This window comes from Cyrtonyx montezumae, unplaced genomic scaffold, assembly GCF_038088225.1.
Source record: "Cyrtonyx montezumae isolate F1298 unplaced genomic scaffold, pur_monq_1.0 scaffold_7, whole genome shotgun sequence".
In the NCBI taxonomy this organism is placed as follows: Eukaryota; Metazoa; Chordata; class Aves; order Galliformes; family Odontophoridae; genus Cyrtonyx; species Cyrtonyx montezumae.
This window is the reverse complement of record NW_027072078.1, coordinates 22,655,471-22,900,787: the sequence shown is the minus strand read 5'-3', so window position 1 is coordinate 22,900,787 and position 245,317 is coordinate 22,655,471. Positions and strand designations below refer to the sequence as shown.

The 245,317-nt window shown below is 42.1% G+C and overlaps 5 protein-coding genes across 13 annotated transcripts; 2 read left to right on the top strand and 3 right to left on the bottom strand.

The window, feature by feature from the left end:
* Positions 1-2,653: 2,653 nt before the first annotated feature.
* MAP3K2 (mitogen-activated protein kinase kinase kinase 2) lies at positions 2,654-43,169 on the bottom strand. 2 transcript variants are annotated; one of them, XM_065750509.1, is made up of 17 exons: positions 42,469-43,169; positions 22,890-22,959; positions 19,940-20,058; positions 17,717-17,757; positions 15,336-15,435; positions 14,613-14,726; positions 13,914-14,013; positions 13,003-13,133; positions 10,332-10,411; positions 9,719-9,786; positions 8,629-8,724; positions 7,169-7,375; positions 6,434-6,582; positions 6,035-6,166; positions 5,106-5,235; positions 4,012-4,189; positions 2,654-3,489 (listed from the first exon to the last, which is right to left on the bottom strand). In XM_065750509.1, exons 2-17 carry the CDS (start codon positions 22,891-22,893, stop codon positions 3,264-3,266), a joined length of 1,875 nt encoding a protein of 624 aa, XP_065606581.1. In that variant the 5' UTR covers positions 22,894-22,959; positions 42,469-43,169; the 3' UTR covers positions 2,654-3,263. The 2 variants fall into 2 exon arrangements, with proteins under 2 accessions (XP_065606581.1, XP_065606580.1); XM_065750508.1 differs by lacking the exon at positions 42,469-43,169 and adding an exon at positions 37,818-38,104.
* Positions 43,170-43,443: 274 nt separating this feature from the next.
* Positions 43,444-54,336, bottom strand: PECR (peroxisomal trans-2-enoyl-CoA reductase). The gene is made up of 8 exons (XM_065750379.1): positions 54,218-54,336; positions 52,429-52,562; positions 49,460-49,625; positions 48,708-48,789; positions 47,210-47,306; positions 44,954-45,064; positions 44,374-44,485; positions 43,444-44,257 (listed from the first exon to the last, which is right to left on the bottom strand). The coding sequence occupies exons 1-8, from the start codon at positions 54,330-54,332 to the stop codon at positions 44,169-44,171; spliced, it is 906 nt and encodes a 301-aa protein (XP_065606451.1). The 5' UTR covers positions 54,333-54,336; the 3' UTR covers positions 43,444-44,168.
* An 84-nt stretch (positions 54,337-54,420) lies between these two features.
* On the top strand, positions 54,421-68,737 carry TMEM169 (transmembrane protein 169). Of its 5 annotated transcripts, none has more exons than XM_065750633.1 (3): positions 54,421-54,493; positions 64,828-65,253; positions 67,307-68,737. In XM_065750633.1, exons 2-3 carry the CDS (start codon positions 64,950-64,952, stop codon positions 67,924-67,926), a joined length of 924 nt encoding a protein of 307 aa, XP_065606705.1. In that variant the 5' UTR covers positions 54,421-54,493; positions 64,828-64,949; the 3' UTR covers positions 67,927-68,737. The 5 variants fall into 5 exon arrangements, with proteins under 5 accessions (XP_065606705.1, XP_065606703.1, XP_065606708.1 ...); XM_065750631.1 differs by lacking the exon at positions 54,421-54,493 and adding an exon at positions 54,538-54,634; XM_065750636.1 differs by lacking the exon at positions 54,421-54,493 and adding an exon at positions 54,629-54,715.
* Positions 68,738-79,505: 10,768 nt separating this feature from the next.
* On the top strand, positions 79,506-154,941 carry XRCC5 (X-ray repair cross complementing 5). Of its 4 annotated transcripts, none has more exons than XR_010623058.1 (22): positions 79,506-79,545; positions 79,930-80,043; positions 80,546-80,729; positions 81,854-81,902; positions 82,584-82,706; positions 83,978-84,166; positions 86,738-86,852; positions 88,517-88,655; positions 89,788-89,900; positions 93,075-93,137; positions 94,368-94,505; positions 95,840-95,930; positions 97,160-97,293; positions 99,405-99,601; positions 103,301-103,391; positions 104,848-104,917; positions 111,801-111,910; positions 112,461-112,557; positions 114,508-114,575; positions 119,016-119,087; positions 119,880-119,990; positions 154,854-154,941. XR_010623058.1 is itself a non-coding variant. In XM_065750474.1 (21 exons), the coding sequence occupies exons 1-21, from the start codon at positions 79,528-79,530 to the stop codon at positions 119,892-119,894; spliced, it is 2,190 nt and encodes a 729-aa protein (XP_065606546.1). In that variant the 5' UTR covers positions 79,513-79,527; the 3' UTR covers positions 119,895-120,186. The 4 variants fall into 4 exon arrangements, 2 of the variants coding, with proteins under 2 accessions (XP_065606545.1, XP_065606546.1); XR_010623059.1 differs by lacking the exon at positions 154,854-154,941 and adding an exon at positions 124,617-124,752; XM_065750474.1 differs by lacking the exon at positions 154,854-154,941 and having other exon boundaries at positions 79,513-79,545; positions 119,880-120,186.
* On the bottom strand, positions 150,688-231,667 carry MARCHF4 (membrane associated ring-CH-type finger 4). Its single transcript, XM_065750475.1, has 4 exons — positions 229,685-231,667; positions 177,182-177,337; positions 170,145-170,337; positions 150,688-151,395 (listed from the first exon to the last, which is right to left on the bottom strand). Exons 1-4 carry the CDS (start codon positions 230,144-230,146, stop codon positions 151,034-151,036), a joined length of 1,173 nt encoding a protein of 390 aa, XP_065606547.1. The 5' UTR covers positions 230,147-231,667; the 3' UTR covers positions 150,688-151,033.
* Between the last annotated feature and the right edge of the window lie 13,650 nt (positions 231,668-245,317).

Sequence of the window (245,317 nt, the reverse complement as noted above, 5' to 3'; positions counted from 1 at the left end):
ATCCTCCTATCACCATCTCTACCCAACTACTAAATTAAGTCCTTCATCACAGCACTTACAGAAAAGCAAAACGTAACCCTGCAGCGGTTATTATTTTCATTGGCATTTTCTGGTAATTGGATTTGATAACTAAGAACAATTGAAGATTCTAAAATGCTGCAATCTTCACTAGTAAGACACCAAAAGAGGTGAGAAGGGGCTGCGTCTCTGCAAAGCTCCATTAACAGAGCACTGAGCATCCCATCCCACACATCCTCTGGAATGCAGAACTAAGTTTGCTCATGGTCACACCAGCAGTCAATGAAGAGTTTTACAGACACTGTATACAGATGCACTGCATTATTTAATGCACACTGGCTTACTACGTTACCCCAGCACAACAGCATTGAAGTATAACATGCAAGGGTATGAGTATGAGCTAACCTTCTGGTCAGAGTCTGCTTATCTTAGCTCAGAACATGTATGGTAGCCATCCCCTCAATTTATTGCACGTTACTTAGGTCAGTAGAGAAATTCTCCTTAGGGTAAATAAAACAGTTCAGGCCTAACCCTAGAGAAGTTATTAACATTTAGGTAGGATTGCTGGAACGGCCACAAGTCTTCAGTTAAGAAGTGCTGTCTCTACGTCAGCACCTTTCCAACATTTCAAAGAAATGGAGGGGAACACATTCTGCAAATTCTTTTTAGGTTCCAAAACGCTTACCATTGTCATGACTGAATGCCATTTATAGAGAAGGCACAAAAGCAGCAACTTTGATTATTCAGTATTAAAATCACAATGAGAAACTGACATTGCAATGTATGAGCCAGCACTGTCTCACAAAAAGGACTCAGTGTTATAGAAAACAGGATTCTGAAAATATTCAAGCTTCAGATTCAGAGAGTGCAGTTTCCTTTCAGAAGAGTACCTTTAAACATTAAGAATGCTACAGATAAAGCTGGTTACGCTTTCCCTTTAATGTCCTTTTTCAGTAATACAAAGCTTCCTTGCCTTTGCAGACATCACTGTCCACAACTGATTTCTCTCTACGTATTTTCAACTCTGTTTTGGTACACTCTCGATGGTTTGAAAGCAATCAATTATCTGATCTTTAAATTAGCTACATAAGCTAGGCTGTATGTTAAATTCCCCTCCCTTGCTTTCACTAAATGTTGCTTATAAAGCAACGGTCCTTTACAGCAGAGTATGCACAAGTTCTTCCCACATTCTGCTCTCATAGGGTTTACCCAGTGACAGAGAAACCCTAAGTCAGTCAGCGTAAGCAGACCTTCCTTCCAGCCTTCTAAATCTTCCCTGATTAGGATTGTCCTTTCCACACTCAGCAAACCTGGCACAGTTGCGTCCCCTGACTGAGAAAAGTTTCAGTTGGAGAAAGCACAAACAAACAGAAGAGGGCACCACTCGGCCCCAGGAGAGATGGCCAAGAACGCATTCAACCACAGGTAAAGCAGCTCGGATAGATCCACACTCCTGTTTATGCTCTGGCCCCAAATTTGGCAGTTAGCAGAACTGCAGAACTGCCAGGAGTTTACCAGCACAAGAATGGGTAAATTTACTACTCTGCCTCCACGTACTTCATAATTCTTCCAGTCCCCTAAAGGTGTCAAACAGAGCAGTGCCTGGGACAGTAACACAGTGTTGTCGGAGTGGACAAGCTTCACAGTATCAGCCTGTCTGTTCTTATAAAAGAAAAGCAAACAATGAATCATCCAAGCAGTATAACATTAACTCAGTTCTGTAGTCCAACCGTTTATTTCCAAATTCCCTTTTAAGTTAATGTGTTCCACAGAAATATGAGTTTGACTTTTCTGTTATGAAATTCAGTTACTAACTACCTCTGATTGGCACCGTGACATCTCGACTGAGAAGCTCCAATTCAGAGTTTCTCCTTTGTCCTTTTATTCTTTTCTTTGAGAAAAAGAAAAAAGTCAATTAATATCCAATTTATGGCAGTGGGAAACCTGAAGAACACTGCTAGCAGGGTTACGAGGCTGGGGTAAGTACCTGATTGCTGGGGCTCTGTGCTTGGGGCCTCTCCTCACAGCTTTGTGCTGTGCCTCCTTGATCATCGTTACTTTAAGGAAAATAAAGCGGAGTCTTTCTTTACTCAGTGACTTATTCCCAGTGCTAAAAGTTCAACTTTATTTTAGGATTTTTTAACACATCCTAGATGACTGAACTGTGTTACTGAAGCAACGCTTACAGTGCATAAGGGGAAGGATTTGATATTCTTTAGGCACTTGATGTTGACATACATTCCATGCTAGCGCCTCCAAGCTTTGAAGAATTATTTCTTACGCATCGTTCTGAGTCGTGTAACTCATACACCACAGAAGGATCAGTCACTCCCATTCCCCCAAACATTCATGGCGTTGTGGAGAACTGTCTCTCGACATCTCTAATTTTTCTTATCTAAGATGATAGTCTCCCTGCAAGTGTATGCAACAGAGGATTTTCTTTGGCAGATACAGCAGGAGACCTTCTCCTAAATATTTACATCCAACAGCTGACTCTTTCCTACTGTGGAAACATTCCCCTTGCAGTACAGTAGTTCCTAGGATCCATCATCTGTTTACCTGTAATTCTTTTCCTGTTAAAAATATACAATAGAGATTTTGGAGTAGAACTCTCTTGTCAGTGTCAAGTTCACTGTTTTGCTGCTGTTATTCTCTTTCGGTCACACAGGAGTACCAGTCAAGACACACTTTTGTACAAAGAATTCCAAGTTCCTCCAGCTTTATGATTAACTCTCAGAAACATATGATCCAGCTTAAATTACACAATGCAGAAACTCATTAAATTGCTAAAATATAAGAACTTACAACTCTCTGCTGCAAGTACCTGTAACTTAATGAACAATCTCAGAGGAGCACCTTCTTGCCCTCTGGCTGCATGTCTGTTTTTCCCTGCACCCTGAGTCAGTCAGCGGTGTCAGAAAAAGTCACAGTTCCTGACTGTCCAATCATTTGTATTATTTTTCCCTCTTTAAATAAGGAACAAATATGTACTAAAGTGCTTTATCTACGTGAACCACATCAGTACATTATAGAAACAAGAAGTTCTAGTCCTGGTGGGAGCAGGGAAGGGAAGATTCTCAATTTAGATACAAAATTTAGATTGTTTACAATCTAAGTGAAACAAAGATTCAAGAGAACACGTTCTCTCTCTTGTCTTTTTTCTCCTTTTTGTAAAAAATAAAAAACAAAAGTGCAGTCAAATAGAAAATAAATGCAGCAGATGCAAGCCGAGTTGAGGCAGGCTGTTAGTGATAGTGTGCAAACGTGTGTCTTAGCAGTTCATCTGCAAACGGTCGCAGCTTGGCCTCGATAAAAATCCTTTTCAGGAAATCCCGAGCATGGTCTGAGACATGAGGTGGTAACTGGGGATTGGTTGGCTGAGTGGCAATCTTAAAGATGGCAGCCATTGCTTCAAATTCTGCCCACGGGGGCTTCTCAGTGAGCATTTCTACCACTGTACAACCTACGCTCCTGAAACAGAGGCAAAAGTGAGACAGCAGGTTACAACAGAGTTGTGCTCTTCCAGGAACACAAGAAACATCAAATAGCTTCTGCAGTACCACAGGGAAGCAGCGTCCACTTATCTCTACGATGCAGCTGTGATGGAAAACAGCTATCCTGTCACAGTGTTCAATCAGTGCCTGTGCACCTCCAACACAGCACCTCAGTGAGGAATGCACCTGGACACCACTGCTTGTGTGACAGCACGGCTGCTATCCTGAGCGTGCCCTGCAGGCTGACACAGCCTTCGTGCAACACTGCCTCAAAGGATCCTCTTGTGATCACTAAATCAAGGGCCCGTATACTGCCAGAGCAACAATTCCAAGATCTCATGTCACACTCTCCAAACGAGCCAGTGCTCTCACGGGCTATCTTCTTCAGCTTAGACCCCAGAATAAAACATTCCAACTTCTGATGACAAACACCTTTGTTCTGCTGAGAAACCACCTGTTCTGAAATCATGAGTTTCATTAGAGAAGTTGTGTAACATACCAGATATCTGCTTTTCTGCCGTACCCCTCTCCACTGATAACTTCTGGACTCATCCAGTACGGAGTTCCCGTGACAGACTTCATTCCTGTACCAGACAGACAGATGGTCTGGAGTCGTTTGCTGGCACCGAAGTCACCCAGCTTCACATTGCCTGCTGAATCTCGCAGAATATTTGCTCCTGGAAGGAAGAGAACACAGCTTTGGTGTGAAAAACAGTGATCAAAAAGCTTTGTTTCAGTAATACAGTTCAAGATGGGTCTGGGGCTTTCAGAGAATTTCTCTGCTTATTCCTATTGCTCTATTTGGGGTTCAGTAAAATCAACTGACAGTGCATCTTTTGCATCCCAGGCCTTTCCCAGGAAGTCTTGGTCATTGTAAAACCCTGCTGATGTAAAAAGACAGGTGCCATGTGAGGGTAATAACCTGAAATAGAAAATTCTCTTTTCACACAACCATAAATGCCTCAATATGGTACTAACACAGAATCTCAAGCTACGTCACAGACTTGCCCAAAATATCTATCTGCGTGACAAAAACATCACAGATATTCCACCATGTTGGGGAGGAAACATGACTGATATAAAGCAAAAGGAAAACCACAGGAGTTTTAGAGGTTGCTCAACACACGTATTTTGCACCTCACCACCATCCTCCCACACATCTGTATCTTGCTTTGGCAGCTCTTGCAAGTCCCCTGTACCCATCAGCATAAATAAGTACACCAGTTTCGGGGCAGGAAAGTGCAACAAGTATGAGTCACCCCTGCCAGCCACTTCTAACAGGGAAAAGCTGGGAAGCTTCTGCACAGCTGATAGAAACAAAACTAACAACAAACAGCCTCATGTCATGATGCTTTCCTCTGTAACATTCCAACTGTTTGTAATCGTCTTTTGGTGCATTCAAAGCAACTTAAGTTCAGAAGCAAGATTCATCATGGATGTTTTGCAGACCGACAGTAGAAAACTTTCAGACGTCTGCTACAACACACTCAGTCTGCAATGGTGACAAGAATACAAGAATTGATTGTTTCCCATCAAAGTCAGTATTTTAGTATCTCACTTTATTTTAGTATCTCACACTATCCTCCTCCTTACCTTTAATGTCTCGATGGACAATCATATTTGTGTGCAAATAGAGAACTCCCTCTAGGATCTGCCACGTGTATTTGCGGGTCACCTTCTCTGTGAGTGCTCCATACAATTTTAATTGGTCTTTGATGGAACCCTATGGCAAAGAAGTGAAAAACACTGTAACCTTCCTGGGGCCACAAGTGGTCTCCTACTAATGCTGAACTTAGTGGAGATCACATGCCCAAAATACAGACATTTTAAGCTGCAGGGAATTCTGAGCTTTCATGTCTCAGAAGAATTGAAGGATCCTCCCAAAACGAAGCCCAGAACTCACCTAAAAATGCACTTTTCTTCTGTGGGGTACAGTGCTGTAACTATTCAGAAATACAGGTCATGTTTTTGTCAGAGCACGTGCTATTTAGCTCTGCTGAACTCACTTGTTGAGAAAACAAACATCTACAGTTTTCAGAGCTGGGTTTATTTCTTATCAGAACAGCAACAGTACAGCAGTTCTGCACGTATCCAAGAGCCACACATTAAAAGAAAAGTTCCGGTATGCACTTATTCCCACACCTATGCCAGCTGCCTCCTGTCTTAAAACAGTTGAGCAGTCGACACAGACCAGCCAGCAGCACAAAGCAGAGCATTACAAAAAGAAATTAAAATTCAAGGACACCCAAGAGCTTCTGAATGCTGCAGTCTTCTCAAAGACCGCCAGCGCTTCTTATACCAAAATCAAGCTCAAAGCAAGCGTGCACAAACCATGACAATTCTGAAAGTGCAACAACGGAGAAGATACGGACAGACTGCTACAAATACCTGCTGGGACCCAGCTACTGTTGTATTTATTTAACTCGGACATTTCTTTGATACCCGTGTGCCCTGCTGGCTACTTGGGTGCTCATCCCAACATGCAGAAACGACAGCTGAAGCGCACAGGTTCTCTTGCTTACCCCTGGCATGTATTCTGTGAATATGGAGAGTGTTCTTTCAGGCGGGTCCCGCAGGAAGCCGTAATACTGAACAATCCGCTCATGCAGCAGGTTCTTCAGCAGCTGGATCTCACATTCAAGAGCGTTTACTTCCTGGAAGAAAAACAAACAACAACACCAAATGCATTCACGGAATGAGGATTTATCCAAGCATTTTAAAAGGTGGTGTGACACTCAAGGCAGGTCATCAGATTAATTCTTTACCGTTATTAACAAAACAGAATTCCTAATGAAGGCACAGAAACACGTATTGAAACAGCAGGGACACTTTATATATAGTTATATACATATATTGCACGCATATAGTTACATACATATTACACACAGTTTATATGAGCAGCTCTGCACTGTGCCTCATACCTTGCTAGTTTCTGGACTATCAGGATCAAACTGCACTTGTTTAACAGCCAGTTCTCTTCCGGTATCGGCATCGTAGCAGAGATACACTCTGCCAAAGGCGCCCTGCCCCAGCAGTTTACCCAGCCTCCAATTAGTAGGAGCTCGTGGTGCTGAAAGCAAACAAGATTTCTGTTTTAATGTAAGCTTGTCATTCAGCTGATAAAAAAACAACACAAAATAACTATTTCAAGGACAACATTTTTCAACAGAAGATGGAAAATATATTACAAAATAATCAATTACTGGTATAGATACATACACTTAAGCAGTTAGTAACAGACAAAGCACGCTAAGCAAACTTAGTAACATTTCTTCTTTTTTAAATGGAGGCCTACTCAAGAACTACTGCAGTCATCACAAATATCTGCTCCACCACGGATATAAAACAATGCCAACAATGGCCAACAAGCTATTCCAACTGACATAAACCTTCTCGTGTCTACCAAAGTTCAATACATCAGAAACATTCTTATAGCGATTTGTTACCACAGATGTATATGCCAGACAAAAAATCTAAATGAAGGTCTGCACAGCAAGCAATGAAAAAAATACAGAGCGTAAGATCTTGACCTGTGCCTATTATGGAGAGAACAGCACATTCAATCACATTTACTTTGATGACACGCTTAGTTTTGACGTGACATACTTGAATGGGAAGAGTTTTACAGTGGAGGTCAACGAAGCTCCTCAACTTACAGCGGCTGGGTGGGCTGATGTCCATGACCGTCAAGGTAGGATTGTCAATGTCACTTCCCCTTCTCCTCATCCTGTTATCTTCGTATTCTGGTGTGAAGACACTGCTCCCACTGCTGGTGCTCAGCGAGCGGTCAGTGGGACTGAAACTAACCGGTGACCGGAAGCTGTTCCCCTGCGTCCTCCTGGCTCTCGGGAAAGTCTTACGACCTTCAGTGTGACACAGAGAATACCAGAGTTACACTACAAAAAAACCCCAGCGTGTCACTTCTGTATGCAAATACTTGATGAATTCCACACAACACGGTTCAAATCCTCCGCACCGTATCACATGATGCAATGATTAGGAGATTTTCCACAAGGTTTCCAACTAGAAGAAAAATTCATCACAGGTATAAAATACATAAAGATTGGTCTGAATGGTTCACATTCAAGTGTCCTAAACCACAAGTAGCAAAATGAGGGCAATTTCTGCATCAGTTAACTGACATGCTTCAAAAACACAGGGGGCTGTGAGGGCAGGAAGGGAAACGCCCCACCTCCATTTGTATCGCTCTAGCAAGGTGTGAAGAATATATTTCTGATAAAAAAAAGAGATATTTACACCTCAGTGATGCCCAGGCTGACATATGCACTCTACAAAGAAAATAAGAATCAAAAGTAGAGAACAATTTACCCTTGGAAAGAACAGGAAAACCACAAAACAAACACCAAACACTGCACGATTCAGCGAGGCAGTCTGCGTTGGAATAAAAAAAGGACATGGACATTTGGAAAGGCAAATGACATCCAGATGCTGAGCATAACACTCACATATTTAGATAAACATTTTTAGGTCAGCGTGACTTGACAAACTTTCATCGTAGGGAGTTCACTAATTACAGAAAAAATATCTGATTTGTCATGTATTACACCAGAAATGGAGTTTCCAGGGGACTGATGGAGGCAAGTGAGACACCTTGAAAAAGCGGGCTCACGTTCAGCCACTAGTCAGGGTAATTCCAATGCTGTGATAAATACACAAACAAATTACTGAGCAGTTTTATAAACCACTGAGAAGATAACGTGATAAAACAGCCAGAATTGATCAGTCACGAGTAGCTAATGTGCTGTATCCAATTCATGAGAACATTTTCTCAAGCCAACTCAGGAAGCTTTGGCCACCACAGGACTGAAGAAGAGAACAAAATAATAAAGGCCTCGCACAAATGCTTGAGAAAATCTTTGAAGAAATGTGCTAAGGTTTGGCAGAAAAAAAGTGAAGGAGAAACAAATAACAAAAGACATCTGTGAGACTTCATTTCCATATGGGCAGTGACTGCTGCTCCACCTGTTAGAATGCAGTCACTAGTTACTCGTTTCGCATGCACCATTAAGATTTCACGACACAGGTTTCCTTCTCTAGTTTTTAAGAAAAGAAAAGCAAGTTAACCCTGTAGAACTCCCACAGAACTCATGCTTACCATCATTGTAATCTTGTTGATGATATGAAATATGGTATCTTCGGGGATAAGTTCCCCCCTTTCCAAACTTCTCAAATATTGGGATATCATACTCCACTAGAAAATAAAGATACATTTCCAAGTTAAAAACACAACCGAGGAACCCACATTCATCGTTCCCATTTGATAAACTTCACCGTGGGGAAGAACATGGGATGCGCTGCAAGCTGAAGCCTCGGGGAAAAGGATACTACAGAACAAAATCCACAAAACCTACAAATCCAGCTCAAAGTTCCAAAGGATTTCAAGAATATAAGCCAAGTTGTTTGCAATCTCTTGCTTAAAGCGGTATCAGAGGACTGCAACAAGCCTACTTACTCCGTGTTTTTAAATAGTTCCTAGAGACATTTTGGAAAATAGCAGCTCAACAGGAGATGTGACAGAACCTCAGTTACAACTAAAAAATGAACAAAAAATGCTGGTAGATGAGTCAGCACATCATGAACTGATGAAACATAGCCAATGAGTCCTCTTTTATAATGTATTCATATTTAAGGGAAAACTCCTTTATGGATAAATAATCGGTTACCCATTGCACTTGGTGTCCTGAACTGTGCACAACAATTTGAGTCCAAGCCACTCTGTGGTACGAAAGCAACGCCAGTGGTGATGAGACATTAATTCATACACATGGCACACAGCCCTCCATCGTGCCTGCGCTTCGGAACGCTCTCAGCTACAGCAGTTATGAGCAAGGAAAAATAATTCTCTTCTTACATAGCATGAAATGAAGGCTGAAACATTAAGTTAATTAATGAAGGATTATGCACCAATTTAAAGATGGTCAATGCAGTCCAATTTAACCAACCTGTGTGCCATTTGGCACTGCATTATTTGATTTTCTTTTTCTTCCCCAGAGGTAGAGGTATGTTCTACTAAACACAACAGCACTGCTGTTACACACAATGAGAAGAAAACATTTGTTGCTATGTCTTCTGCTACTGTAACACCCTTGGGTGAGGTAACACATAATATGAGCTCCCCTTTCAAGTTCTAGTACTTGCAAGAGGAAGTACAAGGAAAGCCACCATGGCCAGCCCATTCTGCCTACCTGAGAATTCCTGATGATTATCTGGATAGCTCTGTGCCCTCGGCATCCGAGATTTGGGATAGTTGTCTCTAGAAACATGAAAGCAAAGTACTTTAAAATTGCAGCTATAGTAACTAATCAATCCCACTGTGCTACAACGCCTTAGGGCTGGCAAAGCTTTTCACTATACACACTGCCGCTTGCAGATGTGGAACTCCATCTCAAGCAACATCAAATCTAATTAGGCACCAATAATCATTCAGGATCAGTAACAGTGGAAAACCTTGCTCTTCAGCTTCAGTGCAGTAAGAAAGCAACAGACTGTGCCATCAGCACCAGCAAAGCCACAAAGGAACACTGAAGTTTAACACCGTGACAGCCGAACACACAAGCTTTGTGGACACAAGATCTCTTGCGCAGCCAACAAAAATCCCTCACCAAATTTAACCCAACAAAGGCAGAAATTTGTAACGTCTCCAGACATTTTCTCTTCTCTCCAAAAAAGCCACAGGATTAAGTTAGTAATTTTAATGTGTTAAAGAATGATGTAGAATTTCTTGGTTATTATGTGTTACACTGATTAACACGTTAAGTCATCTAAAAAAGATGACTAATGAATGCAAGCAGTCCTTACCCATCTAAAGGGCTGTCAAGCGAGGGGCAGCTTCCTGAGCCAGAATTTTCAGGGCTGCTCAATGACAGCGGATCCAGCATCTAATCAAAACATGCAGATAAAGATCAACACAAGTTGTTTGGCTTATTTTATTTTAAGGCCTGAAGGTTCACACTTTTCAACTCTAATTAAAAAAAAAAAAACATCACCAAAACCAACCAAACAAGAATTAGTAGAGAAAAGGATGACCACCATAGTGAAACCCACATTAAGTATTTCTCCTGAAAGGATCCCATCATTCTCCCATTGAGTAGAATTCAGCTGATGTATTTCATACTCAGCAATGCTCCTCATGCACTGAGCTGCGCTGCTACACTCTTCCTGCAGGCACCATTGCCTCCTATTAGCACTGCACTGTCTGCACAAAAATGGCATAACAGAACAGTGAGGCCTCCAAAGAGACAGAAAGCTGAAACTGCTTGAAGGAAAAAAAAAGATGTGAATTTTGTTGCCGTCAAAGAAAAAAGCCTCAAACATGGCACAGATTGTGATGAATGCAGTTCACATAATCCCTTTAAGTTTGGCCAACCAGAACTCACAAAAATAGTAGAAATAAAACACCACAAAAAAGCTTTTAATCATCTATCTCTAGTTGTGAGCACAAGGAACGCAGGTATGCATGGTTTAAACAGAGCTGAACAGTAAAGAAAAGGAGATAAGAACACAAAATTGATCAACACTTTTCACCCAAATCAAAATCGTGTTCCACACAGAAAGCAGGACTTCATAAAACACAGTATTTTTTTGTCCCCAGATGGTTTCATCTCCCAGTAAGCAGCACTCGTAAGTTACATGAAACCTTCCACGCATCAATGGGAACAAATCCTAAAATGGAGTGCCTCAGCCAGATCCACTACATAATGAAAATAAATATCAACACTTTCTCATTGCTCAAATCTAATCCAAAGCAAACCAAAAACAGCACTCCCACAACCAGCCATTTGCCCCGGACAATATTCATTTTGTTTCTCACAATATCAGCCTTACACCCCAATCCGATACTGGCAAACATCACCTCCTTCTCTCCTGCAGTACAGCAATCTGAAATGGTCACCTATTCATCTTCCCAAGAGATGTGGGAGCAGTATCTAAACCATGAATACGGCACAGACGCCCATTTTAACTGCCTACCTCTCACAACAGCTCATCTGATGTTTTAAACGAGCTTCTTCCTAAAACAGTTTGTTTTGCTGTTGCATACAACATCTGCTGTTTCCTATGAATTATACAACAGCATTGCTGTAAATTAAGCAGTTGTCCCTTCAATTTGTATGGTCTGTGCCACAACTTAAAGGCCGTGGATACACATCTTACCTAAGTACCCACTGAGGACTTACTACACAAACAGTGCTCCTAAAGCGAGCTGGTAACTTTATAAATTCAGACACTAAAAATGAACTCTCTATTGGGAAGGATTAAATTCACCATAGGTTCAGGGATTGTATTCTTTTATTGGGCTCAGCAACGAGTCCTGAAAGGGAAATAAAACCCTCTCAGCTGCCAGATTAATTACAACTATAACTTAATGCTGTACAGTCCAACTGGCAGACCGTGGTCCGCTTCCATCGGCTCACCATCATCCCTGTAAGCAAAGTGCAGGGTCTGCTGTCAGAGCAGCAAACAGCCGTGCTGGGACAGAGCAATATGAGAGCAGAACAGTACCCTCCCGAAGTCCCCTCCTGCACTTCCACAGCAGCACTTCCAAGAGAGATGTGTAGGGCTGAAGAAGGGAACAGAGAGAGGACGAGGATCCAACATACAAACCTAGCCCTGGAGGCTGTCCAGTATGAATTAACCTGGCCTCCTATGAAATTCCTTTACTTAAAATCCTGCTGACAGCTCACTCAGAAAGACTTCCACGTTCCTTCAGTGCTCAGGAGTGAAAGGAGACCCTGATCCTCAGAGCTCATCCGTTTGGCCGCTCAGAGATCAACAATGATTTGTCCAGGCCAAAAGAAAATCACTTCACTAAACAAATCCAGAGCTCAGGCTGGAGGTGAGCATGTGGTAATAATAATGAATAGCATCCTGGACTCGAATAAGAAGATTCAGCCCCTACTCCTAGTTCAGCCACGAAGATTGTGTAACAAGTTGCACAACTTCTCTGCCTCTATTTTTATTATTCTATCATCTGTCTCTCATTTACTCAGCTCATATAAACCACCACCTCCTGCCATTTGTCAATACCATGCCAATGTCAACAAGAAGATTATTTCGATATGAAGCATTATTTTCTCTCTTTAAAATAGCTTATTGTCAATTCTGAGAAACACTACATTCCCTCTTCTTTTCCTAATGTTTTTAAGTGGAATTCTGATATTCAGAGCAGGATTTTCATATGCTAATTGTGCTAATAAACCCACACCAACAAGGTGTCTCCTGCTGTAACTTTTATTTTAGTAACTCACCCATCTGTCTTGACAATAAAGAATGCAATCTTTTTGTAGCAACAACTTTAAATTATTTAAGAGACTGACAGAGAAAAACAGGTTTCTACTGGCGTAAATAACTGTAATTACTGTAAACTCCTACACTGATTGTGTTTTCTAGGGCTGTCAATCCCACACCCTTCCTGAATAGCAGAACTTCATAAACCAATCTCACTCCAGAAATCTTTAATTTCAGTCAGTACCTGATCCATGCTTTCTGGAATGAATTCACCCTCGCTGTTGATACTGGTGAACGACCCATTTCGGGCCACCTGATGCAGCTCATCTGGAATGTACCCTGGGGGAGGTGAACTCCTGTCGTGATTATTAGAACCTAAGGAAAGAAAAGGGCTGGTCAGTGTCCTCTCATTAACACAAAATCTGGAGGCTTTATTCAAATGGCCCCGGGTTCAGATTCAATGATCCAGTCTGCCTGGGTAATGTGCTGCTTTAGAAGCTTTCCAGATGCCTGTTCTGTAATCTGCAAACCAGGAATTATGAAACACACAGGGCAAGGATGCCTCAATTACATTTAACTTCTTTTTGTTCCCATTAATACAGGAACAGAAGTATAATTTGTCCACAGGTACATTTCCTCTTTGGTAGGAAGCAACAATCCAAGCCTCTTCACCACTACTTTCCCACATCAACTAATCCTTTCTACCTCTTGAGAATCTCAGTTTCCCTTTGTAGAACATTGTTCCTTCAACAACACGAATACCTGTATTCCTAACAAATGCATAACAAATTGGCTGGAAAAATGGTCTCTAGTTTCAAAGGGAGCTATCACCACACCAACTTAAAACATGGATAGGCAAAAGTGTTATTATCAATGCCAGAAAAAGCATCTTGGACAAACGTTCATATATATAAAGGTTTAAAAATATGGGAGTCTAATCTCAAGTGAGAAAATGTACTGCCAGACCTCCCAGAGTACAGACTCTATAGCACAAAGATTTGCTGCTGAGTTTAAGAGAATTAATTAATAATTAATATATATTTAATTAATATAATTATAAGAGAAATATAAACTATCTGTGCTGAGAACAGTATCTTCAAGAAGAGAATATCACACAGGCTGTTCTAATGACAGCTATTAAAACGTGCAGCTCACCTAATACCGAAAGCCGCCTTTTTCTTTCTGTCACACCAAACACTGTGTTATCTAAATCTTCCAGCGAGGGCAGGGGCTCCACATTAGTGACACTGGGTGACTGAAAAAGAGTATATATTACAGACTGCAATTATTAATTACTTTGTACTCCTAATGATCAAAAAACTTCACTAACTTTTAAAGCCTTTGCACAAAGCACTCTTTTTCCAATAAGGCAAAATCAAGCTTATAAACTTATGCAAACAGTCATCTACTTTAACAGCTCATTCTTAACCCCTGAAATAGCTTTCAATATATACCACTACACAGAATCCTATCGATATCACAGCTGTGGTCAGCTAGACAGTAACAAACTAACTCAGTATTTAGCACTGCTGCTACATGGCACAGAAAAACGCATCACTAAAGGATGGTTTCAAATAATCACAACAGCATTAAAACTGTGCACTTCTCATTTCTGTATCATATCATCATCCTAAGGAGCATTTCTCAGGCACTGTAAAGAAGGCACACAAAAAAGGAGGAATTAGTACCTGGGAAAAGTTAAGACTGACTCAGTACAGAACACCAATACACGCTTCTTAATTGAACTAGAGAAGTAACACCTCATGCCTTCAACTGGGAAAATCTCATCTTTAAGATGAATTATACTCCAATCTGAAAACTGAAGGAAACGGCATTTGAAATGTCAACTCATACCTGTGTGTTCCCATGTATTACAAGCAATATCTTGAGACTCTTCATGTGAACACTACGGTCAAGCAGTTCAACAGCTTTGTCCAGGTCATCCTGCGTGGTTAGTGGAATTACAAGCTACAGAAAGGAAAAAAATCATGAACAGACAGATGTCAAACAGGACAAAAGAAAGAAATTCACAAGTCAGATATAGGGGAACAAGTGAACAGGCACATTTCACTCCAAGCAACCTGACAATAGGGTTCACTAACAACCCCTTGAGATACCATCAGGATGCACAGAGAACAGAAGCGTCAAGCTCAACCTGAACTCCTCTTTTAGGGCCCTGAGCAGCCACAGCCTGTCAGAACAAGTCTTCACAGAGCAGGAACAAACACTTCACATATGTACATCTTTCAGAGAAACATGTGCGACAGCACCAATGTATTTTCCACCTCAACTGAAATAATGCAAGTCTGTAGGAAGAACAAGTCCTATTTCCTGGCTATAAAGTATGTTTTTCTATGGCACATCACAGCTGCATTTGCTTGAGACACAGTTCATTGAGATATGCCCCATACTGTTACACAGCTCACACATCTCACCCCTATTGTAATTCAGACAACAGATTTGAGAACACACATTAGAAATGTGGCCTTTTGTCACAGGAGCGGCTGCCACTGCTAACAAGGACAGATTTCTGCCTTGAAACAATTCACAGAGGATTTAGAAAATACAAGCTACTACCTCATTATTGCAGTAAAGTAAATCCATGGTCTGTCCAAATGCGACTTTAGCTTTAGCTCCAAGATCTTCAAGTTTGACAGGCCTGGGTAGCTGGAGTATCCTGAAACACAATTTCAGTCACAGACAAATTTATCCATTACTTAACAAAAATCTGCCGTCTCATTATTTAAGAACACTCTTACATTGCTAAAACAATCACAAGTGATATTTTATATCATTAAAAAAAATGAAAAACAGTGAAAAAACTATCATGGAGCCCCAATTAATGCTAAGTGCTTAACTTGCTTACATACAGCTTCCTTCTTAACGCTTTGCCTCCACTGCAAAGGTAAGTTCTTAGAAGCTTCTACAACTCCCTACTTCAGGAAACCAAGCAAACCAGCAGGCTACGACAGAGGCCGACAAGCTAAGCGTCAGTCCTTATTTTCTGAAGATTAAAAAGAATTCCTCATCTGAGGAAGATAACTAAAGGCTGCCATTTTTACAATAATGAATTACACATTCAAACGATGAGTTCATCAGTACCTGTGCCAACGTTCTCCCAGAAGAATGATTCAGTTGTAGTCAAAATTTCCAATTTTCATTTAATCGGATGTCCCTCCAAACCAAAAAGCCCCGCATGCCTTCACCTGACCTTTTACAATGGAGAAGTGCTGTATAATTTGGAACAGAGCACTATCAAACAAGTGACTAAGCTAGTGAGGGACGCTCGCATAGAAAGTACTTCCATTTCGTTCGGCAGAAAACACAGCAAATGTGAGTGCCTCTTTTATCAGTGTTTTAACATGCACGTTGCTTAGCTAACTATTCCTTACGGAAACGAGCCTACAAGTCAGGCCATTTGCAACTAGAAATTATCATTACAAAAACACAATATAATGATATAAAAACCACATCGATTGCCACCGCAGTGAACCATTTGCTTAGCAGGTCTGCAACTCAGCCCATCGCAGCGTGTGCTCCTTGGTGCAGAGTGCCACGTTCACCACACAAAGGAACTCTGGAATCACTTCCCTTTCCTACTTCCCGTTTCAAGAACTAGTGAGAAAGCCATTGCATAAAATCATGAAATGATGCAAGGAAAATAAGTTATCTTTAGATCTACATAATCGAGTAACAGAAGCACTGCTACTCAAGCAATGAGCCTCATCTGCCCAATACTCTTGGACAAGCAGGCTCAAGCTGCTTTGAACAACCCCAAACACAGTCAGACTCGTCACCACAAAGGCTTGGGGAAAGCACTGGTCCAGGTACTCCATGCTTCCATTCATAAGGAATTGTTTAACGCTGTCAAAGTGAATTAAGGTGGAATACTGTGGCTGTGCAGACCGGCAGTGAGGAGGCAGTACTGCTTTACATTCACGCTTCTGCTTATTTCACAAGTGATCCCCAGGTAGAAAAGTCCGAAGTTTTAAAAGCATCTTCAAGCCTTATTTCCTCTCAAGTACATGTAACACTCAACCATTACCAAGTCTGTTACCTGTGATGTTCAAAGAAGTGACAGAAAGATGCTAAAGAATGTTAATACCAAGGGAACGTACTGTTCTTTTCCTATCGTGCCTAACAAGGAATCACATACTGCAAGCAGCATGGACACACTCTGCTATTGCACACTACTAAGGGCTGCCAAGGAGCAGCAGAGGGTTCACTGCAGTGCAACCTTTGCTTAAGGGGAATACCATTGCTACTGACAAACAGCACGGTCACAGCGTTATTTCCCTTTTCATTAAGAATTTTCCAGGACTTTATTTGATAGCTACTTTTGCACAGGTGCAATCCTTTCAGAAAGGGACAGCTGCAGTTTCTGCAAACCACTTCTGCACAGAATTGGCGACAGACTTCTGTGGAAACATCTGAGCGCTCATCAGAGCAGAGTTCAGTGCACACATCATTCACCTCACACACACACAAAGAAAATAGATATAAAGTGGTCATAAAGTTTTAAAATAATTACATTTGAATTATAAATTCAAGTATGTTTTCCTGTTACACTTCTCAGACTGCTCCCTCTGCAGCACAGCTCACCACTGACATTAAAGATCGAGGCTCCTTACTCCAGGTATCAGAGTAACAACACATTACCATGCTGCATGATGCAGCAGAACTAATTATTTGCTGTTCTACTCACATTTCAGATGCTAGGCTACAAGTAGCCACCTGAAGGGTACAATTATAGAGGATATTACCTATAACCCAACATATTAAACAGATCAGTTTTCCTGAAATTGTGTTTACATCTGAACTAAATTTAAGATCAATCCAAATATATTCAGGTACTTGAAACACGTAACACAGTTTATCTGCAAGTTTGTGGTAGGAACTCAACAGAAGTCTATAAAGCACAATAAAAACCAGGATTGTTTCCTATGCTCCCAGCTTACCTTTTCTCACCCCGATGTTCAAATTTGACTCTAACATCGTTCTGTAACAGAAAGGATACAGAAACAGCACTGTTAGTTTGCTACCACCTCCTGCAGGGAAAGCCATGAAATTTCATTCAATAATGGTAGGTTGTAAGTAAGACCTTGATGCAGCCTGTATTACCTTCTGTTCTTTCTGATTTACCAAGCATTGTAACAAGCTGCTTCTGCTTAAATATCAAGAGAGGCTTAAAGCATGTAAAAAGTACACAGACAGTAGTGAAGTACAATTAATGCCTCTGTAAGTTAACACGTTATTTTAAAATCAATATTTTTTAATATTAACAGATGAAAAGATTAAAGTTCAGCACGAAACTGAGCAGCAAAGAATTATTTGTTGTGAACACACTCTGCTATGGCTGCAATGAGAAGCAACAGGAAATTAAAATTAACATTGGTAAATGATCCCATCACTGTCATTCTTCTACACTCAGTGACATGTGGGCATAAGCACAACATCTCACTGCAAAGGGACAGAAGACAACTGCTCTTTCAAGCTTAGGTTGTGCAGCTGGTGAACGAGTATTCCGAACTATTTACCTGCCTGTTTTAGTTTGAAGCTGAACAACACAGCTGCCTTCCTCATATCCAAAGAAGCTTTCCCCTCTGTTTTTAAAATCACCATCACCACTTACTTTTACAAAACGAACTGCAAAGACACTTGACAATTCTGAGCTACAAGGAAGGATACCTTCCCAAGCAGCACCCTGTGCCTCTGCACCCAACAGCCTGATGCACAGCACCACCATAAGGAACCCTGATAAAGCCAGGACAACAACAGTAGCTTCCTACAGCTTCCAAGCCTTCCAGCAACAAGAGATCTGGTTCTAGCTGCTGAATGATTTTCGCTTGCCTTGTTCCCTGTTTTGCATGACAGCAACAACAAATGAATGATAATGCACAAACAAATGAGGACACAGTTTAGGATTATTCATACGTCATGAAATATATCAACTATTTCCTTCCAGAAGGTAACATTATTTCGAAGTGAAAAACGAAGACAAAAACTCCTTTTCCATCTATGACATCCTATCATTGGTTGCTTGCCTATTGCTTTCTTGAAAGAAAATAGCTGATGCCTTTGCTACCAGGACGGGTTCTAATGTTGCTGACTGTTGTCTGTTGTGCTTAAGAAACATACCTTGTTTCCTGAACATCACTGTTTAAACACACGTAAAGCTAGCATCCATGCATCCCATTTCCTTTAACCAACATATCTGTAAGCATCTGCAGCCACAAGGTTATAAAATCGTCATACAAAACGTTTCAACTCAAATGGCTCAACTATATTTTCCTGACTTTATTTTACTTTCAAATAATTATGACTCACATCTGTATATGACGTCAATATCCAAAGTCACAGCTGAGAAGTAACTCACAATACTAGCAGTTGTGTTGCTACATACTGAACTTCAGTAGCAAGAATCAAATGTGCCTCTCTTGATAGTGTAACAACCAAAAATATTCAAATACTTTCATCTTGAGTAGGTTAAGCAGACCAGTGCAAACTAACAGTACATGTAACAGTGGTTTGGAAACAAAGGCTCCAATCACATAAGCATACAATTAATTGGATACTTACCCACACTTGTCACAGCCCTACCTTCACCTCTCTGAGCCCCTCTACAAAGTAGCTCAAACCTACCCATAATTTTGTTTTTCCAGCTGTGTTGAATGTTTTTCCAGCTATGTTGGAAAACACTAAAGCTGAGATCTCACATCTCTAGCATAAGAACAAACTAACAAAATATTCAGACCATAGATGGAGTAAAAAAGTGTAAGAATGTTTCAGCTGCAGTGCTGACATACATTACTAAAGCCCAGCTGACATCTGCACAGCCTAATATACTTGCAAAGCCCATCCTACACAAGTATTTTCAATAGAATTCAATAGAAGGTGCTACCACAGCTTCACATTTTAAAATACTCGAAAAATAGTTTAGATCTCCATGCACTGTCAGAGTACCTCTGTAACCTGAGATCCAGTTTACCAGGATCAGAGTCAGTTAAGCATATGCTGCAATCAGCTCTGAAACCCTACAGCTTCATTTTGCTAATTTTAGAACATGAACAAAGGAAACGGCAGCGGAGAGACCAACAGCTCATTGTAGCACCAAGAATAATGACAGAAGTCACAGCAGGGCAGTTAGATTTCACTGGGTTAGTCAACATACTAAAGATTACCTGTTTTTTAGGTGAAGATGACTTTGGTTTTCCTGTTTCTTGCTGAGGCAGTACAGGACGACTGGCCTTGTGAAGCACAGCCAAGTCCTGCATGATTGAATTCAAAGCCTGCTGCTCATCTGCTCAGAAGAAAAAGAGAAACGTAAATGACTGTTAAATCTCAAGTATGGCACTGTCGTATGTCCCATTTAGGCAGCATGGTTCTAAGATCTAAACCCCATCCTATATTGCAATATGTAACTGCCAAATTTTAAACACTACCACCACACTGCAATACATACAGTCAATTGTTAGCAGTGCTTAAGGAAGCAGTCGTTCCTTCCTTTCCAGGTCAGTCCTCCTTCACTTCTCACCTCCAGCTACACAGTGACACAACAGAGCTTCTGGATTTTTTCCTACTCCTTCCTAAGAAACACTAAAACATAGGTAGCAGATGAGTAATGCTGCAGTGTGGGGAAGTGCTCCGGAGTACACAAGTTGTTTCTCACTTTCTTCTCTTCCCCCTCCCACCCCCCACTTCTCCATTTTTGCGGGCATTTTTTCCACCACTGGCAACATTAATTCAACCCTGTGATGTATAAATGTTACAGTGTCACTGCTCTTGGAAGTCTACCCATGGAAGGCGTGAGTAAGATTATTTCTAGCTGTTCATTCTGAATGATCCCATCAACTGCTCAATAACAGCAGCATCAGAGTCTCTTCTGCAACGGACAGCATTGGATGCAGTATCACGCCTACATCAGACCTACCACAGTTTAACAAACGTACATATTCAAATGGCTGCAGCAGTTCTGTGCAAGTGTGCAAAGCTTCAAGGAAGAAAAGGTTACCTATGACAAAACATCTTATGAATAACAATTTCACCAGAACTTCAGCTTTAAGGCAATGTCAGTACTAAGGAATGGTGATCTGGGTCTACAATCTCAAAACATCACTGTTTACTTATTGTATTACTAAACTGCACACCTACCTCATTTAGGTAGAGAACCTAATTCTGGTGAAAAAAACAACAAACATAAATATATGAATGTATTCTCTTAAAGGAGAAAGATGCCTTGTTCAGCAGGAAATCCCAATCTTGCACCTCATCCCACTTCACACTGAGGGAATGACTGACTTGCTACTACCTCAGTCTAAGAACAAACAGATCAAGGCTGAACAAACTCGAGTTCCACCTAAAAAACATCCATTAAAAGAGACCCAACTTAATTTACCAACTGTGAACTTACTCTTAAACTGTTAATTTACACTGTTTTTCAAATGTCCAGTCCCATGTACTCCTGCTGCATGTAGGGTGAGTCCAATCTAAAGCAAGACAGTCACAAGGAGAAACAGAAGCACTGAACCAAGGGACAATTTAGGAGCAGGAACGCTATGCAGGTCAGACTGCACGTTTGCACACAATCCTAAAATCCTGAGGACCTTGTGCTGCCAACGTGGTGGCCTGAGGCCACATATTAGGGTCTATGCTACACAAAGTTAGCATCAGAACTGAGACAGTTCTTTGCACAGGAATGCACTTTGGAGCTCAAAAGCCCCTACATCCATCCCTAACAGGAACTTATTTGGTGCTGATGTATTCTGTCATTCCTTGCCACAACACTACTACACTCAGCATACATCTAGAACACTGGATAACATCATTTGTCTACAAAAGCCACCATGCTACCTGAAAATCACTGGTTTGCTGAGGAATTAATAGCTAGATGCAGCAATTTATACAGAACTGCTCTTCCCAAGAATGGGCCTGAGAACTCAGCACGAGAGCTAGCAGATATGTGCTCCAGCTCTTCAGCTACAATGAGGTCATTTCTTCATGCTCTATTCAAATACCACCAGCTATACTTACCAAACCAGAAAATACATCTGTCAAATGGGGAAACTGGGATTTTAGTGATTTAATAAATTACTAACAAATCAGAAAGTTGGTCTGAAATTCAGTAGCTTTGGGCACTGGTCACATTGCCATTACTCATAACTCTACTAGGATACATAAATCTTATTATAAAAGCAGGTTTTAGTAGAAAAGTTCAGTGCCAGAACTGGTAGCATTCTTGCAGCTAACACCTGTTCCTTCTTCAAACTAATACACACTTCATAACTTGCCACAAATCAGTGACTTGATGGTGTTCAAGCCCATTCTAGCCCTCAGTGTGGTAAAGAAAAAATGTTTTTAGTTGTTAGATACCATAGATATAACTGTTAACATTCACTAGGTAGCAAGTTTCATACAAAGGGAAGGAAAGCTGACTACATACCCAGTGTGATTCGATAGCCATCTCACAAAAAACATTGAAGAACATCACAAATCTAATTACTGCTTTGTTACTAGGCACCAGGTGGGCTTCACTCACATAACAATAGAAGGCAGACAGAAGCTTCTGCTTTCCCCCACTTTTTGTTTCCCCTTTGAGAGCAAACATAACGAAGTGATGACAAGACTGACACAGTCAACTCCTTGAAAAAGCCAGCATGACTTTAGAAACTGACATCAAATTTAAGATGATCCAAATGCTCTACAGATTTGGAAAGCACGGTTACAGCACAGAGCCCTGGCTCTGCGTTACTGTGCCACAAGGCAGTAGGACACCACGCCTCACCACACGCCCGCTGCCACCACGCCCCAGTCTCTCCCAGCCATCACTGTTCAGAGCACAGTAAGCATTGCTCATTTTCTAATAGCACAAATCTCTATTTCCCATACTTGGATTTTTAGTCTATCGCACAGTGAGAAGAAAATGCCTGACACCAATGGAAAAATAACAAAACAACAGTTCTATTTTGAATGGTAGTAAAGCAGCTGAGGACTGCCTGTCACATAGACGTTGCATTAGTTAATGCAAACACTTCCTGAGAACGTATAAAAAAAGGCATTATGTGAATGTTCTGCCCTTCAAGAGAAATGAGAAGTACTAACTGAATTTTTATATAAGCTATGCACAGAACTTACCCATGCTGGCAGCGAGCCTGACAACCTGAACTTCAGGGATGCGGGTGCCTCGTTAGCATTATTTCATTTCCTAAAATGAAAACCCAAAGCACACCATTACTGAAGTGGAAAAGCAATGTAATGCAGTCAGCTTTCCAGTTTTCACAGGCTTCTCTTTCCCCTAATATTCCACATATCAAATATGCATATAATCTACATATATGATCACATACGCAGATATGACATGGAAAAGAAAGGTATCAGCCCCAAAGCTTCTCTGATCTCAGAGCAAGACACATATAGACCTTCAGTAGATACAAAGATCTAAATACTCTCCCAAACTCAGGCTGATTTTAGCCTCTATCTACATCTCCAAATGACAGTTAGTGGCTTAATTAGTCACATTACTCTGCTACATGAGATATCCGTTACTCTAGATTACAATGCATCAAAGGAGGCTCCTTTCTTGGAAGAATTTCAGAGTTGCCTGGCTGTGTGCTGAGCGCCCTGCTCATCCCAGCCCTGCTAAAACAAAAAGAAAACAAACAGCCCCAGAGCTCCCTCTGCCAACTTCAGCCATTCTGAGATTCTATTTCTACGCAGTTATGTTACGACAGAATCATAGAATAGCCTGGATTGAAAAGGACCTCCAAGATCATCTATTTTCACCCCCCTGCCATGGGCAGGGATACCAACCACTAGAGCAGGCTGCCCAGAGCCACATCCAGCCTTGCCTTGAATGCCTCTCCAGGGATGGGGCATCCACAACCTCTCCGAGCAACCTGCTCCAGTTCATCACCACCCTCAGTAAAAACCTCCTCCTAATCTCTAACCTAAATCTCCCCTTGGTTTAAAATCAATCCCCCTTGTCCTATCACTATCAATCATGTATACAGTCATTCCTCCTCCTTTTTCTACACTTCCCTTGAAGTATTGGAAGGCCACAATGAGATCCCCCCGGAACCTTCTCCAAGCTAAACAAGCCCCATTCCCTCAACCTTTCCTCACAGGAGAGGTTCTCCAGCCCTCTGATCATTTTAGTGTCCCTCCTCTGGACCCAATCCAAGAGTTCTGCATCTTTCATGTGTTGGGGCCCCAGGCCTGAACACTGTACTCCATATGTGGCCTCATAAGACAGCCAATCACCTCCTTCTCCCTGCTGGCCATCCCTTTTATAATGCAGCCCAGGATATAATTGTCCCTCTGGGCTGTAAGCATGCACTGCTGACTCATGTCCAGCTTCTCATCCACCACTATCCAAGTCCTTATCCACAGGGCTGCTCTCTAGTTCTTCCCCTATTGGTATAAACACCTGGGATTGCCCCGACCAATTGCAGCACCTTGCACTTGGCCTTGTTGAACCTCGTTAGGTTCACACAGACCCATTTCTCCAGCCCATCCAGTGAAGACTGTGGCAAAGCATTTATTGAACACTTAAGCTTTTCCCACTTCTCCAGCCTCATTAATCACTACTGCTGTTCAAACTTATCTGCACATGAAACTCCAGAAGCAGAGGACAAATCACGAGGCAACAATACTCCTGTTTATGAACTACAACACTGATCAGAACTAGGAGTCTGAGAGCAGTCCATGCCCTCAGACTCAAGACAACAAACCCAGTTTCACTGGTAACCTCAACTCCATTTTTCCTCACACATCCACCAGTAGGAAACAAAAGCCTTAAACAAAAAATCCGTCATTTCATAACAGAATGAGAAAAACATGAAGATACAAAAGAAGCAGACTCAGACCTGCAAAGAGAAAAGCAGAGGATGGGATTCATTTACTGGCAAAAATGACAGCAGCCATATACCTCGACATAAAGATAGAATCTTTGAGCCTTGCTCTTGGAAGATGTCAGCATATCAGCTTTGCCCGCTTCATTGGATCTACCTACATAGCCTGAAATAACCTGATTAGTTTTCCCCCCACATCTGATTCTTTGTGTCTTCCACATCCCTAAGAGTCAAAAAAGCAAAAGAAAACCTGTATTCTATTATTTCCTACAACACAGCTTTTGTACCGTTAGCTCTCCTCAGGGATTTCCCAAAGAATTATTCACTTGTCATTGGAGTGCTCATAAAACATTTTTAATTACGTATTTGTTCCAACTATCTTAAAATGAGAACTAGTTTTCATAAATGCTTGATTTTATTAGCTGTCTATTACATTAAACTTTAAACTGTGGTTCATGACTTTGGATGCAGCATTTTAATGCTTCCCTGTAAGCAATTCAGAGAAAAACAGAAGTTCTGAGCCATTCTGAATGTTAAACAAGAATAGGCTCCATCTCCAAACAAAAATACCTCCTCAACGTAGCTGAAATAACTGAACTCGGAGGCTCAAGATATTTGAGTTATAGGGCTCATACAGAGCAAGCAAACTGTAAATGAAACATTTTATGAAAAATACACAAGTTCTTCCAGTTACAAGAATTCTTTCCTTAGTACTACTCCATGGCCTGGCTCATTAGAGACAAAGTCCACTAAATAAGCAACCATTACTTTCCCTTTCTGACTTCTCAGCCCTCAGAAGATAAAAATAAATATAACACAATTTAATTTTATCTGAATAATTTATTAAATTCTCCTACTATCACTTACAAGTGAAATCCTGTTCCAACACACAGCACAGTGACAACCCAGATCAAAAAGAAGTGTAAGTAGTGGAAACTGGAACTTGGAAAAAGATTCCAGAGAGGCAAAAGCAGCAAAATACAACAGCAGATACTAAGGCAAAATAAGATCACGCCAAGGTCGTGCAGAAAAACACAGCCAGCTTGAATTTGAATGCAATTAAAGAAAGGATGACAGAGTGAATTTCACAAAGGTGATGAAGGGATAAGGAAGGCAAATGAAGAATATCCGAGCAACAGCATTTGGGATATCAGGGCAGAGAGAAGCCGGTCCACGGTCCTGAGTCTCTTCCCATCAACTGCCCTCCAGAGCCTGAGGGCAAGTGATGTTGGCTACAACTACTGTAAGAGCTGCAAGCTCTTCAGGACAGAACACCAATGGCAGTATATAAGCCGTCAAGAACTTAAAAACTTTCAGTGCCTTGTGTGTTAAAAATGAAGAGAAGCAGAGAAGAAACCAATGGATACAATAACACTTCAGCTGTTCAGAAAGCTGTTTCACACCTCTGGAGCGCACTACCCCATCCCAACCTCTGGTCACAGTACTAAAGGACAGTAATGCCCTACAAATTTTCACTAAAATTAGCAAGGCTGATATAAATTAGTCAGAAGATACAAACTCACAGTTACTGCTGTTGCACCAAAGTAAAACAATGTAGTGTGAACTCCAAAGAAGACGCACTGTAATTACTCTAATCACAGGTTAAGATTAAATTGGAGATTATACTACGTTAGGCATAAGCCAGTTAAACCAACAGAACAAGAAATCAAACCTTGTTGGCACTGCTTCTCAGAGGCATATACACAAAAATACACACTGGGAAGAACCAGGTAAACATGAAGAACAGTGTTCATGGGTAACTGCACTGCACTGCAGATAATCAGAATGGTAAGGCTGACACAATTCAGCATGTAGGAGGAGGAATGAGGTGACAGAATGGTTTTACCCACAAGTATTGCTTTTAAACAGTCCCATGTTCAGTCTCACACCGACTCCTAAGAGCCAAAGAAAGCAAGGCTGATGAAGCACCTCAAGGGTCACTCATCAAATACGTATACTTAACCTTCAGCCAAAATAACATGCAGCACTTCTTATCAGATTCTTGTTTTAATTTAAAATCAAATAGAGTGCATTTTTTACACTCTTTTATTGCCTCCTTATTTTTTCACTCCATTTTTATTTCCTTATCTACTTGTACAGAAATGCACACGAGGGATGTGGGGAGGGTCTATTTCCCCCTTCTGTGAAGCTGCATAGCCACGTGCTGATCCTATCGGACACCCATGGACAAGTCATTGAGAACTTGGCAGAGGGACAGACTCTTCCAAAGCTACTCCCTATGAACTGTTCTGATGCATTCAACAGAAATACACATAGTACAATTACAATAAACATAGAAATTGCATAGTTACAAGGAACCAGCAGTTCAAGATCACCTAAAGCCACCCACAGAACTGACAGATGAAAACTCAGAACTGTTGGAATTTTTAAAGATACTCCAAAAAAGACAACTCCACAGAAAGGGAGGGACAGGAGAACACTTGATGCAAATGTTAACACAAACATCAGACAAAAACCCGCCGTATTCTTTTCAAAGGAGCAGCAACACAAAATCATAAAGGGCAGGAAAAACAAAGAAGCAAAGAGAAGGGACAAGAAAAATACCGAGCTGGTGACACAGAGGTCTGTTAATAGCTGGAGCCCAACAATTACATAGCAAATGTTAACTCAGTTTTAGAAAAAGTCCGATCTTGAAAACAAGAAATTAAGCTTAAACTGGGAATAAAATATTCCCTCTCACACAGCTTTATGAGATCTTTTGAAATGAAAAGATTCTGAGAACAAACAGATGAAAGACTTACTAAAACTGAAGAGCTGTTAAAAACAGTAATACCACCCCCCTAGGACTTCTGTTGTGTGTCCCCTTATATTCCTGAGGTACATACCCCACGCCTTTATCTTACCCCATTGGAGAGATCAAGCGCACTGGTCAGGAGAGACTGAGAGGATGCACCACACTGTGCTGCACCAGGGAGGGCTGGCACGCAGCAGAACCCAGCCCAGCTGCCAGGGGATGCCCAGAGCAAGGAAAAGAGGGACAATGTGGAGCAGCACGTCCCACAGCCAACAGGGCAGCCATTCAGGACTGACAAGCTGTCCTCCATTCAGAACATAACACAGAAACTGGATTCTCTGCTTTGGTTTTTTTCCTCCCCTCTTACTATCGGTATTTTCAGAAACATCCTCATCCAACCATCATATCCTGAGCAGTTCACCTAAACCTTCCTGCCATCAGAATATCTGACAGAACAAGAAACAAAATACATCAAGTACTCTTCTGCAGAAAGAGAAATTAAGATATTTATTTCCTGCAAAACTACTTTGATTTTGCCTTTCCAAATATTTCACGTCTTGTTCTGATTCTCTGTAGCTTAGTCAGCACTATACACTTTGCCCTCAATTTCTCACTCCCTCATAGTTTAACAAGCTTATTCAGAACCCTAAGCTATTTTAACCTATTGTACACATACAAAGTAGTTTTAAACATATATAATACCCTGAGCCAACTTCAGGTATAGCACAACTGGCTTCAGAAATCAGGAGCTCCCAACTCATGCAAAACAAACATTTTCCAAAATAAAATCATATTAGACAGACAACAAAAACTCAGATACATGTTTTGCTGAATGGAGCTACTCAGACTGCAAGTAGGGTTCCTAAATAGGAAGAAATGGTCAGCGTCCATTTTCACTCTGCTTGTGAAAAAACAACCAACAAAAACCAAGAGGATGTATCCAAAGCACAGCACCGAAATAAGGGAATAGAAACATCACCACCTGCAACACTAAAGAGATACGATGCACTACTGGTTATGCACATCAGAAGAAACATTATAAATTAAAGACCCAGACACTCAGAGGAGTCCAGCAAAGACTCCTCACCAAATAAGCACAGCAGCATCTAGATCATTCCTATAATATTTGGATATACCTAGAAAATTGCAAATGTTATATAAAGAACTGAAAAGGGTAAAAGGCCAGGAGTTGTTGATATTTAGCCCCACATTAGTTGAGAGGAAAATAACAATTATTAGTTCGGCATCTACCATTGAACTCAAAAGCAAAAATCCAGGAAATGCACTGGTTTCAAAGACTTCTATTACTGCTGAGCAAAATGCAGCTTCTTGAAATGATTACCGAGTAGTTAACAGGGCTAACTACAGCAGTTATCCTACTTGGTTCTTTCCCAATATATCTGGCTAAATCTCACATGGTATTTTAATTATTTGCTTAAAAATCTGAACTAAGTAACAGAAAACTCAGCTGACAGATTAAAAAAATATTTTGAGATCACTACTCCTATTTAGCAGAAAATCCCAATAAACACGACTCCTGGTACAGCTCCTCACAGACAGGGAATGATCAGGCAACAACCATATACAAGCTGTGGCTTATAAAAAGTGATGCTGTCTGTTTTAGCACCATAAAGGAAGGTAATCTCTCAGAAGAGTAGAAGACCCAGCACGGCCAGCAACACGCATCAAACTTCCACCTGCTGGTTCCTGGTGTGATCTGACACCTTCATATACCATCCATCAGCTTCAAGAACAACGACAGCAATGTGAATGAGTTTTAAGAGTCCTGGAAGACATGAGAAGCAAGGGCAGTTTTTAAACGACACTTCTAAGAGTGCAAAGCAATAGGTAATTTAGATCTAGAGGAGTTTAGAGAAAAAGGATACTTTCAAGATAAACATCTCAGCACTTACAGCAGTATTAGAGTAACTGTAGTCTAGGAATGCTAACCTCTCCACACTTCCTTTACAGTTGATAGGTGGAGATAATATTTAGAGAGTTCCAAGGCACTCAAACACAGATCTCCTGCTTAATGAACACCTTCTTTCCAGACAGCACCAAGGGCCCCTGTGGGCTGCAGCTTTCATAAACCCACCGCACTTCAAGTACACAAAAAAGATAAGGCAGTAATTGGCCTCAAACAGAAAACATCGACTTTCCTCAGCAAGATCTCTTTCTTCACCTAATTCAACTTTACAGAACTTCATTTCCTGTACCTGTTGTTATTGCTTCAGCAGCAGCCAAAGTACTCTAACATCTATTTTCTCAACCTAGCTGAACAAGGACTTTACTTTCACTTCAAGCAAGTCTGCCTGGGAAGTCACAACACTTTCTCAAGAGCTGCTCACAGTTCCAAGAGAAAAAAAACAGCATTACAAAAACAAATTAAACTCATTTTAATTTAAAGAAGGGTCACAAGAGATAAAACTCCTGGACACACGCTGGACACAGTGACACCTTGCAAAGCACTCTAGCACTGCTAATTTTAGAACAGAACATACAAGCTAGAATTGACTGTGTTGCTGGTCCTATTCAATGCCAGGCTCTACTTCTATCCCAGAGCACATTTTCTCACAAAACGTGATAAAAAGGCAGTAGATGTGGTTATTTGTAGCCCCAGAGTTCTGTATCACTGCTTCCAAATCACTCTAGTGCCTCTGAAATCTATTATCACCACAGTGATGGAAAAATCCCACAGCATCACAACCTTAAGGAGAATAATTCCTCAGCATTAATAAAGATGGATGTTACACAAATGGATTAATGCTACTAACATGGTAGAGAAGTTTATGTTGTTACCAAGTGTAATAACACACACACGACCACACACACACACAATAAAATACTTCTGGGGTGTGGGTAAGGTTTTCATCGCTTACTGCTGAAATGAATCACACACTCCCGTAAGAGGCGTCGTGGCAAGCATTCTAAAGACTGTTACAAGGAATTTAAACACTTGTTTCTTCTTTTAAAAGGCTCAGGGGTGCACCCAGCACCTGCTGCTCTCACTGGGACACCTCCGCTGCACCTCTCAGGAGGGGCACCAAGGTTACTTTTACTTCAATTTGTAACTGAGAAGTCAAAATAGTTACGAACAGGGGCAAAAGATGTTACAATTATAAACATTACCAACCACAATTGCAATTGAATAACTGAATAACTGAATAACCAAGACCCAACAGCAGACAAAGCCTTATTTCTTCCTCCCCTGGTATCACATGAACTCACAGCACACACCTTAAAAGAACCTGCTGCTTCTCACTTCCTTATGACTGTGTTCAAGACCAGCAGTTAAGCCAAAGTTCACAGTAACACCATACACTGTGTAAGTTTGCTTACTGCCTTACATTTCCCAGCACGACTGACAATAGCGATTCCTGCCATCTTCACAGTTCTAAGAATAGAACATTTTGCCACAACCAGTGAATAAGTGAATGAATGTGAAGAGTGTATATGAACTGGAGGAGTAAACCTACTGCAAACCACACATAACCCATGAACAACCTTAAAAATAAAGCTGAGAGAAAAAACGGCCTTCCAGCGGAAACCGAGTGCTGCTTGCAACCGGAGCGTGCCAGCTAACACAAGAGCAGTTAGATACAGCTGTTGGATTTCACTTCTGATAGCATACAGAAAAAAGCACATCCCTAAATGCCAATAACTCACTCCATCCTCCTCTGCTCATCCTTCAGTTCTGTGACCAGGATGGGCTGAAAGACACCTGCCTGGGGGAAATGAACAGAGAAATAAAAACTAGTAGGAATTGGTTGTGACTTTTGAGTCTCTCTTCAGGTGACTCAACTGAGAAGTTTTCTTTTTCCTCACTGTAATCATCACATTTGACAGCACCTTTGAAGCAAAACAACACTCACTGATTTCAGTTGCAGCTGTGAGTTTTAATCACAGTTGCGATCACAGCATTACCATTTCAAATCAAGTACCAAGAGAGCTGAACACAGTGCTACGTACCAGCTACCCAGCCTCACATGGCCTGCCTGCTTCCTCACTGTGCCACCAGCATGGACAGCATCTAATTCCTGCAACATCTTTGCGTCTTTACTGTGAAAATACCTGCCTCATTTTTCATTTAAATTTTGCAATGAATCAAGAAGGAATCCTCAAGTGAGCAGCCTCCACTACATACCACGTGAGTTGTTCCTTGGAACACAGCTCTTCCTACACACTACACAAAGCAGGAAATACTACAAGGGAAAATAAAACCAAAACATCAGTCTCCCCAGACCAATACCCCACGTGTGCTTTTCCCATCACAGCTCAAATCAGCTCTGCACACTCCCTCAGCCATTTCATCCCTTACTGCTATCACTAACACAAACATATGAAAGGAAAAAATCCTCATGAAGACAGTCAGTGAGGAAACATACAGACTCAAAAGTTGAGAGATTGTACCAGGAAAAGGTTTACTCATCTCATCATTGTTTAAGGCTGCATTTCCACTAAGTCTGCACTTCTACCAAAGGAGCAGCTCTGCTGCCAGCTGTAACTGCTGCTTCCCAGCTGAGACCCAGTACCAAGCAGAGATCCAAAGCAAAGTGGTGATCCAGGAGATTGATTTTACATGCTGTAAGTGCCAAACCACCTGATCTCACACAGCCACCACCACCGACACAAAGACAGGAGCAGGAATTCCTGCTGGAACTGCCCACTGTGCAGCTCTGAGTCAAAAGATTTTTTTTAAAGATGGTATGTGTGATGTGGAGATCCTGGGGTACTACAAATACTTTGGTCTAACCTGCACCCAATGAACTAAAACAAATGGACACAGCATAATTCCAACAGGGTAGAAAAGAGTAGATATGGCTGTGGCACAAAGCAACCCTCACTTTCTAATCTCTTGGCTCACAAAACGTGCATTAAAGAAAGCTGAAAACTGTCACCGAGACAGTACTGGAAAAAAATCTGATCATAGGCTCTTTTAAGCCATGGCAGAGCAAAGACCCTGCATGGAAACCTTGGTTAAAATATAGAAAAAATAGGACAAGAAAAATTTGTGCTCTGCAATGGAACAAAGGTGCTAGAGGGGTTCCACAAGAGTCTGAGCTGTTCAACATATTCTGAATTACCCAAGAAACGGGAGCAAGGTAAAAAGTTTGCTAACACTGTGCCTGCCATTGATACTAGGTCAAGTGGTGGAGGCAGTTTTCACCAGACTGAGCAGATGAGAGCCAGCACAGGTGAGTGAAAGTGATGGTGTGGGGAGAACCAGTCATAAATTTAGGCAGAACAAAACAACTAATGGACTTGGCATTGAAGTCTACCTCCACTCAGAAGGAAAAATTAATGTTAGAAAGAACTATGAGTGAAATGAGTACAAAATAGGTGGGTGTCTGCCCATCTTGACTATGGCTATCAGTTCCAGGGGCTTCAGCTTCAGAAAAAGACATTAAAATAGATCAGCGTCAGGTAAGATCAGGAAGTATGATCAAAGGTATAAGAATGGGTTCTACAGTAAAGTACAAATAGGCAAGTTAGGACTCTTAAATTTCAGAAATATCCAGGAGAAGGAAGAAGATAACCAAGGTCTACAAAATCATGGGAGGATCAGAGATGGATCATCATATTAGAGATGAACTGCTTGCTCCCTTCCACAACAAACATGGTATCAATGGAAAACAGCACAAACCAAATTCTGAACAAAAAAGGTAAATTTTAACTTAAGTAGCAGTGTGCCCACAGAATTTCTTACCAAAGAATAGTTGGTTAGCTGCATGCAAAAAAGGGACTGAATTTCATGAAAGAAGCAGCAAAAAAAAAAAAAAAAATCACTCAAATTTAGACCAGCTCTTCAATGAACACAGCTACAGAATGAACAAATACTCAAGCTAGTTCTTATACATATGCTTTCCTTGTTCTTATCCTTCCCTAAGCATCTGTCATGCTTGTTATTGGAAGAAGAATGCTGGAGTATGTTTTTTCTGATTTCATTATGGATTAAGGCTTTACCTAAGACCTGTCAGTCAAAACACCAGCAACATGTAAATTCTCCTTTGAAAGTCTCACTTGGTATTCATGATAGCACTAATACCACAGGCACAGAGACTTAATAAATATTCTCTAAAGAGAATGCTTTATCACTGGGCTGTGATAGTGCAATGACAAAGAAGCAGACAACCTGTTCAGGTATGGTTACACCAACAGAAATTACCTCACCAAAAGAGCCTACTTCAAAGATGTAAAATGTTTAAGATTGACTGGTTGAGACATTTTTGCCAACAGAAGCCACACTGAACTCCAGAAGAACTTATATTCAGTCAGGTCTCTCATACAGAAGACACACACTCCAAAGCAAGCTGCACATGCTGGGAAACATGTGGATGAGCAGAAAAGGCCTCTTCTCCTGAGAATTAACTTAGTGAACCCTGGTCCTGTAGAGCCTAGAAGTACTTAATATAAGAAAGCTAATCTGAAGATTAAATTCACCATATAAAGACCCATCCTTTGGCAAGCTAACTCAAATGCATTTATGCAAGAAGAGATAGCTGATTCAACAGATGCTAATACAGACTCCCATGTTAACGAATGGCAGAGTCAAGAACCTGATGTTGCTGAAAACCAGCCAAACCAAAAAACAAACCCAAACATCCAATAAAAAAACCCACACAAACAAAAATCAAACTAGAACAACAAAACCAACATGCGTGCACATACCCAAAGTGACATTTTAATAGGGCTGGCACATTAACTTACTCCATAAGTTACATCAGAAGTAATTTTTTTCTCCTTCACTAAGTCTTGGACTGGGGAACTCTGCAGAGAGATGCAGACAAATCAGAGTCCAGCAGGAGCTGATGACAACATGAGAAAACATGATCTGTGAAGAAAAGGCCTATCTGTAGAGTTTAGTGAAGGGAAGTCTAAAATAAGAGACAGAGGAACAGTCCTCACATCTACAAATGGTACAAACAGCACAGAAATCATTACCCTGCATGAGTAATAGAAGGAAGACTGGGACTAACTGGATTAACTAGAACCAAGACAGAGACATAAGTTAAATATTAAGAAAAACCTCCTAACCATAACGACAGCTATGTACCAGCTATAAATAGACCAGTAAAGAGGTGTGGTATTCCCCGCTTTGGAGGTTTTTAAGACTGGATCAGACTAATGTTTGTCAGATATAATTTCAGAATGTTTGTTTACATCTCAGAGTGACCTCACAAAAATCCTTTCTTACACATCTGACATTCCTACTTTTATCAAAATAAAATTCATTTGTCAGTGTTATCATTCCTGAGCTTCAGAATTAGTCTTTGCAACTTCAGTAACTGAAACATTGGAATTCTATTACTGAAAGCACTACTGCTGTCCAACTGTTGCCGTACGTAGCAGAAAATATTTCAGGAACACTGAAGCAGCATATTTTACTATGGCAGACAACTCACAGACGTGGACATGTACATGACTGAATGGGCACACAGAAAGTGAGTGAGAAAAGGCCAGGAAGTGAGGAAAATGAGGAAACAGAGGTTGAGAACAAAGCTACAACAAAGGAAAAAAATCAGACTGAAGAAAACTGTTTTACTCACACATGGAAAACTAAGTCACATTTGGCAGGACCATTTTAAAAGCATGCTGAAGACACCGCTGCTTTGGCCTGGCTCATGTAAGGCCAATTTCAAGCAGCCTCACAAAGCTGGGCTGCAAGGTGTGCTGCACACACACACCTGTGGGGAAAGCATCTCCAGAACAGAGAACCAAATGCGACATCCCAACAGAGATCCCACCTTCCCTCCATTCACTGTTACCAAAACCTCTGCAGCTTCTCAGGAAATACTGTTAAGGTGAGTGTATGTGTGCTAAATCTAACATTCACACTAATGAGCATCCAAAAGCTCCCTGTGTCTGTATTAATTAACACAGCACTAAATCAAGGTCTCACACCGAGGTGCAGAAGTGAGAAGCACAACTTGCACACTGTTCTGCCTGATGCTCCCAGTGCTCAGTTATACATTCACAATGCTACGCTACAACATGTGCGTAATTAGAGCACGTGTGACCTATTTCTTAACACTACAAGTATCAGAATACTAAAACAGCAAACGCAATATTTATGGTTTTAAAAAATGAAATGATCTTCACTCCTACAGAGAAGTAGGTGTGGTTAATAAAATTTCACTGAGATTCTTGCTTAAATGCAATACCACATCAGCTACTTTGCTGAATTTCCAAAGCTTTAATTTCTAAACTTTCAGGACAGCAAACTTAATGTTTGGTAATTAAGTAAACTAACATAAATATATACATTGACTAGGGACCCCACCTAGGTTTGTCATACACATGAAACTAAGTTCCCCAAATGTAACAAAGTGAGTTAATTACACTGATTGTCTACTACATCTATTGGTCTATACAGAGGTTATTCACAACAGCAAAGACCTAAAAATAAATTTTCCAAATAAACTGTCATTTACTCCGCACTAAAAACAGACAGAAGGGCAGAACACCTCTGACTGTGTTTGGATGGAGAGGGGGAAATCAATAGAGGAAATCGCTCCTATTGTTCTCCTGTATTAGCTTATAAGAATGCATCACTTTCAGATCAGAAAATGCTCAGGAGGCACTCAATGTAGCAAAAATAAACTGCGTGTTATTCACTGCTTTTGACTTAGCTTACCAATGTGAGAAGTCAGTCCACAGTGAAGATAACTCGGATGAAAGACAAAAACTGATAGCTATATTGCTAATATGCAAAGCTTTGTTTTTTGCAAGAAGTACTCTATAAACATTCATTATTAATAACTTAAAAAAAACAAAGCAGATTTGTATCTAAATATTAACACCGGACTTCAGAAAACTGTAAGAAAAGAAAACACAAAGTCAAAACTACAACCGTGTATTAAATACACAGCATGCCTACTTTTCTTGCTTTCTCCAGGATAAAACTGTACCTACAATAAACCAAAGGCCTTCCACATCAAACTGTGGCCATCTTTCAATTCTATGTGTTTGCGCACTGAGCAGCCTTCCTGCAAACCACAGCACAGAGCCACTATGGGCTCTGTGGCCACATGTGAAAAGGTTACTTTTACTGTAGAGTATTTAAGAGTCTTGTCAATGCAAAGAAAATAAGTAAAAATCGGGTAGGACCTTCCTTACCATAGCTTTCAACCTTGTAGAACAGAACTCTTTACACTACGCTAAAAGAAAATCTACTTGTCCCAGGCAACTGTTTATTTACACATCTCAGGTGAGCTCTTGGGGTTCCCAAACACCACAGCTCTCTTAGAGAAAGTTTCCTCTGACAGCATAGGAGCCGAGGCAAGCAATTTGGAAACATCTGTTTTCTTCCCCACAGTCTTCCACTAGCATCAGGTAAACCACTGACAGCTCATGGAGATTGACTGTTCACTGACTGGCTGCTCAACAAGACAGACTGCACACACATTCCTCTCCAGGAATGAGGCAATGTGACCGATATTACTTTGCCATTCTACTTTATCAAAATGCAATGAAACCTTGAAAAAGAAAAAAAAAGCCAAATGCAAATCAATGACATACAGCCTCATTATGTGAATCAATAACCACGTTCAATACATTTTGGTGGCAATCATGACAGAACAAAACGTGTAAAGAAAACCAGAATTATAGTTAAGCTTTCATATTTGAAATTATTGAGGAAAGCAGATATAAACACTGTAAGGTCAAAAGGAAAATTTGTCATGCAGCATTTTTGTTATTTCCAAATGACAATGAAGGGTAAGGGAAAAAAATTCAAGAAAATTCCTCTGAGGTGTTGCAGTGCCACATAAATCCCAGCTCATCACTGCTCAACCCCAGAAAATGATCCATAAAGGAATTCTGTAGGACAGAACACGTCCTCAGGTTTTCTGCTAATAAGTGCTACGCAACGGGGGAGGCTGAGACATTGTGCAAGATGAGCATGCAGCCGTTCATCCTGCAGACGCAGCCTCTGCCATATGCACGGGAACACGTTTCTGAAGGCCTCCTGCACCGTGCTGCATTGTTTAAGGGAGAAAAACATCTGAGAATTGAGAAACGCTCGCTGCCCGGACCAAAGGGCCCTTCTCTCAGCAGCCCCTGTCACCTTCCACCATCACCTCAGAGAGGGCTCAGTGATACAAAGCAGCTCAGAAGCACCCCGCTTATTAAACGCTTCCATCTTCATCAATTCCACAGCCACGAACCAAAGCCGTATTTATGAAGCGAGAGAGGAAATCAAAGGAAAAAAAAAAAAAAAGAACAACCCTCGTGGGTTTCAGAGCACACCTCAAAAACAAGATGGGGGAAAAAATCATTACCATGCATTCACTTTTCTTTTTTTCCTTAACCCCTCGATGGAAACACTCCGCAGATTCCGACCCACACCTACAGCTCCGCCACTCCGTCTCACCCGCACGGCTCAAACCCGGACCCCGCCGCTCGCCCCCCCGCGGCCTACCCCGGCGCGCCCCAGCCTCCCCCGCCCCCGGGCCCGACCTGTATGACGGCGGAGGCCGGGACGCGGCGACGGCACCCCCGCGCTGCCCCACGGCGGCGGGCACAGGCCCGGCGGAGCAGGCGGCGCTGAGGGAGCGGCCAGGTTTCCGGAGAGGAGCCCACCCCGCCCCGGTCCGCGCGGCGGGGAGGGGGACGGCGGGCGCGGAGCGGCGGGCCCGAAAGGGGGGAACGGGGCGCCGCCGGGCTGAGGCGGGGGTCCCGTCAAGCGCGAGGCGCCGGCGACGGCCGCCGCTGCCAAGCGAAAGCCCCGCCTCCTGCTCCGCCGAAACTCGTGACGCCGCCGCGAGGAGGAGGAAGGAGAGGAAGAAGGAGGAGGGCAACGTGAGACGTCACCGCGCCGCGTCGGGAAGGCGGCCGCCCGATGGTGCGCATGCGCAAGAGGAGGTGCAATGGGGGAAGCCCGGAGCGGAGGGCGCATGCGCACGGCGGCACGTAGCCCTGCGCGGTGGAATGAAAGGCGGGGGCTGTGCGGATGCGTGCTGCTGCCCCGCTGTAACGCTGCCAGGCCCAGGAGAGGGCAGAAAAGCAGAAGCCCGAGTGCCGCTCTCAGATGAGGAACCAGAATGAGTGCTTCTCCAGGTGCTGTGCTCCCAGCACAAGGTGCTGCATCTCATCCCTGCTGCTGTGCTCAAAAGCGCACATAGATGTCTCTAAGTATTACTATGGAAATGCACTACCAGCCAAAGAGATTTCAAACTACGATTACAGCCACTGTGCTGCACGCAACACCCACGTGTGATCTGTGCAGGTGTAGCAAACCTGCTGCTGGGTCTTGACCAGAGAGCAGTGCCAAGGACGGTTACACTGGTAAACCTCCAAGCAGAAAAGTCTTCAGTGGGACAGGACCTCACAAAGTAAACTGAGTGGGAAACACCAAAATACAAAGCAGAACAATAAAGACAAGTATCACCATCTTAAAAAAAAAAAAAAGAAAGAAAGACTGTGCTGAAGTCAGTAAATAAATGAATGTATCCAATAAATGAAGTGTATCCAAGAAAGGCATGAGGCTCTGACTCACACTGATTAGTAAGAACTGGGGCACCAACACAAAGGAGATGCAGTCATCCCTCAAACTTACAACACTTTGTCTTACAGTTGGCAAAACTGGCAGCAGTGTTTATGAAATGTCTGTAGTGACCCAAAGCCTTCAGCTAGAAGGTTAAAAAGGTGACCTTTTGTGCTAGATGATAGGGAAAGACATAAGAAATGCTGACTGCATGTGATACACTTGGACCACCAAGCAAGATCAATGATCCACAGCAGCTTACACAGCACTGAAAACATACCCAGTGTTTCCCTTGCTATAATGTTCCAGTTCATGGCAATTTGTCAGTTCTAGCACCTTCCAAATGGATTTCATTGACAGAGGGCTAGGGAAAAGTAGTTTTTGAGGACTGAGCTCCTTTGCTACACAGGAAGCTAGCAAGGGTTGTGGAAAAGTCACCCTTGCCCTTTTCTTCTGTGCACATGGTCCTCTGTACTTCTGCACAAAGCTCTGATAGCACAGAGCACTCTTGCTGCATCACCAGTGCCACCCAGGGGTGTTCTACTTCATCCCCACAGCTATCCACATCACTGTGGCATAATACCTAGAACGCAGCAATTTCAGCACTGGGAGTGGGATAAACAGCCAAATACTGACTTTGGGGATATCACAATAATGTGTGTTTGTATATTTATATTTGTGTATATGTAAATAATATACATTATAAACTTGTATACATGAATATATGCACATGTATATAATGTATACATATATATTGATATTATATATAATAAAGAAAATCAACACTGAGGACCAACATTTACAATATTGAGTCACACTGAATTCAGTCCAAACCCAGGGGCATAGTTCTGAGCTAATATGCAATAACACTGGAGCAAAACAGTGCTTATCAAAACAGTATAATTGCTGATACAGAAAAGAAGAGGATAAAAATAGATGACAGAAGTTGCAATAAAGCATATTAGTTATTTATGCATTCAGTACAAGCCCTACACAAGCAATGGATGTTGGGAGGAGTACAGGTGGAAATTACAGGGTAAGCACATCTTAGGATAGCCTACTCAAGTAATTGACTGCAATCTGGCAGCATGGCTCTATCTTGATTCCAGAATCAATACCTCATTGCACTAAGAGGTTCTCACCTTCTAGACATGCTGCTTGAGACAAGTGGCTGTATTAGTTAACACTCAAGTCATAGCTTTTAAGCACTTTAAATAGGCATAAACCAGCTCCTTCTTGTGGCTACACTGCTGTCCTTCATTCCCTCTCCTTCCAAGTCTGCCTCCCTGCCTCTCCTTTCTATAGCTGGCACTACATTACCATGTTGCTACCATCCTTTGTACTACAACCAGAAATTAACATAGTTACAATATATGAAATTGACTGCTTATTTAATCAGAAGCTGTAATATAATACTGGCAGAGGAACATGCTTTTGGAAACTCAGGAGAAGCTGTCTTAACTGCCCACTAGGAATTGCAATAGTGTAAAGTTCATGATGCCAGAATGTCTTGCACAATGAAGAGTCCCCTCCTCACAGCCAGAAGAGCTAACATTCTGTTTATAAATTTACATCCAGCCCACAGGAATTCAGCAAACCACAGTAGTTCAGACCTTTGTTGATCCCACCTGGTTGCTACACAGCCCTGCCTTTCCAAGACAAGAGAAGGATCTCTGTAATTCCAGTTACTCCCAATAGAAATGCACCATCATTGTCAAGTTGATGCTAAAAGACATTGTAAATAGCTTGGAAAGGACAGTGTTAAACCACCACTGCAAGATTTATCACACCTTTCCACTTCAAAGCCAATACTTAGAACTGAAGTGAAAAACGGATTCTTCAGACTGCATAAAGCTATGGTTAGCACTTACAGCAGCTAATTCCTTTATCACCCAAACAAAGGAGAATTTATTCAACATGAGGATAGCAAAGACAACAGATTTAAGAGGTGGCACCTAGGGATGCTAGTATCCACAACCACTTTAAGAGACTTAAGATGAAACAAAAGGGAGTGATACAGAAAAATCAACATTCCTATTTGTAATCCTGACTGCTCTCAACTCTCTAGTAAACTTCCCCCTCCCACAATGCATTTCTTGCCAAGACTGACATCTCCCATCATTTTTTTTCATTTCAGGTTGCATTCCTACTAAACAAAACACATAAGCTTAGCTCCAAAATAATAAATAAAAAGCAGACAGCTATTCATAATATTTGAAACAGAACGAAGTATACCTCAATGACTGCTGTGTTTTTCTCATAGTTTCTTCTCTAAAAAAAAAAAAAAGAAAAAACCACTACAATGAAATTGGACAGCAGTACTGAGAGATTTGTCTGCTCCAACCCCATCACTGAAGTTCATGAAGTAACTCATTTGCCATCAGTACTCCAGAACACTCTACCAATAAGATTGTTCCCCTTTGGTCTACATTACTCAGCCACTTAATACAAGTCATCTTTTCAAGATGACAAGAAACACAGGAGATGCTAACTAGATGTGTATGAAATTACCAAATAGCATGCTTTCTTAAAGATTGTAGAGGATATTCTATACAACTGTTCTAAAGACTAAACAGATACAAAAGCTTGTAAGAGGCAACTGTTGCCTCATATTTGTTCATTTACTTACTTTAAGGCAGAGATTGAAGAGTAAAACTGCACAGACTACCTGAATAATTAATATTCTGCTTATAAAGCACAAGGCTTGTAAAAAATTCCCTTTGAGGAACTACACAGTTTTTATAAATGTAAAGCTCTACAATGCATACTCAGATTAACACTAGACCACACAGGAAGGTAGCAGTTGATAAGCCCCCATTATCAGTCAAATGAATACATGATAAAGGGTTGGCAAAGTAAGAGAAGGTTTAGCCAGAGGTAAATGTTAAAGCAACTTATGAGATTTTTAACAGACTGCAACATTCTACTCCTTGCCCATCTGGACTGGGCAGTAAATTCCAGTGTTTGATCCAGCAGCCTCCTCAATTCCTCCTGAGAACCCTCAGTCTTTTTTCCCACATTCACCTCCCTTGTAAAATAAGAACTGAACAATCTTCTCCAAACTTAAGACACACAAATCTTATGCAGGTCAGAGATGATTTGGTTATCACGCCCTTTTTTTCCTTTAAAGAAAAAAAAACCCACAACTCTGAGTCCCCTTAGATCAAGAGCTGTTGACACAGTAGCATAGGAAGAGCTTTGCTTCAGCTGATATTATCTGCAGTACGCACAACAGAAATCTGAAACATTTGTGCTGCCAGCTGAAAAAACACCAGGTTTCTACAAGGTACTGTAAAACTTTAAAAAATAATTTTCATCTGCATAAAAAGAGACCGAAGAGCCAAGGAGCAAAATAAATATCCATTCTGAGAATTAAGTATTTCATCTTCTTACTGATGTAAAAAGCAGCGAGGTGAGGGGAATGCTATGACCACTGCAAAACTATTACAGTAAGGCAGTCACTACTGTGATACCTAATATAATGTTTTGATGTTTTTCACAGCAAACCTCAACACACAGGGAGCTTAAAAAAATAGAAAAAACATATTGCAGAAAACACTGAAGCACTCTGTTTCCCCTTCACCTTTTAAGAGTGCATTTTCTGTATTCATGTGCTGTACTCACCCCTAGAGTGTTCTGAGTATGTCTCCTATTGCATTCAGCTGCAGTGCATTATGGCTCCACAAACGCTGGCTGTTTCAGCTTCTTGTCAGGGAAGAAAAGCACATGCAGGAATAAGGCTCTTCTAAAGAACTGGCTTAGATCTAAAGACATCTATTGCTCTGCCTAGAGGTTGAAGAAAACAAGGTCAAACGAGTTCCTTTTACTTAGTGCAGCCCAAAATGTTTGTTATAGTTCTTACCTGTGAAGGAGTTTACTCCTTGCAAGCTGAACATGTCTCCCACACCAAAGAACACTACCCTTTCTAATGTTGCATTTCACAGACATAAATGATGTATTTCATCATCAATAAACTTCCCTTTTCAAGAATATTCACACTCCAAAGTTAAAGAAGATATTTGCAAATTAAAAATAAATATTTCTAGCTTTGTGCTCAAATCCTGTGAAGAACATGTCTTGGATGTAACAGAAGTAATTGCCTTATCAAATCACTTCCATTTCATATTATATCCACACTTTGTGTGTCATAGAAGCTCACAGTCATATATGAAATTTAGTTTAAGTCTTAACCCTGTTTAGCTATGTTTAAGACATTAAGAATGTAGAAAATCACTCAAACTAATTTGACTTAAATGTAATGGGCAAGGCTGCAGTTAGCTATCCCAAAGGTGCATTTTATTCCAGAAACTGTGTACTCTGAACTAACATTTATAACTGAAACAAAAATCACACAAAGGTTTGAAAAAAGCTGATTTCGTAATGGTTTTGTGCTCAAGCCCCACCTCCCCCCTCAAAACCAGCACTAAAATCTTCAGGAACAAACTGTCAACTTGTACCTATGTACACTCGAATATTTTCATTAAAGACAATAAGTCAAGCACCTTTGGAGAGGACAGACAGCTGCTGGACATTCCCACATTCAATCCAAAGTGAAGTACTCACAGTTACTTCTGTAGCAGCAACAGATTCCACAAACTTCAGTTGTTACATCAGACATTTATTTTTAATATTTTGATTAAAGTTATCAGACATGAAAACATTCGCCTTAAACAGTTACAACAAACATAGCTGTTTCAAGTAACACATTCTAAGAGCTCTGCTGTTTTTTTTTTAAATGGAAACTGTCCATTGAGCACAAACTCACAGCTGCTTCAGGAATGCTGATGAAAAATACAGCTATTTAACCAACCACTGCTTTCTTTTAATTCCTCTCATCTCAGGTAAGTACTTTAATGAATCTTTAAAATCATTGTGAGCATTCAGATTGTGGTTGAACAGAAACAGTATACTCCTACCTGCCACTTCAAGGGTGACTGATGCAGGTAACAAAGACTTAAGTCTCCTCCCCCAAAATCATTCAGAGTAAAATGATTCTGTAACATTCTCTTTCTGTCCCTTCAGTTCAGTGCAGGTTTTTTTTAACCACTGCTGACTGAGACTCTTCCTTACTCAGTGGCAGTGTGAATGAAGATCTAATTTTACACCATCCCTTCCCAAGGGGCAGCAAGCGTTTGTTAGAGAAGATGTTGTACTATGTACAGCTTCTCAAGTTAAAACATGAGAACCAGACAGTGAAAAATCAAGGCACTCTATGTAGTTATATGAGAGGAAATAAAGATCAGTTACTGATAATTAAAATACTAAGTTACAAAGTGTGGTTATCAGCAACCATGCAATTAGGAATAAGATGAAGTCTCATTCTACTACAGTTTTGGCTTGAATTCACCAGAAATAAGCTTTTTAAGCAATTCAGTATTCCTTCCTTCTGGTGGTGAGGGCCATCTGTTGTGATCTGAGGAAAACAGAACAATGGACTTAGCTGATTCAGAAAGGAGACATTTTGTTTTTCGTGCTCCCACTGCCTAACTTCAATCACATTAGGGGCATTATTTTTAGCCCATTTCTTACCTGGTATTTCTAAGCTACTGCTATATAAACTCTTGCCACCATCTATAACCATGGTTATCCCGGTTATGTAAGAAGCAGCTGGAGATAGCAGGAAACACACTGCAGGAGAAATCTAACAAAAGAATGACAACTTTAATCCCCAAACTTCTGGCAATTGGTTATGTCCAAGATGTTTGCAAAAATGGACACAGACAAGACACAGCTACGTTTTCTACTCAACAATGAAAACCACAAGAATCTTAAAACCACATTTCCAGCTACGAACACCACGAAGATAAAAGCTGAACAACAGTAAGCTTCCAAGAACTTTTAAGATATGTTTTTGTCACATTATTCTTCATTCTTTCAGGCCTCCCTGCTGGAAGTCAACTTCTCCAGAAATCCAGGCCAACTATGAAACATTTTAGCTGTAAGAGCTAAACTGAAGTCTCCCAGTTGACACTACTACACATTACTATGAGCTTTTTCCTCTCTTTAGATTCCACCAGCTCAAAATTAAGTCCTTAATGTTCTCCAAACAATAAAGTGGTTTTCAAACAGAGACAAGTAGGAACATCACAAATGTTCAGAAATACATTACCTCCTCAGGAACTGCTGATCTCTTGGCAGGAATGTTCGGTATGCTCTTTAACCACATAATGACACCCTGCTCTCCATAGTTGGCAACAGCAGTTTCTGAAAATACTATGCCCTATATTAAAAAAAAATAATTCATTTAAGTTGTGATCATTGTTAAAACTTAAGCTTATTGGGATTTTCTATGAGACTAACAACCCAAAGAGGACTTGAATGCAAGGTTTAAATATAATGAAATAGAATAATTTATAAAAGAAGGTAACTGGACTGACAGTCACATCTATTTTCAAATACGCTAATTCACATTGTTCTAATTCTTCACTGTCACAACAACTCTTAAGTGCGGGGTGTAAAGAAGAAATTCAACAGCTGTTTCAAAATAACAAGCATTCAAATTAACTTGCAACAGAAAAACACAAGAACCCCAAGAACAAGTTCTTAGTGTTTTTGTTTGTTTATAGTCTGCAAGAATACTCAATTGATTTCATTATGAATTACACAGGCAGACATTTTGCAACCAGATTTCAAACACTCCCTTCTGAGCTGTTATAGAAGTCCTTGTCCTGATTATAAAACCCAGCTTAAAGTCAATAGGAAATATGAAGGCTATAGTATGAGAAACATAGGGCTCCACAGATGAGTTCTGACAGAATATTTTGGACTCAAGTTTAAGTAAGACAACAAAGTTTTAATTTGCTCATTAAGAACATTTCAATATTTCTCTTCTAAGATATGAACAACTTATGTGTTTTAACAGCTAGGGAAGCACCTAATTTGTAAAACTATTTTATTTTTTCAGAATGCACATTTCCCTCCTATGTACACTTTCCCTGCATGGTTCTATGCTCATGTGAGGCATTTTTGCGTGGATAATACAAAGTAGGTTCACAAAGGTATCCAGCATCACCCTAACTAGAACACAGATTTTTGTCACTAGCATAGCTAAAAAAACGAGTATAAAAAGCCACTTAAGTGTTTGCCTGCCAAAAACCTCGTTGGACATAAGCTATGAAGTATAATTAGTACAATTCATTAGGTAATTAGCAAGCATTAAAAATAAGCACACATACTAATGCTGTCCTAATTACTTATTTCCCAAAGTCTTGATAAATCAGAAAGCAAACAAGGAAAACAAGCTAGTAGATCTTAATATTTAAGAAGTCTCAAGAGTAGCCACACAGAGCTACTTCCTGAGTCAGCATTATGCACTTCCTAATAAGCATTTTGTGGTAGCCCAAAAGAAAGCAAATTAGGTGTTTTAGTGCAGGATGACTGTATGGCCTGCTATACCTCCTACACTGAGGCTAGAGAGATCATCCTAGAAAGATACTAATAAATTGAGATTTACTAAACCATGAGATGAGAAACTCTGAAAATGGAAGTAGCTAGGTAAAGGTTTTTTTTTTTCCTAAAGAAAAACTAAAGCTTTCAAGAGAGCAAATGTGAAAAAGAAATGGTCATTTAAGAATGAAAATTACTTTAACCAGAGTTCAAAGCTAGGGCCTGTATATAGCCTCTGTAAATGCTGCATCACATGCAACAAAAATACAACTGGAATTAACACAAAGTTACTTAAAACCACAATGTGCCATCTACTTATTCAAAAACATGGCAGGCATTTTAGCTGGCCTTCATAGTGGTGCCCTATCTGTGTGTAAATCATAAGAAAAAAGTAAATAACAGAAAACAAATTTTTACATGTAATTTCTTTGAGAGAAGATTCACTCCTAACTTTGTCTTTCCACATTTAAAACTAATCTAACTTGACAAGAAGATATAAATGTTAAAGGACACATTGAGATCCTCAGAATAACTGCGAACACAAGTCACAAGCACGCACGAACCATATACTCAAATTTTGTAACCTGAAGTTAATCACTCCTGAAACATAAAGCATTTAGTAATTTTATGTCAGGATTTTGTAGAAGAGGTCCACCAACTCTTCCCAGGTATCTTTTAATTACACTAGAAAAGCGAACAGAAGTGCCAATTCAAAGCTCAAAGCAGAAGGCATTTTCTGCCTTGATGACATCTGCCTTGTCATCCAAGCAGTACAAAATGCTTCCAAGGGCCCTTGGAAAAGAAGGGCATGCATGGAAAGGAAAGCATTCAGGGAAACTGTATGAGGAAACTGGAATTCATAACTAAAAATCCACAAACACTCGGAAGCTCTAAGTTTTAAAATCCCCTTCAGTGTAACAGTGTTAGCTACCACACATGTTTATAGTTGAGTTTAATCATATCACTTGCCATTACTTACAGGAGCAACGCTGTTGACTCGCACCCCACTGTGGGCCCATTCTAAAGCTAAAGTCTTGGTTAGGTTATCCACTGCAGCTCTTGCAGCTCCCGAGTGCCTATTGAGAAAAGAAAGCAAAAGCAGCATCTTTTCCCTCAGCAAACAGTGCTCAGTATTAATATCCCTGCAGCCTCACTGGGGAAGTGTTACATGGCTGAACCAGCCAAGGATGCACAGGGATTTTCTAGTTCTTAAACTGTAAAACTGGGGGTCAAATTTAAACAGACTTCTTATGCTATAATTTCCTTAAACAATTGTCAATTACATAAGAATTTAGTTAGAAAATAGTCTTACCTATACATCCACATCCATACACAAGTTATCTGGTGAACTTTTTCCCCAGCTATTTACAATCTTTTTTTAATTGTTATCCCCTTTGTTCAACTCTCCCATATTCTATTCATAGTGACAATTCAAACAGATGTATCTTGAACAGAGAAAGTCAAATGGCTGTAGCTTCAGCACCACCGTGTGGATCTCCACATTTATTTTGTACTGCTAAGAATAAGCCAGTGAGAAATTCAGACTTTCAAAACTTTTAACCCCAAACGAGGCTTAAGGAAGTTAACAGCACCTGTTCAAATGCTATTGAAGAAAATACAAACAAAAACTCAGAGTTAAATTTTAAAAGGTAGTTTCAAAGAAGAAACTCAAAACTCAGAATTCTTGTGCTCTGGAAATTGCTAGAGCATAGTACTCTGACTACTTCGAATTTTCATTTAAAACAATGCTGAAAAATATTTGTTTTACACAAGTTAAAACTCTTTCGTTGGAGGAAGATTCAATCAGAAGGCTCACATCCAGTTTGAAGATAAAAAATACAATGTGAACAAATACAGTCAACATATGCCTATGGAAAGGATGCTTCATTTTCATGCAGATAACTATGATTTTTTTTTTGTCAGCAATGAAGAACTATAAACATTACTTTTTTGTACTATTCTTCTAGTCAAGGAAGTAACAGAGGAAATAACTGATTTCCTGCATCAGAAACCTTCTCCAAGAAAGAGAACAAAGAGGAAACATGGTTAAACACCAGGTACATTCCTCATACTCTCCATCCACCTCCTGTAGCTGATTATGCTATCAAGGTTTGCACACTGACAGCAGAAGAAAAAACAAAAACAACAGATGCTAAGTTCTTGCAACGCCATCAGAACAAGTAAAGGTTTCATTTCAGGGCAACCAGTCCCACTAGCATCTCATTTCCAGTGAAAGCTGTGTTAACGAGTCTTGCTTCAAAGTTTCTTACAAAGTAGCTGAAAGGACCAGAGGTGTCCTTTACTCCTGCAGCCTCCACTGAATTAGTAAAAAGACCACCACACATACAGACAAGCATTGGTCTATTTCTATTACTCAGCTCCTGCCCATCGTACGCCTTTCTAAAATACAGCATTTGGCAGTATTTAAAAGTTCTAAGGGGGAAATATGAGAAAATCTAAAAAAAAAAGTGAATTACGACATTCCAGGAAACCCATTTCTCACGGCAGCAGTAATGTTGACAATGACTCCTCCATGCTCTTGCATCCATGCATTGTACACTGTGTGAAGGAGGAAGATAACCTATAAATATCTGAAGAAGTGCACACAAATGAACTTTCCAACTGAACACGAAATGTGGAATCCAACTACAATTATGCCACAGCCTTCCAGTGCAGATTAAGATAAACAACCTGCTCTTTGTACCACAGCCTCACCACTAGATTGGTGAGATAGCAGGCACAGCCTAGGTAAGACTCAGTGTTTGTTAGGAAACCTTCTTGTTGAAATCAAGACCTTGTGCCTGCCTTTCATGTACATTATTTTCATTTCCCCTTTCCTAATGCTGAGAATCACATCCTTAACTTGAGATCTATATCTGTGATGGGAGCAAAAACTTCTCCTGTGTTGCTCACGAAATACTGACCACTGAAGTTAAGTGTTATTTTCCACAGACCTGTATCTAAACCAACTGATTCCCCTAAACCTGGCCTTTAAACTAGGGATGATTCCTCCCCTAAGCATGTACATGTCCAACCACGTATTTGTTTATATGAACAAATATGATATATAGCTTAATGTAAAGATTCATATAATGTTCATGAAAACAAATAACTGCTGTCAGATAAGTACGTGAAAAGAAAAAGATAGGGAAACTACATCTTTTTTGCCTTCACTTGTAAAAAAACAAAAACAACAAAAATCCCATTATGCATACTGTTCAGTCCCCACCTGCTTTGCAGGAATAGAAAGTGCCTGTCAGATTTGTGTCTATCACAGCATTCCAGCCTTTGGCACGGATGGCTTCAGAAGGGCTCGTGAACTGCCCTCCTCCATTATTCACCAGGAAGTCAATCTTCCCATGCAGACTCAGTGTAGCCTTCACCAAAGCTTCCACCTAAAACAAAATATTTAAGTATGGCAAAGTGCTGATTAAGCCACATACCCGATTTCATTCTCAGACATTTTCTCTAAAATCAACTTCTACACATAAAGAGACAATAGTAACTTCCAGAGAAGGTGGAAGCTCGTTAGGACAAGTTTAGTCAGCCAAAAAAGATTGGGCTGTACTTACAACTACTTAGAAAAACTTCCATGCATAATGCAGATGCTATATAAAATAGCAGCACTGAAAGAAGAGGCTCTGTGCTGCTGAAAGTGGTTTTATATCTTGTGATAGATCTGTTCTGATAACTAAGGAAGCTTAAACTCCTAGTCCTCTTCCTTTGTTGAGACCTGTATAAAGTCCTTTCCCTTCATTCTGGTTTAAGAACTGGGAAAGATACAACGACTCATCAGAAATACCAGACTGTTTTCTCTACCTAACCACATGCTTCAGTGAATTTTTGAGGTAACAGACTTAAGTCAAAATAAGCTGAATGCAGATAGCAAGTTTTAAAGCTGAAGAAACATACCAATCCTATGTGGTTGTACAAGTCCTGTTTCATAAAGAGGCACAACATGATGGAAAGCACAACAATTATAGCAGAGCAACAAAGTCCAAAGACGTAGCAAGTGAGAACTTGCTCAAAAGCAAATGTAATAGAGAGAGAAACAAAGGAAAGAAGCTACTCGCCTTCAGAGAGTCTCAGTTACGTAGGAACCTCCAAAAAAAAAAAAACAACAAACAAACAAAAAAAAAAAAACAAACCAAAAAAAAAACCCAAAAAAACCCAACACCCTACCTCCATTGCCAACCCTTAAATAAAGTTGAGCACCAGGTGAGGTGTGGCTAACCCAGGATGCTCAGGTACAAGCAATGTACCTGAGTGACGGAAGGGGGTGGACCCTTAGTGGATCCTCACCCTCATTTAAGGGTTAGCAGCAGCTCTATTCAGACATTGTGTTCTTGAGATATTACTGGTCTTTAGAAAGGGTAAGCTACCTTATGCTATAGTGCTTTCTAAACTAAATTGTAATAGCTATCTTTATAAACCAGTTCCTATCCTAGTATAAAGTGTTACTGTTGTTCTCTGTTACTCTCTAATCAATGGTATCTGCTCTTGGATATGGGTACCTAGAATGGTTAAGTGATCAAATACATTCTTATGTTAAACTCAATAGAACAGAAGTTATGTATCTCATTCAAAGCATCTGTAAAAAGCTTACCAAGTTTCTGTAGCTCTTTTTAGATAAAAAAAATTTGCTTCGAGAGAAAGAAGCAAGAATTATTACTTAACTGTAGGAAGTTGAATTAAGAGATTGACTCAATGAATGAAAGATTCAAGTCTGAATTCTAACCTACCTTATTCATCTGATTTTTCTCTTTAGTATGTATACATCTGACATGACAGCAGTTTAGAAGAATTCCCACCAACATAAGACATCTATTAAAAGGTTCTTTAATACAGTGTGAAAATGCTCTATGCAAGTTCTAGTGTAACTGTAATTGATAAGAGCTTAAATACAAATGGAAGATAACAGCTCTGTGTTAGAACTCCAGGAAAACATGACAGGAAACAAGTTTATCTAGGTGTGAGCATAGCTACCTTTAGCATTTCCCAAAGCACGACAATACAAGGCTTTAAGAACATATTCAAAAAATGGTTTGGGGATTCTCTAAAGCTACTGCAGCTGTTTTAACAAATATATATATTTTTAAATATAAATAAAGAACAGCATTTGTTTGATACAGATATCTCACTTTACCATCCAAGCCCTCTATTTTATGTAACACAGTAGTTGCTATTAACTCATTTTTAAGTTAATGCAGAAATTATTCACCTGCAGGTTATTAAGCACGCCAGACTACTCTCTGCAAGAACACTTTCAGGAAAGAACCTCTTTCATGTTGCTTTAATCATGCAAGTTACTCTCTGACATATGTCATAACCTATTATATCACATGACTGATGCTGGTAAATACAAATTTAAAATTCACTGGTAGGTGAAGTGACACACTGCACAGCCTGAGGGTTCTTCTCCCTCAGGAAAAAAAGCCTAAGAATATCATTGTAAATATTTTATGGCTTGAGTTGTTCCATGAGGAAAGAATTTTTATTTGTTTTCTGGTTGTATATTTCCAGAGTCTACATAGCTTTTAAAGGTTATTAATATTCCTTTAAGTTTTGGTGGACTTAAATAGAGGCTTTAAAACATTAAGAGAGTAGTAGCAATTGATTGATACTAACTGGAACATTTTGTGGCAGTTTTAAGTTAAAAGTCTGGCATGAAGTTGGACTTCTGAATGTTTAATTATATTGATAAAAATTGAAAGATGAACGCAAACTTCTGAAAAGCCTGGATTAAGTACTTCTGCTCTTAATCTTCCAATTTTTGAAGTAGAAGGAAGAAAAACAAATCAGTTGTGACAGTAGGAGAGCTCTTATGAAGTACTGATAGCAAAAGTTCTGTACACCTCAAATTGTGACCAAAATGTGAAACATGGATAGGAAAGTGGTATTTTTTTCCCTTTAATATGAGCAAAAGAGAAAATATGGGTACATCTCATTATGACTTGTATCAAGCAATAGGAACTGAAATACGATGCCTTTGTGCTTGAAGAAACAACTCTAAAGATCTCCACCTTCACAAGTAACTGCCCTCTCATTGGTGTCACAGAAATATGACACAAAACCCCATCAAGTAGGTGCCGGGTCAGCTCTAAGAATAAGGACAAAATAACATTGGAGGTCTGAGGCTTTATATAAACAATGTACTTTTGACATGTTGAGCCCCAGAACAAGATCATTAGTTGTTACCTCCTCTTCTTTACGGATATTGCACTGTATAGGAGTCACTTTGGCAGGGCTCACTGAAGAAAATGTATTATTCAGTTCTTCCGCAGCAGCTTTTAATCGGTCAAATTTACGAGAAGCAATAACAACACTGCAACCTGTAGAGATAGAATGAAAAAGCTTTCAGTTTACAGTCAAAATTGCAGTTATCCTATGCTAATAGCATCGTGGAGATATTTTGTAGGATATGCATTTATTAGTCACTGACTAGAAGATACAATGAAGAAATTCTTGCAAGTGAGAAAGGAATGACTGATGTGAGATGCTTCTTAGCAACAAGATCCCAGAGTGCCATACAAAGAACAACCAAGATAAAAATGGCAATGTTCACTCTGTGCACAGAAAGGGAGATAGCCTGCTTGTTGAAGTCAAAGTAGCTTTCAGACATGACTTTTGCAGCTATTTTTCAAGCCTGTCACATTTATCAACTATGATTTAAAGATGTTTCAGCTGGTCTTGATTACAAAAAACTTGCTTCTGAAACTACAAGAATAATCTTACTGCAAACCTACCTGCAATTTTGACCAGCAGTGAGCAAATGTAAAGCTCTGCTTTATAACCCTACAGCTGCAAGATTAACTTTTATCTGCAGACTACAGATAGCAGGAACAGAAGCTTCCCCAGGGCACTTCCACATGCTGCATAATCCCAGATCAGAAAGGAGAGAAAAAAATGCTTACTTGGGTGTTCAGACAATTGTTACGTATAAATGTAATCTGGGTACAAAATTACCACTAAGCATTCACATCACAAACAGGTTAGTTTATTGTCATCAGAGGACTATGAATAGATTCAAATCTTTAGTGATTGTCACTACATGCTAAAACAGACTCCACCAAATTAATCTCAAGTACAAATCCACTAGATGTGCCAGTTTGGAAAGGGGGGATGCCTCATTCCCACCTCCCTGACATAGCTTCTGTTGAGGTACTAAGACTATCCTTTCCTCACAGCAGCTCTGGTGCTCTTCTGTTTAAACATAAATGAATTCAAGATGCTAGATCAGCCAAAAAAAAAAAAGTTAACATTTTGCTAGGTGCTTTTTTTTCTTTTGTTGCTATTTTGTAGAGTGGAATTTGGCCTCTCGTGATCAAACAAACACCAGCACTAACTCAAAATAACTTGTGGGAGTAAAGAACAGCAAGCTGTTCGTTTGGCTCAGGCTCTTCTCAGAGACTATACCTAAAACTTATGTTAAAAAAAAGAAGAGCCAAACTTCTTACAGAAAGATGTGTTGTAACTCTGTACCTGTGGGAAAAGGGGCCTTTGATCACCAGCCATCTTGAAATAACACATGTGAGGGTGTCAGACTGAGGTCTGCTGGCTTTTAGGTGAGGGCTTTTAGGTGACTCAGTCACCTGCACAACCTGAGTTCACGAAGTGGCACAAGCCATCAGCAATCAACACAAAGAATGACCAGACCATTTCCTGCGATGGCCGAGGTGGGCAGGGACAGATATATTTGCAGGAAAATGGCTTAAAAACAATGTGAATCGCGACCAGCGGCATCTGCCGCTGCTCACAGGCATTCACCGTCTAACCGGCCTTTCTTCCAAAACTTCACAGCCTCAAATGCAAGGTACACATGGAGATAGCCCCCAGCAGGAGTAACCTACACCCAGCAAACTCAGCGCAAACCGTTCACCGATCGCTGCGGCTCCCGAACGCTGTACACCCTCCGACCCGAGTCCCCGCGTTCCTCGAGGCCCGTACCTCCGCACCACCCCTCCCCTTTCGCTTCACTCCCGCCCACCTAACGCCAGCAAGTCGGCGGCGATGGCTTTGCCGATGCCGGTGCCGCCGCCGGTGACGATGGCCACCCGCCCGCTGAACAGCCCCGCCGCCAGCAGCCCGCGCCTCGCCGCCATCTTCCCCCCCTCGCACGCAGCGGGGCCGCCACCGCCCCGCCACGTGACCCTCCGCCCCGCCCGCGCCGGAGCCGGCAGCGGCGGTGGAACGCGGGGCCCCGGCGGCTCGGGCGGGAGCGTGCCGTGGAGCGGCTCCGGGGCCCCGCGGGAGGAGCGGGCAGGTAAGCGGCTGCGGGTATCCGCGGGGCGGGCTGCGGCACCTCCTCGCCCCCAGGGCGGCCCCCGGTCGCGTCTGGTGGTAGGACTTTGTGCTGCGGGAGGAAGCGGTGCCGGCGCGTCGGCGAGCTGAGCGGAGCATCCCGGTGACTCCTGGGCCCGTCCTTGTGCTTCCCTGCAGCAGAGCCCTCCGCCTGGCTCCATCCGTTGCGCGCTGTCTTTAAAGGGTGCGTTTTATTGTGCTGTAGTCTATTGCACTGTGCTTTATTTCTTTTTATTTGCTGATGTACTTTCGCCAGCCCCGCGTGTTGGCTCAGGTCCCCCGGAGCAGAGCACAGCCCGCAGCGTTCCCAACATAGCCATTTTGTGCTGGGATGTCTCAGTGGTGTTTTCTTGTTTAAAATCCTCAGTGAGCTGAGCTGGCACAGAGGGCAATCAGCATCAGTCTCGCTCCTGTCCTACGATGAGGTGACAGAGCATCTTTATGCTTTGCACGTCTCTTAACCAGCACTGACGTGGCCAGGGTGTGATGTGATCTTTCCACACTTCTCCTCTGTCCTTTTCAATAGATGATCCAAAGTATATCTTTCAATTGACTTTTTCCCCTTAAGAGAGGTGGAGAGTAAGAATAGAAACATGAATAGATGAAGTGGGAGATTGACTGTCTCTCTTCTGCTTTTCTCATTTGTTGTCTCATTTGTTTTTCCTAGAGCATACTTTAAATCAAAGAAAACTGCAAGATAATGCCTTTATCCCGAAGTTTATTTTCAAAGGAAGGTGAATTCCCTCCTTTTCAGCATGTAGAGAGGCATGGAGAATCCGCGTGGTGACTTAGCCTGGTGAGGCACCAAAGCTGCCCTCCAGACACATTAACGTGTGCAGAGTACTTTGATGTTCTAAAGGTGTTATTTACCAGGGGCAAGACATAAAGCATAGTGAATGACACTGTGATTTTTTCCCCCCTCTTTCAATCGTCTTCTACAATCTGGAGGCTTCACAGATCCTCATTAATTGTCTTCAGATGCCCTACATGTTTAAGTCAGGCTGTAGCTGAGAGATCTTTAATTAATCCCAGGGAGAAGCACTTGCTTGTGCTAGTGAACTAGATCTCCAAGCCACAGGCCAGCAGGGAAAATGTAGCTGGGTACTGTCTGTAGTACTTGCTTGTAAGGTGCCGTGAGTGATGGGCAGGAGGATAAAGGGTAAAGGAATAAAGACAGGAGAGTAAGGGGGCAAGAAAAGGAGACATCCATTCCTTAGCATTTAGCCCCAACCAGTAGAAGATCTATCCACAAACAACTGAGCTGAAATAACCAATTTTCACAGATATTTTCTGCAAGTCAGTGGTTTCTAGCAGCATTGTGTAGGTTGTCTTTGAAACAAGGATTCAGGTTGTATCTTTGTGTGAATCAGTTGTACTCCTGTGTTTTAAATTCAGAATGATTTAAGCTGAAAAAAAAATCTTATTAACTGAAGTCAGTTGTAATCTTCTCTTACACTCGTGCTTTCTTATTCACAAAGGAATGTTCATTTCCTTTTGCTGGTTGCATTAAAACATGTTGGTATGTCATTATGCAGCCAAAGCAGTAAAGCCAGTAAGCAGAAAGCTGTTCCTTTATATTATTCTACAACTCTAGGGTTTGGATTCTTAATTTTTTGTTTATTAGGAAATAGTGTCTGATTAGACAGATTCATTTTTTGTTTTTTTTGCTTTTTTTTTTTAACTTGAAGTATGTCAGGTTGCATCTGGGAGAAAAATCTGCATTTGAAGGCTCAAAGCATTCATTTTCTTTTTTCTTTCTACACTAAAACATTTTTCTTTTTTTCCTTGAAGTATCTGTCGCCTAAACATTAACCATTTAAAAATCAAAATGACACACTTAGGAAAAGGAATTCATCCACAGTTTGGTTTTTTTTTTGCATTTGTCAGCTCTTCAGAGTTGTGCAATTAGCACATCATTCTTCAGCATCTACTCTTGTATTTATAGATTGACAGGAAAACTAGCTCTCCTATTTTTTCAGCTCCCACATTGTCTCAGCTTTGAATGAACTAGTTCAATTTGTTGAGATGAATAGGAAACTCTGCATTTTCAGAAAAGGCTGCTTTTGTCAAAAGCCAATTTTGTGCCTTGCCAGCCTATGGCTCAGCTATTCAGCTGATGACATCTGCCAGTCCACCTCTCTGCCACACTATAAAAATCCCAGCAGAGCATTTAGTGCTTTAATATTCCTTCTGGCCTGCAGTCCTTCATGCGGTTTTGTGCAGTCACTCTGTGGCCTCCAATAGTTCATAATCTATGTTGGCAAAGGAGAAGGTCTCAGAGTTGTTAAATACTAACCTGATGTGAGCAACAGATGGCTCTAAAACTGGACAGAAACCTCAGTGGGATCCACAGAGAGGTAAAAGCAGAGGAGATTTAACAAAAAGCATCCTAGTGCTAGAAATAAAACCTTACAGTCAAAGATTATTTATGATATAGAGTTTCTGGTAGTTAGCCTGCAAAAAAAAAAAAAAAATCAGGCTTCAGCTCTGGCTGCTGCTGCTTTTGCAGACCCTACTCCCATGGATGCTCCACGTTTATTCTTTTTGTCTCTTGGGATACCAAATTACGCAAAGTATAACAGCAAGCATTTCTACCCTGCTATGCTTATTACAAGAAATATCTGGACTGAGCCAAAACTGAATGAAAAACAGTATGAGTTTCTGTTCCCTTACCTCTCTGGACTCTTCTATGGGAATCTCACAAAAGGCCCCTTCAGAAGTCCCTGCTGCTCTCACCTCCTGTCTGCACATTCTCTGCTCTGCTTGTTGTTTCTTTTCATCATGTCCTGCTGGCACATCAGAGCCTTTCGTGACTTCTGGCTTCCTGGGTGGTCCCATATGACAGTCAGGTTCTCTGGCCAATCCATCACTCCAGGGGCTTTCCCACTGAGAAGGGACTTTGCTCTCCAGGATATCTCAGGGGATGGCAGTCTAATTAGGAGATAGTTAGGATTTTTCAGATTACAGAATCACAGAACTGAAGAGGTTGGAACGGACCTCTAGAGATCATCTAGTCCAACCCCCCCTCCCAAAGCAGCTCCCTAGACCAGGTTGCACAGGTAGGCATCCAGGCAGGTCTGGAACATCTCCAGAGGAGGAGAGAAGGAGACTCCACCACCTCTCTGGACTCTTTCAAGGAGGTCCTTATCTTTTTCACATCCTCTTTCAACAGCACCCATAGGAATTTCACTCCAGTGATTAAAAAAAAAGGAGACACCACACTCAAAGTAGAGTTTGTAATCACACAAGATGTAGAGTACCAGTATCAAATAGCTTGAAATTTGTTTGTAGCTATGTTCTAAATAATGACATGCCCCACTGACACCATAGAATACCAAAGCATTCATTTGTCTGCAATTGAAAGTGCTGCATTTTTAATACCCTCGCATCATGGATCTGTATCTGCACTTGTATCCAATTGAGAATCCCCTGAGCCAACTAATTCCTGCTGCTGGAGATACCGTCTAAGTATTGTAGATTATATTTACTGTGCAATGCATTAAACAAACCTGAGTCATTCCCAGGGGACCTTCCAGATCTCTCTATCTCAGTCTGCCTCTTCAGCATCTCCTGGGATGCAGCTGGGTGTTGCTTAGATAAAGCTGTGATCTGAAGCCCTCTGAATATCTTGACCAAGTAAGAACTCAGATGTAGTTTTGTGCAAGTATTTTGCAGATAATCCTTGCTCTGCTATTACTCTTTTATTGGCATCTGCTTGGATGCTCAGAGGAGGCACAACACCAGTTTAGTATGTGGAGGAAGCTCTTAGAGCATCTTCTAATCCAGCTTAATATAAAGCCTTCCAATTGAGAATATATCACAGAAACAGATGCTGTGACAATCCCAGCGTGAGGCATTGCTATGGAGGCAGGATGCTGCTGTAACTGACTTGTTTCTACTAATCCTATGATACCGTGTATTTCAACAAGGCCCAGGTAGATGAACCTGGAATTACAACAGGCATCTGCTGTTTCAGGGTGCAGGATGACCCACTTAGGGCAAGTGCTGAAGTGAGGGGTAGCACAGGGGAAGAGAGAGTGAACACATCTTTGCTTTTTTATGAGATTTTGGCACATCTTTTAAATTTATTCAGGATGTAGATCTAAACCACTTTGAGGATTTCAGACCATCCTCCATTTCCAAGTCATGGTCCTTTTAAGTTTCCTTTAAAGACTCATATGCATTTGTCATGCATTGAATTTTTTCACAAAGTATAATTAACGTAAGAAAACAGATCTCATCCCTGGAAGCAATGGGAAGCTTTGGCTACTTAATTTCTCATTCTTTTAGCTATCTGGACAAAGAACGAGGAGACGAGGAAGAAACAGCACTTCAGGCTTTTGCACTTAATAGAGGATTTGTAATAATTTAGTGTAGTGGAAATACTAAGTCACAGCCTGAACCAGTGATGAACATCTGGCAGGAAGGCAGGGCCAACCCAAGGGAGCTCAGGTGCATGCAGTGCATCTGAGTGACTGGAAGGGATGGAGCCCGTGTGTTAACAAGCAGAGCTATTTGCCTGTGGTAAATCAGGATGCCTGTGCAGACACCACATGTGGGGTAAATAACTCCCAATGATGGTACTCTGCAAAGAGATAGTATAGGGCATGGTATATTTTAAGTAATTCTATATAAACAATATACAAATAATACAAAAGAGAAGATGGCTCACCTTTAGAATGACAAGGGTCACAGGGGACTCTATGTGGGAGGGATCTCCAAGAAGAGATCCTTCCCTGGTGGTGGTCAGCCCTTAAATGGAGTTTGGGAGAGGTGGAACCAGGCTCCACCCCTTCCACTCACACAGGTATATCACCTTCACCTGTGGCCCCATGGTTGACTTGGTGCTCACCTCAGGTGACCAATCAGTGGTTCAGGCTGTGATTCAGCAGTTCCCATACACCATGTCACTTGCCTGCTCCTCTTTTTGCTCTTAGCGCTTCTAGATCCTGAGGGATTGTCAAGGAAGTCCATTAGCAAACACTCGTAAAGTTTTTGGTGGTAGAGGTCATCTTATTGCATTATCCTCTTTCATGCTGAGTGGTTTTGACAGTCCAGCTTGAATTCTGCTCCTGCTTTGATGCATACTCAGGGGTATGGTCTTTTTTCTTTCTCTCTCCCTTTCCACAGGAAATAAAAATGCTTTGAAGCTTGTGGATTAAACAAGGAGAGAAGGACAGGTGTGGTCTCTGACCTTTGCTGCTTGCTTTGTCCTATCCTGCTGGGAAGCCAAAGGCAGGTGTTTCTCTTCGTGCCTCCTGCTATTCTATACAGACATTTAATGCAGCTATGGGCCACTGCTATAAGGTGTTGTATGGGTGCTGAATCATGGCCTGAACCACTGATTGGTCACCTGAGGCGAGTGCTGAGTCAGCTACAGGAGCACAGGTGAAGGCAGTTCACCTGTGTGACTGGAAGGGGTGGAGTCTGGCTCCACCTCTCCCAGACCCCATTTAAGGGCTGACCAGGCCTAGGGAAGGGTCTCTTGTTGGAGATCTCTCCTGTGTGGAGTTCTAGGTGAGCCTTGACCTTCATTGACAGGTGAGACTTTCCTAATTTACTGGTTGTCTTTATACTATCTGGGTAAGCCATACAAAAATATATTGCACACCTTCATTATATTGTGTAGGTACTGTTCTTTCAGGGTATTCACCCTACAGTTGTAATTTTCCTCTGCTTTTTTCTTTTATAAGTGGCTGCATGGTAAACCTGGTGAGGAAATTTGTTTAGCTGAAAATAATGTTTTATTGTTTTAAAATCAAAAGGGCTTCTTTTCCGAAGATAAATCTCCCAGATGAGTTCACTGCAAGCTGCATAGATATGATTACTGGTAGAGAGGAGCTCTTTGCCTTCCCACAGATCATTTATCACTGCCTTGCTGCTTGCTAGATTGAAGTAACAGTGATCTAGTTTGTGCTGTTCCACCTTCAAATAGAAATAAGTATTATTCTTGGTTTCAGAGGGGGTATAGTGAGGATGCATATGTGAAAGATCATTTAGGGGTGCCCTACTGCTTGGCTGTCTCCTGACATAAGGTCTGAGTTGAATGTGCTTTCTCATATAGATCTTGCCATATATTTTTGTAGGGTTTGAGGATGCGTGTCCTGTATTGGACCAGTGCTTTTTGTCATACCATAATTGGTGACAGATCTGTCGCAAACAGATACCACCTGTTTTTTGTGAGTACAGTTTGCCAGTGGGTAAACCCTTTACAAATACTATGTATTGAAGCTTATCTTTTAGCTAACGTACAATTAGGAAACACATCTATAAAATTAGAAGCGAGATTAGGGATGGGGAGGTTATGGAGTGAAGGGAACAAGTGAAGGACAGCTTGTGGTTGGAGAGCTCTCTGAAGATGGATGTTTAGTGTAAAATTTCCTTGATCTCTTCCATATCCAGGGTAACCCGCAGTCCTAAGTCACTGGTTGTTGTTTTTGTTCTGCAGATAACGCCTGTGGGATGTGCGTGAAGATACAGTGCCAGTTCTTCTTGCATGTTATGCATGTTATGTGATTATAAAAATAAAAATTCATGCACCTCACTACTTACAGTCTTTTTTTTTCCTGTTATGTCTCCTCTGAGCAGTCATAAAAAGGTTTCTTGTGCAGAGGCAGGGATTTAAAATAAAGGATTTTATTTGCTTTCAGGATGATGCTTCCTTCCTGTCTGCATTCAAATCAGATAATTTCTCTTCCGTTAGCAGCAGCATCAGTCCCTGGAAGCCAATGAAAAAGCTTCCTTTGACCTTAGTGGTGGAAGACCAAGCTTTTAAGCTCCTGTTCTGTGTGTCAAAGGCTACTACTGTCATGGGAATCATAAGCAGCAGGAGCTTTCCTGCATAGTAACAGAAGACTGTGTTTCTAAAAATTCTTCTACAGAGTGTTTTTGTGGAGCCACCTCCCCAGGGTTTTCCATCTGTTTTCATGCAGAGATAAATAACAAATTGTTTGGCTAATAAACTGTTTAAAATTTCACCTTTTTTTTTTTCCCCTTCTCTCATGCGCTTATTAGGTTCCTGTTTCCCTCTGTGCTTCCACGTGGGAGATGGTCATCACTTGTATTAGCTGCAAAGCAGTTGCCATGCTTCAACCCCACAGCCAGGCTTTGAGAGCTGGTGATCTCAGTGTGTGTGGCTGAAAGATTTGGTGGTATGGATGGCTGTGTAGTGCTGAGGGCTTGCCTTGTTCTCAGGGGATGTAAAGAGCAGCAAAAAGACTATATTTAATGTCTACTGTGATACACTAGAGGAGGTCATTTCTTGTTTGTTAACTGTGGAGAAAGTATTCGACTATAAACCTGTTTGATTTAGCAGCAGCTCTAAGGGATGTGGGGTTGGTGGTGATGTTTTCAGGAGGTCAAAACTGGGCAGCAGAGGGTATCCTTCCTGCTGTGTTGAAACAGCTGAGAAAAGAAAGAACATCTACTGTGGAAACAAGCTTAAGATCAGGAAGGATCCTTGTGTTCTTTTAATCTGATAATTCCCTAATACAAGTCAAAGAGCTTCCCTACAATAATACTTCTTCTGGTCAAGTATCAGTGACCAAACTGCTGCCGATATAGCCGGTCTAGGTTTGGAAGTGTCCACTGATGGTTCAATTCTTCAGAGCTCTCAGGGATATATTTGTTAAAACATCTACCAACATCTGCTCTGTATTTTTATCTGTCAGCTTTTTGTCTTGCTGTATCTCAAAAGAGGGATCTTTTTCACCATGTTCTTGTTCTGAGGTAGGGAACATTCACATCTGCTCAGTAATTATCCTCACCAGTCAGACAGGATGCTAAGAACTGGACACAGATTTCCAGAAGCAGTCATATCTCTGCTGAATTGAAAAGTAACATCATGTTGTACCTCCTTGCATGGTCAAAGTTGATGCAGTCCTTTAGGCTTTGGCATTATGCTGAGAAATGATGTTAGCTCATTGTCTCTGTGAGTTAACGAAGATCACAGCTGAATAAACTTTTTTCTTTTTTTAAGAAAGAAAAACCTAACCATGGGTCTTTGCCTTTACCTTTGGGTTACTTTTAAATATTACTGACAGGTTGTCACCTATTCAAGGCAGTAGGGGCTGAGTATGGAAGCTGCAGTCGGGATATTTGGTTATCTAATCCCAAATTAACTTTCATGTGCCCAGCATTTTAATAGGTCAGTCAAGCAGCAATGTTTTCCGTTTCAGTCTTTTCTGTTTCATGATGACTCTGGGCCTGGTTTCATTTCTCAGTTTCTGCAGAGGAATATCACTGTGTTCTCTGGCTCATTAGGCTCAATCGGGTGACTTTATAATTTCATTGAGACAAACTAATGTTTTATTGCTGAACCCCAGGGAAAAATGTTAGAACCTATTTGTACCTCTTGGACAAATTTACTATAAGGAATTTATTTATTCCATAGAATAAAATAATTCAATTTTTCTTATAAAGGTATTCTTAGAATACATTAAATGAAAACTTACATGAATTCCAATGGATGTGTGGAAACGTGGAGTCCTGCTGTTGATTATTTAAGAGTCGTCAGAGCTTGCTTTCTTTGAAGTCAATGGCTTGTTGGCTTTGGAGCTAAAAGAGGATAAATTGGAAGTAAAATGTTAAATTTCACTGTGAAGTTTCTTGTGTATGCCATTGCTCTTTCATGTAATGGCATGTGAAAAATTGCTATCTGTATACTGCTTCAAAGCAAATGTAAAGACCTCAAATGTAAAGACCTCATTTCTCAGGAAGATGAGGTATACGGCTGTAGTGAAGAATTGCTGCTTCTTAGTTTCTTTGTGGTTTTAGGGCTGTTTCTTCTGGTGAGATGTTATTTTTCACAGACATTCAAAAGGGGCAAAATTCCCTTACAGATTTTGCTCCATTCTCTGTTGGGGTTGGAGTTGGGGATGTTTTCTGCAAACTGAGGCATGTGATTTTTGGGTGGCAGGTGTGATCTTGGATGGCGATCTAAACAGTCTGTTACCAGTCATATTGCAGAGCTGGCCAAGGTATTCCTGTGCCCAGCAATTTAGAAGCAGTATGACTTCTAGGATATGCAGACTGACTTTTGGATTCCATTTTATGTGTCTTCTGATCACTACGGGAGATTTATTTTCTGCAATGCAGAAAATAATCTGAACTTCTGAGTTTCTTAAAGCCACAAAGAGCCATACAGAGTCAGTTGATCATAGTCTTTATCATTAACATGATACAATTAAAAGTTGTATGTATCTGTGTGAGTGGGGGTGTGCAAGACGTGAATAGGCTGTTCAGCAGCTCTTCAGGGCAGTGGCTACAGGACCAAGCTGTGGAGTTCAAGAAGCATTTGGACAACACATTCTTTTACATATGTAATTGTTCAACAGTTCTTCAGAGTTGTTAAAATGTTATTCCTTGTACTCAGATTCGTACCTAAATACTTCATGAATATTTGGGACAGTCAACTTTTTAAATGTAAGGAAATCTGAGAAGCATTAATCCTGTGTCTGGTAGGTTCATGGAGCAGGACTTGACTGTCTTGATACATGTTTAATCGTGTGAGTTCTACTTATACAGCATTCCCATAGATAAATGTCACTTTGTATTACTGCTTGTTTTGCTTGAGTGAGAAATAATTTATATTTTTTATAAATATTTATGAAACTTTGTTATTTTTTTCCCTGAATAGTCAGAAGACTTTGCTGTCGTTCTGAACTCCCTTCCCAGTGAAGTCATCTTAGTAGTAATTTACTCAAAATATAGCATATACAAGAGATGTAAAGGTTGGACAGCACTTCATGATGCTAAGTTAATAAAGTTTGAAATGTCATTCATTTTGACATCATTTGATTACTTTTTGTAATATCCTTACAATGGGCAGTAAATCAGAAGATGAGCAAAATTAGAAAAGCTGGCACCAATACAGCTATTATAAAGTGGATGTGTCTTCTGCTGTTGTCTCTAAGCAGGGCCAGTCCTGTAAATCAGTCAACTTGATTTTTCTCTGTGGTTTCAGTATTTCATTCTCATGCATTTGGGCCAAAACCATTGTCTTCTGATTGCTTCTAGCATTGCAAAGGAATATTAAAAAAAAATGTAATAGGCTATACTTGTTTAATCTTATAAATGTTATAAACTTTTTCCCCTTCCAATTTCTCTTTTTTATGCCTAATACTTAAAATGGAATCTAAGAATCAAGATTAGATAATTTTATGTAACATGTATCCAAGAAAGTAATGAATCAGCAAGTGACATTTAAATCCGTTGGAAGTAGCCCTTTATACAAAAGTTCAAATTTTTCTGCTTGGTGTGAAATAGACACTTTTTCTGCCTTCTCTCTTATTCTAGGCTGAGAATGGAGTGCACAATTTGGATAGCAACAGTAAGACATCTTACTAAAGCATCTGTGGGACTGTTGTCTAATGAATGACTTCTAAGTGCAGGAGCTGTTAGGCTGGAAGTGCTGCAAGATGCCAGGTGAGGTGCTTGAGAGCGGCAGTGGGCTGGAGGACACAGTGCAAAAAGAGGGCAAATCTGAAAGCCACAGCCCACACCATGGATCTGTGAGGAGGGCTGTGACAACCGCTGTCACCTTCGATGGAGAAGCCACTATGGACCGGAGGAAAAAGAAGAAGAAAGAGTCCCGTCCTGAGTCAGTAATAGTGTATAGGTCAGAGAATGAGAATAAAGTGGAAGAGGAGCAAGCAGATGAAGAAGGAGGGGAAAGGAGCTCTGAAGAAGGCTCCAAGTTCCTGGGTCAGTCTGTGACTGATGGTATGTATCCCTGGGAACAGTCACATTCCATAAACCATGGTGTCACTGGCAGCAAGACAGCTAGGTTTATGAAAAGAGGTTGGAGTTCTTATTGCCGTTTTAAGATCAGAAAGAATGAAGGTTAGAAATGCCTGCATTTAGAGAAATTAATACTTTTTAAGCCTCTTCTTGGATTCACAAGAATTCCTGGAGTTGATACAGAGGCTGATGGTGAGAGTCACAGGGACAGAAATACAGGGTCTTCTTCCTCACTCTGTGGGTGCCTTGCAGTGTGGACTTTGAGCAGGAGTGTAGAGCCAGGTGCTGCTAGACAAATCCTGGCTCAAATAAAACTCCTTAAGACCCTTGTGTTATTAAGAAGCAGGCATTCCTTAATATGGCATTGGATGTAGGAGGGAATTATTCCTCTTAATAGTGCACCCCAATGGAGTGAAGGCACAGCACTTATCTGTGTTTGGGTACGCTATGCCTGGATGGTTGGGAGACACCTGCAGTGGTCATGAGGTCTCTTCCCCACCTCTCTTGTTCACACATTTGGTTAATTAGCAATGGGGCTAATCTCCCTTTTAGCAAGCTTGACAGAAATGCCAATTTTCAAGGTCCTCCTAAAAGATAAAGGTTAGTCACGCCAACCACATGGGGAGAGGAGAAGTATGGCAGTGCCACCCTTCTTGACACTAGTGTGCGCTCAGCTTGTATGGAAGTAACTGTGGGACCGGTCATCCCTGAGACTACAGGCACGAGTTTGAGTTCATACATGAAAGCACTATGAAACAAAAATCACTACAGGCTGATTTGGGTATCTTCTGCAGTTCTCTGCAGATGCTAGTTGTTGTCCAGCTTAGTTTTAAATGTATGCAGTAGTTAGGGATGATCTAGAAAAATGCTGAGCATACTTTATATGTATGATGCTGTGGTCAAATACTCCTCTGTGCCCAAAACAACTGCCCTTTAATTGAAAGGATGGAAACAAATGTAGTGTCTCTACCTGCAATAAGAAGCTCTATTCATTATCTTGGATTTGCTGTTGCCTTCTGTTTGTGTAGTCTCAGTACAGCTTTCTCCTTAAGACTGATTAATTTGCAAGGTCATCGTAGGACATCTCAGCCACTTTCACTTCTGATGTCTGTCACAGCTACCCTTGTGGGGAAGTATTGTGGGAGGCAGGTCCCTCAGCTAATCCTCTTGTGAGTCAGCACTGTGGACTGAGGAGGATTTAAATGTTGATGCAGTCTCCTTCAGCCACACCAGGTTCCCCATGATCCTAACTCTGACCTTCGTGCTTCTCTGCTGTCTTTCTGTTTTTGTGTGCCACTGCTCAGCCTCCCTTTAAGAACCTCTGATAACTTCTTTCCAAGCAAGTCAGATTTAAGTCCAGGAGGAAGCATATTTTTAGCCCTACAGAAGTTTATGCCCAGTGCTGCTGCAGGGACTATCTAAAACAAATGTCACTTGGAAGCTAAGGTGTTTGTTATTTGAACACACATCCCAATACTGTTCAATTTGGTGCCTTTCTTGATCCCTTAAAATGAAAATGTGATTATATGAGACTGTGATTTTCTAAACTTTGAAAATTAATTTAGATAGCTATTATTCCATGTTACATTTGCACTATTCAAGTATAATCCCATGTGTGCATGTGTTTATTCCCAAGTCTTGTTCTTATTTAGCTAGTGACCATGTTGTTGCGGAATAAATCTGAGTGTAGCAAAGAAAATAGGCTTACCATTTCTCATTTATTTACTCTGTCTCATCTCTTCCCCATATGCTCCCACAGCATTTTTCTTTTGTATATTGTTCCAGATGCATATGCTGGAGTCTTTTCCCTTGTGATTTCTGTTATCTAGAATTCCTGTCAGTTTCCTTATTGTCTACTCTTATTTTTCTGTGATAATCTTTGTTATAATGCATTGCTTCTTGTGTTCCATCTTTTTATTTAACTGTAACTCCATCTGTGCTGTCTAATTGTGTTCAGGATCTTTGGGAAGTTATAAAAAATAAGCCACACAGGAAAAAAAAAATCAAATGTGGATGAGTTTATCTTTGTTTGTAGGTGTCTGGAGCATGCCTTCAGACAGCCGGTATGTCACCTTGACTGGAACAATCACCAGAGGAAAGAAGAAGGGTCAAATGGTGGACATCCATGTCACGCTAACAGACAAAGAGCTGCAGGAACTGGCTAAGTCAAAGGAACCTCCTAAAGAAAGTGCACCTGAGAAGAAAAAATGTGATGTTGGGTTGGACAGAGGACCCCACATTGTCCTCTGGACCATCGTCTGCCTCCCTGTCGTTTTTGTAGTATCCTTCGTGGTTTCATTCTACTATGGAACCATTACATGGTACAATATCTTCTTGGTGTACAATGAAGAGAGGACCTTCTGGCACAAAATCACCTTTTGCCCCTTTTTGATCATTTTCTACCCAATTATAATCATGGTTGTGTCTTTTTCCCTAGGCCTGTACTCAGCTGTGACCCAGGTTTCATGGTCCTTTGGGGACTGGTGGCATGCTGTCAGGGATATGGAGAAAGGCTTCTGTGGCTGGCTCTGCAGCAAGCTGGGTTTGGAAGATTGTTCTCCGTACAGCATTGTTGAGCTGCTAGATTCCGATAATATCTCAGGTAGTCTCTCTGGCAAGAGCTCTGCACAGGGGGTTGATACTTCAGCAGTCTGAGCCTTTGTCCTGGCTGACTATTTTTGTCGTATATGAGTGGCTTTCATCTAGAAAATGACACTGTTTTATATATATATTTAAAAGTGAACTTAAATAAAATACTGGGCTGGGAGTGCTCTTTAAGTGTCACAGAATGCAAGTGTGCTAGCTTCATGTGGTCTGGGTGGGGAGGTGCATGGTTCTCCAGTGATTTGTCATCTATTTTAGCTAATAACAGCTCTGGGGAATAATGAGAAAACTCAGGTCTGTGGGGCTTGGGCTGTTTTGGGGTGGAAGATATGAGCTGAAAAGTCTATTCCGGTCAAGTTAGACATTGCTTTTAGGGAAAAGAGCATAACACGGACCTCCTGACCCAGTAAAGTTTCTACCTGGGGAATGAATTTCAGGATAGGAACTCATCCATAGGTGAAGGCTAAATTGTAAAATATGTGATATTCCTGCAGATTTCCTAGAAATAGGCCTTTTTCAGTCCTTTAAAAAAATACAACAAACCTTTCAGGTAGGCTAACTTCTGAGACAGCATCAGTTTGAAAAAACAGTACAGCAGCAGTTGTGCCCAATCCTTCAGTAGGAGAGCATAGCACAGCCTTTGACAAAGGCAGGAGATCTTTGCTGACTTGCAACCATGTGCAGTGGAGGGCTCGCTCAGTAATACATTGTGTAGGGGATGGTGAAGCATATCACCAAGCATCCTTGGGTGACCTTGGTATGCATGTGTGTCCTTAGGACACACCTTACTTTGTTAGGTGCACATCTAAAAGAGAACAAGCTACAAGAGTCTTATACAAGGGAACAGCTGGATATGCTGTGAAACCAGGGGAAAAAATCCCTGCTCTGAGGAATGTGATCAGTTTGGGTATCACTGCAGTGTATGTGTTGCCTGGTAGAACCCGCTTTTTTGTGGAGGTGAAGTTGAAAGTTAGTGAGACTTTCCCTATCTCAAGCAAAAGAGTCATTCTTGTTTTCAAGTTGCCTTTATGGAGGAAATGCTGAACCATTCAATTCAGAAGGGGAATGACCCTGAACCTGCAGAATGTCCCTGTTAGTGCCAGTGCAAATTCCATTAGTGCCTCAGCTCTGGAAATCTGCTTAACTACACCCCACTTACTTGTTACATACATGTAAGAGGGATGGATTGTACATCCTCCTCCCCTCGTGTTTCACAATTGATTTCCCTTCTTTTGGGACCTTGCTTAGCATCTTAGTGGTCTCCCATGCCAGGCTGTGGTCACCATAAGCTGCAGAAATTTTAATAGTCTGTTTAAAAAAAATCAAAAGCAGAAAAGTTCTTTGTTTGGATTGCACTTGACTGTTGAAATTTTGGCCTAAGGAGTGCACAAGGAAAGTTAAGGAGAAGGTTAGTGGACTATAATGGAAATTGAGTTACATATATGAAACATCACAAACTTCCTGAGTACTCTAGTTCATCTGGTGCTGTTAGAAAGTCTGGCACAGCCCCAGCCCAGAAAGGCCCACATTCTGCATGTGTGTAGGTAGGTAATTTATTAGCATCCATGTAGGCTGTACAGTCACTCATATCTGTATCAATTTCACTGCTGCAGTCTCTCTGCCAGAGGCAGAGCTGCTCTAGTTGTTAGGTGTCTAAGAGATAACATTTAGAAATGAGATGTCACAGGTGTAAATGCTCTATGTTGCACTCAAAGGATGATCCCACAGCAACACTTGACTGACTGTTCTATCTAGGACATTAGAGAATATGATGGATAAACAAGTCCCTCTAATGCTCTAGGCCTGATATCGAGGAGTAAGTAAAGTTGCTGCTGCATCCTTTGTCTGGGAGGTCCAGCCAAAGCAACCTCTTTAGCACTGGTTTGAGAATTACCAGCGTGATCAGTGTTAAGTCATATCAAGAGTGGGTTTGAACCTATGCTCTTCTGACAAAGCAGAGGTATTCCTGTGCTGAAGTACAGCCAGGCTGTTTGCTACTTTCTGATGCACAACTCTCAGTTTTTACTGGCTGAGTCTCGAGCAGCGAAGTACCTTTCACAGGACTGTTTCAGTTAGGGCATTTGATGTGCCTCTGAATTAACAGAGAAACTAAGAATAAGCAGTGCCAGTGCCAGCAGTGTCTAGTCATCCAGCACAGCCACTCTGCTTAATACTCTTCCCTATGGAAATAGCATGCTTTCACATAGCTGGAGAGTGGGAAGAGTGATTCTTAGCAAGCATTAATGAGGAGGAAGGCCCATTGGCAAGTGTTCTGTTTTTTGACTGGAGGGACACTGATGTGAAAGAAGTGGATTGTGTTCGTGGCCCCAACATGTGGCAGAAAAGTGGAGAAAGGATGCCTGGCAAGCATGCATTACTGCAGAGGGAGAAAACCCAATTCAGCTGTCACTGCCAAATAGCAGCTGTTCAAGGCTACATGAAAGGCTGGGGTCAGTAGCACAAAGAGCGTTCGGCTTACAGGGGGCTTGAATGATAAGCACTAGCTAGTTAGAGAATAGAACTATGTGAAATGTCTGCTGAGCTGCAGGATTTGCTTTCAGGCTTGCAAACAGCCTGAGAGAGTGGAGACAAAACCAAATCTGCCTCTTACTGCTACGTAAACACAAAAGAGCATCAGAAGTTTTACTGTCCTCCCTCTGCCACGGTAGCTGTGCTTCTGGGTACAGTGAAACCATTTGGGGGCCATGTTTTTGAAGATATTCTTGAATAATTAACCATGTATTTTCTACTTTATTACATTTAACCAAGCTTGACTCTGTTCCTGCTGAAATCAGGCTGTTCTGCCACTGATTTTAATGGAAGCTAGTTTAAGCTCGGAGTTAGTTCTGGTGCTATTTTTTAAAGTTTTATTCAAACTTTTCTCTAAACAACTCTGGATAGCTTTCTCTTTTGCTTGTTATCCCCAGAGCTGTTTGCCTGCTGCAAAATATATAATCATAATCACTTGATGTAATAGAATAAAGCACAAGTTTTTGTCTTGTTTTACCTTTGCTTTCAGAAACTCAAAAATAATTTCTGCTTATGTGCCACTGCCAAACTGCAGGGATTTCCAGTGATGCTAATTGTTGAGTGTGTTTCTGGCTGCTCTAGTTTGAAATTTTAAGTAAAGATAGTGTGTGTTTGCTGACTGTTATTTTTAATTGCATTCCCTCTTTCCACCCTTGCTGGCCTGGGTGGAGAATAAAAACGTATATGGCTTAGAAGAGTGTTGCTTTTATGCCTCTTCTTGATTTGTGTTCAAAACAGTGCTATGGGGTGGACACTGTCATTCTATGCTGATAATTGATTAGAAGTCATTATCTTTGGAGACCCAATTTAATGTGTGTTTTAAATAGTTCTGTTAACCTCTTGGTAACCTGTGCCTACCCAAAACTATCTGACTTTTGGGCTCTGGATTCTCTTTTTAATTCAGAGCAAACAAATGACCAGTTTCTTATTTTTCACTCACTGTATATCTGTTTGGCTTTAGCCTCAAGGATCTGTAGAAAAGGACATGCTTCCATGCCAAAAAAGGAAGTAGATTTAACTCTACAACTACGATCTGTGTGACTGTGACTTGGAATTGCTATTTGCAGCTTTGTTGGGAAGATGTCTTACAGTCCCTCATTACTCCAGATATGTCTGTAATGGTAAGTCAAAAGGAGAATTCACCAGTAAAGTTCTTTCTTTTAGGTGTCTATAAATATCTAATGACACCCACAGTTTTCTCCCAGGATTACTACAGTCCTACCCACCTCCTAGCATAGCGCAAAATGTAGTTGATGTTGTCTTTCTTCTAAAAAGCAGATATGGATCTCTGGAAAACCCAAAAGAAATCACTAGCTTAGAGTAATCGTAGCCTCAGTGTAACTTAGCTCTTTAAGCCAAAAGGTGACCTGCTTGCTTTAAAACTGATGTAGGGTCCATCAAACTGGCTGTGTCACAACCAACTCAACAGCTGGAAATACCAGCAAGGTGCTCTTGGTGTGATGCCTACTGCAGACATTGCCAGGGAAATGTGACTCTGTGCATAACAGATGTATGTTGGGGGAATTCCCACCTCTAGTTAAGATGCTGGTGAAGGACACTTATCTTCCTAGTGTGGTGGGGTGAGATAGAGGTAGAAAGCCCAGACAATTAAGTTATTAACCTTTGTATTTCTCACCTTTGAGGTAAATGGTAACAATTTTATAGTATAGTGGTCACCAGCAGGAGAGACTTTCACCAAAGACCCTTGCACCAATCAAAAGGCATCTGTGTGACTGAATTTATTTTCCCTGGGGGGAGAAGGTACCAATTCTGCCTATTTCTCATCCCATTTCTTTGAGACGACTGAAAGTCACATTGTGAACTATGCTTTTAACCACAATATGTCTCTTTTAACCTCCTAATTCACCCTTTAAAGCTCCCAAGCTTGGGCTTTGAATCCTGGGGTCCTGCAATTCCTCACTCAGAAACTATAATCAGGGGCTGCTGCATGGACCCTATGTGGCCACCTCTGTGGACTTCCTTTTAAAGCTGCAACCAGTAGTTAAGAAAAGCCATTCCAGACTGCTTGTGAATACTGATGCATATAAAGAACTGCTGAAGAGAGAAAGTGAGGATGTACAGCATGCTGTGATAGACAAAAATTTGCTCAGAACTTATGCAGGCCCTTTTTGTCCCAGGCAGTGGATTATCTGAGGGACCAATGCACTTCCTGCTTCTTTCCAAAGATGTGTTGTTGGTTAAATTAATTCAGATTCATTTCTGAAGTGGACTGGTCCATCCAAATTCTCTGTATGGGAAATGTAAACTCACAAAAACGTGTGAGAGGCTGGAATAAATTCAGACCTTTGATAAATGCCTATATGCAAATAAAGGGATCTAATTCACTTAGAAAAGCAACCCTTCGGTTAATTTGGTGAATTAGAAGGGATATTACATAGATGAAGGCTTGCTTGTCTTTTGCAGTAAAGGATGCTCTCCTTCAGCAGGAAGTCATTTAATGATGAGGGAGGGCTTTTTGCTGTGTGTTTGATAACAGGGTAATTTGCCATGGAGTTCAAAACGCCCCCCAAGCATCCTTTTACATAAACGGGTGAAGTGTGAGTGCACTTGAACAGGCTGCCCAGAGAAAGACTTGAAGGTCTCATGAATCCCCCTTGGTCACTCAGTTCCATTAACTTTTGGTCTCCTTAATTTCTTGTCATTAAATGGTAGCTGAAGTCTGTCAGAATGCATTAAAATAAAGAGAGCATCCAAGTCAGACCAACAGACTGTTTCTTCCTGTGCTAAAGAACGCCCTTGCTTTTAGTGAGCTATGACGAAACCTTTCCCCTCAAAACAGGAGCTAAAATCTGTTCTGGTTTGCATCCACTGGCATAAGTATGCCAAGGGTGAATTCGACCTAGAGCCCTCTAAGATAAAATGTTTCTGCCTATATGTGATCTGTGTCTTAGGGATTGTTCTTCCAACCATTTCCTTCAGCCAGAAATTTAACTTCACAAGAGAAAAAAGGACAAGTACTAAATTTCATCATGTTCTCTTTGGCGATAGGAAACATCCCCCTCCTCTGCACTTTGTTCCCTCAGGGCTTGGTTTGTTACAAGTTTCTCTGTCAGTAATGTATATTAAAATTGATATATTTCAAGGTCATATTCATCATCTTCATACACATATCAAAACTTTAATGCTATTACAGTGATAAGGTGAGTCAATTATTTCTGCAACAAAATAACAGCAAATTCATAAAATTCTTAGAGTTGGAAGGGACCTATAAAGGTCATCTAGTCCAACTCCTGGCAATGAACAGGGACATGCACAAGCAGATCAGGTTGCCCAGGGCCTGATCCAGTCTCACCTTTAAAGTCTGCAGGGATGGGGCATCAACCACATCTCTAGGCAACCTGTTCCAGTGCCTCACCACCCTCACTGTAAAAGATTTTTTATTTATATTTAACCTAAATCTACCCTCCCTGAGCTTGAAGCCATTTCCCCTTGTTCTGTCACCACAGACCCTTCTTTCCTGTAGTTCCCCTTTAGATATTGATAGGCTGCTATCAGGTCACCTTGGAGCCTTGTCTTCCCCACTTAGTTCACTGTGATAGAACACAAACAGAGTTTAATATGTTCCAGTCTTGTTATCTGAATCAGATGCAGTTGAGATTCCAAGAAACCCAGATACTGTGAGTAAACTGAATAATCTTTACAGTATCTGTGCTGGGCATGACTCCAACAGCTCCTGGAGTAGTTATCATAGGGAGAATATGGCATCTATTCAGTATGTCTTTCTAAACTACAAGACCTGTCTACAGAAGTGTCAGCTTCTAATGTCTTTCTCTAGAATGTATTTAAATGTATTTGTAGTGAGCTGCCCTTAACGTTGCGATTACTACAATATCCTTCCGTTGTAATTGAGATTTTCCTTAATATTTTAATCATGGAAGAGTTGCACACCTTTAATAAACACAAATAATTTTAACCTTCATTTCCTTTTCCATGAGCATTAAGAAATCTTTAGAAATAATTATTAGTATCTCCATTTATTGTTAAAAAAGGGGGAAATAGTGAATATAGTGAGCGGTATCCTCACAGGGTACATGCAGAGCTGTTGCTAAATTACATTTCAGCTCTGAATAATGTGTCAGTACAGCTACTGTTAGAGACTGAAAACAAATAGTAATGCTGACTCCTCTGCAGTGCAATTACACACCACTTAAGCAGTGAATTTTAATATTAGAACAATTTCTAAGGCAAGAACTTCACTTGTTAGTTGTGACTGTACCTATCCTAGTGATTAAGCAGGACTGCTCTGAGGATCTTTAAACTCAGGCCCCTTCTGATGGCTAAACTGGTCATTTATTTCAAGAGGATGTTATTACAAAATTAACATCTGCTTTGTCTATTTAAAAATAAACAAAAACGTATTTCTTCAAAGCTTCTAACTTCTTTCAGTCTGATTTCAGTCTGCCTACAGCTGCATGCAAGCAAATGGCGATTTAAAATGGGATCCTCTCTTCCTAGCTTGGAAAGCTCATGAGCTGATCACTATCCTTGTTCCCTCACCTGGGCCAGTTGAATGGATAAGGAACAAACCCCTGTGCTATGAGGATTAAATTGGACCATTAATTAGCCAGAGTATGTGTATGTGCATACGTGTGTGTTCCTGGAGGAGGAGTGGAGGTGAAACAAAGAGAATGCTTAAGGCTTATGCTTCTGTATCCACAAAGCAAATCCTTCACACAGTTATCCCAGCTATTTTGTCCAGTACAGTCTCCCTGCATGAAAGCACTTTCCAGTAATGCAGAAAACACAGCTGGACAGCTACTAGCAACAAACAGAAACTTACAGCATAAAAGAGGTGTGAAAGAGAGGGAAACCAAGAGCATGTGGAGAACAAGATGAAATTTTGCCTGTGAGATAACGCAGTAGGAGCTAATACAAGATTCCTGGGCAAATGGGCAAAATATTGTTCTGCTATATTCTATATAGCAACATATGTTTTCCCCTGTGTTCTAAGTTGCCATTTCATTTTACTGACACTCACTCTGTAGTTAGTACCTGTTCATAAAACACTGCCTTTATTTTCTTTCAAACATTCCGTGTTATAATCTCTTGCAGGGTTTTTGCTTTCCCCAGCACAAGAGTATTTGACATGAGCTCTCAGCTTCTCTTGAAAATCCAGGTGCTTTGAAATAGTTCTATCTAGCCAAACTATTTCTAATAACTACACTCTGCTGATACTCTTCTAATATATAATAAAGCAATCATATGTTGTGATGGATTTAACAACTAATCCAGAAAAGTCTGCTGGAGTTATTTCAGGAGTAGAAACACGTGTCAGGTTTTTGGTTACTTAGTGGGAAATATTTCACCTCCTGTGATACCAGGCTGAGTGGGACTCACGTAGTCTGCTTTAGAAATACTTTGGTTAATCCACGGATTTAGAACTCACAAAAACATCATCCTCAACAGAAACTCAGCTTAATAGCTTTAGATGTAGGAAGAAATTTTTAAATCAGCTTTCCAAAAGAAGCACAACATAAAAAAAAAACAAAAACAATTTGGGTTCTTCTGTTTTGCTATTATCTGATTTTTACTATACCTTTACGCAGGAATTCCTCTGCTGAGTTCTCTGTTGCTTGCTCGGTGCGCTACCCTATTTCCCAGGCTTAGTGCTTCGCCTGTGTGAGTGGGGTCATACCGCCCTCCAGTGGCTGATGTGAAAAACAGAAGAAAAAAATACATTATTTTTTCTGCCTTATAAATACATCCAAAAGTTGCTTGATTTTTGTGAAAGTGCGGTTACAAATACTAAGAAGTTACATCACAAAAAATGTAAAGAGAACCACATAAAATTAACCCCTCTTTTCCTCCACATTCATTATGGATACGTGCTCTGAAGCAATCTTCACTCATGGGAATTTGTGCTTTGCTTCCTCTGATTTGCCAGCCTTTTATTGTGGAGCCTGTGAAAGCATACAGTGAGTCTCCAAACCAGCATTTAGTTTACACCTTACATTTCTAAGAGTGGCCAAAACTTATTTGAGCAAAGCAGTCTCTCAATAATACATGCCTCTGTAATGTCCCAGTACCTCACATAAATATTGATACTTTTTTTGGCAATAGCATGCTACATAAATCCTGATGAAGGTTTACATGGCAACAAGGGCGCAAGGGTTTTAAAAGCTATGCATTTCTTTGAAGTCTCAGCACCCCTTTGAGATGACATGCAGCTGATTTTTTTTTTCTTCAGAATTTTAGCACAGTAAGGCATTTTCTGCACTGAAACTAAAGGTCCTTTTGTGAACACCTGTGAGTGCTCAGCATGTGCACAGATCTAAATGGTACCTCAAAATGAGCCATAAGAAAATTGACTCACATCACCAGTGCCTACTGGCAAGAAACAGGGGTTTAAGCAATCTGTAAATCAGAACCATGCCATCTGCTGAAAAACATTGGAGAACTGTATTTATTAAATGTCCTGACTTGAGTATAAGATTTCCTCCCCCCCCTCTCACCCCCCATGTCTTCTAATTTCTCTAACAAATGAGGCAAGAGTCTTAAGACTACTTCAGTGCACAGCCCTGATTCAACCCCAGAGCACAGACTTTGTAATGCATTAAATGAAATTACAGCATTATAAGACAATGAAGTACCTGCTCCTATAGTTAAACTTGTACCACTGTATTCAAATACAAAGAATTAGGTTGAAGTTGCAAGATACACTTATGAAATCTGACAATGATACTGAAGAGGGATGGCAAGCACAGTGGCAGAGATTATGACTAAAAAACTGTCTCCACAGTTTTAATAAATGCTCTGAAAGAAAAATGGGACAACTTTTTAGACAAATGGTGCTGCCCGTTGGGAGCAACTAACGTCAGGTAGAAGAACTACTGGATGGGCAGCAGTCTTGCAGAATGGTACATGTGTGTTACAGAAGACTGTAATTCACACTAACATAGACTGATATTGAGAGAAGCAAATACTGCATGAGGAAAAAGGGTTGTAAACAGGGCTGGCTTGTTATTTCACACTTTTCCTCTCTGTGAAACCTAATAAAGCCTCTTCTTCCAGTGTATTACGTTCAGTGGAAGTTTTAGTCTGCGTGAGAAATGTTCATTAAGTGAACAGTCAAGAGAAGAGAAAGGAACTGACTAAAGAGAAAGAGGAGACTGTAAATACATCAGGCACAGTCTCAGAGTCCCTGAGCTGGAAAGTGCTTGGCAGGACACATCAAATCAACACATTTTCATTGCTTATTGCCTCCCCTTATTATGTTTTTCTTCTGTCTGTTCAGGTGAGATTGGATGATCCTGGATGAGCCTTCCTATTTAGCTTTCTAACTCTCCTAGCACAATAATTTCACCATGTTTCCTAGTAGACTCATTCCCTTTCATAGCATGAACTGAAAATGAAAATGGACTGAGAAGGTTGACCAACAGATGGGAGCTGTTAAATCCTCAGAAATATATATATATATATATGTTTATTAGATACATAATTTTGCAATGTTCTAAGTATTTGTGAGTCATAGCCAGAAAGAGAACAAACCCTGTGGACCTGCAGCAGGGTTACAGCTGATCGTCACTGTGAAAGACTAGTTTTGATTAAGAGAATGAAAGCAGCGCTTGAGGTTGCTTCTCTGCAAGCGCTTCCCACAGAAGCAACTAAGCAAACGGAGCATGTTACACATACATCTCTTGGGGCAACCATCAGTAATTACCAAACAGACATCATAAGTAGCGTAGGTCTGCAGCATAGTTTTGGCTTATACTCGCAAGCAGGTGTTTCTCCAAAAGGGAGAAAGGCAGTCATCTTACTTTTACACTGAACCCATTCACATTTGCTCAGAGCTGTCACAAAGCAGCTGGGGCCCAGCTGCATCTCTCTGGATTATACAGTGCTTCTTGTAAGAAAACAGGGAAGCCATTTTTTTTGCAGTCTTGTAAAGGCATCCAGTGAAGTGAAACAAGACAGCCCCCTTGTTATTGCTTCCTGAGAGTATTCATTTTTACCCAGACTTCATTAGTTTGGTGGAAAGAAAAATAACCAAAAAAGAATGAGCAGTGAAATGAGTGAGAACCTCGATGAAACTGAGGTCTGACTCACTTTGTTAAAAATGAGATTACAGCTGATCACCCTGCATGCAGAGTCCTTGGAGACTTCACCTATTTATTATTTATGCCCGGAGACTGGCATTCTGTAAAATGGAAATAGCCAATTAATCACAAGTATATCTTGGCAAGCGCTTACCAGCAGTGATCTTCAAGTCTTAATCCAGGCTAACAAAGCCCCAGCATCCCCAGATGGAGTTCATTAATCAAATCTGATGATTACCTACAAGGGGACACTGTGGAACTCCAAAGGAAATGGGAATTAAAGTTTGCTTCAGAAATGATTAGTCTGAGATATCTCTGAGGAAATCTGGCAGTATAAAGGGGGAAGGTGGCCTTTTTTTTTTTCTTTTTTTTTTCTTGTTTTCTGTCTTACTGAGAGGGTTATAAGATCCCACTTATGACAGATTGGGTGCTGGTGCACTGGATGATCACAGGCTGAGTTTCTTTTGTTTTCCTGAGATGCTGTAAGGGAACGAGGTGCTGTATGGCGGCCAGGGACTTCAGCATCCTACAAAGGATTTGCAAAACAAACAAACAAAAAACGTTTATTTGGATAACGTCTGCAGTGACTGTGACATAGTTAGCCATGAGTGCTTGCACCAAAGCCTGGCTCTCAGCTTCCGTGTCAAAGCTAAGATGCAGAGAAGACTATGGGACGTTTGTCAATATTGTGTCATCAGTCAGGGCCTTCACTTCCCAACCCTGGCATGAAAATTAAATTTTCACTGACTGTGATGCCTTGAAAATAAGCTTTTCTGCCCGTTCGTGAAAAGACTTTGCTAATTAAGTTAATCAATTCTCATCTCTCTGTTCTTCCCATACACGTAAATAGCAAAAGAAGGAGGCAGACGTGATTTCCTTGGTTGATGGATCTGTAACCCCAGACACATACAGGAGGACCTGAACGTCCCACTCAGGGTAGCCCGCAGCCATCATGGCTCCCTCAGCCCCGCCTCTCCCCTCAGCCCCGCTCGCGCTCTTCCTGCCGCGGGGTGGCGCTGCGCTGTCTCCAGGCCGCAGCCGGAGCGCTGAGCGCGGCGCAGGCAAGATGGCGCGCGGCGGCAAGGTGAGGGCAGCGGGGGAAGAGTGGGGGGGCACGCGTTTTTTCTCAGTCCCTTCGTGGTCATGACCACCCCGTCACTCTCTCGGCGGGGCCGCGGAGTGATTTTGCTGTAGTACGAATGCGGCTTGTGCATTAGGTGCTGTGGGGGAGTTGTGTTCTTTGCTGTAGCGCAGCAGCTGCTGGCACCACGGGGCGGCTGCACTGGCTGAGCTTAGAGGGCTTCTCCAGCCTTAATGGTTCTGTGGCTGTCCCGCGTTACCAGTTGTCACCAGGTGGAATAGTTTGGTTATCTTTAGGTTTTCTACATTCGAGGATCTGAGCTAACCCCTCTGACTGTGCTCACGCTGACCTTTTTGCTAACTTATTTTTGCTGTCCTTCTTTTCCAGTCAGCTATAGTGCTGTGCCTGGATGTAGGCGTCACCATGAGCAGTTCTGCTCCCGGGGAGGAGTCCTCACTGGAACAAGCCAAGAAGGTTGCGACCAAGTTTCTGCAGCGACAGGTATTTGTGACTCTGAATGTGGTAAAAAGCTGCTCAAAAGGGAAACAGTGATACCTGTGAGCTGTGGAGTACTTCTTCATTTACTAATCGTTGAAATAATTGAGAAGTGTGCAGGAATTAGTTTTTAAACAGAGCAGTCCTCTGTGTTTCCACTGTGCTTTTATGGCTATGGATTGCTCACTCTTTTTTTAGTCCCAGGAGGGAGAAAATTGCACTTTCTCTAAAATCCCTCAACATTTCTAAAGTGGACCATAGTGATGACTCATCTCAAGAAATGAATCAGCCAGTTTTACCTGTTTTATCCCAGATATCCTCGTGTCAGTCTGCTATTTTAATTATATCTAAATCAGTGAACTCCCTGTAGGATTACCTTTTTGTAGGGTAGCAAAGAAAAGTAAATTCTTAATGTTATTTCAAAATCACTGCAGCTTGCTGTCTGCCTAACATGGTGTGTTTGGACCTACCTACGTTACTATGTGTACTTTGTGTTTTCTATTTCCAGGTTTTTGCTGAGAGTAAAGATGAAGTTGCTGTAGTGCTGTTTGGCTCAAATGGTACAAAGAATGACCTCGCCAGTGGGGATCAATACCAAAACATTACTGTACATAGGTCTCTAATGCTGCCAGATTTTGATCTGTTAGAAGACATTCAAAATATGATTAAGCTAGGCACTCAACAAGCAGACTGTATCCTTTTGTTGTAGAGTGCTTGAACTGATTCAGCTAAGGAGAAGAGTGAAGTCAGCATTGTGAAGTGAGCTCAGGTTTGTTTCTGAAGTTGTAAGGGCTGTTAGAAGTTCAGCTAATTTGTGATTATAAGTTTGTTCAGAAGCAGATTAAGCTTTTCTACATTCTTTTAACCTCAGAAAGGGAGCTTTGGCCATAGGGAATTGTTGGTTTTATAAAGTGTTCTATTAATTAAAGAGAACAAAGATAATAATGTAGTTTTAGGCTTTAAATAAGGTACGCATTTTTAACTGTAGCATTGCAGAACCTGATTTATGCTTTTACATCAAATGTAATATTACTAACTTCTATCTCTTATCAGAAATACCAGAAGCAGACAAAGTAGGGATTTATCAGATTTGTTTTTGTATAAAGTGTTGCTAATATTGCCTTAGTATTATGAGTTGTTTGTTCTATTAGCTGTATCAGGTGAAGTTTAGAAGAAGGCAGTTTGAAGAGTGTTCCATTAAGTTTCACTTAAATTCTTCTTTGACTGTCATTCCTTTTCCTGACCACATGAAGATTGTTATGAATTCTCTTCATGCTGCAGAATCTGTTTCAGCTAGCTGCAGTCTGGCCAGTTGGATGCACGTTAGCAGTAGAGTTGTGTTCCATATTCAGTGGGTGAGCAGCAATAAAAATACGTTCCCACTGAAAGTTATGGTGAAGTGGAACCTATTGAGGGATTGTTAGGTGCAGATGCTTTAAGATAAACTAGCGTGAGGAAAATGATCAGGTATTTTGAAAGTACAAGTGAATTTTGTTTGTGGATACCAAGTAGCATGCATTAGATTGCTCTTTCATTGCACTTGATCCTCCTTGTTGACAGTTAAGATTGAGCTCTGAATCAGTACTGCTGTTCTTCGGGATGAGTGGGAAGGAGGCAAGATTGCAAACTACACAGGGTATCCAGAAGCCTCTTGCACAGTAGATATTTGAAGCGTACTGAGCTCGGAACATTTGTTGCCTAAAGCATCTTTGACAATGCCTGGGGAGAGGGGTGAAGGCAGAAGATAGTTTAGTAAACAGAATACTTCTGTGATGTGTTTAATGTTCTGAATGAGGTTTTCCTTAATTTTGTTTAGTTCTGGATGCAATTATAGTGTGTATGGACTTGCTTCAAAAGGAAACATTGTAAGTATGTATCCTAAAGCTTCTTATAGAATTCTAAACTTGCGCTCTGGAGCTGACCTGATTTCTGATTGTATAATTATAGAAAATGTTTTGTTTTAAAGTAACCAAACAAACATCACGATACAGAATTCTGTCCCTGAAGAATCCCTAGGAGACATCTAGCTTCTCTGGGTGATCTACAAGCTTTGATTCAACTGGGAACTGCATGGTAGATTAATGAGGCTACTAATGCCATCGTGAGCCTAAGTGCCTTACTTAAGTAAAGTTACTTCTATTGTAATCTGTTTTCAAAAAACAGTGATTCTGTTAAAAAGATGTCAACAAATTTTGTGAGACTGGAATTGTGACTCTTTCTAGCAGCATGTTAATGGGTCTTCCAATAGGAGTGCAACCTTATCATAATTAATATTGTACCTCCATTGTTGAAATCCAGTCCCGCTTGTGTAGAAGCAGTTAGTGATTAGCCCTGTGACTGTGTAAGAGTCCTGAACTTTGGGGAATTGAAGTGCTTTGAGGAATCAGGTAAAGGCTGAAATTTACCCAAAATATGAGCAATGAGAGAGAGAACAGCTCCTATCATTTTTTGTGTGTGTGTATGTGTTACAAGTACAGAATTAGAAAAATGCCATATAGATAATATTTCTAACATATGTAAATATATGTATTTTTTCATATTTTAAGAGGAAAGAAATTTGAAAAGAGGCACATTGAACTGTTTACTGACCTTAGTAGTCCTGTCAGTGAGGATCAGCTGGAAATTATCATTGCTAACCTGAAGAAAACGGGAATTTCACTTCAATTTTTGTAAGTATGGATGTGACTGTTATACACTATGCCATTTTAAAAAGAATAACTGTTCTTTCTTAATAATGATCATGAAGGTCCTGGTGATCATTTGATACTTTGTTTCTGTAGAGGTGTGGCAATATGTGGTAAGCAGTTACATGAAATACCTGTGCTCTCAGTTACAGTGAATGAAGTCCTGTTGATCAGATGACTTGCAAATGTATGTTAAAGTGATGTTTACCTGCAGAAGAAACTTTCTAGCTAGAGCAGAAGTCTAAAATGGGAGACTGAAGGTCTTTGTAAGAGTGAAGAGGGAAAAGCAGTGTGACAGAAATAGACTAGAAGTGGTTGTTGTGTCACAGCAACAGCCTAGATCCCTTTTAGGTAAGGGAGATACTGGGAAAAATAGTGGGGGTAGTGTTTTAGGTGTGTAAGCCTGGTTGTGATGTCAATAGGAAAACAAGACTGAAGAGAGGGAGTGGGCTTGGAGAATTGTTCTCAATGGTGTGATTGGAAAATGGAAGCAATGTCCCCTCCCTGGAAGCATTCAAGACCAGTCTGGATGGGGCTCTGAGCAACCTGGTCTAGAGGGAGATATCCCTGCCTATAGCATAGGGGCTGTAACTAGATGATCATAAGATCCCTTCCAACTCAGACCATTCTGTGACTATGTCTTCAGTGTGAAAACAAGAATTCCTTGGTTGTTTTGGTACTGATGTGGACATTGGTGTGAGGAGTCAGTGGTAGTGCTGTATTTGCTGTTGCACATGGTGGTAAAAGAGCACAATATAGGCCTTCTGATAGGAGATTTTTTTTTAAAAGCAAAACTTTGTGTGTATGTTAACAATAGCTGCTGGTAACAAATAATTTTATGGAACAAATTTAAATCACAGTTTTATTTCTAACAATTTTTAATATTTTCACCTGTATTGAACATTCATTCAGGAGCAATATTGTGAACTTAATAAATTCATTGAAACCATTTGTGGATCCAAAGCAAAGATTACATCAAAACTAAACAGGAAAGAGTGAAGGAAAATAATGATCTTTTTTTTTTTTAAACCTGCATTGTCTTTACTCCCTACCACAGGCAGTCTGAAGTACGATGCCCAGAATACCTGCAGCACTCTATTCAAGCCATGACCAATGCCAGTTAGGCCTGAAGTATATTCATGTGTTTTGCAATCCATGCAGCCTTCTGTGCATAGAAAATGTGAACCTTGATACAGTTTCTGTTGTGGTTGATTATTGTAATTCAGAAGAAAGCTATCTCTTGCTTGTGTTCTTAGTTTGCCATTTCCAGTGGATAGTGCTGATGGACGTGGAGATACAAGTGCTGGCAAACACTTGCAGTTGCACCAAGACTCATTCCCAAGAAAGGGGTTAACTGCACAGCAGAAGAAAGGCGTTGATGTGGTGAAGAAGTTGATGCATACTTTGGATGAGGAAGGAGGACTGGAAGAAATTTACACTTTCAGGTAAACTTGATTAATCCTCGGTGCTTTTAATTTACTTTGACTTCTTCCCCCAAAAGATTAAATGAATTAGACAGTCACTTAACTGTTTCACCAAAGACAGTAGTTTTTATAATTTTGTAGCTTCCATCCCTTTCAAACCTTAGTATTTTTAATATAGGTAGAAAAGCTTGTGGATTTTGGTGGAGAAATATTTGTTTGTTTCTAATAAATCTGAATTTAAAGAAAAAAATGTTTTCTGCCATTCTCATTGTTGGAGCATTTTTGAGGGAATATTCCTCTAAATGAGATCTTTAAAGGATGTTTCTGGAAGAGCTGGAATCGTGATGTGCTACAGATAGAACATTTTGCTTTTAATGATAACCTTTGTTTATTGGTTTGAGACCTCTTGTAACTCACTAGTTTGTCAAACTAAACCTTTTGATTAATGTTGTTTCTTATTTATTGTTTTACTTGTGAAGTTTCCTTCCCTCATTCTGTCCTACTGATCTGGTTTGAGTAACAGCAGCCAGTTAAACTGTAATTTGTGTGGTAGTATGAATTAGTGCTGAAATGTGTATTCATACACATATCTCTATAATCCATAGTACTCTGTAGAGCTGCCTCAGCCTACAGGGTGGAAAAAAAACCAAAGAAAACAAACAGGCCTTTTTTTTTTTTTTTTTTTTTTTTTGCATCAAAAGACTGCACAGAATAGCAGTATCTTTTTGGGGGCCATTTATCTTCCAGAATAATCCATATGCATGAAGCTACTGTGCTGGCTTGGCCCCTTCTTTATGTGTATGTTTTATCACAGGCTGTATTTGTGCTGTGCTTTGAAGGGTAATCCAAAATCTTTGAGTAATAGGCATTTGGCTAATGGATTTAAGCTTTAGTTGTTAAAGAATATGTGAGGTTTTAGATGCAGTTAAGTTGCTTATCAAGCTTTATGAAGTCAGCTGTGCAAGTCTGTTAGGATAATTTACCAGTTCAGACACATTCTTTGTTTTCCAATGTTCATTATCTCTGCTGGTAAAAAAAAATTACTTCTAAATTAGTAATGCAAGGAAAGTAAGTGAGGTAATTTTCTTCTGCTGTTATAGGGTTTGATATTCAGGTTATCAGCCAAGAGGTCCTTCTGCTTCTGTTTTTTTGGGTAGTAATGACTGAAGAGCAGAGGAGACAAAACAGTTTTAAAACAGTGTGCATTTACTAGTGTTTTAGTGACTGAATAACCCTTGATAATAGGGATAATATTCTGTAAATATGAGAAATTGAAAGAATTAATTCAAATTGAGTTTAAATTACATGTTTAGGTATTTGGTGCTTCCAGGTATTTGGTTTTCACATTCCTCTTTGAATGTTTGTTGAGTAGTTTTAATGATGTAGTCATAAATTCTTTTTAAAAATCTTACATTGACGTCCTTTTTGCTAGAAAAGGTATTTTGCTTCCCTCCCTTCTTTTCTCCAGGGAAAAGGGAATCTAATGTTTATCTCATTATGGAAGTTCAGTGTATTTTCTCCTTTTATCATACTTCTGTTAGAGTTTAAAAAAAGTAAACAGCTGCAACAAAACACAAAACAAACACAATGAACAAACAAAAAACAAGCTGCTGCTCCTAAGAAAGTTGAGAAGCAGAATAACAAGTGAAATCCTGTATTAGCGTTTTTAAGAGTTGACATTAATTTCTGCTAGACAAACTCTTTTAATCAACAGAGGTACGTCCTGAGTTTCATTATGATGTGAAAAAGGGGAGGTTGTGTAACTATGCAATAAAAGCAACATTTTCTGAGCACTTGGGCACTGGAATTTTATAGCAACATAGCTAATAGAGTTTGCATTAGCTGGAAACCATTCCAAAGTGCAATAGTTAAGCCTTCTTGATTTCATGATAATGTATTATAGACCGCTTTATTTCCAGCTTTTAAATTTTGGACTCCATTGCTTGAATTTGTGCATTTGAATAAACACTTTTTGGGATAAGATCATTAAAATTCCCTTTCTTGTCTTTTATGAACTTGCACATATGCTGTTTAGGCTAGAAATATTTGAAGTAACTTGTTTCATTCTAACTGAATGCTCTGAAAAGAATGAGTTCATTAGCACTGTATTAAAAAAAAAAAAAGTCAAAAGTTAATTACCACACAAACAAAGTCACGTTAATTGAAGCTGGATTATTTATTTCTTTGCTTCCACTGCAGAAAACATTTCACCACTTGGAGAAGCCTTTTCTAATTTAGGTTGTTCAGCTAACTACATGCCTTAATTGACTGAGCATAGAGAAATGTAAAGTGCTTAATAAGCAATTGTGTAGTTTCCTCGTAAGACCTATAGTAGTGTCTTTATGCCCTAATGTCACACTATAATGAAGACTCAAGATGGGAATAATCTACTTTACCACCTCTTTTGTTCCTTCCCTTTACTGACAATGGTTAATGACAAGATTATTCATAGAGTTTATTTTCTAATGCTTCATGCCATTTAAGCTGAAACAATTGGGCTTCTGCATCTCCCTGAAGAAAGTGTGTTCTCTGTAATATTTTATTACAGTTCACCAAAGAGTTCATTATTGTCTTCTTCATTTCTTTGTTTAGAGAAAGCCTGGAACGTCTTGCTATGTTCAAGAAAATAGAAAGAAGACCTGTAGCTTGGCCCTGCCAGTTAACTATTGGCTCCAATTTGTCTATAAGGATTGTGGCCTACAAATGTGTAAGTCCATAAAATTGTATGTTTTATTGTGTGTTGGCAACCAGTTGGTTGCAGGTACAAATTGTTATCCTTAAAGGTTAAAAAAAAAAAAACCCACCACAAACCACCAAAACCAGTAAGAACAAGAACACCACAAGAAATATAATAAAATTAAAAAAACTGAAAAAGCATCCAAAAAATAATGGCAGAGATTTTGTGTATGAGTCAGTACATCTGAAGGTGTGGTTCCCACAGCAGCTCTCAATTTTATCATGTTATACACATTAACAAAAATTCTTGATACACAGAAATAAAAATAATTACCATCTATGCTGTGATACAGTGGTATTGAAGTTTATGAACTTGAGTAAGAATGCTGCACTTATGTGAAGCTTTCCATTTGATTATCAGTGAAACGTCAGTGGAACACTGGTTATTATTTCAAGTTGCATCTATTATTATTTCACGTTTCAAAAAGATGTGTTTTCAACTTGTTTGCTTTATACTGTTGGACAGAGCTTATATGCAGACTGTATCCATTGTATTTTCTTTTGGTCCTTTACATGTTGTCAAGAAGAAGTATATTTAAACACAAAAAATGTGCAAAATTTCAATAACTGAAGAATTAAGTTACTATATAGCATGGTGGTATTGATGAATCTAGTGAGAGTTCAATCAGAATCAACCAGTCTAGTTGGTTGATTGGTTATTAGAACCCAAGAATGAGAGACTGACCAATATTCTAAGGTGTCAATGCATATTAAGAAGTTGAAATATATCTGATTTTTGAAAGGTGCCTGTGGACTTAAAAGAGCTCTCTGCTGCCTATTTTTTTTTAATACTTATAAATATTTTTTGATGGGGATATTCTTCCATAGCCTGTATGAACCCACAGTAAGAATCTCTTCCCAAAGATATTTACATACATAATAAATTAACCTTGTGAGTGTACAACATGAACCAAGTGGCTAGCCTGAGGTCGTATAGCAGCTGGAGCGGAGCTAGAAATGTGTTCTATCTACTGACATAGTGCATTCTTTTTTTTTTTTTCTGTTTTCCACCTAGTTATACATTTTTCTTTTCATTTATTAAGTTTACCATTGGTTTCAAAGAAGTAGAGAAGAAAAGAAAGCATATTTCTTTCCCTGTAGCCAGGATATGTTTGTTGATTGCATTTATATACTTTTTCCTTCTTTCTCTTCCCAGTCCTGTGGTGCAGCTTGTATCTTCTGCTTTTTGGGGAAGCTATAGTAACATATAGCAACATTAAATAAATAAATAAAAAGCCCTGTAGTAATGTGATGTCTAACTTGGGCAGACAAGCTTGAATGAATGTTGTCTTTTATCTTTAAAATATACCTTAATGCTTTGTCAAGCATGCATGAATAGGTAGAGGAAGTAAAATGAATAGCAAGCTGCATCTCTTCCACAAATAACCTAGCCTATATTTTTAACAAATTACCACAGCAAGTATGCAGTCTGTGTGATTAAGTTGAATGACAGCTCTCATAAGGATGAAATGACGTGCTGAAAGCAGTGAGGTAGCTGTCAGGGTTGTATGTTTTGGCTCTCTTTTACTGGAGAAATAACCTAGAACTTGGTGTAAGAATTCTGTTCATGTTATGGTAAACATTCTGGATCCAGTTGAAACATTGTGCTCCTTTTCTTTAAATTTGGGTATAAAGCTTACAGAAGAGAGGGTGAAAAAAATTTGGACAGTTGTGGATGCTAAAACCCTCAAAAAAGAAGATGTGCAAAGAGAAACCGTTTACTGTTTGAATGATGATGATGAGACAGAGGTTCAGAAAGATGATACTATTCAAGGTATGACTTCTTTGTGTACATTCCAGAGCCAGACCAGAGATAATGCCTGTATTCTTATACAACTAAAAATTGCTTAGTTGATTTAGTTGGAAGTTTAAATGTGATTTTAAAATGCAAACTCTGTAAGCCATCTGTGTTTGCATATTCTAAAAATTCTTCCTAGTAGTAGGAAGAATAGTAATAATATCACTAGGTGGAAATTGAAGGGGACTACAGCTTCCTAAACAATTCAGTTTTGTAGTTTGTAGTGGTATTACCTTGCCATTTTTCAAATCTCCAGTGGTACTGATATAATGAATATTTTCATAGCATTCTTTTTTTTATTTCCTAGATAAAAACTGTTCTACATATTCTGCAGGATGAAATATAAAACAATTCTATAGCTTAACTTCAAATTCCACAAGAGGTGTGATATAGTGAGCAGTGGCATATAGAGTGTTTCTTTCAAAGTGCGTTAAATCCCTGAGAGCACTAAGGGTCCCCGAGGCAGGATGAAATAATCTACTTTTAAAAAAAATGAAATTAAGCTGCTAAACACTGATATTTTTGTGATTCTAGATTTAGTTACTGAATAAATCTTTCTTTCTAGATTGCGATTTGAGTGACACATAAGTGGGACAAGTGTATTAACTAAAAAGGGCAGAGCTATTCAGCTATGTAGAATTTGCTGTTAAGTGAATAAAATAACTTAAAAATGTGGACATGTTGTGCTTTTTTAAAAATTTTATCTCTTTGAATTGTAGTATCCCTTGTGATGTCATTTCCTTCTTATGATTTATGGTATGCTTAGTTTTCTTCATTACATTTGTAGGGAGTGTTGTGTATTTGTTAAATCTATTCTCTGAGCACAACTGTGTTAGGCAAGACGTTAAGTTTCTTTATTTTCTTTTCTGCTCTCTACAAGGGCAGTTATGTTATGTAAAATGATCTACAAGGAGTGCAGCTGCTGTTCATGAAGTACAAAATGATTCTGTAGGGTGTGTGCTTTTTTGTTAACAGAGAAAGTAATTTGATGAGCGTGTGGAGTGTAGCTGTGGGGTATGCATGCGTTGTTAAAATATTCAGAGAGCTAATTTCAGTGATAGAATTGTAGGCCCATATGCTTACCAGATGCTTCTCTCTTGTTTTCCAGGGTTTCGCTATGGGAGTGATATAGTTCCTTTTTCCAAAGAAGATGAAGAGCAAATGAAATACAAAACTGAAGGAAAATGTTTTTCTGTTTTGGGATTCAGCAGATCCTCTCAGGTACAGTACTCAGCTTATTCAACCTGCTGGATTATTACAGACAGTTGATTTCAGTTCGAATTTGTTGAAGTTGTGGTACTGTACTCAGTCCCAGAACTGGGAATGGGGCACCTGCAGTCAACTGTAGAGGAGCATACTGCTCACATCTACTAAGAGTCTGTACATAGTCTTGTGAAGGAGAGACTTCAACAAATACGACCATTCTTTCTTCTAGTAAAGCAAGAGCTGCTGATCTCAAGTTTCCACAAGGTGATTACAGGTTATCTGTAGTTTTAGTTTCATCTTACTGATTTATATAGAGATCCCTGATCTACAAGAGAAGATTAATTTATCTTCTGTTCAGATAAATCAGAAGCTTTCCTGGGCTTTGTCTAGCGGGGAGTGAGTTTCTGTAATGTTTAAACACAGGAAGCCTCTCCCTTAATGTTACAGAAATGTTGAAGAAAGACTGAGAGCTGTGTTCTCATTTTCATGAGAATTAGATTATGAATTGTGTCTTTCTTCTGGTTTCTGTAATAAAATTTAAGTGTAGCAGAGTTCACAGAATTAAGATGAAAGCAGCATCATTCAAAAGCTTTCCATACCCTGGCGAGATCCTGAATGTTTGTGAATATATGCAGTTATTTGACAATATTAATGCTACAGGTACACCCGTTTTATCTGGAAAAACTTAGGTAAAGGCTTACCGAACCCTTTTTGAAATGCAGTACATGACAAGAATGCACAAGAGTGCGAGTGCCAGTAATTCCCAGAAGTTCTAAGCAGCCTTTGCTTTCTTTTCCAGGATATTGCACAGGGCAATTGAAACTTTACTCTGTTTAAGAGTTCACAGCACACAGTCTTTTTCACACTCAGTGCTGTAAGGTAGCTCTGCCTTCTGTTCTGGAAGTTTTTAGCCCCCTTACTCCTTTTTGAAAAGTCTCACTGCCTGTACAGAATGAAACCTTGATAAAAGACTGAGCGATCATTAGCTTTCTCAAGAAGGAAAGGTGCCAGTGAAATACAGGAAGTACCTGTAGAAACTGTCTCCCAGTTTTAAGAGAACCCTGTGTACTACAAGAGATATTGTTAGAGTGTTGCAGCGTATGATCCGAAGCGTATTAACTGAGAAACCCGGGAAGTTACACTGATAAATTGAAATGAGAATCCATCTAAATGAGACCTGTAACCTGGCTGTTCCTTAAGGACGTTCAGAATTTAAAATAGCGTTAAAAAAAACCCAACACAGTAATTAATGCACTGAATGTGATTTGTTAAGGAAAAACTTCATGCTTGTACATCCTAAATTGGCTGGGGCAGTGAGATACTGGGAGCTGCTAAATGCAGTACCAGAAACTGGATCTGATATTGAAACCCTGAGTTTAGACAAGTTTCCCGAGTGAGATTTTTTGCATCTTTCTCACATCTTAGTAGTTTACAGCTGAGTCTTAACTATCTTCATTTTAAGATGTATTGTACCGTGTGGTGTTTTCTTAGCTGGAAACTGGCCTTCTGTTTCACCTTGTGATCTCTCTTTTATTGAAAAGAGAAACTGACTTGGCAGCAGATGATAAGTGTCATGCTCCTTTAAGTGAGTGGTCCTTTTGTTTGTTTTTTTTCTCCTGTTGGTCAGATAGTGTGGTAATACTGCATCCATTTAATTCGTTGCAGGAGTATTTTTTGGGTCACATGAACCTGCCCTAAGAAATTAATAAGTTTTAATATTTTTCAATGCACAAAACATGTATTGCTTTTGAATTTTTTTCATAACAAACAGGAATGGAATTGCATCTTAAATAATATATGCTCTGATCCTGTAACTAGAACTGTCAGTATTTAAGTTGAATGTACCTCTGCAGAATGGAATTATTTAGGAGGGTTACAGGATTAAAATTACATTGTGCAGATGATATCAGGAGGTTTTCAATTACAAGTGGAATTTTCAAGACATTTGATTTTCTTATGTTTTCTCTCCTGAACATTATTGTTTGGAGTCGTGTTACTAATGCTATTCAAATGTATGTTTTATTTTAATTTCATTTCATTTAAAACAAAACAAAAAAGAAAATGTTTGGAAAAAAAGATAATGTAACTAGAGAAACTGGAGCAACTCTGAATTCATAATTAAAGAAGGAATAGAACCACCTCATATTATTTTCTTAGTTATTCACATCCCTCAGGAAAAAAAGATCAGAGGCCGCTTAAACTTTGATTTTTAATTTATAAGCAATAGTGTGTAAATCAAGAAATAATAGTTGAAAATATTACAAAGGACCCATTTCTTTATCAAACAAAAAAGATACAATGATGCAGGCTTCAGATATTTATATGGAACATGCAAGTGCCTGAGCCTTTTAAGACAGAAGGGCAGAGAATAATTGAAGGCAGAGTAATTTGAGTTCAAGAATTGTGCTGTAATACGTTAAACAGATCTGCTGTGGTCTAAGTTGTCACCAACTTCAACAGTATTATGCTAATTTGCTAAATAATGAAACTCCATGTAGGTTGGAGGTTTAAAATAATTTGGTGAGATTTTCTTTAACAAGGAGAGGTTGTTTTCACTAGTGTAATACGCAGTCTTTGACGGCTGTTCCGTTATTGCAGTGTTTCTCTGGGTGTGTCTCAGCCTCTGCAGTTCCAGTTATTGGAGCAGTGCCCAGTGATGACACTTCTTTTTTTCAGCCAACCCTGTTCACGAACAGCATAAACTCTGCTAACGGAATTGCTGCTTTGTCTGTACAGTTGTAAATACTACAGGATGCTCTTAAACTAGCTTTATTAGTTAAGGGTGTGACTTTCTTCAGTTTCTTTTTCATTTATTTTTGCTAGTAAAATTTTAATAGCATAGATGTAGCGGTGTGCCAGTGAAGTTCAGGTGTTTTTTTAACTACTGTGGCTTTCCACACTGACTATTGAATGATTGCATGTTATCCAGACTCACAATAACTGCAGGTACCATGGCCTTTTATTCCTGCCTGTCGATAGGTAGGATATGGGAGTGTCTTCTGGAATATAACTGGATATCTACAGTGATTGACAAATGGAAACTTACACAAAGCCTTAACTTTTATGCACAGTGATTAGGTTCTTTGGCTTCTCACTTGAGTAATGTTTTGGTTGTTCAATAATTTAATTGGTCTAGGTATGTTAACAACTGTTGTTTTCCATCGTGCTAACCTCTGTTTCGATCTGTAGATCCAGAGGCACTGTTTCATGGGAAACCAGGTTCTCAAGGTCTTTGCAGCAAAAGATGACGAGGTGAGGTGAACTCAAGTTTAATATTGAAGGCGATTCCATAAAATCAATAATGTTGGAAAAAAACCTCTTAAGATAATCTTGTCCAACCATCTACCTACTACTAATGATATTGACGGACATGCTTTATTGGACAACATGTCTGCATGTTTCTGGAACTCTTCCAGGAGTGGTGAATCACCCATCTCCCTGGTCAGCCTGTTCCTGTGCCTGACTACTCTTTTGGAGAAGCTGTTTTTCCTAATATCCACCTTGAACCTCTCCTGGTGCAACTTGAAACCAATCCCTCCTGTCCTATCACTAGTTAATTGGGAGAAGAGGCTGACCCTTGTCTCACAATAGTCTCCTTTCAGGTAGTTGAATAGGGCAGTGGGGTCTCCACTGAGCCTTCTTTTCTATAGACTGAACAGTCCGAGTTCCCCCAGCCACTCCACATAAGACTTTTGCTCCAATCCCCTCACCAGTTTTGTCTCCCTTCTTTGGACGCACTCCAGAATCTCAGTGTCTTTCCTATGGTGAGGGGCCCAAAATTGGATGCAGTACTCAAGATGCAGCCTCACCACACACCTCCCTGTTCCTACTGACTACGCTGTTTCTGATACAAGCCAGGATGCCATTGGCTGCCTTGGCCTATTTGCCATGGAGTAGAAAAGAAAGCACTGGTGCTTGAAATTGTTCTTTCTTTCTGTGTTGATAAAACAGAAGCATTCTTAATGCAGCTTTTAGTCTCGTATCATTGTCCATTGAAATGAAGAGTAGTTTGATTAGACCTCAAATGAATACTGTCTCATGAATAATGAGAAGCTGGCAAATATTATGTTTGTGCAAGGCCATGGGGAACTTGGAGTTGGTGACTAGTTCATTTTCACACAGACCACTCTACTGTTTAGAACAGACCTCCAGATTATTTTAAATATGAGAAGTAAAAGCATCAGCATAGATCTTTTTATGTATTCCTTCAAGGGTCTGACTTTTCTCCATTTGACTCATAACGTTTCTGAGAGCTTTTCATGCATAGTGTAAAAGGTGGTACATGCTGAATCTAAAGCTTATGCTCAGGTTTGAATGAACCCACTCATGATGGATTTGAACTTTGTTTCTTTTTATTTTTTAATGTGAAAATTTTGAAAGTTTTGTGAATGTGGAGTTGTAGTTGAAAGTGCTGTTGAATTCTCCATGGAAGGTATATTTCAGCAGGCTAATCAGAACTTGTATGATTTATTTTCTTTCTAGAATGCAGCAGTTGCTTTTTCTGCCCTTGTTCAAGCATTGGATGAGTTGAATGTAGTAGCTATAGTGCGTTATGCTTATGATAGAAGATGTAACCCACAAATTGGTGTCGCTTTTCCATACATTAAGGATGCATATGAGGTAACTTTCATCTTAACCTTTTTTTAGAGAGATTATTTATAGTTGCTTTAAAAATACTGATTAATAAATGATTATAATTGAACCATGTAAATTTGCAGGGTTATATAATAGCAGGGAAACCAGTAGTGTTTTTATGAAATAATACTAAGACTTGAGACACAGAGGTAACAAATAGTTTTAAGTAAGTGTCTTAGTCGTATTTCTCTGTTTAATACTTTTCTACATGTTTCTGTTTGTATTCTGTGTATTAGAGATTTGAATAAAATTGATCTGTGTTTTAATAACATAGTAATTTCATTTTGTTATTCTTGAAATATCAGTCTGTTGATAACTAGAAGAGATGTGTTCAGATATTTAGACAACTTACCACTGTTTTCTTGCTGTGTTTTTAACTACCTCTCAGAGTACCATTCAAAGTTGCATTAGATTCCTTCCTCTAACTGCACGTTTATCTCCAGGTTGCTTAGTAATGCAAATTTTTGATGTGTAGTTGACATTTCCGGGTACTCAGGTGTCATTAGGATTCCAAGTCATGGGATTGAGGGGAGGAGCTAACAGCACTAAAACTGCTGCTTAAATTCAGGTGGAGTTATACAAGGAAGACAATAATTTATCTACTTAAAAAGACTATGAAAAGATAGAAGTTCTAGTCATTTTCTTTAATTAAAAAAAGTACATACACATCAAATTTAATTTTTTTTCTAAGTTTTGAAAGATCCAAAACAACATACCTTGTTAGAATTTTTGCTATGTATGTTTCCACTGATCTTTCTTGAGAGACGACTGAGAGCTAAATATATATAGCATGGCTAAGCAATGACTAAGGTGGGGGCGGACATAAGTCTTCAGGCTTATGAAGGCTATAAACATAAAGGATGGAAAGGAGTTATTTAGGGTAGTATACACTGGAGGAGGTATTTGAATAATGGGAAAATTAGCATGAGAATGTTAGGGGAAAAAAAAACAACTTTTTACTTTGAAACACAGTGAGCTTTGATAAAACCTCCCAAAGCTCCAGTGTATGAAGTATTTAAAGCTTGACTGGGTGGAACTCTGCATGAAAAGGATATTGGATGACCTCGGGGGTCTTTATTCAGCCTGTAGAAAGATAAGAGTAGCCATCATTGCATTCTGAAATAATCCTGTGTTTTATACTTTAAATAATGTTGCTCTATATGTATTCGACTGGTTTATTTTTACATACATCATAGATTTTTAAAATTTTACTTACATGTTTTTATTGCCCTAATGGATCACTTTGGGATACTTTATATTTTTCTAATTTCATGCTCAGTTCTTTCTTTTTGGATTTTTCCTCTTTCTTTTTTTCTCAGTGTCTCTTCTATGTGCAGCTACCATACATGGAAGATGTAAGACAGTACATGTTTTCATCCTTGAAAAACAATAGAAAGTGCACTCCTTCAGGTAAGATAATCCTTTCTTGGGCAGTTGTGTGGACACGTACTCTAGTGCTCTTTTTTTAAGACACTCTGAAATAGCTGGAATAGTTGTCTTTCTGATGAAAGTATATGCTTTTCTCTCTACAGCAGCCCTTTTGAAGTAAGTTTGTGTTGTCACCCTGAAGCGTGAAATGGGTGTCTAAACTACAGCAGTTCAGTTGCAGGCTGAGGAGACCTGAGGGGTTTGTGGACAGTCCTTCAAAGCTGTCTTGTTGAATGAATTCTGGCTCAGATTTTATGATTATTAGCCTCACAGGATTTCTGTGGCAGACATTTGAGAGTTAGTCCTCCATAACCCTAGATCTTTGAGCATTTGTTTGTGAGACTAAATGATCAAATTGTGTGGGATCTGCAATATGTGATGAGTTAGCTTGGATTAGAGTAGAGGAATCACTCTAAACAAGCTGGTCCTGCAGTCGCTATCTGAACTATATTTTCTGTACAGTTATATTTTTTTAAGTATGCCCTTGTGTCCAGGTTCAAACGAGGAGCATCTTTGAAGAACTATACAACGTGCAACCATGCAAAGCTTGTCTCAGTGTTCTGTGAATTCCACAGCAATGAGTAAAGAGGGATGCAGTTTGAAATCCACTCTGACTTCAATTTGTTGCGTGATCCATTGAGTGGGCACCTACACATCAGGGTTTTATAGCATGACTGGGTTGTTTCTGAAGCAGTTTCTATTTACTTGCCTGTAACCAGCAGTTTTGAGAACAAATCTCAAACCTGTCTTAGCAAAGCAATGGTTGATTATTGTGAACTGAGTTAATTTGCAATCCTAACTTTTAAAATTTTTATTACTTAGTTTAGTTTTTCAGAGGAACTTTTCATTTTCTAAGTGTCCTATAAACCTTCTGTTGCAAATGAAAACAACTTTAAAAAGAAAAACGGAAGCAGAAAGGCAAGCAGTAATTGAGGTTTCCCAAAGAAAGAAGGAACACAAAAACCAACCAAACAAAACCCTATAAGCTTTATGACTTCGCATTGTAGTCCTTAAACAAAGCAGTTTTTATTACTGTCTACTGCTCATATTCATTTTGGGAATTTCTTATGCATGCAGTGTATTCTGTAGCATTTAATGACTTGGTCAAAGTTTCACATTCTGAAGAGACTCTTCATTTGTAAATTGTTTCAAGAAATGCATCCATCTGCAAGTGCATTTATTCCTTCTTTGTTACTTAACTGCTGCCTTAGCGGATCAGTTATCTGCCGTTGACTCCTTGATTGATTCTATGAACTTGGTTTATGAAGATGATGATGGAGAAACTTTTGAGGACCTGTTTAAGCCCAGCAAAATCCCAAACCCTCATTTTCAAAGGTTATATCAGGTGAGGTCATAAATTCTCTGCCATCTTAAAATACATTCTTTTCTTCAAACTTTTTGTTTTTCTGTCTCATTCAAACTGGAAAGATCTGCATGGTTAAGAGTCCAATATAAATGCTTTTGTATTTAAGTATAGAGTAGCTGGTGATTTCTGTATTGTCATTGATATAACTTTTATTCCTAAAATTTCTGGTGTCTAGGAAAAAAGGGGAATTACACCTGTGCTGAAAATTCTGCAACAGCATCACTGAAACTCAGAGGTACCCAGATGAATCAAGTGAAAACTTGCTTGGGAGTCTCAGTGCTGTATTAGGATGATGATCATGCAGACAAAAACTCAGTCTTAAGCTTTTGGACAATGTACTGAAAACCTAGAGGGCTTTAGTTCACCATTAGCTAATCAAATCTTGAGCAGAGTTGTTTCATCTAGCAGGGATTCCAGAACAGATCAGTCTGAGGTAAGCTTGATCAGTAGTAAATGACTAACATGGTTGATATTTAAAATACTACATTGGGTTGTGTGAGTTAATACATTTTATGGGCAAGGAGAACAGTTCACACTTCTTGAACTTATTGTTTCAAGCTGTCTACGTTCTGATTTGCATTCCTTTCATATCATGAACATTTTCTTTGCATCTTTGAGGATGAGAATCTTAATTATGCCTTGGAATTCAAGTTTTCAAAGAAAAAAGGTTTCAGCTTAAATTGATTCTACTTCATCTTGGTTTTACACCTTGGTTCTGAGGGTGTCTGCTATGTCAGGTTTCAGAAGGCATATTCTACTCTGAAAAACAGGAATAAGTGATAGCTGTGGCTAAAGGCTGCTTAGCTCTTGCAGCTACACTGATAGAGATTTCAGATGCAAAAGCCTGAAAAGATGCTAACAATTTTTTGGTTTTTGGGTTTTATTTTTGTTTTGTGAGTGTATTTCAGTTGACTAATACTGTTTTAATATTGTCAGATCATCTGTGGGTTTTCTTGTTTTGTTGTTTATGTTGTTATTGTCTCATAGGAGCCATTATTGCATTTTCCAGCAACATTTTTAATCTTTCAAAATGATTATGCTTTAAATCACTGCAAGCGTTTCCAAATCAGTAGCCTTGTACCACTGCCTCTTTTTGAAAGTATGCTCTAATATGGATTGGAATCTTAATGGCAACATGAAAGCACATCAGTATTGATGTGCAGCATATGCTCTGGATGCTTTTTAATGGCAGCTTTTTGGCATAAATAGAAGTTTGTTTTGTTTTTTAAATTAAGGTTGTGTCTGACTGTAAAGAAGGGAACAGATCTCTCCTGTTGTCCTAGTTTACTGGTTATTTACCTCTACACTTGCATCTAATTCACCCAGTGCAGTGCACTTGGGAAAAAGATTCTCCCGTGTATTTCTATGCATGCGTTAGCATGTATTGGTATCTGTGTGTATAGCTAGATACACAGGGATGCCCAAGAGCCCTCTCTGTGGCTCCTGCCATCTGTTCCAACTTTTATGCTCTTCTGTAAGGCCTCTGTATTCCATTACTCTTTCACAGCTGATACTTGTGTTCAGTGCCTCACCTGTGCATTTTCAACTTTTCTCTTGCTCTGTGTTCTCAAACAAGTTAAAGTTTCTTGTTACACATGCAAAAGTTTTTTTTGACCAAGAAGAAATATTTCCTTTGAGAGACAAGAAACTGTGAAAATAACTTGAATGCAAGACTGAGTTGTATGCCTTGCTCTCTAGTTTAGACTCTTCTCTCATGTGACTTTTTTTTCTTTAAAAAGAAATAACATTTTAAAGGTAAGTTGAATTTAGGAAGTTGAATACATGCTGATGACAGTTTTATTCCTGGGATTTTCATAACATTTTTCATAGCACTTATAACATCATCAGTATTCTCATTTAGTTTCATTATTTTATTATTTTTTATTTTATTTTTATTTAGTTTCATTATCTGATCACATGACATTCAGTCCACTTGTGACCTAGAATATTTCTCATCGGTATGCAGGTACTTTCTTCAATATGGAAGATAATGTGTATTCATCATTTGATGTTAGGTATATGCTGTATGAGCATATTACATTAAAAATACATAGCCTGAAGGGTTTCTTTCCTTAAATTGTTTCTTGCAGTGTTTGCAGCATAAGGCTTTTCACCCCAATGATCCATTGCCACCAATTGAACAACACCTTTTGGAAATGCTGGAGGTGCCCTGTGTGGTGAAAGAAAGGTGCAAGGCTCCACTTGAAAAAGTAAAGGCACTTTTCCCTCTAAAGGATGCTGGCAAGAAAAAAGAGGAGAAGACTGCTCAAGATATCTTTAAAGATGAGTAAGTTGGAAGATTTTGTTAAAAAGTTCTTTGCACTTTAAATTTCTCATGCTGAATGTAGCGGGCTCAGTCATTTTGTGTAAGGAGTTTTAAACTGAAAAAATACTGATGCATGTAGAACATTGTGGTAACTCAGCATGTCTGGGGGGTTCTGAGAGTAGTGCTCTTCTTACTGCTGTTGGACAAGACATACTGGGATTCAGTCTGCAGATCTATACTTGTCACAAAATCATAGAATCCATCAGGTTGGAAGGGCTCTCAGGAGATCTCTGGTTCTACCTGCTGCTCAAGGCAGGGTATTCTCTGGGATCTAAACAGGTAACACAGGACGCCATCCAATCCTGTCTTGAAAATCCAAGGATGGAGACTGCAGAAACTCTTGGGGCAGCCCTTTCAAGTGCTCGATTGCATAGTGATCAAGGAGTTTGTCCTATTGACATTTATAAGGTAGTTTGAATGGGAGTATCAGAGGGTTTGGTTCAGAGCTTTAAACTACTTGTAAGGATAAATATTCCTACCAGCATGCTCTATTCAGCTGTCTTCCAGCTTCATTTTGAATATCAAATCAAAAGAAATAAAGCTTAATTATTATCTGTGGTGGGGTAAATGTGGATGTCTTAAAATGTTGTGGACTCTTTCTGGAGCATCTCAGCATTTTTTAAGCTAAAATTCTCGTCTCTTGTTAGTTCATATACTGCGTTGATGTTCTTTATGCTTTAAGTATGAAAAATTGAATTGGTACTGCATTGGTAGTATTTTTCCAGCCAAGTCCATTTTGCTCAAAATCAAATGTATTGAATGCCTATAATATAACTGGCTGGTCCTCTGGGATGTTGGAGAGTTCTCAGCTTTTTCCCATCCTTTTGCCTTTTTTAGCTGAGTTCTCTCAGCTCAAGAAACAGTGTTTCTGAGCTACTCAAAGACTCTGCTGAGTTGATGCGTGTCCTTTGCTTTTGGCTGTGTAGAGCCTCCTCAGCTTGTTACCTTTGGGAAGATATGACATTGGTCTTCTCAGACTGCTCTGGGGTAGTGACCACACTTTTGTATACAGACTAGGAAGGAATTGCTTTTGCTTTAGTTCACTACTGTGTGTGCCTTTCTCATCTTGTCTGTGAATTTGTGCTCATTATGTTACCTTTGCTCTCTGCACTTATGTGTTCTGTTCACGTTTATAAATATACATATATTTATGTCTTTTAAAAGTAGAGGAAACTATAAAAACAGTTTTAAGACAATGAAAAAGCCCATAAAACTTAGTCTCAAATAAGCTAGGAAGAAATTTGAAGAAAAAGCTGTGACGTTACTGGTAGTTGCTGAAAAATGCATTGCCCCAAAGGCTTCAATTTGACAAGCAGGAAGGAAAGCTGTATTAGTTAAAAACTGATTTGATTTAGAAGGAAGATGAAAGCAACTATAAAAAGAATTGAGTTAGAAATTGGTATGGGACATTTAAAATGATTTAGGAAAAAGAGAATGATCTATAAGGTAAGCAGAAGGATAGGTACTCAACTGTGTAACTGTATCTTTGTGTCTGGGAAAAGCTGAGTTACACAATTAAATCACTCAATGAGAAAAATGTTCTCTACAGTGGAGGATAAGGAAAATGTTAAACAACAGAAACATTCAACTTCCTAAAGCTATCGGGTGTAGACAATTTGCAATGAAGATATTTGAAAAAGTTGGGTAGAAGCCCTCTTGACAGTTACTTTCTTTTCTAAAAGAGTGTTGTGCTAATCAAGCACTTGCATTTGATATCACCTATCGTGATACTGACCCAATGAATCTCTGCTGAATTTTTAAGGTGTGAGCAGAACTACAGCAGCATAAATTTAGCCATGGTATCTTAATATAAATATTGTAAATCAGCTTCAGTCTGTTTTACTTTTGCTTCTTAAATTCTATGTAGTTAAAAATAAATAAATAAATAAATTCAGTAAAATGTATTTTTCTTCATAGATTGACTTTGGAGATACATAATGCAAAACGGGGTCAGAAAAAAGTGATAGGTATCTCTCTAAATATAGAACCAGATATTTTAAACTAATTGTGTACTTTAAATAATTATTCTTAAGAGTTGTTGTGTTCCTCATACTGCTAATCAGTGCATTATCAGTAACAGGTTTTAAATAGTAGATCCTTGGCTAGTATAAATGGGTTTGGATTCATTAGTTTCTGTTGTACTGTTCTACTTAATGATGGCTGTAGATTAGGACTTAGACACTTACATATTGTCATTTATATTCTCCTCCTCTATCCAACCTGAAAGCATTTTGAATCAGTAAAAATATTGCAGGAGAAGAAGGATTTCAAGACACTGCAATGGATTGCAAAGCAGTTTTTGAGGTCAAACAATCTCAAGACGTGCAAGAGCTTGTGTTCACGTGGAGGTTTTGAACTCTCTAGTGTTAGATAAGGAGCAATTTCTCTATTTTACAGAGGGGATATTGGCTGTCCGAAACGATAAAGCAACTTGTTCAAGGTCAGCCAGAAAGAGCAGAGCTGGGAACAAAACAGGGTGTCCTGCTGTCCTTGTGCCAGGGCATATCCAAAGCCATCACTTCACCTGGAGTGATAAGTAAGGTTATGATGGATGACAGGAGTTGCTGAGGAGATGGATTTTCATTTCAGTAGTGACAAAATTAAGTAAAAGAATGGAGAAGGCTGAAGAAACAAAGTGGGATGGACACTGATTGCAAAGCTGGCAGGACTGCTACAGAAAGGAAGAAAGAAGTCAGTATGAGTTCTGTCTAATATCTGTGTACTTCAGCAGCACGCAGTGCAGCTTTTAAAATCAGTTGTAACCTTGAAGGATGCAAAGCAGGGCCCAGTCCTTCATCTCTGTTTTTGTCCCACATTTTTAAACAGTTCCTTTTTTTCATTGCCATGTTGGAATTTTTCGGAATAACTTTGTTTCATTTTTGAGATTCTTTGAAGGCAAATACTGCTGTTTAGATCATTGAGTAGCTTTCAGTCATTCTTACACTGAAATTGATTCTTCTGTATCAGTAGCCTGTTACGTTAAACAGCACAATACATGGTGTCTGATTTATTTTCTCTTTTATGATTATCTGGATTCAGTCTGTTGCCAAGACACAATCTAAACTCTTGTGAGTTTGGCACCTCAGTTCCTGCTTTGAATGTGCAACTTGGTGTGCTACTTGTGAGGGCAAAGGTAGAAAGTTAATAGCCCGAGACCACAAATAATGCTTTAAAAATAACAGATAATCTTTTGAAAGGATTTTTAGATATATCTTAAGGTTGTCCTAGGAGAATTCTTACTTAGCTGGGGTTTGTCCAGCATGTTTTAACTGTTCAGAGTGCAATTTTGTAAAGCCCTTGTGTACTGATGGAGAATGGAGGAACTTTTTAAAAGGGTAGGTAGCAACAGGACAAGGGGGAAATGGTTTTAAACTGGAAGAGGGCAGGTTTACACTAATTATTGGGAAGAAATTCTTTACTGTGAGTGCGTGGTGAGACACTGGAAATGGGTTGCTCAGTGATGTTCTAGATTTCTGTTTCCGCTGTCTTGCTTTGTGAAAATGATGAAAAATGAAGTGTTGTTTACTGTTAATTTGGGAACAGTTGTATAACGAAGGTTTTGTCCAGTCTGCAGTGTAATTTTTGTGAATTTACTAACTCCCTGCTTAGGGAGGTTAACTATGGTTTAGTGTTTAAGTTTTGTTCTCTTCATTGTTGCAGTGAAGATGGACCCAGTGCTAAGAGACAAAAAATTGAAGATGAGGAAGATAGTTTTAGCATCATGAGACTTGCTGAAGGCAGTGTCACCTCTGTAAGTAGAATTTTAAAACTCTTCTTATCAAAAGGGAAGATCAGTTTTTCTAAATGTTTTGTAGCCGATATAGAGAATCCCTGATAAAGCGTGGGATTCTAGCTGAAATAGCCATGACTGAAATTTTTCTTCCTGTAGATATGATGCTGCTAAATATTGTAAAGCAAACTTTCTCTGCCTTTAGTTCAGTGTTAGAATGAGTTTCCATCAACCTTGAACGTTTAAAGGCAAAATTCTCCCCCAAAACTTAGAACTATACAAGGCAAGCCTGTGGATCTGAAGAAAGCAGAATCACAGAGCTGTGGTTCAGCAGTTGAGTTTTATTCTTCTTTCATATATTCTGCCACATAAAAGTTACTTCTGTGTATTTAAGCAGAGGTCTTTCTGTGATTTTTGAAACTGCCTTCTGTTCTGCATTGGTTGGGATACTAAAATAATAAATGTATCTTCGTCTTACTGTTAAGCTAGGTATCTACCTTAATTTCAAGTGTCATGTAAATGGGTAGGTAAAGCCTGTATCATAACTTTATTAGATTTTTTCATCTCACAGGATAAGTGAATTTAATATTAATGAAGATAACTTCACTTGTTTTCAAATGTGCTGCCCTTTAAAGTACACTTTTGTAAGAAATGATTGAGTTTTAATAAAGGTGTGGAGCTGTGCACAATATTCTGTACTTTTAATAATGAGTTTCTGCTATTAGCTGAAAAATGGCACTTTGATTTAAAAGAAACACTAGGAGACCAAGTAAGATTACTGAAAGATCTAAGAATTATGTTGACAGCTAAACATAAACATTTCAAATAAAATTAGAGGAGTTTTGGTTTCCGAAAGGAAATAGTAAATACTGTAATTTTTCATACTAAAGTTTATCCACTTTTTAGATACACATTAAAGTGTATCCACTTTTCAGTTACCTTTGGTATTTGACCTGGTTTTAGTTCCTTTGTAAGGTTTCTGCACTTGTATGCAAATGCAGAGCTTCAGCTTTAAGGCTGGTCCAGAAGGAGTAGATGAACTGAGTATGAGCTTTTAATTTTGAGCTTCCTATTGGGTTGGGAAGTCAGTGATTCTGTACCCCCATGCCTGGGAGCTCCCATTCCTCATTAAGTGTCTGTCAAGATTCGTGAGAGGTCTGTGCTGCAGAAGGTCTCAAAGCTGAACTAACTGATAGCTTGAACTACTATGCTTCTGACCTGTAAACCCCAGAGAATATAGTTGGCTTATAAGAATGCAGTGTAGAATAAGTGTAAATTCATCTTGCACATGCCATGACTTACCTTTGCTAGGGCTATTGCACATTAGTGCTGTAAAATTCAGGCTTTTTGCATCTTCATGTGAAGAAGTGAACAACTTCTATATTAAAATAAATAGAAATGTAAAGCTTTATGTTGCCCCCACGAGGAAAGAGGTGTATGTTGGCAGACAATTCTGTCATTTTTATACCTTTTGTAGGTTGGCAGTGTTAACCCAGCAGAAGACTTCCGAATTCTGGTTAGGCAGAAAAATGCTGACTTTAAAGATGGTAAGTGACTTCTATCTATCTTAATTATATTTGCCAGCATCTTCAGGGCACAGTAACTGTGATCTATTTTCTGGTGTGTTGTGAGATGCTTTGTAGTAGTATACTGCCTAGTTTCAATGTCTTAAAATAAAGATGAATGTGGCTTGTTTTAGATACCATTGTTTGTGTAAGATGGCACTGGATAGTGACACTGAGGCATCTGAGTAACAAATTCTGTTTTCTAACAGATCTCTTGGCACTGTCTACCTTACTCAAGCTGTTTATCACCTTCTCATCCAGCTTTATATGATCTTTCTAGCTTGAAGTGGAGGCTTGTTGAATGGGTACTACATGATAAACCCGTCTTCTGTTATGTAATTACTTTGCTTTATGAAGAAGTAAGAATTGAGTGCCTGAAATCTAAATATTTATAAGCAAATATAATTTTCTTACTGTTTGTAGTGATAAAAAGAAAGCACGGGTAAATTTAGTAAAGTGGTATTATAATAACCAGCAAGCACCTCAAATGTTGTGAGCAGGCTCTGTATATACTGAATTGATCACAGCACAAAAAAAAACAGGGTTGTGATGCAGAGGGGAGGAAGAAAATACAAAGCACAGGTCAGCTACTGTCTCATTGGTCTGGTATGTTCTAAGTCTGAAAATGCCAGGTAATTATCAAGTATGTAGTGCAAAGGCATCTTAAAAAGGTTGCACAAGATGAATGGGGTCCTTCGTCCTCTTGAATGGTGACTTGAAGGTTGTGTCAAGATTAAGTTTGCCTACCTGGTCACCACTAATGTACTGGAGCTTTTTTTGTCTTTTTTTTTTTCTCTGAAGGAATATTTTCACATGTTTTGAAGAGAAATACTGGCTATTTCAAGTAAGCTCTAGCTTTTGGGCATGATTTGAAGAGTGTGTTAAGTAGTATATTGATTTCTGATAGTCTTTTAAAGCCTACATGGCTATTTCTCTTGAGAATTTCCAGAACTATTGGACAGCTATCCAACTACTTATGTGGATTTTGTATTAGATATAGAAGTTCTGTTTATTGGAAAAAATGTTGAGAATTGTGTTCTGAAGTCTCAAATATATTGAGGTGCAGTAAAAAGCATTGTACAAGATACAAGAATGCTGAAACTGAAACAATTGATTACTTTGTTACGGTAATTAGTTTTATTGTATAGGAAGGCTTTAAAGCAGAACTAAGTATAGTGTTTACCCTTGAAGATCATTTAAGTGAAGACTGCTAATATATGCCCAATTGGTAGCTGTTCTGGAGATAACTGCAGTACACGAGGGGATGACTTCTGAAACTCTGAACAATCTGCTTTTATGTGTGATCTGCTCTGTAATTGTAAGGTAAAGCTAGACAGAATGTAGCGCAGTCACCCATGTAAAAGGAATGAGAGAAGCCACTCTAAATCAAAACAAGCTCTGCATATTATTTTTCTCTTTTGCATAGTCATTTTTTTCTGCTTTAGAGCCTTTGAGGTAGCTGAATGTGTAAAATATTGCAGGCACGTTTATAATGGCTTGCTGTATTGCATTCTCATTGTGTAAGTAGTAAATTCTGTATTAAAACCATTCAGTGACTGTGAGGGTTTTCCTTAAAAATAGCTTTATATCATATTTAATGAGGAAAATTGTTCTTTTGCTCTCTTAGAACATGTAAAATGTCTTTGCAGGAAAGGATAACCTATGGTGTTCTAGTAGTTTATTGATAAAAATTAATAACATTTTGTGTCAGAATGCAGATGAGAGAACTACTAGGTTGCACCCTGTCTTTCTCCTTTCTGATATAAAAAGATCCAGTACAGAATTCCAGACTGAGTAGAGCCTACATGTTTACTTCAGCTGTTCGCTTGGAAGTGGGTTAGGGTGATTGTAGCAATAGGAAGAGCTATTAAAAAATGGCAGTTTATAATTAAGCTATGAGTTACTGACACACATCCTTTCCATTCCACAGCAAGTGTCTTAGCAAAATAAAAAAGATATCAAAATGAAAGTATGGCAGAGGGATAAAATAAATAATAGTAATGAACTCTAGCAAGTGGTGGTATATTAATCAATGAAGATGACTATTGATGCATCTAGCAGTGGCCTTATTGGGATTTGGTGACTGGGATTTTTCCTATTCACAGAAGCCTTATGTGCAGCTTAGGATCACAAAATCATATAATAGCTTGGGTAGGAAGACACCTCAAAAATCAGCCAGTTCCAACCCCCCGCCATAGGCAGGGTTGCTGCCTACCTGATAGGGTTTCCCAGTGCCCCATCCAGACTGGCCTTGAGCACCTGCAGTGCCTGTCTGCATGCTGAGTTCCACAGCAGACCAGAGCAAGAGAAGTGACGTATTTGTTCCTGGGAAGAGGTGACCTGCTAATATGTAAATACATTCTTTTAAAAAAAATCTAAGTTTCAGATTGTCTTGGGTGTTAGGGATAGGTTTTCTGATAATGGCAGCTCGAGTCCTGAAATAATAATTGACTTATTTTTTTGTTGACATCTGTGTAGTTTATTACAGTGGGTATGTACCTATGGTTCACATGATCAGTAGTGTGTGAAGGTGCCAACTTGTAGACTAATGTTGAACGTTCTTATAACTAATATGTTTCCTCTCCAGATACATTTACTTTCTTGTTTGCATTCATTGCTGCAGAAACATCACTTTATGCAAGTCTTGTTTTGAGCAGGTTACAAGTGCACAGTCATCACAAAGAGCAGCCTTCTCATAACAGCTTCTGACATTTTTGTCAATGAATGCAAATAAAATAGATTAGTTACCCTAAGTAAAATCTAATCTTTATTCCCAAGGCTGTACAATGAGCTTCTTCAGTGCTCTGGCTGCAGAGAAGACTCAAATACAGTGACTGCTTGCCATCTTCTTATGCCAGAGGAGTAGCCACAAGACAACCATTACATCATTTGCAACTGTTAATGGATTTCCATTCATGTCTACATTTCTAGGGAGCTGATAGTGTCTGATTTAGGGTATAGTACTTGCATGCAATCCTGTCTAAGATAGGGTAGCTTAATGGGAGGGTGTGAAAAGAGAAAATGTGTGTACTTGCATTCTGTTTTGTTTATAAGTTTTCTGTGGAAGTTGTATGCCAGATTTCATTGCTTCCTGCAGGACTCTTGTCTGAGAACACGATGTCTGAAGCACTGCAGTTGAAATAAGCTTTTGTAAATTCTTGCTGATTGGCTGTGAAGAGATAAGTCTGCAGTGATAACCATACAGTTTGTGGGCAATAGAAAAAAATTTCAAAGACAGGCTGCCTTCAACTCCCAGTTTTTATACTTATAGTAAGTTTGTCTGTGTCTTTATTCCTAGGCATTTCTGGAAGAATAAGGTTAAGCGAGTCAATAATTGCATATGTAGATTTTGGTGTATTTTCTGTCTAGTGCAAGGAATATGCACTAGTTGGAACAAAATGGGTATTTTATTGACAGTTTTTCTGTAGAAATGTGTAGGTATCTAGGAAGAGATGTAATTTTTAAAAACTAGTATTTATTTTTGCTTTTTATTGGCATATGTCTTTGCTGCTTGTCTGTGTTTTTACCTTATTGGATATCTTTGTGAATATTGCAGAGTATTGCTTCTCTTTCTTCGTAGGCCAAATGCAATGACTGGTTTGGTAAAAATTATTCAATCATTAGAATAATATTTGCAAACCAGATACTTGAATATAAAAAAATCACTTTGAAGTTTTCTGTGTCTCTACTTTACAGAGAAGATGAAACCAGGTTCTTTTGAAGAGCACAGTGATTGGGTCAGACACAACAAACAGAATTTGAGTTAGATATTATGAGGGAAAGAAATTACAGTGATGGTAGCCAAACATAGAAAGAGTGGCCCAGAGAACTTCGAGACTCTGTCTTTTGAGCTTCTTGAAAGTAAAATGCTTAGTGCACTAAACCACCTGTTTCACCATGATCTTGATTTGAATGGGATTTGAATCAGATGTCCTCCAGACTTAGATCATTCTGAGCCATACTCACTGTTAATGGCCATTTGGAGAAGGCGTTTCAAAACTGCAGCACCTCGTAGCACACCAGTGTAGTTTAGTAATTCTTGATAAAATTCTTATTTCTTGACTTGATAAAGGATGTCCTTAAAAATAGGGCTGAGTTTAGATTCTGTTCCTTCTTATCAGTTACAAAAAGATCATTCTCACAGAACAGCAATTTAAAATCCATTGTCAGTAGTTGAACTGATTTGGCTGTGACTCTTGCTTTAAGTGCTGTCCGTTAATATAACTCACTATCACTGCCACTGGAAAAGTCAAAAGATTGCTAATAATAGGAGTCATTTGTTTATAGAAGATGCTGCATTTTTAATATTTTTTCAGGGTAAAAAATTATCTACAAGGAATTGAACTTGGCCTGTGAGACAATCTCAACTATTATTAAACTGTCATCTGTTTGGCATAGTACTCAAGACAAGGACTGAACTGAACAAACAGGAAAATATAACTACACTTTTGGACTGTAACTATTCAGAGATAACAAGTGAATATAATTGCTCATGACACATTTTACAAGAAGTAGCAGCACTGATGAATGTATTTTAGAGTAGGAAATGCACCTCAATGCCAGTGGGGATGGGATCTTCTATTGGAACATTTTTACTTGTAGTTCTCCAGTCTGTAATTGCTCTATTTGTCGCATAACCAATCAGATACGGTAGAAGGAGGAAACAGGAGATCAGCATTTCTTGAGATGATCTGTAGAATGAGATGTTGATTAGGAGTGTTGGAATTCTCAGCATAGGCAAAATACAGAAATTCGTCAGTTCGTTTCCATAGATGTGAAAGGGGGGGGGTGTAGAGGGCTGTGGGAGGAGAAAAAAGGTGACATGGTAGTGTTCTGAACAGACTATCAGTTCATCTCAGTAGGACCTTTTCTTCAAAACTTCAGATTTGACTGGAGCTACTTGTACGTAAATGAGCCGGATCTTCTTGCAGAGCTTGTGTTTTTGCAAACACAGACAGGTCTTCTTTTTGCAGCATTCAAAACCAAATACTCCCGTTCCTGGCAAGGCAGATGATGGGTAGCAGAGAAAAGGAGGAAACAAAATTATCAGACCTTCGAAGTGTATGGAGTCCACTTTCTGTGGATTATACTTCCAGTTATAATCCTTTTTTGCTGTTTCTGGTATTGTCTGCATTCTGATTAGACTGTCAAATTACTTCAGGGGACGGAAGACACTTTATCTATTTTAAATTCATCACTCATTGATCTGTCATTTAATGGAGACCCAGTGGACATACTCAATTTTAGCCAAGATATTTCAAGACATGAAAAGAATCTTGACTTCATATATTGTTGCATGTAACTTGTTTTCTGCCTAATTATGATACTTTCTTGCCTATTAACACAGGGAAGGGCTTTATTTATTTCAGATTTGGAAACAGATTTCAAGGAGAGTGAATTTACAGTCATTAGCAAGAGAAAATGTTGTTCTGATGCTTGCTAGGGCAATCAAATGGGGAAAAAAGAAGTAAAATAAATATAGTATGTGATAATTCCGAGCAGTGTGCTAGAATCATTCTGACAATGAAGACTTTTATTGCACCTTTGTACTGCCTGGGGTTTTAATTTAACACATCAGTGAAAAGGCAGTGTTTAAAAAAACAACAACAAAACCAAAACACCACCACCACTGAAAATACCAGCAGGACTTGCTTTTATTAATTCAGTTGGTAAGAAATTAGAACATTTAATGAGAAAATTGTTAACCATGAAAAGAATGGACTGACTTAACTTGAGAAGGCTTAAGTAGTGAGACTTCAGTTTAGCTTGTCAGCTACCAGTAATATAAATAGTGAGCTGAATAACCTCTGGAGCAGTGGCACTAGCATACATTCTTGTGTGCTAGCTGCTGTTGGACGGGACCACCTCCTTTTCTTGAAACTCAATGAAGCCAAAAGCTGGTGGGGGAGTATCAAGCGCTTCCTGTTTCACTCTTCTTTCAGCTTTAGTTCAGTTAAGCATGTTAAAGACCATAGAAATAACAACTAGTACTTATGCTGATTGTAAGCAGAATGGAAGCCGTGCTTATATGATGTCTTCTCAGTGTGTGTGCTTATCCTTGTCTTTTCCTGTCATTTCCCATCATCGTAGCAGATGATTTTCATTGATGTTTCATCAGCTGAAATAGCTGCAAGGACATGTTTTCCCAGGCTTAAGTGTCTGCCAGAAAGCAAAATTAAGCAGTTCCTTACCTGTAATTAAACACAAAATGAAGGATTAAAATCCGAGAGAGTTTATTTGCGTTTGCAGAGTCCCATTTTGCCTCTGCCTTTTTCTTTTAGGCATTACCAGTTCATAGTATTTGTCTCCATGATCACGAGCAGCACTGACATGTAGAAAAATCATCAAGCTGAGGCAATATCCACTCTAATGTCAATAACAAGGTGGTCTTTCAACTGTGATCACCCTACAGCTATTGTTTCGACATTATTACATCTTCACTATAAATTTAACTCTTTCGTTGAAGGAAGCATGTATTTCAAAGGGTGTTAGTAGGTTGTTCTTTTTAGAGTTGTAGAATACCTCAGCTTTAAATCTCAAACATTCTAGCCATATTTTCTAAAAAAAAAAAAAAAAAAAAAAAGTTACTCCTGTGCTTTTTTTCTTGGCTTTCAGGTTTAGACTTTTGCCTTAGCCACGCTTGAATATCTTCCTAGTATACCTTGCTCTTTCAGAGAGATTGTAAGTTACCAACAATTATTTTATACTCAATTATCAAATTGAGTGATTTGAGGCAGTGATGTATGATTAACTCTTTTGATGCATGTCAAGGTGGAACAGAGAAACAGATCTATAGGTTTTTTTTTTTTTCCCCTTGAAAATATGGATATTTTGGTTTGCTTATTTATTTCTCCTTGTTTTTCAGTGAGTCAGCAGCTGATAAACCGCATTGATCAGTTTCTGGAAAACAGAAGTTCACAGTACTACATCAAAGGGATCAATTGTATTAGAGTATTCAGAGAGGAGGCTGTGAAGGTAATTGTAATATGTGAAAACTTCTAAACTGAAGACATGATGGGCCTGTTCCCTATATTGATAACATAGCATTTTGTTGCTACAGGAAAATTAGATGTAATAGATTTGAATCTCATACAGTTGGAAAGGTTTAGAAATACCTTTCCGTTTTGTGTTTTGTTACTCTTAGTTGAAAAAGTAGATTCTTTGGGGGTTAGAACTAGATGGTCTTTTAATATGCTTTCAAACTCAAGCTATTCTATGATTCTGTGGTGTTACTATTGTTGGTTTTATTCTTTTAAACATAAAAGCACAAAGCCTGTGACTTGATATTCATAAGAGAAAAATAAGCTATTCTGCAGATTTCTTCTTGAAGATAGTTCCAAGAAAGTCTCTGTAATTTTTTTTCTAAATTTTGTTTTTGTACCTCACCTTTTCTTAGAACTCTTGGTTTTAATACTGTCAAAATATGTAATTACTTTTCTTTTCACCATTTTAGATGACTTTATGAAGAATTAAGCTTGCAGCTAATTTAATATTTCCCTGTAATCATTGCTCTTATTTCTTTCAGCTATCCAAGGTACGGTGCTTTAATGATTTTCTGCAGGCCTTGAAGTCAAAGGTGGAAGATAAAACCTTAGCTGATTTCTGGGATACTGTAGTACAAGGTATGATTCCATTTAACTTTTTATCCATTATGTAAGATAAAACCTAACGTTAGCAATGGGACACCGAGCAGCATTTTGATGCACATAATTCCTGCAACCTATGTAAAAGATTAAGGAAAAAAAACCTCAAAAAACAATGAAGAAAACATACTACCACCACCAAAAAAATCCTTTTCTTTCACATCGTGTAACTTTCTTTTTTTGCCTTGATAGTTTCAAACCAGTAATATTTAATAATGCCTTGCTAGGTCTTGATGAAAAGCTAAATGAATTGTGTAAGAGAAGAGACAAATTAAATGTTACAGGGTAAGGAGAAGAAGGTACAATTTCACATGAATTATGAAATAAACGAAAAAACTCATGCAGCTTACAAAGATATTTCCAAATTAAGCCTCAAAAAGGCATGTCTAGCATTGAAATATGTCAGTGATGATTTTGTATTTAAGTAACCTGAAGAACAGAATATGTGGTACTATGATATCTGCCTGAGATTAAACAGGGAGGTGAAGGAAGTGCAATGCCAGAAGAGCTCCAGATTTACACAGGTGATAGAGGAACGTTTTCACAAGTCTGAAACATAGTTGCTTATAAAAAACATATTTTACATCATACTCTTCTTTTTTAATTGGAACCAGAGGGAGGGAAATCTGTTAAATACCCAGCTGTGTAAGGTGGCTGCTATAGAAGGCAATTATATGCTTTTATATAGCACTTTCAAAATGGAGGATTCCAAACTAAACAGTGTAATGCCTGCTTTACCCAAACTTTTAAAAATATAGGATGGGAATGTGTTTAGTAATCCAAAGCAGAAACACAGGCAACTCTCAAGGATTATTATATAGTAGTAACGTAGGGGGGGTTCTCAGAAGATTTATTAAAAAAAAAAAAAACAACCAAAAGAACTCTTTGGAAGTAGGAAACTTAGATCTTCTGTAGCCATGCTAGAGTGCTGTTTTTATATTTTTAGTTGATTCAAACCATGGTTTTCAACAAACTGGACTGTGTTTCTGAAAAGAATCATTTATAAATGCAAACAGTAAATTTTGTATTAAAATATCATCTTTATCTTCTGAGAAGATGATAAAATCATGGTGCTTATGCACATTCTGACTAGATCAACCTGCTGGGTAGCTGGAACAGCTTTTCAGTTGTTGCTACCAAACACAGAAGTCCTGTTTTCCCTGCTTCTTTTGTCATGACCTATGCCCCCTGTTCTACCAGATGTAGCATTGGGCCTTGTCATGAGCAGTCATCAAAAGAGGAGGAATGCAAGTTAATGTATCAGTGATTTTTAGGAGATATTAAGGTACCATTAAAATTGTGTTGCTGCTGGAACCTTCCTGAGCCTGCACCTCCCTTCCTCGCATACCCACAAATTATTTAGGCACAAGCTTTCACATAGCCAAGTGATGAGCAGGCAGGGAAAAGTAATTGAGAGGTAGTGGTTGGATTTTTTGTATAATTTTCTTGGGGCTAGGAGTGGGGAGGAGTAGTGTCACTACATAAGATGGTTATGCAGATGCAAAGATATAGTGAATCCTGTAAATGCAGAATCAACACTGATAATCATTCCGTAGAACTACAGCATCCATATTTGTATGGTAAGAGTAATATTTCTAAGGCTATTAAGGACTGAAGTGCATGCTGAGAATGATTAAAAGGGTAATTTCTGATAGGTTTTCAGCATTTCATCTGTGATTTCAGTGTCTCATTAGTTTGATTGTCATAATATTAACAGTTCCCTAAATGAATGCTTCCAAAAGCTTATGAATATTCTCATTAGTTTATTTTTAAATTGTATTTGACTCATTTATTTGAGTCATATTTTCCATTGAGCATTTTTTTTATTTTTGGTGATGATGATGACACATGCCAGAGTTGGAATTTGGTGTGTTTTTGGGAAGCCTTCTTGTGATATTTTTATCTTTTTATCTTTTTTTTTTTTTTTAGACAGAATTTCTTTGATCACTAAAGATGAAGCAGAGGGAAGTTCTGTGACTAGTGAAGAAGCTGAAAAGGTATCATGGTTTTAATGAGCATTTATTTGTATAGATTCCTTGCTGTGGAGCAGAAGATTACTTATATGTAAATCTTTATGTAAATGAAATAATATATATAAGGAATGATTGTGATCTTTTGCCTTAGAGTTAATATTGCCTGAGTCCCCAGCAATAGTAATGCCCTAGTTTGTACTACACCAGTATGTCTTAATTAGTCTTTAGAAAGTACCATATATTGACATAATTATCTGAAGATATTCTCTAAAAAGAACAGGAAATTCAGGAACTCAGTTTAGCAATAAATTGTATGTTCAAGATTGCTATTTGAACCTCATAAAAAGAACTGTGATCTCATTGTTAACATGCCAGTTCAAAAATCAGCATGTTTTTTTTTCACTGAAGGCTTTACTAACTAGCAGTATAAAGTTATCACTGCATATATAGTGGAAATTAGCTAAATCAGTAATTTCTACTTCATGCCAGTCTTGTGAAGTGATGGACATCATAGATTATGCTGATGTTATTGTCAGTGATTATATCACCTATTTTCAGAGAAAAAAAAAAAAGTATTTGCAGGTATTCTTTCTACATAAATAAAGCACTGTAATAACTGTTTGCTGGGATGAATGAAGGATGATACAGTTACAAAAGGAGTTAATTATAAAAGGCAGAATGATGCCTTCTGTTTGAAAGAAGGCAGAATTCAGATTTGCTGTCAAAAGTTGTATTTGTGCATAGAGAAAAAGAAGATAAGGGTAGCCTTGTGTCAGGCTGAGCACCATAACTTTAAATAGTTTAGAAGAAAGAAGGTCTTTGTATTACAGATCCCTCAAGGTAAACCTGTACCTAGAATCACTAAGTACTTTTCAGCAAAGCTGCTTCTCTGCAAGATGCCACATTGATTTTTTTTAACTTCCAGACCTTACATGAACAATAACCAGAAGGAGATTGAAGTGTGTTCTCTGTAGATTAATTAATTTGTAGGTAAAAGTTTATATTTTAGGAACTGCTTTTTTTAATCTGTAACAATTAATCTCAAGGTAAGAAGGCACAGAAGTGTTATGAAAATGAAAATATAAGCAAGCTCCCAAGAGCCCAAAAAAGCTAAGCCCATGTACAAAGTACAAGTGCTGTATTGTGAGCATGAAGGGACCTACTGGTTGTTTCTCATCACCCATAAATGTATAGAGCAATCTTTTTTTCCCTAACTGTGGTTTTAATGAATATAAAATGTTATAAATTCCAAATGCTATGAATTTATTTGGAAGCTTCATAGGACAATTTGTTTCTTGACAACTTCACTTTTTAGTCCAGAACTTGCATTCGCATTCAAAATGTGATAAAGCTGCATAAATGAGTCTCTGTTCCTTAGGGAAATTTCTAGTAGCCATTAAGATCTTAAAGTTCACCGTTCTCTTAACTATGAGCTTTTGGCAGTGAAGGAACATTGTGCAGGGATGAAGCAGAAATTATGAAAGGTAGCAAGGAGGAGATTTATAGAATAAGATGGAGCTACAAAACGTTTGTAGACTGACTTAAGAGTGACTTTTCTTTTTACCATCATCTTGCAGTCAGCCAGGTTTTGCAATAAAGGAAGAAGTTCTTTTGTGATTGATTGAAGGTCTTGTGACAGCTGTAACGAGGGGAATAACAAAGACTGTGTGGAATCAGCTCTGGGCTGCTGAGAGCACAAGAGTTCACTCATGTGACAGTTAACCTTGCATTTCAGGATAAATGAGTTGCATCTCTCTGGTAACTATGCTGCTGGCAGTCCCAGTTGCACACTAGATAACCTCACCACTCTCCACATCCAAAACCAGAACCCTGATTTGTGGAGTTGCCACTGTCAAGTTTGCATGACTTTTTACAGAAGAAACTGAGCGACTGTATTGTTGGAGTAGGATCTGCAGAGGCTAAAATTTTGTCCTGAGCTTATGGGGCTGATACAAAATCTAGTCTTTATTGGTACAGTTGAGCTGTGCTGCATCTTTCCTTTGGTGTGCTAGACCAGCATTTTCCTCAATTTATAATACATTGCAAAAAAATCAATTTGTTTTCTATAATGAAAGTGATGCCCTTCACTGATGGGTTATGCTGGGTCTTTTAAAATAGCAAGCAGTGCAATACAGGTTTTCTTCACCTCCATAATAGGTCATGTGGTCATAATTGCAAGTTCATAGGTCAAAGGATTGGCTGGTCTTGTGGTTCTGTGTGGCACAGAAGCCTTTTCTCTTATGTGCAGTTCACTCATTATTTGCATTTTCAGGACTGTCTTGGTTATAAGATTCCAAGTTTATAGAATTGCTCTGTGAAGGGGAAAGGAAGATTTGTATCTCAGTTTGTTAGAGAGGTAACATGTACAAGCTTCTTTTTCTTTTTGTCTGAGCTAGGTTATCCATGCATACTTTTTTTCTTCCTATCACTGAGGAAAGAATGGTTTCATGTAGGTGTCTTTGCTTTGGTGCTGTTTTTTTTTTCTCCTGTATTAGAGATGCTTGAGTATAAGAATGGTAGTCTAAAAGAACAGGAATGCCGAGTACTTGTACTGCTTGCTTTGGGGAAGATAATGGATTTCAGCACAACTATTATATGTAATTTGCTTTTTCATAAATGCAAACAGGTTTAGGAAAAAATAATTGAGTGTTTGGAATTTGATGGAAACTTCAGGTTGCAGTTCACTGCAGAAGTCCATCCTACATTTCTTTAGTTTTCAGCATTTTCTAACTAATTCAGTGCTGGAAAGCTAATTTTGAAAGCTTAAAAAAATGTGCTAGTGTTGTAAAATATTCAACTCTTACCTGCATAAAAGAAAATTTGATCTGGCACAAAAAAGCCTTTCAGAACTGATAGTATCATTAGCTTTTAGTTTTATATTATGTGCTTTGTGTTACTACTGGATCGAGAGCTTTTTCAGCAAAAAGGATAGACAAGTGTGCAACATCTTGAAATTCTGATTTGTTCTGCTGTCACCTTAGTTTTTTGCATCTACAACATTTCGAAGTCAAAGTTGATCTTAACATGGTAAAACACAAATGCTGTCTGTGGAGTGGGTTTTCTACATTGCTCTTCAATGTTGCTCTTCAGAATGTAAAAAATGTTTGACCTTTGGCTGTTGAGACAGCTAGGCAGAGGCTGCCTGCATCCTTTCTCAGTGATGTTAACCAATCACAGTATATTTGCTTTTCATCATGTTGGATATTTGGTACTTTCCTACAAAATCAGCTTACTGATGTTCTACCTAGTACAGAAAATAGGAGTGCCATTTTCAGTGATTTAAAGTTGTAACCTCAGACATTCATAGGTTCATAGGTTCATTCATTAATCCATAAGATCACTTCTTGATATGGTAGGAGAATACAGCATGAAACTTCTTGGTGTTTACCCATTGTTTGAAGATGCCACTGTTGTTCTAGAGAAGGATCAGAATATCTTAAGTAAAATAATGTTTAGGCTTCCTGCAGTGCAGGTTATTATCTTGGAGATAGGTAGCACTCCGATAGCGATTGCATGGCCTTTTACATGACCTGCATGGTTGTGTAAGTTGAGAGCCTCAGAAAAGCATTAGTTTGCTATCAGAAGTCAACTGTAAGCAGAAAAAAGGTCACCTAAACTCCTAACAGATATTTATTGCCTGTTAAATAATATTTTCTCTCCAGAAGTTTAGTAGTTTCCATATTGTTAGAATTTGGAACTAAAACTCATATGTTTTCATTTTTTCTATTATTATCAATGAAATACTTCTTTTTCCCGCTATATTAGGTTGAGAAAATAATTTGTAGGTGGTTATACTCCTGACATTGTCTCTGTTTGATTTCAGTAGTTATAAAGCTAACTTATTCAGATACTATCTTCTGTTTAAGGACGCCATGCTTTATGTGGAGGGCATATGGCGAGTTGGTATGAGCAGCTATTGCAGTAGAATTTTACATAATGAATGTTCTATTTTTGAAGGCCAGCTTTCTAACCATCTTGCATGTTTGAGTGTGTTTTTTTCAAATTCCTGTCTTTGTTCATTTGTTAAATGTTCATTGAATTAAATGGGAAACTTCTACCAAATTCCACGCAGAACTACTATGTCATGCTGAAGATTTTTACTAAACAAGATTTTGGTCAACATACATATGTATTGATATGGAGGATTTTTTTTTTGGTCCGGTGGCAGTTTGTAACCACCTATCACATTACTTTTACAGTTACATTTTTAGAAGAACAGTATTGGCTGTACTCACATGGACAGCATTTCAGTCTAGCCCAGGGTCCCCTGGATGACAGTGGCCAAAAACAGATGAAAAGGGAAAAGTGGTTGCCGTCAGAAGATGGAAACCAGAATGAATTTGATTCATGATTTTTAATTACAAGTGAATCAGTTTTAATGTGCTAGTATTAATATTCTGTTCATTTAATGTTAAGGATCTGAGTTTTGTCAGTAGCATAAGTATTGTACTGTTGTATTTTCAGTTCTTGACTCCAGAAGAGAAGAAAAATGAAAGTTTGCCTGCCACAGATGAAGGTGGTGATGTTGATGATTTGGTGAGTACTGTAAAGACAGGATGTGGCTTTAGAACTCAATTTTATCTGAAAACTGAAATTAGAGAGCTTCTTAAAGCAGTAGATATAGTGCATGGCTTAGAAAACACCTGAGGAACTGAGTCTAGGATGAGCCATGTGAAATTACTTAGCTTCTGTTGTAAGCACAACCAGATGTGAAATGTCATGAAGGCAAATAGCCTGTTGTGTACTAACGTGTGTTTATGTAAATTAGACTTATTCTCTTGTGTATTTTTCAAAAAAGTCACTGTAGGAGACTCTTGTGACAAATTTACTACAGTAGGATTTAACAAAGCTTGTAGATCTAGAATAGGTACCTATGTTGAAAATTAGAAGTCATTTAAAAGACATTTTAATTTTCTCAATCAACTTTCTCTTATACAGGGTTGCTTCAAGGATTTCAAGAGATTTTTAATAAATATTTTAGGATTTCTTTTTCTTTTTTACAAGTTGATTCATTACAAATCTGTCTCCAAGACTTAAACTGATTGTGTAGATGGTTCTAGTAAAGTTTTAACAGCAGGCAGATTTCTACTTTTGGTCTATATTTTTTTAATCTATGAATTGCGCATATCTGAAAAATGGGATTTAATATTTGTTTTTATACTTTACAACAGCTTAGTATTAAATTCTAATAATACATTAGAACTCAGGTATGAGGTCTACTTATGTTATACAAGGATTTCTGAATTTGCTTTATTTTTTAAGCACTAAAGACAGATAAGAAATAACTTTAATTCAGTGCTTCTTCTAAATCTCTTGTTTCTGTTTCAGCTGGACATGATGTGATCAAGTGATGTATGGTTGACTGTGCCTACCGAGATTTGGAAGAGATATTCCTGTGTGGTGACTGTGCCTACCAAGTTTTGGAAGAGATCTTCCTGTGTAAGATGAGATACAAATGGGGATGCTAGTGAGAAGACAGTATATCATCTTTATTTTCTTGAATGAGAGCAGAAGTCCTAGAGCTATTTCCAGTTGGTATAAATGTAATTTGACTTTTCAAAACTAGAGCAGAAGATTGAAAGTATTTGTGAAGTAATTATATCTTTAAGGGATCTCTTTTTTTTATTTTTTCCTTGATCCTACTCTCAACTGAAAGCCACTAAAGTTAATGACAGCCTATATTGACACCTGAAATTCTTCTTGGATTTCCTGAGAAAGAAGTTAGGAATGTCACAGTGAGGTTGCCAGCTAATGTAGAATTTTTAATAGTTGTAGCTCTATAGCATTATGGACGTTACAGAAGAAAAAAGGATGTATTTTCATGCTTTTCCCTGGAGGGGGGGAAAAAATAGAAAAAATCCCCAAAAACTATCATTATAGGCCAGGGAGTCACATAGCAATCGATTGAAATAAACAATAGAATCTACAGCACTCAGCAAAACCAAGTGTGCTGATTTTGCTGCACTGTACCGAAATCAGCAGTGATAGTCATCTTCCTGTGCTGCAGGTTCTCCTTTCTGTCACCTCAACAGCAGAGTTCATTTCCTGAAAATTTCTCTCTCTTATAAGTTGTCCTCTTTCGTGTGCTGGGACTTCTATTGTGTTTGTTTTAATACTTCTAACTAGTATGGTTACTGTAGTTATTTCTGCTGCTGCTGAATGGATGCCTTTATATCCCTGTTACACTGCTAATGCAGAGTGAAGGAATCCATGGGAGCTGTACACTGATACCTATGACAAATAACTGATGATCGTTAACATTGATAACAAAAATGGACTACTGTCTATGCAAAGGAGTCTAAAGTAGTCAGATACTGCTCAGAAAGGTGCTTAATTTCATTTACAGATCTGATGAGGCACTGATGACTCCTTCACTGATCCTTATTTGTTACAGCCAGATTCATTTAACAAGAGCTGTTCTTTTGTTATTGTGTTTAAACACACTGTGCAAAATGGTAATAATATCATAAAAAAGAATAAAAGAAGAATATCTTCAGCTGTGCTGAAGAATAACTGGGGAATATCTATGCTGTACAGCTCCTGTGTGGGAAGCAGCAGTTGCTTTTTCCCACACCTCTCTACACAGAAACCTGCTTTTTCCTCTTTTGTCCTGTCTTGACTGATGCAGCCTTTGAAGAGGTTTCCAGAGTGCAGGTGGCTGGGAATAGGTAAAATTTGTAGGCCTTTAGAGCATTTACGTTACATGAAGGTATTCTTCTGAATTGTAAATTGACCAATTTATTGAGTGTAACACTGGCTTTTTTTTAATAACATTTTCTTAATTGTTTTGATTAATAAAAGATTTAATGGGTAGCTTTTGTTTTCTTTGGAACTATGCTTGCTAAAGTTAGATGATTCACAACCTATGTAGTACTTAGGAGGGACTATCAAAAAGCCCTTCCCTGAGCATACAATGCAAACACACCTTCATGAACTCTCAGTGAAATAATATTTATGGTTTTGCAGAGATGGTAAGTTTTAATCAAGACCAAACAGGATATATAATTACTTTGCAAATCAAAATAAGAATTGGGGCTTTCCATTTGTTTTGAACCAGTTGGCCACAGTTTTAGTGTGTATTGCTTCTGTCAAGCAATAAACATTTAGGATTGCACACAGTATTTCCTATGTCTCAATACCTCTATAAAGCACACTCACACTCAGTATAGAGTTGATAGGACTGAAGAGGACAATAGGTATTTATGACTCATAGATATCTTAAAGTGAATTCTCGGAGGGCAAGCTAAATGTCTGTCTTTCTGCCCAGCCTTCTGGCCATTAGTCATCAGAAGCTTAAGATATATCTTAGATTTTACTAGATAGCACCCTCATTTTATACCTTTTCTTTGCTGGAGAATCAATTTTCAGATTCTTATCAAATGACTGGAAAAGCTATTTCATTTAGTTTGTGCTCACCTTTTCAGTTATGAAATCTGATGTAGTTACTATTTATACTGAAGATGTTCACTCTGAATTGCAGTACTGACCAGACTTGGAAGACAATAAAGCAGTTAGCTGTCTACTTCAAAAGTAAAACATGTATAATACATCATGCAATTTTCTTTTCTTGCCAACGGTGTAACATTCCCTGTTGAAGGGATTATCAAGGTGTTTTTTAAACAAAAAAGCACCTACAAGAAAGACTAATGGTTGTGATTTTGTTTTATGTCACGGATTTTTATTTTTTTTCCTTGAAAGGGTGCTTTTGTGGAAAGCTCTTCTGGTGCTAGCAACGTGGGACAACAACCTTGATTAACCTTTTCTTGCCAAGCAGTCAAAGCTTGCTAATGTGTTGTCTGTGTCTTTCTATTAATCTACTTCTATAATATTTTTTTGACTCATTGGACATTTATCTTTGGAGAAGCAGTGATTTCAGCATTGTGTACTAGAAGGTTTTTATGAAAGTTGCTATTGTGAAGAAATGAAAGGGAGAGGCTCTATTCCCTGTTTTCTGGTCTTGAAGCTGAAATGATCAGTCAGCAGGCTAATCATCATGTTGCATCAGCAAATATCATATGTTGCCTGGCTGGCAGCTGCTGTTGTCCTTTTCTCTGGTTTGATGAAGAACTTGGACTGGAAAAGATGGGTGGATTTCGGATGGTAGAAAGCATCCAGAGATATACCAGGAAGTGATATATGGGAATGTACCTCTTATGGGATAGAACTGGGGGTGCAGTGTGGACCTGTAAGTGCTTTACAGAATGACCAAGATAGTGTTTTGGGGAGTGACAGTGCACTGGAGTAGGATGTTAATCTGTACGCAACCAGGCTAAATTACTTTTGCTGCAGTTTACTCTGTAATTGAGATATTGGGTCTGCAGATTTGATAATGCAGTTTTCAAGTCTTACTCCTTTCAATCAGTGCTCAGAAATCCATTTTGTACAGAAGACAGTTGTGAAAATGTCACAGGAGCAATGGAAGGTAATTTCTAAACTGTTCCACGTTTGCAGACTTATTCCTCTAAGACTGTATTGGCTTGAAATGCATTGTCAGGCCAACAGTATAGTATCAGCCTGCCTAGAGAGGTAGAGAAGTAAGGCTTTATCTGTCCGTACAGTGTGGCATAAAAGTATGACACGTGCTATTGAAGCACTTATGATGTGAAGAGATCTCATTCTACTGTGCCAGGGTAGATTTTCCTCTTGATAACTTCTGTGATGCTTTGGTTTTGGCAGAATCTGTTTGATGTTGGACAGGTTTTTTGGAATTAGATTATTAGGAAGGAAATTCACAGTTGCCTGTGGAAGACTGGAGAAGTGCTGGACTGTATTTTGTTAACAAATATACCAGTGGATGTTCCCGTTGTGCTTAGAGGCAATGTTTTTGTTTGTTTGTTTTGTTTGTTTGTTTTTCTATGAGAGGTAGTAAACAGTTAATTTTATTTGTTTCTTTATGAGAGAGGAAGACTTACTTCCACCAGGCTTTCAGCTTTGATTCCTTTGCCCTGGTGTCTTCATTCAAGAGGCTGCTTGTCTTTTCAGCTGTGGAGTTTACATATGTAGCATTTCTGTGCGCTATTTGGAAGACAGTTATCCCTTGTGTGAGCTAAACTTACTGCCAAGCTGCTCTGAGAGAAGCTCTATGCCAGTGTATGCAGGCTCCGGAAACTTAGGAAACTTTGGAGTATATCTTATGTTAAAGCTCAGCTATACTTTTCTAAGTAGCAAATTCTGAAGTTGAAAATATAGTTATTCTCCCTGCCCTTATCCCTGTGTTTTACAGCTTTGGAAAAAAACTTAAATTTGTGAAAATAAGAGCTCTAAAGAAGAGTTAGAAAACCTGTCCCTTTCTCTTGTTTTTATAGAAATGCATAAATTTAGTGCATCTCTGAGCTAAAATGCCTTAAAATAGTTGCTTCATTCATCTTGCTACTTTTTTTCAGCATTTATTTTAAATCAGTGATTTAAGTTGGGCAGAAGTTAATCTGCTGCTGCTTCCCAATAACTTTGTGAAGCCAACATAAATAAGACAGTGAAACATTCTATTTCTGCTGGTGTGTCACTGTACAATTCTCAGCTACTGACTCTCAAAAACTTCTCTACCAGCATCCTAAAGTACTCCCAGAAGAGCAGTCAGAAAGAGTCTCTGTTTTTAATAGAGAGTCTTTCCTGTGATATGTTGCTCAATGTAGAGATGGGCTGGGCTTTGTGCTCAGAGTCACGCTGACAAACAGGTAGCTTGAGAAAATGAAAGGAATAGCTCCAGTCCTGGTAACCTAAGGACATCTGTTCTATAGCAGATAAAATAATGACTTTTTGCTGTTAGGAAATGAGTAATTGGAATAACACTTAAATTTGGTCATGTGTACATTTTCTTTTGTACTAATTTTTGTGACCCATCTGTGAACACCACATCAGCTATATAGACTCATATGGTGGACAGTTGTAGAAGTCTGTGGTAGAATTGGTAGGGTGATCATAGAAATACATACGGTGTTGTTTTTGATTTATCAAACCAATGGACTTTTCTTGTTTCTATTTACTAAATCCTCCTGTCTTAACACTTTCTTCCTAATTTGATGGACAGTAACAACTAACAACTGTCATTTTCTTTTCCTTCAAAAGGAAATGAATATTACAGGTTTCAAGATGCAACAGAAAGCAGAAATATCTCCAGGATGCAGTATAGCTAGAAAAGTTTTCTACATAAGCCCCTGAGGAGACCAACTGTGATGCAGGTATTTTTGCCTGAAGTGTGTGGATGAGAAATAATGCTAGGTAAATTTAAAGTAAAGTAGCTGAAAGAACTTGCTTGTTGGAGTTGTATATGATTTGGGTGTGTGAGAATCCCTTCTCAAGCCTACTAGCGCAAGTAGTCAAATATTTTCTCTCCATGGTGTGAGGTACTTGTACAACGTGAAGAAGCAGCATATAGCCCTCTGCATTGTGTTGGCTTTTCCCATGAATTAGCACAGCTATATCAGGATGCTTAGGGGCATTTTATGTACTGTAGTGAAGGGAAGAAAGTTTTTTACTTGGTATCAAGCAGGTCATTATGGAAAGCCCGATTAGGGTTAGGGTCTCAACATGTAGGAGCTGGCCAAAAGCTTTTCCCTGTTGTGCCTTAACACACCACATGTGAATCCTACATAATTACCATCTTCAACATTCAGATCATCCTCTGGAATCTAGGCTTGCTTCTTCACGTTATTTTCTTGTTTGGAAATTTATCAACTATAACAGCCAGCAGACATATTCTTCTATCTGAGGAGGAATAAAGGTGGCAAAGATTTTTGGGAAGGAAAGATTTTTTTGGTGATGTGGAAATTGCATGATTCATGAATTGCTGGCTTGTGTTCTACCATTTGAAATACCAGAAGTATAAGTGTTCTATAGATTATTAAGCCATTGTTACTCCATGTTCTTGTCTGATGGTAACATTACCTTTAGAGACAAGCATGAACAGAGCTGGGAAGGTTTCAGTCTTCAGTATTTTCTAGCAAACAAGAAAACTTGATGAGGTTTACTCTTGCAAGGACCATACGTATCACTGAGTTGCTTGGGTTTTTTAAAACTTTGATTCTGAGGAGCCTGTGCATCTATTAAATTATAGATCAAAAGGGATGATTTGAAACAGAATGAGTTCTAGTGGTTGGGCTGTTTGGGGCACAAAGGAGTTTACTGCACACAATGTATGTGACAGATGGAATCTTTGAAGAATAAGGAAACACATTTTCTGTCCGTTAGTTTCAGTAAAAAAAATTTCATCGATTTCATAAGGAGGTAAGGGGGAGAATCTTCTGGCTCACTTGTTGAGGACAGCAGCATCAGGATTTTAATCCTAGCTCTCCCCCAGACCCATTTGGGGCCACTTATTCACCCTCTTGATTATCTTCCATTTGCAAATGAGGAGGTTTGTTTGTTAATGCTGTCTCCTAGAGAATGTAGTTCAAAGAGTTTTGAGAGACTTGGGCTGAGAGAAGTCTTCGTATTGAGAGGATATTTAAGTGCAAAAGGTTAATGGAGAAAGAGGTGTGTGTGTGTGGGAGAATAAATGAAGACCAACAAACAAATAACTAGATACTGTGATGCTTCCTGAGAGCATGGAAGGAGAACGTGATCATTAGTCTAGAGAAGTGGAGCAGAGGGAATTCCAGTAAGTGTCTTACAAGCAGAAGGAACATATGAGAGGCAGGCATTAAAGAGACAAGACCGAGGTATTATTGAGAAATAACGATCGATTATTACACTTAGTAACTTTGGAAAGCAAGGATGGGAAACAAATGAGGTTTCAAGGCTTATTATCTGAAAGAATATACTTTTTATATCTCTTTCACAATCCAGAAAGAATGAGCTGTTCTACGCAATGAACATCCACTTACTCTTCTCCCGGACGCACACTGACCTACTTAAAAATGCAAATTGTTACAAAGTTCCCTTCAGGCAGTGACAAAATCATTGTAGAAGGAATAGGGTTAGCCCAGAAAGACAATATAGTGTAATTGGGTTGTAGCTTGTCCGGGAGAGCTTTCTCTGCAGTCCTCTGGAGATGGGAGCAATAGGGGCTTTAGCATTTGAGTGACTTGCCCCTCAAGGTTTACAAGTGAGATTGTGTTAATCCCCATTAGCACAATGCTGATGATGACACAGATATCAGAACTGCAGTGGGATGGAGAGCATGAGAAAAAGCCAGTCCTAAGAGAAAAACTTGTAGCATTTCCTACAGTCTGTGACTTGTTACGTATCAGTCCTGCCATGTTCAAGGGGACCACTGGAAATTAAGAGAACTCGATCATTGCGTATGTATAACAGCGTGAGGGTGTGCTGGAAAGCAGGACCAACTTGACCCTCTGAACAGCTGTCAATTCTTTGTGGAAAGGTTACTTTGCAGAATCTAGTTCTGTATGGAAGAACAGTACCCAGTTCCTGAGATGCTCTGTGTGGTAAAGACAATGTCACAGCTACGTGAAGAAGCATATGTTGAGTTCTCAAAGGAAGTTGTCTTTGTCTTCAGTTTAACTGCTGAAAATGTGAAGAGATGATGTCATAATGCTTACTATAGTATGTGAGCAAATTGTACAAGCAAGTATATTCCCTTAGGGTTCATTTAAATGAATGCACTCCAATGGAGGCCCTAAGGAGCACAGTACTGTAGGTGAAAAAAAATACATTATTTCCTGGCCTTTGCATGGCTGTCTGGATTTAGCTGTGTGTCACTGACTTAAAATACTGCTTAATAACAGAGAGTTGTAGCTACTATGCATGGAGCATGTCAATACTTGTAATGTATAAACAAATTAATGTGCATTAGCCATTTGTAGATTACATCCGTGTGTCCTAGAGCTGCAGTCCCTTAATGGGATGCTTTTGATAATGATTACTCAGCCTGGATTGCTTATGGAGGGCATTTTGCAGAGAAGTGACAACACAGAGCTACACAGTTTCTGTACTACATCCACCTTTTCATGAGCAGTTGTGCTGGACCAGACAGGTCAGTTCTCTTGTATTTTCACTTGGCTAATTCAAAGCAAGTTCATCACTTCTGCCTGCATTACTGTAGAAGCTTTGAAAGGTGTAGCTGGCCAGTGTGTATGCAAGTGTGGGGATCTGGGGTTGGGGGCCAATATTGAGGAAAGCCAAAGTGTTTTGTCATGATGCTAATGTCATGCTGTCCCCCATGTGGTTGTCCTTGCTTGTACGGCCTTCACAAGACAAAAATACAGCAGGTGCTTTATCAGAATGCTGATGTTCTTTCTTAGTTCATCAGGATGGAAACTTACTGACAACCCAGGGTCTGATTCCTTTTAATTTCCTTTGGAAAGGTTGCCTCTGTGATGATGGTGATCATGTAGAGGCAGGTGCACAGCTCAGGTGTTCCTATAGAAGCACACAGTTCAGTAGCAGCACAGAACGAAAAACTAGCATCTCAAAAATCGATTTCTAAAATGCTGAGCAGATGAGTTATACCCCATCATTCTCTTTGCATGCTGCTATAATTTAAAGATAAGAAACAGTGAGTTATTTTTGAGGTGCCATACTGTTAATGTATGATTTTATTTCTCATTTGTGCCCTCAGGCCCTTAATGGGCTCACTGCTGACCAACTGACTGTTAGTACCCAGGCAGCAAATGCATATTTTATATTTACTAACAGAGCTCAGGAGAGGCAGGCTCACTTGTCTCAAGTTCAGCAGACCTTTGGGCACAAAATGTGCTCACAGATTTAGCCTCTTACACAGGGAACAAGCAACAAAGCTACCCCTTCAGCTGGAGGATATTTGAAGGGAAAGACAATGTGTTGAGTGAGTGCCTTCGCTGGTTGGTGTTTGGACAGCTCCAGGCTTTAATGTGAAAAGACAGGAAAGTACCATCACTCCATACTGTCAGAGGTGGACTGGGAGTCTCTAATGTATTCTCTTTCTTCCCTTACCGTTGCCATGTGCCTGCTACGTGTCTGTTACGATCAGCACATGAGGCCAGTAGCCGTCGTGCTCTTTCTGCACGTGTGTGTTTGAGAATGCAGAGCTCCTCCAACCCTCGCTCTTTGGGGATAGGTAGCATTAGCCCTCTAGTAAAGTTGCTGAAAGAGATCAGGTGGAATGAATGGCAGAGCAAGTGCTTGGTGGAATATGCCCATATAAAAATCAAAGCGGTGGCAAGTCCTGTATGGTAAGAGAGATCTTTTTGTTTGGTGTTTGTACTGTTCTTCCTCACGTAGGATAGGACCTGGCTGAGGTTTGCTGAGGTGATTTGGGGTAAGAAGCAGTGAGTGGTCTATGAAAGTGTGGATACTCATGGTTTAAACATCACTGCCTTGCTATCAGCAGGAAGCAAAAGTGTGGTGGTTTTGGGGGAGGTGACCTCACAAGAAGCAATGTGCTGCTCTCCCTCCATCAAGCTTTGCTCTCTTTTACTTTCCAGTGCTGTATGGTCAAGATCTTGATATTTTTATTGTCTTTAGTACCACTATGCTCCATTATAGCTTTTCATCTCGTTCCTGTTGTGCAACTACTCTACATTGTAAACCTTCTATCAGTCCATTGAACTTCAGTTAGCTCTCCCAGGATTTTCTCAAGATCTCTCGCTCCTGAATGCCATGCTGGCTGATCAAGTGAGAATACCTTGCTATGTAAGTACTTCTGGTATCAAGTGTGCACATCTAATTTATTTTCAGAAATTTCTATGAGTGATGAACCAAGGTTCTGGGTTTTCCTGTGCTGCTTCATTTCTAACATGTTCAGGTGCAAGAATTGGTTTAAAACATTTCAGAGTTTTCTCTATATTTATTAATAAACTTAATGGTACAGAAAGCACTGTAATGGCTTGCTTTCATCCTGAGGTTTTCAAAAGAAGGTTAAGTTGTTCTCCCTATGTTTCATCTGGATGAATTGTAACACAGAGAGGTAATAGCCACATAAATAGGTCAGTATTGTTAAAAATATAGTGTTGACAGGGCAAGATGGTTTCTCTGGAGTATTCTGTAGATGTCCCTTTCAGACTGGGACACAGTAGCAAAGGCTGTGTGCTGTGCCTGTGTGCATACTTTGCCATCCACGTCCCAAGGGTGCATTGCTTTCTTTGCAGAATTCACAAAGAAAGTGTTCTTTGCTCACAGGCCTGAGGGATGGATGTCCTCAGATGATGTCTGCAAAAGTATAGTAGATCTGAAAACAAACTAATGAAGACAGGCTGGTTGTGCTACTCCTTTATCCCTGTAATGCCTCCCCTAGCCAAGAGGTTAAAGCCTTTTCTGACTATGCTGGAGTCTCCAGTTCAAATCCTTCCTCTGCTTAATTCCTTTTGGCTGTTATTGTGGACTCTCAGTCTTTACTGCTGAAGATGTCCTCTTTTATGTAAGCGTAACAGCCCCTGGGTGACAAGTTGGGAGCCACGTTTTTCAGGTGACTTTAAGTACAGACCTGGAGCTGCATTTACTGGAGCATTCTTAGCCTCCTTTGCAGACAGCATCCTCTCCGAGCCACCAGCTATTTAGAAAAGAGCCCCTTTTGCTCTGAGGACAGTGTCTGACTGTGCATTTCACACAATCATTTCAGAAAGGATATGTGTTGGGAAGTATTAAGGTTGAAAAAGACTACAAAGATCACCTAGTCCAACTGCCATCCTGTCACCACCATGACTGCTAAACCATGTCCTGGTGTCTTCAGCTAGTGCTTAAGCATTGCCAATGCAGTGGTGAGCTGAAGGCTTACAAGAAGGCATACAGGGGCTTGGAGTGCAGTGTCTGTGGCTCCATCCCAGTCGTGGTGGGAGTGTTGTGTTTACTGAGTGACAGCTCCTCTTCCAGCTGCTCATGGGAGCTGAGTTCTGCTCTTCAGGCTAGCTGCAGTCATCCAGCTCTTTGCTTTCTGTGTACGGTTTTGTACAACAAAGGAGTGGGGTTTTTTTATAGCTCAAATAAGATCAAGCATAGATGATCTTGTAATGAAGTGATCTTTGTGCCTGATTGTATTAACATCACAGAGACAAATGCACTTGAGTTGTGAAAAGCCCCCTGCAGCCATAATTAGATCAATAAAGAGGTTCATATTGATCTGTAGATCAGCAGGAAGAAGGAAAGGGTGTCACCCAAGTCAGCTTTTGAGACCAAAAGCTTTAGAGAGAAACTGGAACCCTTTCTTCATGGTAATGGTGCTTGGTAGCAGGCTTTGCCCTCCTGGCAAATTCTTTTCAGTACTGGTTTGTCACTAGGAAGCTGCAGGAGGAGGTAACTGGAAAGTCTTGTGCTGTTACAGATTCAAACAGTACAAAAACCCAAACTTTACACTGCAAGTTTGGAGGAAAGGTAGAGAAAGTGTAGGAGGGTGAAGAAGAAGGGTGACAAGACATGCTACAAGGCAGATCCCGAGTGACTCCAAAAATACCCTTTCTGTTCCTGGTAGCAGAATGTGTGTCTGTGAGTTCAAAATGTGCCTGCATTGAGACTAGCATTCTCCTGTTATCTGTCACATTCCAACCCATAATAGCTCTCTAATCTAATGATACTGAGCCTAATATAAGCCCACTTTTCTACCATCTCATCTTCTTGTGGGGATGGCATAGCATATTCTTTAACAAAATGCACATCAAAAGTAGGCATCTCTTGCTGCCTCTCTGGTTAAATAAAGGGTGCAACCATGAGAGACAGTTGATGTTGCTAGAGAAGTGTTGATTCCAGGCACACATGTTTGTAGTAACACCTTTCATATTTGATCCCCTTTGCAGGCAGTGTTCGATTTCTACACAACCTGTTTTCAAATGGAAATATTTCTTTGGTGGTCTCGCTGCGCTTTTTGGCGGTCTGGTAGGAGCCCTTGGGCTCTCAATTTGAGATTTGTAATGTGCAGTTAAGTGCTTTGCTCTAGGATGCATAATTTCAAGAATCAAAGGCAGCAGAACTGGAGGGAGTAGATTCTGGGCTCTGACAGTTCAGATCAAAATACTGAGGAGATGGACGGATTTTTAGACATCCTGAAGCCTTCAGATCAGTGCTATGGATGGTTTTATGGGAAGTGCATTATTAGCCAAAGGAGCTAAGGGGCCTGGGAGAAGTCAGAACATACAATCCAACTGTTAGTTCTCATGCTACCGACCTGCAGCTCTGCACACACTTTTCCTTGCATATTTGAACATGGAAGAAGGCAACTCTCAGGTGCTTCAGGTATGTTGACTAAGATAAAGCAATGGTGTGGACTGGTAGCAGCTAATGCAATCTCTTGAAAGGGCAGCTTTTCCTCTTAGCAATCAACGGAGAAAGAGAAAGCATCTAATTTTTGTTCAAGGTAGGTTCTCTTATTAGTTGTAAAGCATTGACTCTGATCCTTAATGTTCCTTCTTTTCAGTGCTTTCTTGTTTGAGTGCAGCCTGCTGATTGGAGTCCTTTGGTATCTTTGGCATTTCTTTACACACTTTCTTGGGCAGCTATACCTCTCCGTTCTGTGCTTCAGTGAATTTCAGAAGGGATATAGTGGCTCAGAAGCCACCTCTGAATGAGCTACAGAAATGTGGTATGTTATCTTACCTACATAGGTTGGACAGGTGTGGGAAAGGAATATTAATTCCTTTTGGAAAGGCAAGTATTAAAAGATGCGCTGTATAGAGTGGTAGGGGGAAAGTCTGTTCAAGTCAGAGTTGACTGTAAAAATGCAAGATCTAATTTCCTCAAACCTGATAGTGTTTTTGTCTGAGTTGTTATCAACTGAACTGAATGTTCATTTTGAGACAAGTAAAACTACTTTTAGACTTCATCTGTGAATGCAGATCTCAGACCAAGATTTAGACGTTAGGAGACATAAGCGTTGTTTTGATTTTATTTTTGCTACTTTGCCTATCAATACAGTTTCATTGATTTGAGCTAAGAGATGCTTAGTTTGTGTATTCTGCTGGTTAAAAATCCGTTCATCTAAACATCCAGATGCATGCATTAGACTCTGACAAAAATAAGACACTGCAGTAGCTGGTTAGCCAACTCAGACTGCGCAATGTCAGGGAACAGCTGTTTTTCTCTTTTCCCCCAAAGATAGGTCTTTCCTCCTTTCACAGCTTATAAAGATACAAATGAGAGACTCTCCTGACATTGAGAACTAAGATTGTAATTAATGATTGTCTAATGTGCTAGTCTAATTAGTGATTTTCTTTACAATCCATGACAATAATACTATGGAAGGTGTTCAGTGACCTATAAAATAAGAGTTAGAAAGCAATATGTGGTTTTGGTTACACTTCTACTACGTGTCTGTTTGTGAAAGAGCAGGACAGAAGTGTAGTAGAGAATTGTTAATTCAATGTGACACTTGTTCTGCAGTATGTCACATTATGCCAGGAACTTCTGTAGCACATGATCTATGCAGTGGAGAGAAAAATAACATTGGTGCATATTTTCAGATGATTCTATGATTCAGTCGAGTTGGACCTTCCAACTCAAACGATCATATGATTCTGTGGTCCTGAATTGATAGTGATAAGAAAAAAAATCTTATAACTTATCAAGTTAACTATTAAGTTATATCCACATCCCCTTGTTTCCTTGTAACGACCAAAAATGGCAGGAAGTTTGGATCAATAGTTTGTCTTCCAGCATCATGGAAGAATTTAATGCTGTTTTCTTGATTTGTACTTCTAATTTTTTTTCTTTTTTGAGAGAGGGAGCTATGTATTTAACATTAAAAGTCTTTGTGGAAAATGGACGTAAACTTGAAACTCAACAAAAATATCCTGCCCTTGAAGAATAGTTTCTCAAGTCCCTTCCTGAAATGTGTTCTGTTGACAACAGGGAAGGGATTTCTGGAGAGTAACATGAGTTGAATATGTGGTAACTGGAAAGGTTAGAAAGCAGAAGTGTGTGATAGCAGACACACCTTTCTACTCCCCATCCTTGGTTTGGATTGGTTTCTTTGAGTGGTCTTCAGCTGAGTCTCAGGTGGAGTCAGAAAACCTGACCCGAATCGTAGGTTGAATGATGGATTCACTCTGCAGTGGATGCACATGTCTGTATGTATCTGTCATCAAATGATCTGCAGAGACATGCCTTCTTATCTGCTTCCTAAAAATGGACTGGCAGAACATGAGCTCTTGGCCTTTGGGCTCTGGGAGCCCAGTGCTTACATGACTCCAACCTCATAGGGCTTTTTTGAGGTGCACAAGGCACATCCACATGCTTCTGTACTGCATGATGTAGTTGTACCTTGAGGCAGCTGGAGCTCACCTGAGCAATAACAGCTCCTTCTCTGTTTGGGTTACTCCTGAAAATTTTAATTTCTGGAACATCTGCTCTGTCCTAATTTCTCTTCCATTCTTCTCCTGGGAAATCTAGGTTACGTGTGTGGCATCTGTCTCACACTCTCCTTTGTTTATTTGGAGACAAAGAGTCCATTTTATCTGGTAGAGAGTGCCTTCCTATTGCCACCCTTTCATGTCCATTTTTTTTCCTGGACTAGTTTCGTATTGTCACATAGCTGGAACATTGGTCTTTTGTTTATTAACTTGCATGTTAGAAGTTCCTTTCCTTAGCAAGCATTTTTGCAGTAATATGAGAGCCAGCTTCTGCCATTTAAAAAAGGCGTACTGTAAGTAAACCCTTTCTGTTGTCCTCTTCATAGATACCCATTTACTCTTTTGCATGAGAATTTGTGTTGTTTTTTTTTCCAATTGCTGAACTAAAGAACAACAGTAACACATAAAGCAGGTATGCCATGATATACCTAATGTCTGCTGAGCTTAACATCTCTAAACTCACACTTTCCTGTCCCATTCCAGGATGGGAAGTTGCAACCTCCTTTGCATTCAGCTGAGGGTGCTGCTGCAAAGAGGATTCTCCTTGTGTCCTCAGAAATGAGGCAGTGTTTAGTAAGAGCAGCTGTCGTGCGTCAATGTGCTGATGCCTGCAAATGACTGGCAGGCAGTGGGATTGTTGTATTATGGTCGTATTAGCTAACCACTGCTGGTAATTGTTATTATTCATTGTCTTGAATCTGTGGTATGAAGAAGCTTTAGTTCTTCAATTGTGACTGATGTGATATGCAAGAGCTGCTTAACAATGCATAAGTAGGATAAAAATGGAAGGAAATATGATTTTTTTTTCTCTTCTGGCATCTCTCTGAGAAAGCAGCACCTTGTAGTTCAAGGGCTGCAGGCTACACGTTTGAACTGTGCTGGCTCTGAAGGTGGTCTGTTGTCCTCTCGCACTGTTTGCTGCAAAAGAAGGTGGTCTTTCATGGTGCTGCCTCTAAATATCATTGTGTTCCAGCTGGGCTTATTTTGCAAGATTGATGTCCAGTGCAGACAAAGACTGAAAAGCACTATTTCCTCTCCTCTGCTGGTTGTGCCAGTTTTCTCTACAATTGGTTGGAAACATTTTTTGCTCTTTGATTAGCTGCTGCTTCTGTTCCTTGTCAGCTGCCTTTGTTCCTGGTCTCCACAATTGTGTCTGGTTCCTCAGGTTCCAGCTCAGTGCTGAGTCTTTCCTAGACCTATTCAAATGGGTGTTTTGATTTGCCACTGGTTTCTGGGTAACTGCTGTTGCTTTTTGGATTCTTTTGATGGTGAATAGAGAAAGTATTGGAAGAGTTCTGCTCTCCATTGCATTTGATAGAATCGTTTGAGTTGGAAGGAACCTTTTAAGGCCATCTGTTCTAACTCCCTGCAATTAACAGGATCACCTACAGCTCAGTCAGTTTGCTCAGAGCCTCTCTTCTAACCTGACCTTGAGTGTCTCCAGGGATGGGACATCTACCACTTCTCTGGGCCATCTCTGCCAACGATTGCAAAAACACTTCTTCCTTACATCCAGTCTGAATCTCCCTTTATCAGATGAAGTCCTATTGCAGCAGACTCTGCTAGAGTCTGTCACCTTCTTTTTTACGGACCCCCTTTAGATACTGAAAAGTGCATTTTCAGGTCTCTCTGGAGCCTTCTCTTCTCCTGACTGAAGAGCCCTGGCTCTCTCAGCCTGTCCATGTAGGGAAGGTGTTCCGTTACTTGGATCATTTTTGTGGCCCTCCTCTGGACACACTCCCTCCATGTGCTGAGGACTCCACATCTGGATGCAGTACTTCAGGTGAGGTGTCACAGTGCAGAGCAGCAGTATCATCTGCCTGACCTGCTGGCCATGCTGCTTTGTATGCAGCCTATGATACATTTGGCTTTTTGGTCTGTGAGGACACAATGCTGGCTCACGTCCAGCTTCACATCCACTAGTACCCTTAGGTCCAAAATATTCCTTTGTCAGGACTCATTTCAGTTGGTCTAAGGAAACAGGCATTCAGGAGCAAAACTTGAACCCATTCACCGCAGCTTGGAGAGTCTGGGCAAAGACCAGAAAAGGTCAATGTCTTATTACCAATCCCCTGAGAAGTTCATATCTATTGATGAGACTCCTTTACCAGCCTTGGCAGGGGAGAGAGACTGTTGAGGAGGAGTTTAAACGAGAAGTTAAAGTTGCTATGCCACAGCTCTCAGTATTACATCAATACATTGGCACATCATTCTAAGGATACTTCAAACTCCGTAATCTGCTTTGCTGCCTCTGTTTAAGAGCTGCTCAAAGTGGTCCCTTCTGCCAGTTCAGTCAGAGATGCAGTTAGATTTATTGAGGACTTTGGCAATTAATTACTTTCAGACCTGAGAAGGCCTCATTGTCGTCCATCAGACTTTTAATTAATCAAAGCAGCAGATGGGTAGTATCAACCTCAAATGCTGGTGTAATTAACTCATTCATTATCGTGTTCTCTTGCTCTGTGATGGTTTATAAAGGACATCTTTAATCTAGCTGCCATAGTGCTTTCCCCTTAGCAGGAGTTAAATGATTTTCATCAGTCTTTACCATAATTACCCTGTATCTAGGATACCAATAGGGAAAATGCTAATTTTTGGCAATAAATATATGAGTCCTTCCTTGGCTTCAGACAGGTGAGTGGAGTTTGACCTTAAAGATAAATGGGGCTGGTGGAAGCTGAGTTTGCTTGGTACTCAGCCAGCTCATCCAGGGACTCCAGAAATACCCAGTTCATTGAGCTGTCTGCTCTCCTGGCTCTTTGCACTGCATCAGAATAGAAACATGATCAATTATCACATATTTTCACAAACTAGTCTTCTTACCTTGGAGAAATAAAAAGGAGACACTTACCTACACTTTCAGAACGAGGTGTGCAAATTGCTGCAGGAGGGTTTTGCTTGTAGATAATCAAATCTTTGCTGGAGAATAACCCTACTTTGGGTGGAGTCTTTTGAGTCTTTCTAAATGTGCTGTGCCAAAGTGGTTTGAGACACGCTCTTTGCCATGAATCATGGTAAATAGTAAAGATTCATAAATATCTTGATATCACTGTGAGATAAAGGCATTTGATTTCCTTCAGGCTAAGGTATGCAGGTTCTGCCCATACCAGGGAAGAGTCCCAGAACTGGGAGCTGTTTTGTTGTTAGCAAGAGTTTTGACATATTTTTGGCTCAGAGTACCCAGCATAGTTCAACAGTTAACACAGACCAATAGGCAATAGCAGTAGGCTAGTTTCTCTGTGATGCCCTTTGGCCTCTGTTGCCCTGCAGAACAGGAGCTGGTACTCACGTGAGGTTGTACCTGTTAGTGTTAGCATCAGAGGGAGATCCTGAGCATGCTGGGATAAGTGTTGCTATGGATACTTGCTACACATCATGAAATGAATTGGAAGAAGTAGAAGGAAAAGAACAAAGAACTCAAACCTCATTGTCTCTGAAATATATCCCATACTCCTAAATCTTCACGTGTTTCTGGGAGGGTTCATGATGGCCTCCCAATGACTGCTGCTCCAGGAACTTTTTTCCAGAAATTTCCAGGATTTCCTGAATGAGATGTGAAAGTTTTGGCCTTCTGTCCTGGATGCCCTTCCTGAGAATAAAGAGAAGAAAGTTCCCAATCTTAACCCAGTGGCAGCCCCTCCTTGTGGAGACATTGCTTCTCCCCAGCACTGATACCATTCTGAATAGTGGGAACATTCATCATTAATGTGGTGTGAGGAAACTAAAGCAAAGATTTACATTTCTGCTGCTTGAAGATTCTACTACTCTCTTGTTTTCAAAACCATTTAGTGGGAACTGAAAAACTGTGAAAATTTAGACAAAAATCCTTAGCCAAACCAATGCTGTGGCTTTATTAATCAAAAGGTTTGGGAAAAGAACAGCTTGGCTTTTCTTAATTAAGATTCTCTTCCCCTGGCAGATTAATTACCCAGAATTCAGTGCAAAATTGGATCCATGGATGCTATTGATCCAGTCAGGCTGCTAGTTTGTGTTTGCAGGGATCTGACTGTGATCTCCTTCTGTGGGAATGTGGGGAGGGAGGGAGTTGGCTGCTAGTTATTAATAGAATTTGGAACAGTTTTTTCCCCTAGCTGATTAAATCAAAATGCTAGACAGTTACATAATCTTATGCATCTCAGTAACAGCAGCAAATTCCACCATGAGCCCAGAGAAAAGTGTGGAAGAAGTATGGAGACAGATGCCGAAGGCAACAGTAATTTTTTTTTTTCTGGAAAGGTAAAGCAATGGGATTTTTATTTTACACATGCTTATAAATGCTGTACTGAAAGAGGTACTGCAAACATTTCAAATGCCCATTGGGCTGTAATTTGAGCCTAACATGATAAATACAAGACAAGCCTAGGAAAAGGAACTGGACTGCTGATCTCCTTATATGTGCCCATATGGAGTCTAAGGGTGGTGCCAGTATAGGTGTCAGTGTTTATGAGCTCAGGCCCCATGGCCCACTTGCAGGTGGGGATGGGATGCTGATAGGATGCTAGGGACACCTGCTCTGTAGAAGGACAGAAAATCTTTGGCTTTCTAGAATGAGAGGCTAAGGCTGCAAGTCAAGTGATGGGAGAGGTGAGAATGCTGAGCCAGTGAGTATCATCTCGGTGTGGGACTGTCCCTCTTCAAGGCCTTTCTCTTTGTTTAGAGGTCCCTTTTTGTTGTTTGTTGTGTGAGGTGTGGACAGTTCCCTATCACACATCCATTGTTGTGTGAGGGTGTGGACAGTTCCCTATCACACATCCATTGCTCTGGAAAATACAGTGGGCACGGATAGCTGTGGCTTGTTGAACCTATGCTCTCCTTCAGCCTTCCATGTGCTTTTAAAACCTCAGTAAATCTCCAGATGCTTCTTGCTTGCCTTGACTAGCAGGCAAATGCTTTAGTTAAACATTTCCAGGGATCTTTCTGTTCTAGGGACTCTCTTGAAAAAATGCTCCATGGAAGGTGTGAGGCCATGCCTGGTTAGCTGACTGCCATGGCTGTGCTTGCCCCATTCTGCTCAAGATCTCAGCCATTCCTCCTCTCTTTTGTCAAGTTTTTTTTTCCTTCTACTGCAGCCTTTAAACAAGCAAACAAACAATTCCCCAAAGCTCCAAAATATGCTTTTGACACAAGATGCACTGTAATGATGAGAGCTCTCTGCTGTATCACGAGTCACAGACTGTGACAGCCACAGAACTGTTCCGAGAACGGCTTCTTGCCAGATTTCATTCACAGCCTTGCAGAGTTTGCTGTTTAAAAAAATGCTGCATCTCCACTTTTTGTGTAGAAATTCAGGCCTAAATTTCTAGGACGCAGCAGTAATTTGAGGACCCTCACTTTTGTCAAGAGAATTTTATTTATTTTTTATTTTTAGGACAAGTTGAACAGCATTTTTTTGGTATTGCACTTCAAAAAGAATCTCCAAAATCAAGCATCTTTTTTGGAAATCCAGAACAAAACCTGAGAGTAGGAGGCTGACTGTAAGCAGCACTTCATGAGCTGCAGGCCGTAAGCACTGTTACTTGCAGGGCTGCAATGTTCTGTGGCTGTAGTCTGCAGATGGAAGGAGAATTCTGTCAAATTCCTTAGCCTTCCTTCTTTTTTCTATAAGGTGATTGAAGAAACCTGTATTTTGAAGATTGCATCTTGAGTTCAGCATGAGTTACTTTTCGTGATTAACAGCTGAACTGATTTCATAGGATTAATAAAGCCAAGAGATGGACACCTGGTTTTACTGCTGGTTCCTCAGTACTTGCAGAAGAGAGGTGGGTGCTTTCTTCTCAACTTTAGGGATGGGTGTCAGTTTAAAATTGAAACACTGGAGGCCAGTCAAGCATCTCAAATCATACTAGACAACTGTGTAGGCAGTTTGGTGCTGAATACAATTGGGATGAATAATTTCTTGGAGGTACCTATTTTTCTCTGAAGATTGCTAAGGCAGCTTAGAATTTGACAAGTGCCCTTTATATGTATATAGTTTGCTGAGATGTAGCTGTAGATGCTCAGGTTAAATACCTCTATAAGTTGGTTAAAATATATCCTTGTGCATTTGACCCAAGTATCACTCATTTCATGAGGGTGTTTACTGGAGGTTGAGGACAGATATAGCTTCCAGGGTCACTCTAAATGCTTTGAGCTGAAACAATTCCAGATCAGACTTCTTTCGCCACTCTATAGGAAGGTGGGTATCTAGTGTAGTGATTTCACCTCCCTCTGCTTTCCCTCTGCTTTTCCCTCTTGGACCTGAGACTGCTCTAAAGAGTGACGAGACTTTGCAGAAGAGTTAGACTAAATGATCTCTTGAGGTTGATTCCAACCCCTGCAATTCTGTGAAGACTTTAGAGGCACAGTGAAGATCATAGCACTCACAAACTAGAGAAGGCTCACAGAATTAGAGAAAAAGAAAGTGGAGAAGAAGGTTTATACATGCCTTGTATATGTTGGTATTTAGTGCAGTGAATAACCAGGGCATTATTTGCATCAAATAATTAGTGTTTCTAACACCCAGCCAAATTAAAAATGAGAGGGAGGGGAGTACTTTAATTATTGTTTGTAAGGCTCAGTGACTGTGCCTTGTGCAGAAGCATAGGGCTGTTTCTGGGGAGACTCCTGCTTGCTTGTAGATAGGTGTAAGTAACCAGTCTCGGTAATGAACTCAGTGTTTCAACTAATCAACCATAAGGGCTTCTGGACTATAGGACCAGTGGGTCCTGAGGATACCACTGTAGAATGTGGGTGCTGAGGGCCTGGGAGCACAACGTGTCTCTGAGGGAGCATGCTTGACTCCATACACCCACTGAAGTCTGAGGAGAAATCATGCTGGTTTCGTCCAGGTTTGTTTCAGGTTCTTAGGTGATCTCTTTCAAAATTAATAAACCACTTCCCTCTTTTACAGTGGGAAATGCATCACTGAAGTTGCAGACAGTTGTTTGTCATCCTCTTCAGGGGCTGTCGTATTCTGGACGTTGAGCAGTAGGCTGTTGTATCACTTCTGGATGGGAGACTGTTCACTGCTTGAAATCCTCAAACCAGATTATTTTCCCTTTAAGATTTAAGTAATATTGTGGAATGGATTAGGACTTCATAGAATGGGAAAGGGACCTCAAAGATCATCCAGTTGCAATCTGCTGTCACAGACTGGTTGCCAACCACCAGCTCAGGCTGCCCAAGGCCCTATCCAACCTGCCCTTGAGCACCTGCAGAGATGTGGCACCCACAGCTTCTCTGGGCAACCTGTGCCAGTGCCTCACCACCCTCACCACCCCTTGCAGGTACACCTATGTTCACTATGTATGTTACATTTTGAAACATTCACCCATATGCAGATTGAACACAGTTTCACATTCCCTGTGGTTAAAGCCTCTTCCTGCTACCACCTTACCTGAAGTTCTTTTTACTCTCAAGTCTGTGATTTATTTTTTTTTTCTTTGCAATTCTGCTGTGAATTTTGCAGCTTGAGCTCAGATCTCAATGTTTTGGCAACACTCCTGTCTGTGTGTGAGGGAATCCAGGCTGCAGCATCACTCAAAGCTCCTTGTTTTACAGACAACGTTCTATCTCTCTAGAGCAAATTGGCATTTCAGTATTCTAGTTCTGAGTTGGCAAAGACCAGTATGTTACTGCTGCTACAATTTTGCATATTCCTGGCTGGCTGGTATAGGAAATTTTGGTCTGAGCAGATGCAGGCCATGTTGTGGTTTGTAGCAATGTAGCTGTGTGCACAGCATAAAACAAACCAGGCTGTGCAATGTGTGAAATACCCCATTTTGTTTCTGGACTTGCATACAGGTTCGCTTGACAGGATTTGATGAAGCTGTCTGCTGGTGCTCCACAGCTCCTTCCTACTTTCCTTGAGGATCCTCTAGAGCCTGCCGTGCCTTATTTTCACCAAACTATTAATGTTATTGCTTAGTAATCAGTAGATGCCACCAGCCTCATCACACCACGCTCCTCCCTCCTCTCTGCCAGCCCGGTCCCTGCTCCCATTGTCATGACCCCTCTCCTTGTCTTTTCTGTCCTTCATATATTGCTATTTTCTGATTAGCACAGCTGTTTCTCCCCAGTCACACCCTTATATTTCCCATTTCTTTTTCTCATTTCGTTCCTTTCTTTCTCTGTGTATTATCACAGACTTACTGGAATAGACCTTGGAACAGACAGGGAAGGGATCCAAAGCCTGTCAGCTCGGTCCTCCACAGCAGGATAGCTGCATGTCCAGCCACGGCAAAGCTCAGTAATCCTTCAGCAGAAGAGTTTTCAATGTTCCTTGTGCCTGTGTCTTTTGTGTGCCCTGTATCTGACTGAGAAAGCATTGCCCCTGCTTTTCCTCCTACCATGTGAAGTGTGCAGCTGGTGGCAGCGGGCTTCAGGGTACATCATGTAGAAGTGATGTTTCAGGCATTTAGGAGGTACTGCCAAAACAAGAAAAGACATCCAGAACAAGAGAAGCTGTCATGTGTCCAGTATTCAGTTGAGCTACAGCTCTAGCCTTGTTCTTTACCAATCCCTTCCTGCCATGATTTTGATGGTTGCTTCATAGAATGGCTTGAGTTGGAAGGGACCTTAAAGATCATCCAATTCCAATCCCCTGCTGTGGACTGGTTGCCACCCACCAGATTAGGCTGTCCAGGGCCTATCCAATCTGACCTTGAACACTTCCAGGTTCGAGGCATCCACAGCTTCTGTGGGCAGCCTGTTCCAGTACTTCCTTCGTCCTTGCTTTCTCAGCATATATCTGCTCTGAGCCGTTCTTGTGTCTTGAAACCCTCACAGCAATTTGTAGATGATAAAGCTATGTACAGGAGAGTTGGTGCTCTGAAAATAGCAGCATGTTTTTCAGTGCTGCACATACTTACCATGGTTGAGCTTCTCCCTGGCACGTAGGGAAGGCACTATGCACGAACATTATAGCAGTGTTTGATAAATAATGTTTGCTATTTAATAACGTAAATGAATGTGGAGTCAAAGCACGAAGGCATTGTGTAGTGGTGCTAAGCTACAGGGTGTTTTTTTTCACTGTCTTTACATGAAGCCTTGACCATTGATGTGCAGGCAGGAGATTAAAGCTTACTGTGTGCGGCCCCATGCGGGTTGTGACCAGAAAGAAAGGCAGTTTATTGACCAGGAATGGCAGTAGACAAACAAGGAGGAGGTAAATTTCACAGTGCAATACAGATTAACAGAGAAGGAAAGGAAAAGATTAACAAGAGTCTTTCATTTGCTTCTTTTTTTTCTTTTTTTTTATTATGGATATTTTCATTAGAAAACAACCTTAAACACCCAGGAATAGTTTTCTAATAAACGAAAGCTCATGAAGAGCACTTGGAAGTTTCCATTCTGGGTTCAGGAGAATGACGGGACAGTAACACAGTTGACATGGTCATTCCTCTTAGTCAACCCCTCCCTTTTGGCTGATTTTCTCACATTGCAACTTGTTCCTTCCCCTGTGCTTCCTGCTCTGAACAAAACCAACCACCCCCCACCCCCCTACCCCCAACCCCACAGACACCTCAGTAGAAAGTCTCCAAGAGTGCATTTCTGCATGGATGTGCCATTGACTCATCCCTCAGTGGGCACAGATTGGTTCCAGGCCCACCTCAGGACCCTTCCAGGACCTTGGAGATCCATGCAGAAGCTGTTCTCTCTCCTGGGCAGACCCTGTAGTAATGAAGGATCACTCCATAGTCCTTGGGAGTGATTTCAAAGGGGGCCTTATATGTGGAGATGTGGAATTAGCTTGCTGGGGACCGTGCCTGTTGGGGACATCGATCAAGAGAAGTGTTCTTGCCATCCCCACTGGCTGCATCTCTTCTTACACTCAGCCTCACTGGGGCAGAAGTCCTGAAGGGGCTGATGCATAGCTGTGGGCTGGTTGTGCTTCTGCTGTGAGGAAGATTTTCTTCCCAAGCTGGGCCTGCTTTGCCTACAGAAGGTTTGTTTAAATTGGAGAGCTGATGCGTATGAGCTAAAAACACTGGGGAGAAGGCTGTTTTGTTTTGCTGCCTTATACCTGATAAAGATTTCTCCTCTCCTCAATCCAGGCAAAACTCATCCAGTTTCACCACTTTCTAAAATACGAGTACTTTGTCTTCACTGTGTGTTTGGCTCAGGTACATCAACCACTCTAGTTACCCTGAGGCTATAAGAAATGAAAGATTCCCAGTGTCATTATTCCACAGCTCTTTAGCAGTGAAGGAAATGCTTTAAAGGGTTTGCTTTTCTGGATCAAGAAGCTAAGCTCTGTGAATAAGGGTTATGCTGGCCACACCAGTCCAGAGGGACATGGAGAAAGGTTTGTGTGCCTCTTAGAAGGAGGAGAAGGGCTGCCCACACTCCCATCTCAGAAAGATGCTGTGTCTTTTTGTAGCAAGGAATCACCCCTTTTCAAGGGAAAGCAAAGAGATTAGGGAATACTGCATGAAAGAGAAGGGGAACGTAGGTATTGAGATGAACTGTTCAGAGAACATTGATTTTTGTATCTGCAGTTGGGTTAGAAGATAGGGTGGGCTAGGTAGAAGTCTGTTTTTTTTGGAAAGAGGACTAAACCAAAATTCTGTAACATGCAGTGCAAAAATTTCCAGAGGAATGTGGCTGTCTGGGTGTTAAAGGAAAGCTGCCTTGTAAGGAAGAGTGAGTGATGAGAAGAGAAGCTCTGTCACCATCTTGAACTATGAAGGGATGACATGAGTTACTTGCAGGGTACACTGGACAGCTGCAATTCTTGTGATTACTGATGTCAAAGCTGTTACAAACTGATAGAGAGCCCCATAGAGACTTGCTAACAGTGGCCTTCTCCTTGTTGGGAAAAGTTTTCTTCTTGGTCACCTCTAGAGATCAGACTGGTAACTACACAAATGCTTGAACATCATTTTGCATATGAGCCTGCAGCCACCAGCTCACATTGTGTGGGTGTGATCTAGTACCAAACAGGATGTCATCTTACTTAGGTGCAAGAGGCTGGCTGTCACAGAGGGGATCTGTGGTTCTCTGTAGATGATGAGTGGACCCAGTCACATTTAGCAAGCAAGGAATTAATTGCAACTAATTGTGTGCGTTAAAGCACATCTTGATGCGCAACACAAAGAAGCTCTTTTCCACTATTTAATTCTTTAAATCTTGGGTATTTTGTATTTATAAATACCCAAGATGCTTGGAAAAAAGAGGAGGATAATAACAGGAAGTAAACAAGCAAGGAAGAATTTGGCTTGGAAAATTGTACCTGTCCTTGTACCTGTTTTGGATATCTGTCTCTTGTAAAACTTTTTTTGATGGTTGGTCCTTGTGCTTTTGCATCATTGTGCTTGTTTGAGTATGGCTCAGGTAAGTTTGAGGAGACTTCAGTCTGTTTCCCATTGCTGAAGCTAAGCTGTTTTCCACATAATTCTGCATTAATTAAATGCTATACAGTAATGAGTATGAACCAGAGAGGCAGGCCAGAGATCCCATAAAAGCATTGCACTCTTCTGTCTTCTCTTTGCCTGAAGTCAAATCACATGTAGTACTTTCCACACAGTAACTCCCTAGCTCCTGTCAAGACTTATTCAGTGCAGTTATGAATTCTTTCAGGTTTGTTTGTTTTCCTCTTTTCTCTCTTTTTTTTTTTTTTGGTCAGGAAAATATTTATGAATATATATGTATATATGTACATATATTTTATCCGGTGATTCCAAATCTGGAAGAGAAAACATCATTCTTTCATCAAAGGAGAAATTCACCCACTGACCTGGAGGTAATTTGAATAATGAACTAAGCTTGTTTTGATGTTTGTGTCAACAGCACAGAAGTGTCAGATCCAGTTCTCCTTACATCCAAAATGATAGATGTGAGATCAAAGTGCCTTCAGTAACGTCAGCGTGTCAGACTTATGTTATTGAGGGAAATGTTCCTAGAGCTATCAGCTCGCTGCTGTCACACAAAAGCCAATTGATATCTTTGCTATACCCCCATCCATGTGGAAACAGAGGTGAAGGTCAATGCAGTGAGTTCCTTCACTTGTTTCTTCTCTTGGGATTCAAATATGTCATTGTCTGTCAATGAAAAGAATTTGCCTATCTGAATACATGAAGGATATAGGAAGACTGAAACTGGTCTGTGAGGAATTCTGTGCCAATGTCTGCTCAGGAGATCTGCAGTGTTGGAGGTTAGGGGTGGCAAAGAGGACAGGGAATCTGTTAGCACAAGAATGAGGAGGAGGTTAGGATATCCTAAGGCAATTGTACTGCTGATTCATATCAATTACTGCAGCAGTTTTGCCTCTAAGTCCTTGTCTGATAGCAAGGGAAGGGAGTAGGTTGTCTTGCTTTGAGTTCTCACAAGGAAATGTGCAGGAGTCCTGGTGGATAAGCCACGGGTTGGAAGATGGTTGCTCCCACAGTGATGAGTAGCAGTGTGTTGCTTAGTCAAAGTAAACATATTTCTTTAGAGGAAAACAAAGAGAATCCGCTTGAATGACTGACCATGAGATGTGGGCATGGGATGGTCTTGCAAACTGGAAAGTCTTCAGAATTGCCCACCATTTGCAGGTCTTGGCTCTGATGTTTTACTGCTGCCAGATGCAAGGGCTTTGAGCACTGTTACAGAATTGGCAGTTGTGAGCAGTATTTGCCTGTCTCCCCACCTAAAAATGCCAGCATCCTATGACTCAAGTCTTCGCAGCTGACTTGCTCTTTCCTTGGGTCACTCATCACAGTAAGATAAGACATGAACTTTTTCAGCACCTTGCTTGGGAAGTCACATCAGAGAGCACACCTGATTTACCCAAAAAAACATTCCTTCTGACATTTGAAATCAGAAACCAAGTGTTAGCTGAACATGAGAGTTTTGATAGTATTATAGTCTTCTATGGCAACTGATTAACAGCAGGCTCTGAGATTTGCAAAATACACATCGAAGAAGACCAACTGGCTTTTGACAGAATCTGACTATCAATATAGAGTCTTAATGGTTTTCTGATCACCCTTGGTCCATGTGCTTGAGCCACTGCAGGCAATGCAGGATGAGCATCTGAATTTAGCAGTGGATATTTAGCAAGAAAGTGAATGGCAAGAATGGAAGAGCTGTGGAAGCTGGAGGCCAGCAGGCAAGAATAGCAGTGACAACTGACACAGAGCAAAACACCTCTGAGAACCATACCAGAAAAGCATTACTAGAGACCTGTCAAAATTGATGTAAGATCAGGGAACTAGAAATCACAAGAATGAGCAGGACCATACACACACAATTTCTGATAATGGCTGAACACAGTCCCCCACACTGACCACCACCAAACAGCACTGGAGGACCACAAAGCCCAAGAAGTGAGGGGTGTCCACAGTGATAAGACCTGGAATTTTTCTCCAGAGGGAGAAGCAGCTGCCAAATTCAGTGAACTTTGTTGGTGGAACTGATGTGGCTGCTCCGTAAGAGAATACAGATAACATTTCTTTAGGAACCCAGCAGAAAACTGGAGAAAAGATGGGGGGAAAAAGAGACCTTCAGCAACATAGGTCTGGCTCCAATACACAATGCATTTTGCGTGTCTCAGGAGTGTACTGTCTCTATTTGCACATTTTAAAGTCCTGCATAGTAGCACGAATGGGATGGCACGAGGAAGTTGTAGGAGTCGAGAGATCTGTGCTATGGAAGGAAGAGAACCCTCATCAGTATTTCTGCCATCAATACCTCGGGGAGGAAAGAAAAGAGAAAATCCCAAACCCCACAGTAAATATGCACTTGTTCTCTCAGGCTGGCAGCCTTGAAGTTCGTAAACTCGGAATTACCTTGTTTTGGAATAAACTGTTCTGAAAATAACTTCCAATGGCTTCACCGAGTTTGCTTTGCTGGTGGCAGCCCTTCGGCTTCAAGCTGGCACATGTACGAAGCTCTTTGAACAAGTTCAGACCTTCCTTTAGCCCCTCTGCCCATCAAGCCAGGTAATGACATGCTTTGTATTGCACAGAACACATACAATTGACAAGTTCATAGTGGTGTTTAAATATTAAACAATCTAGACAGGCTTTTGAGTCTTACGCCACTAGGAAAAGGCTCAGACCATACCCATCTTTGAAATTGGGCTGCGGGATCATTTGCACAGTAAGACAGACAATAAGACTTGTATACATTGCCATGCAACAGAAGAGACCCCGAACCGCCAGCCCTAAGTGGAAAGTTTATTTCTAAGCACAATATATGGAAAAACCAAACCAACAAACCCCACAGATATAGAAAAGGTTGTAGCAAATCCCTGGTCAAGTAGGACTTAATGTCGGTCACTACCCTGCACCTCACAGCTGTTTAAAATGTCATGCAATGGAGGAGAGGGCACTCGGACGACACCCTCTGCTTCAGATCGAGGCAGATCTCCAAGCAGGAGAGGGCCCGTGGTTCTCCTGCTGAGCGATTCGGACTGTAACCGGCGCTGCTCACCCCCACCACGCACCTCGCGACTCCCTGTGGCACTTCAGCAGGCTTTACCAACGTGGATTCTCACAACACCCCTGTGAGGTAGGTACGTATTGTTATTCCCCCCTCTGTGTGGATGGGGGACTGAGCCGAACAGCCCAAGGCTACAGAGTCGGTGGCAGAGCTGGAGTGAGAGTACGCAGAGTCCTGTGTGCTCGGATTGCTAGGTCGCACCACTCTCGCACGGCAAATTGTGCTTCTGACCTGATAAGCTTTTAGCCTTTTGCCAAATTAAAGGAATTGGAATTCTCCATGTTAAATGAGGGGAGAACAGGGAGGGAAACAACATTATGTCTGACAGCCTTCTGTTCATTGGTGTATGCCTTCCCCTTCCCAAAACCACCACCATTACCCGTCTCTTGGAATGAGCACAGTTTCCAGGACAGGCATGGGGGTGAGGCTGCTGTGTTTGCTTCCTTTGACCGGGTTCCTCTCTACTGTGGATCAGAAGTACTTCTTCCAGAGGCTGTTCACTGCAACACCGTCATTCAAGGGTAGCTGCTTTTAGAGATGATCAGAATTGCCCCTTCCTCTCCCTCCTCCCACCGATGTCCTTTCCCTCACCTCAGTCACAAGCACTCTTTGGTGGGTAGTAAGATTGGTCAGATAAAAGTACAGTGGCCTCAGAAACCATGCTGTTCACATCTGTCCTCACCAAGTCAGCTTTCTTGGCTGGTGTTTCACCTCCCAAATTCTCTGCTAGAGCAGTACCTGCTCTGTTGCCTTCTGATATTCAAAGGGACACTGTCAAGTAATCTGGAAGAAAAATATGACCCTGCCATAAGATGCTAACCTCCATCTCCAGCATTGCAGAATGGCTGGCAGTTCAAACCTGGGGGCTAAATTTGACGCCTTCCCCAATCCAGAAGCATTCAACCTATGACAGCCTTGCTGCTGTGGGGACTGGTGGCTCGCATTTGTCATGGCTCCATTAAAAGCTGAGAGAGGTGTCGGTGCAATGACAATGGCCAGTCGCACACAGCCACTGTGCAGTGCTGCTCAGCACTTCTGCAGAATGGGAATGATTTGGCTGATGTCCTTGTAGTAATTTTTTGGAGGTCTGGGTTTAGGCTTGATTGCTGCAGGCTCATTGTTTTGGGATTCCTGAGCTGGTGCTCCTCAATGAGCTGATCTCTCTGTTTTTAGGCTTTCTCCTTTGACACTTGCTTTGTGGCAGTTGCATTGGCAAATGAGCTCAACCTCACAGACCTGGGAGATACCCTCCATGGAGCAAATACAGTGAGCAGGAAATTGTTAACATGGATCTATTCCTGTTCCAGATGAAAGGTGGAAAAGGACAGGGATGGTGAAAGGAGTGGGGTGAGCAGAGAGAACACTACATGCCAAGTGGAAAAAAACAGTATCAGTAGGGAAAGAAATTTTATTTCCAAGATTGTAAGAGAATATTACAAACATTGGAGAGTAAAAAAAGCCCAAACTCTAAAAACTATTTAAAAAGTACTTGACAGTGTCCCTTTAATATCCACAAATGATTCAGCCATTGTGCATTGAAAGAGAACGTTCCTGAAGAGCAACAAGTACCTTCGTGGATATATCCCAGAGAAGGAGACTTGTTAGAAGTGTTATATGTTCGATCAGCAACTGTGCTCCCTCTTCAGACTAACTCTGTTCAACAATTGAATGGAATAGACTCTGTAACAAACAAACTGGATGTGAAAGGTTCAGCCTACAAGACTGAGACTGTTACAAATTGAGCAGCAGGGATAAAGACACAGGAAAAAAACAAAACAAAACATATTTCTCAAATGTATGAGTATGTGAATCAGCAAGGTAGCAGAAACCCACAGGGGTGGGTCAGCCTTTTGTGACTGGAGCAAAATGGATGGAAATTAACCTGGGATGACTGCATGGAAAAATGGTGTGTGTGAGTGGGGAAGATCTGGATGCTGGATTTGGGGTTATGAAAGCAAAAATCACACCAGTACTTGTGCTTGAAACACCTGCGGAGCATTTGTACAAACTTGCCAAAAATGCCTATACGTCGAAAAAAGGTCAATGGAACGCCCACCCTCCCCCCTCCCAACTCCACCCTCACAAACCCTTTGTCAGGAACATTATGAAATACCACCATTTTTGTTTTGGTGAAATTTGGGTACGCCTGACCTTTGTTGCATTTTCTTGGTGAGATGATTCAATGGTCGGTTGTTTTTTTCCCATAAATCACTACTGAAAAATCCCCAGCCATTTCACTTCAGATATCCTATGGTAAATCGAACAAGGATCCAGAATGACTCATGAACAAAACGACTCATAGCCCTGGTTAATCACAGTCTGGAAAAAAAAAAAAGCTCCAAATATTTCATTCCCTTCCTTGTTTATATAAATCTCACACTTCTGTGTGTGTGTGTGTAGGGCGGGTGTGTACAGAGCATCACCTATTCCAGGTAATAGGATTTCTAAGACATGCTAAACCGTCTGTTCCTCTGCTTCCCCAGAACTCTGCCTACTCAGTTTTCAGTCTGTATTGCACTTATTTTGTTGGTTTTTTTTTTCTTTTTGTGATTTGTGTGGTTGTTTTTGTTTTTCTTTTTTTTTTTTTCCTTTTTTTTTTTTTTAACTGGCTGGAAAACATTAACCTCTTTAGCATGAGTGTGCAGCTCTCCCTCCACCTGCTTTTTCCTCAGCTGGCCAGGTGCCGCCTCTTACATCTTGTGCAGTTACCGAAAAAAAAACCACAACAAACCAAAACAACAAAAGAAGGAACAGAAGAAGAAAAAAAAGAATAAAAGGGAAGAGAAAGAAAAAGGCACACCATGCTCCTCTGCGTTACGAGTTCTGTGTCTCCTCCGCTCTGCATTAAGGCCTCCTGAATTCCTCGGCTCAGACCGTCGTGACCCTCATGACGAGCTCTCTGTTACTACTAGACTGACTCCTCTGTTCGTGAGGCCTCAGGTGGCTGAGTATATGCAGGATGGTGTAAGCACAGTGGTGGTCAGAGAGGGTGCCTGTGGCATGGCCGGCGGCCCGGGCCCCGCTGTCGGCCGGAGCGGAGTTAGTGGCTGTACCACCGGTGGAGGACGAGTGGGTGGTCTGGGAGGAGGGACGCTGATTTGTCCTAGTCCCTGTTTTTTGTTCCTCCATGTCCTTTGTTTTGTCATAGTTCAGCACTTTCCACTGCTGATTGACCGCCTGCCACCGTTTAAAAATCCGGTAAACCGAGGGCCCTTCGTGTATTATTAGACCTGGAGGGAAGGGGGAAAGAATTACACATAAAATAGAGACAAAACTTTAGAAGAACTGTAAGCTACCCCGACATCGCACCCTCCAGCTGACTGGCGCGCTCAGCTCTCCCTCAGCTTAACCAGTGATAAATCATGGAATCAAAGAATTGAGCTGCAAGGGACCCTTAACGGCCATCTGGTCCAGCCCCCTGCAATCAGCAGAGACGCCTGCAGCTCCATCAGGTGCTCAGAGCCCCTCCAGCCTGACCTCGAATATCTCCAGGGATGGGGCATCCACCGCTTCTCTGGGCAACCTGTGCCAGTGCCTCACCCCCCTTACTCTAAAAAATTTTTCTCTTATATTCAGTCTAAATCTCCTCTTTTTTGGTTTGAAACCTTCTCCCCTTGTGCTTCTGCTCTGCTGGATCCCTTTCCCCCTGAATTAAAAAGATTACAGCTTAATCTCAGCAATCAATAAACAGGTCTTAAATGCAGCAGAGTGAGTTCCGCTCTTACAGCAGAACAGTGTCTGTTTACCAATAAATGCCTGAGGTTTATCTATCACCGAGCTGGTTTTGCATGCTGCACAGGCATGATTCACCGTGTGTTTGGGGGGTATGTAGCTGCAGCTGACGTGCTGGTGACGTCTGCTGTACCAACGTCACTGCGAGCTCAGAGCACATCTCCCCACATGCACTGTAGCGGAGCAGACGCACACAGAGGCCAGGGACAGCAGTCAAACACAAGAAGGGGCTGGCTATACCTGTAAGTGGTTTGTCATCCTCGGCAAACATCTGCTTATTGGCAAAGCAGGTACCTTGTCGGACCTCATAGCTTCCGAGAGGAGAAAACAACACGCTTGGAAAAAAAGAGCTTATGTAGTGTCTGCTCTGAGTATGCAGAGTATGCATATGTCCTGTTACCCATCTCCAAGCACCAGAAGTGATATCTGGGGGATGGCAAGTTGGCTTTAGGACATTTGACTTCTCTGCATTTGAAAGAGAATGAGCAATTCAGGCCTTTCCACCAGGAGTTAGCTCATCTCCCAGAGCTCTGCCATCCTCCCCACAGCAAGAGGGCTGGAGGGATGAGATAATGCTAGAAGTTGTTTAGAAGATGGCGTTACGTGACTATTAAGTGTTGATACCATTCAAGTTACCAAGCTTTGGGTATACCCCTTGAATGCAATGCAAACAGCAGTGCCTACAACACTGTGTTGTTCTTACCCTTGGAGGCTGAATGAAGCTTCTCATGTAGACTGGCTTAGCTGACGCACTGTAATATAGTTAATAAGCTTTAATGGAGAGTGGGGTTTATGCAGTGTGAGAGGGTTTTCGTGTCCTTGATTTGCAGCCATCTGTCTGATAGGAAAGTGCCCTTGTGTAACTGAAACCAGATCAGCAGGTAGGGCATGTACTAGTTGACACGTGGATAACTTCATTTTTCTCAACAATGATGGCTTCACCATTCTTGGTCACCATCAACATTATCAGAAACATGGTCACAACAGAATACAGTAAGCGGTCTACTGTTATCCCTGATGAATCAAACGTTAGGGCTTTACTGTCCATCCAACTTTCCCAGACTGTTTCTGATGACAGCCAACTATTGAAGTAAACCAGTTCTATATAAAAAAAAACAACCCAGCATATCTGAACATCATCCAACCCTTGGAGCTGACCTCCCTTTTACCCTCTGATGGCGTGCAGTCACCTGATTTCTCAGGGTATGCATCTGACTTTACAAACTTTAAATTCGAGGTTTACTACCATCTGAGTTTCTATACTTTCTGATTCTGAACACAACCAGAGGCCCTACTGTCTTGATCACGAATTAGCTTTAGGGGCACTCAAATTCATCTTAATGTAGTCCTGAGCTTGTTTACTGGCTGTAGAAATAATTACATGAGTTAATGTAAGTATTCAAATCTAGCTATTTTTGGACATGACAAATAGATGGGAAGTTAAACGGGCTAAAAGTATGAGAGAGATCCTTTTTCTGGTTCCCACAAACCACTGAGACAGCACAGGTGTATTCCTGTAATGGTGCGAGTTTTTCATAATGAAATAATATGATGTCATAACAACAACAACAACAAAGTGTTTTTTCCTCTCTAGTTTGGAACATAGTTGAGAATTCTGACATCTTCTGATCAAAGCATAACTATAAAAAGCAGGACTTAGGGAAAGCCTGCAGATCCAGCCAAGGAGACAGCTTTGAAGCAGGGCTGAAGTGGATTGGTCCATGACAAGGGACATTAGACACGTATTTAAATGAGCTGTCTGATCTGCAATGAATGAAATTCCACTCTGATCAATGACAGAGCCAATATTTCTCTGAGACCACTTTAAGCCTTGGATAAAAGAACCAAAATCAAATATTTTCTCCTTGGCTGTAGAACATCCTCCATAGAATCAAATCCATTCTCCAAAGTATTAAACACTGAGCCAGGACTGTAAATCTATTCTTAATTACCTTATCACAAATATTTAATGCGCAGGCTGATTCAAGAGGGCTGTTTATAAAATTCTTGTTTGTTTGCCTTCTAATTATAAATGTTTATGATCTTATGCAATTAGCTGTGTGATGCTGATGGATGGGTTGCTGAGTCAACGGAGCACCTGTTTTCTTAGATAATTTTGGTTTCCAAATATTTATGAAAGTACAAAATAACTTGTTTTCCTCTGTATTTGCAGGGCTCTAAATTACTTATTGATTTCCCAGTGTCAGGCTCGAGAAGCTGTAAAATTAAAAAGGAACCAAGCAGAGGGGTGGGCAGGGAGGCGGAAGTAACGGTGATTCATTTGCAACAGTGAATGCCAAGATTAAGCAAGAGCCCATCACTTCATATCAACTTGCAGGATGCTTAACACTCGAAACAAATTTGGTCTGCCTGAGTTAAATTAGGTTTGGAATTCCTATGTTCAGCTGTGTGCACCCCCTTCCGGAAACACCCCTCCCTCGAGATTCATTCCGGTTAAGAGAGCTGAATCTTTGCAATTAAAGGCCAGAGAAAAGTGGAAAACCCGTCAGGAAGAACTGCATTCAACTGGAAGCATCCAGTTGGAAGCAATTATTCTGTAAGCCAAATCCTCTGTATGCTGGTGTGAACTCCTCTGTTTGCGAACTTCTCTCAACTCAGAAATATCTCTATAAGAATTTCAGATGGATTCTAGTAGTTGCCTAATCCTTTTCCACTCCTCCCAAGTTTCTTTCCCTCTTCCGCTCCACAAAATCTGTTCGCAGCATATCCTATGTGAAAGACACCCTCTTCAGAAAGAAAATATGTGTGAGTTTCACTCAAATCTATGTTGCTCCAGATGGTTTGCCAGGTCCATGAAATCCCTTTTTGTGTTGTTGAAGTGAAGCACTGAAGATGAGTTCGTCTCATTCCATTTACTCATGCAGAGACCAGACTGGACCAGTATCACTCTTGTTCTCCTCCCAAAACAAATATTTTTGTACTATTTCTTTTCCAGATGATCAAGCTGCAGTCTGCAACAGAGCTGGCACTGCTGAAAGCAGTTTAAGTTCCACATTCGACTGACAGCCACAGCTATACCTGAGCTTATAAGTTCATAAGTTCATAAGGTTGGAAAGGACCTATAAGATCATCTAGTCCAACCATCCTCCTATCACTATCTCTACCCAACTACTAAATTAAGTCCTTTAGCACCTCATCTAAACGCTTCTTGAACAGCGCTAGGGATGGTGCCTCAACCACCTCCCTAGGCAGGCCATTCCAGTGCCTGACCACTCTTTCAGAAAAGAAATGCTTCCTGAGGTCTAATCTAAATCTTCCCTGGCGCAACTTGTGGCCATTCCCTCTCGTCCTGTCATTACTTATCAGGGAGAAGAGGCCTACCCCCTCCTCACCACAACCCCCCTTCAGGAAGTGGTAGAGTGCAATAAGGTCTCCTCTGAGCCTCCTCTTCTCCAGACTGAACAATCCCAGCTCCCTCAGCCGCTCCTCATAAGACTTGTGCTCCAGACCCCTCACCAGTTTTGTTGCCCTTCTCTGAACACGCTCCAGGGCCTCAATGTCCTTCTTGTAGTGAGGGGCCCAAAACTGAACACAGTACTCGAGGTGCGGCCGTACCAGAGCTGAGTACAGGGGGATGATCACCTCCCTGCTCCTGCTGGCTACACTATTTCTAATACAGGCCAGGATGCTGTTGGCCTTCTTGGCCACCTGGGCACACTGCCGGCTCATGTTGAGCCGAGCATCAACCAACACCCCCAGGTCCTTTTCCTCTCTACATTCTTCAAGCCATTCTGCCCCAAGCCTATAGCATTGCATGGGGTTATTGTGGCCAAAGTGCAGGACCCGGCACTTGGTCTTATTGAACCTCATCCCATTTTGCTCAGCCCAGCTGTTCAGCCTATCCAAATCCCTCTGAAGGGCCTCCCTACCCTCAGGCAGTTTGACACATCCTCCCAGCTTTGTGTCATCTGCAAACTTACTGAGCGTACACTCAATTCCCTCGTCTAGGTCATCAATAAAGATATTAAACAAGATAATAAACAGCTTCTGCACACCTAAGATGCAGGAATTGGGAAGAAGAGCATGACCAAGGGTAAATATCATGGCCCAAAGCAAAATCACTGAAGGGTTTCTCTGAGCCCTGCAATACCTGTCCACACCACACTGTGATCCACAAGGGAAGTAAGGAAAATATTCCTAGTGCCAAGGGAGGTCACAGAAGCTGTATGCAAGGAGCCTTTGGTCTTTTGGGTTTAGCTGGGACAGAGATGCATTACCATTGGTTGGCCACTGAGAAGACTCAAGAGAGGCCCTCAGGAGCCAGAATGGTGATTGGCAGAGCATGGGACAAAAACAGATATAAAAGGACCCAAATTTGTGCCTCCAGATGGGCAAGAGGGGATCGGCAGAGGTACCACCACCCTGTGAGATTAACCCAAGTGGCTGCAAGTCTTCAGTTTACAGCAGCTTTGGAGCAGCAGCTTCCCAGAAATGACAAGCAGTCACCTAGCACACATTGTCAGCTCTACCACCAAGCGATCTTTTCTCCAGAACGTCCAGCCTCTAATTAACTTTCCTCTCATTCCAACACTTGCCGTCCATTTTCTTGAATCAGACAGGTAAATTCTTGGGACAGAAACTGTTTCTTCCATTTGCCACTAAAGGAGCCATGAAAACAAGGCCTCTGCTGACAGTGAGTGGTACTTTGCCCTTGTGCTGTCACTCACATTATCTACAGGAACAAAAATCACAATCTGTCCTAGCCAGTTACTCTGTCCTGCTTCTCGTAAAGCCCCTACCCTGCTATCTGAGCTGTCATCTCTTGTTTCCACCTTCAGCAGCTCTCCCACCCTTCAGTTTCCTTTCCAAATGCAGTTTCACCTCAGCCAGACAGCTGCCATGCTTTTGCCTGTTCCTGATGCTTTCCTTGCTGAGTGTCAGGGAAAGATTATGGCAGCTGTGATCAAAGCTAAATATTTGCATCCACAGCAGTGATGGCTCAGGCCAAGGCCAGCCAATCCTCCTGAGAGATAGCACTTTCATTGCTGGACTTTCCCTCTATTGACATTACTGGATACACAGACCCTTCTTTTCCTTCCTGTGAATTCTTTCATCTTTTGTGGCAATTTCAAATTCCCCCTCTTCACTTATTTCCTTGCCTTAATCTCATCCTATATGCTCCATCCTTGCCCTCTTTTTATTTTAACCTAATAGCAGAAAAGTGGCTGTACTAGTTCAGAGAAGGTTTCTGCCTGTCACAGCATCCCACCTCCAGCAGTATGCAACTGAACAAGAAGCCAGGACAGTACAATGTAGCAAAGAGAGGGACTTGATGGGCTCTGCACACTGTGGGGACATGCCTAGCCACAGATGGTCTCTTTAGAATTGTAGAATTGTTTCAGTGGGAAGGGACCCTTAAAGGCCATCTGGTCCAACCCCCTGCAATGAACAGGGACACCTACAGCTCCATCAGGTGCTCAGAGCCCCTCCAGACTGACCCTGAATGTCTCCAGGGTTGGGGCATCCATCATCTCTCTGGCAACCTGTGCCAGTGCCTCACTGACCTTCCTGTAAAAAACCTCCTCCTTATATCCAGCCTAAATCTCCCCTCCTTTAGTTTGAAGCCATTTGCCCTTGTCCTGTCACAACAGACTGTAGGTTTCTAGTGTACTACACTGAAGTGTACTGACTTCTGCTCTGAGCTCTGTTTTTCTCAGGTAAGGTTGGCCCTATGCACTCCAAATTCTCATATTCTCTCTGAGATTGCTCCTTTCCAAAAGACTCTTTAGAAATAACCATGAATCTCTGCCTTATGTCAACCTCAGATCTCATGATACATGAGAGATGAGTCACCAAGCTCCCAGCATTCCCTTCAGTCCATAGGACTTTTCAGTGCATTCCCCTGTGCTTTAGTCCTCATCAGTGATGCAAGAGAGTCCTTGGTGATAAACCTGGAGAGATAAAAAAGCCAGAGGGACTTTTCCCTAGAAATAAGGGCTGGGAAAGGGGCATCTGGTGTCTGGCATCTCCTCTAGGTCCCTTCTAGCTGAATCTGACAAGTTCCTTAAACAACACAACACCTTTAAATCCTCCAGGGCCAAGACCCGAGGCTGCAGAGCTGTGTTCAACAGGCACCAGTGAAGTGGATGAACCAGGGAGTGGGTAGATTAATAATTGAAAGTAATGTCATGGCATCAGTGGGATGCTGCCCTTGGGCTGATTTGGGAGGGGAGAAGTAATATCAAGTGGGGAATCAGGAAATTCTCTCCCTCTCCTCACTCCTGTTCATCATCCCCAGAATATCTTAAATTTGACATCCTCTTTCTGCAAGCAAGGTCCCAAAGAGTGCAATCCGCAGAGCAGAGGAGCAGAGTCAGAATTATAACACTGCTTACCTTGCAGTACCCTGACAAAACATGCTGGTATGTTGTCACAGCATTACTGTTTCTGGCACTGTGACTGCCTGGCCCAGCTTGTGTTAGGGGTTTTGTTCTCTCCTTCCCAAGGATAGCACTTTGCACTTCTCCTTATTGAATTCCATCTTGTTGATTTCTCCAATTTGGCAAGATTGTTTCAAAGTCTGATCTGATCCTCCAGTGTGCTTGTGTCCTTTCCAAGCTTGGTGTCATCCGCAGATTTTCTAACAGCACCTCCTGTTTCATTATCTAAGCCATTAATAGAAATAATGAAGAGAGCAGAGTCCAAAACATTCCTACTTGAAATGTGTTTTCAGTACACCACCGACAACGACTACGAAAGCAGTTTTCCAATTGGTGGTACATCTGCTTTTTAGTTACATAATCTAAACCACATTTCACTGTTTTCTTTAGGGGAACCTGAAGGCAAAGCATCAAAAGCATTGCTCAAGCCATGGGATATCAAACCGACTGCTTCCTCCTCAGCCACTAGGTTAGTGACCCTCCCAAATTAGAGGTGGTTATACTCTTGTGCTCATCAATTGGTCAGTTAATGATTTCTTCTACTATCTTTCTATGGATCAGTCAAACTGCTTTGCCCTTCCTTTCCTTGATCTGCTGTTCAAACCTTCTGCAATGACAGAGATTATATTCAAAGCTAGGTACTCTGCCTGCATTTCCCCAGCTGCCTGGCATCTCCTGTGTCCTCCCTGAGTTCGCAATGATAAAATGCTCACGGGTCAGGGACTGCTCCTGCGGCTTCCTCTGAAGTTCATTAAAATGTGCTGACAAGGACACAGCCAACTTGTCTAAATATTTTCGAGTCTGTTCTTTTCAGATTCTGCCCTGGGCTCCTTTCTCCTCATTAAAATTATTTTAGTTAAGTTTTGAAGACTGAAACAAAGGCAGCATTTAATGTTTGGCCTTTTTTTTCTCCCCCATCAAGTATTATTTGAGCTTTTAGACTGTAATATAACCTTACGAACCCATTTCTTGTTTCCCTCTCTCTCTCTGGACGGTCATCCTGGGGCTCAGGTCTGACTGATCCCCACGCATTTGTGATTCCTGGAGACCTGTCATTAGTTGCAGGCTCTTCTTTCCGCCCTCTTGTGATTGCAGCTTCTGATTCTGGGTCCTCAAAGAGCTCCTGTTGCAGCTGCAGTGCTCTCTTCCCACGCTTCTGAGCTTTCCCCTGCACAGGCACAGTTTGCTGTTGTGCCTTTAGTATCATCCCTTTTGGCAACCGCGAGCTGTTCGCAGCTCTTTTATCCTTCTGATTCTCTTCCCAAGAGTTACTCCCTGCTCTGCTCCCCTGAGGCTGCTGCCGCTGCTGCTTTTCTGGAGCCCATTATCCTCACATCATACATTTCTTGAGTTCAGGAATGCTTTTATCGCACAGTCACTTTTTGTACAAACTACTGCTACGTTCAGATTTTCAAGGATTCTTTGCTCTCAGGAAAAATCAAACATGAAGAATAGACTCCTTCCTAACTCTCATCTCTGTTTTCAAAATACCTATTTTTTTCCACAGCACATTTCCAGTACTTACTGGATAGTCTACCCTGCATTCATGAGGGTAATGAATGACCTGGGACCTCTGCACCATCCTTAAGACATTTCTAATTGTCGTGAGCCACCAGACCAGTGAGCAGAATGCTTTCAGTCCACAGGATATCTAGCAAAGGTCTGCCCTGAATACTGAAACAAGCTGGGGGATGCCCAGCACTGAAAGATACACGACATACACTGAAAACTTATTCCAAAAGATTAGAGCTTGAGTGAATGCTTAGCATATGGAAAAAAATAATTAGCTGATTATAATCAGGCATTTTCTTATCAATCATTCTCCATGCACATTTTTAATACCTCAAGAACTGATTAAATATATGCAAGGCTGAGCTGTGCTTTGACTGAGCAGAGCTGGTATGGCTGTGTGTGGCTGGGCCCTGTTCACTGGTGTTGATCATAAAATGGTTTGAGCTGGAAGGGACCTTCAAAATCCATCTACTTCAACACTCCTGCAGTGCACAGGGACACCTACAGCTCAATCAGGGTGCTCAGAGCCTGGTCAAGTATGACCTTGAGAGTGATGTGTGCCGTCACAGAGTCCATGGGTCTGGGGAAGACAAAGCGCTCATTTCTTCTCCCCATCAAGTGTATTTTCTGTAATGGGATTGCACTGACAGGCAGCTTTCACACCGTTCTGTGTCTCGTGCCTGGCTTTCCTCTGGTCACATGGGCCACAAATGGCAAAACTGAAGCTGAGTCCCTCTGGTGTATACAGACAAGCTGCTCCCAGCTCTCTTGGTGTGGACTCTTCCCTTTCAGACCACTAACAGCACAAGCAGGGCCCCAAGCATTCTATTGCTGATGAAGCAGTAAACTTTGTCTTAGTACAACTTGGCTCCTCTCATGCAAGCTGGGCTTCAAGGACAGCCCTGCCTTAATGCTTCCTCAGCCCCAGGTGAGCCAGGACCCCCTGGAATGGCAGCAGGAGCTCTTCTTCATCCCTCCTCTGCTCCATCTGGCAGAGCAGCAGGAGCAGCAGCCCCATCTGAGCTATGCCCCAAGCTCTGCACAGCCACTAACACCCACTCCCAGACTCAGCAAGATTCCTGCTGGCTGGAAGAGGGATCAGTGTGCCAGTGTCTCACAAGGTCACCACAGCTGCTGTGACATTGGTTGGAGGCAGACCACTTTATCCACTGGGATGAATGGAGAGGACAGGTAAAAACTTTCTGTCACGGGGCTGATGGGAGCTGGGGTCAGTGTGGTGTAGGTGCAGTGTAGAGCTTTATATATATATACACCATACCGTATACTATACCAGGCACATGCCAGCTTCTCTGACAGCTGCTGCCTCCATCCCCAGTCATGTCCTCTGCCCAGCCATGTGTTCCTCCACAGCACATGGGAATGGCCCTGTTGGGCTGAGCTGGCAAATTTCCCCAAATGAGGAAAGGCTGGCAAATGTAAGGAGCAGATATCGTGTCCAAGGGACAGGAAATTCCTTTCCATTTAGCACGCCTATGTGGTTTGTTTTTATGGGAAAACAGCATCAGTTGTCTGCAGGATGCCACCTGTGATAGAGGAGCTGGGATGGCCATGGGTACCACACAGAGCAGTACCATCACTCTAGAAATGTCACAGTATTTTCAGCTCTACATATACAATCTACCAACCACAACTTTCTCCAGCCCTGCCCTAATTCACTCCCTGCTTCAGAACCTGGACAAAACAAAACAAACAAAAAAATAACAGCAAAAATGGGTAAAATAAACCTCTAAGTAGTCCTCACTCAGGAAACAGTCAAGCCATAAACAAAAGCACTCCTGCAAGCTCAGCTGGCTGTGGACAGCTACAGCAAAATGGATGTTGTGCCCTTAAGGGCCCTTGTACTCCTGTGGTATTTAATTCGTAGCACACAATAAAGCAGAAGATTAAAGGGCAGTCTCTAGCTATACAGGCAGCAAGAAAAAAAAGGAGACTCTTCTTGGAAAAAGCAAATAAATAAATAAGGAGTGGAACTGTACCGGCACAATGCACTTGGTTCTGAATCATACGCCTCCACTATTCCTCACTTGTGAGTCTGCCCATAACTGTGCAGGTACAGGGCTTAGAGGCATTACCCATATACCCTCTTGCTCTCTTCAAGATTCTCCTTCTTGCTTCATAGTGAGGACTGTATGAATCCTTTTGGTGTATTTTTTCTCCCCACATTTAAAATGGAAAGAACAGTAGCACCCCACACCTTGGTAGGACGTTGTGGATAAGAGGTGCATGACACCAGCTGTGAGCATGGCAGATGCTGTTGGATTTTTAAAAGAATGGAACAGAAGATCACTTCAAACTGGACTGAGCAGAGCATTGGCCTGGTGCACAGCCTGGCCCACTGGTGACTTTATGGGTCTCTTTTATATCTTCAGGACATTCTCTGACAGAAGTCCAGGGAGGTGGATATTACTTTTGTTGCCACAGCAGTGAGCCCTCCTGGTAAGGGTTCTAAACCCTCCTATCCTATAACTAATACCACTTTGACCAAAATGATGCTTTTACAGTTGTGCTATATCCTTAGATATTCCTGGGACATTTCTCTGAAGGCAGAGCTGAGCAACAGCATTGTTTTATGTAGAGCTTTGAAATCCGGCATCATACCAGCTTGGACCAAGACTTGAAAAGCCATGCTGTCCCCCAGGATGGAAGTATATGTATACGTTTTCAGACAGAAGAGAATGTTTCATTTGGACTTGTATTTTTTTTAATGTATTCCAATTCTGATGCTGAATTTAAAATACTCAGTGTGAGAAGTCATCTCTAAATGCTAAATCAAAATGCTTTGTTCAGTAACAATCAAAATATGACATTTGCTTATTGAAGGTAGAGCTAATGTCTCCCTCTCTGTTTTTATTAGGAAATTAAATTCTGTAAGGGAAAATGGGGATAACTTCACAGAATTTTTCATTTTCTGAGGGCTGCAGGTCCTGTCTGAGCCTAACCCCTTGAGATTGCTTCTGCCACCAAAGCACTCTTCAACTATCTGTGCAGAGCTAAGGAAGGAAATAGGAGCCAAGAGGCCAAGGGCCATGTTTATCATTTCTGATCCATCACTATCCAGGATCAGATCTCAACCTGAAACCACCCGTGCTTCTGTTTCAGTTCTTGCTCACTGAACTGTTGTGTAGGGACCATCCTTAGGAGAAGAACTCATCAGTCACTGCTTCAAGAAGCAGGGTTGGCTTAATGTGGCTTCACGTTGAACTCTTCTTACTTCTTCCCCTGGCTTTCTCCCTTTTAACTATGCACCACAATTCATGCAGCTGGTGTGGAGGTTGTGCCAGCTGCCTACGAGTGAATCTCCTGCTATGAGAGGCAGGTGAGTGCTCCTGCCTCTGCCTGTGGATGGGAGCTGAACCTGGCGACATCAGGCCCTCCATGCCAACACAGAATCCAGTGACAGGGAATCAACGTTCTGACTGTAACATATTAGGAGAGGCAGTCCATAAGACAGAAGGATTTCTTTTCCTCCTTAGAAAATGTTAATGATGTTGCCCTCGCTAAATGCTGTACACATTGATCCACTGGAGCAGAGAGCACCATATGATTATTCATGACAAAATACATCTCTGGAGCTCTGCTGCAATAGTGGGAAACTGTTTGGAGCTGGATGTGGCAAAGGATTTGGGGGCTGAAAGGACATACGTGAAAGGCCCAGGTGCTGCTCTGGTGGTGCTGGAAGACAAGGCCCATCCTGTAAAAAGGGACAGAGAGGGAAAAAAGGGAGAAGGAAGCTGCCAGAGCTGTGCTGGAATTTGAAATGCACACAGAGCTTCTGCAGCAATGCCCACTGGTGAGAGCAGTGCACACATGCACACTGGCTGGCCTACTGTGCTCTTATTGAATAATCAATGCAGCATTAGATAAAAATAGGTCTCATCGTTCAGGAATGAAGGGGTGGCATGGCTTGGCTTTGCTGAGTATCTGCTGTTCCTGGATAGTGGCCAAGAAGCTGGTGGGCAGCTCAGCTGTACAGCCTTGCTGCTTCTGCTGCTGGCCCAGGTACAGGGCCCTGAGTGGTGGCAAGGGACAGTCCCTGCCCATCTGGATTGAGAGTCCCACAACACATCCTACGGGGAATGCTCCTGTCTCCACAGCTGATAAATCAATGATATGCTGAGTGACTTCTAGGGCATGCACATTTTGACTAAATGTATGCAAACCAAGATTCACAGTATGAGGAAAATGAGCCTGTCTTTCTTTGTTGACAGGGCATGGCTCTGGTCACTCCTCTTAGCTCTACGTACCTCAAGGAAAACTGCTCTACAGTGAGCAAGAAGGTATCTAACAGCCTAGCATCCCCCTTCAGTCATATTAACACACAAAGCTGGGCTGCCACCCTCTCCTTCTTAAGACTGTCCCTGTTTCTCCTGGCTTGTTGGCTCCATTTTGAATTTAGTTAAGAGAGAGACCTCGCAGACTGCAGGGACATCTTAGTTATACCTGATTTTAAAGAAACTTTTTGGGACTGGCTGATCTGGGACCATGCTCCCAGATTGTCCTGTACCTGTTCGCAGGCAAACTGGTCAAAAAGCACATGAACACATCACAAGCCATGCATTAAGCTGAAGGGCTTCTACATATTCTTATGGAATTCCTGCAGGTGTGTTGAAGGCATACCTGTTTGCTTTCTGGATTGGCCTCAGGTTTATCCTCCAAAGACATTTCATAGAATCAAAGCATCATTAGAGTTGGAAGGGACCCTTAAAGGTCAGCTAGTCCAACTCCCTGCAGTGAACAGGGACACCTACAGCTCCATCAGGTGCTCAGAGCCCCTTCAGTCTGACTTTGAGTGTCTCCAGGGATGGGGCATCCACCATTTTTCTAGGAAACTTTCTCCACCCCCTCACCACCCTTATTGTAAAAAAACATCTTCCTTATATCCAATCTAAATCTTCCTTCTTTTAGTTGATAACATTTCCCCCTGTCCTATCACAACAAACCCTGCTGAAGAGTCTGTCCCCTTCTTTCTTATAGCTCCTCTTTGGGATTCTGAAAGGCCACTCTCGGGTCTCCCTGGAGCCTTCTCTTCTCCAGGCTAAATTTGTCTTCTGTTTCGTGTTCCACATAAAGAGTATCATCAAGAATACAGGGCTTGTTGCTTTCCCAGATGCTGTAGCAATTCCTTATATGTTCTCTAGGAGACTTTGCAGATCTGAATGGAAGCATCCACTTTTGAGAATGAGACCATGTGTACAGATGAAGACCAAGACTCTGAAGGCACTTAACTTCTCAGTTTCTCTGTATTTTGCTGGGACTTAGGCTCCTAAATCCTTTGAATGCTCAGGGCCCAAGTAACCTGGCTAGAAAACACCCTGAACCATCCTCAGCCTGGCATTTCCCTTAGGAAGCAAAGCTCATTTAAAACAGAACCACATTAATCTTGGCAGGAAGCTTGAATTGTGACCATCTCAAGGAAGCTCCATTAATTACGGCTCCCATTGCTCTATGAAAGATCAAATGCTGTGGATCAGTTTTAATTGGCTATTGATTTCTTATGTTATTACCTACGGTTGTGCTGAGATGCCGTCAGACGTTTTGGATGCTTTTGATTATTCTTGCTGGCAGCTGGGATTAAAAACAGCGGGCACACACTTCCTGATCTGTAATGGATTGCCATGGTGTGCCAACAAAAATCGTTGGCAGGATGAATGGTCCTGCTCTGCCTGTCTCTTGTGCTATTGAGCTGCAGTGCAGCTATGTAGTGAAGGCAAATACCCTCGGGGACTGGCTGCCAAGGAAAGCAAGGGAAAAGCTTCAAAGAACATGAGGATTTAGTGCCTACAGAAGCAAGCGACTGTCAGCAGCACGGCAGGGTGAGTCAGAGTGCAAGGAGTGGTTGAGCATGGACAAAGCATCAGCCCCACCAAACAGCAATCCAAGGGAAGGCAGATCAGGTTGCTTCTGCATTGCTAGGGATAAGCCCCAACATGTCAATCACAGGGATGCCGTGTGTGCAAGCCCAAGCAGGACTGTACACACAAACAGTGACAATGACAGTGCTGCACACAACAGCCTGCTTATGTCCTTTCTGAGCTGCATTTCTCTCTTGGAGCAGTCTTGACGATTTACTAAGTCTAGGCTGTGACATGCTCTCATTAGCTGGCAGAGTTACTCCTTGTTTAACAGGAGATTGTTTCCTGTCCTTCTGACCCCAAATGACACTTTAATCTACAAACACCGACTTTCTCTAATTGCACCTTGACAGAAAGAGAGACAAACCCCTCCTTCCCCCTCCAAGGACTGTCATTTAATTAACAGGCAGGTATCTCTCAGGATTTACAGCCCAGCTCTAAGCTGCCAATCTCTCTACTCGGTAGCTCAGGCTCACTCCACTTATCTTTACATTTCAATACCTGCATTTCTGCTAATCCCTCTTTAGGCCAGATTTCTGGATTTACCTCGCAGAGACCTGTGGGGAGAGCAGTTAATCGAATGAACTGTCCCCACCTCACTTCTCATTCACCTCCTGGCCACAGATCTTGAGTCTTTATGTTGCAGATGGCTTCATAGCAGAGCAATACCTATGCTGGCACCATTGCCAGTTTCTGGTTTAATTCAGCTCTCATGTCTGTCCTGTAGACTTGACAAGAGGTAGCACACACGAAAGAGAAAGAGAGATCAGAGTGAAAGACATTAGGGCTGGCTGGATATCAAGAAGCATTTAGTCTGTTTTTCCTTCACAAACTGGGATAATCTCTCTGCAACCTGTTCTTGACACACGTTTTCCTCACAGGTTCTTTAAAATTTCCAGGACCAGAGACTCCTGCAAATTCCAAGCAATCCTTTCCAGAGCATCCTGCCCTCCCGTTAGATATGTGAGATCAAAGAGGAGAACAGTGCTGAAAGACCATCTTGCACATCTTGCCCAGATGGATATAACTTCTGGCACGCGTGGCCATGCCGTCTGTCTTGCTGGTTTTGAGGAGCAGATTCATTTTATTTTGGTTGTGTTTTTGTTTCCATTGGTCTGAGCAGGGACAGCAAATGTTGTCTGTCCATTAAGCTGTCTTTGCTGAGCATGCTAGGATCCAGCAGAGTTCAAAGGAAAGCTTGTGTATTACTGCATGTGAGTGGCTGAGCCAAACCCTTTGAATTTGGATACATGGTTCAGTAGTCTCTGGGTTAACGCTTTCTTCTGAAAGCTCAGTTTGGAGCAGATCAGACAGTTTCAGAGCATGTGCATGCAGCTCTAGTGAGGACAGTAATCACCAAATGATCTGTGCGAATCCCAACTTGAGTGTGCTAATTGTTCTCCTGGATAAAAGTCACTCAATGACTACTCAGTGGACTCAAGAGATGGAAGAACAACCAAAGTGGAAACAGGCAGAAAGTGCCAAGGGGCTCTGCTTCAGAGATGTGCATCTGCTCATTTGGAAATCAGATTTGTTTGAGTTGGAAGGAACCATTAAAGGCCATCTAGCCCAACTCCCCTGCAATGATCAGGGACACCTACATCTGGATCAGGTTGCTCAGAGCCTACCTTGTCTTTCAAACCTCTGCTCCTCTGCCAGTGGAAGCAAAATTCAGGATCAAACTAATGGAAGGAGCAATTGGAATACTCACAATTAGTGTATGCCCTACAGAATAGCATCTGCAAGCTAAGGCTGTGCAGCCCGTTATCAAAAAATACACAATGTGAGTGTTATGTTAGCCAAAAAAACCCAACAGATCTACCACGACTGAGTGCATCTAATGTCCTGCTCTTTCACTGAGCATTTCTTAGTGCCTTATTTTTTTTATACCCATCCACAGGCTGGAAAGCAAAAGAAGAGGGCTGGGCTGTGGAGGAGAAGTTACAAAAATGCACAGACTACACTCTGGTATTTCTAGAACTGTTGTCACTACAATTATCCAGAGGAGATTTTATCCTGAACTTGCAGAAGTGGAACTAAAGCCCATGGAGGAGTAACACCAGGCTTCAGGCAGTCAGGAGCAGAACTCTGAGTCTTTGGAGACAGTTTTGCCCAGCTGTGATCAAAGACATTGTACGGAGCTATAAGGCTTGGGAGAAGGATGAAAGATGGGAAGTAGCCACTCTGCTCAACTCACTGCAAGTCTTTCAGAAAGCTGCCATTGCTGTATCCATCACAACGAAAGCTGCAATGAATGAGGAGTTCACAGAATCATAGAATCGTTTGAGTTGGGATGGACCCTTAAAGGCCATCTGGTACAATCCCCCTGCAATGAGCAGGGACACCTACAGCTCCATCAGGTGCTCAGAGCCCCTCCAGCCTGACCTCGAATATCTCCAGGGATGGGGCATCCACCACTTCTCTGGGCACAACATGTGCCAGTGCCTCACTACCATTATTACAAAAAAAAATCTTCCTTATGTCCAATCTAAATCAATTAAGCAGCTGGGATTGCAAACACAACACAAGCATGTTTTAACACTGGTGCTGACTGCATGCACATATCAGCTTTTCTAGAGAAAGGTATGAAATGTATACAAAAGGCTCTCATGGCACAAAACATCGTCTCTCCTGGCTGATCATGGGTGGGCTGCCTGAAAGCACAGCAGACATGCTGCACACAACATGACCGGAGCCAGCTGTGGGTGGGCACTGCTCTGAGGTGCTGAGCAAGAGAAAACATACACATCAAGGCACTGCATTGTAGTGCTTCCCACTTGCTTTTGAGTTTGTGGGAAAAAACAGCATGTCTGGCCCACCAGGGCTGCCAGCTGTGCAGGGAGGGCTGCAAGGCAAGGGGCTGCTCTCAGCCACAGCTCTGAAGTATTCCTGGGAATGGGATGGCCCCTTGCTCTCTGGCTGGAAAAATCAAAGCTCACAGCTTGGGGCAGTATGCTTAGTGGTGACATCAGTAGAATGCAAAGGGAAAATTTTTACCCCCTAAAGAAGGTGGAGAGGAGAAATAAAGGCCAGATCCTTAAAAAAAAAAAAAAAGAAGCAAAACCCCTCAAATCTGAATCTCTCTGCCCAGCTCCGTTTCAGTTCCTATCTGGCATGGCTTGTTCTTTTCCATGTGGGAGGATTTAGCATCTATTGACAGATGAGCTAATCAGTTCCCCTCAGCTCCTGAAGCTTTATCAAAGCCAGTTAATCATATTACTGACGTCTGCCCATGCCAAGGCTCTCCACTTCTGTCCTCCAACAACAAGGTGACACATACACATGCCACATGCACAGAGAGATCACCTTGTTCCACTCCCAATCACACCAACAAGAGGACATCACCAGAGCTGTTGTGGCAGCACATGGGAGCTGCCTGTCTCTCTTTCACCCTCCTTGCCCACTCCTTGCTGCTGTAGATCTGTGGCAGCTCGTGGTGAAGGAGACCAAATCTTGTCAGCACAGGGATGGCTGGGAAGAACCGGTCTGGGTTTTGGCTGTCCTGTCCTGGAAGGATGCTGATGCCAATCTGAACCCAGACCAGGGTGTGCTGCCCATACCTCTCTCCCAAGGCCTGATTAGTGTTATTTCTCTATCCCAGATTCACCAACTATGATAGAGACTGTACTGCTGTTCTTCCTGAGGGCTGACTTTGGGGCTGTGTTCCTTTCCTCAGGAACGGCTCTACTCACACTAACACTAATCCACCAAGCCAAGAGTACTGCCCTGACCTATTTTATTTTATTTTTTTTCCCTGGGAAACTCATTATGTATTTATGCCAGTAATGGAAGAAACTAGGTATCAGGAACCCTCTGGAATGCTCTTTGCTTCGTGGCAAGGTCAGTTGAATTTAACATTATCTGGTGGCCTGTGCTTGGATAGAAATTTATCAGGAGCATGTTTGGCATTCACTTGACTGCTTTGGTAACTGCCACTGTTTCATGCCCTGCCTTGTGAGTGCCTCTCCCACAGGTATTGCCAGCCCTGTTCCCCTGCCCAGGCTGTCTGCGGGAGCAGAGACCTTGCCCTGAACACACCACCTTCCTGCAGCTCCCCACACAGCCATGCAGAGCGTGGTGCTAGCTGCGAGGTGCAAACCAGAGCCTGCCATGGTTAAGCACAGGGCGGTCCCTATGTCAGCTGTTCCAGAAAGGTAGGAGTTTTCTCCCCAGTGTCCATCAATACTTGCCAGCCTCCCCCAGACCTCCCTGCCCTCTTCTCTCTTTGGAGAGAGATTTGTTTTTCTCTAGGCTTGCTGCAGGTCCCTCTGCCAGCCCAGCCAAGGAGATTCTCCAGGGCTGCAGAGGCTGGCAGAGAGCACTGTAGAAAAGGTGTTAAAAAAAAAAAAAAGAAGGGGAAAAGCAGAAGGGGTTCAGTCCAGGAACAAAGCTCTCCACACCATCTCCTGCTCCTCTCTGCAGTTGAGGGACTGCCGTGTGCCGTGAGATGTGTTCACCCACCTATACAGACAATGTCCATGAAGCCATACATTCCATAGCAGATCTGGAAGAGCAGGTCCTGGCGCTGCCATTTGGCTGAAGGACTGAAGGTCGACCAGATGAGCCACGAGATACTGGCGATGAGGAAGAGGGAACCCAGGATGGCCGCTGCTATCTGAACCTTCTCAATGACTGTCAGGGAGATGGCCTGCCACTGCAAGGGACAGCAAGAGGGAGAGGAGGGGAGACAAGGAAAGGGAGAAGGGAAAAAGAGGAGAAAGTAATTACATGATGGACATTGCTATTTTGCTTCACTGTGGTGGTTCTTGGAGATCCCAAAGATCACCTGTGCCTCATATGTGCACTCTACACATAGATGCTTTTACCTGGTCCACCTCTTGGCTGGAACAAGGCAGCTGTCTGAGTTTGTGGCTCCATGTTTCCTGACAGCACTGCTGAAGAGGAAAAGGGGAGGAATCTTATATCTCACCAAGAAAGCACAAAGACCTGAGAGAGGCAGGAAGGACTGGTATAAAGACCCTGATAATGCCATCCCCAGATCCTAGCCATCACAAGCAGGATGCTGCCTCAAATGGACGCTGGGCAGCAGCCTTGGTGAAGGAATCCTTTTACCATGAGATTGGTCTCAGATAGCCATGCTTTGCCTTGAAGGTCTCCCATGTGCGGGCTCCGTGCTGCTTGGTGAGATGTGACAGGAGCACAACAGCAGGTAAGATCTCATGGAAGCGATGTACACCCCACAAAATATTACCAATAATGCAAGTTGCTGCTGCCAGGACTCTCTGCCTCTAGGGAATGACATGTTCAGGCTGTTTCGTAAGGTAAATGGCAATGCTTCTTTCCTCAGAAGAAGAAAAAAAAATAGTACTAACTCCCCCAAATCCATTTGCTATGTCAAATAGCTTTGTATAAGCTACATTATAAATATCCAAAGCCCGATCTCCTCTCTGTCATCCAGAATAAAGCCTCCTTACTTAGATTTATGCCGCTGAGAGAACTGTCCTGTAGAAACCAAGAGCAGAAATTGCTTTCTCTGACAAGACTTGGGGGGACGTGGCCCACAGTGCCTCCTGCAAATCAGAAATCAAATGTGTAAACAGGCTGTGAGAGATGGAAATATATAGGCCACCTTTAGCTGTGAGATACATGCCCTTGAAATCTCAGTAGGGCTAGTAGAAGGATAAATAAAGGGGGACTTCAAGCTCCTGCACGTGCAGAGGATTCAGAGGGTCTGAACATTTTAGCCTGGAGTCGTGCCAAATTCAACATCCCCACGAGGTGTCAGCTCTGGAGAGCCCCGAGCATCCTGCCCCTTTGTCAAACACATCCTGGGACACCATAGGATATGCCTCATAACCTCATTTTGTAGGGCAAGAAGGCAGTTTGCTCTTTAATGCCCAGACTAGCTAGAGGTCACCAGCGCTTTTGGGATGCAGGGAGAACTCTGACCCTTGCTCAAAGGGCAGTAAAGGTGACTTGTTCTGGCACAGGGATGCACAGCACTGCTATAATTCCAGTGACCAGACCCTGGACTGAATGCAGTCCCTTGCAAAGCACTGCTTTGGAAGGTGATTGCATGACTTGGCTCAGAGGTGAGCTGAAGTGTCTGCCTCTGCCAGCCTCGATCTCTGGCTTGTGCCCTGCAATGGAAGACAGTCCTCAAATTGCGCATCAGCGATGTACAGCTTCACTGAGGTGCTGGTACCAGCCTGATTTATAGCTGACCATGAAGTAGATAGATGGCCGTAAAGCTCCTGAGAAGGGACAGAGGCTGTTCCCCACTGAGGCAGTCCTCTCCCCTTCCACTAAACCTGGCAAACACTGAAGGGATGGGGGTGCAGGGAGCCTTTCCTAGCACTGCCTGCTATGGTTTTGCTGCAGGTTCCTCACGTTGACCTGCCTGTGCCAGCAAAATCATTCTGCATCATTTCTCTCTCTTGAGGAGGTAATGGGCTGGCTCCTCACCATCTGTCTGGCACACTGCAAGGCTTGTGGCAGCAACAGGTCCTTCCAAGGTAGCAATTAAAGAGAGAAAAAGGAGAAGAAGATGTTTCCTACAGCTAGCAGCTGTGTACAACTGGTTTACAGAGAGAGAGGCAACACTGTGATTTTAAATGCATTATACTTTCAAAGGGAACATGGCTCAGGGCAGAGAAGCTACACCTGAGCACCAGCTTCAGACCTGCCTTTGGATGGGAGCAGAGATGCTGGAACACTGACAGGGCTGCTGCCTGGTGCTGGTGGTAATGAAGCAGTCCTGACTGTTCAGGAGGTGGCACTGGGGGTGCAATTGCTGATGGGTCAGAGCTGAATGCCGAGGAAAACAACCAACTCGCATGAGAAGTTAATACTTCCCCAATCTCTCTCCATCATCAGTAAGGCCAGCAAACCAGGGATTTAGTGGGTGAACTGACTGTCACATGTGAACTGGTGAGTGCAGTGAGCTGCTGGGCTGTACTGCAGTGTACCTTTAACAACAGCCCAGCAGCGCACTCACACTGTCAACTGAGACTGACTTAGGGCAGATAGATGGTGTGCCACTGCTGAGCAGGGTGGAACTTGTGGGTACCAGGAAGCACTGCAGGCTTCTGAGGAATAACAGAAGCAGTTCTGTGGCTGCTGGGCTCACACTGGCTTCAAAGAGTGCTGAAGCAGCTCCCTGAAATGGTTTTGCCAACCACACCGGAAAAAGGGCTCTTTTTCACCGGAAAAAGAGCAGATTGCTCTGAAGACTCATAGAATCACAAGATGCCTTGGGTTGGAAGGGACCTCAAGAATCATACAATTCCAACCCCCTGCTGTCCAGGCCCCACTCAACCTGGCCTTGATCACCTGCAGAGATGGGGCATCCATAGCTTCTCTGCACCAGTGCCTCACCACCTTAAATGTCATAATTCAATCAGGAGCTATCTGTCTGTCCTCTGCTACCATCCTCCTTGGCTGACCACTTTGGCACAACACCCATGTGTAAAACAACATACTCTCTTGGATGAACTTCCCCCAAAGTTCCTCAATTTCCCCAAAGTTCTGTGCCCTAGATGCCTTAGAAAAGGGTTCTTAGGAGCCCAGTTCTGATGTCTGCAATGATCATAGGTAGAGATGAATCTAGGACTGGTACTTGTACATCATATCCCACTTTATGTGATCTGTGGTTTGTACTTGAGGTGAGACCATTCCTGTTTGATTCAGTGCTTCTCTGAGAGCCTTGTAATCAAAGCCCCTGCTGCTAATGTAACAAAAATTAATAATGTAATTAGTGTAGTATTTAGGGTTTGATCCATATTTCCCTTTCTTTAATACCAGTAGTCTCCAAAGATTCACAAGCACGAGCGCAAGCAGATCCAAGGTACATATTTGCCTGCAGAAGATACCTCTGTCTTAGTGCAGCAGCTTGCTAAGAAGCCTAGCTTGCTAGAAAAGCCTTCCTACACTCCTCTGAGAGCTCCCCCATGCCTGCCTCAGGCAGTTCAGTTTATTTTTATTGCTATATCTGACACGTCCCCTTAGTACGTATCATTAACATCCTGAGTGTGCTACTCAGCAATTTTGTTTCAGACCCAGCATCCCAAACATGTGGAGGTTTATCCTAGAAGAATGGAGTGGAGCATTCCCATCACTGCTTGTGTCTGGCTCTCTCCTCAGTGCTGTCCTGAGGCCCTAGCTATCCACCTTGATTATCTTTAGGAGAGTACACTCACCAAGCAAATTTGTCCTAAAGCCGTGGTAGCTTCCCTGCTGTACATTTACAGATGCTCTGGTTTATTCAAATGCAGGAAACAGAGCAGGGAGAAGGAGGTGCTATTCCCAAAGCACTGGGGAGAACTGGGACCAGATCCCAACCCCAGCATTCCACAACTGAGGACCTTTGGATATGAACTAACCCATAGGACAGGAAGAGGCAGGAATAAGAAAGTGACACAGAGTACAACTCCCTGAGACTGCAGACAGCAGTAGGTCTGGGAAGGCTGGTTCAAACTGATCTTGTGTTTGCTGAAATCAGAGCAACCGAATGAATATGGCATGGGAGTGGCTACAAATCTGTATAGATGAAACCCACTGCAGAACCCTGTCATAGCAAGTGCTATTGCATGCTTCCAAAACGCTGTGTTTTCAGGGCCTCATTAAAATCATGGGCTTTGCAAACATACTGCAGTGGAGAGGAGTTTTTAGACTCTCTGTGCCCGTGTCTCCTGCCTCAGGGGCCAGCAGAAGGACAGCAGGGGATGGATGGACAAAGGCTGTGCACCTCCTGATTGCTCACAGCGGGTGGGAAATTTTTGCTCATTTGCTTCTGCTTGCCAGGACACTTGCCATGTTCTCCAACAACTTTAATCTTCCAGTCTCAGCAGTGTTGCTGCTTTAAGTCTTTTGCTCTTATATTCCAGCCATCCAGGGCTGAGGGGTTAATTTACAGAAATTCTTTATATCAAAATGCCAGACTGGAAGCCCCTCTCTGCTATGAGACATCATAACAGCCTGGAGGCTTGAAGGAATCTGTGTTAATTATGTATGAACTGTGTTCCCCTGCCTGTAACTTCTCTGCCCACGCCGTGCACATCTGGCCCATGCTATACTCCTAGGCTCTCTAGAAAATGTGCAGCACATATCCAATAGGGCAGAGAAACAGGCAGATCCTGGGGAACGTGTGGGTGTTGGGTGTACTGCCTTGCTCTGACCAACTGGAGTGCAGCCAGGCTTTGAGTTTCATCTGAACATGCTTCATTTGATAAGGAGGTGAGTTCTATGTGGTCTCTGCTCACATGATGGTTGGTCTGGAATAAATGGATGTCCCTGCCTTCCAACGTCTGTGCTTGAGACATTCAGAACTTTCTAAAAAGAATAAAGCTGGGTAGAAATTCCAACAGCCCCTAAGAAGAAAGGCCAGGGACTATGGCTTTGCTAAGAGACATAGCTGTAAGTCCAGAGGTGTCTGCTGTCCACACGTGGGGTGAAGACTGAGCAGAAGAGACACATTTCCCACCTGGCCACATTGCGGCACGTTATGGCACACAGCATCAGAGCATCACAGCCTCTCTCTCCCTTTTCCAGCACTGGAGGATGGCAAGAACCACCGAAGAGCACAGAGATGTGCGAGGTGATGTGCTATGGCTCCCACGTCCCCCAAGGGACACCGGGCTTCATACATGAGCCACGTCCCTCCAGATTTCACATGCTGATGCTGGTGTAACACCTGCTTCCCAGCCATGCCTTTGTGCTGACACCAGGCAGGGCACACAGCTGCATCTCTGCATGTGCCACATTTGTTCCAGACCAAGTGACTTTTCACTCCAGTTGTTTCTTCCCACCCTCTGCTGAGCCAAATCTCCCACATTTCTGTGAGAGGCACTGTGAAGTCCCTGCCAGCAGCAGGAAGCCCTAAGAACACGGTCCCCCAGGAATCATGCTCACAGAGCAGAGATGTCCATCTAGCTCTCTGGCTTGGCTGCTCCTGGCAGTCAGTTTTCATGTTTGTGGCAAAGGTCACTTTCTAACAGGGGAGACAAAAAAAGTGATCCTTTGGGCAGGCTTTGAAATGTGTTTGTGAGATGAGAGCTCATCTGTGAATTGCTTCAACAAATATTAGCCAAGTGAGGAGCCACAGGAATGTCCTGAGCTGCCCTGAGCCGTATGGGGATGTAGAGTACTTGGAGGTTGTTCATTAAAGGCTGGATGCACACAAGTCACAAATCTGCACCCACAAGCCTTTGACACTGCCCAGCATCGTTCCTTCAACCTGAGGTTTGTGAAGCATTCGGGCACTCATGTACCAGCTTTCCAGAAATAAACAAATGCTGCTCTGTCCAGATCTCCCCTGCTGTGTTACAATCTGGACGGATTTACTGGAGCCAAGAAACTCAAATGCTCTGGGTCTGGGGTTTGGGATGGAACTACTGTTCTCTCCAGGCAATGGCACAGGGAAAATTGAATTAGAAGCTGCAGGGACTTGCAGAGAGCAGGGATGCTTTCTCCTTCCCCCCAGCAAAATTTCCTCATAATGCCCCACTAATTTTGCTACTTCATTTCAGACTGGAGTCCTAAGGGCTCTGCCTCATTCTCCACTGTTTTTAGTGACCTCAGGCCTGGAGAAGGACATACACAGAGTCACAAAATCTTAAATCACAGAATGGCTGAGGTTGGAAGGGACCTTAAAGACCATCCAGTTCCAATCCCCTGCTACAGGCAAGGTTACCACCCACCAGATCAGGCTGCCCACAGCCCCATCCAACCTGGGCTTGAACACGGGCAGCAATTTGGAGGAGAGAACAGGGATTTGCATCTCCCCAGTCCTGTACAATTGGGCACCATCACTGGCAAAGGGTTTGCCTCCTGTTAGAGTCAGAGAGATGAACAGAGAGCCAATGCAACCGAGCGCTGGACAGAGCAACATTCGCACAGGCGTTGTCCTGGTGTCTGAGCACAGCATGCTGCTGTAATGTCTCTCCCTCCACATGATGCTAATTAAGCAGTAGTGCCTGGGTCTAATGTGCTTCCTTATGTCTGAGGCACTAATGGTGCTCGGCAATTAGTCCATCTTCAGGTATTGCTCCAGCAATAAATCAATAGCTATTAAGGATAAATTATTCCATTTTTAACAGTCACACAGCTTTCCCCATTCTAAATCTTGATTTTGAACTACTAGCCTGCAGTGGGGTTTAATAAGCTGCAGTGCTTTCGAACTCACAAGAGGAAAAAGGAGGGTCCTCTGCTGCCTTCCACAGGTACTTACATTAGGATGTGGTTTACTCATTGTGTGCACACCTGCACACTGAGAATTAAGCCTGGAGAGACCACAGCATCAGAGCCACCGCCTCCAGCGCTGTGCTGGCATATACTGGGACGTGGGGAGCAGTAAAGTGAAAAAGGTATCAAGCTCAGAGAGGAGAGGTAGAAGGAGCAGGGCTCTAAGGGATGCCCCCAGCACCACCAGGGACCACAGCGCAGGGAGGCAAAACCCAAGCCAGTAAAATCTACTTCCTCCCAGAAACAAAACGAGGACCGAGAATGAATAGACTTTGAAATGTCTCTTGTACCTTTACCTGCAGAGGGTTCTTTGTGCTTATGGCAATGACGTGGTACTTGTAGTAACACAGCTCACAGCTCCAGCAGCCTCTCTCACTAATCCATTTGATCAGACATGGCTGGTGCGTGCATTTCACCGATCCGTCGCATCGACACGGGCTCAGCAACTCCCCCTGGAAAAGAGAGATGGCATCATGAGGCTCCCTCCTCTCACAGGGCATGACAAGGAGGACACGCACAGACCTGGTGCTGGCCAAAGTGCTCCTTCCACCACCCCTTTGCTCTTCGCCCCTTTTCACATGGTTTGGCTTAGATAATAGTGTTACCTCCCTGAGTCTACTGGACACAGCAGAAGACATCTGCATCCCAGCTGCCTTGGGTTGGGAGGCCAGATCCTGCCCCTCCTAAACCTGGAGGAAAACTGCCTTAGGTTTCAGATCACCACGTCAGATCTGAAAGCCCGAGGAAGTGAGAGCCATGCTGGGCAAGAGTGATACTTTTTTTTATGAAATCTAATGCAAACACATTAATCATTTCATTTGCTTCAGCTAGGTGACCTAAAAATGTCATCTTCCATGAAATTTCAGCACAACTGTAAATAACTGTTTATGCTACAAAACCAGGCTCAGCCCTACCTGTCAGCCATTTCCATTACACACTGGAGGGGACACAATGAGAGGGGAGCAAGCAAGGCTTTAGGATCCTCAAACTTTTTCAGGACAAGCATCAGGACGGTGTCCCACACATCAGCATCTCTGCAGGGATCCACAAGGCGGCTAGGGTTTGGCAACAGGGATGGATGGGATGGAGCAGGAGCCAACAGTGACAACCTTCATGGGTCTCTTTGGTCTCCTTAGTAAATGAGTCTATGAAATCCAAGCTCCTCAAAGCCAAGAGATGTCCACAGACATCCTGCACAGCAGTGGAGACCTGGACAGCTAACATCATGATGCTGCAACACAGACAGCCCTGCTGTCCCCCGCTAGAGCTCAGGGTTGAAATACGGAGACAAAATCCCCAGTTTTTGGTCTTTTGTAAATCCAGCAAAACCCTGATTTATCGCATTTCCTCCAGCCGTGTGAAATATTATATCCTTGCATGTGGAGCACAGCTATTTTTGCATACTGTGAAGCCCAATTCTGTCCACAGCAGGCATTCATAAAACACTGCCACACACACACTTGCGCACATGTGCTCACGTACCAACAGAAAAATAAACACTGGGGGCATATTAAAGGCATAAATCCTTCGTACGGTAAAGGAGGAGTTTGGTTGTGCAATGAGCTCAGGAACAATCTCTCAGCTGTGCCCTGAGAAATGGAAGTTAAGCCCCACGTCCATTTCTGTAGGTCTGTAGAAGATAGCTCTGCACAGTGTGCTCTCCAGTGCCTCAAACAACGGCATTCCCACCAATGCCCTTTGGGCACTGCTCTACAGAGACACTCTGGAGGGAAAAAATACTTCAGAAAGAGTGGTGAGGCACTGGAACAGGATGGGTTGAGGGTTGGACTAGGTCACAGAATCATAGAAAGTTTTGGGTTGGAAGGGGTCTCAAAGATCATCTATTTCCAATTCTGCTGCCATGGGCAGGATTGATCTTAGTGGTCTTTCCCGACCTTAATGATTCTATTATTCTATATTGTCCCCCTGAAACAACCTGCTTTGTGCTATCTAAGACGGGAGCTTGTCTTCAGGAGCAGCAAGGCCAGGCCAGGCTGACCTGGCTTTACTGCAGGAGGAGCATGCTGCTGGAGACGATGGACTGGAGCTGCTCCCACTCAGTCCCCATTGCAGTACATCAGCACGATTAAGGACTGCCTATTTTCAGCCTGCTGGGAAGACTTCTGATGGGAAAACACTATTCCCAGCACATGCTTCTAATGCTTGGTATATCCAGGGAGAAAATACTGGCGTCAGGATCAGCATCAGCCCTCCTGCACACTGATGTCAATGTGTTGCCCTGGCTATTTTATTTATCATTTACCAGTGCTGGGAGCCCATCGACATCCACAGGCTGCTTCCAAAGCTGTGGTGGCTCACACAGCTGGAGGGCACAGGGCTGGGGACAGTTGTATCATTTGACCAGAATGAGGTCTCTGGGCTCTCCCAGCCCCAGCTGTGCCCAAGCTGCTCCTGAGAGATGGGAAGAGCCATGTGCACACCATCCTGCCACCCCAGCTGCTGGAGTGTTTTCCTATTTTGAAGACAACTGACTGACCAGGATGGCTGGTGGTGATCTTAACACCTGCAATGCTTCCTGCAATGTTGAGCATTTTCCTTGCTCAGGTGTAACAAGAAGGACCAATTGTTGGCATTGCCTCCACTAGGACTGAGCTTATCCCTGTGGATAAGCACATGTAGCATCCACTGCTCGCAGGAGCAGCTGCACACACGGACCTGACTGCCAGCATTTGTCTGAGTTTGTCTTGTTTGGAAAAGGAAACCAGGAATATTTAATTTCAGGTCTTCAACTGAGTCTTCTAAATACACTTAACTTCCCATTGAATTTAAATGCAATGAGAAGTTTTATTATGGCAAATAAATGCCAAATGATTTCTATATTAGGAATGTAATTACAGAGGAATTAACTCCAATGGCAAAGAGAAGCCCATTGTTACAGATCTGGTAAACTCCAATAAATACGTGCTAATGATCTTTCTTGTCTTCACACTCACTTATAGGAATTGCCCCTCCATCCTTTTAAACCTAAACATGTGTGTTGCCACCAACAACTCAGATGCTTTCAGTGCATCCCCTCCTGCGTGCAAGTGTTGTGCCAGCCAGCAATAGACAACAGGGGACACTTAATAGCTACCTCTGAAGAACTGAAGCCACGTGTTTCTGTTGTGCTTTTTCCCTCAGCCATCATTGTGCACACTGCATTAAATTCTCCAGCACTCTGGGACACTGATGCTAAGTGTGAACCCAGCAAGGACTGTGTATCCCGTTGTACTGGGACATCCCTGGGCATAGTCACAGATGGGTTGCATCTGCCCAGACCCCCAAATGGTCCCCAGACCCACCACTGGCTCCAAAAGCTATGGGAAGCTTGTCCTAAAGGCAGACCAGGTGTCTCTTACTATCAATTTCCTTTAAGGAGAAGTAGTTTAAAGGAGCAGAAAATATAAATTTCAGGGGTATTGTTTGTGCCATGGGCTCTGGAGGATGTTAGCCCCTCAGTTCAGTAAGACCGAGAATGGTGCAAGCCCCACTCAGCTGTGGAAGGGGGGCAGTGGAGATGCTGAGGGCTGGTTCTGCTTTGGGACAATCCCTGTTGAAGGAGGGAAAACCTGGGCCATCTCCGTTGCTGGGAATTGAAGCTGGATGTGAAATTTTGAGAAAGACACTGTTACGCCCAGGGCAGCCCCATGCACACACCTCTATCCAGTTCCCACCCACAAGCAGCCCCACCATCCCGCTTCCCCAGCACTAGGAGGCAGGCAGAGGGTCACGGAAATCTGTTCCACAACAACAAACTCAAACCTTGCCTGAAAATGGGAATGACAAAGGATTTTCAGGAACTACTTATCCATAGCGCAAGAAATAGAGAGCTCATAGATCACATTGGATCACTTATACTATAGATCACTTCTCCCTCTAAAGAAAGATTTCCACAAGATAAATAACTTTGCTTAGGTGTTCTGGAGCCCACTTCATCCTAATGTCATTGAACTTGTTTTTGATTAGCTGATTTAAGTAATTCTTACTAAATGTTGCTCAGTTGCAAGGAATCAGAAGGCAAGCATCTCAAATATCACCTGCTGTGCCTCATCAGGTGTGATAATAGCACCGATTAAGTGAAGTGCCTTTGGTGCATAGAAATCACAGTGCTGCGCATGTGAAATCAGGATACCTGAATACCTCTGAGCTCTCTTGGGTGTGGGAGCGAGTTCAGCTCCAGACTTGAGCTGAATACAGAGTGGGAGCTGTCTCAGCATCAAGGAGAAGAGGTATCCTAGTCTATAGCTCCCGGGCTTCCACCCAATGCATATACTGAGGAGACTTTAAACTTTTGGAGATTTGCTGTGGACTATGTCCATTTTGTGAGGCAGAATGATTTTGTCTCTCTTCTGAAAGAGAAATTCACTGTTGTTTCACTCTGCTTCTTCTTAATTAAAAGTAAAAAACAAAACAAAACAACCCAAAGTATTTTAGACAATACTTAGATTTATTCTGCATGAGATAGAAGAGTGAGCTAAGCTCTGTTCCCAAGGATGATGGGGTAGATTCGATGTGACTCCATAGAGCCAAACAGCTCTTTAGCACAAATCAAGTGCCCTTAAAGTTATGGCTTGAACCAATTTAAGAGGTTTTCCATTATTTTTTTTTATACAATTGCCTTTTTTTTTCCCTAGTGAAAAAGCCTCAGCTAAATAGAATTTTGCTAAATTTACCATTTATTTTTTCTAAGAAAAAAAAGATAACAATTATTGCATGTTATCTCCAACCTACTGGGACCTTCACCTTTCTAATTCTTCAATCCTCATCAGATCCATCAATGCGTATTTTAGAAGTTCAAAGTATAAAGTTAATGCTTTCAGCATGTGAGTACCATATAATGCAATTCTTCTCAGAGATGTGCTCATAATTCAGCAAATTGAACTTTCCCTGGGAAGCTGTTCATAAAGATACCCAGCTAATGGCCATTTCAGACAACATTATGCCATCAACCGCTAAGGAGCAGCCATGGAAAATCCACGGAAATGGATGCTGGTTAGATTCTCCAGATGATAGATCCCATTTTCAAAGACAGTGAAACAAATAGCAGTAGACCTTTTTTTTATTTATTTTTTTCCTGAGAAAGCTGGAAAGCCACTGGCATGACGGCTGAGAGAATCTCTATTCTGCAGTATTTGCCCGTTTGCCATTAGCAACCTTGAGTGGCTCTCAAGCAGATAGAGGGCAGCATTAGCAGAGGACCAATGGATCTGCATGCACACTGATTGGATCCCAGCAATTATATGAGGACAGAGCACCAACGCAGTGTTCCCAGCATCTCCCATCTGGGAACTGGCCCAGGTTGCACCCAGAGGTGCCCTGGTCTGCAATAACAAATAATGTGAGTGATTCGGTTAATTTTATCTTCAGTAGCTCAGCAGGACTCAACTATTTCATTAAGACATGGCCCTGATCTGCTTTTCCTTTCTGCCTCCCAGACCCGAGGAGAAGAATATGCAATTACAAAGTTCACTCATGTAGAGCCCTTCAATTACCGGGTAACTCCATTGCAGTTTTTCCAAATGTTATGAGGTCCATGTGGCAGGATGTGACATCTAATTCATTTTTCATCTGCTGATTAGAAGAAAGTAAAATAGTTCTCAGAACATCCCAATTGGGTGAGATCAAGTTCCTTATTGCTACAAAACATCTTAGTGGGGAAGGCATTTCATAGAATCAGAATCATTTGAAGTGGGAGGGACCCTGAAAGGCCATCTGGACCAACTCCCCTGAAATGAATGGAGACAACTACAGCTCCATCAGGTGCTCGTGAGCCCCGTCTAGTCTGAACTTGATCTGCCCTAGCCTGACCATTTCCTTCTAAAGTCCTAGACAGCCCTGCAAGCAGAGATGCTGAGCAAAAGTATTCTGGGGAGGTAGCAGAGGAAGAATCCCAGTCCTTGGGGACCACAGGTGCTGGAGCTCTACAGCCCAGCCATCAAATCCTGCCAGAAGGTCTCTTAAGTGTATGGAAGAAAAAACCCTTGCTTGCATGAATGCACACCGGAAGCAGAGGCAGCTTATTGGAAATCCTGCAGCTAGGGGCTGAGGCTGAGCTGCCTCACCTGGCAGAAACCAGCCAGCAGCACCAATGGTTTCTCTATCAGGTACCCAACGATGCAGTTGTTGGTGTGGCAGTGAGGCTGCTGCCTGCAGGATGCACACATGTAGTGGTGGTGGATGCTCTGTGAGGACCTGAGTGGGTCAAACCAACCCACAGCAGTCTTGGTGGGGCCTGGGGAAGGACAGCATGTCTGCAGAGCTGGTAACAAAAATAAACCACGTGAAAGAAGAGCAGGTGGCTTAATCCCCAAATTGCTTTGCCTCACTTGATAACTCTCCAGCTGAGAGAAGCTCAAGAGGACAGAGCAAAGGCACTGGCTGCGCTGTGCCAGGAGAAGCCACACAGCATTAATTCTGATTTTCTGCTGCCCTGGCCAAAGACCTCCTGTATCCAAAGCTGCATGAATCCATGTGTTTCTGTCTTTGCCTGCATATGCCTCCTGGTGAAAAGTCTTGTGCTTTCCTCCTCCAGTGAAGGAATGCAGGCAGCCTTCCTTTTCCAGGCAGAATTCTAAACAGAGAAAAGTCAGAAATGAGTGTAGAACAGCCGTGACACCAGTGAAGAGGACCATAAAAGCCATTTTCTATTTCTTTCTTTTGATCTTACTATTGCAGAAAAACAGTAGTGGGTACACTGAACTTCACACTGAGATGCATGTATACAAAAACAACACCAGGGCTCTGAGATTTGGGCACTGTCACCATATAGGGCTGATTTATTTCTGACTGCAATAACCTTTTGAAGATACACTGATTGGCAATTTGTATATTAATAAATAAATCAATATGGAAGTTGTCTCAGATGTTATACATGGCTGTGTTCCACTCTCGAGGTGGCCAAATTTCAAAGTGGACAAAAGGAAAAACTCATTTGTATCCTTCAGCATGAAAGATGCTCTATTGAAATATGAATTATTAGCCTCTCTATCGTTGGTACTGTTATTGCTGCTTCCTTCTCAGGATTTGCACTATCATATACAGAATCTGTTTCTGCCACATGATGTTTCCCTTACCACACCTGGATTAGATAATTTATTTCAATCAGATTGGCCTTCCCACACCTCCTTAGCTCTAGAATAGGCTTCTTTCACCCAAATTAACACATCTGCTCCATAACAACATGCAGTTCCCTTATCAAGCTGTGCCTCTGGACAGGGAATGTCCAAGTCCTGGTCCTGGCTGGGCTTTTCTTTTTCCTTGTCAATGTCCAGTGTCATCCTTCACACCAGCCCAACCACTCTACCCTGCTTCTCAGAGCATCGAACTAAGAGCACCATGGCAGTGCTCCATGTAACCAGCTCCCTTCCCTGATAACAACCTGTTATCTTCTAGCAGGGACAGGTGCTCCTTCGCTATCATTTTCTGGGATGGATAACTGCTGCCAAGCACCTAAGCATTTAATGAAGACATATCTATTGCACTGGAGTCCAGTTCAAGAAGGAAAACCTCTGGTTTCTCTAGTCTTCCTTTCTTCCAACATTTAATGCCCTTCGTGAGATGCACATAAGCCCACCTCTTGAGCACATCAGGTGAGCCCTGATGGGGCTCTGAGATCTTTTACTGCAGCATTCCTGGAGTTTTTTATGCTGGAAAGTTTTTCAGGGGATTTGGCAAGTTCTTGTTTTTTTTCCCCAGTTGGTAAAGAGATGAGCTCAATAATTATCACTATTCATAGATGTGCACTACCTGGAAGAGATCCCAGTAATTGTGAAGATTTGTGTTCAGGGCAGGGTAGTGTGTAATCAGCTACTCATCTGCTCCTCGATGCCGAACACTGAGACGTTTTGTCTGCAGAACTGAAAGCATTCAGGCAAGACTAAAGAAACTCATTACACAGCCATCACCGTCTGCAGAGATGCTCTGAAAATGGGAAAGAGCTGTGGAAGCCGCAAGCAATCCTCGTGGCCTGAGCTGCCCCTGGGTCAGCAGGAGCAGAGTGGGCCCCAGCCTGTCCTGCAGCTCCAGCCACACCTTGCCATTGGCTTTTGGGCAATCTCAGCCAGTGGCAATGGCCTGGGACACAGCGCATCCCACACCAGCACATGCTGAACACAGCAGTCTCAATCCTTATAAAGCTCCAGTTAAATTTTAACAGAGAAGGCTTGGTAAGCCTCACAAATCTCCATCTCTGTACAGCAGCTTGACCTTGTGCTGTCACTTTGGACGACAGCAACTTTCTCTATCTCTACCACATATACCCTGCCTTCATGGGACCCTCAAAGAGTGGGAAAACTGTGGTATCTGCAAGCAAGGAGAATTTCAGGATGGAAAAATTAATTCTCCAAAGAGTGGTCAGGCGCTGGAATGGCCCAGGGAGAGGGTTGAGTCACCATCCCTGGAGGTGATCAAGAAATGTTTAGATGTTGCACTAATGGATGTGGTTTGATGAAGAGTTATTGGTGGTACATGGACTGAATGATCTTGGAGATCTTTCCCAGTCTTAATGATTCTATGATTATATGATTCATTTTGAGAACTCAAGGGACTTTTGACAGCCTCAGTGCGTTCAGATAGAAATGCTCCTTCTGCATCCTTCAGTTTATCTCTGTGTTCACCATGAAGGATCTCCAGCAGTTTTGCCCCCCTGCTGCTAGGAGGAGGGTGAGAAATTCCCAATATTTATTTATCTGGAAATACTAGAGATCAAAGTCTGCCTGCTAACAGTGCCAAACAACATGAATACACCGGGATTAGATCTTGAAACGCGCCCTGCTGCACTGCCATGTGCTTTAGGGCCACCTGGAATACAGAGTGAGCAGTTCAGGTTTCTCCTGACTGGCGTGGTTATATTCACTGATAATAGGAAAAAAAGTCTGCAACTATCAGCTCTGCCCATGGCTACAGGAGGAGCACTCCGCCCCCTTAAGTAATAACATTGCAAGGAAGCTGGGACATGAACTAAGTGAGAGTTTCCCCAAGGCAAGCCAGAAATACGGGTGCGCTTGTCTCTGCAGGAATGATTTTATTTGCAGAGCCCAGCGGTGACATGGGCATGTGCTGGCAATGTCAGAGTTTGGGTAAGAAAGAGAAGGGAGAGAAGCAGTCACCTTGGGGCAATGGCATAGAAGGGAGTGAGGTGTGAAACTACAAGACAGGAGCTGTGGTGTAAGAAATAGAGACAATGGCAGGTGCCGGACACAGCCTGTAACAGAGCCACCTCTGCACCGACAGCAGCCCAGGCAGGTTTGTTAGTATGTTTTCTATCTTATAGGTTGCAGTGTCCACACAAGTTTTACACTTTGCTACTCAGTCATAGAAACAGTCACATGTAGGAAACCCTCATTGTTTCTGAAAACAGGAAGAGAAAACCCTGGAATATGAAACAGTCCTATCCGAACCTTCCTTTTAAGGTATTAATATTGATTTAACATGAAAAGAATCCTGGTCAAGCTAGAAAACATCTTCAGGAGCCTAACCTCCTAAAAGATGATCTGAGGGAAACCTAGGGCTTCTCAATCTCAGATCTCCTCAACACAGACCACTCAGCAACACCACAGACACCCCAAATGTGCCCCAGAACTTCTGCCCAAGCATTCTCCTTAATTTGGTGATTAAAGACACTTGTGGTAAGGAACTAAGCTAATCTCTACAGTCCTCTTCCTTATTATCAGATGCACCTGAGCATCTAATGTGTTCCCTTTAAGAGCAGAAAGGAAGGGTGCCTTAAGTTTTGGATGAAGCATTTTTTCCTTCCTGTCCTATGGCCCTCTTGTTCAGCTGCTGGAGATGGGACCAATCTAGAGCAGGTATGTTGTTCAAGATATTCTTTAGAAATGTGAGAGACTGTGCTAAGGAGGCCATGCAATTAGTTTATTGTTAGAGTAGGTCTAGAGGAGGGGCAGGAATTTGATCAAAGAGCTGGAACCTTTCCTATGAAGAAAGGCTGAGGAAGTTGGACTTCTTGATCTTGGAAGAGAAGGCTCTAAAGAGACATCAACTTCTAAATCTGGGAAGATTTTGTTGGTTTTCTTGTCTGGTTCTGGCACTTAGATGGCTGTGAGTTGAGTCCCCTCATTTTGATGGGGTGTCTATAAATCATATGGAGTACAAACCGATAGGGCTAGTGGAAGAGTTATTTCCATAACACTGTTTTTTAGTATTATGCAAAGGAAATGCACTGTAACAGCAGGCTGGAGATGTTTTGTTCTTAGGGATGATTTTCCTCAAGGCAATGAGTCTTCTCCTATTCCCCTGAATGACTTGTTAGATTCCATGTAGGTGGAATTAGAACTCTTCAGGTGGAGGATACTCAGACCTGTCTGTCAGACAAATGTTGTCTACGTGGAAATATCTGGGAGGCTGTTTCTCTGCAATTCAGTGGTAATTGTAACAAAAGCACCCAGGTGTGTTAGTGAACAGGGAACTTTGCTGAGTGATCAAATTAAATCAGTAATAAACTGTTTATCAATTTGAGGTTTACTTGCTCCCTCAAATGTGTGCAAGTTTGGAGCTGGTTGCTTTCAGGGATTGAGGCTGATATGAGGATTGCTTACCCTGACTGAGATTTACGAAGCTCAAAGGGTTTAACAGAAGGGAGCGCCTGTACTAGACGTCCTCCAGAAGGCTGGAGAGGAACAGGCATCCCTGGTGTATGTGTAGCCTGTTGAGAGCTGCAGAGACAGTGAAGAAGAGTAATTATATAGTAAAGTTAAAGGAGAAGCAGGGAAACGTACTTCCCTTGTACTGGCTATGGCCCATGCTTCATGTGTTGTGAACCATAATGCTTTTACTATTTGTGGATACTTTCTCTACTCTAGTCTGCTTTTGTATTAGAGATGCCCCACCTTCTGGGAAGCTCCTCTAAAACCTCTCAACTTGGTCACTTGAACTAACTTATGGTTTTCACTTTAAGCTTCATTACAGCTATAGTTATACTCACTTTATTCCACTTACAAAAATTCTTGGGGATGCCCTGGCAGTTGTTTTTCCTCCTCAGAGTACCTTTTTGTGTATTTCTAGAGAGCAATCACACCTCCTGTCAGCTGTTACTTCCCCTTGAGCTCTGTGATTGGAAGCTCACCTCTCTAGTTCTTTGTAGCCTGTTCCTGGATGATCTGCTCCTTGTCCAAACCTCCAAGATGCCAGCTAGAGGCATTAATACTGCAAGAGTGCAGTGGGGGTCCCAGTTTTCCATCATGTTGCAGGATGGTAGTTGTACTTTCCAGTCCATTAGTACCATCATTGTACAGAATTAACACAGTGTTCAACTACCCCACCAAGGTCTTTCTCTACTACAGACAAACTGATACCAGACTTCCTCAAGGAGCTCAGTTGCCTTCCCTGTGTTCTTAATTTTCTGGAGGCAGAAACATAAGACATGGGAAGAAACACTTTTTTTTTTTGCTTCTGATGCATGCAGGACTTTTTAGCAACAAATGTAGGAATATTATTTGTACTGTTCCGTGTACACTGGAGCCTCAAGACTAGCCTATTTGAGATGCTATCCCAGGGGAAATCTCACATGATTATCAAATCTCTAAGGTGTGCACTGAGACTGAGGTTTTATGAGGTGATACCTTACCTCTGGTACTGCTCTGCAATAGGTTGGCTCCAGAACAGCCCAAGTCTGAACTGGTACTGTGTTGCTGCCTCATCTAGGAGGTTGGAAAAGTCCATTAAGACCATCTAGTCCCGCCATCAACCCATCACCACCAATACTGTCTACTAACCATGTCCTTCAGTGTCATACCTACCCTTTCCTTGAACATTCCAGTGACAGTGACTGTACCACCTCCCTGGGCAGCCTGTGCCAATGCCTCACTGTTCATTCAGAGAATAAATTTTTCCTAATATCCAATTTGAACCTCCTCTGGTTTAATTTAATGACATTACCTCTTATTGCTAAATGCTGCCTTTAGTCCCAGGGTAAGAATCTGAGCTATTCCTACAGTCCCAGGTGTCTTTATGTGACAAGAAAGCCTTGGTCACAAAAAGGCCAAAAAGAGGATGAGCATGAAGTGGCACAGTAGCAAAAGCTCAGATGAGCTCAAGATTTTTTTTCAGCAAAGCTGAAGCCCTGGGGGTGCTACTTGACTGTGCCTCCTCCTGAGGTGCAGCAATGCTCCTAGCTGGGAGGCTGGGGATCAGCAGTGGGAGAACATCCACTGCTCCTGAAAGGCAGAATTTCTTTGTTTCCTGCTCATCAGTTCAAATGCTGCACTGTCCAAGCAATTAATTGCAAAATGGAATTAAACAGCTCCTTTCATTTTCCACTGTAATTGTTTTATTCCTGGTAAACCTTTTCTGCTGCACTGCTACTCAATGTGCATGAAACAAATGTACTAATTAACTAACTGCTTCTGAATTGACTCCGTGCAACCAAAGGGAACTTAACCTGTCTGTGACTGAATTTGGATGCCTATCCCTTTGGAAGGGGGGAAGGAGGGTTGGTCAGGGCATAAGGCCAAACAAGGACCCAAGGTTTGTAGTTTCCCTGGTCCTCTGTACCTCTCCAGCTGCCCTTACACATAAGTCAGAACACTGAGCTGGAGAAAGTTATACTCAGTGCCACTGGCACAAGGCAATGCTTCTCCCGGTTAAGCTCAGGCTGGCTATGGCTCTACTGGTGTTGTATCATGGCCTCAGGCTCATGGGATGTACAAGTCATCTGTGATCTTTTGATGGTTGTGGTTATTTTCAGACTTCACCATGTGAAATCAGTGGGAGGCTGCAGGACAGATCCCTGAGTGCCTTCTGGACACCTTTGGTGAATCAATTCTCTGAACACATCAGCAAAGGTGCTCAGCCAGTGGTGGTGGTGAACAACAACCTAGTGAAATGCTTCCAAGGACTTTATTTTTTTTTTCAGAGGAAGGTCGCAATCCCCAAGCTGATGTCTGAATTCCCTCATGGTTTAGGTGAATTTGTCCTCTGGCTTTCATTGCTCTCTGCAAGTCCCAGCTTACTAATGCAGCTGGCAGCCAGATCAGTGACTAGCTAATGGAGACTGGCTGCGCTCATTCTGCAGTGAGGTGTTTTCTTTAGCTATGACATGAAACCCTGAGTCAGGGGCATGCCTTATTCAGCTGCAGTTGGATGAATTGCCTGCTCAGCTTCACCAACTGGCCAAGAGTGGGGCAAAATCCAAGGAACTACCACTAAAACCAGTGCAAACCAGTGCCTGGGGCTGACACCCCAGATGTCTTGAGTCTTCTGCAGTGCAATGCAGAAAGAAAACGGCTCTTAGCACATAATTCACATCGCATACTTTTCTGATCCATGCTGCCATAACTTGTGAGAGTCTGAAGACGCTCTAGGGATGGAGACAGATTTAAGATGTAATCCCTGCTGTTTCAGAAGTCTTAAAGATATGAATGCATCACAAGAGTAACAGCCCCTCCCCGGTCCATGATGGTTATGTGTGAAAGAAAAGGTCAGAAAAGATGAAAGAATTCTTGACCCTGCTTCCCATCAAAGTCAACAGCAGAACTCTCAGTGACTGCTGGAAATGGGACCTTGAAGAAAGTGTCTCCTGCTGAAACACTGAAGATATTTTAAAACCAAATTAATAAATAATTGGACCATCTGCATCAGTCAGTGAGTGGAGTGACACATGGAGGGTAACTGTAAGTGGAACAGCTTCAGATATGCACAGTAAAATGCAAGTGGAATGGATTTCTTCATAATACACAACTATTACAAATTTTAGCCCCTATTGTGAGCACAGTGAGAGGCTCTGCCTGAGAGATGGGTTGATTTCTCCTAAGAAATGAACAGGCAAATAGTGAAAGATTGCTCCTGCCCTATAGGGTAATAGGATATTAATAAGAAAAACCAGGGTCAGGAGCGATACTGAGGAAATGATTCGCCTGAGGGCATGCAGTAGATCAACCTCTCATTTCATGGAGCCCAGCTGATCTCCTTCTCGTTTTTACAGAGGACAATGTTGCCTCTCGTTACCACCAGGCACTTTCTGCCCTGGACTAGATAGACAACTGCATTTTAATCAGTGCTCCTCTTGGGGTTACAGCAGTGGCTGGTGTTAATGTTTCATAGTGGCAATTGTCAAAAGATCAAGCCCAGACCAAAAGCTCACTGAGAGAGGTCACTGATGGAATACTGAGTTTAGTAACTCCTAATTTGTCTTTCAGGTGCTTTATTACTTTTTCCTCCTGCAACATCCTGAGGAAATGAGTTGCCCATATGGCAATACTTCCCTCTTGGTGCCTTCAAACCTTTTTATCTGGTACATGGTCATCCTTGGGGCTGGCTTAGAATGAGCACTGAGTAAATGTGCCCATTACTCCACCCTTTTATTCCACTCCACTCCACCTTTCATTTTATTTTTCTACCCTATAATTCCCCCATTATAATTCCTTCAGCAAAGCAAGGTGATCTAGTTATTCAGCCTCTTCCAATCTAGAAGGTGGCATATTTTTGGGGAAACTGTTCGCTTGCATAACCTATAGATAGCAGCATCATCAGGCTTTTTTTTTTTTTTAAGAAATCTGAAATGGAGAGGAACATTGAGAAAGGCACTGACAGCAAGAGGAATGCTTCAATTGAGAGACAGAGTGGGATTTATCACATGTAATGTGCACTGTTCCTGTGGAGACATCTCTATCTGAGGTTGTTTCTTTGCTCCCCTTGTGTAGGGACTAGCCAAAACAGATGAGGATGGGGTTCATTTGATTTTTATGGTGAGACAGTTTGTGCCCTCTGGTCCACTGTTTTTGATAGAGGCTGAGGCAGATCTGGGCAACTGCTTTTTGGTGTGATGAGACCCATGGTAAGCAAGACTCTCAGCTTGGGAACCATAGCAGTAACCGACAGGCAACCATGATCAGTGGGTTGGTCTTGAGTATGGCACTCCCTAACTGTGCCATATCCATTACTAATCCGTAAGGACAGTGTCCTGGGCCAGCTCTGCATGTTTTCTGGCTGCTTTTGGAGATTTACAGGGTGTAGTGTTCTCACCTTCCTTGTGCACCTGAAAATTTCTCTTCTTGGATCTCAGTGGCAGAAATTCTGTCTTAGGAAATCCACAATGTGATATTTTTATACTTTTTTTTCCTGCACAATCAGGCTCAGTAGAATTTAATTTTTTTTTTAATGTGAAAATATTTTTGATCAGTTGACATCTCATTTATACTAATCGTCTTTGAGTACAATTAGCTTTTATAGGGATAACTTTCCTCATTCTTAAGTTGTAGTTAGAATTACATTATATGTGTATATAAAGGGAGAGATGGACTTTCTGTTGCAGTTGATTTAAATATCTTTACTGTGGATAATGCCTTTTATATTTTTGGGAGAACAAAGAAGAAAATCTTCTGTATCTCACTTCAGTTCTTTTGGTGTCCTTACATAAGCAAAAGAAAACAGTGGCATTAGCATGAAATGGATGCTAAGTACATTAAATGCATGCCAAAGGCCCAGAAAAGGGTTCTCCCTCATAGTAGCAATGGGGATTATCTGCAGTAATAAATCTCTAGAGAATTAGAGCATCCTCTTGGGAGAGGGAAAGGTCCCACCTGGATGGATGGTAGGGAAGTTACTGTTGCCATAAACAGCCAACCCCTGCCAACGTGATGCCCGAAGCATGGGACAATGTCACAACTGTCCCCATGAATAGACGACCGCAAGGGTGCTGGGAGAGACATAGATCCCACAGGAACCAAATATGCAAGAGTGCTAAGAATTGAAAATAGCGGAGGCTGCCATGCGGCTCATGCAGTCATTAAGGTTGGAGAAGACCACTAAGATCATCTAGTCCAACCGTCAGCCTATCACCTTTGTGACCACTAACCATGTCCCTCAGTGCCCTCTACCCTTCTCTTGAATATTTCAAGGGATAGTGAGCCCACCACCTTCCTGGATCAAAGCTTCCTCTATTTAGTGTGGTTCTCCATATCCAAGAAAATGCACAAAATGAGGCGAACCAGAGGGCTCCTCTTCACCAGGGTGTCCCCAGTGCATGCCTACACTGTATTCTCACTTGTGAAACCTAGGGCAGCCTATTATGCTTGGTAATCCTACAGCCTTAACGCTGAGGTGCAAGAAGTTGTTTTTTCTGGTCAACTTTTACCTTAAGCCACCTGACTATTCCCTGCTGAAATTCTGGAGTATGGGTTGAAGCAAGGTGGTCACTGCTGCTCCACGAGGAAATCTGGGATGGGGGATCCAGATGGCAGCTCTAGCTTGAAATGTCTGGCAGGTTTGGTAATGGTTTATTACTTGCGCTGTGCCTCCTCTCTGCATTCAGTGAATGTAAAGCAGAAATAAAAGAATTGCCTCATTAAAATCTGGTCACAGAGCTGAAGATAATAGCCCTGTCTTTGTAAGGCGGATACAAAGTCACACGAACCCCAGCAAGGAGGGGAAATGATAGATGGAGTAAGATTTACCTCCTGTCCCTCAGACACCCCCTGCTCCTATGTGGTGCCACTGGTGGCTGCTGTCAGCACGTAGCGTCTCTGGCAGTAATGAATGACTGACGGCACTGTGTGAATCCCTGCTGGAGAGCTGTCACTCAGGGGTTCTTGGGAGGAAGCAGAGAGCAGGCTGATTGAAGAAATAACCCTAGAGGCAGGGCTCTGGTGGTTCTCCTCCTCGTTCTCATCTGCAGAGCCAAACGCTCCTGCTGAGGTCTCATGTCCTGGAGTTGTGAGTTTACCTCTCCTTGTTCAACCTCTGGGTTGAATTCTCTTCTAACGCCTGCTTGGTGGTTCAGCTCCTCTGTCAGGACCTCTCTGTGTGGGCAGTGACCGACCAGGATTTAGAGCAGTAAGCCAAAAGTGAAAAGCCTTGTTTTTCCCAATTTCAGTACTCTGATGCTGTGAGTGGTTCAGATTTTCAGCAAGGAAGCAAAATCTGAGCACTCTGGGAATAAGTTCCTGGAAAAGTCAGGTAGCTCTTAATTTTCAGATCTGAAGAAAGGGACACAATCTGAAGGGACACAACGGAAACTTAGATCTTAGAATAAACTGTTCAAAGAGCCTCTAAAAAGGCTTTCTCCCCCAAGATTTAGCACTAAAAAGAATGACTTTTAAACACACTGAACTCTAGAGACCTGCCCTGGGTAATGTTATTAGAAAAAACGGAAAGTCAGAGCGGATCCTAACAGAAGTGATCCAAAAGCTGCTGAATTCAAGTCTCAAGTCCTCCCCAGAGGACTGCCCGCATTAAATCTATCTGACTGGGGTTTTGATTTCAGCCTGTTGTAGGCTCCAGAGCCATAAGTGATGCATACCCACAGAATCCTCCCTGCTTGGGTTTGATTCAACACAATGCAGACTGGAACCCCCACTGTATCTGAGGCCTTCCAGTGGCTCCTTGCATGTTTCCCTCTATTGAGAAGGCTTTCAAACTACCATGTTTACAGTGCTGATTGAACACTAAGGGATGGGGATGTGGATGCTTCATTCTGTGAGTCCTACAAGGCTAGGAGAGAGTCTGGTTTCTAACCTCATTTCCTCTATAAATAAGCATTGTAAATTGTCTTATTTTTCCTGAACAACTTCTGGTGTGGGCCAAGCAATACATTTTTCAGACAATTTAAGAAGAGGAAATGTTAACACAAAAATTGTTCCCACAATTGACCACTGCAAAGGCAGAAGCAAATAAAATCTAAAATTGTATTCTCTGTGTGCCATGAACTGGATTCAGCCTGTGACAGCAGAACCAGGATGCAGGATGTGCCAGTGAGATCAGTAGTCTTCATGCGAAGCAAGGCTTGTATAATGCTTTAAGACAAGAGAGAACAGCTTCAAGTTGCACTGGGGGAGGTTCAGGCTGGAAACCAGGAAAAACTTATTCTCTGTAAGAGTAGTCAGGCACTGGAACAGGCTGCCCAGGGAGGTGGTGGTGCCACCATCCCTGGAGGTGTTCAAGAATCACATGGATGTGGTACTGATGGACACAGTGGATGTGATGAGGATGAGCTGGACTAGATGATCTTAGTGGTTGTTTTCAGACTTCATGATTCTATGCTCTAAATACTGGAACTGAAACACTGTAGACCTTGAAACAGAAGCTGGCTTTCCATCTTAGCAAGTTCTCACTGGCCACAGTGGCAGCTGGACAACTTCACATGTCACTCACAGCTGCATTCCTCAGACTCAAAAGAGCTCATAAAAGTGCCCAGCCACCAATGCCTTTGACTGCAGCATCTCATAGGTTGATTAGCGAAAAGGGAATGTGCACTTGGTAGAAAATATTGTGTAGGGTAACTGTAAATACTATGTGAATTATTAAGTTGCTGTTTACTAACTTCAATATTTTTCTATTCAATTCTCTATAGATAGAGCAAAGGACTACTCTGGTTTTTAAATAATACGCAAATTATTTTTTGTACATATTTAAGGGAAGGATCTTTTTTACATCTTTTTCCTTGACTAGATTTTATTTGTTGCATGTTTTATTAAAGCATCTGTTCAATAATTAAGGAGGGTATATAATTATATGTAAGGCTACTGAATGATTCGTATTGCAGTATTTATTAACACTATATTGAAGAATATAACCCCTCTTTTTTGAGATGTTTTGCAGAACTGCTTCATAGCAGTTTACATGGAGGGTGTATCATCATCTCCAATTTCCCCAGTGAGGAAACTGAGTCATGGAATGGGCTTGGGGAGACTAAATATGGACTTCAGAATCAAACTCAAAACCCAGGCCAGAAATCAAACACTGAAATTCCCCATCATATTTTTCCTGTATAGAATAGAATGAAATGGAACAGAATAGAGTAGAACAGAATATCGTATTTCCCCCATCACATGGAAATTCTGTGAACAAATCAATAAGCTCATGGGCAAATGGAGTAGGGATAACTAGCATCTTTTTTACTCTTGCTGGCATTCAGCAGTTAGTCACTGGACTCAGCATTTGAAGAGATAGGGCTGAAATCCTCAGTGCAGATGACATTTAAACACGAATGCTCTTAAAAGTTATCCAGGAAAACTTGCTGACTAAGGGAAAGTGGTGTTTCATGTTTAAGCTTAGCCTGACTGCACATGCTGTGATGTAATTTGTTGTTCATAATACACAACTCATTTAAGGCCCTGCATGCTGTGAAACACTTAACAAGAAGGTGGCTTGAAATTCACAGAGGGTGACTTTGAACACTGCTACTGAAACACAACAGAAAAGCATCCATATAAAGAGACTGAGAGTTTGGGATTGTTTTACTTGGTGCTGGATGATGGTGTACTAAGCGTAAGAGACCAGCTTGTCATCTCTTTGGTGATGCCCAAGGTGATCTTTATGGGAAACCTGATCTTGGCTTCTTTCCTAGAGATAGGAAGCTGTTATGGACTACACCCATGTAGTGCTGAGAGAACCATTTGTGGGAAGCTCCTTTGCTTTTGGGCAGATAAAGAGAAGGATAGATTCTGCCTCAGTGTGCTTCATCCCACAACATAGGAGAAGGTGTAAATCACTGTGATGCTGGGTCAATCGGTTCATCTGAATCCAAACCTGCCACACCACAACAGCACCCCAAAACCAGCCCCAGCACTGCAAACTATCATGTAAAGTTCAGCTTTTGCTGTTAATGGTGTAAGTTGAAGCTTGTAGAAACAGCAGTCAGGTCACGTCTCCCAGGCTTCTTGGTTTGTTTACTCAGCCTGGCCTTCCCATACCAGCCAGGCTGCAGACAATGCACTACTGCTCCTCGTGCACCATTTACCCAGGTAATGACTCAGAGCCTGAGTTTCCTCCTGAGAGCATGTGGCCCTGGATGGGCAGGAGAACCAGTTCCAGCTATCCAGCTGCATGCTGTGAAAGAAGACCTCATGCCATAGGCAACCTCAGTGAGTTCACAAAGATGGAAATACTCCAGAATCCAGCTTGGCACCCACATCCATTAGCCAGAAAACCTCAAGTGTACATGCTGGAAATGAAATGAAGTAGTAGAATCCAACTGTCATCACCTCTTGGCTCCTCACTGTCATGTTATCAATTATCCAAAGACCTAAAAGATTAGCTGAAGCCAAATACCTTCCCTGTTAGAGACCACAAAGGTGGAGCTGCCTTGCCCTATTGAGAACATTGACCCAAGTGGGCAGGTGTCTGTAGCACATGGCACTGCACTTCAGTCCTGACCAAGGAGCTCTTTCAACTCACCCCACTGACCTCCCATGTACCCATAGTGCTCTTTGCATACCATTCACTCTTATTCCACCAAACCTAAGGTCGTAGAGAAACCTTCAGAACACTTATAGCTACTGAGCCAAAGTAGTGATCAAAATATGATTTTTCCACCTCCTCTCTGATCATCTCAGCAAAGCCTGCGTGCGGACTATACTGTTATGCCAGCAGCCCTAATAACAGTGGTGATTTTCACCTGCCCATGCTGGTTTGAATGTGGTTTCCATTTCCTGCCTGGGACCACTCTGCTTTTCCATACAAGCTGATTTAAGAACTCCTCACCCAGAATGATGCTGCTTTCAGGCAGTGCTGCTCATTTGTTTCCCATCCCAAAGAGATGCTGCCACGTGCTGTATAAGGTATTTGGACTTGCAGAGCTGTGCCTTCTCCGTCAGTTGGGAGCACTTATAATTACAGCTCCTATTATAGTAAATCATGTACACAGCCCTGTAAAACATGACACTTTAATCCTATTAATTGCCATGTTTCCGTTTCTTGCCAGTTATTTACCCTTCTCTTCTCCACCCTCAAAACACCCAATGCCAAAAAAAACGAAACGGTAAAATGATAAAGTGAGAAAAAAAAATCAGCATGGCACAGGGGAGCCCACACTGCAGCTGGTTTGGGGCTTTTGATCTGCTGCCCTAAGGCAGACACAGTTTGCATGGGGCTATAAGGTCACTCAGCTCTGCCTCGTGGCTGACCCTACAGACTGCAAGGAAGGTGTTAGCTCACTAGGAAAATGGGGAACAGCACTCTGAAATGGCCTATGACCTCTCTGTGTGCACTCTGTGGGCTTATGTAGGCTAGTCCTTATCTCCTGCCCAAACTGCAACTTTCTTCCTAAAAGAAAATCCACATCCTCCCAGCCCTGTTTGAACTGTTGTGTGACAGCCACCTTCTTCCCTACCACCACCAGTACCATCAGCATCAGGAAAGTCCTGTCCTTGAAACTCTTAAAGTGGAGAATTGCACAGCAGATGCAAAAGATCTACAAGCAGAAAAGACAGAATGGGTTTAAAATACTAATAATTTTTGATTCTGGCAAATACGTGTGGACTCCAAGGGATTTTGCAAATGACAGTGACATAAATGGAAGCCACAGGGAGCCAGGAAGGTGACAGGTCCTCTCACCTTTGTTTCTCCTAAACTGGGCTGTTTCACTGGGCTCAGAACAGAGAACAGGCGACTCCAGGCCCTCAGCCCCACATTTAAATGAGTTGTCCTCTGGATAGAGCAGAGTGAAGCATGCAAAAGCACAACATGGAGACCTTCCCCAGAGCCCGGCACCAGCACAAGAGCCCCGAGTAATGCATCTGACTCCTTTCTAATCCCTCACCAAGTGGACTTTCATCATACTCATAATTAGGTGATAATAATTTAAAGAGAGAGTTGAATACCCAAATCTGCTAATCTTTCAGTGGAGCCTCTTTCCTTTAATCTCTCTGAGTCACTAATATATAAAAATGTAGCCAGGCACCCACTGCCCTCATTAAAAGGAAATTCTAGACTCTTGTCAGCCTCAGAGGCGTGCCAGGGTATGTGAGGGCAGAAAGGCAGCCCTCTGACTGCTTGAGACATGTGGGAACTTTGAAAACTGAGCTTGTTTCAAGACCAATGTCACAACAGAGGCTGGTTGTCATGGCAACAGGTTATCAGCTATCAAAAACTAACTACAAAATAATAAAAAAAGACATCACGTGAAAGTGGTGGCAATGGGGAGGCAGCAGGGATGGGGATGCCAAAGAATTTTTGTCCCTGGGTGAGGGGGAAAGCAGGAGGAGGGCCACCACTCACCCCTGGTTCCGATATGAGTGACAATTGGCAGAGCAACACGGTGGCTTTTAAGAGCAGAAGAGGGGAGATGAAGACATGCATGTTCCTGATCTCTATGGGCAACTCTCAAACCTCCATGCATTCTGCTTCTTCCAGCCGGATGAACACCTGCCCTTTTGCTACCATTTCTGCTGCCACAAAGGTCCTGTGTTGTACTGTGACAAAGCTTGGTTTGCCACCAGTGTGGGCTATCTGCACATCTCCTCCAGCCCTTTTGTTGGTGCCCCAGCCACTGTGATACCACATTGGGAATCTCTGCTGTTGGGACCAGCAACCTCACTGCCAGCAGCTGCCAGGAGAAAGCTAATGTACTTGCTGGGCTACAAGCAGCCACAAGTGGGAAGCCATTGTTAATTAATTGGATACGCCATGTAATAGCATTAATCACAGTCAAAATTTTAGATAGAGATGATGATGATGTGCAATCTCTGGCAGATAACAAGTACACCCACATGTCCCAGCACAGCCACACACACAGTTCTCGGGACCCCCATACTCCACGTCTCATCCTTCTGGGCTGCATGCAGGCTTTGATAACATCAAGCAATATTTTAGCCTCTCTCCTAGGATCCTGCTGATTTCCTCTCCCTTGCCTGCTCCTGGCTTCATCCTGATTTGCCTCCCTCCGCCTCCCCTGTATTCCTTGTTTTGTTCCAATGACGTAATTTTTAGAGCTGCTCTGAGAGGCACTATCTCATCAACACACGCCTCCATCTCCACGGCTGGCGAAGACTTCAGGAGAGGCTGGGAATGAGACCTTGATGTGCCATTGTGTAGGTGGGCAGTAAGTGCTGTGCTGCTCCTCTTTGAGGCATCTGAGAGGCCCTCTGCTCTACCAGAAAGGCACGTCAGCCTTAGCCAGAGTGCAGTGAAAGCAAACGCTTCCTAAAAATGCAACATTCTCTTGCCATTCATCTCAACTGCTCTTCCCATGTTTTCCTGAGGTTCAAACTACTGCTCATGGTGTCCATCAGCCTAGCTGCAAGAATTTTGTGCTGGAAGGGCATCTCCACTGGGTAAAGGGTCCTTCCAGAAATACGCTCCTCCTTCCTACACATACCACCACAACCACACTGCATATGCTGGAAGTGTAAAGCTTTTTCTCCGTCAGTTGCCACTGCAGAAATAAGATGCATCTTCATTTCAATACAAAACTGCTTTCATGGCAGGCACAGTAAACCCTTGACACACCAAAAACTTTAGAGATAATGACCATCCATCCCACGCCTAAAAACAGAAAATTCTGCCTTAATCTTAAGTTAAAAAAGAGAATCTAAATGCATTCCTTTAAAAGCAGATGAGAGGATACAGAAAATGCTTTTGCAGGCTAAATAATAATAAAAAAGACTTAAAAAAAAATAACCCAAATTGGTAGAAAAGCCTAGTGAGTCATTTAATGCTCTCTGCACAGCTGGCAGGAGCTGGGTAATTTGTATCTTGCTGCAGTATAGTCTCGGGGCAGGGTTCTTGGGGAGGAAGAGTCCCAGCCCCACTTCTTGTTGAGAATGGAGAAAAGTTTGACAGATGGCTGAGGGACAACATGACCATCATTCGAGGATACCTCAGAAGAGACTGCACTAGACAGAGGTACAGCTAATGCAAAACCTAGTTCTCTGGTGATCAGTTGGGGTTGTCCTTAGATAGCTGTGTTTTGACAGACTAGTGTCTGCTTGTTGTACTAGAACAACTCTCAGCTCCTCTCTCTGACAGCAGACTGGGTGACTGATGTGATGAAGGGCATGTGTGGAGATCTAGACCTTACCCATATTGAATACTCTGTGCTCAAAGGAAGCCTTATTCTGGTTAAGATCTATGGTAGCATTTCTTTATCATAGATTCCAAAGATGAACTGATTTATAGCTCCAGATTTTGATCAGAGATGATGAAATAGTCATAAGCTCGAAGTTATTTTTATTTTTGCTAGTGGATGACTTGAATGACTAAAACAAACCCAGATGGAATTTATCAGCTTACTTAATGTTGGAATTTCAAATTGTCTTCTCTCAAGTAAAACCTCATCTCACCTTCCCCAAGTTGGCCTCAAGCTGCATGGTTCTGGTTGGATAGTAGGAAAACAACTTCTCTGGAAGAGTTGTGAGGTATTGGCACAGGCTGCCCAGGGAGGCAGTGAAGTCACCATTCCTGGAGGTGCTCAAGAACCATGAAGATACGGCACTGAGGGACATCAGATAGTGGGCAATACCTGTGGTAAGTTGATCGTTGGACCATGTGATCACAGAGGTCATTTCCAACCCTAATGATTCTAAGATTCCTCCTACCTGTAGCCTCCTTAGGTATAATATTTGGCAAATGGGTCCTGGGTGTGTGAAGTACAATAGGATTACAGTCTAGGATGTAATCTGAGAGCCTGATTCACATGAGACTCCTCTGAACAGACCTGTATAAAGGAGACTGAATTTGGATAGATGAAATCATGTGACTTTCAAGGCAGCCCTCAATTCAAATAAATAAATCAGGTTCTGGAACTAGTCTGGAAGCCCAGGCTGTTGATCCCTGTAGGTTTACTCCATTTCATGTAATTTCTAATACCCAAAGTAATATAACATTGATACTCTAATTCTCCTATCCATGGCCAATGCCTCTGAACCTCTTACCATCAGCAGATTTAATTAGGGCATTCTGGTAGTAGCTCCTCTACCCTTCAGTCAGGCTTTTCCTTCCCCAGCTAAACAAAACTCATCACACAAGCAGCCATGGATGGGGCTGTGCTAGCTATGCAGAGTACTTACTCTGGACATGTCCAGATGTGGAGAAAGCTGGAGAGATTATATCTCTCTGTGTTATACATACTTATTTTCTCTTCCTTTTATAGTTTCTTATCTTTTATTTTTATACCTCGTGTTTTCCCAACCTTGCCATGTCCTTTGATTTTAAGGCACAAAAAAGAATGTGAATCCATACAGGTATATAGGTTAAAACACCCATGATCTCTCCATGGAAAAAACAGTGGCAGAATATTTCCTAAATGCTAACCAATCCTTGCTGTGTTTGGTATCCCCAAGCCTCCTGAGGCTTGAAGTTTTCACCCATGACTCGAAGTAGGAGCGGCTGAACTTCGTGCCCTGTGTGCTCTGTGGAAGCCCAGCAGGGCATGGAGGGCACATTTTAACCACCACAGGAGTGCTGACTTCTAAGAATCAACACACTGATCCACTCTTCCTGCCCAGATAGCTAATTATCTCATTGCTTATGAAGAAATATAGCAAGAATTAAGTTACATGGTTGATTGACTGCGGTGAATGCATTTAGGTGGAATTTATAACCAAACAGACAGGCGGCACCTTAAACTCCTTCTTAGCATTCATAAGGATTAATTATTTTTAGTCTGAGCATTCTCTGTAACTGAGTGTATCTATGCTCCAGCTCAGTGGGTAACATACCTAATACCTTTCAATTCTGCCTTGCTAACAGAAAGGAAAAAGAATTGGGCCCTTGTTACACATGTGGTATTTGCGCAACTTCATGATTAACACGTAGCCTTGTATCTCATCAGCTCCACACACAAAGCGTGAAATCCTGCAACTCCTCTCCATCACATGGTGACACATATATGAGGCATTCCCTGGGCTGCTGCCCAACTGTCCCCATATCATGGAGGTCTGGTGTCACGAAATTTTGGCATTTCTGTGGTCACTTCCAACCAGAACTCTCCTTTCACCTCCTGAAGTATGGAGTTGTTTGCTTCTTAGACTTCTCCCTCACTACATCTTTCTGTCTTATCATCCCCTTTGAGGACTCTACAGTCCCTGGTAAAGTTTGTTCTGTTGACGATCCCTTTCTTGGAATGAACAGGCCCAGAAAGGCTTTTAGGGACCTCAGACAAAGTGATTAGAATGCATTATACCAAATTAGATAGTAATGGATTCACATTTCAAAGGCAATATCATATAAAGCATGCAAAGATATAAGATTGGACATCTTTCAGTCCCCAGCTCAGAGAACTGAGTGGCAGCAGTGACAGCATGTTCTCAGACAGAGAACATGATGAAACTGCATTTACTCCAATGGAGGAACATGCAGTCCAGGAGTGTGGCTTGACCAGAAATCCCAGAGGCAGAAATCCTTCTCAAAACTTGGCATGTCTGGTCAGGCATGACACAATCTAGTTTTAAAGCACTTCTCCTGATATTCAGGACCCTGGTCCCATTGTAAGCAATGTAGGATCTCATGAAACTAGCGGTGGGAAAAGGAGTCTGCTCAAACTCACAGACTTTCAATAACGTTAAGGCTGAGCTTCGGATCAATTCTTACTCCTTTCAGATTGCTTTGCTCATGATCAAATCACAAAAATGCTGAGGAGATTTTTAGAACATAGCTTCTAATAAGCTCTTTAGGAAAGCAGAGCTGACAGCATCTTACAACTTTTTCTTCTTCCTTCTTTTTTAAAAGTACCTCCACAGCCTCTGCCAAATGCAAGGATGCCAAGTATGATCAGGCTGTGGATGGCATCATTCATTTCTGTCAATCCTCTTCGTGCTAGAGGAACAGACAGGACATATGGACCTTTCCTTAACAAAGTGTACATATGAAATAAACATATTTTTGCAAATCACTGAACTTCCAAGTGCAAGATTAACTCAAAGACTGCCAGACATGAAGAGGACTCACTACAAGTCAGGAAAGTTAAGAAGTGCTCCTGGACTCCCAATTTCTGTAAATACATCCTGGAAGGAGATGCAGTGCAGAGGTCTCCATGGCCACAGTAGCTCATCTCCACGGACAGCACTGTGGCACTGTCAGGGAGAATTTTTTCTCTGAAAGAGCAGTGAGGCACTGGCACAGGCTTCCCAGAGGGGATGCTGATCCCCCATCCCTAGTGCCGTTCATGGCCAGGCTGGATGGGTCCCTGGGCAGCCTGATCTGGTGCCTGATCTAGTAGTTGGCAACCCTGCCATGGCAGATGGGGCTAGATGATCTTCAAAGTCCCTTCCAACCCAAACCATTCTACGATTCCACAAAATCAGCATCTCAAAGCCTATCAAAGACATCCAGCAATGTATCCTCAAGTCCTAAGGTTAGCCTGGCCATCTGGACCACCTGGAGAGTGCCCTGACTCCCTACAACTCTGCTGCAATTTCACCAGTGGAAAGCCAAGCTGCACAGCCGTGTTTGGGAAAGCCTGCCTCTCTGATGAGCAGAGAGAGAAGCTTAATCTGCTTAGCTTAATGAAGAGAAGGTGAAGACGTGACACCACTACAGCCTGCTAAGTACTACCACTGGGAGAAGGCTTTTAACAGTGGAGGGCTTTTTAATTCGCTAGACAAGCAGAATGAGATCCAGTGGATGGAAGCTGAAGACAGGCAGATGCAGTCTAGAAATAAGGTATATTTTTGTTTAAAACAGTGAAAGCAATTAGCCGTTAAAAGAACCTATGAAGAGATGCATCAGGTCTCCCAGCTCCTTAAGTCTTAAACAAAACCTTGTTACGTTAGAAATGATACGTATCAGTGAGTCTGAAGTTAAGGCACCTGCTAGCATTTCCCTTCACACAGAAAGCAGGATAGCTGGTTTATAAAAGACCCACTTAAAAATCCACAAATTTACTTTTGCTTCCTACAGGCTTCTGAATTTCTGTTTAACAGCTCTTGCCTTCCAGCCACGAGTTGTGCATTGCACAGTTACACATATTCTCCACAGGAGAACGTTAATCAGACTCTTAATCAGCTGCACACACTCCTCCTCTCCTGCTTTGGTTTACTAGGGCCCTATGGTAGCTGTACCTCTGCTCCACACCTGTACCTGACTAGAATAACCTGCCTCCTCTTGTAGTCAATTCCTACACTACTCTCACACTGTTTTCTCCCCAAACCTCTTTGGTACTTACATTCCTGCCTCCCCCCTGGATCGCCTCAGAGCCTGTGAATGTGTCTTGAGCCAGACAGAAGATCTGGCTCCCAGTTAGCAGGGTGCTTCTCCCTCTTCTCATGCTTGCTGGGGCATGGGGATGGTCTCTGCATGTTGTACAGGGCCGTGGTTGTGTCCCAGATGCCTCTCCAGCCCCACCTGGAAATGACTGTTCTGGATATGCTGTTATGCTCTGAATGACTGAAACTTCTCACAAGCAAAATGGCCTTGCTTGTATCCATCTGGTGACCAAAGGGACACCGCAGTGCTGTCAAGAGAATGAAGGAATTTCTCTCATAGTTATGCAACGAGATGTCCCACGGGCATTTTCCATTCTCATTGGCACACTGAGCAGCTGCCAGAGACCTTCCTATCCAAACCCTGTGAGATGCTTTGGCAGCCCAACCCCAAAGCCCTTCCCCAGAGCACAACACGCTTGTGCAGTAGTGTGTGCAGAACTACATGCACCAGTCTGCACAGCCCTAATACAGCAGGGCTAGAAGCGGGGCGCCAGTGCTAGAGACCACATTTGCCCTGAGTGGAGGATCCAGCCATTTTGAAGACATCTAACTAGTAAGAAGAGCACATTTTCCACACTTTTCTGGAATTCACTCTCCATGTGCAAGGCATGTATTTCACTTGTGCCTGCACGCAACAGCTTGTGCCTGCTCTCCCACCCCAGTAGTTCCATCTTGCTTTGAATAGCCTTAACCCAGACACCGCTCACGCCCTCATATCAGACAGATTTACCCTAGGGATCATGCTGTTAACAGCACGATTTGAATGCCACTTCAATATAAACAAGGCCTGCACAGCCCAAGCTTTGTGGAAGGGCTGGTTTGTGAGGCTGAGACAATATGCCATTTTCCCAAGCCCCTCTGAACCAGAACCTACTCAGGTGGGATCCAAGTGCTGGGCTGTGTGCATATTTTCAGTCCAGAAGAGCAGTCTTCAGAGTGGGATGGTCCACAGCTATGGTTCATTAACACACCGCAGCATTACCAGCAGCAAAGGAACCAGGTGCCGTGAAAAATAACAGGCATTAATGAATCTGTAAGCATCTACACTCATTTGAAGATAATAGTTAGAATAAAGCCCCAGGACTCAATGGAAAGTCACTTAATGCCAAGGAGATTATGATCTATTGGACAACGAGGCTCATTAAAGGCAAGGGCTGGCAAGCAAGAGAGGGTGAAAAATTGCATTTCCTGAAGCTGAACCTCCTAAAAAGACCCATATCCAAAGGCAGCAGGTTTTCCTTTGACAGCCCTAGTACACTGGGATGTGAAATAGTGGATGGGGATGAGTCATGATAATCTTTTTTCCCCTTAGCAGATAAGGAAACTGAGGCACAGTCAGCCAATTAAATGGCGATAATCAGTGCATTTCTGAGAGCTAATGTGGAGACACCCAAACTTCTCTTCCAGGCCATAAACATCTGTAGTTAATGACAAAATGTTAATTACTGGCAATCAGCTAATGAGGGTAAAAGCTGAACTAATTTTCTGCTGCCTGAAACGCTGCTCTAGATCATGTTTTGCCCATCAGCTGAACTGCCATTTAAAAAGAGGATGAAAAGGAAAAGAAAATAGCATTCTGGCACCTCGCTCTGCCTCCCCTGCCAGGACAGATTAGTGTGGGGGAAGGTCTCTGGTGATGACAAGTCCGTGTTCCCATGTCAGGCGATGGAGCAGCTCTGAGCTCAGTGCTGGGCCGAGGGTCCTGCTGCAGCTTCACTCTCCACAGAAAGATGGGGGCAATTTGCTACCCAAGAAGGGTTTTGCCCATCGAGAGGCTCAGCCCCAGTCAGCTATGGCATGGAGCAGGCCTAAATCCCCTCATCTTGTATTCTGAAGCTACAGCTGGAGAGGACAGACCTGGAGCACTAAGCCAGCACGTAGCATTGCTGTGCATGAGTAACCAGCAGCAATTCTGGAGGAGGCTGTTTGCTAACGCTGGGCAAAGTGATTCATGCCTATGTCATGGGCGAGGTGGCGATAGCCCTGCAAAAAAAAGGCAGAGCCATGGGGTGATTTGTCATGATGGTATGCCCTGGAGTGATCAGCCTGGGTGGTCATACTGCCAGTGCGTGCAACAAAATCTCTTCAAAGCACCACCGTGGAGAGGCAGACTCCAGGCTGCAGACACTGAGGAACTGACCCTAGTGTGGAACATTTTACAAAGTCTGGGGGGCTCCCGGTGATGTCTGGTAAAGCCTCCTGCAGTGGGCTGGAGGGTCAGAGGGCAGAGTATAGTCAGTACTGCCTATGGCTGGTAAGAACAACTTCAGTCGGCATTGTTCCTGATCCTGGAGCCCAATTAACTCAGCCTCTGTTCATAGCACAGGTTCACTGCATACAGGGAGGGCTATGACATTTCTTGCTCCAAATGGTATCCAACCCCCTGTGCACTGTCATCCACGTGCCAGCAGGATAAACACTGAGATGCTCTGAAACACGGAAGAAATGGGAAATCAGCACTTCTTTCTGTTAGATAATGCCATCCTTTATCAGGTTTAGGGGTGAGAGAACAAAGCAAACCAGAGCAATACAGTATCTCCATGAGCAGCTGTGTCAGTTCCAAGTATGAGAGGGAGAGGGGGGGCATGGTGAGCCCCACCATTCCAAAGCAAAGCACCATGTCTGTCCCACAGCATTCCTGTGCTGCTTGGTGCAAGATCTACACTAGATCTGCAAGAGACTTAGAGGCAGCACACAAATGAGTGTCAAGAAATGCAGCTGTTAACAGGGACATGGAGTCGTTTCCCACTTGCCTTCAATCAAGGCTACCCAAGTGCTGTGTGATCTTTAATATATTAAACATCCAAGCACCTCTCAGAGCTTGCTGCTCTCATTTGTACTTCTCATATGATGCAAAATGATGCTCTAGCAGGGCAGAGGGAGCAGCTGCAAACTGCAGGATGGAATGTGCAAGGGCTTTGGCTCTCCAGCACCCAAACCTGCCCTATAAAGCAACTCCAGAGGCTGAGAAATCCCTTTATTTTGACAATAGGATTTCCATGTAGCTACTGGAGGAAAGTGGGAGCAGAGGTGACTGGAGCAGCCCACGCTGGAGCCATGCATGGGATGGGAAGCAGGGTTGAAGGGTAACAAAGTTCCCCATCAGGGCTGTCCCACTCCTGGCTGCTCTATGTTCCAGCTCAAAGCTGTGCTCCCACACAGGATGCCCAGGGGAGCGATGCTCAAGTGTGGACACCACCTGTACTCTGCAGAAGGGGGTCCAGCCAGGGTCAGGCCAGTGTGGGGTGCATGCATGGGTAGGGGCAGTTTTGCTGGTCCTCAGAGCCCTCTACTCTGATGCCCTGGACAAATACATCTGGATTACTGCTGCCAAATCCTATGGGTCACTTATCTTGTGATATTCAGGCTGCATCTTACAAATGTGCTCCCTCCAGCTCCGCTCAGTGAGAGCAAATGAGCTGCGTGATAGGCATGCAGGGGTGGCAGCACCTCCTGTTTCTCCTGCATTAGCACAACATGGCTGGTGTGCCCTACACTGCAACACTGAGTCGATAACAACTATTGTTATTATCTTTATTAATCAATAATAATATCCTTATTCCCTCTTGTGGGGCTTCCCAGTGCATCCCTTCTTATTTATCCTTTGTCTTATTTATGTTCCCAGCTTGCAATTAGAGCTGGGCGAGTGGCGCTGACCTGGCTGCTGCAATCCAGCCGTGCTCTCATGGGTGATTCCCTATCAAGGCAGGGATGCTTCAAGCAGCTTCAGCCAGCCTGTCCATGAGCAGGGAGCCTCACAGAGCCAGGTCTGAAGCCATCAGCTCCTCTAAGGCAGTTCTGAAAAGGCTGTAAGTACCTAACATCCCCCCAGGGAGGCTTGCAGACATCTGCTGCAGCTGTAAAAATATATAAAATAAGGCAAGGTTAATAGCAGCTATCTCAGGCATGTGTGTCGCCTTTTTTCTGACTGTCTAGGGGATGCGTAATGGTCGATGCCTTTACCTTTGTGGGGTCCCCAGGGAGAAGGGAGAGCATGACATCCCTAGGTGCCAGTGCATGGGCAGGGATGCACAGGAGGACATGTGGGAGGGCTCTGGTGGATCAGGGATTTAAGCCATTTCCATCCCACTTTCCCACCACACTGCATTCTAAATAGCCATACCCTCTCCATGCTTTGCATCCATTGCTCCTCTAACAAAACCAGCCAGTCCCACCCTGCATGGCAGCACTCCTTCAAAAAGCAAATTTCCTGAGCCAAGCCACGTTTTTGCAGCACAAAGCACTCTATCCACAAGAGCCACGCTAACGCCCATTCTCTCAGCAAGAACAAAACTCATTCTGCCTAATTGCTGCCGGCAGCAAGCTGCCGTAACAAACCTGGAACAATGGTGGCAGAGAAAGGCAGCACTGCTTCCCAGCCTCGGAACTCGTCTTTTTGTGCTATGGCTCTTAAAGCACAATGTGAGGCTGGGCTCGCATCTTCCACTTGAGGAGCAGAGCCTGCTTTGAGCCTTTTACACACGCCCAGCTCCCAGTGCAGGTAGGTGGCTCATCTCTCTTTTGTGATTTAATATTTTTTAAACGAAAGCCTAAAATACATAGCAGGTTAGAATTTACATTGTGGACTCTTTGTTTCCAGTGCCTGGTGGGCTTTGCAATAGTTAATTTTGCTTCCCTGCTCTCCGGAGGGCGGGCGGGAGGTGTTACTATTTGTGGTTTGCCGAATAGCACAGCGAGGTGGATGGCTGAGAAATGAAAGCTGTGGCTTGACCGTGCTTCAGGGAAGCATTAACACGCTTTCTTCCTTCTTCCTCACCAGCACGGTGGCATTTCACACTTCTGCTTGGGTCTAGCTCTTTGGAGACCTTGCATCCCTTCACTAATGCCTTTCCTTTCATGGCAGCTTGAGGACAAGCCCAGCCCTGTGCCCAGGAGCAGGTTCCTGGATGAGCCAAGGACCTGGTGCCAACCTCATATCATGGTGGGTGGGACCTGATCCCAATCAGACAGTGCAGGAGAATGGGGTACAATTTAAAAAGAGGAAATGAATAGTAGTGTAAAGGAAAAGGTGGAAACACAAAGCTGAGATTGCTGCTCACTGTAGTGGTGTGGGCTTAGATGGCCTCAATTTGCTCATGAACACACACCAAGAGATCACAAAGACACTGATACACTGAGGAAAGGGCTGCAGATGAGGTTTGTTTTCTGTCATAGAATAACAGAATCACCAAGGTCAGAAAAGACCTTAAGATCACCTAGTCCAACTACCTACCCATTCCCACTGTGCCTGCTAACCATGTCCCTCAGTGCCACATCCACACATTCCTTGAACGCCTCCAGGGATGGTGACCGCACCACCTCCCAGGGCAGCTTGTCTGAGTACCTCACCACTCTTTCTGAGATAAACTTTTTCCTAACATTCAACTTCCACTGACACTTTTTGTCTTCCTTGGTATGTCCCTGCAACTCCTGGCTCCGTTACTGAGCAGGGAGATAACATGCTGGGAGGACACACAGTTTCTGAACTGACATTAATCTGACTTCGTTCACCACAGACGTTTTGCCTTCCAGCATCACGTCTCATTCCATGCAGTCTTCACTTAGAGCATCTCACTTGTGTCAGCCCAGGCCATCCATTCCCACCCCTCATCCACCTCTCTGAAGACACCAGCAAGGTGTCAGCTTCTATTAGCTGATAAGTATGTTTTTTGGCTGATACAATTTCTGAAGTAGGCAGGCTGAATGCAGACTCCTAGCAGAGAAAAGGCACTGCAGGATTTCTCTTTGTATTGTGAGCTGGGGGCTCGTGCTATCATCCCCTATTACAGGCCTCCCTGAGATCTGTACTGTAGGGTTTTTCCTCAGAACAGGTGCAGTGAAACATCTTCATCCATCCTATGGTGCAGTGGAATTCCCAGGTCACAGCTCAAAGCAATGGTTGAGCAACAAGTGAGAAGGAATGGCTAACGAAGGGAGCTCAGGTGCAAGCAATGAACCTGAATGACAAGAAGAGGTACAGCCTGGGTCCACTCCTCCTCACCCTCATTTAAGGGTTAGCAGCAGAGGAGCAGTGGCTCTTTGTGCTTCCCTGAGGATGTCACTGGTTGCTGGAAGAGGTGAGTTAATTTTTCCCTCTTTACTTGCTATTGCTCTATAGTGCCTGTATCCCATTTGAAAGCACTGTTATTGCCTTCTTTTGCTATACATGTGGTCTAGTCCAGTTTTTTTAAGAGTTCTCCAATCTAGATGTATCAAGATGATCTAATGCTTCTAAGTCTGTAAATATCTGGACTTAACGGTTTCAGGAGATATGCTCCCTCTTAATACTTCCCAACATTATTAAGACAAATCAGGAAGGAATTAACTGAGCAAAAGGGAAAAAATAAACATGCTGAACATCTGGGAAAATGTCTTGACACCAAATTGCCTTAATGACTTCAAGGAGGCAGTGCTACTCTGTGTACCTGAAAACAAGCGTGTAAAAACAGAGAATGCAATGGAAGCAATGCATCTATGCAGGAAGGTAAAAGCTTGAAAAGAAAAACTATGCCTTTAATATCTGTGATGCTGCTGGAAGAAGGACAGATTCAGCTAGCTCAGATTTTGAAAAATCCCAATAATGCAAACTCCTAAAGTACAAGCCAAGCCTATGAATAGGATAAATCTCTTAGTCACTTTGCCAGTGATATACTAATCTCATCCTTCCTCAGCAATACCACTCAGAGAGTGAAACACTTTGCATAAAATGGGTTTGCTGCTCAGAGCAATCACTCACGCCTCCCACTCAGACCCCAGGATCACAGAAGTCCCCTAGATTAAGGCTGTTACTATTCTGAGTCTGAGGCAAGCCAGGAAGCTAAGGGCTTGAGGGAACTTTCAGGAAATTATGAGAGAGGGGGAGGCAAACAGGAGGGCACCTCTGCATTAGGAAAGAGCATGTCCTGTGCTGGTCTTGAACTGTACATGGGACCTTTTAAGTTCTTCACCAACAGAGATAACCCCGCAAAAAAGGGATTATCAACATACCCATGAAAAAGTAATGGTAACTGAAAGGCCAAGCCAACTTTTTCTATAAGTAAATGACATTGAACTGACAGTGCATCCCAGAGATGCTCCCCAGAAAACGTCTCTGGCTGCTGAGTGGGGCCAGCAGCTTGGTGTTCAGGGCCAAGATCTGTTGAGCTGCTCCTCCCAAAACAGTAACTGGAGATTACTTGACCAAGGTTAAATAGTGAATTGGGATCCAGAGAGATATCCCCCCATGATCTGATACCCATAAAGCATAGTGGAGCTGCTATAACTCAAAAAAGGAGAAACTTATCACTGCCAGCTTGGTTTTCTTATGGACTGCTGGTCACTTTACAGAGACAGGAAGAAGATTCTACGTGCCAAAAAGAGGAAAGCTATGCTTATTCATCCAAACTGCATCTAAGATGACAGTCAATCATTTGTCTTTTGCTTTCTGTTCTTTCATGGCACGCTGTATATACAAGAACTGTTCTCTGCACTACTTCTGTAGCATGTACTCTGGAAAGAGTATGTAATCCCTTAAAATACAAGAGCTTTCCTTATAATCCATGCACGTGTAAATATCTACAAATATTTCATACATTCTTATTGCCCTCGGAAGCCGGGGAAGTTTTGCTGTTAACAACACCAACTGTACTTTCAGAGTTTTTGCTGGGAAAAGGTCCTGCCATGTGCCATTTCTGCTTCATTTAGAGAACAGCTTTTCTGGGCTGCAGCTAATTAAAATAGAGTGCAACTTGCCCAACTTTTGAACTTTTATTTCTGTATGAGATATGTCGGGCTACTGGCTGTCCATCGCATCCTGTATGTCCCTCATGCTTAGGCTGTAGTCTTCTATTTGACTGTAAATCATCCATTTTAATTAGATATAAGACAATTATTATTGGTTTTCAGTAAGTCACTCTTCTCTCAGTAATTAGTACCTGTCAGTTCAACCAGCCCAGAGCTGGTGTAACCCAGTGACTTCAAGGATGCATTTAAAACCTCTTTTCTCCCACACAGCAACTCATCATAAACACTATAATTTTTCTTGCCTTGTCCATTGAAGCTGTGTTGTGATCATCTTGAAGATTTCAAGCCAGGTAAGCAGAGAGAATTTTCTGGTCTGAGTGCAGAAGGGGCTGTCCCGTAAGAGAATAACTTGGCCAAGAAGAGGCAGTTCACTTCCTTGACCCTATGTCGTTGCTATATGCTTCAAATCCTGGCTGTATCTGTCTCTCTATGAAGATGTCAGGCTGTTTCTAACACTTATTTTTGCTCGCTACTTCAGCGTGGCCTTACTTGGCACCATCTCCCATCTGTTTACTACTCTTTAATGTCTTATATGCATTTCCAGTTATGGTGCGTTTATAATAACATGAATACTCAGCGTTCATAGCACCTAGCTTTGAAGTATTGCACAGATCAGGCATGATCCCTTACAGCATTCCTAGGAGGAAGTTATGATTTCTAGTCTTACTTCATGGTGGGATGAAAGGGCTGTACATATCACCATAGGAGAATCTGGTTCCGGACAGGCTATATTTGGATATAGTAGCCATATGTACATTGGGTATGTCTTCCTATATAATCAATGGAGGGTCTAGTCACTGCTGACAATGGAGCCCCAGGAGTGAGTCAGCTGAGCAAATGTAGGTGTCTAGCTCTCCAACTCCACTGACTGTATTGACTGGGGGCACAATGCAATTACCTACCTTGAGAAGTTTTCCACTAAGTAATCATTGTGTGGGCATGAATCAAGCTTTTGATTTTTCACTGCCTAGACACCCAGTCCACATGCAAACACCTACATGGCAACATTCATACTGAGACGTCTGCAATCCAGAACTGCATCCCACATCAGTGATGTGCCCAAGATCATGGCTTGTTTACAAAGCTCAGGAGAAATTGAGATGCTTTGGTTGCTACTCTTCCATTTTCATCCACTTGAACTGGAAGGGTAACCTCTAGTGAAGCTGTCCCTGTGGATAATTTACTCTAAATGTGTCCTCTGCACCTCAGTTGAGATCTTATTTAGAAACCAGTTACCAAGCTGCCACCTTGATCCTAATACCTGGTCTTTGCTAACACTGCTCATCTCAGAAATCCGTGTTTGCTGCTCAGCTTCTCCCATCCTTTGTTGTACCTTTGTTCTTCCTGCAGGATGGCAAGTCTTGGTTTCTCAGAAAGTGGAGATGCCCTTTTCCAGATACTCATGAGGGCTATTTAGCTTTCCAAGCTCATACAACTCTGCAGTCACAGATACTTCTGTGTAAGTGTTTGGGAAAAAGATGTGACAAGATGGGGAAGGTGGACCTAAAGGAAATAAAGTAGAAATGAACGCTGCTAGGGCTGTCCTAGGATCCCAAACTCCCCTTATCAGTAGTAAAAACAAGCCTAACATCTTATAAATCATAATGACTTAGGTATGACCAGGTCACCCTGCTTTTGTGACCTGGTGAACCTGATGGCTGAATAGCCAGATGGGAGCATCTTTTCAGTGAATGAGCACAGAGCACTGGTATGGGGAATGAAAAAAAAAAAAAATAAAAAACCAAAACCACACAGCTCTGGTCTGTGGGCTGGTGTGTTTCGTGCCTGTTGTGGTGACCTGCAAACCACCACCCTGCACTGTACATGTTATGTTTGCATTACTGGGAGAAAGAAGCAAAGTACTCAGAGATGAGTACAAATTCACAGGCAACAGTGAGAAGCAGTCACCCTCCAAATGACTTCTTTCTGCAGAGGAATGTCCCTTGACAAGGAGCTCTTGGACTGTGTTTTGTGTCTCCAACACTATCGAGAGATCTCCAGGAATATGCCTTGGAACTGCTGCTTCTGCTGAACTACCCAGATGTGTACCATGGCCCCGAGCCACTCTCAACAGGAAAAGATGACCCACAAGTGACCATTTAAGCTCTTTCTCTATCCAATTTGGCTCAGCCACGTGGCATCTGCCTTCTACTGCACTGCTACAGATCTGCACACAGCAAATCCCTGCCTAATAATGAGCGTTGGGCCTAGCACATGCTGTGGTGATGCAAGGAGGCTGCCTGCTGCTTGGAAGTCTCACTTTTCCTTGAAAGTCACAAGGGTTGGAGGGTTTGTTAATGGGAACCAATGTCCCTGGCCTACAGCATCCCTCAGAGCAGTCCAGGATTGGAGCAATGCACTGGAGATTGCTGCCTTGTGTGCTGTGTGTGTGTTTCAGGAGGGAAAAGAAAAAAAAAAAAACAGCTCGAGGCAATGTAGGCACTGCGATTTAAAAGGAAACAGACTAAAGATGGTCGTGTGAGTGCAGCTGGGTCCTAGCAGTTATGCCATATGCATTTATAGGTAGATATATATCTGGCAAAGATCCCTCCCTCTCCTTCTCTGCAGGATATAAATCTTGGGAAGTGCTATTCATGCTGCCACCCACCTGTTACTGAGGGGCCTAGCTCACCATCTGAGGCTGTGCTGACACACAGAGTTTCCAAACTCTAGCAACAGAGTGTTGACAAGGAGGCTCCTGGATTTTATCCCACCTCTGGGAAGTGAATTCAATAAGGTGGCCTGAGAAAAGGGATTCTGTGCAAGCTTGCAACAGAGTTAAGACTGGCTGAATGGCAGAGATTTGGATGGCTTTCCAGTCTCCGTGTGTTTGTGCAGTCACTCACTGCCTCATCAGTATCTGAAGCACAAATTGTAAAGTGCCATGGGGGTATTTACTCTGGGCAAGAGAGCTTGGATGGTGCTGATGTCTACTAAGGGTATGAAAATGCAGAACAGCTGTCTGTGGAAGAGAGTTTTGAACTCCAGGCTGTTTCATTTCCAGCTGAGCACATTTTCTCTTATTTTCCTGCATACAGAGAGAACATGTTCTCTTGCATCTAAGTGCCACTCCTTGTCTCCACAATACAACGGAACAAATAGTCTAATCAGACTGAAATGCAGAGCATGCTGAAAAACTGGGAACATTCAGGATGTAGTTAGAGAAGGTGAAAGGCTCATTTGTAGCCTGGGAGGGCTGGCAGTGCTGCTACAATGGGGTGCTTAGGGCAGGGGGCTGATGAGAAGGAATTGCATTCCCTTGGTGTGTCGAGACATCGCCTGTGGAGGGAAGAAGTGGTAAATCCCATAGGAGTTACACACACGGAAGGACAGAACTGGGAGCAATGCAAAGAAGGAAGGATTATGGAAGGTGAATGTTCCTGGGGTCTGCTGTGGGTGGTGGGATCACTTGCAGGAACACAGCCTCAGGTGCAGGTTAGTGAAGCAGAGCACATCTTCCAACCTCTACTCTCCCAAGATCATCTGCCTGGACTATGTCTCCAAAGAAACCTGATCACAGTGGCCTCCTCACATCCATTAAAAGGAAGAATAACTGGATCCAACCCAAACAGAAAACAGAGCCCTGATATGGTAATAAGCCTCCTGCCAGCTTCAGAGGAGACTGCAACATTCACCCCATATGTTTCTGATCCTTCTAAACACGCAGACAGCGGCTCAGTTACACACACACATTTGTACGTCTTGCGTTTGCAAATAATCTCTGACGTGGAGCCTCTCGGACTGCTCTGTGGAAATACATAGGCCTACAGCCATCACTGCACTGCCCTTGGTTTACCAAGACTGTATCAATTTCTGAAGCGTTCCAGCTGCTTTGTTCCCATTCCCAGTAACAGAGGCACTTTGGCAACCTCTTATTAAAGTTATTCCTCTCCTTTAATGGCACAGAATTATTTCTGATATTATCCCCACCATATATGTTCATTTAACTGATCTGCAATGGTTTCTACTACCAACTGGGTTTTCACTACCAGCCAACTTCCAAAGGTGCTGGTTCAGGCTTTCAGGGTTTCCCATTAACATCCTCTATGCTTGTGCAGAGGGGAAAAAAATCTCTTGGCTGGGTGCATCTGCCCGTTTGGAAGAGGCCTACAAAAATAGTTGATCCTGGACTGTTTTCAACAGAGATATCTCCTAAACTTTTACTATGCGGTTCCTTGGTTTTTGTAAACACACAGCTTTCTAAAAAATCTAAGTATTCAAACTTGCTAAGCTGGCTTCTTTGACGTCTAGTAAGAGTGGACTTCTGACAGTTCCAATGTAACTACTTGCTCACTTCTTTTTGTGCAACTCATAAGAGCTTAAGAATTCTGTATCCCTTCTTTATCAAGGTGGCTTACTGGCAAAGTTTATGTGTTATTCAGTGCATCTCATGGACTTCTAAACAGAACTGACACAGATAAGCACTGTAACTTAGGAAAGCAAGCTAGAAATATGATTTTTTCATTTTTATTAAAACATATCTTGGGACAGGCTTTGAAGCCTTCCAGCTTTCTAGCCAAATTAAGTGAAAGCAGAAAGCAAAAATAGCCTGTAGAATGACAGTGAGTTTCCAGCACTTGTAACAGAATGCTTTTATTTGTTATAAAGAGACTAATGGCTATTTTGGTAGCCACTAGTCACGGAATAATAATTTATTGCAGATTCCTAATTTTTAAAAATCTGCATTTGCCAAGTTGAAAACCTTACTTACACTTCTCTCTTTGCTGTTTAATGTAAACAGAAATAGTTCTTGCTCAGTCAAGCTTTTCTACAATCAGTTTTTCCGTGACTTGGATTTAAAATAGTTTCACCTCTTGCAGGCTTAGTGATTATTGGATCAAGAAATGTCTTGGCTATGAAAAACAGAAATATCTGAGCCTTTGCTATTATTAGTGATATTTGTTCTCATTCTTCAATCTGTGGTTGGGCAGCTACTTTCCCTTGATATTTATCTGACTACCATTACAAAAATCTCAACCACAGCTCAAATCCAATCCACCCCGGGGAGCTAAAGCAGACGTTTAATCCTATGTTTTGTACATCTCCTGCTAAAATCACCATAAAGGCTAAGGGGAGATCTTATTGCTGTCTTCAGCCATCTTGTGGATAGGCAGAGCGAAGACAGAGCTAGACTCTTCTCGAAGGTACCTGGTTACAGGACAAGATGCAGTTTGGAACAGAAGTCCCTGCTTCCTAAATCATTCTATGGTTGTATGAATTTGTTAGAGCTGAGGTCATTGAATCATAGTATCATCAAGGTTGGAAAGGACCTTTAAGGCTGCCTGGTCCAACCATCAACCCATCCCCACTGTTCCCACTAATCATGTCCCTCAGTGCCACATTTCTTGAACACCTCCAAGGACAGTGACTCCACCACCTCCCTGGGCAGCCAGCGCCAGTGCCTCATCACCCTTTTGGAGAAAAATTTTTTCCTAATTTCTAATCTGGTCTAAACACTCAGAATTACCATCTTCCCCTTACATTTGCATCATGTGCCTGATCACACCTCCAAAGAGATGAAGCAACATCAAGAAGAAGTTGAGAGAGGAAATCTCATGAATAGCTGCAGGATGGGAAGGCCAAGGGCTCTCCTGCAAATTTTCACATATGCAAGAAGGGCAAGAAATAAACCCATGAGAATTGGCAAAGAGAATGCTGATGGCAGCTGGGTCAGGTCATGGCAGTTTAGTGTGCTCAGTTTTATGTAGGAGTCCTCCCTGCAGGCTATGGGGGCTTTAGAAATGCTTTTCTTAGAAATGATGTAGCCATCCTGTCTATGAAGAATATTTTCCAAATGTGGGTTAAATGTAGGTGACAACACTTCTGCTCTCATATGTCAGAGGAGGCTATGAACTGTTTTTTTTCTAACTTGCTGAATCTCATGCATGTTTGCTCAGTCTGAAAGTTTCTTGCTTTTAATCTGATGAGGAATAAACCTGTCTTCAAATGCAGAACTTTTTACTTGAGGGAAATGATCTTTGCCAGGCAGCCTAAGGGTTACAGAAGCTCATTTCTAAAGATACACAAAGTACATGGTCCTTCCAGGGACAGAAAAGACAGAAGTTCCTATGCAAAGACAATTTCAGTTCTTTCTTTCCCCAGATTTTTTTCCTTGGGCACTGCCACAATTTCCCATTGTCAAAGATTTAAAATCAAGATGGGGTATTTCTTCTCCAGTCCTTGCACAGCAGTTAACCTTCAAGCAGGAATTTCATTGACTGAACTTATTTCACTGCTATTATAAAAAGGTTCAGACTACACTAGCCCAATAACCCCCTCAAGCCCTAAATCTTGTCAAAATTCACCTCTCTTCAATGTTAAGGAAATATTGGTTTTTTTATGTCCTAAAATGTGAACTCTCATGGGCAGGAAAAGCCTCTGCTTTACTTCTTGGTGCTGTGCTTGACATACTGACATCTTCTAAAGGTTACCACCATATTAAGATAAAGAATGGTCTAGAGGCCAGGAGCGCCTATAACTTTACTTCTTCCTCTTGTGCAAACCCTCTCTTTAATTACTTAACTGCTATTTCTTTGCTGATATAATACTTTATTATTACCTACTTTTCTTGAATGCTCATCTGATCCGTCTTAATGTTCTTTTACTATCACTTGGAATGGGATAATAATCAGCTTGTACTTTCCCAGTACCTTTAATCCTGACAGGTCCTAGTGCACTTAACAAGGAGAAAAGGAGAGGGAAAGTGCTTAATTTCCCAGACAGAGCAAGGTCATGCAAGATACCAGACAGACTGAGAAGACTTGACACAACCAGAAGTGCTGGGGTCTTTGGAGGGGTGGGTTTAGCTCATGGCCCTGTACTTGTGGAAAATGCAAATAATCCTCTAAGCTTTAGTTCACCGCCCACATGAAATCACCAGGGTAGATGCTGATGTGATGTGGGTGAAGTGTCAGCAGGCTCTCTGCATGCCAATGCTGTATACTGTATCTTCACCAAATCCTTCCACAAGGCTTTCTTAGCCCTCCCAAAGTCTGGGAATTAAAGCAGACAGGGTCCACCTGGGTAATGACAGAGAACACTGATGGGAGGGGAGATGCGCATGGAAGTAAGTTCTCTGGGCAACCTGTTCTTAATGTGTTCATCAAAGCAAATGTTCTTCACGTTTTCATTTTGATGCAACTGAAGTAAGGCGATGTCTGTGCCAGGAAGTTTGGAGAAAAAAGAGATCACAGAAATGAAAGCAAGAGACAAGGATCTGAGCAAGTGTTTGGGTGACTTGAAAGAAAGCAACAATCTGGGCATGACCTCAATACGTAGCTGGAATATGAGCAGAAAGAAGCTCAAGCTAAGGGTAGGGTTAATGCCATGAGTGGCAGAGCTGGCACAAGAGAAAGGCAGAAAGAAGATGTACATGGAGGAAAATGGTGGATACAAGAAGTCTGAGCTACTTTTACTGATGCTAGAGCATTCAGTTAAGTCTGGGAAACACAAGGAGATCTGGGTTTGGACTGAAACAATTGAAGACTGCAGAGCTGGCCTTAAGGGCCATAATGGAGGAAGAAGTATCCAAGCTGGAGAAAGATGGGAAGGACAAAGAAAAAGGACTCCATTAGGAGGGAATGTGGAGGAAACATGAGCTACCACATCAATGTCAGAGATCAGAGAAGCAGGAGAAAAAGAGGCAACATTTTGGGTAGGGCTGGCTGAAGGCCTGGATCTGCGAGGAAAGGTCCCATTCAGCCTTGCTGAGAGTATCTTTTGTTGGGAGCAGAGTGCAGATAACTGCAATGAAATGATGGGGATCTCTTCTCCAGTCCTGTATGTGGTTATATGTGACAAGGGACAGTCCTAGCTCTAAGTCTCATCTGAGACAACCTTAAAGCTGCACTTCCAGAGCTTTTCTCTCAGCTCTCTCAAAGAAACAAAGCAGAAGAACTTAAATCATTAAGATTTAAATCAAGATTCAACAGAGGGAATGCTTACTACATCTGCAGGGTTATCTGAAAGAGGAAGACTGGTTTAAAAAAAAAAAAAAAAGATGCAACTAAATAGGGCCAAGTACAGCTTTTCCACCAAGGCAATAATTTCAACTGCACAGATCTAGGATGGAGGAGGACTAGCTAGAGAGCAGTTCTGAAGGTCACAGAGATTATATGGGACCATAAGTCAAAGAAAATTCGAAGAAAATTAATAACCTTTTGCTGCTCCAGAAATAAATAAAGAGATAAATGAAAAGAGAGGGCAAACATCACTTTGAAATGGCTGGCATCTGTTATCTCCTGAAGAGTTCCCAAAATCTTTCTGCACTGCTCGGCATTAACAAAGACTCAACTGGATAATTGCTTCAACTTTAGGCAGTGCTTTTAAAGCAGAATATGGACCATCTGGTGAAAATCCAGAGGAGAACACTAAAGGATGATTAGAGTTCTAGAAATTATGTCATAAGAATTGTTTGGACTACAAAATAGCAATGAGTGTCACGACTTTAGGTGTCACTTCAACTTTTAAAGTCCTCAGAGGATTAATTTTTGCTATATTTACATTCAGTTACTGGATAAGGCTCTCAATTACTTACTACTTGGAAAAAAAAAAAAGGAAGAAGAAGAAAAAGGCAAAAATAATTTGCTGTACTCCTAATGGGCAGGGCAAGAAGAAATGGGCTGCAGCAGGAAAGATTCAGGTCAGAAAATCATTATTATATAAAACTTGCTAACAAGAGGGAAGAAGTATCATGAAGTCCTATAACAGGGTGTCTAGGGACAAGTGGAGTATTCAACCACGCTCACCTTCAAGAACTGGTTAGATCAGCCTGTGTTAGGTTTTTTGGATGGGTGGACTAATTGATCTCTTGAGACCTGTGCGCTGCTTACTGCTTGGACAGGATCAGTTCATATCAGTGCATGGTTTAAGTAACAGAAGGTAAATACACACAGTAGCAGAGGTTATGATGGTAGCCATAGGAAAAGGCTTCACAGAGATGTAGCTACAGCGTGCCTACATCAGATGATGGCAGACACCCCCAAATGCTCAATGCACTACAAACTCATTTAAAGTTGTTTCCAAATGACACATATATGCTTTAGCTGACAAATGTAAATACAGTGTCAACCAAGCAATCCTTGTCAGTCTTTGGCCTCCACAGGGAAGAAGAAAACAACCTGTGAGACACATTCTGTGTTACCATTCTTGTATTCTAAACCATTCTTTCCTTCATTCATACCCAGAGAAGCAGGTTAAACAGATGTGACTGTTGTGGGTGATGACTTTCAAAGCACCATCAGTGTTTCAGCTACAGAGGGTGTCTGGATAAGATGATAACATGGACCAGAGGAAAACCTATGCAGACTAGAGTCCTATGGAATGGATAGGACCAAAATTCGATGTATTTGTTGACTTTGATAAAGAAGAATAGAAGGAGATGAGAGAAAACCACCAAAGAGTTTAAAACTATGACAGAAGAAATGATTTGTGAGAACTTCATCTTCTGGATCTTGTCATTGGAGACCATCTGCTTTACAACTATTCACAGGGGGCATGGTGACACCAGATTTATTACATACATAAGCTGCCAGGTCTTGCTCTTTTTTTCCTCACTGGAGAGAAGGCAACATTCATCACTCTTCACTGCCAAAAACCTAATCTGTTCTACTGTAACCACTGATGAAGCAGAAAAGGATAAAGGTCAGTTGTTAAAGGACATGGGAAGGTAAGTAAAGTTTTCAACATCAAACAATGCATTTTAGGCAAGTAACCATGTTTAACAAGACAAAATGAGAAAGAGAGAAAGTTAACAAGCTATTCTGTATTATTTGAACCTGCTTTTCCAGGGGAATCATATCATATTGTTTTGTGGCTTTATTTATTTATTTTGCCTGATAGAATACACATTCCTCTTAAATCTTGCTGTTGAAGCTCTCTCCTCCACAGACTTCATGGTTGTCCAACCTTTTGGCTTGCCTGGGCCACACTGAGTGAAGAGGAATTGTCTTGGGCCGTGTATAAAGTATATAACATAGTTAATAAGTAACAAAAAGAGGGCAACAAAAACATAAAACATTGGTTGCACACATATGCTACAGTGTGTTGGGCATCTGAGCCAGTGTTGTAACCTTTCCCACAATAGGTCATTCATAGTTTTCTTCATCTTTGTCCAGCCAGTTTTCATGAAGCTTTAAGGAATTTAATGCCATTAAGATCTCCGGTCCCTGTCAAATCTCATTGAAATCAGCCAATGGGTATAGAGCAGAGCTGATGATCACACAATCTTGCAGCTAACATCTTCACATGGCTTCATTACTTCAGTAATCCACTAATAACAGGGACTGGGTGGCCATCCTGATTATAGTCTATCTTTTTATTTTACTCCAGACCTAGGAGTGAGGAAAACATAACCCTTTTTTCAGGTCAGATTATTTTAATCCAGTCCACATCATTAAATCAGCTCTCTCCACAGCTGATACTCTCCTGGCAGTTATGGTGTAACTGGATGGGGATATTGAAATGCCTCTTTAGCGAGAGGCTGTTGTGTCCTCACTCTCTCTCCAGTTAAGGGAGGATTTGGGGTGTAGGACTTCAGCTGCTGTTTCTAGCATAACAATTCACTCAAAAATCATGAGCCCTACATACTAAAATAGCATGATCCCTGCATGTGAATTGCTAAGTCACAGCCTGAACCAATGATCGAGCACCTGGTGAAGGGACACAGCCAGCCCTGGTAGCACAGGTGAAAGCAATTCTCCCTAAACCTCATTTAAGGTCTGGCTGCCACAAAGGATGGTTCTCTACCTGGAAATCCCTCCTTTTGGATTATTTGGTGAGCCCTGATCCATGGGATGGGTAAGCAAATCTCATTCTTTCATTGTTTTTTGATTATCACCTTGTTTTTGGGTAACTTAAAGCTGGTTATCTGCCGTTGCCTTTCCCTACAATCCACAACAGATTTATTCCTCCTCCTCATAGTGGATCTCTGTAAGCAACATTTGAAGGGCTACTGAGCACTTGTAGCTCCTTGTGGGGGGGGGGGGGATTCAAGGACAGCTTTCATCCAGAAGCTTTGGAGAGAGGCCTGACACGGGGAATGTAGATGAAGTAGGAAGCTTTGCACAACCAATCACTTTTCACTGACTTGTATCCACGTGTGCAGTGGACAAATAGGAAATGCAGCATCACAGGCACTATCAGTCATGCAGATTCTGGCACAACCGTATTTCTGATCTTTGGACCATCCTTGAATGGAAAAACACCAGTGCAGGAAAAAGATTGCCAAGGAGGAGGCCCTTGCTGTGAATGAATATTTGCTTGAAAGACAACCTGAAAGCAGTTCAGTTTTGTACAAACACAGCCCTTCCAGGAGCAAGTGTTGCCTGTGTGGGAATAACAGTTACTCTACAGATGCAAACAATGGAGCTACATGCTTTTGCATTGCTTGTTCTGTCACTAACTGACATCAGCCACTGTTAATCATGGCTTGAAATGTATATTTAAGAAACAGTGACACAAATACAGACAAGTTCCTTCAGGAAGCCTTTTATATGGGGGAAAGTGAAAGAAAAGAAAAACTGCTCCTCGAGCTAGCTGGTGGCACTGAAATAAATGGGTCAGGCATCAGAGTTTCAGCAGGCACAAAAGGTGAACGCCCTGTCTCCTGGAGCAATTAAAAGTCAATGGGATTAGTGGCCTTCACTATTATTTATAGAAACCCCACTGTGTGCACAACATTATTGAAATACAAGGGTCAAGTCCCTGGTACTGGATGCCTACCCTTTTGCTGTTGAAGTTAATGGGAGCTTTGCCAATCAACTCTGTGGCAACAGAGTCTAAATCTAAAATAGATGACATCCTGGGCTCCATTCAGTTGATGGCTCAAGCAAAACCTTTTCAGAAGCCAAAAAAGTTCTGCCTGCTCAGTACAGACTTCACTCAGGGACAGGTGAAACAGAAACGCTATCTATAGAAGTGCTGAAAGTCAAAGAAAGGAAAGCAGAGAGGTGGATTGAACGTCACAGGAAGCTTCTTCCTTTCCTTTCTGTTACAAATTGCAGTATACAGACTGAAATCTGATGAGCTGCAGCCCAGCATCTCTTAGACTTCAGATTTAGCAGGACTGGCTGTTTTCCAATGAATAATTCTCCTTCTAACACCATGTAAATGAATCATGTGGGAACACACCTATGAAAAGTACTCGGACGGGACGCCTGCACTGTCATTATGTGGTTCAACATGTTCGAAAACAGTGTGCTGATGTTCTAGCCAGTTTAGACAGACCTCAGCAAACACCTGTATCTCCTTTCCTGAGCTTCCCTGCCTTTCCACTTGCTTGTAATGCTAGTTGTTGCTCCTCATCACACTCGTGCCTCTAATTCAGCCGTGAGCTACCTCTTCTCCTCTTCATCTCAGTCTAGAAAGGAGGTACCCAATTCTGCTTTGTCTTACAATGCTGTAAATCAGAAATCAAGCATCCCAGTGATTTCCTGCACTTCTCTATGCTATGGAGAGCAGTCTGCAGAGTGGCAGTATTTCTTGACTTAGTTCGTGACTTCTCTAAAGGTGTGTTTCCAAGCAGTAAGCTAACGATAGTTAATAGGCATGACTGTATTTGTAACAGGAGCAGGTTTGCGATTCTCACCTGTTATTTCAAGCAGCTCATGCTAAGAACCAGCAATTCAGTGTTATTCAGAGTGCACTGGTACTATATGGGACCATCAAGAATGGTATGCTCATCCAGACTGAGGAGTAAGGATGAGACAGAAATTGCCAGGTGGGGCAGTCCTGGTGTAAAGGAGTCTCTACACATTTAGGGCCATCTTAGCTCTAGACAAGTCCTGACCATGGCAAGTGCCTGCATTACATTACAGGTGCATGAAATCTAGACATGCGTTAGAGAGGCAGATCTTGCTGTCAGTGTGCAAGGAGCAGTGAGCCCTGAGGCTACAGACCAGCCCTGTGGTCTGCTCCTCTTCAGTTTTCCTGATCTCAAGATCAATATCAGACCTAAAGAATGTATAGTACTTTCAGATGCATTGTTGTTAATTAATTCTGATGACTGTAGACACGATTTGGTGTCCACGTGGTTTTACAACCATTATTTAACTAAGTTAAGCCCTTTAGCTTGCTAATGTCCTGCAGCGAGGAGCTCCACTGCCCAATGACATATTGCATAGAAACGCATGTCCTACTATCCATTGTAAGCTGCCTTTCCTTCCAATTTCCTTAAAGGTCTCTATGTTCACATGTTAATGAGCTGGTCTTCTTAAAGTCTGGAAGGGACTTTGGTGGGAAGAATAGTCTATTTCCAAACATTTTCCCTGAGTGCTGAGCTATGCCCAAACAAGCAGCCTGCTGGCAAAAGAATCACAGTCTATTCCCTCTGATTCTCCTTAGCCAACCAGTCCTATCCACGCTGACTAGTCAGATCTCCACCTTTACGGTATTCTTCCTCAGAACAGAGAAATAGAGAAATACAGACAGAAACTGACAGGTAGGAAAAGATGTATGCACACTCTGACTGAGAATCTTACAAGCAGTCCTTGAGACACTGATTTTCAAATGATCTCAGTATCATCTAAGAATGTCTTTCTATTTATTCTCAGCACAGCTCAGAAATCCAAAATGCTACTGTACTGCTAACTCCTTGTGACATGAGCAAACACTGTATCTGTGGATGCAGAGGGACTTCTCATCTATGTATTTTCCTGCTACTCTCCATGACTTGCCTTCGACTTGGATCCATACCAAGCACTATGAAACATATGTGAAAGCAGAGCTTGTCTTAGCTTCCTTCTCTTGTAGAACATTGTCAAAGATCCAGAAAAGCAGACAAAATTCTGCAAACATGGAGCATTAACTAAAACAGGAGAAAATACTCCAGCATCTTTCTTTCTCACTTTCTCCCTCGAACTTTGCCTTTCAATCCATGGTTTCAGAACTAGCTGACATGATGGTGCAGGATGTTTACTCAGAAAAACCTATGAAAATGCCAAGTAAGTCCCAAAAAAGGCAACGCTATCACCAAGTGCAGAGTCCAGCCCACTAACCTTCTTCAGTACAAGCAATTGCCTCTTTCCTCTGCCAGACCCAAGCAGGTCTCTCTCCATGCCCTCAAACTGGGAGATGCTGTGCTCACCTGGGCTCCCAGGTCCCCTCGTTCTCATCTGCATTACCGTTTTTCCCCAAGTAACATACGAGGATTGGAGCAGTTCTACAATAATGAGCTTTACTCCTTCCTACAGTGCTCAGCACATTTCTAAATGAAAGAATCAGTTTACTCATAAGGGTCACAAACAAAACATGAGGAGCTGAAGATAGAAGCAATTCAGTAGCCCGCAGTATTATGCTTAGTGGGCAGTCATAAATTTAAAGTGAAAATCCCTACAGATTTTGCTTTGCATTAGATATTAAATAAAACCCACTTGCGAAGCCAGATTAGTAAGAAACCTTTTTGGCTGTGGTATATATATAAAAAAAAAATCAAAACAGGATTAAAACGTCTTTTGGAGACTCAGTGTCATTTTATCTGGGTAAATAAGCTTAGAGCGCCTAACAGTCAATTTATAATGAAGGCTTTTGTTCTCGGTACTATGATGCAGCCCTGCAAATTTGCCCACAGCTGCAGCAGTTTCAGATGTTTCTGACAGGTAAATAAAACACAATTTATTTCTGCCATTGTTATTAATCTGCACAGTAAAGAACTTGCAATTGCATTTTCTTTCCAATCGGATACATTTTCATGATGAACTTGGCAAGGGTGGTATAGAATAACGTGCATTTATGGCATCTATAGCTGCAAGGGACTTAAGAAGAGACTTCGCTCAGCTGTTCAGCTGGAAAACAAATGGGAAATAAATGCTAAGTCAGTACCAGTCACCTCAATGAGTAAGAATGTAAAAATTCAGGCAGCCTATTTAGCAGTTGGCACCCCTGCCCAAGGCAGGGGGCTGGTACTAGATGATCTTTAAGGTTGCTTCCAACCTAAGCCATTCTGTTATTTAGCACCATTGGAGTTTTATGGATATAAGGGCCAAACAAACCAAACTGCAGGTCTTGATATCAGTGCATTAATTCAGTTCTCAGTCATTCTGAACCATACTTGTAGAAAGCTGTGTCAGGATATGAGCATGCCTTAAAACTCCTGACTTGGGCCTATGTATTGACTTGTACTCACCAGCTGCTGCTAAGGCTTAGCTGGGCAAAGGCTTTCAAGACATGCTGGTGAAAAAGAAATTATTTGCAGAATAAGGTACTACTGAAGGGTGACTGGCAGAATCCAGCTGTAAGTGTCTTATTATATTGGTCAGAAACTGTGAGAAGAGAAAAAGAGAAACTCCATTAAATGCCAGTCACATCCGCTTGGCTTCTCACTCAGGTAGGCTGGCAGATGGTCAGCAAACAGTCCCACTTTTACAATGCAACCTACACAGGCTTTAAGCATGAAAATTAGCATCCAATTATTTTCTAACATAGACGTTTGCCAAGGAAGCAGGTTACCTCTGTTTTAATTCTGCTTAGGCTCTATTTGCTCACACACAAACGCCAATCATGCATGCGCTACTCCTCGTGTACACAGGCAGAATTGTAAGCCAGAGAAGAGTACTAGAAATGTGGAATAATGCAGATTCCCAGGCAGGGAGTTGCACTGCTTCCAACTTTAGAAGAGACAAGGAGGAGACAGTCAAGTGAGGAAGAGAATAAAGCATCTCCAAAAAAGAATGACTTCCTCAACCTTCACCTAAAATCCTATGGTGAGAGCTGCGTCTCATGACTATCAATCAGTTGCAGAAGCATTAGAGAAAGCTACAGTCTACTGAGCACCTAGCTCTGATGTGGAGGACCTAGGGGCACTCAGATGACTTGTTGGCAGGCCCTGCTTCTCCTGAAGATGAATGCAAACTCATTGCCCCCTTCGTTACCCACCAGCACTAACACAGTGTTAGGCACTGTCACTGCCCAGCACTGTGCGTCTCCCCCTGGGACTGCCAGGTTGCGTGCCTGATGTGGCCATTCTCACGTGAGCACTGGCTTTCCTTGGCAGAGCACACGGGACCATGAAGGGGAAGGAAGACATGGAGGAAAACCTGGTTTGCTTAGGATTTTAATGCGTGCCCTGTGTGTCACAGGGTGTGCCTGAAATAGCAGTGGGTATCAGCTAAGTTGAACCTTGACTCATGCTTGAACAAGGATCCTTTACTGTCACAGAGCTACCCCAGAGAATAAAGGTTACCTGCACATCTGGACTTGATCACACAAGCAGAGATCTGCAGCCTTCCCTGCTCTTGCAGTTGTGTCACATAAGTGCAAATGTTGCTGTGCGTGTTATTTCATGGAAGTTGCCAGCCTGAAAACATGTGAATTGCTTGTAATGGTCATTAAATAGGGAGAATAATGCCCCAAGGTTGGCACCTTATGTTATAGCAGGATTGCATTTGTTTCATTCTCTCATCTGATGGAAAGAAACTTCATTGGCCCAACCTCAGTCTGTACCATGGAGCATTTCAAGGCTGCAGCTTCAGCAGGTACAATTGGAGCCAGCAGTTTGGTTTTTTTTGTGGTTTCTTTTTTTTTTTTTTTCCCTCTAGCAAGAGCAATGGGAGCACAGAAGCTCTGGTAAAGCTGCAGAGCTCTCGCTTTGGGTACAGCTGATGAGGTGGGGTTGCCTCCTACCACGTGTTCATACAGACCTGAGTTGTATTCTTAAAAGCCAACAGCACATTAAACACATCCTTCTGCAATCATCACAACCAAGTCCCCACCCTTCGCATCTTTCTTGGCATCATCACAACCGAGTAACCACTCGGGGACAGAGACCCCCACACTGACATGCACTCTGACTGCGAGTTCCTGCTGTGCCACACCTGTGTGGCTGTGATCCTGGGGATGGGCACCTAGAGACAAGGCTCCTGGGCTGCAGAGGGGCACGGCCCCAACATTTTCATGAAGAACCACAGCTGCAGCTGAGCAACATCTGTACCCGACACCTGCCCAGCACCTGGGCTGGGGCCATTCTGGTCAGAGGAGAGAATCTCTATCTCTAGAGCCCACTGAGCTGGGGCTGTTCTAGTTAGGGGCGAGCATGCCCATCTCCTCTTCCCTTGGGGGCCGTTCTGGTTAGGAGGGAGAGCATGCCCATCTCCTCTCCCTCCGCACGAGCCAACATCCAACCCCTCCGCCCACCGCCGCGCGCGGCCTCACCTGCTCGGGACCCTGGAAGCAGATCCTGCAGAGCGGGGTGCGGATGCCGCTGTCGACGCTGCTCCCCAGCGAGTAGCGGTCCTCGGCCTTGCCCTTGCCGAAGTCATCCGAGGAGGTGCTGCTGGGCAGGGAGGCGGGCGGTTCCCCGGCGGGGCTGCCCCACTCCTCGGCTCCCGGGCTGCCCGCTCCGCCGCCCGCCGCCGCCGCCCGCCAGCCGGGCCCGCGCCCCCCGAGCGGAGCGGCGCCGCCGGCCCCCGCCTCTGCGCCGCCGGGCATGGGGAGCGGCGGCGGCGGCGAGGGCGGCGGCGGCGCGGGGGGTCTCCGCAGCAGGAAGACCTTCAGGTCATTGAAGAGCATGCGGCAGCGGCACTTGAGGAGGCCTTGGTTTCGCAACATCTGTCTCGGACGGAGGAGCCCGCAGCAGCAGTAGCAGAAAATGACCGCGCCGGGTGGTATTAACATGTGCCTTTCCTTGACAGGCGGGGATGGGGTGGGAAAGAAAGGGCAGGAGCCGGGCGCCCCGCGGTCGGGGGGATCTGCTGAGGCCTCAGTGCTGTGGGGGGGCTGCGCTTGCCGGCCGGGAAACGACAAAAGAGGGCGAGAGGGGGGAGATCCCCGGCAGCCCGCCGAAATCTTGCGATAATATAAAAAAACAAGAAACCCACTCTGCTCCTCGGGGGGATTTTTCTCCCCCTCCCCCTCGGACGGGGCGGATTCCACAAGTTTGTTTGCAAATCGGCGGGAGGAGGGAAGATATCTCCCACGCCGCGGGGTCCGGGGGCGCGGGCACGGCGCTGTGCGGCGCTCCGGAGGGAGCCCAGCTCGGCTCCGGCAACTCTAAGCCTGTAAAAAAGAAGGGTCCGCGTCTCCGGTGGGTGTGGGGAAGAGGGAGAACGTGGTTCTCTCGACAGTATTTGGCATCTCAAGTAATTTTCCTTTTTTTTCTTCTTCTTTTTTTTTTTTTTAATTAAAAAATAAAACTCAGTCGCACGAGACCTGGGGTGTACCCGAACAAAATAGCAGCCGGTCTGGCTATCAAAATGCAAAATGGGTAGCTGCTGTTATTATCAAAATTGCCTCTTTAACAAAAAGACCTTCACACTGTTTATGGGAAAACACCCTACGTCTCCAACACTGTACTCCCAGGTGGCGTCAGAATGTACTGTTGCCTTTAAAAGATTTCACTGTAAATATTAAAAGTCCTGAAAGAAATAATTAGCATTCAATGAGCTTAATCCCAGATGTACTGAGATTAATATATATATATATATATAATATATAATATATATCATATATATATTTTAAATATATTTATATATTCTGACCTTCTCTATTCCAGCAGTTGTCTGGACCACACCAAAAAAATAAAATAAAAATCAGAGCAAAACTGATGAGGGAAGGCGGCTGTATTATTCCCTAGGCAGTTATCATCCTGGACCAAAAAAAAAACCGTCGAAATCAGACCTATTCTTCGCATGTAATTGACCGGAGAAACGTGGATCTTACATGGTCACGTTTCCTTTCCTCCTTTCACAAAACAGGAACGTCATCAAACGCATTGGCAGCTTGTACAGACCATTGTGGATGGTGAGGCGGCCAGGGCTCTATCAGCAATCGCAGGGACCTCCTTTTGATGCATTGGATGAGGGTGCTTCTTTCTCTTCACCACCATCCCCACCTTCATTTTCCTCCCCTTCTGTCCTCCTCCTCTCACTGTTGTTCTCTCTCATAGGCATTGACATTCAACCATCGCAAGTCTGTCGCACTCTTGCTGTCAGGAAAAAAAAATCGGAGTGGATAATTCTCTTCTTCCTCCTAAAAGGCTCTGATAGAGCACAATGCGCCAGACACACCGAGCAGCATGGCTTATTTTTCGTGCGGCTCCTGCCGCTTTGGCAACATCGAGCTGGTGCGTGCGTGTGTGCCTTTCTCCCTCAGCATCCTCCTCTCTGTGCTCCCATCCGGCTTGCAGTGATGATGTTGCTGTTGCTATCTCCCTCGGATGCAATGGGGAAGGCAGATTGTTTGCAGTGCAAGCGGGGATTTGCAGGAAGGGAGGGGTGTAACGTGGCTGCGCTCTCCTCCCTCCCCCGGCTTAAAAAAAAAAGGAAAAAAAAAGGCAGAAGAAGCAAAAAGGCGGGGTGGGGTGGGGGGGAGAATCAAAGGGAGGAATGGAGCCCTCCCCAACCTTTGATGCCCCAGGCTGCCGGCTGCCTGCAAGAGCCCACGCCGGGGAAGAAGGGAGGGGGGCGGAGGAAGGGGCTGGGCGGCCGCTGCGGCTTCAGCACCACGAGCCGCGGACAGCTCCGCCGAGCGCGGGCGCGAGGAGAGGCGCGGGCACGGCGGCACAGCGCTGCGCGCCCCCGAGGCCGGGCACGCCCGGGACCCCGCAGCGAGCCCTGCGGAAAGGGCGGGCGTGCAGGGAGGCGGGCGCGGCGGCGCGGAGGAGCCGGAAGGCAGCGAGGCAGGGCAGAGCTGATGGGAGCCAAGCCTCGGCTCTCCGGCATGTTTTCGGGCTGCTTTTCACCTCCCCGCCGCCTGCTGCAGGGAGCTACGGAACGGGGAAACTTTCAGGGGCAGGTGGCAGCCATCGAGTGTTTGATGATTTCTGTTTGTCAGGTTGCCGGCAGGAAGCAGGAATCTCTCTAACAAACTTTTTTCCCTGGCAGATTAATTAGTTGCAGAGGATTTCATGGTTTAATAGCGATGATAATCAATGTTTTTCATCTCACCCCAGCAGCGTTCATTCGCTGATAGATTTGTTTTGTTTCAGTAGTGCATATTTCAGTAGAAATATGGGTTCCTTGTAGCCCAATAACGAGTAAATATGACTGAGCACTATCGCTTAATTAGAATTAATTAAGATAGAAATTATTGCTGAGAGTAACCAATAGCAGCCAAAGCTCACGGTTTCTTACTCTCTTCAGCCTTTTTGAAAATTTTAAGTAGCAGATGCTGCAGTCCATTAAGCTTTCCCCTGAAAATGTCAGCAGAGGTGGCTTTCCCCGCTTGGTCCTGCCCTGTGTGCAGACAGTCCCAATTCAGCTGCCAAGTACAGGGGGAAAATGAGTTCTCCACTGGAGCTTTGTTCTGCTGCTGCAGCTGTTCCAGTTGGAAAAGGTGCTGGTTTGATGTGGACTGAACCCATTAATGGCCCAGATGATGAGGAAGCTTCCAGTTTATGAGGTTCTGCTAATGTCAGTGCAGTGTTTCAGCTCAAGGATCAGTGAATATCTGCCAGATGGGACACACTTTTTGGTGAAACAAAGCAGGGCCTGGGCCTGACATCATGTCAACACCACTGAAATTACAGGATCCTTAATTTCATTTCTCTACAGAGTTTTTTCAAGCTCCCACATGACAAGTGTATAACATCCACTAAAACCCAGGTTGGGTTTCTAGCTGGGTGCATGGGGTCTTCATCAATAGAGACTCAGGAGATAGAGCTGACAGCGAATCTAATGACAACCAAAAGTTGTGCTAGGACAATGATTTGAAATGGTCTTTCTTAGAATAAGATGTGATGTGTAAATCACTGTGCCATGATCAGCAGAGGAGGAATCTATGTTGCTACCTAATTAAAAAGGGAACAAAACTGATTATTTGCTACCGAAAAATGAAACTAGCACATGCAATTAATTTCCAGCAAATATATTACACATCGAGATGCTGCAATGTTAAAGCATTCATCATCGCAGCTTGCTGTTTCTCAGAAAAGCTGGGCAGATTTGCCATTGTGGATCTCTACAATACATTTAAGGCTTCTCAGAATTTCATGTGTCTAATGAGGTCATTAGAGAAATAATAATGGAAAGAACATTTTAGGGACTTCCTGAGCATGAGACAGGCTGACTAGAGGCTGTCTAGATGCCCAAACTCCAGCATGGCTTTCCACCCCCTTGCTTTTTATTGCCCTAGTCCTATTATTTCGATGTCACCAACATTTTCAGAATGGTTCCATCAATAACAGAATTGGAGAAAAATATCTTGTTGTCATCTTTTGCATATGTAACGCATCCTTCATCCTTCCCTCCTGGCCATGCCTGGTTTTTCAGAAAGGATGTGCTCACGATAGAGGAGATCTTTATATTATACTCTGGGTTTTAATGTATGGGCTGTGTGCCCAGAGAGTTGAATGGCTGATAAATGTGACAAAATAAATAAAACAAATAATAAATCGGAAGTGCTCCATATGCTTCCCAGAGGTGAGATGGTACTATTATTCCTCTTTCAGTAAATGGGACAGCAGCCAATGTTTTCACACTTGGATGCTGCATCCAGGTCCCTTGATATGGATTGAGGTCCCAGAAAAAGCTGGCCCAAGCCATGTTGGTGATATCCTAGTGAAAGCAGGATGTTGTTAGGGAGTCAGTAAGTTCCCCTTCCATAGGAAGCAATGCGGAGGAAATAATGGGCAACATCTCCTCTTAGAAAAAATCTGTCTCTGGGAGTTTTGGCCCTGTGTCTCTTGAGCCCACCAGCATTTGCAAGGATAACACAGGGAGGAAGCATACTGGAGTCATCAGTGCTGATGCAGACTATCTTACCTTCCTTGGGTACAGAAAGAGCGAGAAAAAAACATGGGTGCATGGGCTGATAGTGGGAAGTGATTCCTCTTGGTTGGTTCCTCCTGGGTGTTTACATATCGGCTGCTGACAGGGACATCCTGAGCTCTGCAAGGTCTGGGAATAAGAAATTGTTCTCTGTAAATTACTGAGGAGGAATGAGTGGGTAGGGACCAGTGGTGTGAATGTGGCCCTCTGGTTCAGAGCATTACAGAGCATGAAGAAGCATGCCCCAGCCCAGCTTTTGCAAACCTTGAGCTCTCTGTGCTATTGACAGATCTTCCCTTCAGTGGGACCACTCCCATGCTTTTCCTCCTCATTTCAAATAAGGCCGGGATTCTGGCATGATGCTCTCTCTATAACCCTTATTTATTCTTAATAGCAGCAATAGCATTAATAATCCATAATGTATTTTCATTCTGTAAGCTGCAGAGGGTTGAGAGCTTGATAAAGAAGACACGCACTACAAAGCACCCATACAGACTGGGCCTCAGCACCATGTCTGCTGCTATCCACACCATGAGCTGTTAAGGCCATGTTTAGAGGTAGCCCCTACAGAGACCTGGTGCTTTCAGGAAATGCCCAGGCATCTCAGTACAGCCCTTTATGCAAGTTTGCAACATATCCTGTGTCAGGATGGTTCCTAATGTCAGTTTGCAGATTGATCTCACAGCAGTTATCCTAACTCCGTTCTTCTAGAGCAGAGTGTGGGCCGTTGCCCCTTAGCTGCCATCTCAATGAAGAGGAAAGAAATATTTCTCTTCATGTGCTTCTGCTTACTTCTCTGTACAAGTTATAACTCAGTGCAGTGGGGTGCATAAAGGAAGAAGGTAGTTGGAGCAAGCAGTGATACTTGATTTGCTTATGTGGAATTTTGATATTGAATCATATTACAAATTCTTTTTTTTTTTTTTTAATGTTGTGAAGTAAGAGATTTTAAAAAATGGTAGAGACTGCAAGAGGTAAATGCAAGCAGGAAAACTGTGTGGACTGCAGCCTAACAGTTTGAACACAGCATACTAGTCATTGTGCATGAGTATGTGAGAGATAAACATCATAAATGTTGATGGGGACAGCCAGGACCAGAGAGCCTGAAAGCTGCCAGAGAAACATCCCTTTGTGTTTTCCAGCTCTCAGAAAGCAAACAGTTACCTAAACCCATTTTCATGCTCACCTACTCGGTCAATAGCTGCACTGCACTTCCTGCTCCACTTACAGCTCCTTAATGGTGCAGAGGAGCTCTGATTGCCGTGGTGTGGGCCCGATCCCTTTGGCACACCATTACTTAAATCCAATCCATTGAAGGTCCCTACTGCTCTCAGTGAAGGGGAGCTGCTCATCAGCTGAGTGCCCTCTGATTGCTTGTCACAGCAGACTTCCTGGTTCTTTTTCCTAGATGGAGATATTAAATAAATCTCAAGTGATGTAATTACCATAACTCAGTTGACGAAGCTTGTGGGCAGACACAGATGGGGACTGGAGGGAGCTCCGTCATATTTTCTTTGTTTTTTTTCTTTCTTTCTGGGCAGTTGCAAATGTGCCAATAAAAAAGATGCTGCTGCTGGGAAGCAGGACTCAGTGGGTGGGGGTTTATGCATCCTCTGAGCATCCAGAAATAATCCATGTATTGATTACAATGATCTTCTCAAAGGAGATCAGAAATAATTTCTGAAGTGCTGTGCCATAGTATCTCTGCTGCCTTGGGCTGCAGCAAAAAGCATGGCACTCTGCTCTCAGGGAGTCTCTGTGCTATTGCTTTATCCCCAAGCAGGGACTGAACTTCCATTTCTTCTCTTCCTGTGAGGATCATGGTCTGCCTCTGAGCAGATAAACAGCCTTTTTTTTTTTTTCTGCTTCCACAGCAGCTTGCTCTCTACTCTATGAAGAGAAGGAACTGTTGTTGTTTTTATTAAAAAAATCAGGCATGTCCTGCAGTAGCAGCCCAAGCAGACAAGCACAAGCACAACCGTACACATCTTTTTCCTTGGATTTAGAAAGAAGTCCAGGTCTTTGTTTTATCTAGCTTCCTCTACAAGCAGTTTTGAGGCTAGTCATTGTGCATGAGTAGGTGAGAGACACAACACAAATGTTGATGGGGACAGACCCCATCTTTCCCCCTTTAGGATTTCAATTTGAAATCTTCAAAGACAGCACTACTCTTCAGGATGAGGCAACACCAAGCATGGAGCTTTCCTGTCCTTAACTCCTAGAGGGAATTTCTTGTCCCCTTGTTTTGGGTCAGAGCTGTGACTTGAACAGAACAACTGCAATGGATGGTGCATTTCAGTATGGATTCAGAAGGCATTTAGCCAGATGCTGAACAGCTTTAACTATCTAGGAATGCACTAATTGCCATGAAATCCCAAACCTAAAAGGACCTGGAATGTAGATACTAACACAAACAAACAAACAAAACAAAGAGAAAGCGTATAATCGCAGGTCCCTTGGGTATTTGGGTATTTCCACTGCTCTCCTGAGTCAAGTCAAATTTGTTTCAATTTTCTAATTGTGTTCTCAGATGCACTGATTATTTTGGCGACATGGAACAGTCATAGAACCAGTTCTCACTTGTCTAACATGAGACTGAGAGAAAATAATGGGGTTTTTAAAAGCCTATTAGAGGCTGACCCTGAAAGATACACTGTACTCACCCAGTCAAGATGAGCTGAGAATATCTGGCATGTCATCAGATGTTTCCTTAGCTACTGGGATTCACATCTGGACACAGTAACACTGTAAATATGCCCCATAGGATCTTCATGAAGCCTTCTGGAGTTCAAGAAGTGATTTGACAATGCTCTCAGACATAGGATTTGATTTTTGGGTGGTCCTACATGGAGCCAGAAACTGGACTCAATGGTCCCTGTGGGTCCCTTCCAACTTGGAATATTCTGTGATTTTACTGTGGCACAACACTGCCATAATAAGCTTAAGAACATAGGAACTGCTAGACCAGTGAGGCCTCGTCCAGGATGCTCCTAGTGATGTCCTAGCTTCCTGTCAAAAAAATGGGGAACTGTTTTGCAAAGGAATTCTGCATAGTGATGTTGTGGTGGGATGTCCTGGATCTTGTGCTGACTGAGAGCCCTCCTGAGCTGCAGCTCTGCCTGAGAGCATTGAACAGGCAGAACGTTAGATGCTGTTTCCTCAGAATCTTACAAATCTGTATCTTAGGATTTAACATCTTAGTCTGCCCAGATAACCTCAGCTAGAGCAGCTTGTTTCTGGATCAGCAAGCAAATGTATGCAGACTGCATAAATACAAGGCAGGCAGTGAAGTCACTCACAAGTCAGATAATCTTATTACTTTCATCGATATGAGATGAGCTTCTGGGAGGGCAGAAGAAAATGTCCAGACATGAGGACCATTTTAGGCCTCTCCTAAGTGACCATTGCATACTGAGGTCTTGAGAAGGGAGGGGACTCGGGAGATTGGAGAAAGACACACAGTGGAGAATCTCATAGGAGACATCCTAGTTTCTCCCTGTACTGACAAGTACCCACCACACACCACAGTTTCACATCATATTCCCAGCAGGAGCGGTCAGTAGGTTTCCAGATATGCTTGGAAATGCCAGGTACTAAGTACGGGGCAAACCCACACCCTGTCGAGATGCTCTCTCCCTTTCCATCAATATGCTCCAATGTGCCTGAGAAATTCTGGCAGGGAAGCTCAGAACTGTCACTAATATGTGCATGATGGTTCCACTGGCAGGTATCACTCTCCCCAGTGATTTCTCCTCACACCTTTGCACAAAGGACAAGTGCAGAGCCCGTCGATAAAAGTACTGAGGGCTCCATCAGGAAGCGATAAGATAGGGATAAGAGGATCGTGTGGATTTGAAGGCAGGGCTGTCGGAAATGGAGTGCTGCTGGAGATGAAAGCAGGAAGAAATGCAAGAGCAGTGTGTGGGGAAAGTTAATGGATTTACACTAGTGAAAACAGGAGTTGATTTTTGACCCTTGCACTTCTTGAGAGGCTCCCCAACAGTACAACAGCATGGAAACCTTGTTGTGAAAGGAGGGTTATGGCCTTGCACGTGGACCAGGCAGAGAATTCAGAAAGGAGCTGGGGCACGGTGACGATGCTGCCAGGGCTGCAGGAGCATGTCAGGTGAGAGACTGCTACCTCCAAGTGATGGCCCAGATTTATCACTTCCTAACGGACTTAGTGTTAATTAAAGGCAGATATCAAAACCATATGCATATTCTTGCTGAGATAATTGATTTAGAATGAAGTTTATGTAGTTAAGGAGTTCTATAATTACACTTCATGGCAGGGGGAGCATTTTAGGGATGGATGCTACCAGAACACCTCTAGGTAGGTACTGAGCGCTGGGTCTCCCAGTGGGCTGAAGCTGTCCTGCTGATGAGCTGGAAATTCTCTTTGGTCCTTGGGTTTCATGCTGCTAATGCATTGGCCTCAGAGGACCGAGGAATTCACGGTCTCTCAAAAGTGGCCTCTGAGCCAGCATAGACATTCAGGAAGCAGTTCCCTGCTGCTGAAGGGACTTTTTCTTCCTAACCAGCTTTAGCTCTGTCTGTTGATGTTGGGTTTTTTTTTGATCCCTCAGGTCATTGTGGTGACGGGCTGACTCCAGTACCAGCCCTTATCACTAATGTTGTTTCTCTGGATCTTCCTCCCAGACAAACACTTGATCTCATCCAAGAGAGGGGGAAAACACAAGCCATAACCCTGTGAAAAACTTCCCTGCCTATGTCACCCTATGACTCACATCCCTGCCATCCTGACCATGCACAAGGACATGAGCAACCATCTGGCCCTGCAAGCACTTTAAGCTAGGTGGGAAAGCCTACAGCCCTTTAATTTCTGTGGAGAAACTGAGGCACAGAGATGAAAAAGCCCTCATCAGAGTCAGCTGCAAAGTGCTACATAGGGACCTACTTTACCTTACGGGAAGACTCGCCTACGAGAGTAATTTGCACATCTTTGCGTGATGTGCAAATAAACACACACACAATGCATATCTGTTTTTCTTCCTTTGCTTTATGGCTGAATAACCATGCAATCTTTGTTACATGGAAGTTTGACTGCTGCTGTTTATTGCCCCCTGGAAATGGGATGTCAACGGCCCAGGGCTCTTTCGCAGCAACTCGCAAAGGCCTCCCAAGTGGAGGATTACGCCCGCCGGAGAAAATAAACAGCAGGAATGGTAGAGTGACTAAGCACCAAAGATCCTGCATTTGTGTAGAAACTAGCAATGAGAAGGAGGAAAGGATGCCCTGGAGGATAGAGAATGCCATAGGAAAAATTGTTTCCAGCATGTTCTAAAAGCGAAGGTTTCAACACAGAAGACAAAGCCAAATTTGAATGTTACTCCATGCTTGTACCTGTCTATGGTCTTGTGCAAGGCTCCCTGCCATGCATGGAGGCCAGGAGCCCCAGCAGCCCATGGATGACCCTGGCATCTCCCCACCTACCCTGAAGGAGAAGTGACCAGCATTTGAGTATGCCGTGGCCTCATTGGAGGAGCTGGTGGCTATTGTTTCCTCTTCTTCCAGCCGCTGCCCTACCTTTGCTCAGGTTCCCTCCACAGAAGTTTCCTCTGGGCACAGAGCTTATTCAAAAACTGGAAAAATACAGCAGCACCAGCCCAGAGTGCTGCTCAAATACATCCACCTCCCTCTGTCCTGATTTGGGTGATTGACGGAGCTCACAGTGGGAAATACGGCCTTTTCTGTCTGTATCCACCATGTGTTGGGACTCTGCTGTTGAGTTCACCCTGTCCAGCTCTGTTGGCCTTTGAGGTGCCATCATTTAGGCAGACAAGGATCAAAACCATGAGTGATCTCAGCAGCAGAAACTTCCCACCTGCTGTCTTTTCTCAGGCTAAGCTTCTCCAGTGGTGGCATTGGCAATATATGGGCTCACAAAATTGCTGTCCCAGTGAAATCTCAAGTCCTTATGTGCACAGAAACAAAAAACAATATCCTCCCCCCCCCCCACCCGTTTTTTTTTTAACTCTTCCAGAATCACCCTTTTCCTATGGTTTTTTTTTTTTTAATTCATTTTTATTTTAAGAGGTATACATTTTCTCAGTCAGCACTAAGTCCCTTGGTCTAGTGATCTTTACACACCAGCAAACATGCAGAGAGATGAGAAGAGACCAAGCGCAAGCCAGTCCATCTTCCTGACACTTTTATTTATTTCCTTTTCCCATCCACCACTGCTTGACTCCCTGTGTGTGCATTTGTCTGTGTGTGTGTTTGTGAAGGAGGGAAGAAGGAATGGGGAAAGGGGATGTGATCCTGGTAGAGCCACTGAAGATCTCTCCACTTAGAGTTGCAGCTTTCCCCTCTCCTTTTACCACTCTACAATCTGTGTCTGTTCTGGTCATGTTACATTGCTTTGTGGAAAAATAAACTGATGTATCAAACGATTAAAAAAAAAAAGGGGGGGGGGGTGGGTTTGGTGCTGATACAAGATGCCAGGGTGGTAGTCACAAGGCTGATGCTATCTGCGAACTCCAGAGTAAATACCAGTGGCAAAGCTGCTGTGCTGCTCAGTGCATTGAGGGCTCCCAAGCAAAAAGCAGCAGTGGCCACAGCTGGAGCTGAGCTCCATGGATGAAAGCAGAGACAGATGCAAGTCATCCGTGGATCAAGCAGAGAGGGGGACACTTAACATACACTGACTATTAATATTTCATGGTTCTGATGTCTAGCAACCACACTAAGAAGTTTGTTCTTATAGGCTTGCATTTAACCATGCCCTTCCTGCTGAATGTGCCAGCTGAGGCTAATCCTAGCATGCAGTGGAGTCCTTTGTGTACCTTACCTGGGGTAAAACCCTGATTTTTTCATGTAGTTGGTAGCAGTTGTAACAACTTCTACAGTTCTCCAACCCAAGATGGATCTGAACTATCAACTACAGGCAAAGTGAAGTTAAGTCTCACCACATTCAGCCTCTCAGTCATTCAGATAATCTCCATATGGAGTATTTGGCTTTTCCAGAAAAGCTGTTTTCTCTTCTAGGAACTAAGCCCCAGGAACTCATGACCCATCAGATATTTGCAAAGTGGCATGCATTCCAGATAGACTTCTTTCATAGCAGTGGCATTAACAGATATTGAGCTTGTTCCTGGAATGAACACTGCCTAGGAGTTGTCAATACTTTAATCTGATTTATACAGGCTGTGTTCTCTCTCTCTCCCTTCCCTCAAATGAGCACTAATAAGTTTTCAGTCTGGACAAATCCCAGTTAGTGGTATCAGCACACAGCAATGTATCAGCTTCATTGCTGAAACTGAAGATGAAGCAGGGACAACAGAAAATGTTTCTCCTGCTTGTTCTTAATTCTATTCACAAGTAGTCCAGTTCTTCTCTGAAGTATGACTGCCCTGTAGGAATACACTCAGTTTTTTGTATTACTGTGCACCAATTAAGGAACAAACGAAAGTTTGGAAAATCTATGAAAAAAAGATGGCTGCATCCATGGGGATCATGGTATCTCATGGTACCATGACTGTAAGTAAAATCTGACAGCATCTGCTTAACAGCAGAACAGGAACTACCTGTGCTGTTGTTAAGAGCTCAAGTTCAGGCTCCCTTCAATGATTTTCAAAGCCTGATCTTTAATTTGCTCGTGGACTAGAAAATATTGGTGGGGCATTTTGGGGAGGGGGCAATGGTGAATCTTTGTCCTCCAGGACTTACTTGTCACTTTACAACCATACAGTGTATTAGACATCACTAGACATGAATGTCACTGCTTTTAGCCTCAAATTCTATCAGCATGATATTGTGCCACAATGCAGTCACAGTCAGCATCTTGATTTGATTCATGCATAGCCTCACAGTTTGCTCCAGGAGGACTTAGGATTTGATTCTGCAAATGAAAAAATCAGCTGCTCCACGCCTTGCAGGCCTGAGTCCTACATGTCTGGCAAGTACCATTATCAAAGCACGGCGCAGCACCATCCACCCCTGACAAAACTGCATAGAAATGATGGCTATTTCCAAACTTTACTTGACCTCAGAGGGAACGCTTGATTTCTCTGTGTTACAATCAATTCAGATGGACAATAGGAAAAGAAGCAAAAGGTTTGATGAAAACCCAGCAGCTGCTCCCGAGCTTGGATTTTCTAGGTCAATATATTTCAAGAATTTTTCCACTGATGGAGAGAAGGGAAAACCTCACCCTTCTACATTCAGTCTCAAATCTGTATCCTGCAAGATCTTTTTAGAAGAAAGTTGGTGCCTGTTAAAAGAGGAGATCTGCTCCCAACCCATACTTCTGTAGTGTTTGATTTAAGGTTGCCCCACAGCAATGAGCAGAGCTCCAACATCATCCCTCCAGTCAGTGTTAGTGAGGATCTGAAACAGCAGAGGTGAGTTTTGCAGCATGTACATCTCTTTTTGTAGGAAGCTCACAAAGAATCATAAACTCATTTCACATGCATCAGTGAACGGCTGTCCAGGACCAAGAGCTAATTTCCAACCTCAGCAGGAACAATAGAATTTCAGGTTAACAGATTAAATTATGAAACCATTAAACAATCCTATCAGCAAATGTATATATACATGTATTTATATATGCACTAATATGTATACATGTATAAACTTAATGCGTTTACTGTTTGTGTATGCAAGAGCATGACAAGATATAATCAGACAACTCTTGCACTCCCTTTCTGGTACCACAGCTATGGAGCGGTGAATCTGAAAGATGGGAAATGTCAAATGGACCACTGAGAATAAGTGTTGTTACAACATACAATCTGCAAGTGAAATCCACTGCCTCAAAGGTATCACTCAAGATCAAACAGTGCATTTTATGACGTACAATTATCTACTAATCCCACAGACTATCACTTAAAGCATGGATCTGCTTGCTGGTAGACAGAAGAAAGGAATCAATAGACAACCATGCTGAATGGGACATGTGGCTTCTGTATTCTTGTATAATGAAAGGAAATTTCATTGTCTTTAATTGCTATAACTCTTTTTAAAGCAATGACTTTTTTCTTGTATTTTAATACCTCTTTTTTACTGGACAGAAATATTCCAAAACATACTACTTTATTGAGTCCCAGAAGTTACGACTGAGACAAACTTTTGCAGCCTTCAAGCTGTGACCTGAGTGAACTTTCTGAAAATCCTTCATGAACCTTTCTGAGAGTGAGACTTGTGATCATCGTGTTACACAAAACCAATTTCCTAGATCAAATTGGAGTATATAATTGAATGTGGACATATCTGAGAACACAACAAACATTAAAACTGAAGCTCATTGCACAGTGTACCATGCTATGTTTAGTTATAGTCCCACAGGAGAAAGGACAACTCTTCATTCACCTTTGACGCTGGAAGATTAAAAAAATAATTAATTGCCCTACCAGTCCCCTGAGTTCTTCATGCCACTTTCTTCTCCCCTGTCACCCTACTTTCAGCCTTCTAAAGCTGGAAATGGCTGTAGATCTTTCTAAATGCCAAAGGACCATTTTGCTAAAACATTATCCATCTTAACATCATGTCAGATTTCTGAATGAGAATGCCTTCTTTGGTGGGAACAGGCCTATAACTTATACTGCTTCTCATTTCCTGAAGCACTGGAATTGTGCTGCTCCCTAATGTTATTTTATTAAGAAGCGATTTGTCATCATATTGCTGAAAACAAGACAAAATGCTGGCTAATTAAATTGCTTATTTAACTTGATGAGCATCTGCTTTCTGTAGTCACACACTTTTAAGCAGAACCTTTGCAGTTGTTTCTCAGGATCTATCACGACTCTTACTGTGATCAAAATGGGGAAATACCTCCATAAATACAGGCATATGCATTCCCATTGCCCTCAACCCTTGCTATTTATAATGAGAGTTGCATAGCACCACCCACGCAGCAGTGACTTGTGAGCATGCTGCCCTGGCACTCCAAGAGTGGGGTAACTGCTATCCCAAGTAGCCCAGCAGAAGTCACTGAGACACGCTAGTAGCAAAATCCTGCAGCTGATAGCAAGTGCTCTTTAGATCAGGATGCTACACAAAATGTAGCAAACAAATCACTTTGTGACCTTTCCCTTTTGTAGCAGATGAGACTCCCAACATAAAGGAAAATCATCTCTGTTGAAAGAAGAATCTTAATAATAAACTTAAGCACACACACTTCAAGTTGAGTGTGTGCTTAAGTGTACTGCTTGCCAAGGACAGATTCTGGCTCACTTACCATACTCTGCATTCATGGAGGTTTCTAAGATGAGAACAACCTTTCTACATACTTGGTTAAGTAAAGACTGAGGCAGAGGAGAATCCTGAGTATGCATTCCTCATTAAAGAAGTGGTGGCCTAAGTCATAGCAGATAAGGAAACCAGAATCCAGTTGTACCAGAATGCAGTTTAAGACTGGGACTCTAAGGAAAGTCTCTGGCATGCCACAACCCTGGATCTGTGCCTTGGAAGCCCCCTTGACACCAGACTTTGTGTCTCAGAGAAGTCTGCTGCATTTTTGCCTCGACCTCTTGATCTGAAGTGTGTTTTGAAATCTTCCAAGGATAGATGATGCTCCTGTGCAAGGGCAGAAGACTGTTAACTTTAGATTGCTGGCTAATTATTTACCATCAATCACCTTTGATGCTCCTGCTTAAAGGCTTTCTTAGGATCTCTGAGTCTCCTGTGCACCAGAAAGAGAAAGGACAGAGAACTGTGGCTAGCTTTAACAAACAGGACCCCAAAAGCTGGCTTTGTATCAATACTATGGCACTAGGATTAGCTGCTTATTCTGAATTTATTAGTTTGAAAACCAGGCCAGTAGTTAAAGCTCCAGAAAAGAACTGGAAATGTAACTTCTGTTTCTTTAGCCTGGTTTCCTGAGGGAGCAAAGCTCATGTAACTAAATTCTCTGTGTACACATGGGTGTCCCCTTCTATCTTTGTACCCTTCTGCCAGTTCAGTCATGTTTTACCACGATAAAGCTCTGTTCAGCACCTGCAGAGAAGCAAAGAAAATAAGCAATGAAAGAAGAAAACAAAACAAACAAACAAACAAAAAAGCAGTTGTATAGAGCAGAGGGCCATGCTCTGGCCTGAGCTCAAGCACACTGCAGGACTTT

Coding starts and splice junctions, on each gene's coding strand:
- MAP3K2 (XM_065750509.1), bottom strand. Junction 7,376..8,628: donor TCAACAAGATTACAATGATG/GTAAGCATGAGT, acceptor GTCACACTGAAG/GTCGTAAGACTTTCCCGAGA. Junction 6,583..7,168: donor CATCAGCCCACCCAGCCGCT/GTAAGTTGAGGA, acceptor GTTTGCTTTCAG/CACCACGAGCTCCTACTAAT.
- PECR (XM_065750379.1), bottom strand. CDS start 54,332: ATGGCGGCGAGGCGCGGGCTGCTGGCGGCGGGGCTGTTCAGCGGGCGG. Junction 52,563..54,217: donor CGCCGACTTGCTGGCGTTAG/GTGGGCGGGAGT, acceptor CTATCTCTACAG/GTTGCAGTGTTGTTATTGCT. Junction 44,486..44,953: donor GATCAGCAGTTCCTGAGGAG/GTAATGTATTTC, acceptor TTCTTTTGTTAG/ATTTCTCCTGCAGTGTGTTT.
- TMEM169 (XM_065750633.1), top strand. CDS start 64,950: ATGCCAGGTGAGGTGCTTGAGAGCGGCAGTGGGCTGGAGGACACAGTG. Junction 65,254..67,306: donor GGGTCAGTCTGTGACTGATG/GTATGTATCCCT, acceptor CTTTGTTTGTAG/GTGTCTGGAGCATGCCTTCA.
- XRCC5 (XM_065750474.1), top strand. Junction 82,707..83,977: donor GGAATTTCACTTCAATTTTT/GTAAGTATGGAT, acceptor TTGTGTTCTTAG/TTTGCCATTTCCAGTGGATA. Junction 104,918..111,800: donor AAATGCTGACTTTAAAGATG/GTAAGTGACTTC, acceptor CTTGTTTTTCAG/TGAGTCAGCAGCTGATAAAC.
- MARCHF4 (XM_065750475.1), bottom strand. CDS start 230,146: ATGTTAATACCACCCGGCGCGGTCATTTTCTGCTACTGCTGCTGCGGG. Junction 170,338..177,181: donor GCACAAAGAACCCTCTGCAG/GTAAAGGTACAA, acceptor TGTCCCTTGCAG/TGGCAGGCCATCTCCCTGAC. Junction 151,396..170,144: donor CATGGACATTGTCTGTATAG/GTGGGTGAACAC, acceptor CCTTCCCTCCAG/GTCTAATAATACACGAAGGG.